At 34.2% G+C, this 222,344-nt stretch overlaps 12 protein-coding genes and 1 long non-coding RNA gene across 23 annotated transcripts; 5 read left to right on the forward strand and 8 right to left on the reverse strand.

The window, feature by feature from the left end:
- Positions 1-1,857: 1,857 nt before the first annotated feature.
- Positions 1,858-10,829, reverse strand: LOC146533234 (apoptosis-inducing factor 1, mitochondrial-like). The gene is made up of 16 exons (XM_085196367.1): positions 10,733-10,829; positions 10,198-10,406; positions 9,009-9,152; positions 8,859-8,919; positions 8,409-8,545; positions 8,152-8,279; positions 7,355-7,542; positions 6,885-7,070; positions 6,280-6,432; positions 5,106-5,188; positions 3,904-4,029; positions 3,429-3,605; positions 3,124-3,242; positions 2,771-2,894; positions 2,338-2,462; positions 1,858-1,973 (listed from the first exon to the last, which is right to left on the reverse strand). The coding sequence occupies exons 1-16, from the start codon at positions 10,827-10,829 to the stop codon at positions 1,952-1,954; spliced, it is 2,079 nt and encodes a 692-aa protein (XP_085052493.1). The 3' UTR covers positions 1,858-1,951.
- Positions 10,830-15,360: 4,531 nt separating this feature from the next.
- LOC146533235 (E3 ubiquitin ligase Rnf121) lies at positions 15,361-21,921 on the reverse strand. 2 transcript variants are annotated; one of them, XM_085195882.1, is made up of 8 exons: positions 21,738-21,921; positions 21,536-21,570; positions 20,602-20,743; positions 19,783-19,937; positions 18,920-19,148; positions 18,432-18,534; positions 18,166-18,298; positions 15,361-17,600 (listed from the first exon to the last, which is right to left on the reverse strand). In XM_085195882.1, the coding sequence occupies exons 1-8, from the start codon at positions 21,768-21,770 to the stop codon at positions 17,480-17,482; spliced, it is 951 nt and encodes a 316-aa protein (XP_085052008.1). In that variant the 5' UTR covers positions 21,771-21,921; the 3' UTR covers positions 15,361-17,479. The 2 variants fall into 2 exon arrangements, with proteins under 2 accessions (XP_085052008.1, XP_085052009.1); XM_085195883.1 differs by lacking the exons at positions 21,536-21,570; positions 21,738-21,921 and adding an exon at positions 21,017-21,096 and having other exon boundaries at positions 15,810-17,600.
- Positions 21,922-22,440: 519 nt separating this feature from the next.
- crm (cramped chromatin regulator) lies at positions 22,441-70,387 on the forward strand. 2 transcript variants are annotated; one of them, XM_085196281.1, is made up of 20 exons: positions 22,441-22,597; positions 23,056-23,150; positions 51,667-51,817; positions 52,254-52,538; positions 53,449-53,652; positions 55,876-56,051; positions 56,333-56,486; positions 56,960-57,124; positions 57,474-57,958; positions 58,359-58,613; positions 58,998-59,253; positions 59,820-59,952; positions 60,479-60,581; positions 65,914-66,021; positions 66,908-67,028; positions 67,442-67,523; positions 68,150-68,253; positions 68,699-68,839; positions 69,448-69,590; positions 69,764-70,387. In XM_085196281.1, the coding sequence occupies exons 1-20, from the start codon at positions 22,585-22,587 to the stop codon at positions 69,878-69,880; spliced, it is 3,291 nt and encodes a 1,096-aa protein (XP_085052407.1). In that variant the 5' UTR covers positions 22,441-22,584; the 3' UTR covers positions 69,881-70,387. The 2 variants fall into 2 exon arrangements, with proteins under 2 accessions (XP_085052407.1, XP_085052408.1); XM_085196282.1 differs by having other exon boundaries at positions 68,702-68,839.
- On the reverse strand, positions 23,492-38,528 carry LOC146533237 (lipase 3-like). The gene is made up of 8 exons (XM_085196284.1): positions 38,281-38,528; positions 32,922-33,135; positions 32,244-32,355; positions 31,904-32,144; positions 31,370-31,528; positions 25,864-25,945; positions 24,563-24,681; positions 23,492-24,252 (listed from the first exon to the last, which is right to left on the reverse strand). Exons 1-8 carry the CDS (start codon positions 38,380-38,382, stop codon positions 24,076-24,078), a joined length of 1,206 nt encoding a protein of 401 aa, XP_085052410.1. The 5' UTR covers positions 38,383-38,528; the 3' UTR covers positions 23,492-24,075.
- A 465-nt stretch (positions 70,388-70,852) lies between the features above and the next one.
- On the forward strand, positions 70,853-78,284 carry Alg11 (ALG11 alpha-1,2-mannosyltransferase). Of its 4 annotated transcripts, none has more exons than XM_085196285.1 (9): positions 70,853-71,078; positions 71,736-71,963; positions 72,398-72,630; positions 73,192-73,409; positions 73,775-73,897; positions 74,499-74,660; positions 74,973-75,171; positions 75,839-76,034; positions 76,702-78,284. In XM_085196285.1, exons 1-9 carry the CDS (start codon positions 71,059-71,061, stop codon positions 76,781-76,783), a joined length of 1,461 nt encoding a protein of 486 aa, XP_085052411.1. In that variant the 5' UTR covers positions 70,853-71,058; the 3' UTR covers positions 76,784-78,284. The 4 variants fall into 4 exon arrangements, with proteins under 4 accessions (XP_085052411.1, XP_085052414.1, XP_085052413.1 ...); XM_085196288.1 differs by having other exon boundaries at positions 70,862-71,292; XM_085196287.1 differs by having other exon boundaries at positions 70,867-70,954.
- Ufm1 (Ubiquitin-fold modifier 1) lies at positions 76,605-82,452 on the reverse strand. The gene is made up of 4 exons (XM_085196290.1): positions 82,315-82,452; positions 82,174-82,230; positions 79,354-79,484; positions 76,605-78,740 (listed from the first exon to the last, which is right to left on the reverse strand). Coding segments are annotated over exons 1-4 (264 nt in total). The 5' UTR covers positions 82,317-82,452; the 3' UTR covers positions 76,605-78,666.
- LOC146533240 (uncharacterized) lies at positions 81,022-82,399 on the reverse strand. The gene is made up of 3 exons (XM_085196289.1): positions 82,315-82,399; positions 82,174-82,230; positions 81,022-82,036 (listed from the first exon to the last, which is right to left on the reverse strand). Exon 3 carries the CDS (start codon positions 82,015-82,017, stop codon positions 81,055-81,057), a length of 963 nt encoding a protein of 320 aa, XP_085052415.1. The 5' UTR covers positions 82,018-82,036; positions 82,174-82,230; positions 82,315-82,399; the 3' UTR covers positions 81,022-81,054.
- Positions 82,453-82,903: 451 nt separating the features above from the next.
- LOC146533241 (uncharacterized) lies at positions 82,904-97,254 on the forward strand. 2 transcript variants are annotated; one of them, XM_085196293.1, is made up of 15 exons: positions 82,904-83,445; positions 83,952-84,582; positions 85,804-85,965; positions 86,569-86,720; positions 88,767-88,862; positions 89,117-89,243; positions 89,379-89,443; positions 90,048-90,187; positions 90,690-90,784; positions 91,292-91,364; positions 92,534-92,678; positions 94,377-94,500; positions 95,010-95,123; positions 95,337-95,516; positions 96,256-97,254. In XM_085196293.1, exons 1-15 carry the CDS (start codon positions 82,990-82,992, stop codon positions 96,423-96,425), a joined length of 2,730 nt encoding a protein of 909 aa, XP_085052419.1. In that variant the 5' UTR covers positions 82,904-82,989; the 3' UTR covers positions 96,426-97,254. The 2 variants fall into 2 exon arrangements, with proteins under 2 accessions (XP_085052419.1, XP_085052420.1); XM_085196294.1 differs by having other exon boundaries at positions 86,569-86,693.
- Positions 97,249-167,989, reverse strand: LOC146533242 (uncharacterized). Of its 2 annotated transcripts, XM_085196291.1 has the most exons (70): positions 167,853-167,989; positions 152,206-152,298; positions 151,044-151,134; positions 150,616-150,745; positions 150,061-150,203; positions 147,623-147,750; positions 143,414-143,593; positions 142,887-143,053; positions 142,472-142,741; positions 141,249-141,501; positions 140,567-140,749; positions 140,083-140,315; positions 139,478-139,691; positions 138,996-139,172; positions 138,379-138,611; positions 137,761-137,906; positions 137,263-137,393; positions 136,879-137,070; positions 136,094-136,299; positions 135,622-135,836; positions 135,375-135,505; positions 134,774-134,962; positions 133,382-134,100; positions 132,939-133,188; positions 132,456-132,638; positions 131,902-132,161; positions 131,249-131,417; positions 130,874-131,040; positions 130,221-130,473; positions 129,692-129,829; positions 129,409-129,620; positions 129,019-129,152; positions 128,259-128,389; positions 127,959-128,180; positions 127,581-127,785; positions 127,012-127,152; positions 124,972-125,111; positions 124,295-124,522; positions 123,798-123,933; positions 122,620-122,731; positions 121,899-122,105; positions 121,661-121,781; positions 121,081-121,271; positions 120,854-120,992; positions 120,389-120,581; positions 119,467-119,665; positions 118,804-119,019; positions 115,333-115,494; positions 115,061-115,172; positions 114,261-114,517; positions 113,231-113,364; positions 112,439-112,601; positions 111,554-111,697; positions 111,135-111,237; positions 110,314-110,465; positions 109,708-109,908; positions 109,022-109,202; positions 108,213-108,325; positions 107,682-107,829; positions 106,805-106,912; positions 106,129-106,280; positions 105,921-106,045; positions 102,736-102,908; positions 101,638-101,794; positions 101,187-101,284; positions 100,693-100,841; positions 100,110-100,292; positions 99,783-99,931; positions 99,193-99,305; positions 97,249-98,877 (listed from the first exon to the last, which is right to left on the reverse strand). In XM_085196291.1, exons 2-70 carry the CDS (start codon positions 152,269-152,271, stop codon positions 98,755-98,757), a joined length of 12,144 nt encoding a protein of 4,047 aa, XP_085052417.1. In that variant the 5' UTR covers positions 152,272-152,298; positions 167,853-167,989; the 3' UTR covers positions 97,249-98,754. The 2 variants fall into 2 exon arrangements, 1 of the variants encoding a protein (XP_085052417.1); XR_014878646.1 differs by lacking the exons at positions 97,249-98,877; positions 99,193-99,305; positions 99,783-99,931; positions 100,110-100,292 and having other exon boundaries at positions 100,703-100,841; positions 101,642-101,794.
- Positions 167,990-171,669: 3,680 nt separating this feature from the next.
- On the forward strand, positions 171,670-181,965 carry Traf-like (TNF-receptor-associated factor-like). Of its 2 annotated transcripts, none has more exons than XM_085196897.1 (11): positions 171,670-172,095; positions 175,054-175,167; positions 175,574-175,719; positions 175,872-176,085; positions 176,231-176,372; positions 176,668-176,840; positions 177,226-177,331; positions 179,845-179,934; positions 180,439-180,552; positions 180,908-181,065; positions 181,322-181,963. In XM_085196897.1, the coding sequence occupies exons 1-11, from the start codon at positions 171,991-171,993 to the stop codon at positions 181,535-181,537; spliced, it is 1,578 nt and encodes a 525-aa protein (XP_085053023.1). In that variant the 5' UTR covers positions 171,670-171,990; the 3' UTR covers positions 181,538-181,963. The 2 variants fall into 2 exon arrangements, with proteins under 2 accessions (XP_085053023.1, XP_085053024.1); XM_085196898.1 differs by lacking the exon at positions 171,670-172,095 and adding an exon at positions 174,577-174,708 and having other exon boundaries at positions 181,322-181,965.
- Positions 177,615-179,836, reverse strand: LOC146533244 (uncharacterized). The gene is made up of 3 exons (XR_014878725.1): positions 179,318-179,836; positions 178,907-179,020; positions 177,615-178,567 (listed from the first exon to the last, which is right to left on the reverse strand). It is a non-coding gene; the product is annotated as an uncharacterized LOC146533244 (long non-coding RNA).
- Positions 181,966-182,784: 819 nt separating the features above from the next.
- LOC146533245 (NEDD8 ultimate buster 1-like) lies at positions 182,785-191,580 on the reverse strand. 3 transcript variants are annotated; one of them, XM_085196894.1, is made up of 13 exons: positions 191,372-191,580; positions 190,835-191,094; positions 190,225-190,325; positions 189,768-189,886; positions 189,071-189,228; positions 188,600-188,796; positions 188,246-188,370; positions 187,126-187,325; positions 186,359-186,497; positions 185,828-185,917; positions 185,263-185,371; positions 184,099-184,183; positions 182,785-183,697 (listed from the first exon to the last, which is right to left on the reverse strand). In XM_085196894.1, exons 1-13 carry the CDS (start codon positions 191,492-191,494, stop codon positions 183,571-183,573), a joined length of 1,833 nt encoding a protein of 610 aa, XP_085053020.1. In that variant the 5' UTR covers positions 191,495-191,580; the 3' UTR covers positions 182,785-183,570. The 3 variants fall into 3 exon arrangements, with proteins under 3 accessions (XP_085053020.1, XP_085053021.1, XP_085053022.1); XM_085196895.1 differs by having other exon boundaries at positions 187,126-187,289; positions 191,372-191,579; XM_085196896.1 differs by having other exon boundaries at positions 183,560-183,697; positions 184,091-184,183.
- Positions 191,581-192,171: 591 nt separating this feature from the next.
- On the forward strand, positions 192,172-194,870 carry LOC146533246 (uncharacterized). The gene is made up of 2 exons (XM_085196345.1): positions 192,172-192,653; positions 194,734-194,870. Exons 1-2 carry the CDS (start codon positions 192,509-192,511, stop codon positions 194,868-194,870), a joined length of 282 nt encoding a protein of 93 aa, XP_085052471.1. The 5' UTR covers positions 192,172-192,508.
- Positions 194,871-222,344: the final 27,474 nt, after the last annotated feature.

The raw sequence follows: 222,344 nt of genomic DNA on the forward strand, positions 1-222,344 counted from the left end.
AGGATATTTAATGCAGTTATAAGTTCAAAAAACAAATCAAGTATCACAAAGAGTAAACAAAGGGACCTCTTGATGATAATGAATAAACAATTAATGAATACAATGGAGACAGACGTCCTGCCACACGCTGTTATACCGAGACGACAGGTTGTTATGTTTTTCAATTATTTTAAATATCTTAATTTTTATTATGATTTATTATTTATACAAGCATCACAACGCGTCGTGCGTTAGAATTTCAATCTGAGAAGTGAATTATTTTATTTCCTTGTTCTATACTCTAGTAAGAAGACATAGACAGAGATGGGTTCCGCCACTCAACACGTAATGTCTCGATAATTAAGTCTCGGAATACCGTGTTAAACAGATAAAATATGGGTCTATCGGGAGAGAAGCCAAAAGAAAATACTTAATTACATCAGTAAGATTCGTTATTTGTTATATGACGTACAACCAACGTACGCCAAACTTTGTAGAGTCTTTCTCATGGAGGACGCTGGACTCTAACATTTGTAACGATCTTGTTAAAAATTCGCCGTAGAATGTAGTTGAGTTGGCTGTAGGACACTCGGACATATTCCTCAGTATATGAGGCTGGGCATACTCGTAGGTACAAAACTAAAATTGGGTCTACGATTTTTCGTATATTTTTTTATTAGTGTTAAGTCTCCATCCCCATTAAGACACGTTTCCCACTTTCCGCCGAATTCTGGAGGCATTGTGTGTTGAGTAGCGGAACTACACTAGTAGCGCTACACCCCTCTATTCGGACGAGGTAATTAAAATATTTAATATTTAATGACGTCGAGTGGGAAATGAACCCACCATAACCTGTCGCGCTAACAGTCTCACGCTTGTGCCCCTGCGCTACGACTGGTCTCTTATTATGATGATAAGCTATTATATCTATTTTATATATAAACCTTATTTTTATATCATTTTGCCTATTAGTAAAAAAAGTATTTAAATTCTATACGAAATGTGTGTAAAACGACATAAAAAAATATTATTCTGAACATACGAATTCTCTCAAGAATGTTATTTAACTTGTGGAACTAATTCAAGTATACATCTTAAAGTTAAGTCAAAACTAATCTATTTGTACGGCTTTCTGCTATTTTGGGTGTTATTTAATGTTTTGTTTTACGGTTTTCGGAAATTAATGAAAAGAAGTCGTAAAAACAAAGTTGCGTTTAATTACACTTCGCATTCATGTACTTATGTATATTTGTTTTGGATAGCGTTATTTGTATTTTTAAATAATATACATATATCTATAATATACGTCCATCGTTTGGCAGTGCGACAACGTGTGACTGTACCTACATAAGGCACTTATGGGTTCGATTCCCATAGAGAGAAATACTTATAATCAAACTATTACAAGCACCTAGCTTCGTGAACAAACAATAACTGGCGCGGCGTTTGAGTTTCGCCTCCCAACACGCCATGTCTCGATTACACCAGAGTGAGGGAAAAAAATATAATAATTCATTTCCCCGAAAGGAAATCCAACTTAAAGCTGTGGGACGACCGTCTTAATGCATAAAAATAATTTTAAAAAACAGTTTTACGCTGTATCCCGTACACAGCAGGGTAGGTCAGAGGGAACTTAGGCATTACGTGTTGAGTGGCAGAACTCAACGCCGCGCTTTGCCTCGACACCAGTGCGAAGAAATGGAAATATACATTTAAATAAATATTTCATCTCCTCGAGTGGTGATCGAACCCACAATCAGGTTTACAGTCATACTTTATACCACTGCGCCACGACTGGCCTCATAAAAATAATATTAAATCAAAGAAATATTTTTTTATATAATAAATATAATTTATATTTTTAAATTATTCAAAACAGTTACAACAACATATAAATAAGGAGCAAATACCACTTCATACATACGAGTACGTGAGCAGCTGGGTCGCTATGGTGTCCTGGATTACATTGTTTTCAATACGAGGCAAATTTGCTCCTGCAAAAAAATACAACATTTAAATAGAAATAAGTGAAATAAATAAGTCACTGAAAGTAATTTTCTCCAGCTTCAGGTAACCTGGAAATGACCCTTCGTTCCCACTACACTTCCGTTCCCCACTTTCCGCCGAGTTCTTATCATGGTTTTATAATTTATTTTTATTCTGAATATTTTTTTATAAACTTAACTCTCCTTTATATATTAATTATTCATTTTTCTCCACTTTTCTAAGACAAAACAGTGCGTTGCGACGACTAGACGTTATATTTGGAAAACTTGTCATGAAAGTTAAGAGGAAGTATCCCAACATTAAGTTCTCTCTTCGTACTATTCTATATACGGGATACAGAGAGACATTTACTTATCGAAGCAGATCGGTGGCTTCTTCATCTCTTCCTCGCTGAGGTAATCGCATTTAGTTTCCGGAAAGCCGAGCAACTCAGCCAGCATATTTATATCTTCGTAAGTGGGTCGAGCTCGAAGTATCTGATTTTAAATTCATTTAAAAAAATTAAATGTGGTATTCTGCTAGATAAGCTATATTACTGTAAAGTCGCATTTAAATCCTTTCAGTAGGTTTTGCGTGAAAGTTTCACACTCATATGGCAAATACTTAAGTGACGAGTGGCGATAAACGATCCCGTGGTGGCATGTTGGATTCACTCTTCATATTGATTACAATTATATATGTTAATCTTTTTTTTAGCATTTCCATGCAATATTAGAGATTTTCGTTACGTATTTAACTATGCATAGTTTAAAAATTTCAAATAGAAATTACAATAAAAACTAACTTCAGTAGTGACTGCATATCTGTCGTCTATGGGCGGCATGTTCCAGAACACGACGCCCACCACCGTCTCGTCGCGCAGGTAGAACAACATGCCGCGCTTGTAACGGTTTTGGTACTCGTCTGATCTGTTTATATTATTATTGTATTATTAAAATGCTTTTTTAAGAAATAAAAACATTAGAAAAGTGATAAATAATGTGAAGCTACTGCTTAAAAGATCTAATACCATTTTTATTTGTCATGTGTGAATATTGTTTTACCCGCCACCCAACATGCACCGCTATCTTAACTAGGTTCCCTCTGCATACCCTGCTATATGCGGGATACAGCGTGAAGTTAGTGAACATAAGGTACTTTTTATAGCACGGTCTATCCCCATCCCCCGTGGGAGCCGGGACCTGCGGCTTGGGGTCCTCGTTGCACGGCTTGAATAAACCCACTGTGGGCATACACGCTCCTATCTCTCCGACACCCTGCGATCACATCAAAAAGAGTGTAAATATAAAATTTGTAATTTCACTAACATAGAATATGTTATAAAAATGAATAGTTATTTATATATATACCAATAATTAAAGGCTTATTTTATTTTATAATAATTAAAAACAAATATAGATACATGCAGTAATAATAACTTTAAAAAATAGACAAAATGTCACCTCCATATTCAAAGTCTCCCCTAGAACCAGTCTAAAATGCGGCTCCATGTTACACGGTACCCAGAAGCCGGTCATGTTGGCGCCCGCGATGAGTCCCTGCTCCTGCGCGTTGCCGTAGTGCGTCAGCCGCAGCCTCGTGTCCTTCCACTGGGAGTAGAAGCTTGCTGCGTCTCCTGCCTTTTAAACTTTACTTTCAAGCATTATCCTTACGAATGATTTCAAAAAACTTTTGGTTTTTACGTTTTGCATAACTTAGAAATCTAATAAGTGGCTGAGCCCTTCCCCGCGCTTTGCCTGGCTAGATCAGGAAAAATCTTAAATTTAAATATTTAGCAACACCCATCGGTGTGGTTTCGATTTCATAGAATAAATATTATTATATTATATGAAAGTGAAAAGATGTTGTCAAATACATCGTTTTTTTGGTCAGGCCATAAATCTTATATAACTCCCAAAATATGAACCTACTACTTACCACATACAAATGAGTCCTAGCTTCCAATTCACTGTTAACCAAATAACCACCATTCACAGAGTCTAATTCCAGAAATGATTTTTCCGCCATTTCCACACGAGGTTCCGTACCGATTGCGACGAACACCTACACACACACACACAATAATATTGATAGACATAAATCACTTATATAGGAAGACTTTTTTCATAAACTTAAAAATAATCTTATTAAATGAGTCTTCAAAAGTAAGACAAAGAAAAAAAAATAGTTTAAACCTACGCCACGACTCGCCTCAGCCTCGGTTTGGTAACGAGATAAAACGCGGTGTTGAGCTCCACCACTCAACAATGCCTCCAGAATTCGGCGAATAATGGGGAACGGAGTGTCTTATCACTGAATGGTACTTCTACTAGAAGGGTACTTCTACATGTGAGATCAGCGCGAAGCTATAAATAATGTGTTTTTAGTTATTTAAAATTTTGGAAGCGACAAATTTGAAACACATTGCGGAATTTCATTACTCATACAGGCACGTATACTCAGAAATTGTTAATAACGACGCCTATGAGGTGAGCTTCCATAACCGCGACATAGCTTTACACTAGTGGTTATTATACTAGAAAATTATTTTTGATATTAGTATTAACAAATGTTAGAAATAAATTATATTTATAATATTGTTTTAACAATGCATACTTCAGGCCAGTCGTGGCGCAGGGGCACAAGCGTGTGACTGTAAATGACGGCCTGTGGGTTCGATTCCTACTTGAGGAAATTAATAAAATTAAATTTGAGTTCCACACTCAATGCGCAATGTTTCCAGAATTCAGACATTTTCCGCTGGGAGCGGAGTGTCTTATCACTAAGTTCCCTTCGCCTACCCTACTACATGAGGGATAAAAATAAGTAATATTAAAGAATTAAACTGTTAAGATACTCCATTTATCACACTGGGTCCTGGACGTTCACGTTGAGTCCATCATTTTCGTTTAAGGTGCGGAACCTAACGCTGAGTCAGCCCAGGGAACAAAAGTAGAGAAACAAAAATATCTTTGAATCTAAAAATCTTTTATAATGTAAAATCTCAAATAACTTTTTTTATTTCAGCTTTACGCTGCATCCTGCATATTTCAGAAAAGGTAGAGAGCTAGTGTTAAGACCCTCCGTTTCCTCATTTGGCTCAAAAATGATAAAAGTTTTGTAGTTAATTGACTACTTACATAATCTGTGACGAGAGATGATCCATTAGATAATGTGAGTTCAAGTCGACCGTCGGGGGTTTCAAACGCATCATATATTTGAGCTGTACGACATCATTTAAAAAATATATCTTCGTATAAAGTAGGTTTTTACAAGCACTTTTTTTGATTAACGATTATAAAAATGTCAGGAATGTATTTTCTTTATATTTCAGGTTTTTCCTTTTATCACGCTTTGTAGGACGTTAAGGAGAAATTAACAAAAATCCTATCAAGTATAACTCCGCTCTTCATTCTGCGGGAATTCAACAATTTGTGTAGAGTGGCGGAACTCAACGCCGTGATTCATCTTACCAAAGTGGAGAAATGGATGTATTATTAAAAATACAATACTTTGCAGTTAGTAGCTGTTTCAGTTTGTGCGCCATCGGGCTTTAAATGTATGTCAGTATAGTTGGTCTTATTAAAAGCTACCACTGGGTCGCAGAGCAATTATGCTGAGAGAATAAAAGAAACATAACAGTTGCTCTTTGAAATTGTTACCTTTACAATATGCTTATAACAATCATTAACCGTACTCACATCACATATGAGCATCTATTGTATTTATTTCTATACATTATCGCTATTCTAATATTTTGAATAAAAAAATATAATGTTAATATGTATTTTATAATTTTAAATAGTAGATTCGTCTGTTCTTCAATATATATTGTTGCTGGAAAAATTTAAAATCGTTTGATCTTAAATGTTTCTAGCAACTTCTTATATATCACAATTAGGCGGAAAGAGAGGTATGGAAGTGTCATTAAGACACTCGACAGAGTAGACGGACCAGGTTCCCTTTTCCTACACTGCCATGTGCGAGATACAGCTTAAAATAATATACACCTACACAGATTTTATTTTTAAAATATGGGAGATATTTTTTAAAAATATGTCTATTATAAAAATGGCCTTTTCTAGTGAAGAGAATCAAGAGGTAAAACAAATGATTAAACACTTGTTGCTTCATACTTTGTCTCATGAGACTGACGCAACGAAGATGTTCAGTAAATCATAACATCCCTTGATTTGAATTCACGATTACTGTTTAAATTCAAACAATATAACCAATTACTTAGTCAGTTTTTCAATAATACAATACCCCAATACATATCAAAAAATCTATTATAATTATTTGTACACAACTCACTTCTCGGAAGAACAGTTACTCCTTCAGCTTTAATTTTCTCAGTGGCCCATTCTCCGATATATTGGGGCAAAACTCCGGCCATTATACCGGTGTCCTTTATTATATGAACTATTTGAATAGGTTCTTCGTCGTCTTCACGTTCGGTCTGTTTATCTATTCAATAATATTTTTTATCAATGGGCAATAATATTATACAAATGGCTGAATATAATATTGAATAGGTATTTTTTTAGTTTCAATTTTAGCCGTTAAAAGTAGGCAAAAGGAACGAAATAATGTAAAAAAAAATTCGGCATTTAGGTGATTTTAAGACATATTTGGAAACTAGGAAAACTAAAACAATTTAAAATAATACATACACATCGATCGACATGTCCATATATCTACAATAACGAAACGCAAAGAGAGTGAAACGTCATACTTACTTCATTCATTTACTATTTAAGGTGGCATATTGTTTCATGGCCCTGTATTTTGTCTACTTATTTATAAAACATCTATATCATAATTTAATTATTAATATATTTTTACCCCGCATAAAAGAGAATAAACAGAGATAGGCTTTGATTCTAAGTTATTGTTCAATAATAAAGGAAATATCATACTCATTCTTCCCAAATACCAAGCCAATTCACAGCCCAGGAAGCCTCCACCCACAATGACGACGTGCTTCGCTGTCTTGACTTGTCTGTAAGCGATCTCTAGGTCACGTATGGTTCGTAGCGTACACACTTTGTCCCGAACTGGTTTTGGAGCTGACCTGAATATACTTAAGTTTTTTGCTTTTGCTCCTAAAATTATTTGCGTAATTGTTAAATATTATTAAAAAACGAGTTTGTCAAGACTAGACTAGACTGAAGAACATATTCTAATAATTATGATACTGATGAACTGATAATTCGTTCTACTAATCCTTGCTACTGCAAAGACTTGTAAACAACTTCCTACCCATGTAGTCATTAAAATTTTAATGAATTAGCTCGAATGGTTGGCCGGTGTCCGAGATTTGTAGGTTAAGCATTAAGCATTTTGTTTATCAATATGATATCTATTCACAAGCTGCTTAAATACTTACCAGGTGCAATCAAACATCTTTCATAATATATGGGCTGTTCCCCACACATCGTATTCACCCAAGCCACGTGGTCGTCAGCATCCACCCTGCTGACGCACCAACCCTTTGCCATAGACAATGCTGGGCCTCTCTTCTTGCGGTAAAACTTAACTGGATCCATGAATTGTGAACAGTCCGCTAAATACATACTGAAATTGTAATAATTAGAAAAAAATTATGTAGATCATAAATTAAAAGTGGATTTTTAGAATAAAAACTAATTTGTAAATATTTAGAACATTCGCGTCCGTAATAAAAAATATTATACAGAATGGAAGAGGCAGCGCTTCTTTTATTGAAACTGCATATAGGGTAATATATTTCAAACCCACACCTAAGAAATTAATCAACAACACAACCTCAACAGTTTGGACGTAGGATTTTTTTTTTTCATTTCACGATTTTTATCCATCCTGTATTTCGTGTAACGCGCACATACGTGTGCGACGTTTCCGATTTGACAGGTAAGTGTGTGCGTGCCTATGTTATACTTTACAAATGCCGTTGTATTTTAAAACGATAATTTTATTATTTATTTTGTTTGAAAAAATAACTTTTTCATTTTTGGGAATTATTTTTTTTCCGAATTGTATTAGGCTTTTATAGAGTAGTTAAAACTGTGGTTTCATTTAAAGTGGCGCTGACAATTCCATCCTGTATACAATTAAAATTCTTTAAAAACTATAAGCTAAGTATTATAATAATTTGACAAAGCTAGGACAATGACAATAATCACAAAAATATCTTTCAGTACTTACGTATGCCGCTTTCCATCTTCAATATAATTTAATTTAGGAAAATCTGGAGGCTCAGGATTCCACCACATATGTTTCGACATAGGTGGCCGCATGTATGGTAAGCTATCTTCCTTGCTGATGAAAAATACCTGAAAATATTATTTATTGTTACTACCTACTTGCATTAACTTCGTTCAAACATGAAATTATTTAAATTTATTCTGTTTGACGAATGTCAAAGTTAGAATTAACTTTTCAAAGCAAGCTTTAGACACTACCTTGGCCGTTTTATCATGTTCCACGATAGCTCTATAAGCTGCCCAGCCAGCGGCTCCGGCGCCTATTATTAAATACTGAACACACGCCGGTAGATCCTTGCTATGGTACGGATATTTCAACTTACGTCGAGGACGCCCTAAAATGTATAATTGTTAATTCTATTGAATCTTTACAGGTTTCAATTGAGTCTTTAGAAAATTCTATTGTTGACGTCATTATGGTCACTCGCAGTCATTCGAAGGATGTTTATGTTATAAAACATTTTCTCCGTTGCAGCAAGACAAAATACGGAGTTGAGTTGGTACCTGGCATCCAACTCCGATATAACGTTGTCTCAAATATGGACTTAAAATGGTCAATAGAATGATGTATATTTGTTTTCCCACATAATGCAACTCTGCAAGAGATATATTGAATAAAAAAAGAACACTTTTATATTTGCAACTTACATTTAACTACGTTTTCACTAAGTTTTTTCTGCAATTCATTCCACAAGTACCATTTATAAATCTGAAAAGGCAATTATTATGGAAGTTAACAATTAATATGACTATAGAGTACTAACTTTCAATCAATCTAAGTAAATCATTCTAACTTACCAGACCCATGATGCCAAAAAATGAAGCTAATGACCAGACGTACACCCAGGGGAAGGGTGGTGGCGGGGGAGGAGGGCACGGTGGCGGATCTGGTACGGGCTTTACAGAGCACGGACCCTTTGTCCGTGCGCAATCAATCATAGGCTGAAATTGTTTTAATTTGGATGTGATTTGTGGATCTGTTTATGTTATAAATAAAAAGATATCATTGGGAAATCGATTTATTTTAAAACTCTTTAACATATTTTTTTTATTTTTACGTCATCAAAATCAGAGCCCGCTTATGTGAACTGTTTTTGAGTGTCATCATTACTATGTATCTCTATTTTCCCAAGGTCTTCCTTTTCTGCTTGTTCTAAAAGTGCAAGTCTATCAAGGGGTTTCCAAGGCTCGTGAAACGCATATTTATATTTCTGTCTTCCATGATAACCAAGTTTTCGTAATGGTTCGCGTATATCATCTGGATTTGGTAGTTGCTTTGGTTTCTCTTTTCGATAGTTGGGATGAATCATTGATGAATTGTGGAACAGGCCCTGCATATTAGTATACGGGGCTTCAAAATTTATTTGTGGATTATTAAACAGCTCCCTCGAATCTTCACTTAGTACCTCCTGCCGAAAAATTATTTGTATAACATCCTATTCTTAATGCGGTAATTTAAGTGCGTTTGACGAAATCTCTTTCAGTTAGATGGTATGGAAATAAAAATTCCTTACCAACTTCTCAAAAACTAGACATCCAATGTCTTCCTACACCAATCATCGACGTCTCGCCTTCTCCTTTATCTGGTCTAGATTTACGCCTACCAAATAGGCTTTTAAGATAGCCGAAGAACCCAGGACTTTCATGCTGCTCTTCCTTCTCGCACTGTTCCTCAGAGCCTTGGGGACATTGTTGACCTGGATACTGATGGCCGTGGCCTTGTTGGTAATTGTGCTCGTGACCTCCAGGCTGGTGCATGGTGAATACCACTCCGGTCCACTGAATGAAATGAACAAAGCACAAGCTGGATTTCATTACAAATTTGAATACGGGCTCTGATTTCGTCTAACGCACTTTTAATAAATTCGGAAATCGGGTGATATTTTTGGGTTATATAAGACAAATTAAAATAATTTGGTCTTTTTTTATCCTTATAATTTAAAAAGCAAGCAAGCAAAAAGCATTTTAATCTAATGAGAAACTATACCTTAGCGTTACTAGGGGGTAGAGGAGGAACCACAACGTCTGGAACCTTTATTCTATAAGGATCATAATTAGGTGGTTGAGGCTCTCTGGGACATTCTGCACGCCAAGCAGGGGGACGTGGATTGTCTTTAGGCCAAGGTTCTACCTTCTTTCCTTCAGTTTGAGGCATGCCTTTGCAATCACCGTCCTTTGAATAATTTCGTGATGATCCTAAAAATTCATGTGTTTAGTGTTTTTCAACAGCTTTCTATGTATCAAGTAAGAGATAAGAGCAAACAATTGAAAAAAATAGTATTTTCTAGCTTCTACTTGACTCGTTTTGAGATAGCGAAGTTTGGTAAAGACGACAATAATAACTCTTGTTTTATTAAACCTTTATTCTTAGTTTATGGTGTTCTGTTCGTCCCAGTTGAGCACTATTCATGTCACCAATGTCACATGGAGTCAATACCCAATAGTCAGCCGAAGTGACTACACCTAGTTTTGTACTGGATATAAAAATCGTAGGATTGTTATATGTATTAGTATACACTTACCTAAAACAGTTGAAATTTCCAAAATACCATTGTTACATATTACATAAGGACTTATACGCCGAATAGGATTACAATAACGGAACGGACAACCCAACATTTTGTTAAATAATATTTAAATTGCACTAAAAATTTATTTATTCTGGATATTTTATTTGTATGTTATTTTGTTAAAAGTTTGAAATTTGGACATTTTGAGATTCGTGACATTAATTAAAAATTCGAACAAAAGTGTCATATAAGTTTTTTTAATGGTTATTATAAACCAAAGAGTTTCCATTAAAATAATAGTAGTAGATGAACAGCATTTTCTAAATTATTTACGGCAATTTCGACAGAAAAGGCTGCAAATGACTTAATTACCTACTTATAAGGATGGTTAGAGATACCAGTTATAAAGTTAATTAAGTAACGAGGTCGAAGCGTAGAAAATTTTAATTTTCTCAGTTCTGCTACTCAAGGCGTGATGCTATCGTAAGGTAGAAAATCGAGAAGGAAGTATTTTCACGCCACATCCTCTCTGATCACTGTGCAGCGCAGATTGCCGGCGGGCTGAGTAGGCTATACCGCTATAGCTCAAGACGGCACTCCGCAGATTTTTAAGGGATATAGTGTATATAGGCAATTTGCAGGATTTTTACTTTATTCTATCTAAGTAACTCATAATATCCTGCGTAAAGATAACTTTTACCTGTCTGTAAAGAACGAATAAAGAATTATTTGACAATTTGTACATTTTGGTATCCAAATTAATAAAAAGATTGTTCGCTTACAATTGACAGAGTTGATTATTTTTATTAATGTTTATCGATTGAACTTCATTTTTTGTAAGTAAAAAGTACATTACTCTGCTTTCAATAGCTTAGAATCTGCTCATAAATTCTCCCGCAAGTTCAAAGAAATAATCATATTGCAACGATAACCTACGAACTGATAATTGCCAGTAAGTACCTCTAAGAGCTGCAAAATCGCAGCTTGAAAAAATTAAAATCCGCCACTGCTCTATTACATGCGGTAACGTTTTTTTTTTCAATATAGTTAGAGTAAAAAGATATTACACTTAGGTGTTTTTATAAATTCTTTTCTAAGAGTTCTTTTTTGCCTTAAATGGAGGACAAGTCTTGACTAAGATGGATAATTAAATTATTTTGGAAAATAATAAAAGAAAACTCAATAATAACGAAAATATTGAATCAATTTTATTTTGTACAAAACAACTCAAACCGATTCTATAGTTACGTTTACACACATCACTTATCACTACATATAGTAGGTATATGTACAATTATTTGGAATTTATACCATAATAATTCTTAATACAGAAAACAAATTATGTTATAAAAAAGTGTAAAAAAAGAAGCAAAACGTGGAGAAAATATTGAAAATTTCAAATATCTTATTTATTTATAAAACTATTTTTAAGATTTCAATAGACATGATGAAGATTTTTTAACTAAGTAATTTTTAGAATTTCCTTTTTAAGCAAAAAAGGAACTCTCATAAGATCACTTTGTTGTCCGTCCGTCTATCCGTCAAGAGCCATTTATGTCAGAAACGCTTGGAAATATCGAGTTGAAATTCAAACCATATACTCAGATCTACGGTGCCTTGATTTCCTGAAAAAATCGTGTTTCTACATTTACTTGAAAAAAGACATAGCCTAAACGGACATGGCCTAAACGGTCATCGCAAAATATCGCAAAAAACGCGTATTTCCAAAGTGGGGCAAACTTGGTATTAAAGCCGCGAGTTCAAGTGAGGTTTCAGATGAAAAGGCTGGGGCTAAGTTTAGCTTGATTTTTTTGAAATTTACTTATCTGTACTAATATTTAAAAATATTTTCAATATTTAATATATCTTTGGTTATTTCGTTTCTTTTTTTACTCTTTGTGTAATTGTTCTATATTTAAGCAAATATATTAAAAATACTTGTTACAATCTTTATTAATCACAAGACTGAAAATAACTATGACTCATTTGTTTTATATTAATTTTACTTACTTTAGCAATCGAACTTACTATTATCAGCTACAATTTACACCTATACAAATAACGACAGTATACAGGAATAAAAATATCTTAAGTTACAAAATCATATTGTTTTATTAAAAGATTATTAACTTTTTTATTAATAATTTATATAACGATAATTAATAAAGTGAAAATAACTCTTTATTGTTTTTTTTTTCATATGGATACGTCAAGAATCAAATCAATAATAATAAATAAGCAAAATAAACAATGTTTATTATATTTAGATATCTTATAAATTAATATATATAATCTTAAATATGTAACATAAATGTGTAAAAATTTGTTAACAATTTATATGAAGTCAGAGCATACACAATCTGTAGACTACATAAATAATTTAAATTACATGTTCTTATTTTTGGGCTGCCAAAAACATATTGTAATATTTTTTCCTTTTTTTTTGTCCAACTTAACACATAGTAACTAATTAAGCCATACATAAGAAAATGTTTAGTTATTAGTCGTGTAGTAGTGTAGTATATTAGTCTGTGTTTGTCTAATATGAGATTTTATTAAAAAAGTAACAATCAAATTCGTATTGTCCTTAGAAATTGCATTTTATAAGTAGATACTATGCAAATATATTTTTTTAGTTTTTCTTTCAAAGTTGCAAAATGTTACAAATATTTTTCGTTGTGTGGAATTTGAACCTGTGATATACTTTTATCTATATAAGGTAAGTGACGGTAACTTCGTGATAGTACGTGGTTTCGTGAGTTTTGCTTCTGGCAAAAATAATAAGCAATTTAAGTATTATTTACGGAAACTATATATTGGTATATAATCTTTATACTTTCAACTGTCTAAAAACTAAGTAACAATATTTTAATGATAAAATTGAGCGTATAGCGACATTTTAAACGCAGAGTTGGCTACAAACTGCATTGTAACGTGTCTGCGATGCTTGCGACCGTAAGACTAGGGTAAGAATTTCTTAAGGTTGTAGAAAGACAAAAGTAAGTTATTCGAATAAAACATTGAATATATGCTTTTTTGTATTCTATAATTAAACATTTTATTGAAAAAAAAAATAGATGGAAGCATAAAATTCTTTTAAAATTGCAATAAATCGATTCACGAAATAGCAGACATTTTATTTATCAAGTGTCCGCTATTTCGTGTTACTACCGAATTAGGGAAATCTTAGATACTTTTTAATAAATTTATATTTATGTTATAACTAAGATAATTTAAATTTAAAGCTTAAAATCAGTTACTGTATTTATTAAAGTTTCTCGTGATCGAAATTCGGTATATGTTTTGTCCACTTAAATTTCTATATTACTATTTTAAAGGTAACCTGAATTGGTAATTTTAAGCTAAATTCGTATAGGTACTGCCAATGTAATTTTATTTTTTAATCAACCTTTATAATTTATTTTTGTGTATTTTATCGAATATACGTAGTTGTTAATGATTACTTTACATAATGTAAAAAATACTGAATAAACAGAACTGCGGAAGTTACTAAAATCAGTAACACGAAATAAGATCCCCTACATTTCATTATTTTCTCTAACTTCGTGACAAATAAATCTACGTAAAATCAGCACATTGACTTCTTTGTCTTTGTTAATAGTGTTTATCTTAGTCTTGTTATAAGTCTAAATAAAGATCTTTTTATTTTTTCAAGAATTTTTCAGGAATATAATATATACCTACTAAACACAAAACGCCGTACAAACTGGTTGCGAAAATATATAGTTCTATAAACTGGCATACCTAGCTTCAAAAAAATTAAGTTGAATTTTGAGTTTTTTTATATATTTTTTATAAAAAAAATATATAAACGTTCAAAAATGTAGTTTTTTTAAAACTGAGCTTATATAATTTGTAAATTATAAAAGTTGGGGCTACTCGTGGCGCAGAAGTACAAAGTGTGACTGTAAAACCGACTGGTTGTGGGTTCGATCCCCACTCCAGGAGATGAAAATAGGAATAGTATAGAAAATAGAAAATATTTATTTAAATTTATATTTCAGGCAAAGCACGGCGTTGAGTTGTGCCACTTAACATGCTTTGACTCCGGAATTCCGCAGAAAGTGGGGAACGGAGTGTTTTAAAAACACTAGGTTCCTACCTATCTACATACCTACCTATCTACCTACCTATCTACCTACCTACCTATATACCTACCTACCTACCTAGGCCTATCCTGCTGTGTGCGGGATACAGCGTGAAGATGATTTAATTTGATTTGATTTTTTTTATGAAAGTTTTAATGTCGTTAAGCTGATCTACCTTTTTTTTTTATTTACAAATTCTTTACAATCCAAACCAATAAAGGTGTTAATTTTTTTTATTATAAAACCTCACTCGCGAGGTAAAAACTTTTGACCCGAAATAGGGGACACAAACTCACGAAGTTAGAAACAGAGCTAAATTTTATCACGAAGTAGGGTTCAAATTAGAGGTCCACAAATAAATTAATATAAAAATTAAGGTTAAGTTAAACCGCATAATTCACACATTAAATTACTGCCAAAAGACCCACTTTGATCACACTAAAATTTGCAAATTCATATAACCTTTAATAATGTATTTACAATAGTTTAAAGTTATGAGAGCCTTAAACTGCCGAACTCCCGTACATTTACCTTATATAAAAGGACTTGTCCTCACTGACTGAGGTAAGACGCGCGCACAGCCGTAACTGCTGATGGTAGAAACGTGAAATTTGGACAAATGTTTACTTTCGTAATCTGGACATCCACTAAGAAGGGATTTTGAAAAATTTTAACCCTAAAGGGGTGAAATAGGGGTTCAAAGTTTGTATGGAAAAAAAATTAAATCGGCACCGATATTTATAAAATTAGAAATTTAGATTTTTAAAAGTATTTAATTGAACACGTGTTTCGTCGTTTTCTAGAATTCTCCCCCTAAGGGTGCAAATAAGGGGTTGGAAGTTTGTATGGAAAAATCTTTAAATCACCACAGATTTTTATAAAATTTGAAATTTAGACTCTTAAAAATATTTCTTTGAACACATGTTTCATGGGTTATTAGAGTTCCCCCTAAATACGCAAGCGAAGCTGCGCGCGTCCGCTAGTATATTATATAACGTAGAACATAGTCATTTTATAATCTAAAAAATACAGGCAAGATATTAAAGTTTTCTCGTTTCATTTAAGCAACAAATAAAATAAATACCATAAATTACATGAAAATTGAATATATGACAGATACTTTGTGTTTTAATTATGTATATTTTAAAGATTTTACTATTTATTACTTTTACACAGAAAAAAAAAGGGCGTTATTATTTCATGACATCTGCGATTGTTAATTTACGTAAAATATTAATTTGGGAATAAGATACTGGAGAGAAAATCTTACCTATTTTCTATAGCTTCTTATGACTGTAATTCTATATCTTATCAATTTTAAATTAAGTATTGAAATAAATAGATACATTTTTAAGGTAAAATCATCATGTCCTTCTACCAGTTATGATTTGTTTAATTATAATTATAATATAATTACATAAATTGTTATAATATAAATGAAGTCACATAATATCATTATGAAATTTACCTATAATTCATTCACCTCACTTTACAATACTAACTTTCGCTAGTAACGAATGCTGGCCAGCACTATCTCGACACACTCACGAGCATGACGTCACGGAAGGATGAAGATGCTGAGGATATGAGGTGTAAGGCAATCTGATCGAATACATAACACATTCATTCAAGGTGATCTTGGGGTCTGTGATGTAGTGGATAAGCTCCAAGAGCGTCGGCTATGCTATGCCACATGTGCCTTGCTATCTCTGGAATAAGACCTCAGAATGAAGCGCTAGTTGGATTCCATGATGTAGGACATGACATCCTCGGCAAACGTTAAAGACCGTGCAAAATGGCACGTTGCATGTGCAGGTTGTGCCGAAAGGCAGACCCTGACAAACACCAGGATTAATGCCAGAAGGAAGATGTTACAATACTAACTTTTACATATTAAATAAAATATAAATAAATCTAATCTAAGCTATTTATATGTGTCATTACAAAACACTATTATACTTTATATACAAAAAATAGTTTTGTAATATATAGTATAACTTCTTAAATAATTAGGGGCTATCCATAAATGACGAAGTAAATGACACTTTATTATGATTAAAATTATTATTATCGTATTAGGGATAATTATATCAGGAGGTCTGTGGTAATCGTAGATTTTTCATATTTTTTTCATATTAAAAAAATGAAAACAAATTACGACCTGGTATGACAACACATATTCATATAAAGGTCTCTTCATCCCATGTCACAAACAATGCGAAACTTTGTCGACCCCCTTCACCCCTTTTGAACGTGTGACGTAATTTATGAATGGCCCCTTTCTTCAGTTTGATTGAACTGATATCATTTAATCTTATCTTATGTAAGTTATGTATTATACAGTACAATTAACGAGTCTTGGCCCTAAATTAGGCTGTCTGTACTTTTATGCATTGCACACTTTCACTGGGGAAGAGAATTATTAATTTAAAAGAATCCTAAAATCAAATCTGCGCAGCCAATAACTTTAGCGCATCCACGACTCGTCAACCCTACTGTAAGTACTGTCCTACTGTCCTATTAAAATACAAAAAGATTATATACAAACAAGCAGTTTTAAAATAACATCTCACATACTTTCTTCTAATGAATCAGTTTCATTAAACTGATAAAGTTTAAAGTTATCTGACCCTTTCGGGTCAGTTGTGCCCTATTCAAGTCCGAAAAGCCAGTTTATGCCTTGCGCCAGGAAGAGTACTAGCGGCTGCCAGGCCACCACCCATCGTATCCAGTCCAGTAACTGTCCATACAAAATGTGTGGTCTGTCCCATCTGGTATATTTGTTAAGGAAATGTTAATGTTATTTTTATTAAGATTAACAATTATCTAAATTATATTAATTTATAATTTTAAGATGAATAATTAAAACTCGTGGTCACAAGCGTGTGATTATAAATGCGACGGTTGTTGGTTCGATTCCCATTCGGGGGAATGAAATATTTAATATTTTCAATTTCTGGCACTGGTAAAGCGCGGCTTTGGGTTTCGCCACTCGCACACAACGCTTTAAGAATTCAGCGTTAAGTGGGGAAAGGAAACTTTAAGTTTATCTAGATACATATCTAGATGTAAATTTTATGTTTATATTTTCTTTATTTCGTATGCATAATTTATAAACATAAAAAGTGAATGTTTCTTTTCAACCTTACCTGACATCCACACCACCTATACACACGAAAATAAAAACAGAAAAACGCAGACTACATTCAATCAATATTTTAAAAGTATTGCTCCATGCTTAGGAAAAAATATGTATTACATAAACATATTTTGTACGTTTTCTAAATAAGTATTATCCACCTAAAATATTATTTACTTTAAATTTTAAAAGGATACGGATTAGTGAACATGAATTTCAAGTCGACTTTCTCCTTGCAGTATGGGCAGCTCTGTTTCTTTCCTACGATACACCAGCCACGGATGCAAAACTCATGAAAAACATGGCCGCATGTTAGTTTGTAGGTGTTTTCTGAAAATTTAAATATTTATCTAGTATATTTTGTATACTCGCTAGTTTCTACAAGGAATTCCTTGAAAAATTTTTTTAGCTTCACCTGTATCCTGCATATAGCAAGATAATATTTAAAACTGTTTTTACTAACCTAATACTCCCTCCTCATTAACATCCACCAGTAGTTTGTTACCGCAGACGGCACACACATTGCTCTCTAGGTGTCTTGTCGGCATACCTTCCTTTGTGTAATACTGGAATATTAAATTAAGACTAATATTAAACTAATTGTATTATGAAACTAATATTTTGTATTACGTAATTTTTTTATGGTATAAATATTTTCTCCCTTCATGTGCAAATAACACTCTCAAAAATGAAGACATTATAAAAAATTAATACCTCTTTTTATAGAATTTTCACTATATTGTCTTTGAAACTAAGATTTAATCTTACTTTCAGGAGTTACTCATAAATCAAAATCAATATCAAAATATTATTTATTGTAGTAACTTGAAGTGGTTGTAATGTACAAACACTTTTAAATTGTTAAGTTACATAAAATGGAAGGAGGAGGAGGAAGCTAGCATGCATGCTAGCACAGTACACAGTACAGTCAAAGAACTGTATCCCACTCACCCCTATAGAAGCTGCCATTTTATCCGTACAATATTCAGCGACATCTCTACCAAGGACTCCAAAATAAAGACCGTAGAATAAACATAGAAGTCCTACATCCATCCACACTTGGGGCTGATGGTTGAAGATTGAGTTGACATTCATGAAGGTCAACATCATGACTATGTAGCCAAAAACACCGATGTAGCAACTCAGTTTGTATATTAGGTAGAACCATTTATATACCAATCTGTGAAAAAAATGGATAATTAATATTATAAAGCTGGAGTTAGTTTGGTTTAACACAGTAATCTGCCGGCATCTGTATTTCCTGTGACATACAATGTGTGTGTTTCCTGTGACATACAGTGTATGTTTCCTGTGACCATACAGTGTGTGTTTCCTGTGACATACAGTGTCTGTGACTTCAAAGATAGAGTGAATAAATATCTTCTAGGCAAGCGTGCACCACCGTACATCACGTCAACGGTGCGGACTTGATGCGGTCAAACGCAAGCCTATTCCATATAAAAAAAAAACTACTAAATAAATTTAAAAACATTTTTTTGTATTACGTAGAGAGGTGTTTATCGAGGATAGCTAGTTTATATTATATCACATGCAATATTCAGACCCTACACCTGGTTCCTGCGATCAGCCTTATCTCAAGCACTTAGAATGACACATGACACACATATATCATAGACAACTCTGAGTTCAACACAAGGGCAAAGCCACAAGTGAAAGCTACTCTATTAATATGACGTTTTTACATTACTAAATCAGTGATTGCATGTAGAAACTACATTTTGGCGTGTACGCGGATACTCTAAAAAACTTTAACCCGAAAATTAACATACATAAATCAATACATTTATAATTACCTTGGTGTAGTAACAGACATGGGCTTGTGTGTAGACTTCCATATCACTAAAGCAGTCAAAATAGTGAATATTGTCCAAACAACTAAAAACCTTGTCCAATGATTGTGTATACTCATCAGAAGTGGTATTGACCACATGGCAATCATTGTAAATAGCTGGAAATATACAGAATTGAAGCGTCAGTGCTCCTTTTACGGGAACAGCATATAGGCTACAATATTTCTAACCCATACCTAAAGAAATTAATCAAGATACCTCAACAGTTTAGATATAGGATTTTTTTTTCAATTCACGATGTATATCCATACCTATATTTCGTATGACAGTTACACATAGATACCAATAACGTAAACACTTACTACAAAAAAATCTACTAAATATTTTTTTAAATTGTATTAGTCTTTTATAGAGTAAAAACTGTAGTTTCATTTAAAGTGGTGCCAACAAGAACACTCTGTATATGTAACAATTAATATAATATTTTATCTTAAATTTTTCTTAGCTTCCTACATACAACAGATTTGGCAGAGTGAATGCATTAAGACACTCCATTTTCTGCCGAATTTGTGTGTTGAGTGGAGTGAAGGAATTCAATGCCACACTTTGCCTCGACACCAGAGTGAAGAAATGAAAATATAATTTACATAAATATTTCACTTCGTCAAGTGAGGATTGAACCTACAATCCGACACATTTATAGTCACAAACTTTTGCCCACAAAAACTTGCAGATTTTGTTGAAACGTTTTTTAACTATGCTGTTGCTATAATATTATAAATCTGAAACTAATTTTGATATAAAATAGTAAGCTGAACTCACAGCATAAGATCTGTAATGTATCTTCTTCCATTCTGATATAATGATCTGTGCTACAACTAGTGTCACTATCAATACTAACACCATTGTCATGTGCATAGAGTCATGGCCGCGGTGCTTCTCATGTAACTTCTGATGATCATATCTGTGAATTAAATGTATATTCATATTATAATTTGCATTTTAAATTACATATGTTATGTTATTAGGCCATTGCATGTTGAATGCTGGAACACTTTACTTTGTTACCAAAGCTAAGAAATAAAAACTGTTCTTTCTCTTGAGTGAGAATAGCACACACAACCATCACATTTACAGTCAGATGCTGTGCAGCTGCACCACAATGGACTCATATACATGTTATAACTTATATAAGTTATAAAAACATTTGAAACAAATTTTATAATCTTTTACTTACACATATCATAAATGTCTATATAACTATAAATAAAATTATTAATTGAATAACACTTATACACATTAATTTCAAATAAAATGACTCACTAGTGGTATAACATTGTCCAAAGATAAGATGTTTTATATTACACATTAGTTTACTAGTGAGTAAGACTTTCTTCATATAATCTTAGGGTTGTTGATGCAGAGGCACAGTAACAAATTATGAGCAAAATGGAAGTGGGTTTAAATTTGAAAGGGGGGGATAGAATTATTTTACTCTCCATCCTCTAGGGACAATAAATAAAGTGTGTTTTATTGCTGCATACACTCCAAAACATTTCATTAATACGAGGATTTTTTAAAAACGCATTAAAATTAAGTGTTATTAAGTAAATTTCGTTATAAATAATACATATTAACTAAAACATATAAAAGAATTTGGAAACCCAACAATTGTTTAAAATATCTGTTTTGCATTTTGCTAAATTCAACATTTTGGTAAAACAAATAAAAAAAAATACAATAAAGCAATATTCACCTTAATTTCTCTTCAGGTGACATTTCTTCATATGTCTGCAAAATAAGTTTTTTTATATCATTTATATATTACTTTAATTATCGAAACTTTATTAAAATTTCCGCCATAAAGACTATTATGCAATATTAGTTACAAACAATTATTTATTTATTTCAATAATATAATGATATATGTAAGATAAATAAAACACGTAAAACTATACCTTGTTTCCCTCAACCGGCCGGTGGAGATCCATCGTGTCTTATATAAATACACTTTCTATTATATATTATATCCTTATAAACTTGTAAAGGTGCTTAAATCTAACTTTTTATTTACATAATCTAATTAAAAACTATACCAATAAGGTTATCGCAAACATTAAACGATTTATAGATTTTAAGGTGCCGTTACCAAGTTATGTCAAGTTGACATCTGCTATTCGCGTTTAGTAATAGATTAGATATTTTTAACATTTTTTATAGTGTAATGCCACACTAATATTTTTAGGTTTTAATAAAACCATTAAAACCTTTAACGTTGTGAGATTTGAACTCTCACCTGTGGACATATTTGAAGGGTATACAACAATTTGGAGGTATAAATTCAAACTTTTATTCATTTTATTTTTTTAAAATGCATTTGAAACGGATTTAACTGATTGATTGGTCAATTTATTATACAAGATATTAGCGAGCGGAATTGATAATGACACAAAATTATTTAATTAACTTTATTAATGTATTGAAATAATTATGTATTCTAGGACCATAAATGTCTAGGAGTAAATGTTCTGTTCTGTTCTGTTCTTTCTATTATGGCGTTACGAGCGTGCCAGTTGAGCACAAAATCACTTCGCCAGTGTCACGTTGAATGGAGAACTCACAAAAGAGGTTGTACGGGAGTAAATGTGTTCTGTGTCTAGAACTAGGCTTGACAGTTGACAGTTGACAGTGATAGATACTTAGTGTATTATTTGATCAGTACAAATATTAAATATTTTTACTACTTTTATGATAACCACTATAATTTGTATTTATAATGGAGTTAAAAACGAATATTAAATATAGATGCCAAATAAAGGTATATATTTGTTAACATGTTGTGTTGTTGTTGTTATTATAGCTTTATTTATAAACAGTGAATCCAATATAACTTTGTAACTAATATAATTATGAATTATAATCTACTTGTAAACAACGTCTTCATTTTCTTTAAGTAACAATTGCCCGATGTATGCTCAGTATAGTATTTAAATCTAGTTATAATATCTCCGCTCTATAGTAAAAGAAAATTACAATCACATTTCTATTACGACACTTTTTTATCCTAACAGTAATGTAATAAAAGTATAGTTGTATTGAGGCCTTCTTGGCATAACTTCTGACTGTAAATGTAACGGTTACGGGTACGATTCCCACTCGAGGAAATTATTTTTAATTCTCGCTCGATAAATCGCGGCCTTAAGTACCGCCACTCAACACACTTGGGCTGTACGAAGAAAATAAAATGCATTCCTAATTTACTATATTTTCATGCAGATGCTCAAGTGCCACATGTAGACCAAAAATTGCCAGCTAATACACAAAAAAGTTGCCATGCTGAATTGAATACAAACATATCAAGAGTAAATAAGGTATGTTCAATGGGTTTTAAAAAAATTAAAAGTATAACCAAATTCCCTTTGCCTTCCTTGCTATATGCTGGATACATTGCAAAGCTAAAAAAACCTGTGTATAATTATAGTAAAAATTACAGTCTAACTGTAAATGTGATGGTTGTGCATTCAATCAGTACATGTGGGAGTGTACTATTTTAATTTTTCTAATTCTAGTAAAAGGAAATAATTTATAAAGAAGAAATTGCTATGAGGCTTTGCCAGTTCATCATATGCTATCAAGTGGTTTTAAATTTTATTATAGTTTATTTTATAAAATAAAAAAGAAATATATAGGTATGAAATAAAAAAGTTAATTATTTTTTTTTTATATTTATTTTATCCTTATATAAAATAATAGGTTTCTTTAATAATATACTACCATAATACCATCACAGTCTTTTAAATGACTTAAAGGACTATGTATTCTAAATTATTGACATTTATATACAAGTGTATGTATATTGTTTTTTAGCTTAACACTGTCTTCTGAATACTGGAGGCTTTATGGAATAGTGGAACTCAATGCTTTATCTTGTAACCAGATTTTGTTAAATGATACATAGTTGAATTTGTATTGATGGCACAAATGTCATTGGATACATTAATTTAGTCACCACAGTCAGATTTTTTTTTTGTAATCAGTTAAGGTCAAAAAAACCGTTTATCTTATTATCAGGAAATACATGAATGTTAAATATATCACAATCACAATACTTAAAGTAACATTATTTTTAAAATAATAACAGTGTAATTCTTCTTTCGGCGACAATTGTATATTTATTCTAATAGAAATGCTACAATTGTTTAAAGCTTTATCAAAATCTTAAGCAACAATCAATTACCACAATGGCTGAATCTCTACTACCCCGTTAAGGACGAAGCGTGAAGCTAAGTTAAGTTTCTACCCATATTTGCTAAATAAATATCCTATATACTTGACGAGAGGTTGATTGCACATTGTACCAACGTCCTTCGCGAAAGTTACATCTAAATGATTGAACTTCGACCAGTTGGCAGCCGGTCTGATGTCTTCTAATGTGCCTGTGGAGTTTAGTTTTCTAGCCAAGCGATATATTTGCTGTAAAAAAAGTGTTATTTTTTTTTAAATATTTTACGTATGTTATAACTTCGTGTATGGTGTTAGTGGAATATTAACTGTGGAACCTTTCCTTCTGGTAAAGCCTCAAAAATTCGGCAGAAAGTGGGGAACGGAACCTGCCGCTATATCCTTATAGCGTGAAATTAAAAGAAATCATGGTCTGTTTGGAGAAAGCGCGATATGAGATTGCTAAATTCCTTTACGCATTTTCTTTACTTAGTAGAGAAAAAAAACGTACATAAAATATATAGAGTTAAAATATTTAACAAAAAAACAAGATTTTACATACATTTCTTTCTGCAAGCTTATCGTTCTCCGCGTATATAAGAGTGACGGGAACTTTTATATTTTCAAGCTTGTACGGCCTCACTGCGCCCCACAAACCGCCTTCCCACGCCGTGAATTCATCTGAAATCGAGTTTATAATACTTATATCCATACCTATATTATAAATTCGAAAGTAACTCTGTCTGTCTGTCTGTCTGTCTGTTTGTCTGTCCTTTACGCAATCAGGGCCAAACCGCTAATTTAATTGTGATAAAATACTCATATAGAGATACTTGAGGGTCCCGGGATGAACATAGGATACTTTTTTTTCTCATATTTGTAATATTTTCGATATATACCAATATATTAAAATAATTAATTTGACATGCAATTTATTCCGCCATGTTAATAACAATCGTCGCTACGCGTTGCTAAGCAACGGCTTGCAAAGTTTGTTGTTTTAAGAAAACGTCACCCAAAGTGAGTTTGCTTAACGCATACATGGCGCGCGCCGATATAGATTTGTATACATTAACAAAAATTAGATGATTTCTATAATTTGATATTCATCCTTATGAAAATAAATATAATAGTCACTTTTAGCATTTCATCTAGATGGAAATTATAGTTTACTGTGTAACATTCTAAAATTATTTGCTGCTTATAATTAATTTATCTCAGTTCGGTTATCTATATCGATGTTATACACTTAAAATATCGTAATTTTAATAATTTGGGATTTTATTTAATATTGTTCGCAAAAATTAATAATTATTTAATATAGAAAAATGTTTAGTACGCGCGCACGGCAAATTTTAGGTACTTTTTCTAATATTAAGAATTTCCTTTAGTTACTTTTACTTCTTTTGTTTGTTCATTTCGGTTACTCAGATATTTTTTCTAATAATAAATCTCCACTTATTATTATTTAGGCTTATATTTTCGCGGGCGTAGCCGCGTCCGGGCCCACTAGTTTAAATATATATTTAAGGCTGGCGTGGTGCAGGAACATGTTTGATTGTAAATACGAGGGTTGTGGGTTCGATTCTCACTTGGACGAATGAATTATTTTCATTTCATAGCTCTGGTAACAAGAGAATTGAATTTCGCCCCCAATATGCAATGTCTTGAAAATTGGGCGGAAAGTGAGGAATGGAGTGTCATAAAACTAGATTTCCTCTGCCTACGCTCCTAAATTACGGGACATTACGTTAAAAAAATATTAACAAAAAGTAAAAATTTGAATAAATTTATTTTTCTATTTGTTTTTTCGAAATTATAAGGAAACAGATTGATATTTACATTAAAAGCTCTTAAACTTACCTGTAATAGCCACTTTTCCAAAATGTTCCAATTGCTTGAAAGAGGCTGGTTGTATCCGTGAAAATACTATCGGTAGAATGTCCTGTTAAAAAATAGTACAAGTTTTACATAACAATAAAACTTGTATTATTGTGGAGAGACGATGCACAGCATCTGTGAGAGGGCGCTGTATACTTCCCTTTGATTATCCAATGATTTTCACTTCCGGTTGCTGTCTTCGACCAATCAGCGATCGCCGGAAGTCACGTGGTCTCAGGTGGTAGGGCGCCGGAACGTATAAAAGGCGACACTACGCTTCTTACCTCATAGCAGATTCTCACCAGGAGCCTTAAAATGATGCTGTGCATCGTCTCTCCACAATAATACAAGTTTTATTGTTATGTAAAACTTGTACTATTATTTGGGATGTGACGATGCACAGCATCTGTGAGAGACGTGTTTATAACTCCTGGTGACCACGCACGACGCTATGTGATCTAAATCAGAATGATTGTATAAATTGATTCTGATACATTCAGATAAATTGATCTGTAAAACCACAAAAAACATGAGTAACATTGTTTTATTTATAAGCAAATTGTAAATTGCTTAATTTTTTTAATTCAATTAATAATCGCTCTGCGGGAAGCTGAGCCAAAATAATCTAACTTCAATTATTAGATTTACTTATAATTTGCATACAAACAAATTTTAGAAGATGATTCGCAACTCGCTGATAAGCATGAGTAGGAAAGGAAGCTCGCATAACCGTCTAAATAATAAAGCTAGACGTGCTCACTTCTTTTGATAATTTAATAACCTGTTTATATAAGTATTGATTATTATTCATGAAGCCCTTGCGTAGCCTCACCTCTAAGTTACACAACAAAATTGTTACCTTTTGTAGCCTGTTTCCGGTAGTCCAGCTAGTTTCTTAATGTAGAACCTAGAAAAACATTTCTTAGCATGACACCACCGTCTCTAGAGCGTAATTTTCGACAGGTCACGTGTTTCACCAAAATATTTCTAAACGAAATATGATGTTAGAAGTACGAGCAGGATCGGAATGCCAATGAAAATGGAAATCCGGTCTATTGGAAACTATCTCCTTGGACACCACGCCTTGACAAGCGTAATTAAAGACGTCTTCCCGCTAGATGGGGTGACGATGTCCGCAAAGTGGCGGCAACGGCCGGATGCAGAGAGCCGAAGATCGAGCCCAGCGGCGACCCATTGGAGAGGCCCACGTCCAGCAGTGGACGAGGACAGGCTGATGATGATGATGAAATAGTTACCCGAGTTAATTTTTACCTTGTAATTGATGCCATTAGTACAACATTAATAACACTAGAATATTTAATAGAATGCTCTATAAAATACTATGTACTTAGCCCAATAATATATTCTTAACTTGGTCAAACTTTTCAACGCATTTGTAAAATTTAAGACTTGATTTCATTATAGCATACTTCGAGTATTACAACTTCGCAAAAGCATCAATGAATGCTTACCCGAACCGCAACTAGACCGACAAATCATGATATGAATGTCCTATCTGCTACTTAGGTACGGTTTTGAAGCAAACTGGACTTGATATACGATGCGTTAGAAAATGCGGTTTATGAGCTCATTAGTTTTTCACAAAATTTAGGCCGACTATTGATTATATCATTCTTCGAAGTGTAATAAAGTTATAAGTAATTGATACTACTATACATTTACATATAAAGTTATCAATTTTATAATCGCTTCTTAGCTGTATTTTAGAACTACCATAGTTCACTCTCTGAAATTCGCTTTTAGGAGCAACTTCACAGTGTCAAAATATACGATTTAAATACAGATACAGTACTCAATTTAAACGTCCGACTTCCCCGGACTTAATGATGTCGTAGACATCCAACATGCTCTCTGCCATATTGGAGTTGTGACTACGTATACACCTCGCTAGCCAGGTTCAGTTTATGCAAAACTAATGGCAATATGCGGCGGAATATCTACGTTACGCACGTGGATATCGCCAAGGTATATATGTAACTACCTTTACACAGCCCTCATGTCCCATGAAGACGATTATTTTCATTAGCTTTCCTCAGCTTTGGAACCAAAGTTACAAAAAACCAATGAAACTTCTTGATAGTCTTTTTGCAATATTATTGATTATCATACTTTATGGTATCCAACAACTTAGTAATAAAAGGTTGTCTTCTGTAATTCTCGCATTTCATATTTTATCTGACAACTTCAGTAATAAGTCGCTCAACTGGCGACATTAATTTGGTCTTGATATGTCTTCCGAATTATTTAGCTACCTTTTCCTCTTTCTCCTGCTTCTTACTCTTGCTAGATGCAAATTTTACTTCTTTTTCCAAATACCAACATCATTCGCCTTCGCATTTTCTAGCTGGAAGCTTTTCTTCTAGCTGGATTATAGATTTCATCCACTACATCAGCTTCAATTCTGATGGCTACTCGAATGCACCACAAGTATGCACGGTATCTATTATATAGTACGTTAGGTATAAAATACTTTTGCCGCGGCACTCGCGGGGATGTGCACTCACTTGCACGAGGATAATGCCAAATTAGCCTAAAGAGACTTTCCGCGACTTTTTATAATACTTGAACCCACTATTTTAGTCAGTTTTTTAATTTAGTTTTGACACATTGCTTCTTTTTATCCATTACTCAACCATCCATATATCAAACTTTTTGTTCTTTTTGATAAACCTTTCGTTATCTATTAGAAAAATTCTTATTGGTTTGCTTTATCAGTTGCTCGAACGTGAGTCGAACTATTTTCTATCCTTGCTTTCTCGAACCGCTTGAAAATTCTTATTGGATAAAGAGATGATATGGAGAATGCTCATTATTAAGTCGTAAAGAGTTTTCAGAGCCCCCAACCATCTATATCCGTTTCCGATATACCCACAGGCAGCCTCCGTATTTCTTAACACAATTGTATACAGGAAGATACGGTTACATTTAAATAAAATTATCAACAATAATTTAAATTTAATTTAATTAAATAAAACAATCATGCAATACCCTTGTACGCAATCGTAGTACAATAAGTTCTGGGCTTGTGTTACCCGTCGGCGGGTTGTCACTCCATACTACCGATATCCGGTATGCACTGATACTTGACAATTGCTAATGTATAATTAAAAGTGCTAGAGTTTTATACTCAACGCATGCTTCTCAATTTTTTGATGCATGTACGGTTGACGACGGTCTAACTGCTTCAAATAATCTTGGAAAAGGATTATTGGTGTCACGGAGGTAAATGGCTAGATGCATTCCCGCGATTAAACCGGGAAGGGCCTACGGAGCCCAAACCATCAGCCACTGCCTCCGATACGCTCAGAGGCAGCCTCCTTATAACTGCCCCCCTCCCGTACAATTGAGAGCATTAAAATAGTACCGAGCTTTTTTAAATTCTAATGTACGGATAAATGCACTTTAAATAATTGGACATACCTTATGTCAAGTAATAGCCCGAGTCCCTCTTAAGGCAACTAAGATAAGGTGACTGGCTAGAATTTTGGCCGAAGAGGCCATACAGAAGATCCCGTGATTGCTAAATACTATGACGCCCATTGCTAAATGTTATGACGTTCACAGCGATGGCAGTAACCATGAATAAGCAGCAAATCCACAATTCCTTTATCCTCACTCCTCCAGGATTGAGAAAATGAACCTCCGATATTCCGTGTTTGAAACACTTTTCCTGCCAGGAGGCTTTGAAATTGTCCTCGAATCCTTGTGTCTAGTTCTTCCGAGTATTCGCTTGCAATTGTCGAAAGAAGCCAAAAGAAAGTCCCACGCAGATTTATCCATTGTTATTCGTTAACTCGCTTAGGATATGCTCCCAGCGATTACCTTTCAACCTTTCAACAACGTTAATAATTATCCTATTACAAATAAATAAAAAAGATTTATCTAAAAATAGACAGACTTTTTACATATGTCGCAGAATAAGATGATTGGGACCGGAGCTTGTTCCGATCCCATTTCTGATTGTCATCGATCGGTGTCACATCAGAGTGGCAGGCTACGTCACCTGGTTTTGACAACTGGCCTATTAAATAATCTGCTTCCCTAATATATATATATATATGATGAGAACAGATTTTTTTTTTTTTTTTTTAATTTATATATATTTGATAACTCGCTCAGGATACGCTCCTAGCGAATTTATCGTATTTAAACGAAGGTAGTATATTAATGGATAATACAACTAAGTAAACTCGGTGAAAACCGATTTATTTAGTAAACTCCGTTTACATTCGCATGATATTATGCCGAGAACGTCTCCAAGAGCGTTAAACAAGCGATGAGTCCTATTGCTTTTTGCAATGACCGTTAGTTGAATAAAATTGGGCCATAACTGCTGAAAATCTGAGACATACCTAACCTTATTGTAGGTTATAACACAGCCGTGTTCGGTAAGCTCAGAATCCACTACAGTATTGGTATATATAATACCAAGCAATAGAACAGTATTACATGCATGTAGATACTTGTCACACAAGAGATTCAAATGACTCACCCGTTGTCGATGTTTTACCTTGAATTTCACAAAAGCTAATTCTCTTGATAAGGATGAACATCTTTGCTGGAGGCCTTCCCAGGAGTAGGCCCCATATAGAAATCCGGTTCACGATGAAGAAATTCCACCTCCAACACTACACTTACCACAGCACTTTCACTTTTAAACGATGTTACTCTAATGGGAAATAACGACGCTATAAGGTAAGAAGCGTAGTGTCGCCTTTTATACGTTACGGCGCCCTACCACCCGAGACCACGTGACTTCCGGCGATCGCTGATTGGTCGAAGACAGCAACCGGAAGTGAAAATCATTGGATAATCAAAGGGAAGTATACAGCGCCCTCTCACAGATGCTGTGCATCGTCACATCCCAAATAATAAATAAATATTTCACACGTTATGTACAAAAGTAATGTTAATAGACGCGGCTGTTACTCGATTATATTCCCATTTAGGAGAATATTCTATTTTCTTATAGTGTTATTTTTTCATTAAAGATAGAGAAATAATTAAAAAAAACATGCAAAAAAAAATAGCGTAGCGGTACGCGAACCAGCGAAATATTTAATCTCCTCGAGTGGGGATCAAACCCACAACCAGTCGGTTTTACAGTCACACTTTGTGCCCCTGCGCCACGACTGGCCTCATCAAATTAAAAACAAAATACATTAACATAAAGAAGAAATCACAAGTTTTATTATTTATCTTTATGTAACATCCCATCCAATTTTGTAATATCCCTAAAGGCTTATTTATTTCCAATGGCAACAGGAAGGAACTGGGAATCTAGTGTTGAAACACTTCGTTGTCAATTCAATTTTAGAGATATTGGGTGTTGACTGGCAGAGCCTAACGTTGCGCTTTGTATTCTTACTAGAGCGACGATACAATAGCCTCACTTAAAATAACTTATTTGTTACTTATTTATGTATGTATTTGACTAAAATATTAAAATATATATATGTATATATACCGGGTCGTACTGGTCTTCATCGTGGCCTATGGCCTGGTAAACGAATCTCATACATATATTGTCTTCTGGTCTCCTAGTCGAGCACATAGTCTGGATCAGTAGATCTAGTGCATCACGCCGTATGCTCACTGCCAACCATCCTCCCGATCGCGCTTGGTCCTAAAATATAAATAAAAAATAAATCAGCGTCACGCTATATCCCGCACATAGCAGGGTAAGTAGAAGGAACCTAGTGTCAAGATTTGGCCGCCTAATTTTGGACGCATTGCGTGTTGATTGGCAGAACTCAACACTGCGCTTTGCGTTGACACCAGAGTGAAGAAATGAAAATATAAGTTTAAATAAATATTTCATTTCCTCAAGTAAGGATCGAACACACTTTGTGCCCCTGCGCTACGACAGGTCTCTGTCCTAAAATATAAATATAATCATTTCCTTCCTTTGACCACGAAGACAGTGGTATGAAGATCCCAAACTCAATATATACCAGTATGTACAGTATGACAGTTTGCCCCTTTTCTTAACTAAACTTACAGTAATAGAATAATCCTTCAGCATTGATTCGGCAAATGATTTTATATTTGTCATGTACACTGCTGGCGCGAGCGCCACAAAAGATATAAGCTTCCCGTTGTACTCGGGCCGCTCGGACAACATGACGAAGGCTGACGTGGTCCCCATTGAATACCCTATGTACAGTATCTTGTCGAGTCCGGTGACGTTCAACACTTTATCAATGGACGCTGGTAGATCATATCTGCCATGTTCCTCGAAACTGAAAAACACACAATAATACAATGCTTACAATTGTAATGATTGTGGGCTTGCGAAAGAATCGTCCATCGACTACTCGTATAAAATATTTTAATTTTACCTATAGTCCCAAAATATCGGTTCGTCTCTCTTATATTTCATGTGGCTCGTGTAAGTGTTACCTCGCAAATTAGCAAGCCACACGTCATATCCAGCGTCCGCCAATAAATAAGCTAAAAAATAGAAAATATGAATAGAAAAAAATGTGTATGATTGTTAACGGGGTGGATGTGGGTTCAGTTCCCATTTTGGAGAATGAATTATTTTGATTTCATTAGTAACATGACAAGTGCGACATTAAGTTAGGGCACACTACACGGATTGTGGAAAAAGGCACGGAGTGTCTTAACACTAGGTTCCCTTCGCCTACCCTACTACGATGCATGCGATATACAGCATGAAACTAAAAGATTACACTGAAGATTAATGGATAGAGCAATAATAACCTTAATTTAAGTTTACCATATAAATATTTTTAAAACAGCGTAGGTAGTATCGCAGGCCATAATGGCGCATTGTCACATTATCTGACAATGAATTGGATTGAAACACCCTCTACCTAAAATGTTTTGCGTCAAACACGCGAATTATAGAGCTGAGTGATTTGTTCAACACTAAGTTGACAGATTCAACCAAACCAACTCTACAACCCTTTGTCTTTGCTTGATAGAGAGAATGCTAAATTTAAAAAAATATAAAAAGTTAATTTGAGAAAAGACGTAGTTTTAACCGAACCTACCTAAACTCTTGTCTGGTCCCATAATGAGAAAATCACCGCTACTACCGATTAGGCCATGGCACAGTAGCACAGTCTTTTTTCCCTTAGCGCTCGGACCGCTCCTCCTCGCCGTCCGCCTTCCTGAAGGTATCCTATGCAATTGCAGAATATATCCGTCCACAGTGGTCACTCGATGCTTTTCGATCGGATATCCTGCTGATGTTACGAGCTGAGGCTAAAAAATACATTATATGCAAATAACAAATATTTATTCAGCTTATTTACATGAATGATTTAGATGTTTTGTTTAGAGTCTAATCGTTGGGCTGGGGTTGAAATGAATGAATATTCAACATCTTCATTTCCTCGCTTTAGGAACGAGGCAAAGCGCTCCAGAATTCAGCAAGAAGTGGATAGTGTGTTAATGGGGACGGAGTGTCTTGCCCAGACTCTCTGCCTACCTTGTTCTGAGTAGAATACAGCGTGGAGCTAATAAAACTTTTTATTAGCAGCATACTAATGATATTAGAAAATCACCAGTCGGACTACAGAAACAATTGGGTTTAAAATTGTAAAGGAAATGATGCTCTTCCTTATCTACTACATCTACATATACCTACAGAGCGGAAGAAATATAAACATAAAAAATATTTGTTTACGTATTAAATAAGTACTTTGCAATATAGTTAAGGCATCTTTAAATTCCACATTCATAACTATTATAACATCCTATTGTCTGTCAACTTGTCCATTGAATATAAATACGTGAATACGTGATATATAAGGAAATTTTGTTCTACCACGTGTTAGGTTCGATTTTATCTTGTTTCTCCATATGGTCATATTGATATTTGCATTATTACAGCTGGTTTATGGTTGAGATCTGTATAAAACTTTGAGCTTTGCAACTTGAACTTTGAAATTTTGCACTTTATCTTGTTACGAGAACGAGAAAGCTTCGTAATTCTTTATAAGCTGATGCTGCTGCTGATGCTGTCCGTAAGATTCGTCAACTGACCGATGTTGACACCGCGCGTTTAGTATACTTCAGCTATTTTCATAGCATTATGTCTTACGGCCTGTTACTTTGGGGCAGTGCCGCTGACACAGATACCATTTTTGTGCTCCAAAAACGGGCTGTCCGACCAGTTTATAAAATGGGTCCACGGGAGAGGAGGAGGAGTAAGGAATAAATTCAAAGACTTTAACATCCTCACACTACACTCCCAATATATTTACGACAACTTAGTATATGTGCATAAGAATATTAATAGATTTAATAAAAACAGTGACCTCCATCAACATAATTTAAGAAATAAAAATAAGCTTGCTGTGCCCTTCTCTAGGCTCCATAAAGTGTCTCACTCATTCGTAGGTCAAACGACGTGGTTAATTTATCACTGAACAAATTTAAAAAAGTGGTAAAGCACAGGCTCTGCCAAAAAGCTTATTACTCTGTTAAAGATTATGTTCGCGATAAAGATGTTTGGAAATGAGTTGCTCTATTTCTAAGTTAAAATTGTTAATTGTAATTTGTAACAAATACTGGCAATTAAAAAGAGTGGCCATGAGTTTCTTTGCCTGTATCTTCTCATGAGCTCAGCTAATTGAACGGGCTTTTTTCAAGTCAAAATTTTTTTTTGGTTATTTTGTTTTGCATTTTTTTTTTACTTTTATGGCATGTCCAAGTAAATGTTAAGCATTTTTATGGAATAAAGATATTCTGACTTTGACTTTGATTTATAAAAATGCTTTTTATCATTGTATATGCCTGAATAGTTGTATAATCTAGGTGTATTAAAATTAAAAGTATTGGTTAGATAATCACCACTGATTTTGACCGCAAGATCCATTTTTATTATTTAATGCACAAGTTTTTCTTATTTTCTACATTTTCTATCAAATTTTCTCGCTATTATCAACAAAGCGATTCTAAGTTAGACTCAATTCTTATATTATGCTACAGTTGAACACTCAACTATTCCGCGCTGTAAAAACAGATTCTTATCACTTCGCCATAATGGCAATAAAACAGACAAATATATATACATTTTTTGCTAATAATATGATTGTAAAATTATGAAAATACTTATATTAGATAAGATCAGATACAATTTAAAGTTAATTCATGTAAGTAGATAATAGACATGTATTACACGTAATGTACTCGTATGTAACTTCCGCTTGTTTCGGTTTGTATTATTTACTATTTTATCTATAAGATAAATAATATAAATAATATTTTTTAGAAATAAGATAAATAATATTTATCTTAAACGAAACGAAATAAGATAAATAATATTTTTTTACATTTTGGCCAATTTCAAAACACACAAAACAAAAGATTCTAGATTGCTTCTGCCTACTTTCCTTAAACAGGAATTAATATTCTTAGGTTCTTCGCGAAGGCTGCATGCTTTTGACCTAATAAACGTGAATGTCATTGTCATTTAATAAATATATATGTACCTAAATACTATTAATTTAGTCCATCCTTGCGCTGGCTTATTTTTTATATTTTTAGACTGAACTTGTTTGCGTAGACTTTAAGACTTTTTTTTGTTTCCCAAGTTCCCTCTATTCTGCAATATTAAATATCACTCACATGAACCCTCCATGTGCGTGATACGGCGTGAGGGTAAGAAATGTTATAACATATATACATAGGATATAATTGTAAATCAGCTTCTAACCATCAGAAAGGATCAAGGATGTCCATTGATCAGACTGTCCCTATAAGGTTGTTAATAACATAATTGCCTAATACATATATATACAATTGTTCATAATGAGGAAATATTGCATTGTATTGTAATCAAACGTGCAAGAAAAAAAGTATTTATTAAACCATGGTACTATTGGGTGCTTCTTTTCTCATAACTGTTAACTCGTCGAATATATTAAAAATAACTTTAGATATTCATTATTTCTTTCAGTTTATAACACTATTCATTAAAAAAATCTAAAAAAGTTATTATAATCATTGCATATAACTCATAGTTGTTAGATTTATATCCGCGTTTTGACGGTTGTTAATCGGTAGGTGATCGTTGCAAATATATAAACATACATTTGCAATTTGTTGATGCCATTTAAATATTAATTGACGTCTCTGAAGTGCGGTTATCTATATATATAAAAGGACTTGTCCTCACTGACTGAGGTAAGACGCACGCACAGCCGTAACCGCTGTGCGTAGAAACGTAAAATTTGGACAGATGTTTACTTTCATAATCTGGACATTTTGAAAAATGTTAACCCTAAAGGGGTGAAATAGGGGTTGAAAGTTTGTATGGAAAAAAAATTAAATCGGCACCGATTCTTATAAAATTTGAAATTTAGACTCTTAAAAATATTTAATTAAACATGTGTTTCATGGTTTTCTAGAATTCACCTCCTAAGAGTTCAATTGAAAGTTTGTATGGAAAAATCTATAAATCGCCATTGATTTTTATAAAGTTTTAAATTTAGACTCTTAAAAATATTTCATTGAACACATGTTTCATGGTTTATTAGAATTCACCCCTAAATAAGCTAGCGAAGATGCGCGCGTCCGCTAGTACATTCATAATCCAAATTGCTATTTTCAAATTGCGAGTTCGATCCGCAATCGGGGAAAAACAATTATTTCCGCTGTCGTCGCTGTGGTAATAAAAGAAAGCGCGACTTTGAGCTCCATGAGTCAATACACAACGTATAGGGCGGTAATTGGAGAACGGAGTGACAACACTGGATTCTATCTGCCCTGTTATGTAGAGACGGGATACATCGTAAACCTACTATATAGATGTATATTTTATTGAAACATGGCATAAATATAAACATTCAATACAAAGTAGCTATAGGTAGGCAGGTTCCAATTAAAATTGCCATCACGTGCGTATATTTTTTGTCCACAGTTTCGCATTCAGAGCGGAGTTTATTTCCTACATGATCGTCATTCGAGGCGTTTACATAAACAATGGGTCGACTGTAACAATCACTCTATAGGTACACAATATACATACAAAAGATGTGTAAATACTAAATAATATAATTAATTATACATTATATATTTATTTAAATCGATACTCCGATTATTGTAATTAAAGTGAAAATTGTAATTAAAACCGTTACAATAAATATAAACTTTCATGGTTGTATAAAATTTTATCTATATTAATATAACAAAGCGGAACAGCTTGTTTGTTTGTTTGCTTAAAGATCTTTGCTAAGATCTCTGAAACCACTGGTCGGATTTTCTTTTGATGAAGTTACATTTCTTAGGAGTGCTATAATTAATTCGCATTTTATTTCTTATTTACCCTTAAAATACACGTATCTGTAAATTGTTTATACATGTTTCTACGTTGTCGTTATTGCGTGAGGCGATGTTAAGACGTGTCTGGCAGCACACGTAAGTTGTGCAAAATTCAATCAAAAATACTTCCTCTATTACAGCAGGGTAGGCAGAGGGAACCTAGTCTTAATGCACTCGGTTCTCCATTTTCCGCCTAGTTTTCGGTTCATTGCGTGATAATTCAAACTCAACCACGCGCTTTGTCTTGTGACCACAGTGAAGAAATGAATTTACGAACCCACTACGTTTCACGTCGAGATGTTGTACCGATGCGACAGTCTCCCCGGCCTAGGTATGCATGCATATATTTAAGGTATTTACTTGTTAACATTTATAATGATCGCAAAAAGAGATATCAAATATAAGTATCTACACATTACATAGTTTGTCGAGATTTGCTGATTAGTATTCCTTGTAATTGCGCGGCAGGTACTGTTGTTAATATAATAAAATAACAATTGTGAATGCTCTAATCATAGTAGTACAAAGGTAGGCAAATAGTTTAATATACACTTTGTTATTTGCACACATTATTAAATTGTGCTTATATAATAGTGTGAGAATTATGAGGAACAGGGGTGGAGGCAGTATCTAATTGTTGGTAACCTATCCCTGTATAGTCTGGTGCCCGTCCCACAAATTTTACTAACAACTTGACACAAAAAGATCAGTTGGAAAATAAAGTCAAGGCCCTGGAAAATATCTCTATATTTTACGATACGCCCATGTTTCGCATACACAAAACTTAAACTACTACAACATTAGAAATGTTATAAATTAATAAAATATAATACATGCTGACTATTGTACGTTATGGTTTGCTCAATATCATAATGTCCAACGGGTATTTTATAGGTATCTTTAGATTCTTTATACTTAGGTATATCCCCTTTACATTCTTCTGTATTTAAATTTCTGTAATTCAAATACGTTGTACTTGCATTTTTTGAAATATTGCACGAAATGCATTCAAAGTTTGTAAATAATAATGTTTCCGGATTCAAATATAGCATATATAGCAGGTACATGTAATGTACTTACCACTGTCTGATAAGCCTCCTTTCTCAACAGACCCCGCTGACTCACAACAACACTACTAACACACAGTGTTAATATAAAATAATAGATGGGTAAAGATAACATTTTTTGAAATTAAGCCTCCTAATAATATTTAAATCTGATTATTGTAACTATTATTTTAGTCGAAAAAAAAAGATATTATACAACGACAATTTTTAAATTAATGTTAAATTGTATTCATTGCTTTAATTTTTAATTTTTTTCGACTATTTAAAAAAAATCAATCGATTTATATATTAAAAATGAGGTTACAGCGGCAAACCCTTGCGTTAGGAATGTCGCAACTGCTATGTCCCGCCGCTGCCGGTGCCTGCGTTCAGTAGCATCGAACACGTTTTGTGACGTTAGTTTGTGATTTTTTATAGGTCATCTCTAAGTGTAGATGTATGCGTGCCATCGCTCTTAAATACAATTCATATTATTATAGAGTGACTAATTTCATTATGCGGTCTGGACGAAGCGACGGCCGCTTCCCACGTCCTTTTCAATTCCAAAATCCGTTCTTTTTGTGTAATCCTCCCTCATAGAGTAATGTTAATAACTATTCACATTTATTAGGTATAACAATATTAAACGATACGATATGCCCTTAATAAAGTAGTACTTATTACTAAGCTACTGGTCGTACGTACCGTACGAGTATATAGCTATTGTAAATATTGATTATTGTTTTATAAGTGAAGGCGGTATTTTAGTTAGACCTCTTCCTTAATCTCCTTCGTGTGTTGTCCACACAAAGTGACATTGGCGAAGTTATTAGTGCTCAAATGGCGTTTTGCGTTCTTAAAAATTCAGAACAGTACATAATCAACTAAGTACAGTAGGTGCATAGTTATTGAACAATTAATTCCGAATTAAGAAAAAACACAAAAATATTTTTTAATTGTTACATATTTTTAAGTGCCTTCCTGCTAAAGGAATTGTACAAATAACTTATATACATTATTTTTTATCTTCTATGTATGGACATGCACTAAAGAGTTCATGGATTTTGTTTAGAATAATCCCAATCTGATTAGACATAGACTTACACATTATGTTATTTCAACTAGTCTTATGAAACCTTTAGGGATTATTTTACATAAATACCAGTATTTATGTAAATTTTCAAATTAATAGAAAAAATTTCTTGCAAAGAAATTTCAAACACTTCTTGCAAAAATTAATAGAAAAAAATTAATGAATTTATAAAATCTAGTATTATTCGAACTCATTGCTAGGATTTATTACTATCGTATAATAGTTAAAAATGTGACGACAGTTTTAAACTATTATACGATACTAGCGACCCCCTTGCGGCTTCGCCCGCTTTTACTACTGGATTATTCATATAATGTATGTTTGCAAAGCACTTAAGATAATGTGAAAATTAATTAAACCCTAATGCAACCCGCATTTTCGTAGTTTCATTAAGGGTTTTCCAATTGTTTTACACAGCAAGGATTTTTTAGTAGGTACCGTAATTTTAAATCTGTGCTACTAATGTTTTCAAATACTTATTAAAATATATTTAAATGACTATTTTTAGATAGTTAAATGACTATTTTTAAACGGAAGAAATCATAAACAAAAGCCTACCTACTAATAACTACTACAAAAAATATATTAAAAAAATATATCAAACGCATCTAAATTTTCGTTGCTATAAAGGCAGGCGGGTTTTTTTTTGCTTGTGGTTAATGCTGAAGAGGGTATTCTGTCCCTGATGAAAAGCAAGCACTACGTGGCTGCCTGTGAGGAAAATTAAATAGAATGCATCGGCCGGGAATCGAACCCGGGCCGCCCGCGTGGCAGGCGAGCATTCAGCCACTGAACCACCGATGCGTGTAAGGCAGGCGGGCGCGGCGGACGCATGGCGACTGGCGAGCCGTTTCGCAGCAAGGATTTTTTGATATTGTAACAACTTCTAAAGTACTTATTAAATTGAAAAACAGTAAAAGACAGTTTTAATCTACATTAAATGGCCAACGTAACTAATATACTTATTTATATGCTGAGAGTAAGGGATAAGTGAAACTTGAGTCGATATAGCTGAAGTGTCAACGGCGTGATGTGTCAACAATTAAATGCGTTTTTATCTAAACCTATTCGCAATTTCGAAATTGTGTAAAAAGCTAATTTTATCTTCGTTTAACGTAGAAAATTAATAAAGTATTTTGAAGGATAAGGATTAATACCATTGTGGAAAAATATCCCTCACAATAAAAAATATATTGAAATTATTATTTTTAGACAGAAAAATGATCACTACGCGTTATTCTTAAAAGATACGAATATGCCATCGCGGACTTTTTTGTAGATCTTATTAAGAGGAACAATACTCCAGTACATTTTTTTCATGTAGTACTTACCATTAAAGCAGCGCATGCGCGAAAGTGTCTCAACGGGTGGGACTTTATTCATATTTATCGTATTTATGTTAATTTACATAAGAATGTACAAATAATAAACTATATATAAACCTTCTACGAAAAATACTCGACCTAATGGTGAAAACCGCAACAAAATCCGTTGGGTGGCTTAGAAGAAGAAGAGTTAGAAACAACAGACAGACACGAAAAGCGACTTTGTTTTATAAGATATAGGAATAGGATAAACGGCCTATTATTTGGGATGTGACGATGCACAGCATCTGTGGTAGGGCGCCGGAACGTATAATAGGCGACACTACGCTTCTTACCTCATAGCGTCGTTATTTCCCATTAGAGTAACATCGTTTAAAAGTGAAAGTGCTGTGGTAAGTGTAGTGTTGGAGGTGGAATTTCTTCACATCGTGAACCGGATTTCTATATCGGGCCTACTCCTGGAAAGGCCTCCAGCAAAGATGTTCATCCTCATCAAGAGAATATGCTTTTGTGAAATTCAAAGGTAACAAAATGGACAACGGGTGAGTCATTTGAATCTCTTGTGTAACAAGTTTCTACATGCATGTAATACTGTTCTATTGCTTGGTATTATATATACCAATACTGTAGTGGATTCTGAGCTTACCGAACACGGCTGTGTTATAACCTACAATAAGGTTAGGTATATGTCTCAGATTTTCAGCAGTTATGGCCCAATTTTATTCAACTAACGGGCATTGCAAAAAGAAAGAGGACTCATCGCTTGTTTAACGCTCTCGGCATAATGTCATGCGATGTAAACGGAGTTGTTGTATTATCCATTAATATACTACCTTCGTTTAAATACGATAAATTCGTTAGGAGCGTATCCTGAGCGAGTTATCAAATATATAAAAAATTCTGTTCTCCTCATATATATCAGGGAAGCGGATTATTTAATAGTTGCCAGTTGTCAAAACCAGATGGCGTTGCCTGTCACTCTGACGTGACACCGATCGATGACAATCAGAAATGGGATCGGAACAAGCTCCCAACCACCTTATTCTGCGACATATATAAGTCTGTCTATTTTTAGATAAATCTTTTTTATTTATTTGTAATAGGATAATTACTAACGTTGTTGAAATGTTATAATCGCTGGGAGCGTATCCTAAGCGAGTTAACGAATAACAATGGATAAATCTGCGTGGGACTTTCTTTTAGCTTCTTTTGACAATTGCAGGCGAATACTCGGAAGAATTAGACACAAGGATTCGAAGACAATTTCAAAGCCTCCTGGCAGGAAACAGTGTTCCAAACACGGAATATCGGAGGTTCATTTTCTCAATCCTGGAGGAGTGAGGATAAAAGAATTGTGGATTTGCTGCTTATTCATGGTTACTGCCATCGCTGTGAACGTCATAACATTTAGCAATGGGCTCCATAGTATTTAGCAATCACGGGATCTTCTGTATGGCCTCTTCGGCCAAAATTCTAGCCAGTCACCTTATCTTAGTTGCCTTAAGAGGGACTCAGGCTATTACTTGACATAAGGTATGTCCAATTATTTAAAGTGCATTTATCCGTATATTAGAATTTAAAAAAGCTCGGTACTATTTTAATGCTCTCAATTGTACGGGAGGGGGGCAGTTATAAGGAGGCTGCCTCTGAGCGTATCGGAGGCAGTGGCTGATGGTTTGGGCTCCGTAGGCCCTTCCCGGTTTAATCGCGGGAATGCGCCCTTCCCGGTTTAATCGCGGGAATGCATCTAGCCATTTACCTCCATGGCACCAATAATCCTTTTCCAAGATTATTTGAAGCAGTTAGACCTTCGTCAACCGTACATCAAAAAAATTGAGAAGAAATTGAGAAGAAAAAAAAAAAATTGAGAAGCATGCGTTGAGTATGAAACTCTAGCACGATTAATTATACATTGGCAATTGTCAAGTATCGGTGCATACCGGATATCGGAAGTATGGAGTGAGAACCCGCCAACGGGTAACACAAGCCCAGAACTTAGTACAAGGGTGTTGTATGATTGTTAATAATTTTATTTAAATGTAACCGTATCTTCCTGTATACATGGTGTTAAGAAATACGGAGGCTGCCTATGGGTATATCGGAAACGGGTATAGATGGTTTGGGGGCTCTGAAAACTCTTTTCGACTTAATAATGAGCATTCTCCATATCGTCTCTGGCTTTATCCAATAAGAATTTTCAAGCGGTTCGAGAAAGCAAGGATAGAAAATAGTTCGACTCACATTCTACAACTGATAAAGCAAACCAATAGGATATGGATGGTTGAGTAATGGATAAAAAGAAGCAATGTGTCAAAAGTAAATTAAAAAACTGACTAAAATAGCGGGTTCAAGTATTATAAAAAGTCGCCGAAAGTTTCTTTGGGCTAATTTGGCATTACCCTCGTGCAAGTGAGTGCACATCCCCGCGAGTGCCCGGCAAAAGTATTCTATAGCTGACGTACTATATATTAGATACCGTACATCCCTGTGGTGCATTCGAGTAGCCATCAGAATTGAAGCTGATGTAGTGGAAGAAATCTATAATCCATCTAGAAGAAAAGAATCCAGCTAGAAAATGCGACGGCGACTGATGTTAGTATTTGGAAAAAGAAGTAAAATTTGCATCTAGCAAGAGTAAGAAGCAGGAGAAGGAGGAAAAGAAGGCAGCTAAATAATTCAGAAGGCAAATCAAGACCAAATTAAAGTCGCCAGTTGAGCGGCTTATTACTGAAGTTGTGAGGTATGACAAAATATGAAATGCGAGAATTACAGACAACCTTTTATTACTAAGTTGTTGGATACGATAAAGTATGATACACAATAATATTGCAAAAAGACTATCAAGAAGTTTCATTCGTTTTTTGTAACTTTGGTTCCAAAGCTGGGGAAAGCTAATGAAAATAATCGTCTTCATGGGACATGAGGGCTGTGTAAAGGTAGTTACATAATATATACCTTGGCGATATCCACGTGCGTAACGTAGATATTCCGCCGCATATTGCCATTAGTTTTGCATAAACTGAACCTGGCTAGCGAGGTGTACACGTAGTCACAACTCCAATATGGCGGAGAGCATGTTGGATGTCTACGACATCATTAAGTCCGGGGAAGTCGGACGTTTAAATTGAGTGCATCTGTATTTAAATCGTATATTTTGACACTGTGAAGTTGCTCCTAAAAGCGAATTTCAGAGAGTGAACTATTGTAGTTCTAAAATACAGCTAAGAAGCGATAATTGAAATATTATAAAATTGATACCTTTATATGTAAATGTATAGTAAGTAGCAGACAGGACATTCATATCATGAATTGTCGGTCTGGTTGCGGATCGGGTAAGCATTCATTGATGCTTTTGTGAAGTTGTAATACTCAAAGTATGTGATAATGAAATCAAGTCTTAAAATTTTACAAATGCGTTCAAAGGTTTGACCAGTATAAGAATATATTATTGGCCTAAGTACATAATATTTTATAGAGTATTCTATTAAATACTCTAGTATTATAAATATGTTGCACTAATGGCATCAATTACAAGGTAAAAATTAACTTGGGTAGCTACTTCATCATCATCATCAGCCTGTCCTCGTCCACTGCTGGACGTGGGCCTCTCCAATGGCGCGCCGCTGGGCTCTATCTTCGGCACTCTGCATCCGGCCGTTGCCGCCACCTTGCGGACATCGTCACCCCATCTAGCGGGAAGACGGTCTTTAATTACCCTTGCCAAGGCGTGGTGTCTACTCTAGAACGCGTCTACTTACTATAAATTTATTATAGTTGTTAAAAAAGGAAGTATGGAGTTGGTTGCCGGTTCTATCTACGACCCGCTGTCTGAGCCGGAGATGGTTTCCAATAGACCGGACGACATTTTCATTGTCATTTCGATCTTGCTCGTACTTCTAACATCATATTTCGTTTAGAAATATTTTGGTGAAACAGGTGACCTGTCGAAAATTACGCTCTAGAGACGGTGGTGTCATCCTAAGAAAAATGTTTTTCTAGGTTCTACATTAAGAAACTACCTAGACCACCGGAAACAGGCTACAAAAGGTAACAATTTTGTTGTGTAACTTAGAGGTGAGGCTACGCAAGGGCTTCATGAATAATAATCAATACTTATATAAACAGGTTATTAAATTATCAAAAGAAGTGAGCACGTCTAGCTTTATTATTTAGACGGTTATGCGAGCTTCCTTTCCTACTCATGCTTATCAGCGAGTTGCGAATCATCTTCTAAAATTTGTTTGTATGCAAATTATAAGTAAATCTAGTAATTGAAGTTAGATTATTTTGGCTCAGCTTCCGGCAGAGCGATTATTAATTGAATTAAAAAATTAAGCAATTAACAATTTGCTTATAAATAAAACAATGTTACTCATGTTTTTTGTGGTTTTACAGATCAATTTATCTGAATGTATCAGAATCAGTTTATACAATCATTCTGATTTAGATCACATAGCGTCGTGCGTGGTCACCAGGAGTTATAAACACGTCTCTCACAGATGCTGTGCATCGTCACATCCCAAATAATAGTACAAGTTTTACATAACAATAAAACTTGTATTATTGTGGAGAGACGATGCACAGCATCATTTTAAGGCTCCTGGTGAGAATCTGCTATGAGGTAAGAAGCGTAGTGTCGCCTATTATACGTTCCGGCGCCCTACCACCTGAGACCACGTGACTTCCGGCGATCGCTGATTGGTCGAAGACAGCAACCGGAAGTGAAAATCATTGGATAATCAAAGGGAAGTATACAGCGCCCTCTCACAGATGCTGTGCATCGTCTCTCCACAATAATATAAGTTTTATTGTTATGTAAAACTTGTACTATTATTGAGTTATATTGAGAAAAAAACGTGTACCTAATTTTGTTCAAATATATATAATAGTTTTCTGCGTGTACTTAATATGATTAAAATCACCATTTAACAGGTTAATTAGAATAAACATTGATTTTAAGATTGACCTTCTATTATATAATATTTTACTTTAAAATATAAGGCAGACTGCGCATTTCATCGTCTATTCTCATAGTCAAACGGAACCGGAATAAAATATTTCAAACGCTGGCAACCCCTGTTTGCGGCAGGAATTTTCCAGGCAACCCTGTTTTATAGTGTTCAGAAAAAAATAAGCTTTAATTTGATATATAATTCATTCAAAAAACACATGAGTGCAAATTATTAACATTTAGTGACATGTTTAAACCAGGCAACCTTAGACTTGCGGCAGACTGAGAGCTGGCAACCCTTAATTTTCCAATTCCTTATGCGATTATCTTTCAAATGATGTGCGATTCATATAAAAAACGTATGGGTGCAATTTTCTCCAAAAACGAGTTACGAAAAAATGAAATTAAAGGTGATTGCGGCAGGATTCTTCCAGGCAACCCAGGTGTAATCTGTTCTACTAATCATGTATTATTCATTAATATAGGTTTAATTAAGAAAACTCGTATATGCAGGATTCAACGGCCGGATCTCAGGGTATAATGGATGAGGCCTTAAGCAAACTTACCAAGTCGGGTAAGCCTTTGTTAGTGTGTGTTAATGTTAATATTTTGGAAAGTTTAAGTCCCACCATTAATTTATTAAGTCTTTTTAAGTCACACATTTTACTTAATTTATTTATGGAGCCAACCAGAATAACTCCTACGACTAGTACTTGTATAGATAACATATTTACTGACATTATTCCATGCTACAAAAGCATTATTAATAAATTGGATTCTGACCACTCTGGTCAGCTAGTAGAATTCTATAGTAAGATAAAAGAGGAGGCTAAGAAAAAAAATGCTTTTGTACCTGTCACAGTTAGTCGTTTGGAACGTATGAGAGTTAGTCTATTAACTGATTTACTAGTTTTAGATAAAACTTTACATCCCAATTCTTTGTACAATTCTTTTTTTTTACTCTTTTATTAATAAAATTCATTCAATATTTACTCCCAAAGAGATTACAATTTTTTGATCATTGTGTTTTACTTTTTTTTTACTTTTTTGACATGTCCATGTAAATGTTAAGCTTTTTATATGGAATAAAGATATTTTGACTTTGACTCTGACATGATTAAAAAAAATGTGTGCATCCTTTTAAAGATTATGCGTTCTTTTATTATTTTCTTTAGTCAGTTGTTTGTTTTATTTTTTAAAGCTCTTTGTGTCGGGGGTTTTAATACCTAAATGAAGTTGAATACTCTTGAGCTGTCTTTTAATTGCCAACACAACTATTTAACAAAAAATTATCGCTATATACAAATAAATAATCAGCATCACACTGTATCCCGCATAAAGCAGTGTGGGCAGAGGGAATCAAGTGTTAAGACACTCCGTTCCCCATTTAAAAATATATATATTTTTATATTATCATATAATTTATGCAACAACAAAAATAGAATCACGTAGGTATAGATATATTCTTATATTTATAGTATACGGAGATTATTGATTATTTATTAAAGGTCAAATTTGTCATGGTTCCGTGTTCTACAAAATTAAACGTAAAGTTGCTCGTATATGCACAACTTTTGCAGATAACTATATAAACAGTATACAGACAACAGCTTAAATTTATTAAATGAAAGGTGTATATATATATAGTATATATATATATATTAGAACCATAGGTGGTTTTATATTGTTGTTCACCTGATATTTTATTTCTTAAATTGACATAACATCAAATTACTGTAAATTATTATTACTCCTCTATAATTTTAATACTATATAATCGCTTTCATATAAAAAACATAGTTGCTTTGTAATATATTGTTTTAAAATAGACCTGTATGTAGTACACACTGTAGTAAGTACTTCATATAAGGATTGGAATTGTTATCGGACATCAACTTGCACAACATTTCAATTCGACTGTGTGTTTTTTTTATGTTTGTTAACTCAGAACTTTTGACCGGTTCATTTTTGACAATGGTATCCATGATAAAGTCTTCAATATGCATTAAGTATGTGGGCGACAAATGGACGAATAACTCTCACGCCAACCGATGTCGATGATTCTTTTTTATAGGATAGGATACACTTCAAGTATAGTTTGATTGTAAAAAACATAATTATGGTCTTCAAACTTTCAAAAAGACAACAAGGTGTTCTTATTGAAAGTCTTTTTGACTTTTTGATACGTAATTATTTCGTGATGCAATATGTTAAAACGAAAAATGGAGTGCGTGTGCGGGCTATAGCGTGAAACTAAACATTCTTGAATGAATTTGTTTTTCGTTAGTCAATGGGATATTACATTATTACCTCAATTTATATATTATAAACGACCTTCGTTCAGTACAATAATAGGTAATTTAATGTCACATAACGCGACGTGTACGCAGATTGCATATTTGTTTCAGGTACGATCATTACGGTGTGTTTGCTAATATTGTAGTAAACTATCTTATATAAGACACATATTCCTTAGACCCTCTTAGTGCGTCGTCGTAGCACATGATACTTGTGGCATTGAAAGTTTGCCTGCTGTGTGCCGAATACAGCGTGAAGCTGATTTAATTTAGTTCTAAAAAAAATATCGTTATTTTTATAATATACTGGTGAGCCCGCGCGGGGCTACGCCCGCTTGAAATAGAAATATCAATAAAGAAAATATATACTAAAGATTTAGTCTATTAGGTAAAACAGTTGTATAAAATAACTGTTACGGCAATTAGCAAATTTGTCGAACTAAGTACTTTAAATTGACATAACTTTTTTATCTATGAACCGATTGTAATAAAATAAACCCTATATATGTTTTCGGAAGCTTGTCAGAATCTAATAGTGAAAACAGCATCTAAATCGGCTAAGCCGCTTCTGAGATTAGCGATAACAAACGCACAGACAAATCTAATAAATATAATAGTCTATAATAAATATAATAAATATAATAGTGAAGGTCTTGGAGTTATATAAGATTGATATGACTTTGAGATCATTTTTGGAGGCTTGTATGGGACAATGGGTCACTGTCCTTCGTCATCTAGGGGAGTGTGATATTCCTGCAACGTCTGAACCGATAAGGATAAAGAGGGGTATATTTCAGGGTGACAGTCTGAGTCCTTTATGGTTTTGCCTAGCTCTGAATCCTCTTAGCACTATGTTAGAGGATTCAGGTTTAAGCTTTCGTCTTCGCCGGGGGGGTAAGGTCATATCTCACTTGCTGTACATGGATGATCTGAAATTATTTGCGTCAAAACGTTCTGATCTTATGCGGCTACTAAAGGTAACTCAAACTTTTAGTAGTGATATAAGAATGGAATTTGGCGTCGATAAATGTGCTAGCATGCATGTAGTGCGGGGGAGTGTGATAAGATCTGATAATATTTGCATTTCAGATTCTGTTTCCTTCAGAACTCTTGGTGAAGGTGAGACTTATAAATATCTTGGAATGTCTGAAGCATTGGGTATTGATGAGCGGAGCATAAAGCAATTGGTGAAGGAGCGTTTCTTTAAAAAAGTGCTTTCGCCTGAAAAAAGTGCTTGGCAGCCTTTTATCTGGTGGCAACAAGGTGCGTGCTTTCAACGGTTGGGTTATGCCGCTTTTAGCCTATACTTTTGGCATTGTAAGATGGACGCAGACTGAGTTAGACTCCGTAGATCGCCAAATACGTAAATTGTTGACGACATACCTAACGCACCATCCGCGTTCGTCTGTAATGAGACTGTATATCCCGCGTAAGTGTGGAGGTCGTGGCTTTTTGAATGTCAAGAACCTCCATAACCACGAGGTATGCAGTCTTAGAGAATATTTTCTCAAGATTGGCGTGGATATGCACAAGGATGTGGTAACAGTTGACAAAGGCCTTACTCCTCTTTCCTTGGGCAAAGAGAACTGGCGTCGGCCTGTAGTACTTACTACTTCTGATCGCATGGCTGTATGGAAGAGCAAGGAGCTGCATGGTAGATTCCATAGAGCCCTAGTGGGCCAGGACGTGGATACTGCTTCATCATTATCTTGGTTACAGTTCGGGGATCTTTTCGGAGAAACTGAAGGTTTTGTCTGTGCAATTATGGACGAAGTTATCAAGACACGGAACTACCAGAGACATATTATGAAAGATGGCACTATCGACATCTGCCGGGCGTGTCATCGACCTGGGGAGTCCCTCAGACATATTGTCTCTGGTTGTTCTCATCTTGCTAATGGTGAGTATTTGCATAGACACAATCAAGTAGCCAAGATAATACACCAGCAACTTGCTCTTCAATATGGCCTTGTAGAATTGGAGGTGCCTTACTACAGGTACAATCCCATGTCTGTTCTTGAAAATAGCTGTGCTTTGCTCTACTGGGATCGGTCTATTATTACTGACAGGTATATTGTTGCCAATAGACCTGATATAGTATTAGTAGATCGAGTGGCGCGCCGCGCAGTGATTGTTGACGTTACTATCCCACATGATGACAATCTCGTGAAGGCCGAAAAAGAAAAACAATCTAAATATTTGGACCTAGCCCATGAGATTACCGCCATGTGGGATGTCAATGCGACTATCATTGTGCCGATAGTGGTTTCAGTTAACGGTCTAATAGCGAAAAGCCTCGACCAACACCTTAAGAGGCTATCGCTTAGCTGTTGGATCAAGAACCGGATACAGAAGGCAGTGTTACTTGAGACGGCACGTATTGTGCGGCGGTTCCTCTCTCTGGAGCCCTAGCCACCGATGGCTTGGACCCTTGTCCCGCCCTCGGAAGAGTGGTTTTTTTATATTTTTAAATGTATCTTTTTTATAATAATTTATATTTAAAAATGTAAAATTTATTCACATATTTAATAAAAGTATATTCAGTAATAGTCACTTTTAGCATTTTATCTAGATTGAAATTATAGCTTACTGTATAACATACTAATAAATAATTAAGGAGATGTCACTGATTCCAAATGACCTAGCCTACGGGCGGCACAGTGTGAGTATGACCGACGCGAACGGGCAGATGACGTTGACGGTTTTATAAATTTTCATACATTTTCGAACTTTATTTGTTGTTTATAATTAATTTAAAATACACTTTGATTTTCTTCTTATTTTATTTGATATTGCCCGCTAAAATTATCCTACTTAATAGAGAGAAATGTTTAGTTATTTCGTAGAGTCGATATCTATGTACGCACGTACGGAAAACTTTAGGTACTTTTTCTAATATTAAGAATACCTATCCTTTGGTTACTTTTAATCCTTTTGTTAGTTCATTTAATTTTAGTTTTTTAGTTAGTTCAATAACTCAGATAATAATTTTTCTAATAATGTGTATCTACTTATTATTCTTTTTGATTATTTGAGCTTATATTTTCTTACTAATTCTATTGAGAATTGAAAATAATTTCATGAATATATTTAATAAATATTCTTATAGTTGAAGCAGGCGTAGCCGCGTCCGGGTCCACTAGTTACGTTAATAAAGGTTCCCAATAACATTTCTTTTTAAATATCTTCCAGTACAGACACCGACCCTCTTAACATTTTATTTTTATTATAAGTATAGAATAGATATAGATATAGGTATATTTCTTGTACATTAACATATATGTGAAGCTCCGCTCTCTACAGGAGACGCAACTACTTCTACACACACACACACACTATTTTCCGTTCTCGTAGGAATGTCGAGAAATCCTCTCTTATTGCTCCCCTACACTCCTTAACCTAACATGTAAAATTTCAACTTTCTATGTCCGTTCGTTTCGTGGTTAAGCTATTGGCCAGTAACTCATTAATTTTATTTTGTTTACCTTCATGATGCATCCCGCACATAGCATAACCTAGTGTTAAAACACTCTGTTCCCCATTCAGACACTGCCGTTTGCCACTTTCCGCCGACTTCTTGAAATATTTTGTGTTGTGGGGCGGTGACCAACGCCGCACATTGCCTCATTACCAGAGCGGAGAAATGAAAATATTTAATACCTCCGAGTAGCAATCAAACCCACAACCGTGGCGTTTTCAGGCGCAAGCTTGTGGTCCTACACCACGAATAAATAATAAAATATTTTTCATTAAGGTAATCGTAAACCCAGTGATGTCACCAGGCGGCCCGAACCCTGAAGAGGAACGCACTGAGCTACTCGGCTCTTTAACCACGCAGCAACAGCAAAGGACAAGTGCTAGAGTGATCAAAAAGTTGAGGCTCGAACCGCAAGCAGATAAACGAGGTAAGGTATAAGGAAAATTATTGTTTTTTTCTTATGTAAGATATATTTAAAAAAAAATCAGCTTTACGCTGTATCCCGCAACCAGCAGAGACAGAGGGAACCTACTATTGTGATATTTCTTTTATAACATTTTTACAATTAGTTACTTTAGTTACAGTAAATGCTGTTATTTTAAAGCGACTCAGCGTCTGTTACGCGTTTGATTCCCATTCGGGAAAATGTTTATTTTTATTTCCTAGCTCTGGTTGCCAAAGCTCGGTGTTGAGTTCCGCTATTTACATATAATGTCCCGAAAATTAGGCAGTGCGTAAACCTGGGCGATGAGTGCAGGACGGTGTGAAGACTAGGTTTTCTCTTTCTCTTCCTGCTGTGCACGGAATACAATGTGAAGCAAAAAAAGTAAAGTTAAAACTTTTATTTTCTTCCTCATTCTCAGATGTTACGGAATGCGAAACTCCAAACAAAATTGACGACAAGGATCCTCTAAAATTCCCAACAGTGAAACAACGAATGCCCAAAGCTCTCTGGTCTGCTGATGAAAAAAGCTTATTTTTTGAAGCTTTAAATGAGTATGGAAAAGATTTTGACGCCATTACAGCGTATATTTGTGCTAAAATGAAGAAGAAAGGCATGTTGGATGGATTGAAAACTAAGACTCAAGTTAGCCATTTCTATTATAGGACTTGGCATAAACTGTCTAAGCATATTCATTTTGATGAAAGTGAGCAAAGAATTCATACTTATATATTGTTTTTTAATATTTTGTTATGAATTATTGCATAATATTTAATGGTTTTTGGCATAATTACTCCACACAGAAATGTTAATAAGTGCAAATTAACTGACATTAAATTGAAACAAACACGAACATTTGACATTGAGTTTGGCTGTGAGTTTTTATAGAAAGTTACATACATACACATATATAGCTTCACGCTTTATTCCTAGCGGGGTAATCAGAGAGAACGGAGCGCCAAACGCTACGGTCTCTACATACCTCTTTCGCCTCGTCCACTGTCATCAATCTCTTCATACATGCCCTCCGGGGGATCCTCATGCTTTTTACGTATCTTTCCTCCAGTATCTTTGATACTGTCTTTTCGAAGGTCAACCGAGGTCTCCCCCTACCTCTCTTACCGTTCACTTTTCCATCATAAATCTTTTTTGCCATTCTTTCATCACTCATTCGTTCGACGTGTCCAAACCAGCTGAGCACGTTCTTCTTCATTCTCACTGACTCCTCATGATCATCCCTATAGAAAATTTATTTTTGCAATATTTTAATTTTTTTAACCTTAGTGAATGAGGAAACCTGTGCTCGTATTGGAAAAGTGGTCAAAGAGGGCAATATGACAATATGCCCTAGCTAGAGGAAAGACTACTACTTAGAACATTTATGTGTAGAATTTCCTTGACATTTCTAAATGCCGCTAGTATCATAATATTATGGATTTTAAAGATTCATATTATACACTAAATCATAATAACAATAATACTGACATGTCTAAATATTCGCATATTTTATGTTATGACGGATCTTTTCTTAATTTTGTGAAGATTCAATCCAAATTTACGTATAGACATAGTCACATATTATTATTTTGATAACATATTTATATTTACACATTTAGATGTCAAAAAAGTAGCTCAAGAGCTCTACGCGCTAATCAACTACGGTGAGTTACGGCGTAAGCTGGCATCAGTGAATGAGAAAACCTGTGCCCGTCTTGGTGAAATGGTGAGAGGTGGCAGTATGGCGGTGCGAGCCAGGGGCAAGACTTTAAGAGTCAGGACGCCTATGTGTAGAGCATTAAGACGGTTGAATCAGATCGCAGGTATATATGTATGCAGAGAAGTCGGTACACGAGGTTTAGTTTGTTTGGTTGGTGTACAATGCCGTGTAAAGTATATATTATTGAAAAATACAAAAAAAAAGTTAAATAGTATTACTTTTATATTGTTTTCACAAGACAATAGATCGTTAAGTTAATTGTGTAACTATAATAATAATTAATTAGAATAATTATAATATTTGAAACAACTATACTCAGTGGCGTAGCTAGGGGGGTGCGAGCGGGGCGGTCGCACCGGGCATCAACAGGAAAAGGGCATCAAAGTCGATGATTAGTGTGTTTTTTTTTGTTTTTTCGACCTTATACCATTTTAAAGGGCATCAAGTCCTCACGATCACGGTTTTTTTAGAAGTCAATGTCGACGATTACGTTTTTTTTTTTTTTAGAAGTCATCGTCGATGATTACTTTTTTTTTTTAGAACTCATCAACAGAAAAGGGGCATCAAGTCTCCCGAGCCGCACCGGGCAGCAAATACCCTAGCTACGCCACTGACTATACTTACTATCATGTAAAGAATATAAAAGACTAGCGGACGCGCGCAGCTTCGCTAGCTTATTTAGAGGTGAATTCTAATAAACCATGAAACATGTTTTCAATGAAATATTTTTAAGAGTCGAAATTTCAAATTTTATAAAAATCGGTGGCGATTTGAAGATTTTTCCATACAAACTTTCAACCCCTTATTTGCACCTTTAGGGGTTGAATTCTAGAAAACCATGAAACATGTGTTCAAGTAAATACTTTTAAGAGTCTGAATTTCAAATTTTATAAAAATTGGTGCCGATTAAAAAAAAATAGATACAAACTTTCAATCCCTTATTTGCACCCTTAGCGGGAGAATTCTAGAAAACTATAAAACACGTATTCAATTAAATACTTTTAAAAATCTAAATTTCAAATTTTATAAAAATCGGTGCCGATTTAAAAATTTTTCCATACAAACTTACAACCCCTATTTCACCCCTTTAGAGTTATAATTTTTTAAAATCCCTTAGTGGATGTCCAGATTATGAAAGTAAACATCTGTCCAAATTTCACGTTTCTACGCACAGCGGTTACGGCTGTGCGTATGTCTTACCTCAGTCAGTGAGGACAAGTCCTTTTATATATATATAGATTACGGGTAAAAGTTGTAGTTATACAGTTTTTATATTTTAATGCATACGAATATGCACTTATAGATAATGTATTTATAGATCTTTATTTTGTCATATCCCATATTAGACACTTTTGATAAATTAACGGCCCTACCACGGCTTCGCCCGCAAATTAAACACATACCTATATATTATAAACTATACTGTAAAGTGTCTGTCTAAATCCGTTCAGTAGTTTTTGCTTATAAGTGGAACAAACATCCATCCGCACGAACAACTTTCTCATTTATAATTTTAGTAGGTAGGATAATACAAAAATATTTTTATTAACTAATAACAAACGGATGCAGTCTGATACTTTTAAAATGCCACAAAGATTTTATTAAAAGTTGTAACAAGAAGTTATATATTCGACATAAATTGTATAAAAGAAAGCGCGGCGGCGTCGAGTTCCGCCACTCGACACGCATTGTCTGGAAGATTGGAAGGAGAAGGGAGTGTCCTACCACTAGGTTCCTTCTGGCCAACCTGCTATTTTTCGGAGACAGCGTGAAGATAAAAACAGAAAGATAAAAATATTTTAATATAACCATAATGTGTATATATAAGTCTTGATTGAAGTCATCACGATTTATAATATTGTCTTTAAAAGTTGTCACACTTGTCTTTAAGCTATTTCCCATACCCTCTACCATCACATTTTTCATGTTGGTATCTTGAATGCAAACGCGACATGTTGTGGCTTCGATTCCCACTGTAGGAAATGAAATATTAAATATTTTCATTTCTTCACTCCTGTGTCGAGGTAAAGCGCGGCGTTGAGTCCTGCCACTCAACGCGCTTGCCCCCAGAATTAAACTTTTTACACTACACCCGTAAACGTCGATTGGATTCCCACTCGTACTCCTAACAAGACAATAAGTGAAGCGTAGAGTTCCATACCTCAACACGTAATGTCTCGAAAGTTAAGCGTGCGTGGGGAAAGGAGTTCTTCCAGTCTACTATATGCGAAAAAATTGTGTAAAGACTTTTCATTTTAATTCAATAGATAAGTAATTCTAAAAATTATTCCGTTTTTTCTATCAATAACCCAAAATAATAACTTAGAACGTGCATGTGGCGCTCGTGTATGCTCCCGAGCACAAGTGATGCTAAGGGCACGTGACTCAAGCGCGTGGTCGCGGGTTCAAGCCGCGGCACATAATCCTAGGTCAGCTGCCACAGTGCCTTTGCGTACTAGATTGGTAGCTCTCTTGAAAGCCTTGGAAATAAGATGGAAGTGTGTATCCTTTTTTTTGTCAATTGTTACATATATTATAGAAGCACATTAATTGAATGTATCTAATAGAGCTTTTATTTCTCGAAATGCAAGCAAACTTGATTTTTGTAGGGTGGTGTATGTAACATAACATTAAAGTTATTGTTGCCTACACTTCACTATATTAAACATTGTGGAATTATTAAACCAATTAAACCAAATTTTAAAATAAAAAACTTAAAGAAAAAATTAAATTAAATTAGTTATTTGTTAAACCTATCTAATATCCTTAATATAAATATTCAGTATAATTATAAATATATAATATCGGAAAATGGTATAGATACAAAAATAAATGAAGAACACAACAAAGATTGTGATGAATACCAAGAGATGGGTGAACGTAGAAAAGATCTAGAAGATCATCTCAATTTGGAAACTGATAGAATTATTATTCAAGGTACCTACCTATATGTAAATGAAATTGACGTTTAAATAATTCTATTTTTATTTTGTAACAATAAGATTTAGATAAAATAATAAAGTTTACGTTGTTAATAAAATATTTCTACATAAGCGTATCTAAACGCAACGCAACATGTAGCATACAAAAATAATTAAAAAGTAGTAGTCGTGAATCTAGCTAATACTGTAATGTTATAAGAAAGTACTAATCACCAAGTAGGAATCTACTAGTTATAAAAATTTGGACATAGCAGCATTTGAATGCGCGTTTTGAAACTGTCCAAGAGTCACTTGGCCAAATTCAGCTACTAGCTACTAATTTTGAGACGTATTCTGAAAATAAATTTTTCTAAGCATGGAATAACATTTTATAAATGTCAAAAACATATTTTTTGTCTCATTGTACGAATAATGTCTTATGAAAATAATAATGAAATAATACATACTTGATACTATTAATATTTTTAGAACACCGCTTATCTAAAAAGGTAGCCTTACATCTAGGACCTAGACCAGGTATAGAAATTCACTTGCCAGTGTTAAGTCCAAGCGAACAGTTATCCAGTCAGAAGATCTGTTTTTCATCCTATTTAGAAAGAATGGGCTCGTTAAGACGAGATAAGGACAGTGGAGGTAGGTTTAAAATTTTGAGGGGATTTTTTTTAGCTTCATGTTTTATTTTTCATATAATAATTAAACCAGTGTTAGCTCACTCCGCGTCCTTTTTTCTACCTAATTTTAAAGACATTGCACGTTGAGGGATTTGGCGAAACTTTATGCTGCGCTTTGCCTTGTTACCACAACTGTTGAGCGAGAAATTTAAAATAATTCATTCCTTCGAATGCAAATCGAAACGACAGCTGTCTCCTTTACAGTAACGCAATACTGCCTCATTCCTCATTATTAGTAATTACATATTCATTTCTTTTCTTTTATAATAGATAAATTATAAATTAATGAAGCTTTGGTTGTAATTTTTTAGTAAAAATTCGTACACCAAAACGCCAAAGAAAAGATAGTATGACGGACAAAGATAAAGAAAATGACAAAAAATTCAAACTAGACGATACAGAGACAAATAAACTGATGCACATAGACGAAACAGCCATAGATGGAATTGAACTGATGGCCCATTACAAGCACAACCATGACGATGAAGAAAAACCAAGTACTGAAGACGAGAAAGAAGTGAAATCCGAAGAAACCGCTGAGGAGGAGGGCGATAGAGATGTCCCAGAGCAAGATAAAGATATTTCAGAGCGAGACAAGGATATTTCAGAGCCGGACAAAGAGATGTCAGACCGAGACAAAGATATGTCCGAACGAGAAAAAGATATGTCAGAGAAAGAAAAAGATAGCTTTTCAGAGATGGAAGATGATGAAAAATACAATAAGAGTGACACTGATAATGAAAGTGATGGGAGAGGTGATAAAAGTGAGAACAATCAAAAGTTTAAGAATTTAAAGGTGTTTATTAAATTTCTTTTTGGTAAAGTCAAGCCTTTGTATCCTACATATATCAGGGTATGCAATAGATACAGTATTAATACACGTGGTTCCTCATTTTATGACCTGTTTTTAAAACACTACGTGTTAATTGGCGAAACTCTACGTCGTCTGCTTATCAAAGCGAAGAAACGAAAATAATTTGTTTCTTTCAAATCTGTGCAAATCGATTTCATAACTGTTGCGTATACAGTTAGATGCTGTGTCACTGCGTCACGACGACCTCATTGAAATATGATGTACTGTGCATTAAAATGTTTTATTTCAGTTAAACTATTTTAATAATTGCCTAATATTCTAAGTTAAAAATAATTTAAGCTAATATATTATTAAGCTAAGATATTTTTTTTATAAATTACAGGTAAAGTTTAGATTACGTCCAAAGAAACGTGGCGGCAGCATCTACACATTAGTTCTTGATAATAATTCTGATGAAGCCAGAATCGAAGAACCAAAATGTGAAATTTCAAAAATGGAAGAAATTAAAATAGAAGAATCTAAGATTGAAGAAGAATCTAAACCAGACATAGATGTGGAACTAGCGATGAGACAGATAAAGAAAGGGTGGAGTATGTTTGACGCGGGGGAGCTAACCATTGGTGATTTATATTTAATGGTAAACATCTTCTATAATATTTTTTTTAGTTTTTACTTGCGGTTTTGGTAGGTCAAATGAAAATAAAGAAGTATTTATCGAATAAAAAAATGTTTTTTTTTTTTGGTTTTGGATAGATTATAACTTAGATAAAGGCAATCAATCAGGCCAGAAGCACAAAATGTACTCTTATTTACAATTTCTAAAAGAGCAAATAATGTTCTTTTCTTATTTACTTTTTTCAAGAGAAATTAACATTACGATAAATTATAAAATTTTACAGCATGAGTGATCCAAAAACCAATAAATTTTCTATAGATTATAATATTTCTAAAAATACGACAAATGCTAATCTCTAGATAATATAAGATAACCCTATAGTTAAAAAACAAACCTTTGTTTTAGTTCGGTTCCCGCTCAAAACTCGAATTAGATTACTGGTGGGCAGAACCAACATCACCGTTGCCACAGCCCCTCAAACTGCACAAAGAAAACAAAATAATGGACATGAATAGGGAAAAAGGGAATAAAACACCGGAAAAAGGGGACAGTTCAGTGGAAGATGAGAGGGATAAGAGAGAGAGTGATAATGACATGTTCTCTCCCAAGAATACGTTTAGTCAGGACAGTAATGACGGCATGTCGGGTGATGAACGAAAATGTAAGGGATTTTTGGCTTTCAAACACTTTTTAAATTGGTGTACAAATAACAAAGAAATTGTAGGACATACATAAAGAAATATATGCAGTTATCGATATAACCTTCTCCATTATTTTTTTGCTTCACCTGCATCCGGCACATAGCATAGGCAGAGTAAACATTTCATTTCCTCTAGTGGGAATAATATAATAACCTATGGTGTTTATAGCTATACACTTATATATATATATCCACACCGATTTTGGCGATGGCATTAGAATTAGCTAAACATATTTATTTATTAGAGGCCATCGTGGCGCAAGGCCACAAGACGATTGTGGATTCGATTCCCACTTGGGGGAATAAATTAAAAATATTAAAAATACTAAATTCTTGTTAGTATTTTCATTTGTTCGCTTTGGTGCCAAGGAGAAAGTGCGGTGTCCGCCGCTTACCCTGCAATGAGGGGAAAAGAGTGTCTTAATACTAATTAAGTATTAATACTTAATTCCTTTACCTTGCATATGCAGTATACGGCGTGAAGCTGATAGCAAAAAAATATTTAATACATTATTACTCCACTATAGGTGAACAACTATCGTCACCAGATCACAAATCAGGTAGTTTGAAGCTAGTCAACAAGTTGATCAACCGTCCCGCCGCTCTGGCCGGAGACTCGGGAACCTCGGGACCCTCCGGCACTGCTTTACTTACTGACAGGTTATGATTTGTTATTTTTTTTACTTTTTCCGTATCAATAATGTCGTTTCGTGCAGACGAGTCGTGAATGACCTAAAGTTGAGCTTTCTATATTTTGCGTCTTTTAAAAAAAGTTTGAATTTCAATATACTGTAACTATGTATATGTGATATTAGGAAATGTACACTCCACTAATTTATTTTTTTGCATTTTGTTGAAAGAACAATAGTAGAAATAAATCACGTGATCTAAGTATGGGAAATATAATTAATTTAATTACAAAAAAAACAAATAAATATCATATTATATGAAACCCCCAAAACGAAAGTGATCTAACTAATAAAACTGCAATTTAGTCCTCATAAAATATTGTAAATATTGAAGAATTTTATTAGATATATTTTATAAGAACTATATTTATTTATAAGATATATATTTATTTATTTATAAGAATTTTTATCACTTATACAAACTTTAAAAAAAAAAACTAAATTTTTAGCTGTCTGTGTATTCCGTTATAAATACATAAATAATAATGAGTTTTTAGATTAAAGCGTTTATTGGCGCTAGCGGGCAACACGCATGTGAGCGCCGCCGCGGGAATCGCGCGCTGCAGCTGCGGGCATGTCTGCACGCAGAAGAAACAACAGGTAGTATTATATTATTGTATTATATATAGTCTAGATTTCATCTTTATAAATTTTTCGCTATCTCATCAATGCAGTTAAGACACCGTTAACCCTGTTCTTATCGTATCTTCCATCTCTACTGAACATACTTCCTAATTTTCCCAGATTAGGCTTCAATTTTATACATTACTAGCGGACCCGGACGCGGCTACGCCTGCTTGAAATATATGAATATAATTTCTATAGAAATATAATTTCAATCTAGATGAAATGCTAAAAGTGACTATTATATTTATTTTCATAAGGATGAATATCAAAATGACGCGGTAAGGAACGCGGTCGCGTAGCGACGACGGTTGTTATTAACATGGCAGAATAAATTGCGTGTCAAATTAGAAAGTATTTTAATTTATTAGTATATATGTCTTCTTCTTCTTCATCCTGGCATTAATCCCGGCTATTGCCAGGGTCTGCCTTCCTACACAACCTACTCCACTTTGCACGATCTTTTGCATCCTCGGTGGTTAGACCATTGGCTCTCATGTCCTGCATCACGACATCCAACCAGCGCTTCCTTGGGCGTCCGGGAGGTCGCACCCCAGGGACTGGTATAGCAAGGCACTTGCGTCCGACATAGTTCTTAGGCCGGCGCGTAACGTGGCCAAACCATCTCAAGCGACTCTCTTGGAGCTTATCCGCTACGTCACGGACCCCAAGACTACCTCGAATGAATGTGTTGCGTATGCGGTCAGACCGCGTTACGCCGCACATCCACCTCAGCATCTTCATTTCCGTGACGTGAAGCTCCTGAGTGTGCCGAGATAGTGCTGGCCAACATTCGCTGCCGTATAAAAGAACCGGTCGGACGATGCTCTTGTATATCAGCCCCTTGAGCTTGGGCGGTATTCTGCGGTCGCAGACCACACCAGTGACCTCCCGCCATTTGGCCCAGGCAGCGCTTATCCGGCCATGGACATCGTGATCGATGCCTCCAGACTCGTGCATAACGGATCCAAGGTACCTGAACTTCTCCGACTTAACGGCTGGCTCAGGACCAATAAGGATGGTGCTCGAGTCCCGGCTCCCGCAGGCCATGTACTCTGTCTTCGACACATTTAGTTTAAGACCGCCGTTCTCAAGCGTACCCTTCCAGAGGTTCACTTTACGCTCCAGCGTCAGTCGGTTCTCGGCAATGAGTGCTATGTCGTCGGCATACATCATCAGCCATGGAGGCTGGTCCTGGATGTGAGCCGAGACAGTATCGAGCACTACATTGAATAAGAACGGACTAAGAGCCGAGCCCTGGTGAACCCCCACCGTAATCGGGAAGGGTCTAGTGTCGCCAACAGCAGTCCTAACCATAGAAGCGGAATCGTGGTACATGTCTCTGATAATCTCAATATAGGCCTCAGGGATCCCTTTGGATCGCAATGCCCACCAGATACACTGACGAGGCACACAGTCAAAGGCCTTCTGCAGATCTAAAAAGGCCACATGCAGAGCTCTCCTTTTTTCCCTGTATGCCTCCATCAAAGTTCTGAGGGCGAAAATGGCGTCCATGGTGCCCGATCCTGGCTGAAATCCATATTGAGACTCAGAGATAGTACACTCTCGGCGGAGCCTGAGGTCGATCATGCGCTCGAAGAGCTTCATGGTATGACTCATAAGCTTAATGCCCCTATAACTACCACAATCTTGAACACTGCCCCTTCCTTTGTAAATAGGGGTAATGAAGCTAAGCCGCCACTGATGCGGCATCTTACCAGTGTTCAAGATATGGTTAAAAAGGTCAGTAAGCATGAGCACACCAAGAGAGCCCAACGATTTCCACGCTTCGATCGGAATGTCGTCAGGTCCCACCGCTTTTCCGTTCTTCATGCGTCGAAGGCAATTACGTGTTTCGTCAAGGGTTATTGGGGCAATAAGTCCGAGGTTAGGCGGTGGGTCGTGATGAAGACTGCATGGGTGCTGAGTATTCAGCAACTCCTGGAAGTAGCTTCTCCACCTCTCCTTCACAGAGGCATGACTACAGAGCAGCGTGCCCTGGGAATCTTTGACGCAAAGACATTTTGCGATATCTTGCGTCACTTTATCACGGGAACGTGCCAGTTTGTAAATGAGCTTCTGCCCCTCCACAGTTTCAAGTTTATCATACAATGGTGACAAACTTTCACTGCGGGCTCTGGCTACAGCTCTTTTACAGGCACGTTTAGCTACTGTGTACTCCAGTCTGTCTTCAGGAGAGTTGGATTCCTGCCACTTCTTAAAGGCAGCCTTCTTTTCACAAGTCACCTCCTGCACCTCGTCATTCCACCACCATGTCTCCTTGTCGATGACACGTCCTCCCCTAGAAACGCCAAGAACTCGCCTGCCCGCCGCAATGATTGCCGACTGAGCCCGATCCCAAGCATCCTGAGCAGTCTCGGTGTTCGTCGAAATATCGTGACTTTTCACCTCTGCCAGGAAGTCGGTCTGCATTGGTCCATTCAGCAACCACCACTTGATCCGAGGCCTACGTTTCTCGGCTACTTTCTTCTTCGGAGTGACGTTAAAGTCCATGACAAGAAGACGATGTTGGGCCGTTAGGCTTTCGCCTGGAATGACCTTACAGTTAGTTACCCTGCCCATATGACACCGTCTGGTCAATAAGTAGTCTATTTGAGTTGAGTGGGACCCGCTCTTATACGTGATAAGGTGCTGAGAATTCTTTTGGAAGAACGTATTCACGACGGCCAGATCAGACGCAATACAGGTTCTCAGAATGTTTTCTCCCTCTGCATTGCGAAGACCGTGCCCAAAACCCCCGTGAACACGTTCATACGGCTCAGCAGCCTTACCGACGTGCCCGTTCAAGTCCCCCCCAACTAAGACCACTTCGGTAGACGGCACAGCAAGTAGCACCCCTTCATACTGCTCCCAGAATGTCTCCTTTTCGGCCGCGCTACATCCCGCCTAGGGAGCATAGGCACTGATTAAGTTTGTGATAACGCCCTCAATCAGTACCCTCACTCGCATCAAGCGGTCGGAGCGACGGTCAACTTCAAGGAGCCCATTCTGAAGCTCTTCAGAAAGCACTACCGCTACACCGTTTCTACCCGAAGGTGACCCAGTGTATATAAGCCGGTAACCCTGTCCGATGTTACGGGACTTATTGCCCTTCCAGCGTGTTTCCTGGAGGAAGGCACACTGGACCCGACGTCTCATGAGTACATCTGCGAGTTCCCTGCATCGTCCGGTCAGAGAGCCAATATTCCACGTTGCAAAGCGGAGTTTCCTTCTGGGTACTAGCGTCTTTAGCCGTGCCCGTACATGACACGGTAGCCCTTGCCCACTTGTCACAGGTGTAGGGCGATGTGCCTGCGCGTCGTTTTGCGGCGACGCCCTAGCCGTACCCAGTCTTTTCTTTCGTTGTCGGTCCATATAAGTGGCGGTTGGCGGTTTTTAAATGGAGCGACTGCCGTCTGACCTCCAAAACCCCTTTGTGGGGAAAACCGAAGGGAGAGGAAAATAGAAGGGTAGGATAGGAAAAGGAAGGAGGGAGCTAAGGAAGGAGGAGAGGGGGGGGGGGACACCATTCTTACGGACTGGATGAGGATATAAGAGTGGCGGCTCGAGGATCCGGGGTCGCGTACCCGTATGCCCACAAACCAATATCGGACAGATATTAGTCTGGGCACCCTCTGGAGGTATTAGTATATATGTGTAATGTAATATTATATAGCCTATAGCACTTCTGAAGAATGCAGCTTTCATACAAAACAAAAACAAAGTAAACCGATCCAGTAGATCCAGAGATCTTAGCGTTCAAACAAACAAACAAACAAACTCTTCCGCTTTATTATATTAGTATAGATGTTTACAGTTACGTATCCGTAATAAAAAAATAAGAAAAGAGGGTCCCAACCCTATTAACAAAACTCCGCTATCCGTCTCTCCATCTGTCAGTAGGCTTTATATCAGGAAGCATAATAGTTAAAATTTTCACACATGATGTGTTTTTGTTGCCACTGTTTTATAATTAAAGGGGCTTCCTTACAAAAAAATTAATTTATTTGTCCTTTTATTATAGACTAGCGGACTCGGACGCGGCTACGCCTGCTTGAAATATAAGAATATAATTTCTATAGAAATATAATTTCAATCTAGATGAAATGCTAAAAGTGACTATTATATTTATTTTCACAAGGATCAATATCAAAATGACGCGGTAACGAACGCGGTCGCGTAGCGACGACGGTTGTTATTAACATGGCAGAATAAATTGCATGTCAAATTAGAAAGTATTTTAATTTATTAGTATATATATGTAATGTAATATTATATAGCCTATAGCACTTCTGAAGAATGCAGCTTTCATACAAAACAAAAACAAAGTAAATCGGACCAGTAGATCCAGAGATCTTAGCGTTCAAACAAACAAACAAACAAACTCTTCCGCTTTATTATATTAGTATAGATGTTTACAGTTACGTATCCGTAATAAAAAAATAAGAAAAGAGGGTCCCAACCCTATTAACAAAACTCCGCTATCCGTCTCTCCATCTGTCAGTAGGCTTTATATCAGGAAGCATAATAGTTAAAATTTTCACACATGATGTGTTTTTGTTGCCACTGTTTTATAATTAAAGGGGCTTCCTTACAAAAAAAATAATTTATTTGTCCTTTTATTATAGACTAGCGGACTCGGACGCGGCTACGCCTGCTTGAAATATAAGAATATAATTTCTATAGAAATATAATTTCAATCTAGATGAAATGCTAAAAGTGACTATTATATTTATTTTCACAAGGATCAATATCAAAATGACGCGGTAACGAACGCGGTCGCGTAGCGACGACGGTTGTTATTAACATGGCAGAATAAATTGCATGTCAAATTAGAAAGTATTTTAATTTATTAGTATATATATGTAATGTAATATTATATAGCCTATAGCACTTCTGAAGAATGCAGCTTTCATACAAAACCAAAACAAAGTAAATCGGACCAGTAGATCCAGAGATCTTAGCGTTCAAACAAACAAACAAACAAACAAACAAACAAACAAACTCTTCCGCTTTATTATATTAGTTATAGATAATGACACAGAATCCTTCGAGCGCGAGTTCGACTCGCACTATGCCGGCTTTTATTTTTTAATCGCTTGATAGATAGTTAGGTTTACCACTTGCAACTATAAAGTTGAATTGATTTACTTTCGTCGGACCTAAAAATTTCGCACTTACTCGACTTTATGCGACATCGACATCGTGAAAAAAAAGCTACAGATTGTTATTTTTTTTCAAAAATAATTATGTTATATATGTAAAACGAAATTAGATTATTATTTATATTATTTTTTTCATTATATAGAAACAGCATCCCGGCATCGTACCGCCAGTGTCTCTGCAAACAACGTTATCAGATAGTTCTACTCTATTTAGACATCCCACCCCCATCGCGCCGAGAGTTGAAACTGAGGTACTATATTAAATATATATATTGAGGCTTCGGGTTGTATTGTTTTGGGTTCGATTCCCTTTACGATACTTGCTTAGGTAAGAAGAAGCGGACCTTATTAGAATTCTGCGAATTGACGAAACCGTCTACGAATTTCAGAGGCCCATATACGAATCGGTAGTCATTAGTCAACTAAGACCTTTACGAGCACCTTATACCAAGCTATAGCTCAATATACAACATACAAAATGATGCTTGCACTACCCTGACAACTGTCCGAGGAAGACGCCTTCGACAGGCAGACAGACTTCCTTTGTCGGATAAATGAAGGTTCCGTGACTGATATAGTAAACCTCAATATCAAAATGGCTATGACCTTTGGAAGGACTCTTCCGTCAAACATCATAACTTATAGTACAGTACGTTCGTGACCAGCTTGAAGTTAACTAAATTTAATAGTAAAATAAATTTTTACTTTTGATTATTTTCTTCCTGGGTGTACAATGCGAAACGTTCAACCTGACCTAACTGCAGGTCACCAATCGTCGCCAGTACTATATGTGACTTTAGTTGAATTTAGAATTTAGAAGTCGGCCAGTCGTGGCGCAGCGCACCTGCGTGCTGCAAAGTGTGCTACAAAATCGAATGATTATGGGTTCGATTCCCAATCGAGGAAAGGAAATATTTATTTAAATTTATATGTTCATTTCTTCGATCATGTGTCGAGGCAAAGCGCGGCGTTGGTTCCACTCAACACGCAATGTCTGCAAAATTCGGCACAAAGTAGGGAACGGAGTATGTTAACATCAGGTTCCTGCTATGTGCGGGATACAGCGTGAATCTGATTTTTTTTAGAGTTTAAATCACATGACATAGATGTATTTTACATATATAATGTTATACCCAGGGCCCGCGCGCGCTGTGCTTGGACGGCCTTCCTAAATGGCGTCGTGGGCGACCGCGGATATGTGCGAGGCGTGTCGTGCAACGACTTTTACCACTTTTGCCCAAATTACCGCCACCTAGTGGTAAGTTGTGTTTATATTTATTTTAAACTCCAACATATATAATACATTCTTTTTCAAAATAAATTCTATATTAAACAATGCGTGATATACAAATAAACATGTTTGTAGTTTTTTTCTAAAAGTAACATTATACAGCTTTTTGGTTGAGTTATTGAACTAATTTATATATATAAACAAATTGAGATGTTAAAATTGCTTTAGTTTTGTTTCAATAATAATATTACTATATTCTAATTATATCATTTTATTATTTCCTTTATTTATATTTAATATAATATTTACTTCATTCACAATAAATAGATTCATTTCTCGACTTTCAGTATCTAACTATGTGTTAATACATATTTATAAATGGAAAAAAATATTTATTTTTCTGAAAATACCTTCACGCCCTCGTTTACTTAATTTGACAGATTTGATCCCTGTAAAAATGGTGTCGAACCCAACGCCCTCGATACCTCGCATCTTACCGAAGCCTCCGCCGCAGTCACTTGAGTAAGTGTTTGATTATATTTAAATCTATGTCTGTATATGTAATAAAATTATAACTGATCTCTGGCTATACTTTAAGTTATAATAGAAATATATTATTGAGGCCGTCGTGGCACAGCGGCACAAGGATGTGACTCGAGGAAGTGAAATATTTATTAAATTTATATTTCAATTTCTTCGCTCTGGTGACGAGGCAAAGTTCGGCGTTGAGTTCTGCTACTCAACACGTAATGCCTCCAGAAATCAGCAGAAAGTGGGGAACACTAGGTTCCCTGTGCCTACCCTGCTGTGTGCGGGATATAGCATGAAGCTGATTTATTTATATATTTTATATTATTAGGGTAAAATGTGTTATAATTACATTTTCATTTTTCATTTTCTTACCAAAGGTAGCAGTATTTTAATTCACTTTATTTTTATATATAGTAATTATAATAAAGTAATTATTAGAAATAACCGATTATCTGATTTACCTGAATACACTTTGCATTGAGTTGGATTTGAATCTTCATTTTTTACACATGTAAATGAAAGTCCCAAAATTGCAAAAAAAAAAAATATTTTATTAATTTAAACATGAACCAAAAAATAATTATAATATTAATAATATTTTTTATTTTTCATGACAGTCCATCTTACTACGTTTTGAGTGAATCAAACGGACAGTTTTTCTTGCATGACGGCGACCAACGTATACCTATCACACCTTTACCTGACTCTTCAAATGATATAGGTTAGTATAAAGATATATTAATAACTAGCTTTTATTTGGCTCACTCCCTTAAAGTTATACCTAGTTTAGACGCTTATGACGGATCGGTAGATGTTTTGGTTGCTGTCTAAACGTTGAAGTTATTTCAACTTTTGCGTTAGGTTTATCTATTATATCATAATATTGCGCAGATCCGCTCATCATGAAAATTCAAATGGAACCAGCAGATAAACGCGTTTAATCAAATAAACTTTTCAACTTTATAATTTTATAATACTTTCAAGTTGGGGCGGAAAGACAATCTTGACACAATATTATTTCTGCTCACTTTGCTATACAGCATGAAGCAAATTTTTTTTAGATATTTTTTTGTTAGCTTCACGCTGTATCCATTAGCGTACGACTTGCCTCAGATAGATATTATTTGTGATAATCTTGATTTCTGAATACGAAAATATTGTTTCAGTAGAAGACCTAAAAACCGACGAGGATGAAGATATCAGAGATATAAAAATAGTAAAAGTTGAAGGTTCTGAAGGTGTCGCAGAACAAAAAGATGGAAAAGATAACGAAATTAATCCGAAAACAGAACAAGCAGATATGGCTAGTAAGTAGTCATATAAATAACTGCATTTAATTTAATTATTAATAACACATATTTATAGAGTATAATATTTTCTTCTTACTTTCCTACACAGATGCTACCGACAAAAATAAATTGTAACAAGCTTTAGAATTTTCCCGTAGCCAGATGAGACCATAAAGTATCTAAATACATCTCTAAACAAAGGCACCTTAGAGATACGACAAAATCGCTTTTCAGCGTCGATATAGCTTAATTGGTCAGAGCGCTTGGACGGTTTCCAAGATGCGTGGGTTCAAATCACGCTACTTTTATGTTAAAATGTAAAAAATAATTAGTCAGGTTATATCAGCAGTTGAGACGTAGGATTTTTATTTCATGTTTTTAGAGAGCTTTTATAAGCGAATCAACAGTTCTGGGCTCGATTTTCACTACCCAGCTTTTCTAAGAGTGCGGCGTTGAGTTAAATCAACCACCACCATGGTGCAATACCCCATTAGCGAAAGAAAATACTCGTTTAGACATCACTTAGATTTAATTTTACAGTGAATGTGAAAAATCTATGGTACTAGACAAATCTCTGTAGAGTGTTACCAGTTTAAATAATAATTATATTTTCATTTCTCCCCCAGGCTTCCTCCCTTCGGAGTCCATGTCGCTCTCCCCATCCAGGCTGCTGCGGGACGCCGAGGGCTGGTTGGAGGGCTCAGTCCAGGACTTCTCCCTCAGCAGCTTCCTTGGTCACCTGGAGAGCAGACCCCAGCCTGAGCTTGTGGTGAGATTTGTACATATGTTTATGTTATTTACCATATATCAAAAACATTCATAAATAAGTTGTAATAAGCGTATAAGAATTTCGACGTACCTTGATGAGGACAGTTTCACAGTTTCGCTGTTCAAAATTTTTATATGTTTCCTAAAAAGTATAACAATAGTTTTTGTTGACAGGTGGACTCTCAATTACAATCACTTATGGCCGAATCAAGTGTGGATTACGTCGCTAAATTTGCTGACCTTGCAGCTGAGGTCACCGATGACCCTGACCTTACTGATGATCTTTCATAATAATTATTTATAACGTTAAAAAAGCAGCTTCACGCTTTATCCCCCATACAATTGGGTAGACCCAGAGGGAATCTAGTACTGTTTTATCGAACGGCAGAACTCAACGGCACGCTTTGTCTTGTTGCCAGATCGGGAAAATTAAAATAATTTATTTCTCCAAGTAGGAATAGAACCCATAACTTTCGAATTTACAATCGCACGCTTATGTCCCTGCGCCACGACGTCTTCAATGTATTATATATTGAACGGTATTTTATGTTACGGTATTTTATATTATGTTATGTGTAACATAGAACATTAAAATTACAGTTGTAAAGTTTTTAATGGATTAAAGCATGTTGTTTTTGCTTCAATATCGTTTATTTTAGCTTTTATCGTAAAATTATATAATTAATTTTATCTGCATGTTTTTAATATATTTTTTTTAGATGTGTTTGTGTATATATAATACTTCATTTATTAAATTAAATTGATGTACTGTAAAATAAATAAAGAATATTATTGGACTGTTTTGAGTTATTATTTACTTATTTATTTCGCCACTAAAATTTATTTTCTTCATGAACAACAACAAATTTTAATGGTTTTTTACATTTTAAATATTTTTTATTAAAAATCATTAAAATCGATGAAAAAAGCATCATAATGAAGAAACGGAAGAGTAATTTTTTAAAGAGAAAAAAATACGAGAAAAATACTGAATTTTTAATCTATTTTCTTATTTATATTCTAAATTATTTAGTAATTTTACGGATAACTTATTATTCACTTTGTTTTGTATTCACAATCATTGAGTTGACATTTATCTATACCTTTTTTAAGAATTTAATGTATATATAAAGTGAGAAACGGTAGCTTTGATGGGAATGGAGGGTGTTGATAATAGGTTCCCAGATTCCCTCTGCCTTCCCTGCTATGAGCGGGATACAGCGTAAAGCTGAAAAAATATTCAATGTGGCAACATTTATACAGCATACGTCATTTTTCATTTAGCCGTGACATATTAAGCGAGTTCAAGTTTAGGTTAAAATAGTAAATAATTAAAACATGCAGTCAATTAAGTAAACAAACGATGTAATTCTTGCATATTTGAATCTTAATAAGTATTCCTCGATCCTCAATATTTATTTTATTCATTATAGTTTCTATTATTCATTAGTGTTTAGTTATATATAAAGATGGTTTTCGAAATAATAATGTAAGTTATTAACAAACAACTTTTTAACAAAAAAACTCGTGACTATGTAACATTAAAACTATTTTGTGTAATGCCATTATCATTTTATTACGTAAATAATATTTCGTTACGTAAATATAATGTAGTCGCTGTATGTTTTTATTTAAATGTTTCAATTTAATATTATTAAATAAGTTTTCACTATATATTATAAGTGCACATCTGTATTATAAAGGTGCGATTTGGCAAATACTATTTGTACATGTTTGATGTAAAGTAAATATTGATTTACCAATCCTTTTTTACATGCTATGATTTAAAACACATTAAATAACTTAAAAAAATTAAATATACTTTTACAGATTTATGAAACGTGGGGAATGGAGTATCTTGTACTGGGTTCCCTCTGCCTACACTCATTTACGCAGGACATAGTGTGAAGTTGAAATATACTTTTACAATCTGCTTATTATTTTAACTTCTTGCTTCTGCTATCTATAACATGATTTACAAAGAGAGAATTAGTCTTATGACCGTAGAAGTGAGCATTAATGTGTATACCTATTAAGGGATTAATCTGCCACAATCTCCTCACACTAAAATGAGACCATGGCAAACCTGGAAATCCATGGAATGTTAAATTATTTCTTCATATAAAATATTTTATTTCTTTTCCAGATTGTTAGTGATTTTGCCATTACTTTTCTTTGGTGTGCTATGTTTTGGTATATTTGTGATAATACCATGTGCGTTTATGTTCGCCTCATGGTACATGAGGATAAAGGAGAGAAAGTTGCAGAGGAGGAAAAGAGATGGTCCTAACATTGCCTTCTTTCACCCTTACTGTAATGCAGGGGGTGGCGGTGAAAGAGTATTGTGGGTAGCCATTAAAGCTTTATTGACTAGGTAAGAAGAATTTTAAACAAATTTAACTTGAGTTCATTTTTTTCTTTACTCTGTAGTCTTCATATTTTTCAAGTGGTGGATATTGACATTGCACTCTGTATTAACAAAATTGCTCTACTGCATCAAGGTTGTCTCAAAAAGTAATTTCATACTTCTTGCATGTGAAGATATTTATTTATTTTTTAAATATATTATGAAAAGATTGCCAAAATTACAGAAATTTTTTCACCTTACAATTTGAATATGCACATATTGGTCAAAGAAACACAAGATTGAGTTATTATTTATTTTTTTAGTTCGTTAGTAGTTTTCCAGAATTTTCCTTTCATTATTGTGGTATTAACACTTTGATAATATTAAGCATGTTAAGTGCTTTCATCTCATAATGTAAACTCATTAATATTATTAACTGAAATTAAAATTATGTTTAACAGATATCCAGATTCCCACATATACATATATACAGTAGAAACAGCTGAACCTATTACTATATTGAATAAAGTGCAAAATCAATTCAATGTTAAAGTAGATCATGAGAAGATCAACTTTGTTAGACTTACTATGCAAAAGGCAATAGAAGCTGAGACATATCCATACTTTACTTTGTTGCTACAGAGTTTGGGAACCATGGTGCTGGGGATGGAGGGTTTTATGAAGTTTAATCCAGGTAGATTGTGGTATTAATTTTGGAATAAGAAAAGATTCTTAGAAAAGAACAGCATGAAAATCATGTTTCCACTGCAAAATAGAAATGAAGGAGTAATGCTTAAGTGGAACAGATCTTTTTAATAAAATAGGTTAACATTTCTAATATTGAAGAGAACTAACAAGTGCATTTCAACTGTCTCTGCTAGCTAGCTCATTGCTTTCTGCCCGACTATTAATTGGTGGAAATACATGTAGCACTAGCAAGTTCAAGAAATAGAAACAAGTATGAGTATATATTCGTAATTCTTCTTGCATCTGCGTCGGAATCCAGATACTACTCAGGGAAATAAATAATTTTTAATTTCTAACACTGTTAACAAATAACTTTGAGGCATTGAGTTTCGCCAATCAACATACATATAATGCCTCGAAGTTAGGCAAAGTGGGAAACAGAGGTTCCCTCTACTCACTCTGCTGTACGCGAATACATAGTGAAGCAAAAACAAAACTAAAACATTAAAATTCTACTTTTAAATATAATTTCTAATATAACAGATTTTATATACGTTTTTTTTTACAGATATCTACATAGACACAATGGGTTGTGCGTTCACTTATCCAATATTCCGTTATTTAGCCCAATGTCCCGTAGGCTGTTATACCCATTACCCTGTAATTACTAGTACTATGATGCGCAGAGTTAAACACCGCATCACTACATACAACAATAGGAGTGTTATAGCTAGAAATCCTATACTGACATGGTGTAAATTGCTGTATTATAAAATTTTTGGTTGGGTATGTATTGAATTTTATAAGGATATTTTTGTGTTTTTTGTTGAGTTTAGTTTGAAATTTGTGTTTATGCTGGTACATGTCATTTGCATATTGTGTTTTGACTAATTTTAATAAAAAAATATATATATTTAAAAGGATTTTAGTAGTCTGGGTTTAAATTCCGCTACATTAAGAAATTAATGAAAAATTAAAATTAATAAAATCTTAACATACACATTCTAAAAATGTAAAATACAAGTTTTTTTTCAACTCGCTTCACTAGTCGTCACCTCACAACACTGGGTTCTCTGTCCTACTATATGCGGGATATGTGCGATATGCACCGTGAAACTTGTTTACTAACATCATTTTCATACATTTCCCAGCTTTATGGCGTAGCAGGTCGCTGTGCTGATATAGCAATGGTCAACGGTACTTGGACGGAGGAACACATTAATGAATTGTGGAGACAGCCGTTTAATACGCATAGAGTTTATCCGCCTTGTGAGGTGAGAGAAAGAGAGAGTTTTTTAAATTCTTTTTTCGTGATAAGAATACACTGTCCTTGCCATTTTTTTGGATTTTTCATTTATATACTATGTGAGGTCTAATAAATGTAGAGAAAATAAAGTAGTATATAATATTTAAATAGTTACATTTCCATACTACTTATTATACAAGAGTGACTATGCCGGCCATTCGTAAGGCCGGCAACGCACCTGTAGCTCTTCTGATGTTATACGGGGTCGTGGGCGGCGTTGATCACTTACCATCAGGTGCCCCGTACGCTCGTTTGCCTTGTCTTTTTCCATAAAACATAATGGAACAGTTGATTTCAGCGTAACATGTAATGATAGCATCTAAAAAGAGGTTTCTTATATGCCAAAGAATTCCGCTTTTTCTTAAGATAGAAGTAAAGCATGATGTCATTTTGTGCTATTTTATATTTCTTTTATTGTATTTATATATTTTTAAATTTTTGTTAGAATATTTTTTAGCGTTAAGACCGCCGCCTTTTATAATAAATTCATAACAAAGTTATTATTTATCTAGCACAATGCAAGAAATAGATGAAGAGAAAAAAAATCATATATAATATTTTTTTCAAAGGTATCAGAACTAAAAAAACTAAGATCTCTTGTAAAAGAATCAGATCCGATACAAATAATATCGGTAGCGCAGTTCCGTCCAGAGAAAGATCATCCTTTAATGTTACAAGCATTGTATGAATTGCGACATTTGCTCAAAAATAATGAAATGCTGTGGAATAAGGTATGTAACTATAGATAGACGCGGTAAAAAATCTCCCAAGTTTTGCTGTTTGCAAAATTTTAATAAACTAAATATCGTATATATTATATAGACACAAAATTGGAGGAAAGATATGTCACTTAATTTTTTAAAATCTTGTATGATCCAATAAGAAAAATGTACAAAAAAATATTATAAATTGTTTTTATTTAATTACTACTTAATGTTAAATTTAAGACTTATTTTATACATATTGAAATTGAGGTATTGTGTTTAATCATATATCCCATATTTATCTTACTTATCTTACCCCTTAAATTAAATAATCCGCAGATAAAATTAGTATTGGTGGGTTCGTGTCGTAACCCAGCAGATGTAGAACGTGTCCAACAACTGCGGGACCTGGCGAAACACTTGGCCCTAGAGACGAGTGTAACGTTCTCCGTGAATGCACCCTTCGCCACTCTGCTGCAATTGTATCAGACGAGCTCGATGGCGATACATGCGATGTGGAACGAGCACTTTGGGATAAGTTAGTTTTTTTTTGTAACTTTGGTAGGATGTCGATTATGATAGATATACTGAAAGTTATTATGAAACGTAAGGCCCCTGGACTTGCAGCCCAGTGTTACTGTCTCCGTAAATGAACCTGGTTTTAGGAACTAGTACGCATTTCTCCGTAAATGTATCATTCGCAACTTGCAACAACTTTATAATACCAGTTCGATAGCAGTATACGTATTTGTCTCGTAAACTATTGTAATTGCGCGAAAACAGCAATATATATTCTTCAACATAGTCCAGTTTTATACTTAACCAAACTGTACCCAATAATTTACAATTATTAATATATACATAAATACATATTTCACATCTAAGGAACACCGCCACACACGCCTCATTCTGAAATCGAGTCGGACGTATTGGCGATAAAGTTCAAAGTTGTTTAACTGTTAGTAGTATTTTTGTAGTAGTAAGTGTTCACGTTATTTGTATCTATACGTAACTGCGTCACACGAAATACAGGCATGGATAAACATCGTGAAATGAAGAAAAAATCCTATGCCTAAATTGTTGAGATATTTTGATTAATTTCTTTAGGTGTAGGTTTGAAATATTTTACCCTATGTGCTGTTCCAGTAAGAGGAGCCGTGACGCTTCCAACCTGTATAATACAGTAAAAACATTAAAATCGACAGGTGTAGTAGAATGCATGGCGGCAGGCCTTATAACCATCGCCCATCGTTCCGGCGGTCCCTTAGCTGACATCATAGAGACCACAGAAGGTTCCAGAACAGGCTTCTTGGCGTCCGAACCTGATGAATATGCGAGAGCCATTTTAGAGGTTATCGCCTTGTCCATGGATGAGAGGAAACAGATTGTGGAGGCTGCTAGGTGGAGTACTATTGAATAGTTTAATATTTAAAATTAGCTTAAAATTTTGAATATAAGTAGGTCCAAGTATTCTAGACCTTTAAGCCATATGTTCTTATACAACTTTATGGAAAGAAAATATCTAATACGTAGTTATCATTTTCTTTTACCAAATTATCAATATCTATTAATCTTTACATAGCCGAAATTTGTAATAACTTCCCTACAGATGGTATCAACGAAAATAAGTTAACATAGTGTTAAGTTAATATAGTGCTTGTATAAAAATTTTGACGTAGCTTGATAAGAATCATTTGTGGTAAGCCATACCTTCCTTCATTTTATAAGTATTATTTTGAATTATATCGATCATATAATTATATTGTATTATATGGTCGAAACTTAAGTTGGCTTTGTCTTATCAGACCAAGGAAATCATAATTTTGCGAATTCTTTATTTGATGATAATTCAATGCGTTCTTTGCAGCCATTTGGACATAAAAATTCCAATCTTAAATTTACATTTTAAATATTATCTTTAATAACAAAATGAAATAGGTTAATAACATGAAATTAAACATACCTTCTTAATTTTTGTTTTGTTCACGGTTTTATTTTTTTATATTTCTTGAATGCATATTGTTTGTTTAATGATAAGGAATAAATAAATTATTTTTTTTCATTACAGAGCCTCGGTTGACCGTTTCTCCGAGATGGAGTTTGAAAAATCATTCCTTAGAGCAACAGAGCCTCTGATAAGCTTAGAGTGACTTAATATATTAATTAATATATACATTCTTCCAATAGGTATAAGTTAAAATGCTTATTACATGGATGTAACCAAAAATAAATAAAAGATATTAGAGCAATAAAAATTAAAACTATAATTTTGTTTTAAGTGATTTACATTTTAAATTTAGGCTCTTTGTGCGTTCTCTCACTGAGAGAAGATATTGACCGGAAAGTGGAGAGTACAGTGTACAGTGATAATACGCGGGATACAGTGAGAAGCCCGTATCAAAATATTAATTTATTAAGTTATTATCACCATTATAGTGGAGTTGACATTCACTAGAATTGTTTGAAATATTTAAAAATTTATTTAGAAGTATCGCCAAATCTTTATTACTTGTAGATGTTACCGTGAGATTATAAAAATCGTTAGTACATAATTTTTTAGTACATAAACTATCGAAAAATTGTACTCTTTAACGCTGGCCCTAATTGGTTGCTTTAACAGCAACATCGGCCAATACGCGTTGTGACCACAAATCTAAGAATCTAAAAAGGTGGCAATGAAGTGAAACTATCTATTATTTGGTACAAAGTATGTTGTATTGAGAATATTAAACAATATTTTTTTAATATATTCGATAATTAAAAAATAAACAATTAAGAATTTACATTATACAGGGTGGAAGAGGCAGCGGTCCTTTTACTGAAACTGCATATAGGTTAGAATATTTCAAACCCAGAACTAAAGAAATTAATCAAGGTACCTCAACAGTTTGGACGTAGGATTTTTTTTTCATTTCACGATTTTTATCCATACCTGTATTTCGTGTGACGCACACATACACGTGCGACGTTGCCGCTTTGACAGGTAAGTGTGTGCGTGCTTATGTTATACTTTACAAATGGCGTTTTATATTAAAACAATAATATTATTATTTATTTTGTTTCAAAAATAACTTTTTAATTTTTGGGAATTAATTTTTTTCTGAATTATATTAGGCTTTGATAGAGTAGTTAAAACTGTGGTTGGATTTAAAGTGGTGCTGACAATTCCACCCTGTTACGGATATTTAAGTGCAGGTTCGGATAGGTTAGGTTAGTTATTTTTAAATTTAAGTTTCTGATCTAACCAGCACCTAAAAATCACCTAATCTGGTGCAGTGGTGGCGTTACTACATAAATTATATTTTTTACTTATTTTGAACCTACTGTAGTAATTTTTGAATTCTATGGTGAATTTTTTCGATCGTTTTCCTAAATAAATTTATGAACTGACGGTGATATAATCTTACGGTGATATATATTTACTGCATATTATAATCAATGAAAAAATAGTTTATTTCTTTAAGACGTTTCTACAGCAAAGTGTAAGTTGTTATATTATCTATTTTATTTCTTTAGTTTATATTGCTTAATAGAACATAATAGAAAATAATTGATGAAAAGTACAATTATATTATTATTGTTATACAATTTATTTATTTGTATGTAGTGTAATAAGCATTTGTGTAGATTAAATAGTAAATTTTACCAAAATTATTATTTGCTTTTATTTCCATTTTTTATAAAACATTACATTATAACATAAAAATAAAATATATATATAAAATTACTCTTAAATTATGATAACAAATTGTTACATTCAATGTGACTTGCCATATTAATTTTAGCAAATATAAAAAAAAACATTTTGGGTCAATTCCGTAATTTTTTAAAATAAAGTAATCATATTAAAAACATAATATCACTTTAAATTTCAATGTTTCAAAAATTTATATTTCTTGCTAATATTCATTGAATAAAAAAAATTTCTCAAGAAAAATAAAATGTTTTTATAAAGCAAGTTTTAAACAGAAAGTCACTTTGAATGTTATAATACAAAAAATTGTGAGGAATGTTGATTATATTGAACATTTTTTTATGTTGAAGAGCATCCCACTCGATCCCGTGGTATCAGCCTTAACTCTGATCCATGCTTGAGGAAGACATTACCTACAAAAATTTAAATTATATAAATATTAGCAGATGAGGCCACTCATGGTTTTTTTGATTTCATATTTACGTAATTTTTTCATGATATCTTTCACAATATAGCTTAATACCAACCATTGCTAGCGACTGTTATAAAAAAGACACTGACTTTTTATATTTAAAAATATTACTGAAAAAGGATTTTAAAACAACGGTACTGAATAATTATTTTAAAATAACATAATCAATAATAATAATTTTAAGAAATTATGTTTAAAATTCATCAATTCATCAGTAAGACGATAAAAAAAAACTATTTCAGTTAGTTATGGGTTCTTTGCCCACCAAGGGAATGATTGTTTTTAATAATTTTAATTTCCCTGTGTTGGTAAACGAAAGTTTCGCAGTTTATGGATTAAATGACAATGTCTCAAATTGGAAGGTTCCTCATAGGAACTGAGTGTCTTAAATTTATGTTCCGTGTGCTTACTTTGCTGTAAGTAGGATACAGTGTGAAGTTGTAAAACATCTTTATCTACATATAGAGAAACGTAAATCACTCTATTTCCTACTTTCACCTGCTTTCCTTCAAATTAAATAATCCAAATAAATATTTAGTATATAATAAGCTCACCGGCAGTCTGTTGGGGGTTAATACCGATACCGTCATCAGTTATAATTGCGCTGGTAGCGGGTTCAACGCGGAATTCCTCCGCTGCGAACTTTAGCACCGCTGTGAATGGCGTCGCTTCAGGTACGCTTAGACTGTGTGACATGGAAATATAGTAATTATATATAAATTATAACTGAAACTAAAAAAGAAGTTCTTCAATTTGAGGGTAAAAATAACGTGACGTGACTGGGCCAGATCGACAATATAAAAAAAATCTTTATTTGGGAATGACAAAAGATAGAGGCCATCATGTCACAGTGAGACAGTGTGGGACTAAAAATGGAATTGAGTCTTATTAGGGATTACACTGTCAATGGGAATAAATTACTTTCCTTCCCCTATTCTAGTAACATAGTGCAAGCACAAAATTGACACCAACTAAAAACTAGGTTTTTATTTGTTTTTCCTGCTTTATGTGGAGTACAGCGTGAATATGTAATGTAAAATAATCTGGATCTCCTCTAAAGATGGGCGTTCCATGGGATCTATTCTTGGTCCCCTTTTTTTTCTTCTTTATATTAAAGATCTGCCTTTTTATGTGAGGAACTGATGTGATATTGTACTTTTCGCGGATGATACCTCTTTAATATTTAAGGTTGACAGAAACAAAATAAACTATGACGAAGTGAATAGTGCATTATCGCATATTCTTCGTTGGTTTGATGTTAATAATCTAAAGTTCACACAATCAAAGGCTTTGGATAAATCACAAAATGCAATTGGAGTGTTTTGTGTCTTCTCCCATGCGTCATAAATGTGCTTTAGGAGTGCAGCATCAGCATCTGTAGTGGACTTGCCTTTGGTGAAACCATATTGCTCACTATGGAAACAATTGTTAATTTTTAAGAAAATTGTGAACTGGTTGAAGATAATTTTTTCAAATATTTTACTTAAAGATGGCAAAACAGAGATCGGTGTGTAATTTCCAGGCTCAGTTCTATCTCCACTTTTGTAAAGCGGCACTATTTTGCTATATTTCATTAAATCAGGGAAAGTACCGGATTCTATATAATTGTTAAAAATTAAAGCAAGATAAGGAGCAATATTAGGCATAATTGAATTAAGTTCATCAGTTTAATTCTAAGTTTGCCACTTCCTAAATTTAAAGTATTTGTAAAAAAAATTCTAACAAATAAAGCTTATTACACTATACAAGAATATTTGGAGGATGAACATGTATGGAATTAATGTTTATTGAATGTCAGGCAGGATAGCTGCCAGCTTATGTAATAGTAAAATATACCATTGACTTTGAAAAGAGCAACTGTTGAGTTTCTTGCCGGCTCTTCTCAGCAGAACTGCCTTCCGAACTGGTGGTAGCTTTTTGTTTATATGACGATTTCATTCGACGATTCAAAAATGATTGTAACAGTCTATTTTTAATAAAAAACTATATATTTTATCACTGAATGAATATTAATTTCGTACCCAAATTATTTCTACCCTAGATTGACTGATTTATTAATATTGTAAATCTTATACATGATTCTTTGATACATGATAAAAAGTTATGAAAATGGCCATTATTTACTGCATGTCAATATTTATATTTTAAATCAGGGAATTAGACTACTTCTTTAATTTAAATGAATTTAATATTAATTTTGCAGCAAGTGAAATAAAAACAAATTTTAAAAAGTATCAAAACCTTGTTTTATTTACTCAAGTACACAATACATTTTCCCAGAATGATCTATCTTCGTTCATTTCAATAATTACATCAACAAATTCCAACTTCAAATTATGATCTTTACAAATAATTTTAAGAATTGATTTTAATTCAGAAAATGTTATGTTAACATAAAAATATTCCATTGACATGTTCTCTTTGATTAAACGACCACAATCTAATAAAAGTTTAGCAACATGCTTAAATATACCTGCGTGAATTAAAAATATTTTAATGAGCATAGTCTCATCAGTATTAAAAAATAATTTCCAAAATGTCTGAGTGACTGCCCAATTACTTTTATTTGATACAAAAGATTCAAATGCTTCTAAAACAATATGTACTTCCCTATGATGTTTAATATCTTTATTGAGTAAACTTGTTAACAACATGTCCAAGATGTCTTTGTTGCAATTTTGTAACATTTCTAATATGAATTTGTTTGAATTTTTTATATCAGACATTTCTGTTAAGAGTAACAAGCTTTTAAATTCTAATAAAATTTCTCTAGGAAATTCATGTAAGTTTTTTAAAAGAGTCTCTTTAGAAGCTGCTTCTAAAATAAAATCATTTAAACATATTTCTAATTGCTGTTCAGAAAATAATTTGACAAATATTGAGAATGCTGCATCCATCAAGGTTATATTTGACGAAGAATTAATTATCTTTTTCAATATATACTTAGGTGGATCTGAATAGCATTGTTTAAAAAAGAAACTTGATGCATTTTGTTTTTTATTTACAATAGATAGAAATTCCTCTATCACACTCTTTTCCTGAAGCTTATCTAAGCATTTTCCTATATGTTGCGATATTAAAAATGCATTTGTGATTTCCTCTAATGTAGTATTGTCATTAGGCCAATTATTTAAATGGCACAAATTTATGTATTTTTGAAAAAAATTTAAAAAAGATGATATAACAGCCATATTAGACGATGTAACTTCAAAGTACATGCCCACGAAAACTCAGCATCTGGCAAACAAAAATTAATAATTTGGCTTATTTTTCAATTGATTTTGGTAAAATATATAAAAAAGAAACAAAAGCAATTTACTAAGTTGAAGGTACATTCATCTTAAGGCTTCTAATTTACAAATAAGTTAACTTACACCTTAAAAGGCAGTTTGGGATCCGAAGTCAGGGTTATCTTGAATGTAACTTTAGACCTAAAATGTTAAGAATAAACAGAATTCAACATACATTAATAACTTTTAAATATTGAGTTTACTTAAATATAAACGAGCACTTACATGTTGAAAATAATAATAAAAACTATTTTTCAGTATATTTGTCAAATGAAAGAAAATTGAAACTTGAAAGTGGCTATCATAAGTCAGCTGTCGTCGTCAGTTTAGTGACGTGACACATTAGTGACATTACTCTTAACGAGATATTATGACTTGAAACGCAATTAATTGTTAGGAAACTATAAAAAAAAACATTAAACTTAATTAAAATATATTCGGTTCATTTATTATTTTATAATTAATAACACACACTTCAAATTTTTTATATGTTCGTTCCATTAAATGTTCCTTTACTGTTTGATTTAATAACTTATTTACAAATAATATATGCTTAAAAATTATAATAAATTTCTGTGAGAGTTATAAAACTGTATGTATTTAAAAGTAATTAGATAATTAAAATAGTATATAATTTCATTTAAATAACAACATTAATATTTGTTAAACAAATAGTAATATAAAGTTTAAATACAATATATAGATTTTATATAAATAAGTACTTTGCTTCCATATTAGGATACTGGATTTTTTTTTCATTAATGGCCCGATTTTGCGGGAAAAGTTTTGATTCTGTCAAACTCGGACTGTCACTTGATTTGAAGTTTGTCATTCTATAAAAAATTGTTTTGGGTTTGTAGCTACTGCGGATTTATTGATTAGCGAAAATAATAAGCAAAAATGTTATTTAAAACAAATTTACTCGAAACTATAACTATATTATCATCTAGTGGGACAATTATATGTATTATTTTGAACTATCTAACGAATATCTCACCAATAACCGGAATTTGGCTTGTTATTTACCTCTTATTCCTGTTTATTGCGTCGGTGTTTTGTAGTTTTAAATTCATCCAATGGTCACTTCATCAAAATAAACCTATAAAATATAATTTGAACAATCTTCTTAAGAAATACCCGTTTTTATCGTTCATTTCTAGTTTTTTACCGCATATAAATAGAGGAACTAAAAGAGAACCGATTAAAGAATATGATACAAATGAGCTAAGCGTGATAACTACGGTGTTAGAAAGAAAATTGGTGTCATTTTGGTATGTTACGTATATATCAGAGGAGATTGGATTTCCTTTTGCATGCAAGCAAATGCTAGATCAGATGATTGCTAAAACCTTCCAGGTATGTTTTAGAAAAGATCAAATAATACATGCAGTAGTAGCAGCACATACATCTGATTGTAAATGCAACATTGCAAGTTTTAAATTGAATCTCCATTAAGAGGAATAAATATTTTTAAATTATTATTTTCCTGTTCTTGTAAAAAAGCAAGATGTTGAATTCTACTATGTCAAGAAAAGTGAAGCAGTAACACAAATAATAGATTTGGATTTCTTTATTTATTTTATTGATGAAACCTTACACTTAAAATTAATTTATTAATTTTATAACCAAAGTGGCCATTTTGGCACAGGGTAACATCTAACTGTAAACTTAATGGGTCCAGGTTCAATCTACTAATAGTCAGTTCTATATTCATTTCTCTGTTGTAATAAGACAAAACATTCTGTTTAGGTCCACGATTCAACATTTTGGGTGGAATGAAAGTATAGTTTTGATACTAGTTTCTGCTCAGCTTATTATGCAATATATGGAATAAAGTATGTAATAGAAAAATATATTTACAGATATGCAATAAAATAGAAACTAAAGATGTATATGTAGACATCTGTGCCATCATTACTAGCCACTTAAAAGAATATAAAAAAGCTATTAAAAGACATGAAGCCACACCAGATTGTTCAATTGAAAATTCATATAAAAAAAGTCATCCAATATTTATTAACATTAATAAAAAAATAACTTCGGCTGACCACTGTATTAATATATTAAGGATAATATTAAAAGAGTTAGTACCATGGGAGTTATGGGATACTCCATATTCTGAACTACTTGTGAGAATATTAGCTAAAAAACTAGATATTTTCATTGATACTACTATTACTGACCCAATATGGCTAAATGATAAATTACTTACTATTCTTTTGACTAAACAAAATGATAAAAATGAAATAAATAATGAAAAGCAAGAGAAACCAGAAGTTGAAATACAGGAAGCTCAAACACCTAATATTAATAATGATAATAATATAATTCTCCAAACACAAAAAAATATAACTGAAGAGAAAGAATATAACAAAGAAGATGGTCAAATGTTACTAATTGAGAGTAAACCAGTCGAAGTGAAGCCAGTTCTAAGACAGAAAAGGGGACGACAGGGAAGGAATGAAGTGAAAATATATGATAGGATTATTGAAGGTAATTTATTTATTATTTATTTTCCTTCTTATTTTTTTTATCCTCATATTATATTCTGCACATGTGCATAGAGAACCTGGAAACTCAGTGTTAAAACTCCATTCTCATTAAGACACTTGTATTTCACTTTCCATGGAATACTTGGGTATAACAGACTAGGCAGAGAAAACTTAAGTGTTAAGATTGCACTGGCCAATCTTTGAAACATTGCATGTTGCGTGGTGGAACTCAACACTATGCTGTGTCTTATTACCAGAGCGAGGAAACAACTATTTCATTCCATGAATCAACTTAAACATACTTTTTTAGAGTATTTTTCTTTCTAAAGTGTGGAAAAACACTTTAAAAATGTAAAAAAAATGGATTTTAACATCATAAAAACTATTATATTATTTTTAACATGTCATCAAGGAAGGAAGTGAAGGAGATTTGATTTTTTAATTTTCTCATGTTGTTGCGATGTTTAGAACCACATACTCAGTTAATGTTTGCTTGCTGTATAAAGTTTTCCATTTCTTTAAGATAGCAATGTATTACATATACACGGCTGAAGGCTAAGCGTTCCTTTTACGGGAGCAGCATGTAGGGTAAAATATTTCACACCCATACCTAAAGAAATTAATCAAGATACCTCAACAGTTTAGACATAGAATTTTTTTTCATTTCACGATATTTATCCATATCTGTATTTCGTGTGACGCAGTACTTATAAATACCAATAACGTAAACACTTACTACTACAAAAATACCACTAAAGGTTAAATAACTTTGAACTTTATAATACCTAAGACTCGATTTCGTGAATGAGGCGTGTGTGGCGATGTCCCTTTGATAGGTTAATGTGTGCGTGCGTCGTTCTTAATAAATGGCGTTTTATTTTACAACGACAATTTAATTATTTATTTTGTTTTGAAAAGAAAACTTTTTCATTTTTGGAAAAAAATATATTTTTAATTGAATTAGGCTTTTATAGAGTAGTTAAAACAATGATGTCATTTAAAGTGGTGCTGACAAAAACTCTGTATAATACTGACCGTATTAAGTGGGATCCTCTACTGTTTTCTTTGTAGCTGATGCCGTATCTTGGCTAACGAGTCAAATTACGGCATCGGCTATGCTGCGTTACTTCCTAGCTTTTTAGTACACGACCTGTTTCTTGTCTCGTTACGACTGTACCATCTGTAGTAACAACACTACTATACATTATTTAAAACATTCCAGGCAGCGTTAAAACCTGGGAGACGGATATGGATTTACAATGTATAAGCGTGGGTCAGGATCTTTTGGCCAGTTTGGATGAAATGACGCTCAGCAGGCTGTGGGGTCACGAGGACGTCGATCATAGTCCTAATTTGAGGGCATCTCCACAGCCATTGTGGTTTGGTAGGTATTTAATTGTAAAATACAGTGATTAAAAATTTTACAATGTAAATAATAAATCTTTATTTATTGTTTTAGTTTGTTTGAGGATATTAACAAATGTAAAAAGCATGAATCGATGTTGCTGTAGAACTCAACAACATTAGGTACTTTTCGTTTGAAGAAGAAAGTTAAACTCTAAACAAAAAATATAGTCTTTCTTTCAGATTATTTACGCATAGTTTTGGATATAGGCCTTCCCTACAGATTTCTTGGACATGTAGTAATACATATTTCTGTGTCATGAAATTTAAAAATTTGAGAAAATTTACACTACGGTCGTGGCCCGTACTGAAGTTAGATTTTGTAAGCATTTGTACGTTGTTCATTCGGGAAGAAAATGATCAATAGTATGAAAAATCCTAAAATATATAACATGAGGACGGTCTCATCTTGTCGATCGCAGTGAACACTCGGACGAAAATAACTTTTACATGTTTACTTCATGACATCCTTTAACACAATCTGAACAATTTGGGACTGCTTATAAATTAAAAAGATACTATATAGATTTCCTTTGATATTGACAAATTTGTATAACCAATACATATTCCACCTGTACCCTAGGTGAAGAAGACACTCTCGACTTAGAAGAACCAAAGAAATCCTCTAGTCCAAATCCCACAGATGCCCTCCTCAAGGACCTGCAGACAACCGTCAACCAAGCAAAGACCAAGATCGGGGACCTTCAGGTCTTACACGTAGATGTGAAGCAAAGTGTATGTTTTGCACGGACTATCTGCCTTGTGTTTCTTTATCTTCTTTTGACTTCTTTTCTTCTTCTTTTTAGCTTCACATTGTATCCCGCATATATGTAGTTAGGCAGAGTTGTGGAACTATATGCAGAGCCTTGCCATGCCTTGTTACTTAGAATGCGCAAAGTAAAGTTCCCCCGAATACGAATTCGCAACTGTCGAGTTTACAGTCAGATTTTACGCTAAGACTTGTTTTTTCTTCATTTTCATTCTTCCTCTTTGAGAATTCTTATTTTTGATACTTATTATCACTTCTTCATTGGGATTTTTTTATGAGATAGTTTTACTACTAACAAATTTATCTACAATGCCATTAATCTGTTGTTTATCTATATGTTTTTATTTTAATATACATATTGAATTTTCTAGAATAACATCGCTTCTTTTTAGTAATTGAATAGTAAGATGAGGTGGCAGATACATTTAATGCAAGTTTATTTTCCACATAAGTAATGTACGTGCATGATATACGTTAGTTTCTTATATGTTGATTTAAGTTTGAACGTAAATCCAACGCATTAATAGACTACATGATAACTCTGCTACAATGGAGTTACATTCAATATGTATCTAGAATCTTAATATTATAAAGCTGAAGCGCTTATTTGGTCGAACGCGCAAATCTCCGAAAGTATTAATTTGAATTGAACAATCTTTTTGTATTGAATAATTTATCTAACATGCCTATACCACGTTAATAGTTTCGATATAACCCACTGTGCAGTCTGCATTACCTTAAGTTTGAAATATATATTAAATACGACACAATACAGGTGGAATTGTCAGCACCACTTTAAATGAAAGCTATAAAAGCCTAATATAATAATTCAGAAAAAAATATTTCCCAAAAATGAAAAAGTTATTTTTTAAAAAAAAAATAATAATAATAAAATTATCGTGTTAAAATAAAACGCCACTTGTAAAGTATGTGTACGTATGTGTGAGTCACACGAAATAGAAGTATGGGTCAAAATCGGGAAATGAAAAAAAATACTACGTCTAAACTGTTGAGGTACCTTGATTAATTTCTTTAGCTCCGCGTTTGAAATTATTTACCCTATACGCAGTTCTATTTACCCTATATGCATACCCTATTCGCATGTGTGGATGTGAGATGAACCCATCCGTCTTCGTTCTGTTAACATAAAGCTTCAACGTAAAGGTAGCCTTGTCTATTTTAAACGAAATATTTATCAATGTTCGTAAGCAACCCAAAAAGGTATCTTTTTTATTATTCAGACCATGGAATCAACTAAATAAACTCGTTAGCGTCAAAATATTTATTGCTTCATGCTGGGTCGCGTACATAGCAGAATAGGCAGGCATAACCTTTTTGTTAACTCCTTACTCATTCTGTCTAAAAACAAAAAAAATAATATTAAACTAAATAGTAGCGGTGTAAATGGTGTAAACTTCAATATTCTTATTATACTTTTACAAAATTAATTTTAAATATTACTAATATACTATTAAAATAATGTAAATGCATGTAAGTTAGCATGTTACGTGTCCTGTCACGCTTGATTGTGCAAGATATTGCTTATTGTTATTGCCTGTTACGTTAATTTTTAATGTTTAAAAGTAAGTCTATTTACATTATCGATTACTTTGTGGTTAACCAAAATAATAAATATATTATTACAGTCACTGAACGAGAGAAATTATATATTAGAAATCTCAATGTGTGTTTGGCTGACATTTAATGGATTAGAATATATATTTTCACAGCTTAATGCTAGTAAGTTATTGACGATAGTCAAAAAGGTTATAAATTTGTACTATGGTTTATAACAAATATTATAACATTTTTAATAAATTTAAAAATAGAACACTTTCACGCTTTTGCCCGCATAGCACGGGAACCTACACACTCATTTTTTCAATATAGATTTTGCACTAAAAATAATATGTACAGTCCTGAAGATAACATAATTTTCTAATAAGACAACAATAGTGAATTTGTCATATGTTTCTAAATAGATGTAGTAATCATAATGATATGTAATTTAGGACGAAGCAGCCGGAATGATGGAAGGGCTATTAGACAAGGGCATCGCTGGAATCAAGAAGGGCCTACGTTTTACTGGTCTCAGTGATGATTCGCAAGTATGTAAACATCATTTGTTTTCATGCTTCTTATGCATAGCAGGTAAGGCAGAAGGTACACTTCCGTTCCCCACAGCCGAGTTCTAAAGGTATTGCGTTTTGATTGGCGGATATCAATACTGCGCTTTTGCTTGATTACTAGAGTGAACAAATGAAAATATTGAATATGTCATTTCTTCGAGTGTTCATCGAGCCTCCTACCAACCTTCCTCCTTCTGATAATAAGGGTTTAAATGTAACTATTTTCTCAAAAGGAAAAGTCACCAGCGCATAAGGAAAAGAGTACGGAAAAAATATCTCCTTCAGAGATGTTCAAAAGTAGATCCAAACCGGAAACAGTGATGGAGGCAAAGGAATCCTATGTGCCTACTTTGCAGAAAGGTATACACACATTTTTTAATATAAAATGAAAGATTCTAAAGACATATATTATAGATATTTTTTTACAATTCATTCACATAGCTTCAATTGAATTATCTCATTTTAAAAACATTAAATTTATTCTATACATTTTAGAAGAAAATGGTGGTTCTGCTCCTCAGTTGATCAAACAACGCAATGTGACGTCTCAAGATAGCATGGTATGTAGGTACTAAAGAAAATTAATATTTAACATATCACGACCTTGGTACTATCATTCTGACAGTCCAGATTGAGTGCTCATATATTTATACTACAATTACTATATAATAATATTTTTGTATTTTTAGTAAAATAAATAAAATCAGTTTCACGCTGTATCCCGTACACGGCAGGGTAGGCAGAGGGAACCTCGTATTAAGACACCTCGTTCCACACTTTTCGCCGAATTCTGGAGGCATTGCGTGTTGAGTGGCGGAACTCAACGCCTTGCTTTGCCTCGACACCAAAGTGAAGAAATGGAAATATTTATTTAAATATAAATTTAAATATAAATAAATATATACACAAATTTATTTAAATATAAATTTAAATAAATATTTCCGCATACTTTATGCCCCTGCGCCACGACGGTTTGTCGGTCTTCGGGGTCACGCTAAACACGATGTTCAATATGGCTAATCCAGCACAAACTAATCAAATACCGCTTTTTACACATTATTATGACATGCTTTTGCAACAGTGCTGGCATATCAAATTAATACAAATATTTAGTTCTATCATTAAATATAACGAGTTAACTCGTGTATTCCAATTATTTTTTAGCAATCATCAAAACAGAAGGTAGAATTCGGAGCACCAGCGGGCCTTCTCTCCGAGTCTCCGGAACCTCAGTACGAGGAAGCAGCAGATCTCTCCGCCAGCATCGCTAAACTTAGGTCTTTGTTGCAACACACTGGGCCTAGGTAGATTTATGAATATTATAATTCTTAATAATAATATTTTTACCGAAACTGCTCCTAAGACACTCCGTTTTCGAATTTCCAATCAACTTTTGACATATTGCGTGTTTATTGAAACTCTAAACCACATTGCGATTACCAGAGAGGGAATATACAAGTGGCATACCACGACCGTCACGTTCACAGTCCGACTTCTACCTACCTCTACTACACGAGGCCAGTCGTGGCGCAAAGGCATAAAGTGTGACTGTAAAACCGACTGGTTCTGGGTTTGATGCGCGCTCGAGGAGATAAAATGTTTATTTAAATTTATGTTTCCATTTCTTCGCCCTGATGTCGAGGCAAAAGCGCGGCGTTGAGTTCTATATCGAAGAAGAATTTGGCGGAAAGCGGGGAACGGAGTGTCTTAACACTAGATTCCCTGTGCTTATCCTGCTGTGTGTGGGATACAGCGTGAAGCTGTTTTTTATTATTAAATCTCTACTCTCTCTCTCTCTCTCCTCAGGGCAGAGGAGGTGTGGTGGGAGGGCGCGGAGGAGACCCGCGGACGCACTACTCTCCGTCCCTCCTCCCGCCCGGTTGACACCGCAGCACTTGCTGGTACTATAATCTATTCTTTTCTATATACGAGTATATCGTAATAAAAAATCTTTAATATTAATTGCACAATTGATGAAAAAAAATTGATTCGGAAGTTACAAAACAGGGCACTTATTTTAGAGTTGGTATTTGATTTTTAACCGATTCCGTAAGAAAAAGAGGTTATCAATTTGAGTGTTCTTTTTTATGTTTCTTACCTCAGAACTGTTGGCTGAGTGAACAGTTTTTTATTCACTTCATGGTAATAAAAAACGTGAACTTGATGAAGGTTTGGTTAAATTCTGATTAGTGGATCTGGTTGAAATTGAAGTCGTTTTTTTTGTTTAAAATATAATTATAAATAAATAAAATAAATCAGCTTCATTAAATATTTATCGTCGAGTGGGGATCGAACTCACAATCAGTCGATTTTTACAGTCACACTTTAAGTCCCTGCACTACGACTGGCCTACAAAATAAATAAAATTACATTAATATATTTTATAAACATCTTGATTGTTGTTTCAGATGAATATGATATGAATATGGACAGGAATTCATCTCCAGGACAAACCTCTAACAATATGCAGAGACTTGACAAGTAAGTTTAATAAATAGTCAATAGAATAAAAAATATTAAAGAAATTGTTTAATTTATGATAATTTTATCCAAAAAATAAATAAATAATTTATAGCATAAGTATATGTATCCATAATAGTATTCCGCAATGTATTTTAAAATTTGCCACTGCAGAAGTTTAAAATAACGTCAACGTCAATTAGGAGAGGTTATCCATACCTATATTATAAATTCGAAAGTAACTCTGTCTGTCTGTCTGTCTGTCTGTCTGTCTTTTACGCAATCAGGGTCAAACCGCTTATTTAATTGTGATAAAATACTCGTATAAAGATACTTGAGGGTCTCGGGATGAACATAGGATACTTTTTTTCTCATATTTATAATATTTTCGATATATACCCATATATTAAAAACCTTATTAAATTGACATGCAATGATTGATGCATGATTGATTATTCCGCCATGTTAACCGTCGCGTTGCTAAGCAACGATTTGCAAAGTTTGTTGTTAGAAAATGTCACCCAAAATGAGCTTGCTTAACGCGTCTCTCTATTGAAAACTGAAAATAATTTCATAAATATATTTAATAAATATTCGTATAGTTCAAGCGGGCGTAGCCGCGTTCGGGTCCACTAGTTATTATATATAGCTGTCCAAGAATATTTCAAGGATAAAAATGTTTTTCATTAAAATAAATCAATCAAAACCAGCTTCTCGCTATCCACAGGTATAGTGAACTTAGTGTTAAGACATTCCGTTCCCCTCTTTTCGCCGAATTCTGAAGGCATTGCATATTGAGTGGCAGATCTCAACGCTTTTCAACGCTTTTTCAACGCAAGTGCTTTTCCTCGACATCGGAGTAAAGAAATGGAAATATAAATTTAAATAAACATCGAGTGGGGATTGAACCCACAACAAGTCGCGTTTACCCCTGCGCCACCATCGGCCTGCATTAAGAATCAAGTTTCATCAAAATTGGCCAGCCAGCCAGGATTTCCAAAGATACAACGTTGCAAAGTTTCACTGCTTTTTAAAATTTACATTCCGTCGAGACGCCACCTGACGTCACGCAGTATTTGTAAATTAAGGATTAGTTATTTTTTACATTAAAAGTAGTCTTTTTCATATAAGTTATATTTTTTTATGTGCAATATAAAATATTCTATTCTTATCAAATGTATGTTGCACAGGCTGTTCCAACGCACAGTGACTGGTGTGTTCAATTCACTCAAGACGGCAGTGGGGGCGGAGGGCACAGAGGGTCCTGGGGGTCCTGGGGGTGCGGGGGGAGAGGCGCTGCAGTGGACCTATGTCGCCACAGCACCTGATTTAGCGGTAAGTTGTTATACAGGTTGCTCAAGTATTCGTTTTCTATATCTTGTTTAGTTTTATGAGGAACAAAAGGTTCTTAATTGAAAAGACTGGAAAGAGAGACATTTTCCGGCCAAAATTAGAGATATTGTAGGTGTGGTGGCGGAATTCGATGTCGTACTATGTCAATCAGAGCGAGGCAATGAAAAGAATCAACAAAAACAGCAGTATACATATTGTCTGTTAGGACAATATGTTAGGTTCCTTCTGCTTACCCTGCTGTGTGGGATACAGCGCAAATATATATACATATATATATATATGTATATCCTATCCTATCCTATATCTTATAAAACAAAGTCGCTTTTCGTGTCTGTCTGTTGTTTCTAACTCTTCTTCTTCTAAACCACCCAACGGATTTTAACGCGGTCTTCACCATTAAGTCGAGTGTTTTTCGTAGAAGGTTTATATATAGTTTATTATTTGTAAATTCTTATGTAAATTAACATAAATACGATAAATGTGTATAAAGTCCTACCCGTTGAGACACTTTCGCGCATGCGCTGCTCTAATGGTAAGTACTACATGAAAAAAATATACTGGAGTATTGGACCTCTTAATAAGATCTACAAAAAAGTCCGCGAGAGCATATTCGTATCTTTTAAGAATAACGTGTAGTGATCATATTTCTGTCTAAAAATAATAATTTCAATATATTTTTTATTGTGAGGGATATTTTTCCATAATGGTATTAATCCTTATCCTTTAAAATACTTTATTAATTTTCTACGTTAAACGAAGATAAAATTTGCTTTTTACACTATTTCGAAATTGCGAATAGTTTTACAGAAAAACGCATTTAATTGTTGACACATCTCGCCGTTGACACAACAGCAGTATGTTACTCAAGTTTCAATTATCCCTTACTCTCAGCATATAAATAAGTAAATTAGTTACGTTGGCCATTTAATGTAGACCAAAACTGTCTTTTACTGTTTTTCATTTTAATAAGTACTTTAGAAGTTGTTACAATATCAAAAAAATCCTTGCTGCGAAACGGCTCGCCACTCGCCATGCGTCCGCCGTGCCCGCCTGCCTTACACGCATCGGTGGTTCAGTGGTAGAATGCTCGCATGCCACGCGGGCGGCCCGGGTTCGATTCCCGGCCCATGCATTCTATTTAATTTTCCTCGCAGGTAGCCACGTCGTGCTTGCTTTTCATCAGGGACAGAATACCCCCTTTAGCATTAACCACAAGCTCGAAAAAAAAAACCCGGCTGCCTCTATAGCAACGAAAATTTAGTTAGATGCGTTTGCACGTATTGGATAAATGGAGTTGAATGTATTATTTAAGCGCGATATATTTGGTTTCACATTTTTTGTAGTAGTTATTAGTAGGTAGGTTTTTGTTTTTAATTTCTTCCGTTTAAAAATAGTCATTTAACTATCTAAAAATAGTCATTTAAATATATTTTAATAAGTACTTGAAAAGATTAGTAGCACAGATTTAAAATTACGGTACCTACTAAAAAATCCTTGCTGTGTAAAACAATTGAAAAATCCTTATTGAAACTACAAAAATGCGGGTTGCATTAGGGTTTAATTAATTTTCACATTATCTTAAGTGCTTTGCAAACATACATTACATGAATAATCCAGTAGTTAAAGCGGGCGAAGCCGCAAGAGGGTCGCTAGTATATATATATATATTATACGTTCCAGGTGGGCGCCCGAGCAGGTCGCCTGGTGTGCGCTCGCCGCGCGCTTTGGCAGGTCGACGCGGGCTTAGACTCGTTGAAGGACTTGAGTGTGGAGACTCCTGCTGTTGTTGCTCCGCTGGACTTAGGCAAGTTTATATCTTATAACTCATTTTATTTATCAAACTAGCGATCCAAATTCAGTTTCGCTCGCTTAAACTTTTTTTTATTAGCTTCACGCTGTATTTCGTTGGGTTAGGTTAGGTGCTTGTTACTACTGTTACTTTTTATCCGTATCTTATTATAACACTCTTGAAATAACCAAACTTAAAGAAAGTACAACCTAAAATAGTCTTAATCTTATTAATTTAATATTTCTTGTTTCTTTTCGGTCGGCAAAGACCTCTTCAACGGTTAGTTCTCACGTTAATTTCTTTGATGTACCGCCACTTGAGTTGTCGCATAATGTCAAACGGCAATTTTCGTTGTCAAGCGTCCATCCACAATTAAGGGTATTTCCCGCTAATGTGGCCTCGGCATAAGAGATCATATATATATATATATATATATATATATATATATATATATATATATATATATATATTTTCTTTTATTTAGTATATTTTCGGTTCAATATTTGAATTGTTTTGTCGTGTAGAGGAGTGGTGCAGCGTAGAGGGCGCGCGCTGGAGTGGCGCGGGGGAGGCGGGCGCGGGCGCCGGGCTGCTGCGCTCCCACCTCGCCTTCCGCCTCGCCACCGTGCTGGGGGCCGGTGAGAGTCGTCTTACCTTACTAAACTACTTTTTTTCAGCTTTATGCTTTATCGCGCAAATAACCAATTCAGGTAGTAAGTACTTATCTGCGCGTTCGTTGCGCGGCATTGCGTGTTGAGTGGCGGAAATCAATGCCACCCTTTACCTTGAGTCAACAAGTAATCATTTATGATATTTTAATAAAACATCTGATAATATATCCAATTTAACAGACATCGCAGAATCTCTAATAACATCGTGGCTGGAAGATCTGACAGCGTGGCTTAGAAAGGAAATATTCGCCTATTTTGAGAAACTCTCCGTTTCCGCGCCTGAAGAGATACCAGGTCTCTATTCTCCGCGTCATCTGTGCGTGGAAGAAACTTGTAGTGTCATAATGGAGAGGATTCCTGGTGAGATTTAATTATTTGGAACACTTTTTAAAATGTTATTTAACGCTTTGGAAATGAAAAACATTTTAGAAATGGTATAAAAATTAGAATTAGCTTGATCATATGGATTATTGTTTAGAGCACTAGGACGGTTTCAAACAGGCACGGGCAAGAGACAAATTCCGCTGTTTTGTTTTTTAGATGTTATCTTTGTAAATTTAGTAATGTTTTTATTATAATTTAGGGGGTACCGAGGGCAGTGGGAAATATTTGTTTTAACTCGGTGCTTGTGAATTAAATCTCTACACGAAAAAGTGATTTAGTTTTATTTCTCTGTTCTGGATAAACCAATATACGGCGATGAGTTCCGTCACTCAATAGGCAATGTCTTGAGTTCGAAGGGAAAGCTTAAAACACTTACGGGATATAACTTAAAGCTGAAATAAAATCAGGAGTAAATAATATAGCCATATTGTACAGTCTGTTAAACACTTGATTTTTTTGTGCAATAAAACTTAACATTTTTATTACATACAATTCTTATGTAAAAAGACATAGTAATAATTATTATATGTACATCGACATCTTGAGTTCAGATATAGACATAATATGCTTTGACGTTTCAGTAATAAAAAATGACTAGTTTCTAGGAATGCGAATTTCCTTGTTGTAGTTTAATTATGCCATATGTCATACACAACATTGATTATGGGAACTGGGCTGGAGGTACAATATTTAAAAAAATCTATTTCTATTTCAGAAACGTACGTGTTCAGCGAGCACACTTTATCAGAAGCTGTCAAATTAGTGATTACGAGTTTGACACACAAGGAAATAAATAAAGACATCATTTATAGAGCTATAGATATATTTACTATGCATTTTAAAAAATCTGCAGTGTTGAGAAACCCTTCATTTGATAATAATTAATTTGTTATTCAACAAATATTATAAAAGTTACCTTTTGTGAGGATGGATTCACGCAAAGACTACGGAACGGATTTAGATGAAACTTTACAGTTATACAATTATATGGAATATGCATCAGAATACCACAGGCTACAATTTATGTAAAGATTTTGTATAAATTGATTAAAATATAAAATAAAGCGATAGAAGCCACGGTTGGGTCACTAGTAATGTCATTAGAAGTCGAAGTATCTCTGATTGGAAACACGATGGTTATCACGATATTAGGTTAATTCATTTGTTTATTCTACTTACCTGATGATGGAACGAAAAATTTATTTCATCTTTTTGCTTAATTTAACATTTTATTACTAGTATAAATACTTTGTATAAACATTTTACTTAAATAAAATCCATAATCATAAAATATATATAAAATATTATGTTTCTTATAACGGACCTACTTTTAAAAATAGTAATATAATTTTAAATTCATACTATATTAGAAACATTTTTATATGCGTTTTTATTTTTGTACTTTTTTAAAATGTTCTTGTAAGAATATAATTTACGAAGCTCTCTAATTTTAATTATATTTTATTTACAGGATCTCAAATAGCTTTAATTTAGAAATATATTATTTTTTAGAAATGTATTATACTTTAAGAGGGTTTGTTCTCTTTAAAACTCACTCAATTTTAATTAGTGTTTTATAGTAGTTTGCTACAAATTTATAAATTTTAGTAAAACAAATCTTAGTTCAACAATAAGTCATTAAATATTTCTGAATATATTATGTTAATTATATGTTTTAAATGTGAAAATAAAAATAAAAAAAACATTATACCATAAACCATTTTTTTATTACTCATTTCTAATATACACACCAGGTAAATAAAATATAATATCACAGAGACGGCGTTTACAATTACATACTTTCGTTCATTCGTTCAATTTTTTTATAAAGTTTTATGTGATAACTACGATAAATTCGATTTTTCTTATAAATATTTAATCAGCTTCACGCTATATCCCACACACAGCAGGGTAGGCAGAGGGAACCTAATGTTAAGACACTCCATTCCCCACTTTCTGCCGAATTCTGGAGGCAACGCGTGTTGAGTGGCAGAACTCAACGCCGTGCTTTGCCTCGACACCAGAGCGAAGAAATAGAAATATAAACAAATAAATATTTCACTTTTTCGAGTGGGGATCGGACCCACAACCGTCGCGTTACAGTCACACCCCTATGCCGATGCGCCACGACGGTCTCTTATAAATATTTAATAGTGTCAAAAATTATATTATTAAGATATTTTTAGAAAACGTATATTCATTCACGTAACGGGACCCGTACCAGTGCCTCTAGAAAACCGTTTGAATTATGAGTTTTTTAAAAATATCTTTATTCTTAGTGAATAAATAGCAATTTAATAGATGTTACAAAAAATATATAGTGTAAAGACTATTAGATATAAAAAAATAAAAAATATATGCCTTCTGTCGTTACCCTTGACTGTTTTCATAATAATTGGACGGAAACATTTCGAGCAAAGTTTATTTATTCTTTTGTCTCCCTCTAAATATATCCATTTTAATCTAATTCTCATATCACAATATTTAGCATTTTAAAGTTTTATTTTATTGCCTATACTTATTCATAATAAAAATGAATTTACCTTAGGCAAGTTACTTAATCTTTGTCTTAAACTTTTTCATTAAGTGCAAAAGTGACAGGACACTTCTTTCTCCTCTCTCCATCTTAATTCGGCACTGCGTGTGTTCGGAGTGGCGGAACACAACGCCGCGTTTTGTCTTAGTTGAGCATCTAATCTTTGTTATCATATGCTATAGGCAAGTTATAATTAATGTATCATAACGATGTGACCCTATATTCCTATACATCTCGATGCATATTCTGAATGCACATGGTGTGCATTAGGTAAATTCATTTTTAATTGTCATGTTATAAAAACCCCTAGGCATGTTAGTTAAAGTCATGTCTATCTATATGAGAATTCAGCAGAAAATGGGGAACGGAGTATCTAAACACTAGGTTCCCTCTGCCTACCATGTTTGGGATACATCGTAAAACTAATAGTTATAACTTTTAAGTAATTGTCATATTTTATAGGCAAGTTAAGTATTTATTGTGCTATAAAGAGGTGACACTATTTTCCTATACCTTATCGTTATCTGGAGTGGAACTGAAACCTTAAGCAACCTTAAGCAAATATAAATTTTAAATGTCACATTATTATAAAGACCTTTAAGCAAGTTACTAAACTTTTACTCAGCAATATAGTTAACTTTACTGTCTGTGTTAGTAGTAGTCAAGGTATATTTGGTGTCATAGTGAGGTTACACTGTCGAGTTCCTCGCTGTCCCTCCTTTGGTGGGTTTGAGGAGGAATAGACATTTCATCATCTTCGGGCTCCAGGATGCTGGTCCTCTCAGAGAAATTTAGGAACATCTTTGGGAAAACAATTTTTTTTTATTACTTTCGTTTCCTTTTTCTTTCTTATAATTAAGGTATTACCAAAATCATTTTAAATTATTTTAAGATACTTTTTATAAGGATCATTTACATAATGAGATATAATAATATAGTATACTAATATATAAAATACTTTTTTTAAAATAAATGGCCACTATGCTTTAGTTCACAGTTACCTCTGGCACATAGAATGTGTCATATGTTATCATAAATATACAATTTTTAGTTATTTTAATTTGACTATGCGCGTGACGCAACAGGTATACACTATAGTATATTACAATAGTATACCTGGTCAAGGGAGCTCTGGTTGACGGTGTAGTCGTCTATATCGCAGCTCATCTGCAGCTCCGCAAGCAGACGGAATATGTCACTTAGTTCTGTTACTACTTCTTTGTCATTCACTAAAAAATGTTTTAAAAATATATATAATGTATCCATATTCTTTCGAAGTATCGATTTTTTCTCCACCTCATATCCTTTCTTATTTTTTGTGACAAAAAGCTTCACAGTAGTTGAAACCTAGTGTTAAAAACACTCTGTTCTTATTAAGTAACTTCTTCTTCTTCCCAGAGAAAATAAATTTAAATATTAAATATTTCATTCCTCCGAGTATGCAGGGACACAACTACATTGGTGATTGGTAAATACAATATGTATAAAGAAGAAAGAGTGCATACACTACTATTACTATATCACATATTAAAAAAACCAAAGGACTTTAGAACCAGCTCTTTGTTATCCGATTTTAGCAATCAAAACTCACAAATATTTTAAATTACGTCGCTTATATTCCGAAAGAGTATGAGTATGACCAGAATCCGTGCTCTCATAACTCGGTAGTACTCTAAGTAGAAGACTAGTATTTTCATATAACTCACCGACACAATGTAAAGGCAGTAAAAAGTGTACTGCAGCGTGGTGCAGCACGCGCAGGACGGCGTGAGGCACTCTCTGCCTCACCGCCCGCCACGCCTCACGAGCGCCGCCGCGGCGAGTGCGACACGCCACTATGTAGCCGCCGCCAAATCTGCGCAAGAAGATATATCTTTTATGTATTTTTTTCAGTTGCCTGCATTTGTCATTCTATACCTCCTAAACGGCAGGGCTGATTTGGATATCAGTTTATATTTATATTTCAGCGATAAGTCTTCTATTAAGATTATTTTAATTTCTTTAAATTGATAAAATAAACAAAAATCCCTCACCGTCTGAGACAATCATCCAGAGGAGCGACAGCGACCAGTCTGCCGGCTTTCAGCAAGGCCACCCTGTTCGCGACGCGGCGCGCGTCGTCCAGCGCGTGCGTGGAGAGCAGCACCGCGCGGCCGCCCGCCACGCCGCGCCCCACGCCGCGCGCCACGCAGCGGCGGGACAGGGGATCCATGCCGCTGGGACAATGAAATTCAATGCATATTTTGCTTTGTTGAGTCAAGATTAGAAGAATAAGAATACATTGTAAATGGTGAAATATTGTTTTTATGAACATTTTTAAGATCGAAATATATGTCTAAGCAACAATATATTAGTATTTATTTGGCATCCCGGGGAAATAAAAAAAAGTAATTCCTTTTCATCATCATCACAAATTTTTTTCTTGATTGAGTTCAGCGTGTTTTACGTAACGTTCACCAGGTAGACAGAGTAGTCGGCCTGCATGGTTGGGGCCCACTAAGAGTCATACGGTTCGTAGACATACCCCCACTTACTCTTCATTCCTACTCATAGAGAATGGAACCCACAACCATCATATTTACAATCAGATGGCCTAAAATATTACATTATAGTAACCTGGTGGGTTCGTCCATGAGCACGGTGTGTGCGCGCGACATGAGCGCGAGCGCGGCGCACAACTTGCGTCGGTTGCCGCCGCTCAGCGCGCCGCAGCGCACGTGCGCGTAGGTAACCAGTTCAAACGCGTGGAGCGTGCGGGATATCACCTGGAATGGGATTATATGATTACACTTTAATGATGAAGTGAGACGATAATTGGATGTCATGATGTCATGATGAATAATGTGAGAGCCTGTGGACTAATCACCGGCAAACGTCGGAACAAATGGCAGAAGAAAAAATGGCACTACGGCGTTATGACAAATCATTTTATATAGTTATAGTAGAGTGTCAGCAAGATACACGGAGGGCACGGACTAAAATATATATACTACCTGCCAGTTACCAGAATAAGAAAATAAAAATATTAAATATTTCATTTTTCCAAGTGGGAATTGAACCCTCAACCATCAGCGATAATTTTTTTGGCAATTATCTGTGGAAAGACATACCTTATCTCTATTGTCTATACCACGAAGCATACAGTAAAATATCAAAGTCTCCTTCACTGTTAACAGCAAGTCTATTGCGTCGGTTTGAGGACAGTAACCTGTGACAGAAAAGTTTTAATGTGTTAGTATATATAAAAGTAATTTTTTATTTGGGTTTTAATTACATTAAAAATATAACATAGTACATACAAAACAAAAACCCAGCTTTGTTGTAATTAACTTTAAATACATTGTATTAGAGGCCGTCGTGGAACACGGTCACAAGCGGGTGACTGTGACGACTGACGTGACGGTTGTGGGATCGATTCCCACTCGGGGAAATGAAATATTTAATATTTTAATTTTATGGCTTTGGTAACGAGGTAAAGCGCGACGTTAATTTTTCCTTACGGGACAGATGCGTGCAGCTAATAACTATTTACAACTAATTATACGACAAAACTGCACTCACTAACATGTCCCCTACACAGCTCCCGCCCAGAGCCACACCCGGCGTGGTGGGTGCTGCCGCTCAGCCACACGCGTCCCGCAGTGGGACGCAACTGTCCCGTGAGGAGGGAAAATGTTGTTGATTTGCCCGCACCGTTCTCGCCGAGGAGCGCGGTACACTGGAAAATATATAACACGTATGTTAGACACGAAATAAATTGGATTCTATTTTCTGTATGGCTTCATGCTGTATCTGGTCTTGGTCTTCTCATCTGGTTACCATAGCAGGGTAGACTAATTGAACCTAGTGTTTAAAACACAAGATACTTCCGTTCCCCAATTTCCGCCGAGTTCTGGAGGCATTCCAAGTTAAGTAATGGAACTCAATGCCGCAAATTCGGGGTTAAAATTAAAATATTATACAATTCCATCATAATAAGCACTTTCGAATCGTCAAACCAATACACCTACGAACCTTATGTTTACGTAGGTTTAATTGTACCCCCACTTTAACTACGGAAAATATTTTAAAAATATGGTCTGGTTTTAAAAATATATTATCTGATGAAAGTTTTAATCTACAATCTATATATATATATAAAAGGACTTGTCCCCACTGATTGAGGTAAGACGCACGCACAGCCGTAACCGCTGTGCGTGAAATTTGAAATTTGGACAGATGTTTACTTTCATAATCTGGACATCCACTAAGAAGGGATTTTGAAAAATTTTAAACCTAAAGGGGTGAAATAGGGGTTGAAAGTTTGTATGGATTTTTTTTGAATCGCCACCGATTTTTACTATATTTGAAATTCAGACTCTTAAATAGATTTCATTGAACACGTGTTTCGTGGTTTATTTTAATTCACCCCCTAAGGATGCAAATAAGGGGTTGAAAGTTTGTATGGAAAAATCTTTAGATCATCACCGATTTTAAGACTCTTTAGAATATTAGAATTTACCACTGAGGGAGCAAATAAGCAGGCGAAGCTGCGCGCGTCCGCTAGTAATATTATAAAGCTGAAGAGATTGTTTGGTTGAACGCACTAAACTCCAGGTAAAAAAAAACTTTAGCTATACGTAATTTAAGAAAATAATTTTCTATTTAATAAAAAGTTACCTCTCCCGGCGGCAATCCCAGCGTGAGTGAATGCAGAGCCACCTGTTTACCATACATCCTTCGGAGCCGCAATGCTGAGCATACGTCTCCTCTAAAAGAAAGACTGTCTGTTTTGTTGAAACTTGAACGTTTGAGCGAACCGTTCTTTATGATGTCCTCAGTGTCTATAAAACCTGGGGTAAATTGTTAGTATCAATTATTATTTTGTATTACTGTATCCCGCACACAGCAGGGTAGGTCACTTTCCGCCGAATTTTGGAGGCAGTGCGTGTTGAGTGGCGGAACTCAACGCCGTGCTTTGCCTCGACACCATGGCAAAGAAATGGAAATATAAATATTATTTTTATAATGGAGAATAATCACTAATTTTAAATTCTAGCTCATCGTATTGTCTTTTAAAAACAAAAAATACTTGTGAAAGAATTATTTTGATACGTCTATTAGTTTTTGAGATATTGTCCTTTAAAGTAAGCGCGCGACGCGAGATTCCGTCGGGCCGTAACCGACTCGCGTGACGTCACAGGTCTTGCAAAACTCGCTCGCTCAGTTCGTCTTCGTTCACTCGCAGTTCGCGCTCTTCTTTAGCTGGCGTTCCACCACAAATTTAGTTTCGTTTAATAAATAATATATAGATATATTTTTAAAATCTTTTTTTTTCACATACATAATGTAATAGCGAGCATTGTATTTTAAGATATTGAAGTTGTTAGTAGATTGATGAGAGATTGAGATAGAGTTGATAGTACTTTGTCAAAAAAACAGTTCTATCCTGCTCGGTTTCATGGCGTGTTGTACCAAAATCTTTAGCTTTGATTATTTTTATTGTAGTATCGATACTAGAAAGCTTGAATTTTTTCCAACAACACTTGGCTTGGCTTGGGCGTTACCACAAACTTAATCAGTACTTTAATGGAGAGACTAATCAGAACTTTGATGGAGGCATACAAGAAAAAAAAGAAGAGCTCTGCATTAGATTTGCGGCCTTTTTAGATTTGCAGGAGGCCTTTAACTGTGTGCCTCGTCAATGTATGTGGAGGGCATTGCGATCCAAAGGGATCCCTGAGGCCTATATTGAGATAATCAGAGATATGTACCACGATCCCGCTTTGCGATTCGCGATCGTTAGGACTGCTGTTGGCGACACCAAACCCTTTAGATTAGGGGTAGGGGGTTCACCAAGGCTCGGCTTTTAGTTCGTTCTTATTTATTGTAGTGTACTGTCACGGCTCACATCCAGGACCAGCCTCCATGGCTGATGATGTATGCCGATGACATTACACTCATTGAAGAGAAGCAACTAATGCTGGAGCGTAAAGTGAACCTTTGGAAGGGTGCGCTTGAGAACGGCGGTCTTAAACAAAATGTGTCGAAGACCGAATACATAGCCTGAGGGAGCCCGAACTCGAGCACTGTCCTTATAGGTCCTGAGCCAGCCGTTAAGTTGGAAAAGTTTCAAGTACCTTGGATCCGTTATGCATGAGTCTGGAGGCATCGATCACGATGTCCATGGCTGGATAAACGCTGCCTGGGCCAAATGGTGGGAGGTTATTGGTGTGGTCTGCGACCGCAGAATACCACCCAAGCTCAACGGGCTGATATATAAGAGCATCATCTGACTGGTTCTATTATAAGGCAGCGAATGTTGGCCAGCACTATCTCGGCACGCTGAGAAGCTTCACGTCACGGAAATGAAGATGCTGCGGTCTGACGCATTCGAGGTAGTCTTGGGGTCCATGACGTAGCGGATAAGCTCCAAGAGCGTGGCCTAAGATGGTATGGCAACGTTGCGTGCCGGCGTAGGAACTATGTCGGATGCAAGTTCCTTGCTATGTCTGTCTTGTCCCTGGAGCTAGACTCCGAACGCCCAAGAATGCGGTGTTTGGATGTCGTGATGCAGGACATGAGTGCCAACATACGCCGGGATTAATGCCAAGAAAAAGAAGACTTGGTTGTAGTTGTTGAAGACTCGTCGCTTCGACGATGTAGCCCATTACAATCACCTCTGCTGGCGTCACAATCTTCGCAGATTACGTATAAACTTATTGCTTCTTTTCATTGCATTCTAAGCTTCAATAATATAGTTTAATACGTGCGCGGTGTTCTGCTGTAATCTACATTTGGCAATACATACATAACCTACTCTTTTAACTTATACGTACGCAATAGCACGCAATAGTACGCATCATGACCATAACTCTCTCTTGCCGATCTTCAATAATCACAATAAAAATAATATTCAGATATACATATATAAAAATATTAAAAATCTACATTAAAAAAAAATTGTGCAAGCTCAACTTACTGCATGAATTTAGTTATATTATTATTATTATATTATTTTCACTTATAAAACAACCTTACTACTTTGAACTTGAATAAAAAGTTTGGTACTTTTAACGCAAATAGCGTTACCTACAATATGAAACTAGTTAGGTTAGGTTACATTACAGTTTTAAATAAATAATTTCAAATAAAATAACGTAAGATAGTTATTATCTATCATTACTAGTTAGACAACAAAACTTACCTTCGCATTTTTACTCATCGCATTTCTGCGGCGACGAAATCACTATTTTCCGATAAATAATCGGCAGCCATAAATCCATCTATTACAGGTAGGTTATCCGATTGACATTTTTCGAATCCTTCATCCATTTTAATCAATTGTATTAACACTAAACACAAACGAGTAACAAACAAACAAAGTACTGCGCGAGATCTCCTATCACCGTTGGCGACTAGTGAGTTTTGCCAGACCTGTGACGTCACCGCCGGCCGCGGGACTGTTAGCGGCATTTGAAATTTTTGCAAACTTCAAATGCCTGTAAAATCATAACTACTTGGTTATTTTTAATGAAACAAAAACTAGTGTATTTGTATACGTAAAAACTTTACTGTAACGAACTTTGAAGCATTATTTCATACCTATTACCATTCCTCATTATTAATATTGTGGTTCGATCCCCACTAGGGCAAATGATTATATTTAATTATTACGTGGCTTGTTTCGAAAATTGAACATTTACACAGTAGCGTGAAGCTATAAGAGATAAATGTCATTAAAAACAATAATATTTAATTTATCTTTTTCTTCTTTTTGCTGTACAAAAAGAAGAAAAAGATAAATTAAATATAAAATAAAGAAATAAATAAATATAAAGGTAAATTAAAAAATTATTGAGTACCTGCATTAATATTCCCGATGGTACATAATCGTAACGGCTGCATAGCCGCGAGCACGCGTCTCTCCTCCGCGCGCACGTCCTCGGCTACTGCCTCCTTTTCATTTAATATTTTTTCTTGTCTAAATCTGTCAAGTCAATTATATTACGTATTAATCTATGTACTCTTGATTGGTTTGTCTCGTGTACGCGCTGATCTCCCGACACTCACCTAGTGATCATAACATCAAAGCAATCATACTCCAGTGCGAGGTTAACGAGGAACAGCAAGGTGCCGACCGCCAGCAGCGCTACGTAGTGATAGCCCACCACGTTCTCTGATAGCGGGTCGCGGTACGTGTCCATGCCAAATTGACTGAGCACCTGTATATTTTTATTTTTTTACTCAAAGACGTATTATAATTCATTACTTCGTTTCTCATTCCAATCGTAAAAAGGATGCATTTAACATAAAATGGCATGCCCTTAAATAGAATTGTATTTGTAACTATTGAAAATGTAATTCGATTTGTGTCACAGGTTCATTATAATTTCGTGTACAAAACAATACATTTTAATGTAAGATTTTTTTTTACTTTATGCATATAGCCAGGTAGACTGAGGAACCCTAGCGTTAAAACATTTACTTTTCGGATCCTGCCCAAATATTTTTTAATCTATGCACCAAACGTGCGAAATTAAAATAGGGATCCGAAGCCACAAATTCGAGCTTATAATCAGACGCTGTCCCATACCAATCACATTGACCTTAATTATTTTGAATATATTATAATATTAAATCATAAATATGGTGTGTGAAATCCGATATTAAATTAAATACCACAAAGTATCCTTATTTTTATTATATTATAGACCAAAATAAATAAACATTGTATATAAGAGTATACCTCAGCCTGTATAGTGTTCTTAGCAATTTCCAGCAGTCCATCCCCGAGCGCGAACTGCGGGACGAGGAGCAGGATCTTGTGGAGGACCCATCGCACGTGGTCGGTCTCCTAATAATACAAATGTAACTTAATCGCATTTAATTGATAACATTGTGTAACAATAACAATTGTCACTGGCATTTGTTGTTTCTGTTCAACATTGTTTTCGTATTCTTTTTTTCATATTTTAAAATATTGATTACATATGGTAAATATGATTATAAGAGAATATAGTCAACAATTTATTAAATATTTCAAATTTGATCAGTTTGATATATGGAGACATAGAAATAGTTTCATTTATTACAAATTATTTTTATTTATTGAAGTGATGTTCTTCTACTTAAGAATAGAAAAATATTTTAATTAATAAAACAAATCTGTACATATACTTATCTTAACATAAATCATTCAGATTATATCTTTACATTTTTTTAGCTTTAGGCAGAGAGAACCTGGAAACCTAGTGTTAAGGCACTCCGTTTCCCATTATCTGCTGAATTCTGGACACATTGCGTGTTGAGTGTCGGAACTGAACGTAGCGCTTTGTCTCGTTATCAGAGCGAGAAAATTAAAATATTAAATATTTAAATTCCCAGTGTGGGAATCGAACTCACAACCGGTCGCGTTTACTGGCCTCACAATTTCTATTAATTCAGATATAAAAATATAATACGTGAATAGGGCTGCACTTAAAAAAAAATGTTTAGATAAAAAAAGATTGCACAGATAATGAAAATCATTTTATTTAAAGCTTTACCTAACTAATATAGTTATTCAGTTAATAAATAGTGTTTCAGTGGTTTTACTTAAAGCAACAACACGTATACAAACTCACATCAGAGTCAGATATAACGTCCAGCACGAGCAGCAGCGTGATGCCGGCGAGCCCCGCGAAGGCGTTGCCGCAGAACAGCAGCATATTGGCGAGGGACGCCTCAGCGAAAGCCTTCTCTGCGACGTGGATTAGAGAACCGCAGGCGAAGCTGTCACATATTGTATATACTATATAACATTCCATGAAAGTTAACTTTCCGTAAGTTCTAGTTAAATTTCAATAGTTTATATTGATGTTAGTATAAATGAGTCATAGTAGTTAACACTAAAATGTTTTTAATTGAAACTTCACGCTGTACCCTTCATTATAGCAGGTTATGCAGAAGGAACCTAGTGTGAAGTCACTTCGATCCCCGCCTCCCGCAAAATTTACAAGGAATTGCGTGTTGACTGGAGGAACTCAACGTCGCGCTTTGCCTTGTCACATGAGCGAGGAAATGAAATAATTCAATAATTCTTTCTCCCGAGTGGGAATCGAACCTACAACCATTTCTAGTTACAGCTGAGCTGAGAAAGATAACAATAGGTTTACCCATATAGCAATATAAGTATGCAGATAGCGGGCAGGTTGTTGCGCGCCACGAACACCGGGAAGTGGAAGATCTCCATCACGGACGCTGTTATCACCATGTTGATTACGATTACCTATAATTTTTATAATTTCTTTATTTCCTAATTTCATATTTGTGTGTGTGTAAACAGTAAAATTTTTTAACCAATTCTAAAACTTGTTGTATGTATAGACATGCCTTGTGTTTCCGTAGTATACGTGTATATAATAAAATTTCGCAGTGTATTCTAAGTTTGCCAAATTCTAACAAGTAAAGCTTATTACACTGTACAAGAATATTTAGAAGATAAACATGTATGGAATTAATGTCTATTGTATGTCATGCAGGATAGCTGCCAGCAAATGTAATAATTAAACTAAGTATACCATTGATTTTGAAAAGAGCAACTGTTGAGTTTCTTGTCGGCTCTTCTCAGCAGAACTGCCTTCCGAACCGGTGGTAGCTTTTTGTTTATATGTATTATATGTATGTATATCATTTGACGATTCAAAAGTGCTTATAACAGCCTACTTGAATAAATAATATTTTAAATTTTAATTTTATTTTGAATTTCCGATGATTAAATTATTTATTTGTGTCTTCTTTATTATTATGATATGAAAACGTTTTAATACGTACTCTTATTATACAGTTCATAAAATAAGAACACGTAAAGTTTTTTCTAGCCTGGTAAGCACACAAAACCTAATGTTTTCAACACTTAATTTTCCACTTTTCTCGTTACTCTCTCCTGAATTCGAGACATTGCATGTTGTGTGTTGGAACTAACCCCCAGGTCCCACAGCAGCGCGGTCGCGGCCAGCAGCGCGGGCGGCGCGGCGGCCAGCAGGAGCAGGCGCCGCCGCCCGTCGCGCCGCGCGCCCACCGCGTACAGCGCGCCGCCCGCGCTCGCCAGCGCGTACGCCAGTAGCACCATGCCCGAGATGCCCGCGTCCGCTATGTGCTGGTAGCTGGGGAGAGGAAGATATGCTTGTGGGACTGACACTACTGACATTTATATTGAACTTGACTCACCAAAGTGCATAATTGAAAAAACAATGTTTAAAGTTTTTTTTTATTTAAACCGTAAAAATATTATAAATCTCACCAGAAGTCGTAAAATCCTTATTTAAGACGAAATATATAATTTCATTTCTTACCGCCATATGAGAGAAAACTTGAGTTTTTTTTAGCTTCACGCTATATTCCGCAAATAGCAAGCTAAACAGAAGGAACCCGGGAACCTAGGACACTGCGTTCCCAATAATATAATTTTGTATCCCACTTTCCCCCAAATTCTGGAAACACTGCGTGTTGAGTGACTGAACTCAACGCGCTTTACCTGGTTACCAGAGCAAGGAAATCAAAATATCCTCAAGTGGGAATCGAACCCACAACTGTCAAGTTTACAATTGCACGCCTGTGCCCCTGCGCCACGACGTCCTCAAACCTGTGATTAATATATCATAAACTTACACAGTATCCTTATTGAGATTCTCCTTAGATATTTTCAACGGATGTGAATACACACTGAGGGAAGCTGCGGGGCGGCGCGTCCTCAACACCGCGTTGTATAGGGCCGAGAGCGAGGCGGGTAGGGCGTGGTGGCCCTTGTTGTTGTACCAGGCGAGCAGTACTGTTGAGGAGTTGCGTGTGGCTGTTGTGTAGCCGGTGTACCTATATAGAAATATAAAAATTAGTTATTTTTTAGAAAAGTATTTGTTTTAGTTTTTATTTAAAGTTTTACTTAGTGATGTCTCAAGACATCTTGAGACAATTGGGCATTTGAGGGTTCAATATAGAAGTAAAAGAATATTTTTCGGTTCGGGCCGATTCAAATACGGAAAATATAACTATTTAAAAATTGGTACAATCAAACTAAATCTGTGCATTTTTGGGATAATAAACAGAATTCGGTGAAAAGTGGGATAAGGAATTGTCTCAATGTGAACGTAGTGTTAAGACACTCCGAAAGCTACCCTTTGCCTATTCTGCTATGTGCGGAATACATAGAGCGGGATGCGTACAAATTGTTTGTACAATTAGGGCAATTTCAATGTTAAAAGAAATCACTTTTTTCACCTTTTCTCTATATAAACCTGCTGTGAATCTACCAGCCACTGGTTAAGGGTGTGGACGTCAGGAACCAGCATCAGCTCTGGTCTGTTCCAGTCTATCTTCTCATCCAAATTGCACTGTTGGATGGAATCCTTGCATGCACAAGTTGGGAAATCCTAGTGAAAAATGGAAAGAAATTGTAAATTGTTTCGCAAAGTCGTTTGTTCTTTTTACTTTTAAATTTAATACAAATGATTTAAGGCGAAATATTTTTTAATTGTAGTCAAATAGAGAGTGTTTTGTTATTTCCATTTTAAATGAAACCACAGTTTTAACTACAAACACAAGAGATTTTGCCAAAACAGAAGAAGTTATTTTTTCAGACATAAATCATCAATAAAATTATTGTTGTAAAATAAAACGCAATTTATTAAGAATGACGCACGCACACGCCTCATTCACGAAATCGAGTCGTAGTTATTGGCGGCAAAGTTCAATGTTCTTTAACCTGTAGTACTATTTTTGTAGTAGTAAGTGTTTATGTTATTGATATCTATGCGTAACTGCTTCACACGAAATACTGTATGGATAAACATCGTACGTGCTGCTCCCGTAAAAGGAGCCCAGACGCTTTTATATAGCCTATATAAAATATGTAAGCACAGAATTCTTTATTGTAAAATAATCTAATATTAAAATCAAATTCTTTGTTTCATTTAGTTTTAAGAACCATATAAAATTTCAGTGTATATACTATAGGAAAAGGGGCGTTTAACTTAACAAGAACAATAGCTATAAGAACTCTAAGAACTATAGTTTCATATTTTATATAACTCATAGCTTACCTCCTTTGTTAAGTTTCTATATTGTTTTCCATTTCTCAAGTTGTCTAGTATTTGTTGAGCAAACGCAGAATCATTATTGTTGGAGTATATGGACGGGTGTGAGCTGGAAATTGTTAGAGATGTGTCATGTTTCTTAAATATTATGGCTTAGTATAGCATATCTTAATTATTGTGAAATTTTAAAAAAAGTATTACAATGAACCTAGGAAGGAACTTAATGCTTCAATAACTTTCTCTAATAGTACATTTAGATAAAATATGTATGAAAATTGATCAATAATTTACTCGTACTTTGCACGTAATTCTGAACTATTTGCAAAATGTTCAAAGAATTTAAACCAAAAACCGTTTTAAACAAAATTCTATATATCGTATCAAATGCTATATATGAGTATTTCATTTTTCTTACTTATACTTACACGGCAAACGTAGTAGCATTTTCATATAGATCGGTGGTGAGATTCAGCGCTATTTCTGCATCAGCTGGAGGCCGGATAGTGGAGAATGCCATTGCTACTGCTAAGAATATTGAAGGTAGCGCTATCACGAGGAAAAGGAGCCATCTGGTGAAAGAAAATTAAGACCTTATATTAATCAAAAAATATGTTAACTAAATTTTGAATTATGACGTGACGCTTCCCATTCGAGGAAATTAAATATATAATACTTTCGTTTCCTTGCTTAGTAACGCGTAGCAAAGCGAGGCGTTCAGTTCTCAACACGCAATGCATCCAGAATTCATGGGTACGTGGGGAACTGCTCGTCTTAATGGGAACGACAATGGGTTTCTAGGTCTCCTTTGCTATACAGGGTGGAATTGTCAGCACCACTTTAAATTAAACCACAGTTTTAACTACTCTATAAAAGCCTAATATAATTCGGAAAAAAAAAATCCCAAAAATGAAAAAGTTATTTTTTCAAACAAAATAAATAATAAAATTATCGTTTTAAAATAAAACGCCATTTGTAAAGTATAACATAGGCACGCACACACTTACCTGTCAAATCGGAAACGTCGCATACGTATGTGTGCGTGACACGAAATACAGGTATGGATAAAAATCGTGAAATGAAAAAAAAATCCTACGTCTAAACTGTTGAGGTACCTTGATTATTTTTTTTTATTCTGGGTTTGAAATATTTTACCCTATATGCAGTTTCAGTAAAAGAAGCGCTGCCTCTTCCACCCTGTATATGGGATACAGCATGAAGCTAAAATAAATAAAATTATATAGATAAAAGTCTACATATTTCTGTACATTAACTATAATATTTCCAAAAAAAAACTAAAAAATATAAATCACCTATTCCTCACATAATGCAGGTACCGTGCGTACATTAACGCCTTAAACTGTTGTCGTAAAGTGCCTTTTAAAGGTCCCGCAATCGGTACCAGGGGTGCGTTGGATATACTTGACGAGGTATCAGCTGTGTCAGCTCTGTCTGGTATTTCTGCTACTAGTATTTCTGGAACGTATGGTAATTAATGGTTATATTTATTTATCAGTTTGTTTTGTTTAATTCTGTGCTAGCCCGCTTCCCGCACACAGCAGGGTAGGCAAAGGGAACCAAGTAATAAGACACTCCGTTCCCCACTTTCTGCCGAATTCCGGAGGCATTGCCTAATGATTGGCAGAACTCAACGCCGCGTTGTTGCCTCGACACCAGAGCGAAGAAAATGGAAATATAAACGTAAATAAATATTTCACTTCCTCGAGTGGGGATCGAACCCACAACCGTCGCGTTACAGTCACATCCTTGTGCCGCTGCCCCACGACGGCCTCTAAGAATTAAAGAATTTTATATAATTAAATAAAATTGTATTAAAATTTGTATAAATGCCACTCAACACGTAAAGCCTCGGGAATTCCACGGAAAGTGTTTTAACATTCCCAGGTTCACTCTGCTTGCTAATGCGGGTACAGTGTTAAGCTAAAAAAAATATTTAAATAATTCTCTATCTTTATCTTATATTTTGTGAGTTTTGTTGTCATTTTACCATGATCAGAAAAATTAAAATCTAAGGAATAAATGACCGTATCTAACAAGAGTATTGACATGGTGGTAAAGGGACTTAGAGTAGAGTTCATACACACCCTGACTTCTTCCACTATCGTGTTGCGTGCACACCGCATGGAACACCTGCTCTAGGCTGCTGCAGTCCAGGCTCATGCTGCGGTAGGCCAGCGACAAGCGATGCTTCTCCAGAGCTACACTTAGATCCAGGAAGCTGGTGATAGGAAATACAACTTTATAAGCAGCAGCAGCTACGCTTTTGTAGCAGTTTTGAATATAGCACAATTTAATAATTAATATATTGTCCAATACGAGCATGTCCAAGCTTTAGAAAATTACAATATACCCATGATTACATGTCACTGCTTTTTTGAACATTAAAAAAATATTTCTATTGAGATGATATAAGAATAAATATGTAGAGGTTTATACATACATACATTATTTATATTTGGGAAGTATGTAACAGGGTTAACGGAGCGTTAGCTGCATTGATGAGACGGCGAAACGTCAACACTGCTGCACGTTTAGCCGTATACAATGCTGTTTTGGTACCGACGCTGTTATACGGCAGATGTTAAACGTGAGTATTACAGAAGAAAAATGAAAGAAAGATGAATGCAATGAGATGCGATCTCTTCATAGGTCATGCCGAGTCAGGTTAGTTGATAGAATCAGCAAAGAAGAGATGCAATGATTGGCAGGTACTAGCGAGGATGTCACTGTGAGAATGAAGAAAAATGTGCTCAGCTGGTTTGGTCACGTCGAACGAATGATTGATGAAAGAATGGCAAAAAAGATTTATGACAGAAAAATGAGTGGTAAGAGAGATGGGGGAGACCTCGGTTGTCCTTTGAGAACACTTTATCAAAGATACTGGAGGAAGGTCACGTAGAAAGCATGACGACCCCCCGGAGGGCATGTATGAAGAGGTTGATGACAGTGGGCGAGGCGAAGGAGGTATGTAGAGACCGTAGCATTTGGCACTCCTATCTCCCTGACTACTCAGCTAGGGATAAAGCGTGAAGCTATGTTTGTACAACATATTTACATGTTGAATATTGCCTATTTTTTAGAGTATACATATATGTATATAAAAAAACAACTCACTTATTACTAACACCATCAGCGTCATAAAATGGTAGATTAATTTCTACTTCTAAGCCATTAACATCAACCACGTTAGCATTCTTAACCACACTCCTGGTCACTGCCACTAAGCTTTTTATTTTTTCTTCTATACACACTTCTTCATTTCCACTTTCATCATGGATACTTCTAGGTTCTGGATACATGACGGTTAATTTATAGCCTGTACCGAGTGTTCGTTTGATTTCTATTGGAGAACCGGTTGTGTGTATACGACCCTGTAATTAAGTTAATTGTTACTATTTTTATATTATATAAATAAAAAAGAATTCTTATTAAAATAACGTATATGAAAATAATAAAGAATAAGAAAACAATTGATTTGCAGACGTTTTAACTTATAATTTATCAATTCATAGTTCTATCGAGATAATTATTATATTTTATATACTAAAATTTAAATTTCTAGTGTCATTATATCTTCATTAATTGTACAACACGGTAATTTATCCCTATAAACTTTGTGTGATATGAGAGCATTTTTTTATCCGTGTTGTATAATAGTAATAGGTTAAATTTCAAACAACTGCAAAATTCAAATGAGGTCCTTGTAGCACAGTGTTTCACTGTGACAGTTGTTTTGATCCCAACTCAGGGTAATGTATTATTGTTATTTCTCTGTTGCAGTAGACAAAGTATGGCGTTAGACCTGCTACTCAACACATAGTGTCTTAAATTCAGGTAGAAACCGGAGAATGGACAGTCTCAACACTAGGTTCTCTCTGCACAAAAGCTCAAATGATTCAAGGTCATTAACTTACCTTGTGCATGATGACGATCTGGTCGCTAAGTAGTTCTGCCTCATCAAGGTGGTGTGTTGTCAGCAAGATAGTTCTGTTCTCGCGCAGCTTCATTATCATTGACCAAATGTCTCTACAATATATTTTAAATTAGTTTTACATGTAAAATACGTTTTCATAAAATTTGCAACAAAAAAAGTTGTTACACGTTATACTTATTTGAAAATCAGTTGTTTTTACAACCTCGGCATAAGGATCCTAGAAATTAAGCAGATATATAATAATTTCCACACCTCCTGGCTGAAGGATCAACACCAGCAGTGGGTTCGTCTAGAGACACCAGCGCCGGTCGTGCTACAAACGCTAGCGCCACGCACAGACGACGCCGCGTGCCGCCCGACAGTCGCGACACTGTACGGCTACCCAGAGAGCCCAGACCCAGTGCCGATTCTAATCTGAGAAAAATACATAGATAGAATTACTTGTCAATATAATATGTAATATTATTAGCGCACTCGTGTAAAAAGAGGGTAGGTTTAAGTGAAAAAGACAATAAAAGCAGTGGAATTGTGTCAAACGGGAACAGTTACCTGTAGACGGAAGCCCTGATTGGAAGGTATCTAGTGTGTAGTGTGTAGTGTAGTGTTGTTATTGAGTAATACATGTCACTTATTGTAATTACGTGGAACCTCTATCCGAGTACGTTGGTAATATGTAGACGGTATGTATAGTGTTTTATTAAAAACGCTAACCGCTTCCGATTTCTAACAATATATCGTCGGTGCGCCTGCCAAAACCGTTATGTGTATTTTTTTGATTTTTTTTTTATTCGATAAATAGCATTAAAATAGTACTCTGCATAGCCTACAAAAACAAATATATAGTATTTCCGCCTGGAAGTCGATTTAACAAAATCGATATGTGCACTTCATTTTTATTTTTGGCAATGACAAATTCGTTATGTGCAGTTATGACCCAGCAGCAATGATTCGATGCGGAATGTTATTACATTATGTAATGTAATACATTAAGGGGAACCGTCACTCGAGCCTTGTGCTACAGATTTTTTTGGTACAGAACTTTTGGAGGATCAGGTTGAGTATGTCCCTTCCACTTCTACCTTATCGGTATATAATGGGGCAGAGCTCAAATCTCAGCGACTGCCGATGGAAATAGCAGATTCAGAGCGAGCAGGTATAGTATTGGTTGAAAATACGACTTATTTGTACATAGATAAAGCTACTGGAGAATTTGTAAGCCGGAAGTCAGCCGAACTCGGAACTGGTCACTTCATACTAGATAAACAAGCTGGAGAAAATTTTAAGGAGATGGATATTGATGAAATATACAACAATAAAAAAAGCGCGACTTTAATACGAAGCAGAGAGTACGTACTTAATACAATTGTAGAAGACACTTAACTAACGATACTTTTAATACATGGGTTAAGCAATTGTATGCCACCAAACCAGGATCATCTTCTGAAAGTAAACCAAGAAATCCTTCTTGTAAGTCAGCTTCTGTAAGAAGCCTGTGAGAATGGTTTTAGGCTTATTGCTAAGAGTTCAAGTTTAATCATTACTGCAGAGCAAGTGCACGACACACATGTTTGAAGTACACAATAAGTATAACATTTAAAAAAAACCGACTTCCACTGGATCCCATAATTAGAACATAACCAAACTCTCATCAAACTATCCTTGAAGTGTATCCTTTCCAATAAAAAAAGAATCATCGTAATCGGTTAGCATGATATTGAGTTATTCTTCCATTTGCTGCGCACATACTTAATGCAAATTTAGACTTATATGATTTTGTCATGGATAAAATTGTCAGAAATAGACCAAATCAAAGTAAAGACCAGTCAAAAGTTCTGAGGTAACAAATATAAAAAAAATACACTCGACTTGATAACGTCCTCTTCACTGAAGTCGATTAAAAAGTGAAGAAAGAAAAATGAGGAGGATACAATAAAGAGAACTATTTACATTAAATTGGAAGCTGATAAAGTTTTAATTTGACATGTGCACCGTATTCAAAGAAAATTTGTCACTAGAAGAATATGAGGTACACAAAGAAAGAAAAAGCATACCAAAACAAGAAGAACGCACATTTTAGAATCCTCTAACATGTCATTGATAATCTGAAGAAACAGCGTAGGGGACAGCGTTCACGGGCATGTACTCCAAGCAAAAACCGTCAACAGTTACCTTGAGGCTGCACCCAGTGAGAAAGCTAGCGATCCACTTGCATAAACTCTCGGAAAGCCATAGGATGGAAGTATTGCAAGGAGCGCCTCATGCCACACGCGACCGAAGACCTTCGCCATGTCCAAACTAACTGCCAGACCCTATTCCTTGCTTTCAATAGCCGTAGCCTACCGGTGGATTAGGTAAACCAGAAGGTCACTGGTTGAGCTACCATGGCGGAAGCCATATTGACTGTCGTTAATCAATCAGTGATTATCCAGTTAAATCAAAAGCTGGCCATTGATAATGCTCTCCATCACTTTCAAGAGCCAGGGTGGCAATAGGCCTGTAGTTAGATGGATCGGAACCATCGCCTTTCTTGGAGATCGGGTGGATAAGAGCGCTCTTCCACAAGTCTGGGACTATACCGATTGAATAAGAGTGCCAAAACAGACCCATTAGCACAGGTGACAGCTCAGGAGCACTAAAGGAGAGATGTCATCTGACCCAACTTGTGGATGACCAAAGAAGACAGAGCTCGCCTAACAGCTTTTTAGCTGAACTTAATTTCAGGCATTAAGCTCTGGCACGGATTTGCGCGCGGCTCTTTTCCTTGGTCATCCATATTCGAGTTCGAGGCAAAGAGATGTACTGTAGTAACGATAAATACGTCCATGTATATGTGCGGCACGAAAGCGAAGGTGTTACTTAAATTTAGTTTTAGTTATCTTGATAAAGTTTATTGCAATACTTATTGAATTCGCTTTTTATTTACTTCAAATTTACCTAGTTATTTAAGGGATAAACATTAAAGGCTTGGTCTATCTATAAACCTTTCCTAACCACTTTCTAACAACCCTTCGAGTTTTCTATTAAACATTTTTTTGTTAATTATTTTTAGTATTAATAACCATAGGACTAATATAACGTACCGTACTGTTTTATCGTTATCAGATTAACCATTTTCACGTGAAAAAGCGCCAAACCACAATTCCTTACGTTTATCATTACTAATCATTAGTATACATATTTGTTTTAAGTTTAATACATTTTTGTTATCCTCATAATAACACTAAATAAATCCGATTATGTTCTTTTACAAAACTGATATGTGCATATTTTTCACTTGTAAGAAATGGTGGTTACAAGACAATTCTGATATGTGCATCAAAATGGTTAAAAAAAATTATTACAGATGAAGGGTACATTTTATCATTTTCGCTTGTATCTCAGTTCAAACATAATATATTTTGTCACTATACTGCATTTATAATTTTTTGATAAAGCTATTATTTAATAAATAAGATAGTTTTTTGTCTCTCCTGAAAACTTGACTAAAAACACATAGCGGTTTTGGCAAGCGCAACGACCATATAATATTTTATTATTTTAACAATCACCCTTCTTCATTATTTCATTTGCGTTTCTCGCACTATGAAACTAAAGCATTAACAACATAACAGCTCAAGTAATCAAGAGGACAAAATTAAATAATAATTACATTAGTTACCTACTTCAAATCGTATCTTCAAGAAAAATCACGGTAATTTCTCTCAAAATATATAAATATCTTACTTATCAATTTCATCTTGTAGTTCAGACAAGCGTCTCCCGCTCTTCAGCTGCGCGTACAGCGCGACGTGCTCGCTCGCCGTCATGTACTCGAACAGCACGTCGCGCTGCGGACACACGCCGAGGCGGGCGCCTGCCTTCTTCATGTCATCGTCATTGTCATCTGTGCGGATTATAACGTGGCCTTTTGTCGGTTTTAGCATGCCCGTGAGGATTTTGCTGTTGGTTAAACATTTACAATACAATAAAGGAATTTGGTAATTTGATAATTAGAGTAATGAGTATGTCTTTATTGTTAGTTGTCAAAGAAAACAAATAGAGAAAGTAAAATGTTCAAAATAATAATATAGAATGAAGTATATCCTATCCTCCTAGTGTATTTTTAATATTCTAAAACATACTTAAATTGAAATAAAATACATAGAAATATAATCTAGCAAGACTTAGAAACATCGTTGGCTTTCGAGACATTTATACATTTTAAATCAAACAATTTTAAATTATTATTAATTGCATATTATTTTGGTAGTATGAAATATCTACTACATAACTATACGCTTCGTGCAATTTATAGTAGTCTGCGGTCACATTGATTGAGTCCGTGGTCTGCTTATGACAAGCAATTTAATCGGATTTAATTTAAAATAGTTTAAATTTCAAACTTACATAAGCGTAGTCTTTCCGGCCCCATTGTGTCCCAATAACGTAGTAATCTGTCCCTTATGTAACTCCATGGAAACGTTATCGAGAGCGAGGTATGCGCGTTCAGTTCCCGCGTCGTATATTTTACTGACACCCACAATGCTGACACCCGCCTTCTCGCCTGATGCGGGGCATATTGTGATGTTGCTTTCGCTTTTTATGCCTGAAATAAATTTATTTTTGTTACCAATGCAGGTGGCAACAGGGCACAAGGGTGTAACTGTAAGCGCGACGGTTCTTTGTTCGATTCTCTCTGAGGAAACATTTAATATTTCATAGGGAGTATTTAATATTTTCATTTTCCCGTTCTAATAACGACCAACTGACCAATGCCCCGCGAAAAGTGGAGAACGGAAATGTCTTGATCCCATTCCCAATGGAGTGTCTTAGCACTAGGCTCGAGGTTCCATCTGCCTGCCATGTTATGAGCGGGATACAGCGTGAAGCTGTATACGAGTATATATTACAATATTTTTAATTTAAAACAATAAAGATTTAGTTAAGAAAAAATTACACATGAATTTTTCTAAAATATAATAAGCAAGAGTTGATGTTATAAGAAATAGTTAAGGCTACTGTTGTACAATTGGATTGCATTTGATTATTATTAACACAATGGTTGAGGATTGGATTCTCGTTGGCTTCCTACCGCGGAATAAAAAGATTCTCGTGACTGTAGAAAGTCCATACATTGCGTAGAGGTAAGTAACCAACTAACCCTTATAATAGTGAAAAAATATAGTATGTTTTATCTGTGAAAAATCAATTTAAAATAAAATAGTTTATCACGAGAGTCAATATGGAACAAAATATAAATTGACAAAGTAATTCCAATATTTTAAATTCAAAACAATATAAAATAACAGCTACTCTTTAACTCACTCACCATAAAACCTGTCCACAACGTATCCCACGACCAGCATGAGGACACCGTCTACCATTATCATGATACACATCATAGCTATGCTCATGTCCCCAGGTGCATCCCACAGGTGCTGCCATTGCGCGCCAGAACCCATGGCCTCGAGTCGAGTGACGAGGAGGAACGCATAGCAGAGGGAGGATGACATTGAGAGGTTCTGTGCAAAGATACTCGTAGATATGTTAAAGAGAAACTAATTAATAACAAAAAAGGCTAACGGTGTATCTAGAATGAGTAGGTGAGAAAAAAAAAATATGAGCACAAAACTTACGTGAAATTTTCCTTTCAAGCTCTTAATTATAACATCTTGACAGAGTAGTTATAGTAGAGTAACTTCACTTGCATTGCTTGTTGAGTAGTAAAAATCAACGCCGCGGCTTTATACCAAATATGTATCACAATACTATAGGAAAATCTAAAAGTACTCACAACCAATATCTTAAGTGGGCTACTAAGTACTGCTTCCAAAGACAGTATGAGTACGAAAGGCATGAAGGTGATGAGGTAGGCGATGCCCGCCACCACCGCGCCCGAGCTCGCCGACGAACACAGTGTTGACATCATGTAACTGTGACAAAAAAAAATTGCTATGGTTGTTCTATATTTAGAGCGGAGTGACCTAAAGGCAGGATACAGCGTGAAGCTAAAAAAGTTACCAGAAGGCCAGCACAGAGAAAGCGAAGGCCAGTAGCAGCATATACAGCATTGCTGGGTCACTGCGGGGCAGGACGCCACCGGCGCACAGCACGCACAACATGCCGGCCGCCGCCGCCGCTAGCTCCAACAGTGTACACGCCGCCCAGGACAGTGAGTGGTAGTGTAAGTTTACCCCCATTACGGACATTAACTGAAAAGTAAAGCATTTGTTTTATTGTAATTAAAATACAATATTATAAAATACAATAAATATTGAAATTTGTATATGTATACTATTAAATATAGCTAATATTTCATCCCATTTAATTTAATATTTTCGCGGCATTAGCAAGAACACTTATGTTAATGAAATTGATGTTGTATTAGAAAATAACGAGAACTAATTCTAAGTTATTAAAATTGGACTGCATGTATTAAGTCACATCTGTATATTGATTGATTTACACAACTAAAAATAAAGTTCAGTAAAATTCAAGATGTTGAGTAGCTCCTTTCAAGAATTATATTTTAGAAAAAGGATAAAAAACGTTAAAAATTAAGAACATCAGCTTACAAAGGAAATAAAAATTTAAAACATACCATGGTATTCCCAGACTCCTTGTCAGCTACTATAAAACGCACGGCAGAGGACACCGTGAACAGCAGAGAGAAGAAAAATGCTATTATTAAAGACTGTGATTCGTATAGAGATGTTTGGAAACTGCAAAATTAAAAAATATTTTAAAATTCTAATTCTGATGATAGAAGGCCACAAACACGTCTATAATTGTTAGAATATAGTAATTAACAATATCAAATAACTTATCATATCACTTACAAGTCTCTCCTATAACAAGGGTAAGGCGCTTGTTGCGTATAAACCTCCCAATCCTCTTCCTCATGACTTGCTCTTTTCTCCACGTTCTTATAGTCATTGGTGGTGACCTGTACGACAGCTTTGCTTATCATATCCTGTATTTGTACGAACCCGCGGAAGTATCTCATGTTTTCTAGAAAGTCTGATTCTGGGCCAGGAGTCCAGAGGCTGCAGGATATTTTAAGAATTATAATTAGGTAACCTTTTATGGGTTTCTTTGCGACGCCTTTAATATGAAATATATGTCAAGATTTCGACTTCAAATTAAAGACAACATCAAATACAACCGAGTATTATACAAAATCACTAACTGATTTCCAAACAATTGCTGCTTAAATGCAGTTTTAGGTTAGAATAAGAAAGAGAAGAATAAGAAGTAAAATGTAAGCAACAAGTATAAATGTATTTACGTGGTTTATTTGTCGAATAACAACGTCAACCTTCTTGTACAAAGTAAATACTTAAAAAAACCAGCTTCACACAGCCAGCTTACCTTGTGAACCTTAGGGCACCTAGTGAAAACGAAGTACTTTAAATACTTCATTTCCCACTTTCCATCCCATTTAATAATTGAGTTTTGATTGGCAGAATTCAACTTTTAGTACAACTTTCTCGACTTCTCGCTTATTTAATAATATATATAACAAAGTATATCTGAAGTAATTATTGTTTGCATACTCACTAATTTTTCAATCTCTTAGTAGTAGGCACGTTGTTGATGTCCATACGTATTTTGTACTCAAGGTTCAACGGTATTTCCCTCTGGTCAACACTCATATTCATGAAAACCAAGCCTGTTATATTAATAAACAACTCAATTAATATTGTTAAAAGATAATTTTTAGAGATTACACTATTTCTAGTTCACTATGAAAATTTACATAAAGGATGATCCGGTTTATATTGTTTATCTAGGGTTGTACATGCCCACAAGCATTTTCTTTACTATTACTCCATGAGGTCTAGTGCACTAGAAGTATTGTTTTTTTATGTGTGTGTTTTTTTTACGGACGCGCGCAGCTTCGCTTGCGTAATTAGGGGTGAATTCTAATAAACCACGAAACATGTGTTCAATGAAATATTTTTAAGAGTCTAAATTTCAAATTTTATAAAAATCGGTGGCGATTTCAAGATTTTTCCATACAAACTTTCAACCCCTTATTTGCACCCTTAGGGGGTGAATTCTAGAAAATCATGAACCACATGTTCAATTAAATATTTTTAAGAGTCTACATTTAAAATTTTATAATAATCGGTGGCGTTTTAAAGATTTTTCCATACAAACTTTCAACCCCTTATTTGCACCCTTAGGGGGAGAATTCTAGAAAACCATGAAACACGTGTTCAATTAAATACTTTTAGGAGTCTGAATTTCAAATTTTATAAAAATTGGTGCCGATTTAAAAAAAAATCTATACAAACTTTCAACCCCTTATTTGCACCCTTAGGGGAAGATTTCTAGAAAACCACGAAACACGTGTTCAATTAAATACTTTTAAAAATCTAAATTAAAAATTTTATAAAAATCAGTGCCGATTTAATATTTTTTCCATACAAACTTTGAACCCCTATTTCACCCCTTTAGGGTTAAAATTTTTCAAAATCCCTTCTTAGTGGATGTCCAGATTACGAAAGTAAACACCTGTCCAAATTTAACGTTTCTACGCACAGCAGTTACGGCTGTGCGTACGTCTTACCTCAGTGAGTGAGGACAAGTCCTTTTATATATATAGATTAATGTTTATCTAATCACTACCTACACGTGGTACTTATTTGTTTTATTAGTTATTTTTCTTTTGCTATGACTTACTTCTGATAAGTTTTAAATTAAAGAGTGATCGCCACTTAGTCGGATCTTACCAGCAGAAAATTCCCCCAGCACGGCGAGTCTTGCAGCTTCTAAGGCTAGTGCTCGTTCATCACTGTACGCCCGAAAGCGGTCGAGGCTTACGCAGTGGAGTAATTGGGACGCCTGCTGCAGTAGGTGACCTAGAGCCTGGAAGTAAGAAATATGTTTTCTAAAGTTTTATCTCTTTATTATTTTTATTTTATCTTTTTTAGATAGTGGCGTTGAGTTGCGCCACTCAATACACAATGTCTTAAAAAAAATAGCTTAAAGTGGAGAGCGGAGTGTCTTAACACTAGCTTTCGTCTGCCTACCCTGCTAAATGATTGATACAGCGTAAAGCTGGAATAAAATTCTGTGATTCAGACAAAGATTTTAAATCTTTAAATTAAAATATATATTTTAATTTATACTACTTATTAAGTTACTTCAGTACTCATAACATTTCTTCATTTAAAATAATCAAGAAGTTACATAAGTCATACTGCAATATGTTATTTTATTCAAATACCTTGGTATCACCAAAAGTAGCAAACATATTATCTACATCCATATCAGGTACTTTCACGTCACCCATGATGCTTTTTCTCAATTCCTCATATCTTGGGGATGACATTATGTTTATCAGTGCATCTAATCCATTTTTATGTGACGTCAGTTTGTTCACTGAAGGGAAGGAGACGGCGAACGAGTGGATTAAGTTGACTAGTTTGGCAGTGGGCTCGAACGTTAGGTTGGCCTGGAAAAGAAGTTTAGTTTATAAATTAATAACATCTATTAAAAAGACGCTGTTAGATTTAAGCGTAGGATTTTTCAGTATTTTAAGGGTTTTTTAGCAAAATGCAGGTGTGGTTTTGTATTTATATAAAAAAATAGGAAAGCATAATTAAATTGGTGCCTGTTCCGTTCTATGGTTTAATATTTTTTAAGCAATAGTAATACAAAGTTTCATTTTACGTAAAGATTGGTCCATAAAAAAATATTTGTATCGCCCCCAGAGAATTCTATCTAAATTCGAGATACATTGAGTGTCAGAGAACCCATACATTATGCACCAGGGAGGAATTCCCCTAGTGCAGATCGAAATCACAACCACGTGTTTGCAACTAGATGGTATTCCATTGCGACAAGGCCTCAACACCTTTGAGGTGTACGAGTAAAAGACGAAATAGATATTGCCAATCAAACCTGTCGTATAATATTTTCAACAGCAGGACTAGGAGGTGTGTACAGTATCTTCCCTAGGATCAGCGGCTTGATGAAGCTCCACACGATCTTACCACCGTCCATCGTTATGATGTCCTTGTAAAGAGTGCGGCAGAAATCGGCTGTAAAGTAATTGACAATTTAACGTTAATTAGTTTAATAAAATATTTTTTATAGTTTTATAGGTTACTAGCGGACGCGCGCAGCTTCGCTTGCGTATTTAAGGGTGAATTGTAATAACCCATGAAACATGTGTTCAATGAAATATTTTTAAGAGTCTAAATATAAAATTTTATAAAAATCAGTGGCGATTTAAGAATTTTCCCATACAAACTTTCAACCCCTTATTTGCACCCTAAGGGGGTGAATTCTAGAAAACCAAGAAACACATGTTTAATTATATACGTTTAAGAGTCTGAATTTCAAATTTTATAAAAATTGATGACGATTTAAAAAAAACCTATATAAACTTTCAATTGCTTATTTGCACCCTTAGGGGGAGAATTCTAGAAAACGATGAAACACGTGTTCAATTAAATACTTTTAAAAATCTAAATTTCAAATTTTATATAAATCGGTCCCGATTTAATTTTTTTTCCATACAAACTTTCAACCCCCATTTCACCCCTTTAGGGTTAAAATTTTTCAAAATCCCTTCTTAGTGGATGTCCAGATTACGAAAGTAAACATCTGTCCAAATTTCACGTTTCTACGCACAGCGGTTACGGCTGTGCGTGCGTCTTACCTCAGTCAGTGAGGACAAGTCCTTTTATATATATAGATTACTAGTGGGCCCGGACGCGGCTACGCCCGCGAAAATATAAGCCTAAATCATTAAAATAAGTTAAAAAATAATAATAAGTGGAGATTTATTATTAGAAAAAATATCTGAGTAACCGAAATGAACAAACCAAAGAAGTAAAAGTAACTAAAGGAAATTCTTAATATTAGAAAAAAAAACCTAAAGTTTGCTGTGCGCGCGTACTAAACATTTTTCTATATTAAATAATTATTAATTTTTGCGAACAGTATTAAATAAAATCTCAAATGATTAAAATTACGATATTTTAAGTGTATAACATCGGTATAGATAACCGAACTGAGATAAATTAATTATAAGCAGCAAATAATTACATAAAAAATAATAGTAATTCGAAAATCTATAAAAATTTACAAAATCATCAAAGTCATCCGCCCGTTCGCGTCGGTCATACTCATATTATGCCGCCCGAAGGCTAGGTCATTTGGAATCAGTCACATCTTAATTATTTATTAGAATGTTATACAGTAAATTATAATTTCCATCTAGATGAAATGCTAAAAGTGACTACTATATTTATTTTCATAAGGACGAATATCAAATTATAGAAATCTAATTTTTGTTAATGATTTGTATAAAGAGATTTGTATAAATCTATATCGGCGCGCACCATGTATGCATTAAGCAAACTCACTGTGGGTGACGTTTTCTTAAATCAGCAAACTTTGCAAGCTGTTGCTTAGCAACGCGTAGCGACGATTGTTATTAACATGGCGGAATAAATTCCTTGTCAAATTAATTATTTTAATATATTGGTATATAACGAAAATATTACAAATATGAGAAAAAAAAAGTATCCTATGTTTATCCCGGGACCCTCAAGTATCTCTATATGAGTATTTTATCACAATTAAATTAGCGGTTTGGCCCTGATTGCAGAAAAGACAGACAGACAGACAGACAGACAGACAGACAGACAGACAGACAGACAGACAGACAGACAGACAGACAGAGTTACTTTCGAATTTATAATATAGGTATGGATGCATTTAAAACAGTTTTTTTACATTCACCTTGCATCTCGCATTTAACAGCATATAGTACACTCACATAGCACAGGGAACATTGAAACTAATGTTAAGACAAAGCGCAGCGCTAAGATCCGTTACTGAACATGCAAAGTGATGCGTGATGAACTGACTGTCTTAACGCTAGGTTCCCTCTGAATAAAGCTAAATTTTATTACATAATGAAACTCTTACTAGGCAATGACTCTAGTTGTTTCTTGTCAGGCGCGTCAGACAAATCCTTAGTGCGCGCCACCGCCTTGTAGAACCGGCTTATGTCTGTATGGAAGGGTTTGCCGCACACCGCTAGACCTACTTCTTCTAGGATTTCTGGTGCTATAACATAAAATTTTAATATTAGAGATTATCAATTCATTTAACTTTTCCAGTTTTTTGCTGGAAAAGCGTTGTTGTTTCAATTTTTTCGACCACATTGATGAAAATTGAAAAATGGGTTTCAATATTTTTCAAAAGAAATTTAATTAAACCCTGACACCGCGTACGGTGATACTTGTGCTACGGCATCTGTCCGCTTGCAGGTGAAGAAATAGTATTGATTGCTGTTTGATTGATATAAAAAAATCTATAAATTCCCAGCGCACTTAAGAATATTCTTATATATATAAATATAAATAAGTATAAGTATTAGCATTAAGATATACAATATCTTAATTTTTCATGTAAGAAAAACAAGTGAAACATGTTTTAAAAGAAATGTGATAATTAAAAATCTCATTTAAAAGGCAATACTAAAAAATACTTACAAGCTAACATATGCCCAAAAGACTTGCTCTTTTTGATTCTCTTCAACAGAGGCTCATCTGCCAGCGCGGCAGTCACGGGTTCGAGTCTCATTCGCACCTCAGGCACTATGGCTGCTATGTCAATAAGTTCCGCCATAACAGTATCACCTTCAGCTTGTGTTATATTGGATGCCATGAATAGCTTGTTTAATAAGAATAATTTTAGCTGTAAATTAAATATATAATTTAAATGTAAAAATATACCCGCGTACTCATATGCTTATAAAGCCTAGGTCAAATAGATACACCAACCACTATGTGAAATACAACTGTATTTTTTTAAAATAAAGAAGTAGTAACATTTAAAATACAAAATATAAAATAAACTTAAATACTCACTTTATCAATAACAAAATGAAAATCGACATTCTCTAATAAAGCTGTCACCACTCCCTTAGCCTGATAATCGCTGATGCTGCAGAACTGTTCCACCACAGCTGCATAGACGTCCTCGGGAGACACTCCTGGAGGACCAGCTCCTTCCAAGAGGATCTTGGAAGTATTGTCTATTTGACATGCAAAGTCGCTTATGTTATAGATGCCTTGTTTTTGAGTGAATAGCTGTAGAGGAAACAAGACAATTACAAACGGTATCTAAGGTAATGTATAATTTCTTTGAACTATAATTTAAATGCATACTGGTTTAATAGCAATGTATCCAGTGTGTATGCGGGGCGCGGCGAGCGACCAGAAATTAGTGTTGTTTATGCCCAAGTCACTGAGAGATGACTCTATTCGCTCTGGATTTGTGAATATTTGGGACACGTTTACTGAAAAAAAAAAAGAAATCACATAAATTCACTATACTAAAATAAGGATAAAGATAATGCTTATATATTTTATAAATAACCACTTAGTTTCCCAAATGACAATTGAAAATGGTAGCCAATAGAAAATGCTTTTTGGGCAATTTAGCAATTGGGCAAGGGTGGGCCTCCTTTGTGCATATTTTTTATTTAAATTGTATATAATAAAGAATAAATAAAAAAAACTGCTTCACGCTCTTTTGTCGTATAGAATTGTAGAGGAAATATATTGGCAAGACTCCTCAACTACTTATTCCCTCACTCAACGCACGAGTGGGAAACAAACTCAAAGCTGTTGCGTTTACAATAAGACGCTGCGTCGCTGCGCCACGATGACCTCATATATTCCTATATATCTTATTTGATAAATTTCCCCACTGAGAATACACAAATTACTGATAATTTATAATACAGAAATAAAAAAAAGATTTTTTGGGTAGGGTATGCAGCGGCAACCTAAAAACCCAGTGTCTTAAAACTCTACATTCTTTTTCAGCTTCTCGCTGTATCCTCTTCTCTTTCTGCATTAAGATGATAAAAATAAAATAAAAAATATTTTTATAACTATTGTTATCTAGTAAATACATATTTACATCTAATATCTTCTTCAATAAGATAGTTTTTGAACTGTCGAATTATATTCAAGCCGTCCGTTACCGCTGTCACGTCGCGCTCTAAGGGAGTATCGCGAACTACTGGTGCTAATTCTTTCAGTAGGCCTAGAATGCTGAAATTAGGGAATTTAAAAAATATAGAGGTATTATGTAATTTTTACATTTTTCAACGATGTATGCATATAAATTCTGTTTTACATTAGGATATTTAATATTCGTTTATCTGTATATTGGCTGGAAGAGTATTCCTTTAGAAATAAACCTATGTTAACTAACTAACTTTTTAATTACGTGTTTTAATTGCAATAAGGAATATATACTTGTGTCCGTGAGTGTGTGTGTATGTGCGTGAGTGTGCGTGTATGCTACCTATAAACAACATCGTCCAACACATCGTCCATTAGGACCTGAAAGGCCACATCGAGCACGGCGGCGAGGCGTCCCTCCCCCGCGCGCCTCACCTCCATGTTACTGAGCACTCCGAGCGCCCGCGCCATGTGCTCTACAGTAGACTCTAGGTTTTCTAGTATGTTCGATATGAAGGTGAACTGCCAGAATTGTTTATTTTGGAGCTTTGTTAGCTAAAAATTGAATTATAGAATTAATTTGTGATTAAGATTATTTACTGACTTAATTCAATAAGCAAACTTACATTAGTCGTCACTAGAGTCATATTGGTATGCTTCGATATGATCCGCATAATGTCTTTGCAATTATATTCTTCGCAAATATTTTTCCATGTGTAGTTTTCTATAGAAATATAATCATCATTTGTTTGTGGATCTTTCAACTAAAAAATAAAAATAGAAGTTTCTAATCCTATAAAAAATCAATAACATAATATGACAATTCTTAAGTTAAAATATATAATCTATATATATATATATAAAAGGATTTATCCTCACTGACTGAGGTAAGACGCACGCACAGCCGTAACCGCTGTGCGTAGAAACTTCAAATTTGGACAGAAGCTAACATTCGTAATCTGGACATCCACTAAGAAGGGATTTTGAAAAATTTTAACCTTTAACCTTTCGCCACTGATAATATGGTATATTATAATAATAAAATATAACTTTAATAATATGTATATACGTATATACATAGTTTTATATTTTTATATATTGGGCTTAATTCTAGAATTACTTAAGATATTAAAAAAAAAAACAATTTTAACTTACCAAAACTAAATCAACATTCGCTTTTTCAATATTATTAATCAATTCTTCATTATAGATTAACTTGCTTAGCTCCTTTTTCATTTCTCCAGCATTCACCAAGTATTTCGACAGGGAATCTTGACCATGTAGAGTGTGGGCTACATTCGTTCGTAACTGCTTTAGATAAGGGAGGTCAGTGAATCCTGATATTTCTTGGAGATAGGGTAGTTCTGTTCTTATAAGTTTCGCTGTACGAGCTAGCACTTTGGCGAATCTGTATGTGTGGATTAAATGTGCATTATTTTATATATATAAATACATAAGTACTATATAAATTTGATTTTCAATTTTTTAAAAACATACTTCTAAAATTTTTTTGGATTTGTAATCTGTAATCTTGGATACTATTCCAGATTGATTAAAGCGGATCTCATGTTATTATCTGAAATTTAAGGTAGTGAGTCTCCCTAAGTATTTAGTTAGCGTGTATGCTTTTTTTTTATATTCTTGTTTCTTACATTACAGACTCATGGTTCGATTCTAACCTGTATGCTAATAGCTAATTCCTAATAAGATTCGTAAATAGCTGTATAGTAAGGTAAAGATAGTCAAATTCAGGGTTATTCATCCCCCTCTTTCTTTAACAAATAAATGAAAATTCATAAATGACTTACAAAGCAGCATGTCCAAAAGCATTCCTAGTAACATTAGATGTCAAACACCCAAATAGCTTAGTAGAAGGTGCGCCCACATCCTCCAGGAGGTGCAACTTCATTTGCTCGAGTAGTTCATTGAGTGATTTGTTTAGCTCGTACTTAGTGTAGTTGCGGGTTGATATTAGCTGGAAGAGTGGTTCCTAATAAAAATAGTTCATTCCTAGTAATAGTTTAAGTCCCACTCGAGGGAGATTCACTACTTAATTTATTTTCATTCCAGCAATGTACTGGGTTGAGTTTCATTATCCAGCGCTTTAAATTTTAGTAAATACAGAAAATTATGAAGAGTGTCCTAACTCGGATAACACACAGACTAATAAGAAAAAAACTTACCTCAGCAATAGCCATATCCCAATGAAAATCATTATTAAGTGCAGCGTGCACACTGCGCGCGTCCTGCGCGTGCAGGGTGCAGAGCAGTGTATCGTACTCCTGCTTCTTATATACTTGCAGGTTGATTTGCTTTATCCAGCTGGTGAATTGAGAGCAGAGAGTGCACTCACTGTGAAATTTTTAATTATTAATTTATATTCATATATGAATACTATAGCAGGGTATGCAGAGAACCTAGTGATAAGTATTTATATTTTTTGTATAGTTGTCTTACCGGAGTGGAAATATGAAAATTATTGTTATATTGTATTACACTCCGTTCCCCATTTGTTGAATTTTCGGGGCATAGCATGTGGAGTTGCGAACCTGAATGCCTCGTTTTTGCCTCAATAATTCATTCCCTCGAGCGAGAACCGAACCCACAACTTTCACGTTGTAGTCACAACTATTCAACCTTTTACTAACTATTCAATTTCACATTTTTTGGCCATTTACAGAATAAATTAATCGATAAATTTAAATTTATTTCGATTTTTTCATTTGACAGAGCATCATCCGATCCACCACTAAAACCCTTGTTAAAACAAGGGTTTTGGTGGTTGGGCAATTACGCGTTTCTTTTAAAAACGAACAAATAAACAAATAATACTCACGAATTATTAATTAACAACGTGCCAGCATCAACGAAGTTACTGATAACGCCAAATGATATCTTGATAAGAGATTCTTTAGATAATAACTGTAAAACAGTATTTCTTAACATTTTCAGCTTTTCTTTTGTCATCCACGATGGTTTTGTGGGGTAATGTAGACCCTTACTTATTTTCTTGAGATTAAATTCGGTACGAGAAATATCGGAGTAAAGGTTCTCGTAATTAACATCGGGAGTGATTTTCAAATTGTCATCGTAGCCCTGTTCATTAAAAAATATGTTTAAATTTATGTGAGTTTTTCCTTAATGTCATACTTTTATTTAAAATAAATGCTTGGTATCATTAATTTATAGAGCTAGAAATTGTACTATATAATTTGTTTAAGAAGCCAAAATTTGCGTACAAGGGTGTTAGGTGTAATACTTCCTTGGCTTAGTTATTCAAAGGACTATAGCTTATGTTCTGAATCTCAAAGGCAGGAGGTATAGGTACAACAAATTGCCATAGCACAAAATTATTTTAAAAGACTATGACATTCAAATGAAAAGGCTCACCTGTGATGCAAACATCATTGGCGGTATTTCCTTATACAATTCACTATTTTCCGTATCGCATATCTGTCGGTGGAGAGCGGAGAGTGCGCCACTGCCATCTGGTATGTACTCCGAGAGGGTTATATTGTGTTGGCAGAAAGCTGACGTGTTATTCATGTTTATGTCCCGGAGGAGACGAACCAACTGGAAAACGAATATTGGAAAAGATGTATTAGTGTCTTTTAAAAATATGGTTAATGATTTAAATAAGCCACGATAAAATATTTATATTGAAATTCGATTAACACAACATGTAGCTATCTAAAAGGCTGCTTGCTTCTAAGCAGCCTTATACATAGAATAATATAACCAACTTTTAAGCAAACAATTTAAATAAGTCAATGACACAAAAGTAAACAACTGTATTATATAAAAAGACAAAAGAACAAGTTTCACGATGTTGTGCATACATACTATATTAATATAGTAAGTATATCAACTTACATGTATTTTATCCAAATGGTGAAGAACATCTTCAGCTATATCAAATCCCGCTTCCAATACATTAAAGAAGTTAGTCGCTTTCGGTCCATTATACAGCTTCCTGAGTTCCTCCCACCAGTTGTCTCCCGACAGAAAACTCAGGATAATATCATAGTGTTTTAAATTATTTTGTAGGTATTTTAAATAAATTGGTACTCCTAAGTCAAAGGAATATTTAATTGATTGTCTTAAACTGTTTAGTAATTCTGTTCTGAAAATATTATTGAATAGAAATTAAATAAATAAAAGGGTTATCTTGTTCCGGGTTCGATTCCCACTTAGGAGAAAGAAATGTTTTCTATACTATATATATTTTATATACTACTTCGCTCGGATCTCTAATTCGAGGAAAAAGTGAATTTGAGTATATAATAAATTAAAAATAAGATAAGATGTATAATTACCTTTCACTAAAAAAATTAAAAATATCAGTAATATTATCACTTTCATTTTTGTATGTATTCACCAAATTTACTAAACTGTTTTTAGTTTCATCGTAATCATCATCTATCACATGTTGTATCTCATTATAAATTTTATTATACTGTTTCGCACAAATTTGAATTTTTACTCTTTCCGTTTCAACTAAAATATTTTTGGAATTATCTTTAGTCTTCGATAGTTCACACACGTCTTTCATGATATCTACCATTTTAAATTCTTTATTATTATTTAATAAAATGTTTGTTATTAAATCGAAATGAAATGCTAACGCTTCTGCGGGTCTCCTTTTAAATATTTTTTGAATAATAGCTAATTCTTCTTCTAAATTTTTTAAATTTTCTCCTTCATCAGTAGTTATCGCGAAATTATTTAGTTTTGTGACCATTTTGGTAATAGTTGCTACAACTCTTGTAAGATATATGGAAGATGCAATATGTTTTTTATTTCCTTCATTGAATAATTGATAAGATTTATCAGTTCCATTAATTTCGTACGAAAGGAGAGTGTCTATTGATTTTTCTAATTTGTCTTGCAAAGATTTTAGATCATAATTTTGAGGTTTTGTTTCGTTCTTTTTGGATATATTCTTTAATAATGAGGTTAGTTCTTTTGTTTTACTGTAAGTGTTGCTATAGGTGCTTGATAAGTTGCCTACTTCTAAAGTATAGAAAAGATATTGCTGAAAATAAAACATAGTAATTTCATATTGTTTCCATTATTACTTAAAATATTTATAATAGAGGCCAGTCGTGGTGCAGGGGTACAAGTGTGTGACTCTAAACGCGACAGGTTGTAGGATCGAATCGAATGCCTCTAGCGGCAGAAAGTGAGGAACGAAAGTGTCCTAATGGGAACGGAATATTTTAACACTATAGGTTCGTTCTGCCTACTCTGCTAAATGGGAGTATTACGCAGTATACGTGAAGCTAAAGAAAAACTTATAATTACCTATAATTAATTAAAAATATTGAAATTCTGTCATTCCTTAAAACACGTTTTGTTAGCTATGGCTTGGGATTTTACACCTAATCTAAGATAAATTATGCAACACGTTCCAAATGCTATAATAAATATAGATATTCTTCTATGCTTGTTAGAAATATATTTTTTTATTTTTCAACAGAAGGATGATTTTTACTTGGCCGGTTTCCAAGACACGCCGGCTTCAATTTCTGATACGGTCATATTTTTATGCCTTTTTAAATATTTTTCTTTCCTTAGTTCTTCAAGACCCACATTAAAAAAATATAGGATGCTTTAAAGATAACATAAAGGTATAGATCACTATCATCTTCATTAAAATCAAAATAAGAATATTGATAGAATTTAGTATTTTTAAGTAATATACATACTGGTTTAGTAAAAACATCAATTAAGATATTATCCCCTCTAGGCATTGATATCCAGTGTAATAAAGAAGGACATATGAACGGCTGTACAAGTTTCAATGCGGCCGCATTGATTGGACTGTCGGGTCCGGGATTCAAAGCCAGCAGCACTTCATCACAGTCCCAGAAATGAGCGAGTGATGCCCGCCGTATCTGTAGAAAATGTTGTAATATAAATAATAAGCGATCTTTTTCCGTGAAACATGAGTTCAATGAAATATTTTTAAGCTAGCATGGAATACAACAGTGTATGCAGAAAGCGTATTTTTAAAATTCTCTGCAGCTTTCGACTCGTCTGTACGAGACTCTTAAGTCTAAATTTCAAATTTTATAAAAATCGGTGGCGATTTAAAGATTTTTTCATACAAACTATCAACCCCTATTTCACCCCTTCAGGGTTAAAAATTTTCAAAATCTTTTCTTAATGGGTGTCCACGTTATAAAAATAAATATCTATCAAAATTTCACGTTTCTATTATCAGCGGTTACGGCTGTGCGTGCATCTTACCTCGGTCAGTGAGAGTATGTTCTTTTATAAATATATATATATATATATATAGATTACCTGATTGAGGAACCCAAGGTCAAAGTACGAATGAATAAGTACACCGATGAAGTCCGGTAGCTTATCGTAGAGCATGTACAGTCCTGTGTTTCTAGTGAATCCCAATAATTGTAGAAAAGTTGCATTTTGCTCTAAAACAAGAACAAAAACGGTAGTTTACTTTTTGACGACTTATGACTTTAAGAGAATAAAAATGAAATAAGTCACTTAATCCTTACAATACTGAACAAAAACATTAACATCATACCATTACTCTCTCTAACATAAGTAACCAGATCTTGTGTCACGTTTCCTCCCACCATTGCTATATACTCTAGCGTGTACTTCCAAGCTGCTCTTCCGACTCTTCGACAATCTTCCGAACAGTTCAGGTAAGTCTTCCAGATGGTGTTGAGAGAAACGGAGTCCAGGTCGGTTGTGTTTATTGAGTTTAGTACTGTGTCAAGTTTGGTAAAGAAATTTCTGGAAGGTTTTAATTTGTTATAGTTTTTAATTAAGTTATAGTAAAAATAAAAGAAATGAGCAAATAATAAGGAAACTGTTCATATACCTTTAAGGACCTGCGAAGATGATATTAGATATATTATAGATTTTAGTGAAAACTACAATTATTTAAAATTTTAAAAACGAACTATATTGTTCAAAATATATTAAAAGACAATATTCTTTTTTTTCTATATATATATATATATAATTTTATATAAATATTTATAATATACCTTAGAGTATTATCACCAGTTGTACTATGAAATACGTCCATAACATGTTTCACCGCAGATATAAAAGAAGCTTCTTCGTCCTCGTCGAAAGCTATTTGTAATATTTCGTTAATTTCATCCAAATCTCGTACAGACGAGTCGAAAGCTGCAGAGAATTTTAAAAATACGCTTTCTGCATACACTGTTGTATTCCATGCTAGCTTTTTCTAGAAAAATGTTTTAAAATTTGTGTGACATAATTTTTTTTAATCTATTTTTTTACTTACACGCCATATCCCGTTTATATCAAGATTGCGGAGGGAATTATGATTGTGGACCTTGTGTTAAAACACTATGAGCGCTAAGCACCGATGCGTGTTAAGAGCCGGAACCCAATGCCCGTCTGGTCTAGTTACCAGAGCGAAATGAAAATGATTTATTCATCAGAGTGGGAATCACAGATCCGTCGCATTGACAGTCACATACCACATAGACTCTTTATTTGACACAATTGACAAAGAACGCTTTACAATAAAACATTATTAGTTGCCTTATCACTAATAGTGTTTTCTTCCAGGCAACCTAATCAAAAGGATCGATTGAAAAGAGCAGGCATGGTGTGGTGCAAAAAAAAATTGTTGTAATCAGTAAGTATCCTATTCGAAGGAATATTTATATTGTGAATTATATTTTTGATGGGGTTCAGTAAAGCTAGGTGCCACTGAAAACACAATGTCTAAATATGTTACTGTTCTGTTTTCCACCCTTAGTGGGTTCCTACCTACCAAAACCGAATTAATACTTACAAAAATATCTGCATGTTTATCAGCCAAATACATCTCCCATTCTTTCTTAATACTTATATCGAAACACAGTAGTGTTTCAAGCGATAATAGGGAAGTGCGCGCCTCGCTGCTCAGTGGTAGGGAGTGCGTTAAACTCACAGTGCTACAAGGCCAAGGTTCAGGGCCATTTAGGAGGGCGACTATTGGAGTTACCTGGAAATTATTAGATATGAAATTTTTGTAGATCTATATATAATATGAAGTTTTACTGTTATTACAATTTACACTATAAAGATTTACTTTCGTTATATATATATATGTTGGAGGACCGGGACTATTAGGTTGCTTGAACCTGAGATTTATAAAAAACAACGAGCTACAAAACATGTTCGTTTAAATTCTTACATCAGTATCATTCTTCTCAACTATATCAGCCAAGTCGGTAATTAAATGTGGCAAATTAGGTAGTATGTTCTGTAAAGCGAGGGCAGTCTTAGGAGGTACACTTGTAGAGGTAGTATCGTTTCTTGCTATATCTAGAACAAAAGGATATAAAAATATATTGTAGGTTAATTATGTCGCTACGGTGTATTCGAAATGTTTTTGACAGTTGTTATAATTTCTCACTTTTCTATTTTTTCGGGTAATGGAACTTAAAGTGATTTATGTAGTTACACTCTCTGACATAAGTAACCAGATCTTGAGTAACATTTCCTCCCACCATTTCTTTATACACTAGAATGCACATCCAAGCTGCTTTATCAACTTCTTTTTTAGTTTCGTTCTAAAATCTTGTGACCAGTTTAGCTTAGGACCTTGGTCCTAACTAACTAAATTATCCACTAAGTATCACTCTATTTCTGTCTTTCTACATGTAATTAAATAAAAGTTCAAACTCCATACCTGCAATAAGCCGTATAATGTCATCAGCTACAACCATTGGCCCAGTAGCTACAAATAAACTGTATTTTAATCGTAGCCATGATTCTTCGTTTAGATCGAAAACGCCTCGGTCGAGGAGATCTAGGAAACGGAGACCTAGTTTTATACTGAAAAATGTTTCCAGTTATTATTCTTGTAGATACAAAGGTGTTTAAAAAGATAGGTAAAAAGTTAAAAATTCTATTTATAGTTGTCTCATATTCTAATTTATGTTTTTAACGTGTACTAGTAACTATTTCATAGGGGGTATATAATAAGAATACAGTGATGTATCATTGCGTTCTCTACCTTTGCCTGTTATTATACCAACCATAGGTAACCCAACGCCACATCTTGCCTAACGAGTTCTATAAAACAACTATCCACTATCACATCGATACAGAATAATTATTAATATTCAAATTAAATTATTTCTATATACTCGACTGACTGACAGAAAACGCACAGCCGAAACTACGCGGCGTAGAAAATTGATATTAGGCAGGTTCCAGATTTTTCCCATTTTACGCTTTGAAATCCATGTAAACGAGGTTACTTGTAAAGATAATTAATATAAAACTTGTAGTTGATAAAACTAACCTGATATGCATCAGTCTATTCCAATTCTTAGCATTGAACCAATATCCCTTCGCCTCTTTCATCATCAGTGCCACTTTTTTCTGCATTTCTTCGTCCATCCCAAAGGTTTTATATTCAAATACATAAGTATAATCATTATTTAACTTTTCATATAATGTATTTAGACCTGTTATCATTTTGGTCCAATTTATTCCATCTAGAACACTGTGTGTTGTGTTTTTTATTTTTCTTATCTATAAATATCAAATACGTTAGGTACGCTGTGTCGAGTACATATCAAAGTAGGCAGAGAGAACCTAGAAAACACTCTTGTCTAAACATTTCATTCCTATTAAGATATTTTAGTACACCACTTTCCACCGAATTTTGGTGGCATTGCGTGTTGAATGGCTCTGGCACACCAGAGCAAAAAATACACTTGTAGCGTAGCTTTTCCTTATCCTATACGCTCCATAAAATAAAAATATTAATTATAAATTTCTAGGTCCTGTACATAAAGTGGCTTGTAATCAATACGCTGTATTTTTAAATGGGTAAGTAATATATTTATTACAAAATGTTGTCTCTCTCCTGCGCAATGTTTTACACATTCGCGAGTCTTATCTAAAAATACTTACAGCTTTTCCAATAATTGAATCTCTTTCAAGTCCGTCGTCGATTGCCTTTGTAATATTGCAAAGTGTTTCCACAAGGTTTTCTTTATCATTGTTTTCGGGAAAATTGAGATAATTGGACGCTTCTTCAGCGCCATTACATAACATATCTTGACATGGAGTTGCTAAGGCTTTGTAACTCTAAAAATAGTATAAATTTTGATCAACAGAAATAAATATTATTCATATTACATTTTATTGCACAGAAGTTTCATAAAAACAGTTAAAAATAATAAAAGAAAACAAAGTTGATATACACGATAATTTATCAGAGTAACACTAAAGAGAATTATCGAAATTAGATGTGTTTAGAGTTCATAATTATACCAAAAGTATTTAATGTAAATATTGATATTTTTAAATCTTTTATATTCAAAATGCTCGTAGCTAAAAAATATCTAAGCTCTACAGATGAATTTACCTTTTTATTTTATATTTAATCTTACCTTCTGTTCATTAATTGCTGTTTTAAAAATAGTCATAACCACTGATGGATATAATTCCTTGGCTTTCTCTTGTAAATCTTTAGGCGCTGTTTCAAGTTGCTGGTTAATAGCGTCTATTATTATTTGTATGTTTTTTAAAGTTGGTGAAATTTTATACTCTAAGAGAGGATTCTGTCCGACTACTTCTTTTGCTAAAGCCCCATGGATTGTTATACTGGAAAGGAGGATAACCTCATTTTATTAATTTTCAATATAACAAAACGAAAGATAAAATGACTTTATTTGTTTGTTACACTTATTTAACCTATCGTCACGATATTTCGTATACATGAAATTAAAGTGTAGTCAAGGATATAGTATATTTTTTAAAACAATATGAAAATTAAATAAAACATGCTGTTGTTGGCATTTGTGACTTTAAATATAATTCAATTGGCATTGACCATGTTTTGACAGTCATTTCAGAACATCACCGCGAGCCAACATGGTGTATATTTAGGTCAATTTTGCGTTTTACAGACGCTATATAACTATACCATTTACTGTGTAAGAAAAAATATTTTATATATTAATGTTATAATCTTATGTTATAAAAAATAACTTACAGCATATGTTTACCCAAGTAAGACTTCTTTCTAAATAATTCCAATAGTTTAATATTTTGAGGTGTTTTAAGGACGTACGTCCAATTGAGAATTGGTCTATCCTCTAATTCCAATCTTTTCATATTTTCAGTAAAATTCTTCAATATTTGGAAGTCTTTGTCAATACTATACAACTGACCGCTTATATCTTTCCCTAGTGTTTTTAGAATAAATAGAGACGCCATTGTGTTTATCTGTAAAAGATATGATATTTTGACTGTAATTATAAATGGATATGGTCGTTGTGGCGCAGAGGCACAAGAATGCGACTGTAAACGCGAAGACTGATAACGAAAAAGCTCGGCGTTGGTTTCTGCCACTCATCCTGGAATGCCTCAAGAATTCAGAGGAAAGCGGGGAACGGAGTGTCTTAACATTAGATTCCACTGTGTCGTGATGGTCTCTACATCTATTATAATTTATATTTATCCAAATCCACACTTACACTATTCTTTACATCGAAAATCCCAAAAGACGTAATAAAATCATTCATATAGTTCTTCCACGCGTCGGTGCATAATTGGGCCTTCAGTACTATCGCCTCATCTCTTGATACCATGAAGATATTCTTTAAACGATTTGTATCACAAAATATGTCACTAGGATTGTTTATTTTAGACGTTAAAATCTGCAATGTTAAATATTAATATTAGTTGTTTTATTATTTTCATAAAGACAGTAATTTCTTTTTCACCCGCATGGTAATGAAAAGCGGGGAAACGAAAACATTTTTTTCCCCAAAGTAGGAATCGAACCCACAACTGTGGCGTTTTAAGTCAAACGATGACTCACTGCATCAAGATGGAATAAACAGGTAATTCGATTGGAAATAATATATAATTTGCATTGTCGTTTACAACCTACAAACATTTTAGATTTGGATCAACGACTCGTACGACATTTTCCTTATTACTTCTAAGTTGGAAAATTTACATAAAATCTTATACTGTTCTCTGAGTTGGAATATGCATCATTTAATCCATGGCCAGACATACATTTACGAAAATCAGAACACGTACTTGGCAGCCTTAACATATCATCATACTCAAAAAATATCCAATTCCATACATGCAAGTCAAACTGATAAGTTATTTTTTTAAAGTTGGTTAAAAAATATAATAACTAACCTGTGTTCTTTCGGCATCAGTTAAAGCTTGCAAGCCCTTTTCAATAATTTCTGGCTTCAATTTTAAAAAAACTTTAACTCCTTCAGGATTCCTCAAGGACACATTGAAGGCCAATTGTTCTAAATGCATGTTAATATCAACCACGCTGTCTGCAGTTTCTATTAGTTTACTTAATAGTGTAGAATAGAATATTATATCATTCTTGTGTTCTTTTGGCAACCATTTAAATATGAAACTTGTTATACGAGACAAGCTGAAAGTGATAAACATTTTAATTATCTAAATAAAAAACTCATGCATGAAGAGTTTTGTGAAGATTTTTCTTTATTTTAGCGTATTTTTCTAAGCAACTTCATTTTACCGCACAGCGGGTATACAGACTGAGCCGAGTGTTAAGACACTCCGTTACCCATAAATGTCGGCTGGTGATAATTTATTTCAATATTGAGAATAAATTCATAATTAGTTAATTAATTATAAAAGGTGTTTTAAGGAGTAAAATTAGAAATAACATTTAAGAGTTAATAAAATGCTGTAATTATTGAATTGATGGTTCTGTATTTGTCAGCTTCCGGCGGCGCCACTTTGCGCGCGTCACCGTTGTCAATGTCATTGTTAATTTATAAAAGGCCGTGAGGGTGTTTTACGCTCAGTCGAGGGTCTGCCACGGCTCGGAGCACTACTCGTGCTCCACCGCTGGTTAACCTCGACAATTTCAATTATGAATGTTAAGACCTATTTGTAATTATACTGGACTGGAGCAGTGAAAGGCGAGTGTTGATATATCGGAAAGGGATCCCTTAAGCCTACTCCTGGGGTCACAAGTCCCAGGCACTGCTCCAAGCCTTAAGTCATTTAAACAATAAGTTAATGTTGTTATTATTTTCCTTGTAATTTACTACGTTTCCAGTTATTATTTGGTTTATTTATTTGTTTTAGATTTACTTATTTATTTAATTTAGTATTTCGAGTAGAACCAAAGGCCAGGACATGGTCAGAGGTTCTACTCGTCTATTTTTGTTATCTTTTACCACCTTCTTCTCCGACATACACTACAGTGTCCAATTTTCAGAACTGCGTGTTGAATGGTAGAACTTAACACTGCGCTTCGTTTGCCAGAACGGAGAAAAGAAAATACCTTAAATATAATCATTCCCTTACAGGGGAACGTACCCACAACTTCTGTATTGATAGTGTAATGGGCCATAGAAAATTAACCTTACATATTAAAGACATCAACGGGTGCTTCACTTGTCCCTAATTCTGATATAGCTTCAGCAATATTACTAAAAACTAATGATATTTTCTTCAATCTTGCAGTAGTTTCTAAACCAGTATTCTTTTTTACATTGTTTTCTTCATCAAAGTGTTTTGATAATATTTTGTGCAAATACTGGAACCCTGTAACGGTAGTGTCTAGAAACTCTCTTAACGTTTTGAATGATTCGGTTTCACCAAACGTTGGTTGTAATAAATCCATTACCTTGGTTATCCTGGAAATAAAGAAAACACTTGGAATTGAATGACAATTAAAGAAAATGGTAGCAGAATACGTATGAATCATCCAGTTATATAATTAAATGTTAAATGTTCTAAAAATATTAATAATAAACTAGCAATATAAAATTATACACTTACATAGTTAAATTAACGTAACTAAACTCCGGCTCCCTGCCCTTCACAAATACAGTAAATTCCGGCGGTAAGAAGTTCTCAATCGACATCATTTTGGGCACAGCATCCAACATGGCGCCGATGTGGACGAGCCTTGTGTCTCCTGATAATTTGGAGTACATTTCACCTACCTGTGAATAACCAAACATATGCATAGTATGTTTATATAGGTTTATTATTAAGATATACAACTTAGTATATTTATATATACTGTACTCTGTACCTATCACTTGCCCTCTACCGTCGCTCAACACGCATTGCCTCCAGAATTCGGCGGATAGTGGGCAACGGAATTGCTTAATGGGAACGGAATGTCTTAACACTAGGTTCCCTCTGTTTAACCTGCTATGTTTGGAACCAAGCGTGAAAATTAAATTATAAAATATTGGAGTCGGACTACGTCAGACTGTGAATGGGATGTTCCGTTCCGTTCTTCACACTGCGTACTTAACAGCGTGAAGCGAAGAACAATTAATAAAGTCGAAACAAACCATGGTAACATATTTTCCTAAATCCACTTGCATTAGTAATTCTTTGACTAGATTTTGAATCATTTCGGTTTCGACTGCACACAGTTTGTTGACGAAAATGGTTAAATGCCCCTCATTGGTCATTTTTATAGTCTTCTTTATAGAGTCGATGCTACATTTGTCTAAGGTTCCTTGCATTATCTGAAAAATATAACATGAAAATATTTTTTTTTACTTTAAATAAAATAATAAATATTTTCATCACATTAAAAATTTCATTCTCGCGAGGCAAAACGGCTTTGAATTTCGCCATTGTGTTGAGACAAGCAATGCCAATGCCAATGCCTTCTCGAGAATTCAGCGGAAAGTGGAGAACGGAGGTGTCTTAATGGAATCGGACTGTCTTTACATTAGGTTCTCAAGTTCCCTCTGCCTACCCTACTATGGGATACAGCGTCAATCTGAAGAAATACAAGTATATATTGAAATTATAGACGTATTAAAAAAAACAAATCAAGGTTCAACTGGTCCCTTTAAACTTTCGTTTATACCCTGGGATCCGGCCGTTGAATCCTGCATATACCAGTTTTCTTAATTACATCTATATTAATGAATAATACATGATTAGTAGAACAGATTACACCTGGGTTGCCTGGAAGAATCCTGCCGCAATCACCTTTAATTACATTTTTTCGTAACTCGTTTTTGGAGAAAATTGCACCAATACGTTTTTTATATGAATCGCACATCATTTGAAAGATAATCCCATAAGGAATTGGAAAATTAAGGGTTGCCAGCTCTCAGTCTGCCGCAAGTCTAGGGTTGCCTGGTTTAAACATGTCACTAAATGTTAATATTTTGCACTCATGTGTTTTTTTAATGAATTATATATCAAATTAAAGCTTATTTTTTCTGAACACTATAAAACAGGGTTGCCTGGAAAATTCCTGCCGCAAACAGGGGTTGCCAGCGTTTGAAATATTTTATTCCGGTTCCGTTTGACTATGAGAATAGACGATGAAATGCGCGGCCTGCCTCATGTTTTAAAGTAAAATATTATATAATAGAAGGTCAATCTTAAAATCAATGTTTATTCTAATTGTTCACCTGTTAAATGATGATTTTAATCATATTAAGTACACGCAGAAAACTATTTAAAGATCATGGGGCAGAAGAAATCATCCTTATTTTTAAAGTAAAATAATGAATCTATAATATTGAGTCTTTGCAAAATCTATTTTCTAAATACTAATATTTATTTATTAATTTAAATTACCATTTTGAAACAATTAAATTATCTAGTTAAATAAATGTTTACAAATATTGATCTACTATAAACTATTAATATATATACATATACATCATGTTCCCTTAATATAATGAAGGGTGACCATTATTGCGGATATTTTTTTTATTAATTATATTGAAAAATACATTTCAATGAACTCTCTCTCTCTTCGTCCTCTACTTGTTTGATTTGACAAGGCTTGCCGCAATTTTTTTTTTCTCACGCAGTTTTTAATAATTTGCATAGGAAAGAAATATATATAATACAATTATAATAAACAAAACTAAGTTAGCAAAATAAATTCGAAGAAAATCCGACAGTAATGCCGACTAATAAACGCTATTTACGGTTTATGACCAAGAGTAGTTGGCTATTTTTTACTATAGATAAACATTTTGCGGCGCGATACAAAGCAAACCAAATGCAATAAAATTATTTTCGAAGATGTATTGTTTCTAAATGCAATGAAAGTGCAGATGGCCAAATGAGATGTTTTTGAGCATATTACTTAGTTACTTACCTTTCGTTTTGGAGTAAAGACGTTTTTACTTGACAAAAATGAAGATGTGTTTTTTGTGCGGCAGGAGTGAAAATGTGATAGAATTTAACAAGGAATCTCTCCAAAAGTGTAAAATTATGTTATTGTTTCGCCAAAAAATGAATTTTAAATACAGTGACATTTTTTTAAATAGTGACACAATGCACAGTTATCATTTACAGTATTACAAAAAGTTCATTGTTTTAAAACAAAAATATAAAGAAGTATTTTTTAATTATTTTCTAATGCAAAACGTAAGTATACTTTAATATTTAATATTATATAGTTTAATAAAATGTAGACAATTGTGGCCGTGGGAGTTGCCTCAGTTTTGATTATACTAAGTTTCCCTAACTTAGTATAATCAAAACTGAGGCAAGAGTTAGTGAGTGATTACGCTTTATTATAATTATAAGAACAATTCTTTCAGACCTAAATACCTTAAAAAATATCAGCATAGACGGAGAAGTTCTTGCTAGCGACATTTTTTTATCTATATTTTTTAATAGTGTTTATTAGTTGAATAGTTTTCATTTACTTTGCAAAAACGTAAATATTCGTACCAAAAAGATGGGCGCCATAGTTCTTTCTACGGATACGGACGGCGTTGTCAAATCAAACAAGCAGAGGGCGAAGAGAGAGAGAAAGATTGTTTATTGAAATGTAATTTTCCACATTTTCTTAATTAATAAAAAAAATATCCGCGATAATTGTCACCTCTCATTATATTAAGGAAACATGTTGTAATTAATACCTTATAGTAGATCGATATTTGTAAACATTTACTTAATTAGATAATTTAGTTGTTTTAAATAATCCTTTTATTTAACTAAATATTATTATTTATAAAATAAATTTTGCGAAGACTCAATATTATGGATTATTATTTTACTTGAAAAATAAGAATGATTTCATCTTTAAATAGTTTTCTGCGTGTACTTAATATGATTAAAATCATCATTTAACAGTTGAACAATTAGAATAAACATTGATTTTAAGATTGACCTTCTATTATATAATATTTTACTTTAAAACATAAGGCAGACTGCGCATTTCATCGTCTATTCTCATAGTCAAACGGAACCGGAATAAAATATTTCAAACGCTGGCAACCCCTGTTTGCGGCAGGAATTTTCCAGGCAACCCTGTTTTATAGTGTTCAGAAAAAAATAAGCTTTAATTTGATATATAATTCATTAAAAAAACACATGAGTGCAAATTATTAACATTTAGTGACATGTTTAAACCAGGCAACCCTAGACTTGCGGCAGACTGAGAGCTGGCAACCCTTAATTTTCCAATTCCTTATGGGATTATCTTTCAAATGATGTGCGATTCATATAAAAAACGTATTGGTGCAATTTTCTCCAAAAACGAGTTACGAAAAAATGTAATTAAAGGTGATTGCGGCAGGATTCTTCCAGGCAACCCAGGTGTAATCTGTTCTACTAATCATGTATTATTCATTAATATAGGTTTAATTAAGAAAACTGGTATATGCAGGATTCAACGGCCGGATCCCAGTCTATTAGTTATGTAGCTGTATATCTATTTCCTGTACAGAATAAATGAGGCCGTCATAGCGCGGCATTAGACCGTTTCACTGTAAACGCGACGGTGTGAGTTCAATTTTTAATCGGTGGAATTAATTATTTTTCACATTTCCTCGCTATAGGTAACAAGACACAGCTCAGCGTTGAGTTACGCGGATCTAAACGCAAGGCCTCGAAACGGAGTGTCTCAATACTAGGATGCTTTTGCTTTTTATGTAGGCATATTGGACATACTGCGTGAAACCAAAAAAAATACTATAAAAATATAAGAAAACATAGCACAAAAAAATCATAATTTAAAATATTAGAATAGCTTAAATTTTTTATGTATTTTCAATGACAAATTTGCCTTTATGTTTTTTTTTACAAGTGTGTAATATTTAAATAATAATATGTTAACGCTATACAATTCAAATTAGTATAATCTAAGTATATATTAGCACAGAATATGAGTAAAGTCATAAAAATATACGAAAAGTCAAGGCTCTTTAAACATATGCAAGGAACATTTATGTGTTAATATTTTTAAAATATATTAGTAAAAATGTAGATGGCTAATTATGTGTAGGAAAAAGTTCCAATAAATCCTTTATAAGCCTCCATAATGTAAACTATTATCGGGCTTAAGCTTACTTGTTTTCCGCCCATACTTAGAGACATTGCGTATTGAGTATCGAAACTAACCGTCGCGCTTTGTCTCGTTACCACAGCTATTGTTTCCTATAAAAAAATCAATCCACCGAGTGGGAAGCCAACCTACAAGCGTCGCATTTACAATTTATTATTATAAAATAAATCGCATATTTATTTGTTGTTTGTATGATATTTAAACTAAAAGAAACATTCCTTACTCCTTCAAGACCAATATCAGCGTCGAGGATGCTATTTGAAACGTCTTCGGGTATGTCCAACTCCTTAACCAAGTATCTTTTCATTCTTTGAGGGTTTCTAAATATGTCACTCACGCGTAGACCATTTTCTGAAACATAAATATGTTTATTTTAGCTACTAACATAGTGAAGGTGAAGCCTCTGGAGGCTTTGTTATTTAGTTATACAGCGCATCAGCCATCACCTGAGTTTACCTAAACAATGCTGCGCTTTCTCTTGTTACCAGTGCGGGGAAATATTAAATTTCCCCGAGAGGGATTCGATTCCTAGTACAAGTAACAAATATCTCGCTGTATCACGCATATAAGGATATAATACTATATACAAGAAAATATAGGACCTATTGTTAAGACCACTGCCTTCGAGATATTACGTGAACAATAGCGCTTTGTTTTGTTACCAGAGCGAAGAAATGAAAATAATTCACTCCCTTGAGTGGGTATCACATTCACAACCACGACTAGCCTACAGCTTTATAACATTGGTAGGTACCTATAGATGCAAAAAGCAGTTTCTATTATATTTATTATTACTGTTTATAATTTATAATACGAAATATTAAAACAAAGATAATAATAATAATAATAAATAATAATAAGCTTTATTTCAATTCCATACAGTGATACATTTATAATTATAAAAATTTAATCATTAGTATATATTTAGATTTAATAAGTTTTGTTATTATTTAATTTATTGATTGTTATATTTCATGTCATTTTAAATTATTCATTATTTTAATTATTTGTTAATTGTATGGACCCCTTTCGGGTAAAAGCCTTGGGGGACCAAGGAATGCCACGACTCTCTATCCTTAGTTTTGTCCAGCCAACTTCCACCCGCCATCGCTACTATTTTGTCTACCCATCTGGTTTTTGGTCGACCTCTTGCTCTGGAGCCTCTTGGCCCTGACCACCTTACTGACCTTAGGGTCCATCTGTCATCTTGGTATCGAGCTAAGTGGCCCGCCCACTTCCATTTTGCCTTCAGCGAAAAAGTCAAGGCATCGCATACTTTTGTCTTTTTTCGGATGTCAACGTTTTTAACTTTGTCTTTTAATTTTAAACCTAGGCAACTTCTCTCCATTCTTCTCTGGGTAGTCTGAATTTTATTCCTGGTTTTCAGATCATAGGTCCAAGTTTGACACCCATAGGTGAGGCATGGCAATATTGCTGTATCCATCACTATTTTCTTGGTCGACAGAGGAAGTTGAGATTTGAGTATTTCCTTATGGTTCCAAAACTTATTCCAGGTAATTGCTACTCGTCGGTTTATTTCTTGACTGTTTCTTTCTTTACTCAAAGACATCTGTTTGCCTAGGTATACATAGTTTTTTACAAACTCGAGATGGGGGTTTCACTGCGGTTCGTCATAACTTTTGTTTTTTCCAGGTTCATGTCTAATCCCACTTTCATGCTGGCCTGGTTTAAGTCGTTAACCATTTTATTTAATTGACAAGGGGTTTCTGAGAATAAAATTATGTCGTCAGCAAATCTAAGATGACTTAAGAAGTGCCCGTTCATATTAATGCCTTGATTAAGCCATTGTCATTTTTCCATTACGAGTTGCAAAACTGCTATAAACAATTTTGGGGAAATTGGATCTCCTTGCCGGACTCCTCTCTTTATGTTAATTTCTTCTCCCACTTTATCTAGTCTAACTCTACTTGTGGTGTTATTGTAAATGTATTTTAGAATATTAATATATTTTTCTTTTATTTTAAGTGCTTTCAGCGACTCCCAGATGCTTTCGTGTGAAATTGAGTCGAAAGCTTTTTTTGTAGTCTATGAAAGCTATGTATAATGGTTTGTTAAATTCTAAATATTTTTCTATCACCTGGTCTACCACTTGGATATGATCAATCGTGCTGAAACCACTTCTGAATCCAGCTTGTTCGATAGGTTGGTGTGCATCGATGACTGGGGCTATTCTTTCAAGAAGACAGGACGAAAATAATTTGTAAAAACAAGACATGAGGCTTATGGGACGGTAATTGCCTATGTCAGCTGGGTCACCTTTTTTATATAGTAGGATAATTTCAGATTCCACCCAATGGTGCGGCACAGCTTCTTCATCAAGTATTTTATTCCACAGGATAGTGATTGGTGTCAATAGTAGACTTTGCGACCTTGAAGCATTCGTTTGTAACCCCGTCTAGTCCTGGGCTTTTCTCCGGTTTAAGTCTCATTAGTTGTGTCAGGATTTCTTTTTCTGTAAACTGCTGTATTGGAGAGGTGTCTGTACAACAGTAAGTAGCCACGTTTTGCATCGGTGTGTCTGATTGACTATATAGGTTAGTGTAGTAAGCGGTAGCAGCGTTTATAATTTCTGTGCGAGACTTACATTTTTTATGACCTTTCTGGAGAGAAGGGACCCATGTTTAAAACAAAGATACTAACTAGATATTTGCTCGAACATAGGATGATCTGCCACATCGGCGAGCGAAGCTAGCAGTCGCAGGGCATGTGGCGCCGCGCCCGCCGCGCGCAGCACGGTCGCGTTGTCAAACAGCGGCTGCAGCTGGTGTTGTATTGATGTTAACCTGGGAACCAAATATTGGGACTTAAGAGAGGCAAGGAGGAACTCAACACCGGTCAATGTCTTGTTAGTAAAGCTAGGAAATGAAAAGAATTCACTGTGCCGAGTGGGAATCGAGACCACAGCCATCGCGTTTACAGCCACATGCCGTGCCGATAGTCTCAAAAAATCTGTCTAGTGTGATTTCGACTCTCCGTAGTGTAGACGTAACGTAACGTAGACATTCCGTACGAAATGAACTTATATATATAAGTCTGTAATTATTACAAAGGGATCTTATAAGGATCAGTCATTTCCTTTAGATTACGGAATCCTAAAGACATAAGTTAGTAAATATTTTGCAATATTTAAAATAAATATAAACTCCCAGCTCTATAAATATTTTTCTTTAATTTAATACTAAGAACTGGCTATACCTAGATTTTTCATACGTCGGTACTTCCTCGAACTCGTCCATAAGCGCGCACTCATTGTTCACGTTACACACAAACGATTGTAGGAAGTTCAACATGCCCGCGCTGGGGAGCGCGCGAGCTGCAAACTGACCTAAAAACATAAACATTACATGGATTCTATTTGAAATAACTAGTATTTAAATATTTTTTTTTTCAGCTTCACATTGTATCCCGCACACGGCAGGGTAGGGAATTCGCTCAATTCTCGAGGAATTGCGATTTGCGTGTGCGGCGTTTAGTGGCGAAACTCACCGCCGCGCTTTGCCTTGTTACCAGAGCGAAGAGATGACAATATTGGGAGAAACTGCAAACATATTAAATATTTAACTTCCCCGGCTAGCCTCTACAAAGACAATATTTTCGTAAAGAGAAATTGCAAAAATACTTGCATGTGGGATAGTCCTTGTTGTCTATGTTCATCCTAACTACGTACAGACTGAGCGTCACGAGCGTCGCCCACGCTATGCCAGCCAGTGTTATCTGAAAATTAAATTCATTATAATTATCGAGCATGCCATTTAATAATCTTAACTAAGAATAATTAACTTAAATAAAATAATATTTTTAATTAGTGTATTAGGTGGACAGAAATTGAAACCTAGTATCAAGACATTCTATTCTGTTCCCTCCGCACAAATTCGAGACATTGTGCGTTGAGTGGTGAAACTCAACGCCGCGCCTTGTCTTTTTACCAGAGAGAGCATTGAAATGAAATCATTTACGCGAGTCGATCAAGCCCACAGCCGTCCTGTGAATAGTTAGTTGTACTAGGCTCCGACGGACTCTGGGCAGACAAATGATACCAACATAGTAAACCCATTTGTGGCCGCCGTGGCAGCCAGGGGCAGCGTCTGACTGCCGATATGGATTGGAGGTACTTGGGATCACACTACACAAATATCTGAAATTTGGGTAGAAAGGATAGAATAGAGTGTCTTAGCACTATGTTTATGTGCGTATATGCGCGATAAGTCATGAAGGCGAAAATTTAAGTAGAAAATCGACTGGTCAAATATCCGTCATATCATTACTAAAACAGATTCAAATATATTTATAAAATATACTTGCATATGATGTATATTTATAAAACAGCTCGCTCTGGCTGACGTGATGAATCATCGCTGACCGCTGTCAAACATTAACTATCGACGCACACTATTTGGCCCGAAGTTTTGTATTGTACGTTAACTTTTAAGTTAAATTTCGCAAATTCTGACTTAAAATATAAAAACAGATGCCGTCGTTACGCAGTGGCAGTGTGGTTGTGGATTCGATATCCACTCGCCTCACTCGGGGGAGTGACGTGACTATTATCTAGAATGGATTGGAAGATTATATTTAATTCTATTTAATTACCCTGTTCTAACGTTGAGTTCCGCCATTGAACAAGAGATTTGCTTTGGATAACTTACTATATTAGAGATACAATGGAAGGCTGGCCCTCGTCGAACTTCAATGGAACCTCAACCACTGCGTGTATAGTAAACGTTATCAGATCATCTTCATTGATGTGGAGTAGGAACGTTATTTATTATATATTGGTATACAAACCGGCTTCCTCTTGCGTATAAGGTAGTCTTTCCACAGCAGCAGGCGTAGCTGCCGCGCGCCCGCCATGCTGTAGATTTGTTACGAACACCATCACTGTAAAAATAGAAAATATTTAAATATTTATAGAAATATGAACATAGCGGAATAGGTTCCTTCTGCTTACCCTGCTATATGCGGGAGACAAATATTACTTTGCTTCAAAATATTGGATACGCGACCTCCTACTATAATTCATAGTACAAACTAACGACAAAGATGAATAAAATAAAATAAGTACAAAATTAAGCAAAAAAATCATATTAATATGTATTTATAATAAAAACTAGCATTGATTTAAAACAATGACTCTTCCTATAAATCAAAGAGTTGTATCGTAACTCATTTAACAAGTCACGGTCACGTGTTCGACTCCCGGAAATGGCAAAATGCAAAGAGTATTCATTAAGGATGCCAGTTGGTTATTATTTAATACTTTATCTGAAGGACTTTCTTCAAGCGAAACGATGTCGTCTATTTACAGTAACAGTAGGTACGTATGTATGGTGTACGTGCAAATCACTTGTAAATCTTGATAATTGTAATTTATTATATTTTTTTTATCTTCAGGAAACACCTCAATCACGGAGGCGGAGTGATAAATTGTGATATCACTTCGTACCAGGTACCAGGCCGTCATGTTGCAGCAGGAGTAAAATCATTCCTCTGAGTGGGAATCGAACCAACAACCTTCTCCTTTTCAACATTTCATTTCTTCGCTCTGAGAACAAAACAAAGCGAGATGTTGACTTCTTCTACCTGTCCTATTTATTAAGGTAATTTTACACTAGATTCCTGTTCCAATTACTTTTGTAGTTTAAAGCTAAGACACAAGTTTGCTTGATACCAAACAATACAATTTGTAGAGGACTTTCCAAATTATTTGAGAAAAGCAAGACAAAACATAACGCTAAATAAATTCTAATTCTTATAAACTCTATTTTTTTTCTTTAAGATGCAATGACTATTTATGTTTTTTGTTATAAATTGAAGATTCAAATTCAGAAATAAGTGTGACGTTTTTAAATATTTATACTTACGTCTACAAATATAATTAAACCAACGGACGCGCGCAGCTTCGCCTGCTTATTTGCGCCCTGAGGGATGAATAAACCACGAAACACGAGCTCAATGAAATATTTTTAAGAGTCAATTTTATAAAAGTCGGTGGTTATTTAAAGATTATTCCTTTCACAGTTTCAACCTTTTATTTATATCCTTAGGGAGTGAATTATAATATACAACGAAACACGTGTCGAATGAAATATTTTTAAGAGTTTGAATTTCAAATTTTATAAAAATCGGTACCGATCGTCAATTTCCTCCTTTATTTAAAAGCAAACTTCACCCTCACGCGTTACGACTCTACTCAAGCCATAAGCCTCCATGTAGTTGGTCAAAATTCTTCATTGGTCAAATAAAAGTCAAAACAAAATCTCTTAAAATTCTGTCAGCCAATCCTAATTCTACAATAATAATCAATAATTAGTGTCTTCTCGATCGTCTCTTCTGAACTGGCCATGTTATCATACTGTAAACAGTTGCTACAGATAATAATATTAAACCTAATCAAAGTACATCTATGATAATGTAGTTTCCATTCTAATTGCTTCCTTCGACATTTGTATATATGTATATAGATATGTGAAAACTTTAATTTTTAATCAAAGTATATATTTCAATAAATATATATAAGCACACACATTAATATAATAATAAACATAGAAAACCTTGAAATACCGAAAACCTTAAAATCATTTTATTATCACAGGTGCCGCAGGCAATAAGCACGGTGACAATAATATTTAATATGTATAACAGTTATTTTCAATTAAATGATATTTAAGTACTTAATTTACTTTCTTTTATCGAGATTTATATTTGTTTTATTACTATTCAAATTTTCTTCGTTATCTTAGAGATTAGTACCAGAACCCGTGTAGAGTGAAGACACTGGTGGCGGAACTTAACGCCGGGAAAATAAACCCATTCAAATACAATCATTTAAACGAATGTAGATAGAATTCACAACCATCACAACAATTTATTTCATGGTAAATTCATTTCAACAATTTATTCAAACATGAACACGAAAAAAGCGCGAACGGAGGAGTATGAAATTTGGCACACTTCCCTATAGTTTCTATGTAGGAGAACTGCAGCTCGCTAATATTTTTCAATAATAATACTTATAAAATATTTAAAATCAATAAATAAAACATTGCCATGCATTTGACAATATTTACACTTTTATGTTTATAACGTACACGTTGCTATGGCAGCGCCAACGAGTATAAGCGTCAATTGGTTCTCTAATTTCTGCTATTATTTCTTTAAAACTTTAAGCATGTAGTTTGTAACATGTGCGTGTACAAACAGACAAATAAAAAACAAAAAAAACATACATTTTTCTCTTATTACATTTTTTTATCACTCTAAAGGATTTTTTAAAGTCTATTTTACGTACAGACCTTTTTTGCCTACTTTATTTTTATTTTGCTATAAATATTTTTAGTATTATAATAAAATATTTTTATTATTACTAAAGTGAGAATAATAGTACGTACACCTAATTATTTAATTATTTTACGAACGACTATGCATACAGCTATGCTATAAATAACACTGTAAGTTATATTAATTATTAATTGGGGACAGTTGTGGCACAGGGGTGCAAAGTGTGACGAAACGGAGTGTCTTAACACTAGATTTCCTCTGCCTACCCTGCTGTGTGCGGAATACAGAGTGAAGCTGATTTTTTTTTTGGTATAATTTTATAAGCGTCTGAAATTTTATTACTTAATTGGACCGCCGGTTCTAGGACGGTATTCAAGAAGTGCTTAGGTTCGACTCCAACTATGTTCATTTTTTTTTACGTTTTCTAAAAATATGATTTTAGAATATTATTCTTAATTCATGCAACACAATATTGCATATACTCCACAAACCTCCTAATACGGCATTACATATATTATACAAAGTGTCGGCATCACCGTTGCCACTAGACTAATTACACGGTCTTAATTCCATTATGACACATGACATATTCTAAATAGTCGAGGTATCGATGCCCTGGATGTCATATATCCTATAGGCTTCCCCAGTAAATTAACTATTTAATACAATATATATTTTTAATTTGAACCAGTACTTCAAGAGGTTAGCGCGTATAACGCAAACAAACTTTTCAGCTATTAATTTTTAGTACAAGATTAAAAAAATATTTTCAGCGATACCTCAAGTCAGACTTGAATTCACAACTAGCGTGGACAGGTACATAAATAACAACTGCGCCACTACGGTCAGACAGTGTCGTTTACATATTGATACTGCAAAAACCCCTTTGTCGACTAATATTACTTGTGTCACGTTTATTATGTTTATTAGCATTGAAATATTATGAAACGTCAGACTGCACAAATATTTATTTGAAATTTAAACAACTTAATATGACATTTACGTAAAACAAAGGTTACAGATGCAAAAAATGTTCATAACCTATAAGCTGTAACCTGTAAGCTGAGATGTCGGTTGTGGGTTTGATTCCCAATAGGTGGAAAATTTTTTTTGGCCCTGGTAAGAGGAAGAATCGCGACGTTTACTTTCGATGTCACAAAAATTGGCTGGAAAGTAGGAAACGGAGTGTTTTAACACTAAGTACACCACCATAAGCAAGAGAATATATTTTTTTTGTGTTTTATTTAATCGGCAGTATGTGTTGCAACGTGATCTGTGAACATTCCTACGTGACATTTTATATACAACACTTCGATAAAGAATCAAAAGACGATAAACACGATGTGGACTGTCTGGTGTAGTAGTCTAGTTGGCACTGGCTAACAATAGGCTAACGGCACTCATATAGATCTTCCAGTCTTTTATCGATGAAAGACCACGCATTACTGAACATTTTACTTGGCTCTCTATATCACATTCACAACTCTTTTATTACATACATTAGTCGCAATGACGACTTGATGTTCCCTCATTTAACAGTTTTGTTCAAAATTGATAATGACCGTCATAGTTAGTAGTTTTGAATAGATTTGTAACTAAATAACCGAGACGCGTTCTCGAATGATTGTTGTGTGATAACTAACGACACTATCACGTCCACATAATAGGAGTAACAATAAAGATTAATACGTTGATAGTCACTAAATACTAATATTTTTAAGATTTTAAATGTTATTTCAAACTTAAAAAACTTTTTTTAAGAAACTTTAATTTGAAACTGTCGAAGTGGTTGGAGCCCTTAAACGGATTCCAAGAGGCGCAGGTTCAAGTCCCGCTATGTTGAAATTTTTATGGTGGTCATAAAGTATATGCTCGGATCTTTTTTGAACTAATGTTACCAGTGATTAAATTTAATACCCATACAGAATAATGACATTAATATATAAACATAACATAATATATTACCACGAGTGCCGCAAATAAACGAAATACACGATCTTCTATATAACACATTGTACGAGCACCTACCTGAACTAATGTGACTTCATTCAATTAGTAGTTCATTAAATGAGGTATACATGTAATAACTTCGTCATTATAATTCGGTAACGGAAGACCATTCATGTTAATTCAAACTGAATTGTGTCGTATTATCTAAATAATAGTACCTATCGCAGAGCACTAGTGTTTTTTTAGGAAACTATTTGGTTAAAATTAGATGACGATTAAATAGCTCACAATTAAACTTATATCTTTATTACAGGCAATTGTCTATTACATAGAGGCCAGTCGTGGTGCATGGGCACATGCATGTGACTGTAATACCGACTGGTTGTGGGTTCTCGCGGAGATGAAATATTTATTTATATTTATATTTTAATTGTTTCCCTCTGGTGTTGAGTTCTGCCTCTCAACACGCAATGCAGAATTCGGCAGAAACAGGGGAACGATAAGACATTCACTAGGTTCCCTCAGAAAACAGCGTGAAGAATTAAATTGTGAGCCTTTAAAAGTTCAAAGTTTAATTGGCAACGCGTCCTATGTATTTATAATAGTAAAAATATACTTAAAGAAATTACAACGTAGTTCTATTTGTGTATACATTATTATATATTTTTTGTAGAGTAGACTAAAGGTCGTTTGTGCTGAGAATTGGTAATTATTATAGTATATTATCACATTTTATATTTAATTAGTATTTTAACACCAGACACGTCAACCTTATAACACTCCTCTATTTCCGTGGGGGGTTATAAAATAACAAATCAACTCGCGACTTCGCCCACTTGGACTACTTTAATATAATATGCATATATTTAGAAAACGTATAAAAAATTGAGCCGTCCCGGAGGCGCAGGTTTACACACGTTTTCTAAATATAAGTAACCTTAATGTGGAGTAACACTTTGGAAAAAGGTAATAATAGAATAAATAAATATACTTAAGATTTAAATAATCTGTGTTAAATCGTCACCTGAGCTGTTTATTAGTGGGAAAATTATAGCAATCGCATGCAGTTGTGACCCTCAGAATAATGATAAATCATAAAGAAACCAATGTAAGTGTGCCAATTGATGCCATTATGGTATACTGACATTAACGAGTATTATTGCACGCGATGGTTGTGGGTTCGGGCGCTCGGGGGAAACCGCAGTAAAAGTTAGTTAAATATAATTGTAACGCGTTGCAAGCAAGTTGCAATAGGCACTTCCTGTGACTCTACGTAATACAATATACAATAATACAGTGGTGCTGGCAGCGGTGCCTGGTAGCGTCTGACTGTTTTCTATTTGCCCACTACTATATACGTTCTTACTGCCTAGCTGTATGCTATTTGTGGGCGAAGCGGACTAATGGGAAACAAACTCGCATTCCGAGGGTTACGTACCAATTTCAGGATGTCAAACGGAAGTACAATTTATAAAAGTTAACAAACTTAAGTTTGCGGAAGTATGCACTCATTTTGCATGAAATGAACCACAAATAATTTTATAATTATTTTTTCACCTAAAAATTTGACCAATTTTTGCAATTTTTCTTTATTTGTGCTGTAGTTTGTTACTTCTTGCCAAATTTAAAAAATTGTAACAATCTATTTAGATTTTCATTACGCGGCGGAATTCATACAAAATGCATCAAAATTGATGTATATTTGATATTAGTTTGAGATTAATACATTCACGCGATCTAGAGATAATGCTCTTCGCAGACGGACAGACGGACAATAAAGTGATCCTTCGAGTATAAGGGTTTTTTTCTTTTGATATACGGGACCCTAAAAAAAGTATAAAGTACTCCGCCAATATTGAACCCTTTGTCAAAATTCACAGAAATATCGAAATAAAACGAATAATTTTATTAATAAAAATAAAAAAATAACGATATAAAAGTTCCATTAGATCTCATAACGATCCTACAAAATTCTCAGAAAGAATACCTAAGTTGCTTCTGAGAATATCACCGAGTCTTTATTAATATATATCAATATACGAGTACATATTAAATAACATTGTTTTAGCCTTACACTGTATCTAACGTGATCTTGAGACACTCTGTTTTTCAACAGAATTTTCGGACATTGCGTATTGAGTGGCGGAACTCAACGTCACGCTTTTGTCTTTATATGTATCTGGTTAATACCAGACCATTGAAATCGAAATATTAAATAATTCCCTCCTCCGAGTGGGGTAATCGAGCCCACTACCGTCACGTTTACAGTCAGCTTATATCTACACATAAATATAACTCAAATTATCAGGTATGTTTAATAACAACTGAATACATAAATTGTTATTATAATCCATACAAATCGATTGTGATTAAGAAAATGTCTGTACAGTTTATGTTGTAAGTTCAAGGAAGCCCTGGTAATGACGTCAGGCAAATAGCAGAATGGTAATTAGTAATTGGTTGGACAGGTTGAGGCTGCTCAGCTTATGCTATTGTTTGACTAATGCTGGCATTTATTTGTTTATTTTTTAGTTTCAATATATTATATATCTAGCGTGGTAGCCGGAGAGAATGGAGTATCAAACGGTCTTTGCATACCTAGTTCACCTCATCCACTGGCATCGATCTCTTCATACCTGACCTTCCTCCAGTATTATCGGTACTAGGAGACCTCGATAGGCCTTCCCGAAGGTCTAAAGCCTCTCTAAGCTAATGATTCATTCACCTAAATTGTAATATAGGTAATAATACAAATATATATGTAACTGGGATTTGAACCAAAAACCCCCAGTAGCAACTATACCACACGAGTGTCCCTAAACTCGTTGCTTAATTAATAAATATATTATTTAATAAATATAATAAATCGTCTAATTAGCATCTGAGCATAGTAAAGACCGACGCTTGCGATAGCCGTTAGATAAGCAAGGTCGGTTTAATAGCCGCATTGTACACGGGATTTTGCTCATGATGTGTTACTTTAGATGATTCAAAGTAATTTGTGTGGAATCTTCTAGTTACGTAGTAATATTTAATCCCTTTCGTAGGAAAAAATCAAATAAGCTTCACGCTATAACCCGGATACAGCAGGGTAGGCAGAGGAATCTTCCTTCGAGTTAGACACTCCGTTCCCCACTCTCTGCCTGGCTGCCTGCTTTCTGGAGGCGTTGTGTGTTGAGGGGCAGAAAAGAAACGCGCGCGACACAAGAGCGCAGAAATGGAAACATAAATTTGAATAAATATTGCATCTCCTCGAGTGGGGATCGAACCCACAACCAGTCGGTTTTACAGTCACACTCTGTGCCTCTGCGCCACGACTGGCCTCTTTCTCTCGATCTTTTCCGTAATTATTTGGTCTGGAAAGATCCTTTATTGAAAAAGACTAGGTTATATTGCATCACATTAATCGTTTCGATGTAATCTCCGGTACCTGCGGTATAGGTGTCTCGGGCATTTCGAATGTACCTACCAAGTATCATATACACTCAGCTATTTCTATTTTACTACGAGTGTAAAGCCGTAGGGACATGCTTCAGTATTCAATAAAAATCAATAACATAATTTAATAACGCAATAAATGTAGAAATAAATAACAATGCAATGGTAACACGATCCCGCTCAACACAGGATATCCTATGTATGGACATCATCAGTGCACGTGTTGCGCGGTTTTATAATTTTATATAAATACCGACTGTAATAAATGACGATATAAATTAATTAATAGTACTTTATTACCAGTTATATAATTAGATGTACATATTATTACACCTGCGTCACAATGTGTACTTTTCTTTGTCCTTTCAATATTATTTATTTTATTTATTTTCTATTAAGAGAATACGTAACCACAACCATCAACCGACTCAGACAGACATTATAATATATACATAAATTAATCAATAAAATTATCATATTATATATACAAAATAAACGTTTACATTATAACTGAAGCCTTAAGGCCAACAACTTATGAGTTTGATTCGAAATTAATTATTGTCATCTCCTTGCTCTGTTATCAAGATAAAGCGCAGCGTAGAGCGCTCCTCAACTCGCAATGTCTCGAATTCTCTGTATCTGGGAAACGGAATATCTTAACACTAGGTTCCCTCTGCGCCTACCCTGCGATATAAGGCAGCGTGAAACTGAAAAACAATATTTGCTTAGTTGAGCTTAAAGCAGCCAATGTCGGTCAGGGGCAAACCGTGACCGGAATGTTTGACCGGCGTCCGTCTGTCATGTCGTAATATAATTTTGGTATATTTATACGTACAATAATTGACATAAAACTAAAAGTCAACAATTCCATATATTTCTTTTATTTTTAAAAAAAATCTACTTTTAAAGAGAGTCGTGTCACAACGGCCATTACGGAACAGATTGTGGGTTCAATTCCCACTTGGGGAAATGAAATATTTAGTATTTTAATTTCCTATTTAGTATTTTTGAGGCATTGCGTGTCGGGTGGCGGAACTCAACCCCTGGCTTTTTGCATTGGTTGCGTGGGGCCAGAGCGAAGTAATGAAAATATTAATAAATAATAATTGATTCCCTCGAGAGGTGATCGGACGCACAATCGTATATTAATTACTTGTCACCTCGCGTGAGAATGTGGATGGTAAGATATTCTGTTTACAGCAGAGACAGTAAACAGTTCACATTGTTCTTTCTGTCCATAGAAATGATGCGTCTCCTAGAACACACACACACACTCTAATACTCAGCACTCTATTGTATGTTTCATAGTAATTCACGGTATTGCTTTGCATATAGCGTTATATAATGCATACCATAATAAATATTAATTTAATTATATATTTCAAGATTATATTTACTTTAATTAATCATTAATATTGCGAGTTCCGATAATCAACACGCAATGTCTCGAAAATTGGGTGAAAATTGGAGAACAGTGTCTTAATAACTAAGGTTAAATTCCCTCTGACTACTACAGGGGAATAAATGTTTGCATTTCCTCACTCTGCTGGTAACAAGATAACGTGTTGCTGTCTAGACGGACTACGGAGTGTCTTTACGGACGGAGAGTCTTATCACAATGTTCCCACTGTCTACCCTGCTATATGCGGAATATAGCGTGAAGCAAAAACAAAAGAAAAAAAAATCTATTTCGGTTTAACTTGCGTCCGGCTTGTCTTTAACAAGAAGCAAAATAAGTCATTAGTGTCATTTAGAAAGGGTAATCTCAATTCCCACACCACGTCGGACGCTACCGAGGACGAACTCCTGAGAGCCTGCGCTCAGATTGTTTAAGCTGTTTCAGATAACTTTGTGTTATTCACCGGTAAGTTTGTCTTTCCCATCGTATCGCATGCATTACGCAACAAAAGGCATTATTGGATGTTGTTGTTATTATGAAAATGAAGTATATAATTTGTTCTGGTTTCAATATTTTATATACTTAGATACGTAATTATAGCAATAACGGTTAAGTATACATTACTTATAATGTTTCTTTAATATATATTTTTTATGGGAAAGACAAGGCAAACGAGCGTACGGATCACCTGATGGTAAGTGATATACGCCGTCCACGATCCCTCGTTTAACACCAGAGGAGATACAGGTGCGTTGCGGAGATAAACCCGCTTTTTGGAGGTACCCAGGTAGTTTCGACCTGAAAACACCCCCGCAGGTATTTACCGCATTTCACAGTGGCGTGGCGCGTGGAACGGAGTTTCTATTTAACCGCACAGTAGTGGAGAGCCACCTCAAATATAAGATATACAATATACCTAAGTCCACAAATAGAATAAAACTATGTACAGATGTAATAAAAAATACTACAGCAGCGAGGTTAATGTGATACTCTAACGTAACGATGCGGGATGCTATCTCCTACATTTCTGCATAGAAAAGTATACGGGACCCGCTTCGTGCATGTTGCAACTAAGAGTGCATTCAACTATTTAGTAAAACTTAACAAATATCCTCATGTGACGCTTAAGTCTTACATGAGGCGTGATAGATAGGTATGAAGTGAGACAATCTGCCCCAATCGAACCCATAACCGGTGCGACTGCAGTCCCACGCTGTACTCCTGCACCACGAGGGCCTCTTAAGCAATAATAATCCACGGCAGAGTTTATATAAAGATAGCGCGATTCACCACAAAAATGAATAAGAGGCAGGTTGCCGAGCCCTCTGACCTCGTTGCGGCACAAATTGTTTAGAATGGCGTTGCACTGTGAACGATAGATCACCGATTACGATGATGTGGATTCATACAAATGTATGTACATACATAGATTGATACATTTATAGGAGCAACATAGTCCGGGCCAAGATTTAGGATTTGAGCTGACAACGGATCAGGATGCAACTCCAGAAACGTAAGTAAAGCTTCAGACATTAAAAGGTTGTTATGTTGATATTTATTATGAGACCATAGCTATGTCTGTCATATGTTATAAATAATTATTTATTCGTTGTAATAGGTAAAATTTTCTTCAAAATCTGTGAAATAACACTCTTTCGTTTCGTTCTCAGTGGCTGACAGACACAGCCGAAACTACGCGGTGCAGAACGCTAAAATTGACATAGGTACCTATAGGTTTCTCGGGCTGTGGGCATATGTGTGCGGAATTCGAATTGACTACCGTCGTGTCCACCTATGTAAGCACTCAACTGGGATATCGGTTTCATCTAATAAATAAAGTAATAAATATATTTATGAGTTTGTAATATGAAAACCGCTATAGTACTTTTCAATCACTTTTACTCATTACGACGAAGAACCGCAAACACCGCAAGACCCGCCGCGTCGTATCAAATGTACTAAATAGTATATAAATACCTAATATAACATCATTATAAGTCGTATAATGGAATCAAATATACGACGGTTGTGGGTTGAGTTCCGCTATTCTACACGCAATGCCTCGAGAAGTCGACGGGAAGTGGGGAATGGAAGTGTCTGAATAGGAACGAAGTAAAAAAAGATCGACTAAGAACTAGTGTATAGGGTCGAAGCAACAACCATCGCCTTTACAGACTGTTCCAACTGATATTATAAATCAGAAGAATTTGTTTGGTTGAGCACTTTAATCTCAAGAACTACTGATTCAAATTAAAAAACCTGTTTTGTGTCGGATAGTAGTTTTATTAGGTTTTCTTAAGTAGTACACTGTTGTATTACATACATCTACGTAAAAGATTCGATTACGTTTGAATATTGCGGACGAAGCTGCTGAAGATAGTCTAGTATAGCTATAAAATTATTTATATTAAAAATATTTCCCAAGCGCCCTACATTATTTTACTTAAACAAGATTGAATCTGTGGCCTTGCTAATGGCAATCCGCTAAAGCCATCTTGAGAGAGCCCTAACCTGTTACTATGTATTTGTAAACGTTTCTAAAAACAAGTTTAGTTACGTCAAAGGTCACATACTGACCTAGATGCTGTAATCTGTATTAATTTGCTAGTTTGTTGTGCCAGAAATTAACGATTTTAGCTTATTGAGAAGTGACACAAGTGTCCGGCAAAGTGCAAACGAATTCTTAACACTAAGTTACCCTGCTATTTGCTGGTAGTCTTTACTAATTCCTTTAACTAACTATTTTTACTTATTGATAAGAATTTTTAAACGTTTGGCAATACTCGCGATATACGCGACTGTTGTGGGTTCGATTCTCAATCGTAAGATTAAATTATTTACATTTTCTCGCTCGGATAATAAAGCAAAGAACGGAGTATATACTATGTTAAGGGTGCGATAGGAACCCTACAATATCTATATAACCAACTCGTGTAAGATATAAGATAACAGATATAATGATTAAACTGAATGCAATTAGGTGTTCCACGGTAAGTACACGGTAGCGGCAGGCTGGGAGCACTGTAATATACTTAATTGTTAGATGAGTCGCCTATACTTACGTAAGAAGCAAGTTTTATACGTAACTTGAACTTGACTTGTGTAGAATAAATAGAATAAGTTATAAATATAATATTCTGTATCGTAAAACCGTAAGAAAGACAACAGCGCAAGATCTCAGGGCTCCCAAGCCTAAGTCATTTTAGCAAAGCTGAAAAGTGAGGATTATTAGTCTCATGAGTAGTTAAGACAGTATTCGTACTGACTAACGAAAGTGGTGTATTTTTGAGAGGTAGAGCCGACTACATACATCTCTGTCTGGGAGGATGATTGAGCCATCGGATTGTTCTGGGAGTTCATAAGGGGGCTTGGAATAGTCCGTAAATGATATACCTATGTAAAATTGAGGCGTGCTATATTGTAGGTTGCCCCAATTTAAAACAACCTTTAGGACGTCTGCAGGAGTAAAGGCCCATGTTAAGGGTCTGGCGATAACAAATATACATTTTTTTCTTAGAACATACTTAAATATGAGCGTCCATACTTGAATAACTATAGAAAAATAAAGAAAGAGTTCGTACGTTTAAAGTATTTTTAAACGGGTTCTAATAAAATATAAATAAATATCTATGGAGATGTCATCGAGCAATTGTTGGAATGCCCGCTACATTCCACTGCCTGCTTTATCTTCACGCAAATTTCCTTGTATAGGTACAACCTAATGAGAAACCACCGTTCCGGTTTCCAGTTTTCATCTCTTTTTTTAATGAAATCTGGTGGTGTTTAAAGATACACCATGTCGTTAGTTATTAAGCACAGTGCAATTGTAATTATAAATTATGACCGTAATTATTATTTATGTCAGGTGTATTACCTACCTCAAAGTCACAGGAGATTTCAGTACAGTAAAAAATAAATTAAAAAAATGCAATAAAAAATGGTTGAAAAATGTTAAAGATTAATATTATATATTAATCTTTAACATTTCATTTCTCTGGCGCAGTGGCACTGCGTCTGATTCTTAACGCGACGTGAGTATTCGATTTCCACTCGGAGGAATAAATTATTTTAATTTCCTCGCTTTGGTAAAATAAGACAATATGCGGCGTTGAGTTTCGCTAGTCACTCAAAAGTGGAACAGTGCATAGGTTCCCTCTGCCTACTCTGCTATAAGAGAGATACAAAGTGCAGCCATTAATTTATAAAATAAATAAGTCGACAACACGTCACGGACTTGTGTTGGCAACGTTTACATAAAATAATAAACATTACGATTCAAATAAAAAAGTAAAGAAACAATAAACATGTCGATTGTGTTTAAAACAAGTTGATATTTTATATTATCATATGTATACTAGTATCTTGCTACCTGCCTACCTCTCGGTCTACCTTTCTACTTCTTTTTATAATTTATATATATTAAGAATATCGTATTGTGAGGAAGCACTGTTTCAAATAGTTTTATATTTGTATCACAAGCAGCAGGCCAAATGAGCCGGAGTTTTTGAGCGAAGCGAGCTGAAGTGTTTGAGCGAAGCGAGCAAGGGTCCTCGAGCGAAGTAAACAAGCAACATGAAGCTGCTTCGCATTAGACAAGTTATCAAATATTGAATACGTACTTAGACGTTACAACTCGACACGTTATTTTCCCAAGTCTGTGATCGTTTTTTACTAGATACGTTTTGACACTGTTTATTATACACAATGGAGTTCAAATTCCACAATATATTATGAGAATTGTGTTTATATCACAAACTAGCTACTATATTAATGTTATTTTTCACGTTGTATCCCACGTGTATGTAGGCGTAGAGAACGAAGTGTTAAGACACACTATTCCCACCCACCATCCATTTTTCGAGATATTGTCTGTTGAGTGGTGGAAATTAACGCCGCGCTTTGTTTCACTCAACTGTGAAAACAACTTATTCTCCTCAAATGGAGTTGAACCCACAACAGCTTTTAAAGTCAGATACTGTCCTATTCAGTTTAGGTTATAGTGCCCTAATTAACCCTATAATTTAAAAACAGCAATAAATTCCGTTTTATGAAATAAAATTTGGTATCGACGGATTCCCGCCGTGGTCAAAGACCTACTTAACCATTGAATAATATCTATATACATTCTAATATTCCCAGGTTCCCTCTGCCTACCCTGCTATATGCGATATACAACTGTAAGCTAAAAAAACTTAGTTTAATAAACTTATTTATATTCTGTCGACCATGTTCTCGTACGGAAGATCATTTATCTGTCACTCGCTGAAGCCTGACGGGGACGAGTCGGTCAGAAACAATTAAAATATCAACGCGTTATTTTGAAGAATCGTAAAAAATTTTGCTCATTTAATGTGTTATGCTCATGTTGTAAAAAAATATTTAAGTTACTTGGTCATTATACGTTAAATGTAGGTACTTTAACATATTTTAATTATCGTTTTTGTTGTAATTATACATATACTTAAGTATAAATATAACATAGGAGTTACATTTAAGTTAAACTTGAAGTGCCGTTGTAAAAATGTAATAAGTAAACAAATTTAAATTGATAATTTCATGTTTTTATATTAAACTAGCTTTAACCTGCGACTTTGCCCCCACGGACAAATAGAAATAACTAGGAGTGTATGTATTCTCTTCATTCTCAGTACTCGACGTCACTCCGACCGCTGGTACAGTGGGTTTAGTTTAGAATGATCTCCTGCGGTTTTAGGATGAAGTGTGGACATTTTAAATAATATATATAAAAATATCATAATATTATTTAAAAAGAAGCAAAAAAACTTTGAATGTATCTTTAACCTTAAGATTATTGAGTAACGTCGAAAGGAAAGGCGCAAGACGAGAGTGCGCCGCGCCGGCTTGAAGCGACTTATTTTTGCAATATCCTAATAAGAACTGCTTATTAAGTTTCAAATTCGTAGATTTACAATATTAAATGTATGTAAATAGCGTAACGTAATGTTAACTTATAACGGTCACTTAAAACTATCGGCATTGATATATATTTTTTCTATTTGGACTAATTGCACTACTTTGTGACATTCTCAGAATTATTTAACTTTATTAAATTTACGTGCTACTTACTGAATGACGTGAAATGTGTATAACTAGACTAGATGAGCAGAACTAGACAACTAGATGAGCAGAGCTCCAATATCACGGGTACTTTGATTCAACAAACCATTGACATTTACGTACTTAATATGTATGGATGGATGATCTTAATCCAAATATACGCGGTGATCCGCGTTAATTTATTGGCGTAATAAATGGACTTCATTTTAATATTTTACTGATATAAATAAGAAAAAAAAATACAAATAGGATTTCCCACAGATTAAATATAAATATAGGTAATACTTACAACAATAAAAGCTTTTTTATAAATTCTCTGTCACTTTGCACTAACAAACAAATAATTTATTACAATTTTAATAATTAAATATTGGAAAAAAACTCGCGAAGTTTGAAACGAAAAGCACAACAGCCTCACGCGGGAGGTAATTTTGGACTGACATTTCTTACTCTTAGTAAGGCTTAATGTGTAGTATAGTATGCGATCTGTTACGTCGCGATAACTGACAGGTTTAAGATTATTTATTCCTTACAAATCATTTGTTAGTGTTCATTTTATATTCCGCTTATTCCGCTAGGAGAGAATCTAGTGTCACCAATATCTTTCTCATTCTCTTTTACACGAGTTTGCTAACACATAATTAATTAGCTCCAAAATGAAATATTTAATATTTTCATTTTATCGCTCTGGTAACGAGGCAAAGGGCGGCTTTGAATTTCGCCAGTCAATAGAATTCGACTGATTGGGAAAGGAAGGGTTAGGTTCCCCGTTTCCTTTCGCTACCCTGCTATGTGCGTAAGGTAGAAGTATAGATAAAAAGATAAAAAAATATGTATACATCGTGAAAACAAAAGAAAATAATAAATAAATTCATTAATTACACGGCTGACATTAAGACGTTAAGTGAATTATACACATGCTCGCGTTTCATCAATAAGCAATTCTACACTCTATTGAAAATGTTGACGCGTCAACTTCGAAGGCTTACAATTGTTCTGGCGCTCCCGCGACAACAACCTGCTCTAATGCATCTAATAAATTACAAGGTTTTTTAAATGTTAACTTAATAATGACAAATATATTTTTTTATTTGCGCTGTATCCCGCTTGTAGGAGTGTAAGCAGATTGTAGACTATATAGGAGAACTGCGTTCGTGTTGAGTTAATCGACACGCTTTATCTTGTTATCAGAGCGAGGACATAAGAATACTTAATTCGCTCTGGTAACGAGGCAAAGCGCAGCGTTGAGTTCCGCCGCTCAACACATAATGCCTCGAGAATTCGGTGGAAATTTGAGAACGGAATTTTTTCGATGCAAATTAGGTTTTCAGGTTCCCTCTGCCTACACTGCAATGTGCAGGATACAGCGTGAAACAAAGAAAGGTTTTTTTATTAACCTCTTAATTAATCCGTTATAGGTATAACTCGTTTTAAAATAATAAATAATTTATTATATTGTTAAGTAATTAATGTAATCTGGATAAAAATTTGCGTAATTTGCCTTGAGCAGTTGACGTGTCGTTGGTACGTTCATACAGAACCTTGTTAGTGTAAAATAATTTGTTATTTTTTTTTTATAATATATATATTTTTATAAATTAAAATTGAGTAGAGAATAGAACTCGAAAGTGGAGATGATTAATATATATGCATGATGCATAACCTACCCCTACCCCTTCAATCGCTAGTCCCATCCACTGCTGTGAGATCATCCCCCTGCAACACGTTGGGACGTTCTATGGAACACTAAGTAATTTTTTCTCACAATTTATAAAAAAAAACAACTATTCTCCGCATACGGCAGAATAGGTAGAAGACCTATGGTTGAGAGTTGAGACACTCCGTTCATTATTTTACATTTATTATATTGTCTCCTACGTCGTATTTTATTTTTAAATAATAGGGAAATGACAATAATTAAATATATTTAAAATTTTATAAAATATTTATTCAAATGTACACTTTGGCAAACTTATATTTGACGATATGTTCCTCTGAACCTATGGATTTTATTTACAATCATGTATTAAATTTTTTAACGATATATTTACTCAACTTTTTATAGTTATTTGTGTATTCTATGTTATGTATATACTTAGTTGAACAAGTTTTCAATTTCACAGGCCAACTATTATAATAAATTAATTAGTGACAAAGAATAACTAAACCAAGAACACGACAGACGACTCCAAGCGTCATAAATGAGTAGGAAACAAAAAATATATAAAGAAAATATAATAAATAAAAAATATATAAAAAATTAAGGACGTCCCGTTCAAATCCAGCCACGTTAAATTTTTTAACCATTTATAAAAAGTATTTATCTTTCCTAAGCGTGAAGTAATAGTTAAAAACATTTAAGAAGATTATATTTATTTTCTGTTCATTTCTCTGTTCTGGTAAAGCAGAGCGCGGTGAATACCGGAGTGTCTTGACTCTTGACATACGGTTTCCCGCCACCTGAACTGCTATGTGAAAAAAAAACGATAACTTGAAAAAAATAACCACAATATACGGTTTGTTACAGACGTACTTACTTTAGAAAATGTATATTAAATAACTTTAAATAAAACGTAAGCTAAATTATAGTTTTATCTGATGTCGATCTCATCCAAAGTCACGGCCGCGGTTGTTACGTGACCATTTGTCTTTGCGTAAAAAATACGGAACTTACACATACTCGTATATCTTTTTCCAAATAGCTTAACTGATTTAAATGATTTTACTGAGTTTAGACCTTGTTTGTTATAAGTAATTAGCTGTTTTTAATTTTAAGTAAGTATTTTTTAAATAATTTGTCGTCCAAATAAAATCATTTTAAGTAGGTACATACTTTATGCCTTATAATTTGAATCTAAAACTTGTGTCATGAAGGAACTCTTTTTAAGGCGACGACGTGTGTAGTCCACAAAATATTATAGTGGAAAATGAATTATTTAAATTTTATCACTCTGGTAACAAGACACAGGCGCAGCGTTGAGTTCCGCCACACATCACACAATCATCTGATAGGTATATCAGATACAAGATACTACGTGAAACTTTATAATATCATATAATTTTTAATTTTTGTTATAATTATGTTTTAACTGACTGCTTAACTAGCAATGCTGATGACATGAAGTCATTAATTAATCATATACCTCATATAATTTGTCTGTTAACTTCAAGATAAATTATACATTTATTTATAGTACGTTGTAAATTTATTTTATTTATAGTTTTTGTTTATATTTCCACAGAGATGGTCGTAATGAAAATATTAAATATTTAATTTCCTCGAGCGGGAATATAACCCACAACTTAAATTTCACAATTAACATTTTAATAAACATTATTGAGAAAAAAAAACAATATTATTTTTAACACCATGCATTTAAAATTTGTAGTTATTATTTATTTGCAGTTAAAGTATTCGCTTATGCACGGAGTTACAAGAAATAATAACAAAACTGCCGCTTACATTGAAGAGATGCATTCCTTTATGTACAGCTTAATTGGTATAGCAATTGGATAGATTCCAAGAATCGCGGGTTCAAATTCTACTAACTTGAAAGGTTATATAAATTTAAAGTAACATGATATTGATGATGGTACTTAAAAATATCCGATAAAATATTGTAAAATTTTTGATGCTATTATAATGCAAGCATAAATATTATTTTTTTAACTTTACGTTGTTTCGCGCATAGCAGGGTAGGAAAAGGGAGCCTGGGAGCCTAGTTTTAAAACACTTCGTTCTCATTAAGACACGATCCGTTCCCAACTTTCCGCCGAATTCTGGACGCATTGCTATTTGAGTGGCGGAACTCAACTATTTCATTTCCTCGAGTAGAAATCGAACACACAACTTACAGCCGCACGCCAGTGCTCCTGCGCCACGATTGACCTCTACAATCTTAGGATATAATTATAAAATACCAAAAAAACAGATACCAGTTAAGATCCAAGCTGACCCCTTAAACACTGCAAATATTAATAATCGATATTTGATAATAATTTCAAAAAAATCCCACCTTGACCCATAAATATTGGTACTGTAATTGTCTCTTATCATATCAGACCTTATCACGGTATCACTGATAACAGTGAGTCAGATGGGCGTCGCGCACACATTGCCACTTCGTCAGTTATTTACTATATGCGTGTTATATACTGTTGTAGCCATTGTCTTCTGAAAGACCATTAAAAATTATCAAATTATATATTTTTTTGACTGTATTTCTGTAAACTCAGAGCCAAAAATTGTGTTATTAGAACAAAGTGTATAAATTTGTCCAAAAATATATAATAATGAGTATAATTAAAAAACCAAATGTTGAGAAAAACGTGGAACATTAGTAGAAGTTTCAAGAATATACTATTATTGGTGTTTTGTTAGCGTCGATGTGTAGTTGAGTGTATGTGTATTTAAAATTGGTGCTAAGATGAGTATAAAGCGAGTTGAGGCGGATGTGGAAGAGAACGGAGGGAGGGTGAAAGAGAGTCCTTGTTACTTTTGCGGGGAAATGTTCGAAATGGGCAAGCTACAGGTTTGTTAAAGAAGTTAATAACATAATATCAAAAAGCAGTCTATAATACCACAGTGACATGACACATTTCTCATACAGTCTCTCAGGACAGGTATCCTGTATGTCTGTGGTAGGGAGGACGTACTCACAGAACACTTTGTTTCCCAATTTCATTTCAAATACAAAACCGGTCAAATACAATTCGAACTCGCATATCGAGGGTATGTCAACGGTAAGTACAACTTTTAAAAGTGAACAAACTCAATTTTGCGGTGCTGTATTGGAATATGCACAACAAGCCCTTTCATCTGATACCTCACATGAACTAACGGTTTTATTACCAAATTTTGCCCCCCTTTTAAGGGTATTATTTTTTAGAATTTAACTACAAGTATATAGTTTAAGATTTCTGAACTAGAAGTACCTATAGATGCTAGCTGCCAAATAACATAACTCTAGGTCAACCAGAAGTAGGTATCCTATTAATTTCGATTCAGTACTACAAAGTAGTATTGAAATAGGTACGCGTTTTTACAATATAAACGTAGTGTTTTCAGTAAATCCAGGGACCGTAAACCTAAATAATTAAAATTAAAATTGTACACAGTATTCTCTTTTCGACTCAGTCTCAAAAAACTTGCTGAGCTTGTGGTATTTACCAGCTACAAAAGGTACTATTATAACAACCATGGGACTATGCGAATTTCTAAATCTATAAGTAGTACCCTATTTTTTTCACACTTCACTTTGTCTTCTTGCTTCTTTTACATCGATTAAATTTATATTTCTATGATTGGGATTCTTAGACACTAGTCTGTGGCCCGTGCCTAATAGTGTTACTACAGGTATAGTCTGGCAAATATGTTATTGATAATGGGAAGCACGCGCGGCAAATTGCGCAAAAAGCGTATTTTGATGTCTGCACATAGACACCCGCTTACGCCGGACCGATTCCCCGTAAGGGCTCGCGGGGAATCGGTGCGGGGCGCGACCGGGCTACAGTACAGTCGAGCGCAACGCTATCAGTTCATTACTATGAAATATGAATAAAATATCATATAATAGCATCATATATACGGAATGGCGTAGTAGAGCATATTTATCTAGTAATATTATAATAATTAGTAAAAAACACCAAAGCAACATACAAAATGAAGATATGGATAAGCAAATTGAAAAATTAAATAAAAAAACTGAATTAAATTATTATAATGAGGCCACATACAAATCTTCTCAATCCAAATTCAATAAAAAAAAGTTAAATTTAATATATAAAACATGCAAACAAATACAAGATTTTGGCGTTAGGCAACATGCAAAATCAACTTGTGGGTAAGTTTTTATTTTTTTTTATTAATGGAAATATAGGTCTTAACAAATAAATTATGTTAATAAATAATATCTCCAATTCAATCAAAACTTTATTACCGTTTTATTTAAAACGTTAATTAATGCATGCATGAAAGTAAAAAATAAAAATTGACAAATAATAAAGCAAATAATTAAAACGGTAAAAGGCATTTTTGTTTACAATTAATTATATTCTTGTTTGAACAATATAGTGTGAGCTCGATTGTACCTATAAAGATGTGTGGGTGCGAATTTCCTGTAAGGACGTAGCGCTCACACTGACGCAAATAGCAAACTATGGCAAAGGGATACCGCACTGTCATTTTTTGTACCTCAAAATTTATTGAAATAATTTACCCAATATTATAATTTTTTATATAATATTTAAGATGTTTAAATATTGCCAGATATTTCTATATTCATATTGCATAGTATATAAGCTTGTATTATGCATACTGAATGTTTATGTTGTACGTAAGTGTGTATATAGTATATACACATATACGTAAATGTTATGTGCCATTAGTTATATAAGCAGAAGCTTAGAATTGATTAATTATTTATTGACTCAAAAATATTATACTTTTCGGGCTAGTCTTGATTTTATTTTATTCGATTTTTTATGAGACAACAATGTATGGAACAATGTATGGAACATTTAGATATCCTCATAAAATTTTCGTTTTGTATAATTTACTACAACATAAACATGATCAGATATTTTAATTATCGTATAGGTAAATGTGATTTGCTAAGCGTGGGGTAAAACAACATAACAGGGTAACACTGATCGAACGTTCTCTGCGCATACGTATACTGCGCAATTTGCCGCGCGTGCTTCCCATTATCAATAACATATTTGCCAGACTATACAGGTATTACAGATAAACGATCTGTAATACCTGTACGGCAGGTAAAGTATGGACAGACATAATAGACATACATATATATAGCACTCTAATCTTTAAATTCACAATAATATTTTAGTTATTTCATTTCTTAAATCAAAAATCAATATTATTATGAGTAGTATCGATTTTCTTCGATTATGTCGACATCGATTCGTATTGCACTATCTTATGATCAATCGATGCAAGTTATGATCTCTTTGAATAATTGAAGTATACCTGACTCATATATTTATAATATTTAAAGTGATATAATATCAAGCTAATATACTGCGAAGTTATAAAACAATCTGCAATCTGCATGTTATATTATTTGTTGTAATAAAAAAAGTAAACAAAATTGTAAGCAAGTATCTAAAAGAAGGCAGTTCAAAAGGTATCCCACTGCGCTAATATGGTGCGAATAAAAAAATAAAAAATACAGAAGTTATCTCTGGCGATAACTCGAAGGTTTGCGAAGGAATGCATGACATGACGACTCACGATATCACGCGTTAGAATATTGGATATTGATAAATGACATTCTTACTATTCTTATTTATCCCCACTCGGGAGAATTATTATTTACTTGATCGATGATAGACAAAGCTTTAATTTCTTCACACGCAACGTCGCTAAAACTCCACGAAAAATGGAGAAGCCGAGTGTCTTAAATTCTTAATATTATTTTATTCGTTATTCAAGTGGGAATAGAACATATAACTTAATTATGAAATTTCAGAATCATCTAAGACAGTGTGGCAGCATCCTAGAGCAGTGTCCGCTGCGCTGCGGCGCGTGGTTACAGCGCAAACACAAAGACGCCCACGTCAAGGAATGTCCGCAAATGGAGAAGGTAATATAATAAATAGCCTTAACATTGTTGTAAAATGTTTTTATTTTTATTATTTTTATTTTGCCTTATTCATTTCCGGTCTGGGTGTGCAAAGTTATAGTGTAATTTAAAAATTATTGGCGACCCTGACTTTTATTTTGTAAATAATTTTAAAATACAACGTATTGCTGAGTAGGTATAGGGAACCTAGTTTTAAGACATTCCGTTTACCACGTAACTTAACACTAGGTTCCCTCTGCCACAACAGGGTATGTTGTGTGTGGGATACAGCGTGAAGTACATTTTTTTATGAAGTATTCCATTGCGTTTAATTTGCAAATTTCGTCCTCTTTTACTTTAAGCCAATTTAAGCCATATTATTCTGTATACTTACTTACAGTGTTCATATTCATTTCATTCATTTCAGAGCCGTAACGTCTCCTCTCCCAGTCACGTTCGAGTATCCGATCCAGTGCCGCCAGTCCCGGTGGTCATCAATCACACCTGGAACGCCAGAGACATTTCTTTAGAAGAATGTGTGGCTTTTCTTGAGAAAGAAGTGGCTGCAATCAAGTATGTTATCAATATTTAGAAAAATTAAGTAACTAATAGGAATATGGCATTAAAAATCAAACGTAATGCGTTTCATAATTGTAAATGATAAATAATTATATAAGGCGGAGTGGAGTTTCGCGTCTATTTACTATTGCTCAATACATTTTCAGACTCATTATCACTGAAGAATCCAGCCAACGTGACATTCAGTCGACAGAACTAGAAAATATCCGATCCAAGCTGGTGTTAGTGGAGGAACGTTCTCAGCACTTCCTCTCTACCATAGTGTCCCTTCGAGCGTCTGTCGATGATGAGGCGGAGAGAGGGGCGAACTGGGCTGCTCAGTTCAAACATGACCTGTCCAATGTTCAGCTGGCCTTACAAGTATTTAATTATAGTTGGTTTAAATTATATTCAAATCATTTAGGTACTTGACCATATAAAATTTTGAATAGCCTTTCTCTTAATTGAAACATCTACTTACTATCTTTCATTTTCCACCATCTTAATGGTGTCCCTCAAAACCCAGGAGCTGCAGAGCCAGCAGCTGAATACTGTAATGAGGCTCGAGAGTGCGATCAGCAGCATCGTGCATGAACAGAACGAGAGGGAGCTGCTAGAACAGGCGCTGACGCAACATGACAATAGAATACGCACTATACAAAGTTTGGGTAAGCTTAAAGAACATACCTTCTTACATTATCATGAGAATGTAATCTTTAATTTCCAATAATATATTTTTTTATTAAAATAACTGATTACTTTAATAAATATGTTTATATTCCTCTGAGTTTGTTAGAAAAAGTGTGTCATTATGCAACATGCAACGTTAATGAAAACAGACGGACGGAAAGGTATTCCTAATATTATATATCCGTTGCGGTATAACAGTCAGACACTGCTCCCCAGCGCCACGGCAGACAAATTAATTTAATCACTCAAAAACTTAATACATTCAATTTTCAGAGGAGGTAATAGAATATATCAAACGAACTGTAGAAGAGGAGCGAGAAAGAAATGCCGAGAGCCGCGCGATGCTGGAGAACGAGTTAATGGAAGCAAGACGAACGTCCGAGCAGATCACGCAACTGACGGCTCTGAGGATGCAGATAGAGAATGCTGCGACTGGGGAGAGACCGGTTTAAATTTTTATGCCTATTGATATTGCAAAGTGATTTCATCATTAGAAAATTATGAAATCGAAATTAGAATCGAGTATTTAAAAGGCGCGTTAAAATTCAGCTTAGTTATATTTTTATACGCACATTTTCTAAAAGAACACTTACTTTTATAGAAATAAAACAAATATATAAAATATTTTACGCAACGAAATATCAAAGTTTACTCCGAATATTTTTTTTTTTTTTTTAAAAATAGTTATTTACAAATTTGATGAGACTTAAGTACACTAAAGTATTGTTATGTTACAATTTTCGATTTTTGTATTCAATATTAGGGGATTTTTAAAATTAAAATGTTATAAAAATGGGAATGGAATTTTTAATTTAAATTTTAATTTTTCAGGCAATAGACCGCCTAGCAGTATTAGAAGTGGCGACAGCTGACGCTCGAGCGGAAGCCGCAGAACATGGGACGAGGATGGACATCGTATCCCGAGATCTTAGGGCGTTGACCAAGTCCACAGAACACATTTACTCAAAGAATGTTCACTTCATACTAAAAAATGGGTGACAAAACGATGCTGCTGCCATCTCTGTGCGTGCCCAGCAAAACTATTTGCGGGAAAATTTGGCTTTAGAATTTTATTCAAAAGCCAGAATTATGACTATTTCAAAATCATTTGGAAGTATTATTATTTAAATTATATAATAATACTTCCAAATGATTTTGAAAGAGTCTGAATAATTTATAGTACAATAATAAAAAATAAATGCAGTAATAAAACTAATAAACATTTTACATTTTCTTTATTGCTTATAAACATTTGTTTTAATTATATTTACACAAATAGTATTTCTGCAAAACAATTAAAATATACTGCTAAAGATTACAACATTGCTACAAGACAAACTTGCTCTTATATGTTAAAAACAATAACAATTTTAATTTTTATAAGTTAAATAGATCATAATCTGCAAAAAAAATATAATTTATATATTTATTAACCTATAAGATTGTAGGCAGTTGTACTTGATTGTTGTGTTATTGAATTTCTTTTTTTTTTTAAACAATTACAGACAAAGATAAAATTAATAAAGTAGGTATAATGAACTTAATACAGTGTTGGTCAATTTAAATCTAACATTAATATACAATTACTTATTTTTAATATATCTATTTTCCTTTTTAACAATTTCTGATAATCTGCAAATTGTCTATTTTTAACTAAACAAAATCTTTTAACTGTTATGTGGAAGACACTATTACATATAAAATCAACATTTTCATTAAGATGTTCCTCACTGAACTGAACTTCTTTTTTGAGGTTTAAAGAATATGATAATGTTTCGTATAAATTATTGCAGATTGTGGCACAGTTCTCAACACATAAAATCTTATACAATTTTCAGATACATAGTTTAACTTCTTTTTAGCATTATCATATTCTTTCAAGTCCATAAAAGTGTACAATAATATATTATCGGTATGTTTCACTTTTAAAACTGAATCACAAAGCTTGCATTGGGGAGAGCTATGACAAATGTATAATTTTCAAAAAAGTCATACATTTTCTTCAAATGATTGAGTTAGAGAAAAAAAGACATACATTTTCTTCAAATGAAGAATTGTCAGCCACGTTGGTACAGCGTGGCTGCCTTTCTTTCGATCTGCAGAATCACTATTTCAGCAGCTAAACATATAAATCCTAAATTTGCAGTGACTGTTGTCTCTCCGGGTAGCAATCCTGAAAATAACAAGAGTTAATAAAGGTCAGGTTACAGAAACTAAAATCAACATATCATTGTTAGATGAATCTTCTTGATTAAGCAATTAAAAGAAAATTAAAGAAATTGTTTAAGATTAATGTAATTTTAGTTGTAACTATTAGTATTTTGTTAAATTTATCGTATTGTTATAAAATTGTTAATTAATATTTAATATTTTATTTTTACATATATATCTATCTGTTTTAGGTTTTTTTCACTGTTACCATAAGATAGGCTATTTATTATGATAAGTTTTTATGTTAAATATATTGTCATTACAAGTGAACCAGTATCAATTAATAATATACTTGAATTACCATTTGAATACTTGTCAATACTGTTCTTTGCAATGCTCCAGGTATAACATTTGCAGGAAAATGTGATGTCCCTGGTCGTTCAGTGGAAAAATTTAAATCTTGGATTACCTGATTCTGAAAATAAAATATAATTGGATGAAAATACATTGCCAATGTATGATTACTAATATGTACATAAATAAAACAGTTTTTCTAAACAGTATTTTTTTTTTCAATAAAATTGACAAATGAAGCCCTTTCAAAATGGTGGCAACATAACATTCTATGTTCACCATACATTTTTTTCTGAAAATCGATAGAATACCATGGGCCTTCGAGGAAGCAAAACTTGGCCCAAGTTTCACAATTGAAAAAGTACAACATTTAAGATATGACTTTATCTAGAGTAGTTAACACTTAATGATTACTTACCGGTGTGAATTGGTAGGACCTGGACTAGGGAACCTATACAGTTTAATTTCAGGATCTTCACGAGGGGACATTTGAGGCATCTACTTTTCAAATTGTCTCCCATATTTTAGATCCAAATATTCAAACAAAGAGAACAACTGAACAACAATAGAAATCTAAATATAAAATGCAACAGAAATGCTAAAAACAGGTTGCTTGTTTAAGTCGCAGTAGTATGTTCGCCATTTGCAAATGCTAATGCTACCATTGCCATATCAAAACATAATCCTACTACCGTACTTTAAATACCGGTTACATAAAATGTTTCTCATATCGAAAAACATTTTATCACGGTGCCTTGCATACATGAAATATTATAAAGAAAGTTATTTATTAAACATTAAGTAACTAAATCGTGAGTTAAAATTAAATTCTTAAAAAAATACTCTTAGAAAAACTACTAATTAGTAGTTTTACTTTAATATAGCAACCGGACTCGGCTCCCACGTAGGTATGTCGCCCAAGCTCCTAAGGAAGTCGACCGGGCCTGACCAAGTCTTACCACAAGATACGCAGTGAACTAGCTGATTTTCAAGCTCGGATCAGTTTGGATAGTCCCGAATTTGGAGGAGATAATGGTCTGAATATCATTCATTTTCATATTTAGGAAATAATTCGGATTATATTTGTCTTTTGTTAAACATATTATGGCCGTAAATACTCAACTCTTATAAATTATCGTTAATTGCAATAAATATGGAATATTTTTCGTTTTATATAAAATACATTAGGTATTTGTTTTTTGTCTATTTTTTAATTGTAAATGAATAGTAAAACGTGTTCTCATAACGCAAGGGTTGTCGAATTGTGTTGACGAGTTTGATTCCTACTCAAATGAAATATTTAATATTTTCGTTTCCTCGTTCAGGTAGCTAGGCAAAGCGTGGCGATAGGTTCCGCCACTCAACACGCTATGCCTAAATAAAAAAGTACATATAAAGATTGAAATTATGAAGCTTCCTGGACACTTAGTCAAAAATAGTGTGATTATTATTAGGAACTCTCTGCCTATCCTCCTCTTATTGAGACAAGTCCAACTCTAAGTTAATTCATTAGACTAATAATAATAATATAATTTTCAGGTCATTTAATATGGAGAATCGACAACTTCACCGCTCGTATGGAGGAAGCTAAAGAGGGCGACGCAGTACTGACGAGCCCTCTCTTCCGGACCAGCAAATATGGATATACTCTTAAGATAATGTGTATCTAATGTCCGTATACTTACAAAACATATCTAAATCAAAAATATGGATATTTTGGATTTTTACTATACAATTTAATTGATATAAGATATTATTATTAAGATATTTTTATTTAACCCCCGAATAGTCATGTATGCCTTTGAAAAGCTTTACACGAAAAATTGTCAAAAACTAAAGTCCAGGTCACCCCTTGGAAAAATATCTCTAGATACGCCCACTAATTAGGGGAGGCCTATGTCCAGCAGTGGACGTTGAAAGGCTGATGGATGGATGGACGCCCACGATATAGACTATACTTTAATAGTACTTTTTGTAAGGCTTAGGAAGTACTTTAAATACAATTTTCAGGCCGAGGTGAATTTAAACGGTATAGGCAAATGGAAAGGCCGTCATATCACCTGCACGGTGCGCCTGGTCGCCGGGCCTTACGACCCATTGCTGGACTGGCCTTGTGACGTCAATGTTAGCATTATACTGAAGGATCAGCCAGCTAGCCGCAGTCAGGTAACGTTGTATATATTTTAGCAGTATTTTAAAACATTTTATAGGTGGCGGTGTACACATAGTTTTAAAAATGAATGAAATTTGTAAACGCCAAGAAAAATAATATTACCATTAAAAAAGACAGGCATCTGTGAACTTGTGGACGTGGTAAAAATATATTAAGATAAAGGTACTGCTTGTTAAGTGATACCTATAAGATACGAACCAGTAACCACTGTTGTATTTTAATATATGTACCAAAATCTTTATCTTCCAGGCTATGGACATAGTAAAATCATTGGACCTTCGTCGTAAATCCTCTTCCAAACGCCACGATTACGACGAAGACGAAAAGACTAGATCTACTGAGGCTTTAGACAAAGGAATATTGCAGTTGAAAAGACAATACATTTTCATTCCCCACACAAGTTTAGACAAGTTCGAATATGTAAAGAATGATGTTATGTTTTTAGAATTTATTGTTAATCAATAGCCATTGGAAAAATCAATAGATATTGGATGTTTCTAGGTTCTAAACATCTAACCCTTAAATGGGATTATAAAATATAAAACAGGAAACCTAGTCTTAACATATTGTTCCTCCATCCCCATGCACCGCCCAATCTTCAAGAACTGCGTGTCCTACAAAGTGTGGGGTGGCGAAACTCGATGCCGTTGTTTGTCCCGTTACAAGAGCCAGGAAAGGAATATAGTTTATTCTCCGACTAGAAATCGAACCCACAAGTGTTTAAAGACTGCATCTCTATAGAGAGAATTTTCGTATTGTAGGTATTAGAAAGTTACTGATAGCAGTAACTAATACCTACAATACGAAAATTATTTTCTACAAAAAATAATGTCTATTAAACACACAAATTTGAACTTAAAAAGGAATTAATCTACTCTTGTAGAAAAGTAAAAAAGATTTTTTTTTCTATTTATTAATTCTGCGTTACTTTTTATAATCGTTAATTTTATTATAATTCTAATAAAACTAAAATGACAATAGAATTAATAAATAACAACATGACATCTTATTTTATATAATATACTATGAACATATAAATGTATTGAAATGTAGTGAATAAAGACTAAATAAACCATAAAATATAAAATCAGTTTTTTATTTATTACTAACGACTTGCATCTGGGCGGCTTACTTACTTATTGTCCACACTGTACACGAATATTTATAGATTAAACGGAACATAATTAAATAAAATCACGAACATATGCGTATTTTATATATGTATGTATGTATGTGTTGAGGCCGTCGTAGCGTAAGGGCACAACGTGCGACATCGTACAACGTGGTTCGATTCTCATTCAGAGGAATGAAATATTTACTATTTTCAATATATTCGTGGCACGAGGCGAAGCACAGCGTCGAGTTCCACCGACAAAAAAAAGCTATACACAAATAATTTCATAATATAAAGACAATTAAATGTTAATGGATATCTCTGTGCGTAATGTTAAATCAATTATTGCATTAACTTTGTTAAATCTATATGAACGTTTGTCTGTGTCCTTTATAGAATCGTAAAAAAGTTGTGCATGAGCTCATGAAAGTTTCTAAGTTAGTACGACTAATTTCAGACAGATGGCGCCACTCGCATTCCAATGTTTTTTTTAGTTGGTGACGTAGCAACGCATGCAGGGTACAACTAGTTCGTATTTTTAAAATAACCTTTTCTGATCAATTACACTAATTACAAAGGTGATTATAAAATAAAACAATTCTTTTAAATTTTTTATTCTTCTCCAAATACAAAGGAGTAAATATATGGCAACATGGACAGAAGTATTTCATACTTATTATATTTATTTGTATATAATATTATACTATAATTAAGAAAATAATGTTATTCTAATCTAAAAAAGAATATAAAGAGCAAAATTAAACCTGTATTCTATCACTTTTAAGAGAAAACAATACACTACTAATGTATTCTAAAAGTTAAATGGACAGCAGTTAAATTATGTCTATATAATTATTTATTTAATATTATTTAAGTGTTTTTAGAGAAGTGAAGACAGATGTATTTATAATATATAAAAATGGGTGCTTATTTATCTGGGTGGTAGGTTTAGCATAAAAAATAGCCTATATGTAGCCCTCCGCAATTTTTATGAATTATTTTTATGAAGTCCCATAAGAATCGGTTTTTCGATTCAGACATTTCGATTTTATATGTATTCATGAATAGATTATTCTTTGAGTGGGGCTCATACCTATAACCATCACATACGGCGGCATGTGGCTGGATGCCACTGCGCTACAAAGTAGTGTAAATTAGTTTCTTGTATTTAATACAATATTATATAGACATCAAATAGAGTATATTTATATTTTTATTAATTTTAGGTAAAAATAGGGGGGAGGGGGGATTATTTTATTTTTGTTAACATTAATTTACTATTTAAATTTTTTCAAAGTTTTAAGTTTAAGTTTTTCAAACATTAAAAATATATGTTTCGTTCTATATAATTAATCTTAAGTAACAAACCAACAACCACCTCTGTTTAGAGCAGAGACTTGTACTGAGCTAGGAATTGTTCCTCCTCCGCTAGTGACGCGCTCAAGTAGTCGTCCTCGTCGGAGCGTATTGCTTGTTGGAGACGACGGAGGGCCATCTCTCTGTCTTTTCTCCTATAAAAGTAGATATAATTAAAAACTAAAATAATTTGTAGTAATCTATATTAAAAAATGCTGAAGCTGACAATTTTTTTGGTTTAACGCGCTAATCTCAGGAACTACTAGTTCAAATTAAAAAAATATATTGCTATATTACATAACGTCAACCTTTCGACATATTCCACTGTATCTGCAGTCAAATATAACGAAACTCTAGAGGCATTGTGAGGCAGAACTCAACGCCGCGCTTTGCCTCGTCACCAGAGCAAAGAAATGGAAATATAAATGTTAATAAATATTTTACTTCCTCGAGTGTGGATCGAATCCACAACCATCACCTTACTGTCATAACCTTGTGCCGCAATGTATTATTACTATGTATCAATAAATAATATATTTATTACATACATACGTACTTTTTCTCTTTAAGTTCCTTATTCTCCTTTCTCTGTTTTTTTCTAGAACTTTCCGCAGCGCTCGTGGAAGGATTTGATGTATCACCTATATTGAATGACATAAGATATACTGTAAATGATAATATAACTGTGGCCGCCGCAGTGTTCGAATCCCACTTAAATATTTAATATTTTCATTTCTTCGCTCTGGTACGAATACAAAGCGCAGTATGCGCAACTCATAGCGCTTAATTCTTATTAGGCTTTTTATTAGGTCCTCACATTTTCTTAAAATTTTATTTATTATTAGCGGACGCGCGCAGCTTCGCCTGCTTATTTGCACCATTATGGGTGAATTCTAGTAAACCATAAAACACGTGTTCAATGAAATATTTATAAGTCTCAATTTCAAATTTTATAAAAATCGGTGGCGATTTAAAGATTTTTCCATACGCACTTTCAACCCCTTATTTGCACCTCTAGGGGATGAATTTAAATGAACCACGAAACATGTCTTCAATGAAATATTTTTAAGAGTCTTAGTTTCAAATTTTATAAAAATCGGTGGCGATTTAAATATTTTCCATACTAACTTTCAACCTCTTATTTGCGCCCTTATGGGATGAATTAAAATAAACAACGAAACATGTGTTCAATGAAATATTTTTAAGAGTCTCAATTTGAAATTTTATAAAAATCGCACACCTTACTTGCACCTTGCACCCTTATGGGGTAAATTCTTAAAAATCGTGAAACACGTGTTCAATTAAATATTTTAAAGAGTCTGAATTTACTATTTTATAAAAATCGGTGCTGATTTAAAATTTTTTCCATACAAACTTTCGCCCCTTTAGGGTTAAAATTTTTCAAAATCCCTTCTTAGTGGATATCCAGATTACGAAAGTAAACATCTGTCCAAATTTCACGTTTCTTCAATCAGCGGTTACGGCTGTGCGTGCGTCTTACCTCAGTCAGAGAGGACAAGTCCTTTTATATATATAGATAGATTACATATATTATGTCTTTTTCGAGCGTATTGTAATTACCTCGACCGTACCCAAATAATTTCTTAGAAAGTCTCCTTTTTACATGAACCCGACTTAATATTATTGACTTTTTTTATATTACACTTTATTTTTATCCATTTTTAAGCAATTATTTAACTTGAACTATATTTTTACTTACAAGGCTCAGTATAACCAGCCACCAGTAGTTCCACTGCGATGGTGAGGTCATTTTCAGAGAGACTTAATGCGTTTCGAGCTTGCTCTGTAGGGTAGCCCATTGTTTCTAACTAAAAAAAAATTCTAACATTACTAACATTACATTATGCACAGTGTTTATGTCATCGCTACTTTAAATGAAACCACAGTAATAACTATTATATAAAAGCCTAATACAAATAAAACAAAACGAGATTTTGCCAAAAACAAACAAAATAAATAATCAATTTTACTCATAAAATAAAACACCATTTGTCAAGAACGATGCACACGCCTCATTCACGAAATCGAGTCGTAGGTATTGGCGGCAAAGTTCAAAGTTCTTTAACCTGTAGTAGTGAGTGTTTGTGCGTTTATTGTGTTTGAAAAGCTATTTAATCGAAAGTATTTCTTCTCATGATTCAAGACAATAAATTCAGCCATTCGGACATTATCACCTTTTTTGTATTTGTTACTTTATTTTTAAAGCTTATTGTGTTTTTAAATTATAATCGATTAAACTTTAAACTATATAATTTCCAACTTACTTCTGCAACGAGCCTATTGTCGGGTTCCACCAACGAATCATCAGAGCTGGAAGTATTCATGTCGTCATCAGAATCCTCTTTCAATTCAGACTGTAAAATTATAGAAATATACGATAAGTAATATTAAATAATAATTCGAGGCCCTAGCTCACGGGTATGACCGGCCGATCACAAACACTATAGGTTCTGAATTCGATTCTCACATAAGGAAATTAAATATCAAAAAAAACAGCTTCACGCTCTATACCGCACACAGTAGGGTAGGTAGAGGGAACCTAGTGTTAAGACATTCCGTTCCCCACTTTTTGCCGAATTTTTGAAGGCATAGCGTGTTAAGTAGCAGAACTCAACGTTGCGCTTCGCCTCGAGACCAGAGCGAAGAAATGGAAATACAAAAAAATATATATTTAATATTTTCATTTCCTCAAGTTGGCATCTCGTAACGAAGCAAAGTGCGCCCTTTAGCTACCCTTTAGCTGTATGGCATACCCATAGCGTGAAGTTAAAAACATGTGTCATCACTATCCTCACCGACTGTGCTTCACCAGCTTCTCTGGCCAGCCTCAAAGCCTTCGCCACATCATTGCCAGCGCGACGAAGCGCCCAAAGCGCGGTGACACGAGAGACACCGAGGCGGTGAAGGAGCCGGGCGCGGACGCTGCTTACCATCCTGGAAGAAACGTGTCAAATAATATCATAAATTATAAAAAAAAAATAAAGAGTGGAAGAGGTATGCAAGGACCGTAGCGGTTTGCGTGTTAGGGATACAGCGTAAAGTTAAGTTAAATTAAAATAAACAAAACTAATTAAATTGATTTTATCATTTTCCAAAGGGTCACTCGGCACTTACAAAAGAGAAATATTTTCGGAAGCTTATGAAAATTTTAAGGTGACATGACTCATATCCCTTGCTTGCTGCCCAAGCGCGTAGCCGCCGTATATCGTGAAAAATAATAAGTATATTTTCACAAACAACTTGGATAAGGATAATGGAGAGTGTATGTTGCTTTAGAAACAACAAACATTTTTTAATATACAAATCAGACTACAACAAAAGTAAATACTACTAGAAAATTATATTATAGAAAAATATACATAGAGTCCGAGAGAAACACATAGTAGAAGTGAAACTTAAACGAAAAAACTCTCCTTTTATTATTAACACGTAGTTGTATGCACGCATTATAACCATCTAATTCAGCCATGACCCTTTCTACGCCGCCGCCAGTCTTTTTGACTTTTCGTGTTAGAAAATATTTTAATAATTCGCTTAAAAACTTTAATTTAACCGAGAGTACCTCTCTGCCCTCCGATTCGTCCTAGCATCATCCCGCTGTCTCCTTCTCTCCTCCAGCAGGTGATGGGCGGCGTCACAAGAGCCCTGCGCCGCGCGGAGCCCCGTCCGCGCCTGCCCCGCGCTCCAACCCAGCTCCACGAGGGTCGATACTGAGTTCTCATCCACCTGGAGTAATATATCTCTTTCTTGTGTCGTTTCACGCTGTATCTCGTTAATAACAAGGGAGTAGAAAATTAATATTAAGACCCTTCTTTCCCCACTTTTAGAGCCATTGGAAATACGGCCACCATTCCACAATGGTTTATCTTTTCAGCACTTTATCTTTTCTAGTAGAGCGAGGAGGATAACTTCGAGAATGAATCCTCGAGTTGGAATTGTATTCACGTAACAGTCACGTTTAAAATGTATTTCTTTTTACTTCCCGCACGAATATGCGGGAAGTAAAAATATGCACTATATATATATATATATATAATATTTTATTAGTTTGTATATATTATATTGTATTTATTATATATATCTGTATGTATTTTCAAAATTGATATTTTATTTTTAATTTTTTTTTTTTTTGCACGCCTACACTTTTTGTTCTCCCACATGACAGGTTGGCTGATAGAAAATGCTTGTTAGCGTTAAGCCCGCCTATTGTACATTTTTTTTTATCTTTTTTGTGCAATAAAGAATATAAATAAATAAATAAATATGATATATGTTATAATTGTAATATAGTTCCCAACATTATACAGTTTCTAGTGATGCGTCATCATACGCATTGGGGATGCAAGAGTGGCGCCGAGTTCCGCCACTCAATATGTAATATTTTGAAACTGACGGAGTGACAAACGGAGTGTTTCTAAACGACCCGAATTCAACTAATGTTTACTTTACGATAAATAGGTCTCAATTACTCAAAAGGTAACCAAATAGGAATTGGTTTATAAGGACTCTTTGCAACTAAGTACAGTAACATTTTATTTCGACTTCCAACAAGGAACAGGTTTTCTATATTTTTTATGTTTTTTCTAATCACAACAGACATTTTTTCTAGATTAGCATACATTACAATACTACATTATAAATACATTTATCTCTTTGAAGCTATTTAATCTACAGTAACTTACCCTTAAATAGTTAAGTTCTGTTTCCGCCCGTTCTAGCAGAGCGCGCGCCTCCGCCCTCTTGTTCTGATGGTACGCTACGATACCTTGCAGCAAGTACAGACGCATGAATAACACTCGTTCGTTGGCTGAAATTATATTATTATTTTATTAACTAAACTAAAAACGACTTAATCCGATTACGAATAATGCACCAACCCTGATCATATCCTCAAGAACCTAGTGTTAGGACAAGTCGCTTTGTACTTTCAACGTCTTTATAATTTTAAACACTTCTATTTACGAAATTTGACCTTACAGATGTGGAAGGTAAATTACTGTTCGCATGTAACTTATATAAAACTAAAACCAACTCACCATTACTCCCTTTCAACGCAATCAATCTCTGATGATCCTCTCCGTAAGAGGCAACGAATGCTCGTTCAGCTCTCGTCAGGCGAGCTGACGCATCATTAGCTGAGGAGAGGTTCTGGAGACACAGGTAACACCACCCAATGTCTAATTGGAGTATCGCACAGTTGTCAACGCTGGAGAGGATTGAAGACCTGCATTCACTAGAGACAAAGGAAATTTTCTTTTATAAAGTCAGATTGAGGAACACCTTGGTACGTTCAAATAATGGGTAGGTATATATACATACATCTTGCATATTTCTTATAATAATACATCCACACCCATGTAATCATATTACTAAACTTAACAAAATCTGAACTAGATTCTAAGACCAACAGCTATTACTAAATATATCAATGACCAATAATTAAGGCACTACAAAAACAGAACAGAACTCAACCACAACCCTTTATATAATGTTTAACATATACCAACCCTAACTGTCTATCAGCCTCTAGCAGGAGGACCAAGGCGAGGGCATAGTCTCTGCTGGCGGAGGCCGCGCGCCCTCGCTCGTGTAGGGCCAGACCTACCATTAGGGCTTTCCTTTCCGCTGGTGGCAGTTCCACCGCTTGTCCTGATTGGTCTTCTAGCTGTATGAGCACATAATCGTTAAGGAAAAGTAAAGAATATATCACAGATAAGAAATTTTAATAAAAGTTTATATTTATTTTATGTTTTCGGTTGTCTAATAAAGTGTGGCGTCAGGTTCTGTTATCTCACACGCTGTTTCTAATATGGACGAATATTATTACACATACCAGACAAACATCTACAAATTGTAAAAAAACATTAGATGATATATTTCAAATGTATTGCATTTAGTAAAGATTATGGAAAGTCCAGATTATCCCCACGAGAATCTGGCAATTCTGAATATGAAACACAGATGTGGGCCACAAGCATGTTCATGCACAATTTCCATCCAAGAAAATAATTTAATATTGCCATTTCCTGGCTTTGGTAACGAAGGAAAGCATTGTTTGGTTCCACCACTTAACACTCAATGCTCCAGAATTCGGTGGTAAGTGGGGAACAGAAAAAAATAATAAAATAATAAGTAATAAAATGTAATTGTAAAAAATTACTGTCAAATACTAGTTTGTATATATTTACTAGAAAAATAACTTACTCTAATATATTCATCATCACCCAAGTCATCAACATGGTCAGTGAGCAGAGTTGTGTCATTTATTGTGGATTTCATCTCCATGTACATATTATCTTCTTTTTTCACAAGTTCAGGCGAAACTAATAAAAAAGTAAAATATTCTTATTTATATAGCTTCATGCTGTATCCCATATATAGATGGGTAGGCAGAGAGAAGTCAAGTGTTTAGACACTCCATACTCCACACTCTGCATTGTTATCAAGACATTAAGTCTTAAGTGGCCGTACTCAAAGCTTTGCTTTGTCTTGTTACCAGACTGAGAAAATAAAAATAATTGGATCTTCAAGTGGGAATTGAATTGAATCCACCTGTCTGATTTACAGTCAGACACTTCACCACTGCACCAAATGATCTTAAATAACATTGCTATTTTTTATGAAATATTGTTTAATTTATAGGTTTTAATTAAAAGCATACCTGCCATAACCAGTGCCATTATTTGAACTCCATTTTTGACACCTTGCTGCTCTAATGTTTTATTTCTATCTATGATCTTACCATTGTATATCAATTTAACACTGAAAAAGAATATAAATTATGAGTTAAAAATAATTTGAATTTAGTGTAGGCAGAGCGAACATAGAGTTAGGACATTCCACTTTTCAAAACATAACATGTAGAACAGAACTCAATTTGGCACATTGTCTTATAGGTGTGGAAAAGAAAATAATTCATTTGCCCAATTGGGATTTAAAACAGTAGGAAATAAAAAATGTTTTAATTAACAAATTGTATTTACAAGAAATAAAATAAAATTAGAATACAAAGATTTTGGCAGCTGCAGTAGTGTTTGACTGTACATCAGACAGTTGTATGTTCACTTCCAATTATTCAATACAATACGAGAATTAATTATTCAAAACAAGACAGAGTATTAAGACACTAAGTTCACTGTCAACCAGTTTATGCTGAAAATAGTAATTACAAATGGTAACATGTGACATTAAAAACTTTGTTTTAAATCTTAATGGTACAATATTGTTATATAGGCTGTATCAACAAAGCAAAACAAACCAAATAAATATACCTATTAGAATTAGCATTAAGAAGTTCAGATATTGATGTAACTAATTCTTCACCAGTAATCTTCAATGGTTTTACCACTTTTAGTACTTTTGGTTTTTCTCCAGGGATTGTAGCCCTTACTCTTAAAGTTGCACATCCTGTCTCCTTAAATTCTTCATTGGCTTTTGACCGCTCGATTGAATGAACTTGAAGCTCATGTAAACCTTGTAGAACTAAATTTTCATCTAAATTAAGAGCAAAAGCATATTTTGCTGACAATTCCTGTAAATGTTTTATAAATATAATATGTAAATAATGTATAAAAATATATATATTTATCAAAAATATATCATTATATAGTCAATTTGACACAAAAACAATGTAAAGTAACAGTTATAGGATTATAATCCAAAGCTAGTAAGAAACATTATACATTGCAACAGAAGTAAAGACCAAAGATAAATGTATAAACCATTTTAAAATACAAAACGATTACATATATTTTTAATTTATATAATGCTGATCGGACAATTATTTGTGTACAAGTAAATAAACAAACCTTCAAGCTGTCCGATATATCACTATTTTCCGACAAATAAGGAACCTCCCATAACTTTATTTTCTCCTCATTTAATTTTGCACGAAGTTTTATCAAAAGATCCTCGTGCTCGAGGGTCTCCATTTCAAAGAAAAGACTTAATTTTAATAAAGAATGATGAAGTATTGGCAATGAAAATTGTGCTTATCAATGACATTGACGCTGACGTTAGGAAGTTTGTTTGTTTTTTTAAGTTGCCAGGAAATTGTATTTTTCCCCAAAAATATAAAAAAAATGTATTGGATTTTTTCTTTTATTATTTTCAAGTATGATGCAATCATCTTTATACATATAAAAATGTTTCATTAAATTAAATCAATTATTTTTTATTGTTTTCATAAAATTATAATTTTTCATTTCACACACCGTAAAATGTTAATTTAGCAATAAATTAAAAAAGTAATTAAAACATCGATGTTTAACATACATATTTTAGAATAAATAGCAATATTGAATCATGAAGAGTGCTTTGTGCATTATAAGTAAGATCTATTAATTTATTTTTTTAAAAAATTATAAGAGGCGATACTGGTGCATTTATACGAGAACTATTCTAATGATCGTTAGGTTAATTCTTACTGAGGATGTTATTATATATATGACGAATATATTTATTTAATTGCTCTTATAAGACATTCTCAAAAAAGAAGAAAAGAAGAGTTTCTCAAAAAAGATTTACATTTTCCAGGAAAATTTATACTATTTAAATATCACAAATATTTTACAGATTTTACCATAATTACATGCCGTTGTACCACCGGCGCTGCGTGACTGTAAACACAAATGTGTTGTGGGTTCGATTCACTAGGATTCATGATTTATTTAATTTTTTGCGACCTGGTGATAAGAAAAAGTAAAAGTTGCGTTTGTTTCAGCCCCTCATGACTCTATAATTAGGCGGAAAGTCAGGGAAAAAAGAGTGTCTTATTAGGTACCTAATAAAGTACTACACTAGGTTATCTCCGTCTGCCCTGCTCTACACAGGATACAGCTTGAAGCTATAAAAAAAATATATATAAAATAGTTTATATAACAGTACTTTCAGCTGTACTTTTAATCGTACAAAACTGCAATTCATACATCCTACTTACTGCTAACATGGAGGACGTTCAGTCGCTGGCAAAACAACTGCTCACGTCACCTGTAGCGGAACAAGTTGGCAAGATCTGGAGACGAGCTACATCTCAGTTCCAGAGGGAGATCAACAGGGATATGCGGCGACGCGGGGAGGAAAGTGAAGAAGGTAAGTAAAATGAAATCGGCTGCGTTAACGATTATCGTTCATCATCGAGATTTCGACTATCTTTTTTTACATGAAAGCTGGTGCTTTTCGTGTCAAAGCACTAGCCATTCGTATTTTAATTTAGTGCAGTTCTGACAATGTTAGCCACAAAAAAATAGCATATGCCTAAAATTTGCTTTATATATGTGCGCGACAAATGAACAAATAACTCAACATGGAATGATGGATACGATATCTGTATATATAAAAGGACTTGTCCTCACTGACTGAGGTAAGACGCACGCACAGCCGTAACCGCTGTGCGTAGAAACGTTAAATTTGGACAGATGTTTACTTTCGTAATCTGGACATCCACTAAGAAGGGATTTTGAAAAATTTTAACCCTAAAGGGGTGAAATAGGGGTTGAAAGTTTGTATGGAAAAAAAATAAATCCGCACCGATTTTAATAAACTTTGAAATTTAGATTTTTAAAAGTATTTAAATCTCTTCTCTTAAAAATATTTCATTGAACACGTGTTTCATGGCTTATTAGAATTTGCACCTTTAGGGGCAAATAAGCAGGTGAAGCTGCGCGTCCGCTAGTTTATGTATAAAATTAGTAAAAAATATATGCGTAAAAGAAAACAACGAAATTTCTGACTGTATAACGCGATAATTGTGGATTCAATTGCCACTTGAGAAAATAAATAGATTTCATTTCCTCGCTCTAGTAATAAGATATAGCACGCCGTTGAGTTTCGCCGCTCACGACGCAATCTCTTAGAAATTAAAATATAAAATAATTTTCACTTCAAAAGTGCGTTACAGGCCACAATGCCATTTTTTTTAAATGGGGCTAAATATCTACAATTTTAAAGCGTAATTTGTCAAGAAATATGATTTATTTGGCTTCATTAATCTTGTAAAGTTCCAGATAGCCTTTGTTAAGGTTTCTATTAATTAATGCGACTTCTTTCACGGAACTTTTTATATGAAAAATTATAATTTTGACAATGGAATATGAACTTAGAAAATGCAAAAAAAAAGTATTTAATGTAAATTATTTCCTACGGCCGACAGCGTCGTCAGTGTCTTTAACTCCGGTAACAAGGTAAAGCGCAGCATACAGTACCACCAATCAACACATAATGTCTCTGTTATATGCCGCATACAGCGTGAAGCTATTTATTACTACTAAAATTTTAAATATCTGTAAAAAAAAATTCTAACAAGTAAAGCTTATTGAAGATACAAGAATTTTTAGAGGATAAGCATGTATGGAATTAATGTCTATTGAATGTAATGCAGGATAGCTGCCAACTAATGTAATAGAGTGTACCATTGATTTTGAAAAGAGCAACTGTTGAGTTTCTTGCCGGCTCTTCTCAGCAGAACTGCCTTCCGAACCGGTGGTAGCTTTTTGTTTATATGTTTATACGACGATTCAAAAGTGCTTAAAATAGTTGCCTATTTGAATAAAGAATATTTCGAATTTGAATTTGAATTAATATAACATTTGTAGGTGAAAATGAGACGTGTCAAATTATATAGTTAGCTTTGAATTTAAGCAACATAGGTAATAACGAGAAATGGATTTTAGGTCCGCCATAATATTCTGCGACACAATCTCTCTAAAAAAAAAAACAAAAACAGTAGAGAACGACTGTCCCCTGCATTATAGACTATTAATCGAATATGTAAAAGTCCATTGTATTACAATGTATCTTAATACTACCTAATACTTAATGTAATCCCTAAGTAATATCTTTAACGAACCTATTTCTATGGTAATGTGTCTGTGCAAGGGGACCAACGGTAATGATTTGCTAAACCTATTATTCTCTTAACCGTATCATTATCTGGAGACTTTAAGATGAAATTCAAGTGTACAGAACATGACAGTCGTGGAGCAGCAGCACAATATATGATTGTAAACGTTGGTGGGTTCAATTTATGTTTAGGGGATTTCATTACCTCGCTCTGTTATGCGCGGGATACAGGTGACGCCAAAAAATAATTGTACAATACACAGAAGAAGAAGAAGAAACTCTTCCTATTTAGTATTAAAATATTTTATTTGATTTTGTTTTAACCTTTTAGATTCACATCAAACTGTCGAAGGAGATGATTTGAAGCGCACTCGCAGGATTGTTCGTGACCTGATCGCCATCACTAAGAGCAGCGGCTACTTGGAACCCATCAAGCGTGCATTTGAAGTGTTCAATCCTGCAGCTTAATGTGTCTAACATATTAACAATAATAAACAATAAAATATTATGATTATTTACATAAAAAGTGTCTGAATGTAAGCGCCATGGTGGTGGGGGGTGATCCCACAATTCCCATTCAAGGATTTAATTATTTGCATTTTTTGTTGTGATAAAAAGACAAAGAGTGGCGTTGAGTTTCGTATTTGTATATATTTCCCAAGTTTCGCTAGAGTAGGTACCTGTAGCAAAGAATATATTATGTTAATAAATATAAGTCAGATAAGACGAACCACTTCCTTGCAACATTTTTATGTCGATGATCTGAAAGTAAAAATAAAAGTCAAAGCTCAAGTATCCAAAAAAACACTTTGTGAAGCTTTTAATTACAAAATTCAAAATGTATTCCGAACTTGTGAGGGAAGTTTTACTTTGTCCGTTGCCTCTGGACGTAGCTGAGCGCCATCTTTACTCGCCTTTTTATATCGTTAATATTATTATTTTAGGTTCCCGCTGTATCCTACACTAGGTCCAAGACCCAAAGGAGCTCCCTGTCCATGCGGGGTACAGCATGAAGCTAAATGAAAAATCTATCTAACTCAGACAAGTTTGTAATTTTTAAGCTAGAATCTCTGGTTTTCCTTCAAAGTGTATAAGTCTTTCCTGCATTTATATTAAGATTTAAGAATCCCCTGAATGGGGATCGGATCGACGACGGTCGTGGTGGTCGGTACTACGTATGCTGCCCACAGCGTGACTATGACGTCTACGTAATTAAATTATATTTACATATATTTGTATATAGATTATTACACTTTGAAGTAACTTCATATAGAGATTTAGATATGAAACTTTGAAATAGTTCAATGTAAAGTTTCAAATTTGATTAAGCTTACATGTTATAACATGTTCGAGCTTTTATAACTATTCGAAAAGGCAACATAACTTTTGTTTGTCTGACTGTAAATTGACAGTTCAACCCACGTATTGGTACACAAAGTCTGTCTGAAAGTGTCTAAACATTAATCACTGATCCAACAGGTACATTCCGCTAAGTATAAGATTAAGTTACAAATTTCTTCTACATGTAAGTTTATTGGCTCAAGATTTTCCCACATGATCGATGAGGCTCATTACCAAACACCGGTCGTGTCGACCTCTCTTAATATTATGAAGAAAAAGCTTTTATATTATCAGCTTTACGTAAGTATGTAAAAGTTTCAGTTTCTTTTTTAAAGCTCACGCTGTATCCCGCAGGTGGGCAGAGGGAAGACACTCTGTTCCCCATTTTCCGTTATGAATTTTAAAGCAGCCCAAATATGCGGATACAAGATTATGAATTAAATTTCGAGCGACGTAAATACCGCTCTGGAAATTCACAAACTACGCAGAAATTGTTTACATTTTTTTTGAACCTCAGAAATCTTGCGAAATTGCGAAGCTTTTCACTTCATTCGTTTCTCTGACAGAAACAAATTATTAAGTTAACTCCGTTGTGGGACAACGGCGAGTGTTTGTAATTTGTGTAACTTAACCATCAGTCGCCAGTTCAAATCGTATTTCTTATATTTTTATGCTTTAATTTTTATTCGGCAGGGGGGATATAACCTAGAGTTAAGATACTCCCTTCTCCGTTTTCCGCTTGTATTCCAGGCTCGATTGATTGAGAGGCGGAATTCAACGTCGCACTTCATGTGTTCCTTAGTAATTACTCAATAAACCAACCCTACAATGCGTGATGATAATTTTTTTTTTAATAGCCGCCGTGTTGGCGCAGCGACACAGTGGTCACACTCACATGACACTTGTTCGGGAATTGTAAGCGGCGCGGACCCAAGTTTGCTGCTTACACTCTTAGACGAGGGATGTAGCGTGAGGCTAAACAAATGCCTGACTTAAATGTGAAGCTTAAAAGTATTTTTTTAAGAAAATAACTCTTTCAAATGAAGTAGCGTTTATTTCTTATTATACTCCATAAACATAAACCTTATTTTATGATTGTGCCAATAATTTGTCGAGACGAAGGAAAATCATAAAAGAAATACACACGAATGAGAAAATCAGGAGGGCATTTTCTGAGTTCTTGTTAAATATAATCAGAAAATTGTGCAAAGAAATACTTATACAGCAATTTTTTGTAACACTAGTAGTCGTCGGCCACTTTGTTTGCGTGGATTTGAAAAAAATTGGAAATAGACAATCCCATTGTTTTCTCTCTCTCTCTGTCTCTTTCTCTCTTTTACTGCTTCTCTACACTCTCTAACCTCCTCACATGTCAAATTTGAACTTCCAAAGCCCCGATGTTTTGTCTCTGCGTTCTGACATTCAGAAATTGGAGAGTTCTAATAGGTCGAAAGACTTAGAAAGAAAGTAACAAGAGAAGTTTCATTCATATAATAGCACAAAACAATGACGATTTTTATTAGAAGAAAGCTCATCAATAATTTACTTACTTCATAAAAATCTTAGAATTTTTTTCTCGATCTTAACCTCAAGCGAGGACCCGCGGGAGTCGCTACAACTTATATAAAAGTCAAATTAAACCGAATTTACGTTGCGATAAATTGACTTAATTACTACACCGGCGTAGTCCTCTAATGAGTGGAGGTTTAAAAATATAACATCAAAATTATTATTTAACATAAAAATTATGCTTGTTGTTCTTTTATTATATTTGTACATAAATATAATTCTTCACACATTTTAATTCTTCACACATATTTAGCTACCATGTCTAATAAAAAAGATACATTATAAGATTTGTACGTAGTACGATAGCTTGGTTTGACCGGTACTTGTAATGTAAATATGATAATTCTATAGAACCTTTGGGATGCTTTTACATATGTAATTTGAAATATTAAAGCTTCTAAAGGTATTTGAAATGAACATACAACCTTCAAATTTCCCTCAAAGGAGTACTTATATGTAAAATTAAGATAATTGTCACTCTGGTCATACTACGGACTTAGGTGAGCTGGGAAGAACCGCGAGTAGTCCAGGCTTAATAACTCGCGTCCTCGATAATGCGGGTTATAGCTGGAGGATTAGGAAAGCTACCACCAGTAAAACATACATACTGAGGATCGATTAATGATTCAGTTGTAACCTAACCATCATTAAGGTGTTGTTAGGCTTTGGAGGCTTCCAAAACTTTTGAAACCGTCCAAGCGCTTTTACTACCAATCCATAGGTTTCATCAGTTTAGGTCGAAACATTTTATACGCTTATTACAACTTACTAAAGTTGCTAAAATCAGTTAATAAAATACTTTTTATTGATCTAGTCCAAATTCTCGTAGCTTATCGTGGATGACACTAATGGTTTAATATTTTTTTAATATTAATTTATTATTTAAATTATATGAACAGTCTTTGCGTTATTAAAATATCAGAATGTGATAACATTTATTAAATTCAGCTTAGTTCTACAATTATGGTGTGTCGAGTACGTAAAAGAAAGGATTTAATTAATTATCACCAAAGTTGTATATGATTTAGGCATCCATGTCCGGAACACTAAAAAAAAATGATTATTTTGTCATGTCAATATTTTAATAGTATTTTTTTAGTACAGGGTTTCAAGATAGTCAAGTTCGGACCGCCGTGGTATGCTTTTTGAAAGATATATAATTTTTAGTTAAAAGATTATATTTAGTAAAACACAACTGTACTCTAAGGCTATGCTCTACTCTCTGCTGAATGCTAGCTTATAACTAAGTTACAATCGGTTGATGACATCATTATTTAGGTTATTAATTGTAGTAATCATCTCTCTCTGTTTTAATGGCCAATGGAATGCACTGTCAGTGCCACAGCGGAGGGTGCAACCCACAGTCATCGCTCTTATAAACAATGCCGTCAATAATACTTTTGAGACTTACTTCTGCTTTACATCCCAGCCCTGTACACTAGAATAATTAATACATTTTGTTAGTTGTTCATTGCAATATTTTTAGCTTCACTCTGTATCCCGCAAATAGCAGAGTAGGCAGAGGGAACCTAGGAAACCAGTGTTATGACACTCCGATCCCATAAAGACACTTCCGGTCCCAATTATTGTTTAATGTTGCATTTTGCTTTATCAGCAAATTTTGTAAACATACTAGGGACCTGAATACGGCTCCGCTCGCTTTAATATATTGATATATTATAACCAAATTATACACAATACGTACATAAACTATAGCTCACGTGTAGTTCTATCAGGTATATATAAATGATATCACTGTAAAGTTTTAACAAAAATTGGAATTCACAGGACTTGAAGCGGTACATATAACAAACATTTTTAACTTACATTCGATATACAACGATCTCCTATACACTGAAAAAAAAGAAAATAAGTTATTTTGCTTAATATTTTTCTGTACAGATATTACGATGGTAACTCGACACGCTTAGATTACAGACCCCAGAGTAAAGTATTCAGACTTATTTATGGGTCATAATCAGAAAAGTGGACATTTTCGAATTCGTAACGTAACTGATAAGTAACAACACTGATAATGTTTGTTACGAAACTGATGTCATAAGGCATTATACACAACAAAATAACGATATTATATCAATAAAACAATTGTTGTTTTTATTTAATGAGAAACAAATGAAAATTTTAAAGATTCAATCGTTGATGTAACAGATTATAAATTTAAGAAAACAACAAAGTGACAATATTAACAACATAATAATGCTAGTTCGTAATTCGTAATTTACTTATATTTCTAAAGATCACAAAGTTAATGATAAAATTAAATCCACTTTAAAATATATCAAAATTTGAGTCGTTATCACTGGAATTAAGTTTAATTCTTTGTAAGTGTTTATTCCGCATATCTTCATATTTAATAGGATTGGTCTGTTTAAGACGTTCTCTATATATTTTATATGTTTCAGCATTTGACATAGGAGCCATGACGCTTACTGAAAATAAAAAAATATTTATCAATAGGCATTTAATAATATTTTATGTTGCGTTGTTTAGATCTTTAACAACGCTAGTACAGAACGTTTTTGTTTTTAAATAAAAGCCTCACCCGCTTGACCTACATATTTATTAATTCACTATCTCCAGAGAAAAAAATAGTAATTACAAAATCACAACTTATTTAAGGAAGAATAAAAAAATGTTTTTAAGTAAATCGGTTAAGCCGTTTCTGAGATAAGCATGCACAAACACATTAGACAAACAAGCAAACAGAAAAAAAAAAAACTTAAAAATCATTATTTTTAGTTACTTTACGTCATCAAAAGTCACCAATTTTTTTTTTCATATGCCAGCGATTTTTTTTTTATATACATATCTTCCGATGGTAACGTAATTGTGAACTAGGCTTCATATTTTCTCAGTTTCGTTACGTAACGAAATGTAACAAAATTGAGAATGAAGTCTGAGAAATTCTAAACTTTTTAAATATTTGCTCATAAGCCACGTGTTGCATGTGCAAGCACTGAAGTTCTTTTTTGAGATTTTGTAAAAAGAAGCAAAAAACATAAACAAGAAAACGAAATTATAGAATACTTACCAAAATAAAAGCCGTTTATAACCCTGAGATGTAACTTCACGCATTCCCTCTAAAACATTTGAACCCCTCAACTGCTGCCAGAACATTACTGGTTGTAGCTACGACAGCATTGACTTTTAGAATAATGGTGCCACAATAAAAACTAATATTAAATACCATTCAAAATAATTGCGTTCATATTTTAATTGTACGTTACTAGCCCTGAGTAACAAAAAAACAATATTTTGGGACAAATTTACTTAATTCATATATATTATTTATTAAATAATGTATCAATAAAAATAATTCTATTTAATATTATGCATAAAGTAAAGTAATATAAACATACCTGAAATCAAATAAAACCATAAATATTCGTAACAAATCAATTTTTTAAAAAGTAAAGTGGTGAATGGGACACGAAAAATTGTATGGAAGCATTTTGAAAAGTTTTTTGCAACTAACAAAAAATACTATTATTAGCCATAATACATTTAAAATATTACAAAAATCTTTAAGTTAATAAGTAAATTTATCTTAAATGGCAAAATATTTAAATTATCTTTAAAATTGTATTTTTAAAACGCATTCAAAGTAGCGGGACAAGAAAAGACACAAAATGTACACTTTTTCTGATTATGACCCTTATACACTTTCGTATTGTCTCAGGAGCGTGAAAGCTATCGTTAATAGATGACACACAATCACTTTGAGCTCTGTGACATTTTTGGGACTACTTTAGACTGTTAAAATGATAGATAAATAAATTTATATTTCTTAAGGCCTGAGGAAACTCGAGGAAATGAAATATTTAAGTTGAGTTTCGCCATTCCACCCGCAATGTATCAACGCCGGGTTTTTTACCTTGGTGCCAGAGTGAAGAAATTAAATTGTATTATTATGGCAAAATACGTAAGTGAACTAAGTAAGATAAAAAAAAACTCACTTGTGATTTGCACATTAGGCCACTGCACTGAAATTGCGATAAAAAACATTCATCAAAATTAGAATAATTGAAGTTTAAAGAGATTTTTGATAGTTTATTACGAAGTGTTGGTTCAGGCTAAAGTCTTTAATAACTTAAGAATTACTTATTATTTAGTTGTTAGAAAATGACGAACATGAAAAAAAAAAGAAATAAAAGAAACTAATATTAAATTGATTTCGAACGAAACTCTAACACTTTAAAATGTACAAAGTCTCTTAAATCAACGATTCTAATATTAGATATTTTTTTTCAGCTACACGCTATGTTCCGTACATTGTAAAGTAGACGGAGAGAACACGAGGACCTACTATTAAAGACACAGTCCATTCCCATTGAGACACATTACTCCATATCCCCAGTTTTAGCCGAATTCTGGAGCGCCAGAACTCATTGCCTCGTTACCAGAGCGAAGAAATAAAAATATTTTATTTCTTTGACTGGGATTCGAACCCGAAGATATAATTAAATACCTAAATCTTCTAAATACATACCACCGATGTGCAATTGTCACCAAAACACTAAATGAACATAAAAAATGGCGTTAAATTAGATATTGCTATAGAAGTTGTCGCGAACTACAATGTATACCTATATATAGTGAAACAGTGTTTCATATCTTACCGCTGTGGAGCAGGAATCTTCCACACACTAATGGAAAATGACACTTAAATCAGATACAATAAAATATAATCTTTTATAGATTCTTTGAGGCCGTCGTGACTCAGGTAAGGGGCTCGTCATGGCTGTAAGCGAAATGGTTGTGGACTCAATTCCTCTTCGGAATGAAATGTTTTATATTTTTAACATTTTATTATTTCATTTTATATTTATTTCAACTATCTTGCTGTTTACGGGATACAGCGTGCAGTTAAAAAAAACCGCAGCATGCAACTGCTAAATGAACTGTAATTCGTTAGATAACAGTGTGTGTGTGTGTGTGTGTGTGTGTGTGTGTGTGTGTATGTGTGCTTGCGTGTCTGCGTGTGTGCAGATTTTAGTGTGAATCGAACCCATAACCCACTGCGTTACGACGAGGTCTGCGCTCTATGCGAATAATTACATTACATATTTAAACATAATTTTAAGTTACTTACACTAGCCAAACACCCAAGTTTGCCAGTTATCTGTAAATTGTAAAATATTCAATTAAATTGAACACTTCATTTCAGCTTCGCGCTGTATGTGTGTATGGATTCCGCATATAGCAAGAACTAAGTGTTAAGACATTCCGTTAGGTTCCACCAATCAACCGTAATCCAAAATTAGGGCGAAAGTGGAGAAAGAAAGAATCCAGCTTTTTAAGCGATATAATCAGAGATGAGATCAGAACTCTCTACTATTGTACTAGTACTAAGTACTTACGTATAAATTACTCTAGCCCAGCTTGAAATAGTCCCGGCAAAGTTTATGAAACAATTTTTTGTTTAGTTAACTTTTATTTTACGAAAACATGTTTTAAAACTAACATATTTCCGTAAAATAAAAAAATAAATTTGAATGAATGCTTACCCCCGAAGTGCAGTTGTTTCCAGAGCACTAAAAGTTTCATAATGTAGTTAATAAGTTTTTAATCTTTTTCTCATAGCTTTACGCTTTTATTCTGGATATGGAGTAGACAGAGGGACAGAAGGATAGATTTACTGTTAAGACTCTTCGCTCGCCATACACCCTTTTCAAATATTGCGTTTTAAGTGGCGTAACCCATCACTGTGTTATGTTTTCTTCGAGCGGAGATCGATCCCACTGAAAACTGAACTTACTGAAAACTGTCACGGTTACAGACAGACGCTTCACGCTTTATCCCGTATATAGTAGAGTAGGCAGAGGAAACATGGGAACCTACTGTTATGATACTACGTTTTCCGCCAAATTATTGAGGCATTGCGTGGTGAGGGGACGATCCCAACTCTCTCCTTTGCCTCGTTAACAGTGCGCGGAAATGGAAATATGTAATATTTTACTCTGAATCTGGGAACGTACTGTTAAGACTTCATTTCCATCCGTTTCCCATTTTTCGTCGAATTCTTGAAGCATTGTGTGTTGAATGGCGTAACTCAACGCCGCGCTTGGCCTCGTTACAAAAGTGAGGAGTTCACAATATTAAATACTCCAAATTAGAATCGCACCGACGGCCGTTGCGTTAAAGTCGTCCGCTGGTACCTCTGTAGCACGACGGTCTCTAATATAAACTATGCCTATACCTCGTACAAAGTTCTTCCGTTAGTGTCAGACAACGCACCGCCGATTCAGCGGTTAGATAGCTTATAAATATGTAGGTACTTACTCTAGCATCACAGCCACATCTTGCGTACTGAAAAAAATATATTTTAAGCAATTACTTAATTTCCCGCATATACTCGTAGTAGGGTAGGTAGGTCTCTCTCCTCTGAATTCTGTAGGCAAAGCGCGGCGTTAAACTCCCCCATTCTAACTCACACATGTCTTGAAAATTTTGCCAGAAAGTAGGAAGGGTTGTGCCTTAATAGTAGGTCCCCTAGAACTAGATCTACACACACCATGTCGTAAGTCAACCATCTCCTAACTGCGCCTTTACGATGGCAATTTAATTTAGTTAGGTTTCAAAAGTAAGTTTTGGAGACAAAATGGGGATGACTGTAGTTTCAAATGAGTTTTAAATTGAAGTTTAATGACTCAACGACTAATCTTTAAAAGGCCAGTCCAAATTTAAATCCTTTTGATCCACAAAGACAAAGACATAAAAGTTTTACTTTAAAACAGAATTCAAATGACTGAAAAAAATATTTATTAAGATGAATTAAGCATGGAGACATGAGATTTACCTACACTTTTATAATTTTTTTACATTTTATGATTTATCCGGCATAGAAGGCCTAGTGCCAACTAACTTAGACCTCTGTTTTCCAATAGGGCTAAGGCGCACAGCCGTAACCGTATTGTTTTATCTATATATATAAAAGGACTTGTCCTCACTGACTGAGGTAAGACGCACGCACAGCCGTAACCGCTGTGCGTAGAAACGTTAAATTTGGACAAAAGTTTACTTTCGTAATCTGGACGTCCACTAAGAAGGGATTTTGAAAAATTTTAACCCTAAAGGGGTGAAATAGGGGTTCAAAGTTTGTATGAAAAAAAAATTTAATCGGCACCGATTTTTATAAAATTTGAAATTTAGATTTTTAAAAGCATTTAATTGAACACGTGTTTCATCGTTTTCTAGAATTCTCCCCTTAAGAGTGCAAATAAGGGGTTGAAAGTTTGTATAGGTTTTTTTTAAATCGTCACCAATTTTTATAAAATTTTAAATTCAGACTCTTAAACGTATATAATTAAACACATGTTTCATGGTTTTCTAGAATTCGCCCCCTAAGGGTGCAAATAAGGGGTTGAAAGTTTGTATGGGAAAATTCTTAAATCGCCACCGATTTTTATAAAGTTTGAAATTTAGACTCTTAAAAATATTTCATTGAACACATGTTTCATGGGTTATTAGAATTCACCCTTAAATACGCATGCGAAGCTGCGCGCGTCCGCTAGTATTATATAAAGAATTGTTTTATAATAAAGAAATTATATTATTTTATAAATTATAGCGATATATAAAAAAAACTTTTTTTAAATACGATAGGCAACCGACACCCTCATTTTTTATTTTCGATTGTAATTTTTTGTTTGAGCTATTAAAAAGTACAACAGTCTTTCAGATTAAAGGAGCTTCCGATCTGAACTAAATTCGAGTTCAAAGTTCGAGAGTCGAATTCACCGCTGCGTTTTGTCCTTTTGTCTGTTACCAAAGCGAGATTATGAAAATAATTCATTCCAAAGAGTAGCAATCCAACCCACTACCGTCGCAATTTTTGTGCGTGTAAAACTTCATTATAAGATATGAAATAAAAATAATATGTTACCTTCAAGTAAATGATAACTATAAGTATGTGCCGCAGTGATCTCATCGTGTACGAATGTAATTATATCGTGATACGCCGATACGGTATATACGGTACCTCGTGTATTTCGTCACGCTCATATAAGTGGCCATTGCTAATAAAGATAGACTGATATGAAGATGACGACGCAATAATCTGGTAAGTATAAACTAAGTCAAAGAGACTTGATCTGATGATGGAGTCAGGACCTGAGTAGTGGAGGTCTTCAGAGATAAATCAGTCCAGTAGGTATAATTAATATCATCTAGCATTTTAATTTTTGTTTTACACATAGAGTTTTATTTTTAAAGATATTTAAAAAAGTACAATCTAAATATCCTTACTCAACAAATGTATTCTTATATTAAAGGTTTAGTGCTCATACGTCGAGGGACGTCGGTGCTTTATACTCCCTTGTCGTGAGTCGGGACAGTGAAATAGCAAAGCGGAACTAAAGTAATCTCGTCAACTGAGTGCTTCTGCAGCGGAGTGGAACTTATGTATCGATATCAATCTAAATGAATAACATATCTTTTGTAAACATTTTGAGAGAGTACAATATTGTTTTTGTATTTGTTTTCTCGCCCCCGTATGAACTAGATTATATATGTATTTTACTGGTTTTTGCTGAATATGGCTATTGGTTAGAAACTTTTATTATTGTGACTTCCAAATCTTTTAGAGATTCAGAGGTAACAGCGATAACAAACTTAATTCCACTACCGCGAAGTTAGCCGTCTCGTCGCAATCTCGTGATTCTGACATTGGATAAACTTTTCAACGCAGGAGTTGAAAACTTTTTAATATAAAAGTTTCAATAATAAAAATTTGTTGGTAACGAAAGAAGGAGTTCGTTAAATATCCATATTGTAATTTTTTTTAAGGTGTAGGTTTTGGTAAAATGACCGATTATCTTGGGTAGTTTTAAGAAAGGGTGTACTAAAATTACTATAGGAATGATAAAAAGCGGAACTCTACGTTTCGCGCCACGTAAACGAGGTTGTGGCCGCCAACTACATATAAAAAAGTACAAACTTTGTTTGTTTTTTCATTAGTAAAATTGTAAATTTTATACTGTATTGCTCATAAGGGAATGTTTGAAAGTCGCTGGATTTAATTTAACTTTTACTAGTATTGATTTTTGTCGATAGTTGTTTTCTGTAAAGTGACTGCTACATTAATAAGTTTGTAACAGTACGACAATGTGCTCTTTGTGTACCTTGGCGGCGCAGCGGTGCACTTGTGGGTTCCATTTTTACTCGCGTAAATTAATCATTTTCATTTCCTTGCTCTGGTACGTTTAATTCCGTTACTTCAGAAGTATTTCAAATATACCTATGGAATACAGTGTGAAAGATACAGAGTAAAAATAAAAGAATTTCGTATTTGTTTTCGTTCATCTATAAGTCGCACTGGTTGCACTATTGTTCTTTTAGGCATATTGCAGGCTGACCATGTAAACATATTTCTTCGTATCGGATTCGAAAGTAAAGTAAATATCTTTTACCCATTGCCCTAGGCTAGATTTTCTTTTGTCTTTTCATATTAATTAGATTTTTTACAAACTTCATTTTTACAAATTCGGTGCGACGGTCGTGGGTTCGACGCCATCGTAAAGATTTGAGACCATGACCCTAAAACTAAACCTCGTTGATAGCTCTAAAGCGTCTCTCCTGAAACCGAATTACACAAGCTGCGATAAAGGACGATGACGGCCACCCGTCTCTGCGCGCGGCGAGCGTCAGATTATTCTGATAATTGCTGTAATTTCATTATACCTACATGTACATTTGTATTTTCATTTAGAGGAACAGAAAATAATGCTTCAAAACTCACTCAACTCACCACTCACTTGACTTACTCTGTCTGTCACTCTGGCAGGTTAAAACGAAAGTGTGTCAACAGGAACGTAGTGCATAATAGAGGGCACTGTCACACTACAATATTTGAAAAAAAAAACAGCTTCACATTTTTTCTCTTGAGTTAATTAAATAATCCATTCCCCCGATTGGGTATCGAACCTACTTCGCCACCAAGTTTTTGTATTTGGCATATTTGCTAATAACTTAAAATAAAGTAACAAGGCCAGCGAGCAGGAGCAGTAAGCGGTAATAAATCCTGATCACGCTCAACGTGAAATGAATAGACCAGAGTGATGTATCTTAGGGATTACGTGTTGGCTCAAGTCGTACCGGACCGGCCTGGTTATTGCTTAGATGGACTTTCGAAATTGTTATATCCTAGCTTACACTAAGATTTAGACTGGTGGAAGTTAAAGTTATTTATACGTAACAGTTATTACTTATACGTATGTACAAGTACGGCTTTAAGCACATGGTTTTGCTTGTAAGTTGAATGTAGCTGGTGAGTAAAAACAATCGACGTAGTTTACGTTCCTCGATAAATGACTATCCTTCATGTAAATATTTTCACTTTTTGAACCAGTAGTTCTTGAGTTTAGAGCGTTAAATTTAATAAACCCTTAAATTTTTAATTTTTCATATGAACTATAATAATCTTATATTGAAAGGGCAGGGTTTTATAATCAGGAATTATAAATTCATTCTATTATATTGAAAATATTAGATAAGAAAATATATTAATTACTTTTTTTCACGATGTACCCCGCAAATAGCAGGGGACGCAGATAGAACCTGGTAACCTAGTGTGAAGGCACTCCAGTCCGATTAAGACACTTCCGTTTCCCACTTTGGTGTCTACTAGCCTATTGCGTGGTGAGTGGCGGAACACAACGCCGAATTGATTAGTTTATAAACAAAGAATTTATAGACTACACATCATAATATATCGAGATTAATTAATACACGAGTATTCACGCTCTCCCTTATCCTTCACTATCGCCCCGGACACTATGTAGGCGCCCCCCCCCCCCCCCCCCCCCACCCCCACTGTGACAATAAGACCGAGAGAGGCATTTCAATGAACACAAACAAGTATCTTCGCAAGTGCGCATGTATTACATACATTATATACTGGGAATAAAGGATAAGGCTCGGCTGTAGATAGATAAATCTTTGTTCAAAATATCGGTTTTAAGGTTTTTTGACGTATTGAAAAAAGTTATTTCTATAATGTTATTTAAACGCTTAGAAAGGCAAAACTGAGAGTTATTTACATTTGTACTTTTTATTAAAAATAATAAACACATATTCGCTTCTCCATTATCGCCTGCTCTATAAACAAAAATCCTTTGCCGTGACAAGATCGTAAAACTTAAAATAGTTGTTGTGTTTTGTATATTCAACACATATAAATATTTCCCACGTGTATTTGAACTCACAACCGTGTTTACGAGACTTTATCTCTAGTTCTCATATATACATATATGTAAGTGTTAGACTATTCATTAACATGTAAATTCTATCAAGTAACAGTTAGTTATAGTCTTGTTTAATGTATAAGTGACATATTGCAAATTGATGAGACATGTTCCGAGAACTCGAGTGAAGACGACGCGCGACGATACAAATCAATCCCGTAACTTCAGCTTACTAAGTATATCGAGTTGATATTGCCGCGTCATTTATTCGCAGAAGGAATATTTCAATGAAATTGATACGAAATGTTCGCGCTGTGTTGTGTATCCCGTATAAAACAGGATAGTCGGGAGGAACCTAGTATTGACACCCCAACCCCCCCAATATGCCATTTCAATCAATTTTGTACAATAATAAACACCAACACGCAGACTTAGAAAGTTTCAAAACTCAACGCCGCTATCATAAAAAAATAAAAATAATTTCAAACAAAAAACAATATGCCCGGTAAGAATCAAATACACAACGAGAGTATAAAATTATGTAAAATATAAATTAGAATATCATTAATAACATTCTCTAAAAATATTAATAAATATAATCTATATATATAAAAGGACTTGTCCTCACTGACTGAGGTAAGACGCACGCACAGCCGTAACCGCTGATGGTAGAAACGTTAAATTTGGACAAAAGTTTACTTTCGTAATCTGGACATCCACTAAGAAGGGATTTTGAAAAATTTTAACCCTAAAGGGGTGAAATAGGGGTTCAAAGTTTGTATGGAAACAAATTTAAATCGGCACCGATTTTTATAAAATTTGAAATTTAGATTTTTAAAAGTATTTAATTGAACACGTGTTTCATCGTTTTCTAGAACTCTCTCCCTAAGGGTGCAAATAAGGGGTTGAAAGTTTGTATAGGTTTTTTTTAAATCGTCATCAATTTTTATAAAATTTGAAATTCAGACTCTTAAACGTATATAATTAAACACATGTTTCATGGTTTTCTAGAATTCACCCCCTAAGGGTGCAAATAAGGGGTTGAAAATTTGTATGGGAAAATTCTTAAATCGCCACCGATTTTTGTAAAATTTGATATTTAGACTCTTAAAAATATTTAATTGAACATATGTTTCATGGTTTTCTAGAATTCACCCCCTAAGGGTGCAAATAAGGGGTTGAAAGTTTGTATGGAAAAATCTTTAAATCGCCACCGATTTTTATAAAATTTGAAATTTAGAATCTTAAAAATATTTCATTGAACACATGTTTCATGGGTTATTAGAATTCACCGTTAAATACGCAAGCGAAGCTGCGCGCGTCCGCTAGTTAAGAATAAAATGTCATGAACAACATGGACGAGGCTAAAGAGGTCCGCAGAGACCACAGCGTTTAACGCCCCGCTGCCCTCCGTTCACTGTACCTGCAGTCAGATTTACATTGGGCACCAAGAATACGGGAATCGAATCCACAACCTGTCCACAATATTGGTCACTTCCGTTATTTCACCATAGGCTTAAAACAATACAACTTAAACTATATGTAGGTAGGTACCTAATTCATTTAAAAAATGAAAATGTAAAATTGAATTGGTTCTAGAACAATCATTCATCTTTTTGTCCAACCGGAAAAAAAACTCACACGATGTAATTCGCGGGTCGTGTTTGATCGAGAGTACCTGTGATAGTTTAGACGCAGTTTTTTCAGTATGCTTTATTACTATTTTTTTCATTTATTTATATACCACACAAGAAAAAAGTACAGAAAACATATAACAACAGAAAGAATATGTACAACGAATCACTTATCTCTATCTCTATAGAGATCTCTAGTAACCCTTGAATGTAGGAGATGTTAAGAGAAACGAGAATAAACGTGCAATGTCTCATAAGTGTTATATTCGTTATATATAATATGCATGTAACAAAAACACCGTCAGAAGGTATTTCCTAGAAAAGAGTTGAAAGAAAAATTAAACTCGCAATATGCTTCCTCAGATTTAATATAAATTTATGAAATCCATCAATTCAACGCCGACTCCCTCGTGAGCGGAGACGAGGGTCCAGGGAAGTTCTAAATTGCTAACATTAGGGATAACTAAAAACCAAAACTAATTATAGTATCCTCACATGCGTTACGTCTTAGTTCTGTAAATCACTGTTCATTAAAGGAGGCTAGAAAAAGCTATGTCACCTAAGTTAAAAAATCTAAGTAAATCTAAGAAAAATATAATAAGTAGTATAACTATTTCTACTTAATCTCGAAGATAAAAACTTTAGTCATATTTTGAAATTAAAATTTTAAAAAAATAAGAAATTTTAATATATCATAACATTTTGTATGAAATTCTCCGCGTAAACAAAACCTATAAGCTTCTAAAAGTTCCGCCTCACAACACGTAACGTCTAGAAAGAGACCGGAGCGTCAAGCAGCAAGCACGACTGGTCTCAATGCTAGTGGATTATTTCACTTGTTGTGGGCGCCCCGACTCACCCATAGTTATCATGTTAGATAAATAACCGCGCGTTCAGGGCGCATATATACATATGTAGTGCAGTACTGCGGCCGTATGCGACCTAACTCGTGGGCGTTCATTTCATTTAGTGTACGAGTAAGGAAGTATCAGACTGTTTGTATTTTATTATATTAACATGTTGACATATTTTGCTTTACAGATAAAGAAGATTGACGATAAGTAACCTGTTATTTCTTTCCAGCTTATTATTATATATCCCGTGCTAAGCGGACTTAATTCTTCATTTTTTTCATTCAAGCCAAAGAAACAATGTTAATTGTGGAACAGTTGATTCAATTGACGCTTTGGAAGGAATTGAAAAACTCAGGAAATTAATATAAGCGATACAAAGCGTGGCACAGTTGCGCACTCAACACGAAATGTCTTAAACATTGTGCGGAAAGTGAGGAAAAAAATGTCTTATCTACCAAGATATTCCTCACGTTCCACAATGGATTGATTAAGAAATATTTACAGTTATAACTATTTGTGTGAACTATGTAACACACGTAGAGAAGGAACAGTCATACAAATCGATTACATAAACAAATACTTTCACACGTTATCATTTGAGTGATATTGCGTGTAATAACTGCAAAATTAACGAAATAACTAGCACAATTATTGTATAATCTGTCTTTAAGCTGCGATAAATATATTACATGTTTTCATGATGCACTTCGAAGAACCCTTAAATCTAGACTTGGGTCGCAAGTCTCACGCATTGCTTTGAGCTCCTTGTCCTGGAACGCCGCTATACACACTGTGGAAATCCATGGAATGCTTAGTAATTTCATCTTAGAGAAGAAATAAAGTTTAAAAAACGCCAGTAAAGAACGGCAATGGGCGCGCCGCACGTCTTTAACCTCCGAGTAAGTAGTATAATGTGCCCTTAGCTGCATCACGTGGGCCTTCATTAAAAGTTACTACAAAGTTGCACCGCTGCGATGTTTTACTGTTGCTTGTGTTAGTTGAGTACAGTTAGTATTAGTTAAGTGTTAATTGTGAAACGAAACTGGTATAAGTAAGGCTCTGTTTGTGACATAAAATGGAATTTTTCAACAAATTGTATCCTCATGAAACTTGGCAGTCATATATAATAATAATAATAATAATAATAATAAGTCCAATCCGTCACTACAGTACCAATAGTTCTTTCAACAACCGGAGTAGTACCTCATACGCTACACACGAGTCTGGAAACTTTGGGTATTCACCGGTTAAGTTATATTCTTTTACAGAAAGCCGCAATCTTAAATACATGCCGTATAGTTAGGAAGTTTTTATCATCAAATAATTAACTTATTGTCAGAATTCCTTACTAGTAATAATAATTATCGCTGAAAATCTCCACCCAAATATTGCTTGGCTATATGCTCGCAATTTTTGGTTAACGTACCCCAATGATTTGGGAGAACAAAAATGGTAAAACTATAATAATAATAATAATAATAATAATAATAATAATAAGCCCCCTAAAATCCAACCACACGTCCTGATCGACCACCTGATCACGTAGGGGGCGGACACACGATGAATAAATTACTGGCGTGGCCAACGTGGCGATGGTAACCCATCAAATATGGAGACCAGATTAAGAAAGAAACTGAGAGGGCCGCTTCCCGAGGGCAATCGTCGGGGCGCACCTGGAGCTGACGCTGGGTGTTTCAGCATACGGACCGTCAGTGGTGAGGAGCTGAACAGGCGGGCTCCCACCGGGGATTTACAACCCGAAGAATCGACAGCCGAACACTTACACACATACACAAGTAGAGTCAATAGCCCAAGTGAACCGTACAGTCCGAGTACCGCATCGTATAACCCTTCGGTACATTCATCACCAACATCTTCGGTCTGTAGTAGAGGTCCACCCACACCGCTTTTGGATGTTGCGCAGGAGGCAAATGCCTTTTTACCCGCGTCCACCAAAGCTGGTAAACCTAGAGTGCGTATGCAATGGAGCAAAGATGTAAACCTATTTATCATGCGCACTTACTACCACATCACTAAATTAGAAACAGATATGACTATATACAGAAAACAAACAAGAACTTCCTCGCCAATCACATTTCAATATAACGCAAATAGCCAACGTGTAGGATGGTGAGGAAGTTCTTGCAGATAGAGGAGAATAATATTAGCACACAAAATTGAACACACTGCACTCCATAATTACTTGGCGCATGCCCGTTTTTATGGTTCTTTGCCAGTTAAAAGCTGAGAAATTAAAATAAAAAACATAATAATAATAATAATAACCCCCCCAAGGGATCACCTTGTCGTGGTGGGGGGGCTTACGGATATTAGGTACAGGTTAATATTTAATGTTATAACATCGAACACATGCTATGTAATCACTAAAGAAGGCCACTAAGAACTTGGCTAACCATATCCAAACCAACGATCCCAAACCCCTTTTTGTACTATGAAGAAAAGTAATCACAGATATAATTTACGGCCGCTTCCCGGAGTTCGTCGGGGCGCACCTGGAGCCGACGCTGGGTGTCTCAGTATACGGGCCGTCGGCGATGAGGAGCTGAGCAGGCGGGCTCTCATCGGGCTAGATCCCGAAAATAATACAGCCGAACAATCACCATCATTGTCACCGATTTCATCTCTTCATCCTTTTTCATCGCCTTCTTCATCAAATTATTCATACACATCTTCACCTACGTCTTCATCTTCTCATTCAGTACGTAATATGATTTTGGAGGATGTTGTACAGGAGGCTAATGCCAATGTATCTGTACCCACCTTCATGATCCCTAAAGTACGCAATAAATGGAGTAGAGAAATGAACGAATTTATCCTGCGTACATATTTACATCTTACATTACTAGAAACTCATACTAACACCTACCTTCTACCGTTATATACCAAATTCATAGAAAAATATCCTTATATGAAAGTAACTCGTCAACGTGTTGGAGATCAAAGAAGGGCTATAGTACGTAATAAATTATTGCCACAAAATATAATAGACAAAATTTATCAAGAAGTAAAAAAAGAACTAGAAAATGTAATTAGTACAGACCAACAGCTTCCAACAAATAATAACATGTTAAATTCACAAGATGGGCAAAGAATGAAATGGAATGAACAATATAACGAAGCTATACTCAGAGCATACTTTAAAATAACACGTTTAGAAACGAATAAGACCGCCTACAGAAAATACCTTCACCAAGACTTTATTACCAGATTTCCGCATTTATCCCACATTTCAGAGCAAAGAATAGCAGACCAGAGGAGATCTATTGTCAAAAATAAACTTTTATCCGCCGAAAAAATAGAAGATATTAGAATTCAAATAGCTGAAGAATTACAAATAGAGGTTCAAAATTATCAATCAGAGATTAATGTTGCTAATACAAATAATACCAACAATGAGGAATTAGATTACTTTGATAACTACACTGATGAATTACTAAATAATACAAATAACTGCAATCCAGATCAACAAACAAATTTAGAAAGAAATATAGAAATAGACAACACATTTAATGAATGTTTGGCGTACTTCACGAATACTGAACCCACTAAAAGAAACCATATACCTAGGCAGAGATCATCCAAAAAATTGGCGCGAATAATAGAATATATAAACACAATATTGTTACCAGAATATATTAATAAAGATACAACTTTTCAATCATTTCAAACCGTGATATATTGTGCTGCGTGGACAGCAGCAAAAATGAATGGTGCAAAACTAAGAACTACACCAAATGTTATTGTTACAAAAACAAAATCTAAAGTAAAGAAACCAAAATGGCAGACCCGACTCGAGAAAAAAGTAAAAGATTTGAGAACTAAAATAGCTCGATTAACACAATTCATAAAAGGTAATAGAAGTAAGAAATTAATTCATCATGTAAAGTTAATAAAAAGTAATTACAAAATCCATTCTACGCACGAAGAACCAAATACAGAACTGTTCCATTTTCTCGACACCCTTAAACAAAAACTTACATTAACAAACAGTAGATTACAAAGATACAAAATATGTACATTGCGTAAAACTCAAAATAATTTATTTTTATCTAATGAGAAACAGTTTTATAGAAATCTAAAAAATTCAACGAAAAATGATATTGAAAATTCAGTACAAACTACACCGACAGCAGATGATTTTCATAAGTATTGGACCTCAATCTGGGAAAATCCGGTTGAGCATAATTTCAGTGCGGATTGGATTAATTATGAACAAATGCAAAATCAGATTAAAACAGATATGAAATTTGATGAAATAACTCTTGACATGTTGCAATTAACAATAGAAAAATTAAGTAATTGGAAGGCACCTGGATCCGACTTTATCCACAATTTTTGGTACAAGAAATTTACATATATACATAAACATCTTCTTAAGCACATTAATCACTTCATTCAAAATCCACATGATATGCCTGAATATATTACAGTTGGAATCACATATATGATCCCGAAAGATTCAAATAGTCTTAATGATCCCTCAAAGTATAGACCCATCACTTGTTTGCAATCAATATACAAAATAATTACATCTTGCCTTGCAAAAATTATTTATAATTATTTAGAAGATAACAAGATCCTTGCAGAAGAACAAAAAGGTTGTAAAAAGTTTAGCCAGGGTTGTAAAGAGCAATTAATAGTAGATTCTGTAATATTAAAACAAGCCCATCAAAAGAAAAAAGACATTTTTACTATGTATATTGATTACAGAAAAGCTTATGATTCAATTCCACATTCTTGGTTATTACAAGTGTTAGATATATATAAAATACACCCAACCATACAACAGTTTTTAAAAAATACTATAAGCCAATGGACAACAAAATTAAAATTAACAAATTTAGATAACACGATAGATACTGTTCCAATTAAAATCACACGCGGTATATTTCAAGGCGACGCATTGAGTCCTTTGTGGTTCTGCCTAGCTTTGAATCCTTTGTCCAATATTTTAAATTCGGTGCAAGCTGGATATAAACTAAAATTCAATAATGATTCGGTAAACAAAACTAAATATAAGATAATAAATCACTTACTATATATGGACGATATTAAGTTATACGCTGAAACGAAAGAAGACCTAAATAAACTAGTAAATTTAACGGAAACATTTTCTCAAGATATTTGTATGGAATTTGGAATAGACAAATGTAAAATTAATTCAAGTAAAGCAGGACAAAATTATATGCACGACTATTTACTGAAGAATGGGGAACGTATAGAATCATTAATGGAAAATGAAACATACAAATATCTGGGGTATATTCAGTCAAAATTAACACATCATAAAGAAGTCAAAGCAAATTTAACTAAACAGTTCAAACATAGACTTAATTCTATACTTAAATCTAAACTTAACTCAAAAAATACTATAAAAGCGATTAATAGTTATGCAATCCCCATTCTTACGTATTCATTTGGAATCATATCTTGGAACAAGACCGAATTAAAAAATCTGCAACGCATTATTAATACAAATTTGACTAAAAATCGTAAACATCACCCTAGGTCGTGTGTGCAGAGAATGACATTACAGCGGATTGATGGCGGCAGAGGGCTAATAGATATAGTAAACTTACACAACAAGCAGATAACAAACCTAAGAAAATATTTCCATTTTAAAAGTAACACATCCACATTTCATGAATCTATAGTAGAAAATGATTTAAAGCTCAGTACACTTAATCTTAAGGATAAACATTTACTAGAAAGTGATCCACATACAGAAAGACGCACTAAAATTCAAGAATGGGCCCGGAAATCTCTTCATGGAAGACATCTGAGCGAACTAAGTCAGAATTACGTCGACAAAACAGCGTCGAACGAATGGCTTAGACGCGGTGAACTCTTCCCTGAGACCGAAGGGTTCCTGTTGGCGATCCAAGATCAGGTGATAGAGACAAAAAACTACCAAAAATATATTATAAAAAAGTCCAATTTAAATACCGATATATGTAGACGATGCAATAGGGCTTCTGAAACGATACAACATATAACCGGTGCTTGTATGTCAATTGCTCAGACTGATTACAAACACCGGCACGATCAGGTTGCACATATAATCCATCAAAAATTAGCAATAAAATATAAACTGAGTTCCGCATTACCAGTACCATATTACAAATACACCCCAGAATGTATATTGGAAAACGAATTTTATCGGTTATATTTTGATAGAGCTATATTGACTGATAAAACTGTACCATACAATAGACCGGACATCACATTCATAGATAAAATTAATAAAACTGCACAAATTATAGACATTGCAATACCGAATTCTCATAATTTACAAACCACTTTTTCAGAAAAACTTACAAAATATGAAGAATTAAAAGACGAAATCATTAGAATGTGGAAATTGAAAAAAGTAACAATAGTACCAGTAGTAATCTCTAGCACAGGTGTCATTCCCAAAAATCTTCACCAATCCATTAAAACATTAGATTTGCCCCCATATACTTATGCCCTTCTACAAAAAGCAGCGATTTTAAACACATGCAGGATTGTTAGGAAATTTTTAAGCATCACAAATTGTTAATTTCATTATTCATATGTATATATATATTATATTTATATATTTGGCTTTCACTTGACTTAGGTCCGTGACTGTCAATATGCCGGTATTAACTTACCGAGACTACGAAGTAGAATAAAAAATAATAATAATAATAATATATTTATTAAATTAATATTTGATACGTTACAATACAACTTTAATTAGTGTTGCAGTTATTAGCTCCCGCCTCGCAGCCGTCCTTCTATATAATAAAGTATACAATATAAATTATAAAAATAGTAGCAATAAATAGTAAAAATTAAAATACAAAAATAATAATAATAATAATAACAATACTAATTATCCTAACATTAAAACATTATTATAAATGAGATAGAATAAAAAAAACACACAATGAATTAAAAAACAAAAAGATAAATAATAATAAAATAACAATTAAACATTTCACTGAAATGGTGATGCTAAAATGGTGATGCTGTTGATGAGTGAAAGTTATAAACATATGCCTGAGCATATAGCTTAGGTGACAACACAATAAAATTGAACTGAATACTGTACTTAAAACTCGTAAATAAAATACTAATTTAGAAAACGTATAAAAATAATAACGTAGAGGGACTCGAACCCGCGCCTCCTGGAAACCGTCTCGACGTTCTAACCACTAAGCTATCTTGCCCGCCTAGGCTATACTAGTATAATATGTACTTTCTATTTAATATGGCGCAGTTGGTTAACTGTAAAAGCGACAGTCGTGGGTTCGATCCCTGCTCGTGACGGTGACTTAGTTATATAATTAATATTTATTTTCTCTACTTTATCTTTATATTAGTATATCGGTAAAATTAGTAGCTTATAATAAGATTCTCTGCCTACACCCTTCTATACACTCTATCGTGTATCGTGTTAGTGAAAACCACATCACAAACCGGTGCTCTGTTCGAAAAACATAGACGTATGCCTTACTGTTCCAATGTTTATTTTTTTACTTATATCTGCTACTTCATTTTAATTTTCAACACATTTTTTGAATAACAAAACTCACCGACACACTTCGCTCTTAGAACATGTCACAAATAGTGATTGCGGGTTGAAGCCAATTCGCGGGGAAATTATTTTTTTAGCTTCACACTGTACTTAAATTATTGAGCGAAGCAAGCGAAGCGAGCGGAGCGTTCTACTGAAGACTTTTGACACTCTTTGTCACCAATAGGCTCCCAATCGGTTTGACCGATTGAGTTGAAAATTTGCAAACATATAGATATGTACGACCACCACGTAGATGGTTATAGACAAAAAAAATCTAAAAATACAAAAATTAATTTCTCGCTTCGCTCAACATGTGAACACTACCGAGATTTTGCGAGCGCAGAGAGTCAAAATTGAGGTCTGGTTCGCGCCCCTAGTTTTTTTAGCTTCACACTGTACCCCTTAGCGAGTTAGGCAGATGGAAACTGAGAATCTAGTGTTAAGGCCTTTCGTTCCATTAAGACGTTCTTTACTTTCCGTCGATTTCTGCAGCCATTGCGTGCAGAACGTCTCGTAACGGAACTCAGCGTACGTACGAGATAAGACATTGAACCTACAACTACCACGAGCAATAATTTACAACTGCACCATAGTAGTTAGTAAGCATACAATATTATAATAACATTTAGAAATGAACTTTGTAAATTTACATCAAAGCTGATGTATATTCGAGTTAATTTCAATTTATATTATTTACAAATCCGTTAAATACTTATTTGTTTTTGCTAATTACTAGAAGTTACAAAGTTTAGCTTAGCATTAATCTATTTATACGAAAAGGATAAGAAAATATATGTATATTTGTTGATTTCATCGACACCCGCTTACTGTACACATCACAATTCACATTACGTTAAAGATGGTACTTAAGACTTTACCATAGATCTGATGACAGGCAACGTCGTACAAGTACGTTTTAAACGATTTTTTAATGAGTTTAATTATTTTCATTTCAAACTTGTAAGATCAAAGATTTTAATACTAAATTATTATTTTTTTTGAGAAATTATATACTTAAAAATATATTCCATTATTATATATCTAAAATTTAGTACAATTTTAGAGACATTGGATATTGAGTGACAGCGATCAGCACCGCGCCCTGTCAGGGCGAGGAAACAAATTAAATACATATAAATATACCTTTGAGTTGGAATCGATCCTACGGCCGTCGCTTATATTAGTAAGTAGACATCTAGACAAAACTAATGAAAGACTCAGATCTATATATTCACGTTTTAAATAAAATTATTGACCTTTAAAAAAAACCTCAAACAATGTCAAAAGCGATCGTAAATATTGAAATTCAATACATTTTATTTTTAAATCCGCACGTTATGTATTCACAGAGCCGGTCCGTGGAGAGTCATCAATCAACTTGTATAAAGGCGTTTAACGGTTGTTGACATACATTTTTAGGGCGAGTGCTGATATCGACATGTCGAATGGCTAACAAATTAAGGCATCATATATTTTTTGGGGTTCCGTAGGTAAAAGTAAAAACGGAAACCTTACAGGATCACGTTGTTGTCCGTCTATCAAAACCATTTATCTCGATATCGTTCGATAGCTCGAAGTCTCGAAGCACCATGACAAGGTAACATGATATTTAATATCAAGTATGTAGGTCCCTTGAAATTGGTACAGAGGCCTCGGAGGACGAATCCAACTCACTCTTAATCAATTTATCTTCTCGTCTCGTTGTATCCCGCAATTAGCAGGGTAGGCAGAGGGAATCTATCGTTAATACTTAAAGCCAAGCTCCAAGCTGAGATGAGGAACTAAATGTCGGATCTTTTCTTGTCACCAGAATAAGGAAATGATAATTATACGTTCCCCTCAGTAGAACCCACGACCGTTGTGGTTCCACCTGTGTGGCATGTTGGCATTGTTTAATATATATATACTATTTTTTTAATAATTGCGTGAAGGGTATGTCACATAATCGACACGCAACGGGGAGCTTTTATTAGGTCGGCTTATAAGTATGTATGTATTAGAATATAAAAAAAACTAAATACAATTCACTTCTAATAAATATGTCATCCTGAAACCTGGCCCACTGCGGCTTAGGTCGCAATACAATACTGTAGTATAGATACGATAGAACTACGATCTGAATAGAACTCTTCATTAATGAATCATTATTCTAAGCTTGTACTATGACATTTATGACGACATAGTAGAAAGACAAGTTTTTTGTATATTTTTTAAAAATAACAACAATTATTTCCTGATAGAATATGAGATATTATGACTACTACCTTTTAATATTAGTGCACTTCTTCACGCCCCCATATAACAGGGTAGACAGAAGGAACTTAGCCTTAAGATATTCGATTTCTCCACCTACTGCCTTAATTTCAAGACAAGGAGCGAAACTAATAAAATTAATTAATTTACCCGAATTGGCATCGAACCAACTTTCATCGCGTTTGCAATCAAACGTGCCACTACGCAGCTGTGGCCTCAAAAACATTTTTAAAACAATATAAATATATTTCGTTACTCACAGCGTCCCATATTAAAGCTCTAACAAGACTTCATTTATGTTCAAAGTGATTTGTTACTTTACTACCCCTTACTTACGGACCCCTCAATAAATCAAGTTGTATGTTAAAACTAATGCTCATGCCTTTTAAGCTCAGCACATTTTTAGGGTTCCTTGTCTCCCATAATCCCATAATAGGTTCCCCATTTTTTCATTCTGATCTCATCTGCGGTGTATTTACAACGTGGTAATTAGTATTAAGAACAAAATCTAAGTCAACGCACACACAAAGATTTATGAGTATCCAGCTAGACTGGAAACATAAAAATAATTCAAGTGGATTTTCTTTCATAAATACTAAAATACTGACCTTCACTAAGATAACTACTCCCAGAATCACTCTTACATGCATGTTTTGGCGCCGTTTCTTGGACCTGATCATCTGAATACGTGAATCATATTCGCTATCACGTTTACGAATGAAAGAAAAGTTTTTATCCTAACATCGCTTAAAGAAACGTGACTGAGTTGTAAGTTCAAAAGGTGAAATACTAAAGGATTTCTTTTGATATCGGGAAAATTATAGCGTAAAAGATTTATAATTTTTTGGCGATCTAATTCGAAATTGCATAACAACGTATACTTTTTTTTAATAACTTATTCTCCTGAATGGAAATCAAACGCACAACCGTTGCGTTTACAGTCACATATATGTGCTATTACGCCACGACTTCTGTATAATATTATGTTTTTGTCTGTATGGTTCTTACGTTTACATTTTGTATCCCGCACCTAACAGGGTGAACAAAGGGAACCTGTGGACCCAGCCTTGAGAGACTACCCTTCCACAGCTTCCGCTGAATACTGGAGGCATTGCGTCGTGAGTGGCAGAACTCAATGCCGCGTTTTATTGCGTCACTAGAGTAAGGAATATTTCGTTTCCTCTAGTCAGCATAATATAAAAAATATTTAAAATTAATCTTGTCCATTTTTTGAAATACATATATTTTGGAATGATAAATTCAACTACAAATAATAATTTCACTGAAGATGTTTGAGCGAGAATACTTTAGGAGCTGTCTCTCACAGGCGTGTTAGGTACATGTTACAAGATATATAAATTGAATAAATAATTTAATATTTTCTATGTTAATTTTATATGTAATGTATTTAATAGTTTTAGTTTCGCGCTTTGGTGACGAGGCAAAGCGCTCGAAAAAAAAGGGAAAAAGTATTTAACAAAACTGAAAGAAAGTTAAAGGACAACCAGGACAGAGCTCCA

The sequence above is a fragment of the Heliconius melpomene genome, chromosome 13 (genome assembly GCF_056956725.1).
Source record: "Heliconius melpomene rosina isolate 202511_hmr_F chromosome 13, ASM5695672v1, whole genome shotgun sequence".
In the NCBI taxonomy this organism is placed as follows: Eukaryota; Metazoa; Arthropoda; class Insecta; order Lepidoptera; family Nymphalidae; genus Heliconius; species Heliconius melpomene.

Coding starts and splice junctions, on each gene's coding strand:
- LOC146533234 (XM_085196367.1), bottom strand. CDS start 10,829: ATGTTGGGTTGTCCGTTCCGTTATTGTAATCCTATTCGGCGTATAAGT. Junction 6,433..6,884: donor TTGGTATTTGGGAAGAATGA/GTATGATATTTC, acceptor ATTATTGAATAG/ATAAACAGACCGAACGTGAA. Junction 3,606..3,903: donor CTAGGACTCATTTGTATGTG/GTAAGTAGTAGG, acceptor AAAGTTTAAAAG/GCAGGAGACGCAGCAAGCTT.
- LOC146533235 (XM_085195882.1), bottom strand. CDS start 21,770: ATGGATCTCCACCGGCCGGTTGAGGGAAACAAG. Junction 21,571..21,737: donor GGCCGGTTGAGGGAAACAAG/GTATAGTTTTAC, acceptor CTTATTTTGCAG/ACATATGAAGAAATGTCACC. Junction 18,535..18,919: donor AAATGGCAGCTTCTATAGGG/GTGAGTGGGATA, acceptor TTAATATTCCAG/TATTACACAAAGGAAGGTAT.
- crm (XM_085196281.1), top strand. Junction 52,539..53,448: donor GCATATTCATTTTGATGAAA/GTGAGCAAAGAA, acceptor TTACACATTTAG/ATGTCAAAAAAGTAGCTCAA. Junction 69,591..69,763: donor GACCCCAGCCTGAGCTTGTG/GTGAGATTTGTA, acceptor TTTTGTTGACAG/GTGGACTCTCAATTACAATC.
- LOC146533237 (XM_085196284.1), bottom strand. CDS start 38,382: ATGTTATCTTTACCCATCTATTATTTTATATTAACACTGTGTGTTAGT. Junction 33,136..38,280: donor AGGAGGCTTATCAGACAGTG/GTAAGTACATTA, acceptor TGTATTTTTTAG/CCTCAGCTCGTAACATCAGC. Junction 32,145..32,243: donor CCGATATTTTGGGACTATAG/GTAAAATTAAAA, acceptor TGTGTTTTTCAG/TTTCGAGGAACATGGCAGAT.
- Alg11 (XM_085196285.1), top strand. CDS start 71,059: ATGGTTTTCGAAATAATAAT. Junction 72,631..73,191: donor TTTTATGAAGTTTAATCCAG/GTAGATTGTGGT, acceptor TTTTTTTTACAG/ATATCTACATAGACACAATG. Junction 75,172..75,838: donor GAACGAGCACTTTGGGATAA/GTTAGTTTTTTT, acceptor TAAAATCGACAG/GTGTAGTAGAATGCATGGCG.
- LOC146533240 (XM_085196289.1), bottom strand. CDS start 82,017: ATGTACTTTGAAGTTACATCGTCTAATATGGCTGTTATATCATCTTTT.
- Ufm1 (XM_085196290.1), bottom strand. Junction 79,485..82,173: donor CCCAAACTGCCTTTTAAGGT/GTAAGTTAACTT, acceptor CATGTCACACAG/TCTAAGCGTACCTGAAGCGA. Junction 78,741..79,353: donor TAACCCCCAACAGACTGCCG/GTGAGCTTATTA, acceptor AAATTTTTGTAG/GTAATGTCTTCCTCAAGCAT.
- LOC146533241 (XM_085196293.1), top strand. CDS start 82,990: ATGTTATTTAAAACAAATTTACTCGAAACTATAACTATATTATCATCT. Junction 83,446..83,951: donor TGATTGCTAAAACCTTCCAG/GTATGTTTTAGA, acceptor ATATATTTACAG/ATATGCAATAAAATAGAAAC. Junction 86,721..88,766: donor ACGTAGATGTGAAGCAAAGT/GTATGTTTTGCA, acceptor TATGTAATTTAG/GACGAAGCAGCCGGAATGAT.
- LOC146533242 (XM_085196291.1), bottom strand. CDS start 152,271: ATGGCGGGCGCGCGGCAGCTACGCCTGCTGCTGTGGAAAGACTACCTT. Junction 122,106..122,619: donor ACTAAGAGATTGAAAAATTA/GTGAGTATGCAA, acceptor AATATCCTGCAG/CCTCTGGACTCCTGGCCCAG. Junction 108,326..109,021: donor CGCTGCTGTGGGACCTGGGG/GTTAGTTCCAAC, acceptor TAAAAATTATAG/GTAATCGTAATCAACATGGT.
- Traf-like (XM_085196897.1), top strand. CDS start 171,991: ATGAGTATAAAGCGAGTTGAGGCGGATGTGGAAGAGAACGGAGGGAGG. Junction 175,720..175,871: donor AAAGAAGTGGCTGCAATCAA/GTATGTTATCAA, acceptor ATACATTTTCAG/ACTCATTATCACTGAAGAAT. Junction 179,935..180,438: donor CGAATTTGGAGGAGATAATG/GTCTGAATATCA, acceptor TATAATTTTCAG/GTCATTTAATATGGAGAATC.
- LOC146533245 (XM_085196894.1), bottom strand. CDS start 191,494: ATGGAGACCCTCGAGCACGAGGATCTTTTGATAAAACTTCGTGCAAAA. Junction 186,498..187,125: donor ACGAATCGGAGGGCAGAGAG/GTACTCTCGGTT, acceptor CGTTTCTTCCAG/GATGGTAAGCAGCGTCCGCG. Junction 183,698..184,098: donor AAGGAACTTAAAGAGAAAAA/GTACGTATGTAT, acceptor CTACTTTTATAG/GAGAAAAGACAGAGAGATGG.
- LOC146533246 (XM_085196345.1), top strand. CDS start 192,509: ATGGAGGACGTTCAGTCGCTGGCAAAACAACTGCTCACGTCACCTGTA. Junction 192,654..194,733: donor CGGGGAGGAAAGTGAAGAAG/GTAAGTAAAATG, acceptor TTAACCTTTTAG/ATTCACATCAAACTGTCGAA.